The sequence below is a fragment of the Typopeltis vanoorti genome, chromosome 5 (genome assembly GCF_054136105.1).
Source record: "Typopeltis vanoorti isolate ZY-2024b chromosome 5, IOZ_Tvanoo_1.0, whole genome shotgun sequence".
Lineage (NCBI taxonomy): Eukaryota > Metazoa > Arthropoda > Arachnida > Uropygi > Thelyphonidae > Typopeltis > Typopeltis vanoorti.
The window spans coordinates 134,656,112-134,899,904 of record NC_143553.1 but is presented as its reverse complement, the minus strand read 5'-3'; the positions used below and the strand labels follow the sequence as shown (position 1 = coordinate 134,899,904).

The 243,793-nt window shown below is 35.1% G+C and overlaps 1 protein-coding gene across 4 annotated transcripts; it reads left to right on the top strand.

Moving 5' to 3' along the window:
- Positions 1-1,367: 1,367 nt before the first annotated feature.
- LOC150106836 (uncharacterized) lies at positions 1,368-204,524 on the top strand. 4 transcript variants are annotated; one of them, XM_090393344.1, is made up of 15 exons: positions 1,368-1,474; positions 9,949-10,266; positions 46,694-46,792; positions 64,829-64,983; positions 70,200-70,714; positions 85,874-85,948; positions 100,568-100,737; positions 108,809-108,863; positions 116,813-116,873; positions 117,717-117,815; positions 124,751-124,900; positions 137,171-137,289; positions 145,307-145,465; positions 173,379-173,494; positions 200,487-204,524. In XM_090393344.1, the coding sequence occupies exons 1-15, from the start codon at positions 1,457-1,459 to the stop codon at positions 200,538-200,540; spliced, it is 2,163 nt and encodes a 720-aa protein (XP_090249470.1). In that variant the 5' UTR covers positions 1,368-1,456; the 3' UTR covers positions 200,541-204,524. The 4 variants fall into 4 exon arrangements, with proteins under 4 accessions (XP_090249470.1, XP_090249472.1, XP_090249469.1 ...); XM_090393343.1 differs by having other exon boundaries at positions 1,370-1,474; positions 85,850-85,948; XM_090393345.1 differs by lacking the exon at positions 1,368-1,474 and adding an exon at positions 1,545-1,813 and having other exon boundaries at positions 85,850-85,948.
- The last annotated feature ends 39,269 nt before the right edge of the window (positions 204,525-243,793 follow it).

Here is a 243,793-nt window from a genome sequence, read left to right as displayed (position 1 = left end):
GTGCGGATTCTAATTGCACTTTGCGTTATTCTAGGTCTGTTTTCTGCAAGTATGAAATAATATGATTCAGGTTTCTTGAAAAATTCTTCCTTCAACATGACTGCAGTTCATGTTTCATCGTTGGATACACACGTTGTTGGTCTAGCCCTAGTACTTCCCTAAGGCAATCCATTGATTTAAGTGTGAGACTCTACAGGCTAGTCATGTTTTTCCACAAGTTTCTTTATTAAAACGGGTTTCATTACCACCTGCAATATGAAATAGGGTGTTGTTTTCTTGTTATAAGAGATATGGTCAGTTCTATAAATCTGACAATGTAGGAGACATCCCACCGTCCCACTAGATAATTGCATAATCATTTAGTATTCATCTTTACAGGCACTTCAAAATTTGGAGATTCAGCTCAAGGCTATCACATCTATACAGCAAACTTCACAGTTAGGATGATACAGTTAAGCATTAAGTACCCTCCTGATATCCACCATGATTCCAGTAAAATGCTTTATGCCCATCCATACTACACTTGTCTTTTCAATGAGAAGGGGGGGGGTCATTGGTACTTCCATATTAAGGACTTCCAATGATCTACAGCAGGGCTGTCCAACCTTAGGTAATCCGAGTACCGCATTTAAAGAAACAGATTTATCCGAGGGCCGCATTCGATGCGTATCTGGTAATTTAGTGAGCAGCAGCGATACAACCTCGATAGCTGAACAAACAAATTGTGCACTCACGTTCCCCTTGAGCGCCCGGAGCATGCGCGTTACGACAAAACTGTAAGAACGCTTCTTCGACACGTCTAATATTTTAAAAAACACGTGGGTATATAGTGATGTAAAAACACCAAATATTATTATTATTATTCCTGATACCTCCAAATAAAATAAAAAAAAACAACATCGAGATTATCGATTAATGATAGAATTAAAATATCTAATACGCATTTGGTTTAAATTGTTATTTTATTTTTTCGATCGTGAAAATAAAAACCCGCAGGTGGGCCGCACAAAATCGCACCAAGGGTCGCAGGTCGTGTTTTGGACTGCGATGATCTACAGAGTAGTATGATATCCTTTACATTCTTATTTCAGTATACGAGGATCATATAATTCAGCCAATATAATTATTATATTTTTATATTATAGTCACTAAGAGCAACACTGCAGTAAAATTTACAAATCTTGATAAAGTATTAATTTTTATTCATTTCTGAACATCGTTAAATTATTTATATTAGTTTCTTAGTTGAGATTGAACTGTCCATTCAGTCTCCAAAAGTTAGATAGAGTTAAAACGGCCTGGCCTATTTTGGATATTTTTATTTAGTTGATATATTAAAAATACTTATTTATTTGTTGCAAGGTATCAAAAAAAAAAAAAAGAAGAAGAAGAAGGTTTCTATTATACGACTTGAAATTATTGTTACGGGCATCTGCATGTAATCTAAGACTCTCACATGGAAGATCCAGATCAAGTTGGTATGCTACCACTAGTCGTCGCTATCATGCTCAAAGCATGATTTGTTTTAGCGTGTGTTTGTTATGGTTTTGAATGTCGTATAAGTATTATTTTTGTAATTGTTCAATAAACAGTAAATAAACTCTGCACATGCATGTTTGATTTCAGTTATAATATCTTGTTTCAAAGTTGAAGATAAATATAGGCTGTTGCAGAGATCGGATAAAATAGCTAATATGAAAACACTAGTTATTTTATTTAAAAATGTATTTTAAAAATCACTATCATGGTTTTCCCTGTTACTATTGAGGAATCAGTTTAAAATTTTAAATAAAGTTGGGGGTAAAGGAATGAGGTAAGAAAGTTTTCCCATCCCTTATAATATATAGATCTCTATTTTATACTTAATAGTCTAGCTAAAACAACCGAAAAAACTTTTTTTTTTTTGAAGTTTCCCAGTGTTGTTGTATTTGTTGGTAGTTTTATCTTTTTACACTTTCAATCAGTATCTGTTAGTGTTTGATATATGGAAAGTTGATAATTGTCATCATCATCAGATCTGCATAGAGTCAAAAGACTCATTATGAGAGGATCCACTGTCACACACACATACATAGATCATCAAACTGTGTTGTAAACCAATCACTATCTCCACACACACACACACATACCATGCTCTTAGATAATGTATTCTAGTCACCCATCCCTAACCATGCAAAAATCCTACTCCTCATTCCCTGCTCATTACCCTCCTTATAGTTTCGAGTGATTGCTTCGTGTTCTTCTCTTGCTATTATAAGAAACCCCCTTTCAAATTAATTAGGTGAAAATCCTATTATATGTCTCAAATATAATTTCTCTGCTACTTCCTATTTACCAAACCCTGCAAGTTGCATCTTTTCAGTCTTTCTTCATACTTAGCATTCCAGAGATCAGACCACCTGTCATTTGTCTTTGGGCCCTTTACAATATATCTTCATCCTTGTGAAAACCAGGTGGCCAAATCTGCTCACAGTAATCCCTATGTGGCTGATCAAACCTTTACATGTGTGCAACCATAATCTTCATACTTCTGCATGTCAATGAATGCCTTCTGCATCATGCCATAATCTGTTATGATAGACAAGAAATGAAATTCTTGTTTTAATCCTTAATCCAAGCATAGATGAACGGAGTTTGCATGCGAAGTATCTTCATGATTAAGCTATTGTGATATAGAGGGTTATTGACTTTTTATCAGTTGCCTCCTATCCTATCCTATTCCTTCAGCCATACGGCTGGTGTGGATAGCTATATGCTACCATACTAGGGAAATTATTATGAGCAAGGTTGCCTTCCTTGCTGTAGTATATTTTATGACTGTAGCCATGTGTGTTCACAGATTTCAAAACATTCTGTTTTGAGAGAAGAAAAACCCGAGTTACTTGGGGGGGGGGAACCCTCCACCTCTGTATGAGACAGTTAACTCACCTTTAGTCGAAAGAGACCAGATAAAGGTTCCTTCACTGATAGGAATAAAATCCAAGTCTTTCCGACCAAAGGGCTTTGTCTATACCGAATGAGCTATGGAGGCCCCCTCAGTTGCCTCATCAGTATCGCATAATTCACACTTCACTTCAGATGTGAATGTTGTTGTCTTGTCCTTTGAAGAGTCTTAGAAGTTTCCGTGTGCTCCTTGTACTGCTTTGGCTATGTCGATGATTTTGTTTGTATAGAGCTGTTGTTCAGGATTAGGATCTATTTCTTGCAAGGCTGCTGCAATTGCTGGACAGGTGAAGATGTGAGTGGGTGTCAGTTCAGTATTGGGGCACTTGTTGCAGTTTCTATATGTTCTCGTATCATCTGTATTGATCTTCATTCCTCTATAATGTCCTGTTCTTAGTCTTGCTATCATTGTGGAGGTCTTTCTGTCAGCACTGATTTCAGGAATTTGATGTTGTATCAGTGATTTCAGTGGAATTAGTTTAGCTTTTGCTAGTGCATTGGCATTAGCAAGAGTTATTATATGAGTTTCATGGTTGAGTTCTCTGGCCTCTTTTGCTAATTTATCAGCTGCTTCATTGTAATCAATGAATATAAGCAACTTTTTCCTAAACACTTTAGTTGATTTAAGAGTTTATGGATGTCTTGTGTGGTATTGCCATTTTTGATTGCCTCCATATCTAATCTTGAGTCACTGTAAATTATAATTCCTTCAGATTGTTGAGATGATGATAGTTTTAAGTAGGCTTCAAGAGCTTTATTTATTGCGTAGAGTTTGCTCGTAAAATTGGAAGCGATTCTCCCGGATCCAACTTTTATTGAAAGTTTTTAACCTTTTGGGAGTAGAAGGAGAACACCAGCACCTCCATTAATCATATTGGTGTCTGACGATCCATCGGTATAACAAATAACCTGTTTGGAGGATGAAAGAAGGTTGATAGTATTTAGGCCTTTTTCTTTGAGCATTTCTTTTGGGTTTTTTTTTGTACAGAGTTTGGTAAGGTTTAGATTTATGGAGGTATTTGAAGGTAAAGGACTGGAAAATAGAGGTTCTTTGTTTATGTGGGCATTTAGATAATCAAGACATTTCCTTCCTGATAGTGTCATCATATTGTAAAGTTGATGATCTGTGAAGTCTGCATTTTTGATTCCAATGTTCATAAGTTTTTAGGGAGATATGATCGCTTTGGTAGCTTCTGATATTATTTATGAATTTTATGGTAGCAAATTTTCGTCTGTCCTCCAGCAGGTCAAGCCCACATTCCTGTTAGGCTCTGATGTTGTTAGTGGATGAGACTGCACCAATGATAATCTTGGATGCTTTTGCTTGTATTTTGTCTAATTTTTTCTTTACCGATGAGGCCGAAGGTGACCAGATAGGTGCTGCATATTCCATTATTGGCCTTATTAGTGTAGTGTAAGTAGTTTTGAGGATTTTTGGCTTTGCACCCAGATGTGAATGTTGCTTTGCATTATGTGAAGGGCCATTGCCCAGGATCTGAATGAAGCATCATTGAGATTTCATCAGCGGGAGCTTAACCTAGAAAGATACCAAGGTTAAATCAATGCAGAATCATATACAAGTAGTAAAAAAAAAGTCAATCACTGTGTTATTAAAATACTCTGGATCAAAGATAGAAAATATTTTTGCTTGGCAACAAAGTAAATTAGAATAGATAAAAAATTATATTATAATTTTAATCCTCTAACAAAGTATGTATGCTTTGAATTAAGGACTAAATATAGCTAAAAAAAACTATAAAATCCTACATGTATTCATATTCTTCCCTCTACAGTGCAACTGGACACAAGACCAAAGCTGAACTATTCTTGCTCCTGTTTCAAAATAAGAACAGATATTTACATAGATATAGCTAAATTAAAACTGAACTTATGTGAAAATTAACCATTTATTGGTTAATTTTTTTTCAATATTTCATAGTCATCTTCAATATAAAAATGAAACAGAATAACATACAAACATAACAGAAAAATTCAACAGTATGGCTGTGAAGTTTCAATATGGTAACAGTAACAATTTAATTATTAAAGAGGAAACATGATCAAATTGGAGGAGTGCTATTTCTCGTCAGGGAGATGAATGTTGGCATTGGACCTGTTTAAATTATGGTGATTTATTAAATTGAACTCCTCCAATCTGCTCATCTTTCCTGGTTTATTTCTTGACTAGGACTTAATTAGTGATTGTTACCTTACTAAAACTTGAGTAGTTATTCACTATTGAGTTATATTCTTGTCCACTATATTATTATTATTGAGAGGGAGACCATACATACTATTTGCACCAGCTGGTGCCAGAATATTTACACCAGCTGTCATACCTGTTCTTGAATTCATTCACACTACTTACAACATCCATTGGCAGTCCATTCCAAGCATGCAACACTCTATGAGAGAAAAATCTAGCCCTCACCCCTTTCTTGGCAGCATTCATTCTCAACTTCCAAGGATGCCCTCACCTCCTTGGAAATTGAGAATGCATCCTACAGCCTACAAATTCTCAATCTATTGAAATAATCAGTATTCCATAATCCTGATATCATTTTGGATACTCTCCTTTGCACACTCTCTCTCTCTCCAGAATCACCACAGAAACCACAAGACCAAATCTGCATGCAGTAGTCAAAGTGAGGTCTTATCAAGTCCTTGTAAAGAAGCAAAATGACTTCCTTATCTTTATATTTGCTATATGACTCTTGAACTTCAATTTCCCTTATTTCCTAAAATTCCAAGATCCATAACCTGATCAGTTTCTTCTAGCAAAATCTCACCAATATAATATGACATTGGATATCTGATCATGCCAAAGAGATCAGATGACTACATTTACTGACACTGAACTGACATTCATTTTTCCATGCCCACAATTCCAGCCCATTCAAATCATTCTGCAAGTACTGTATATCAGCAGCACTCCTGATTACCCTACCTATTTTTGCATCATCAGCAAATAGCTGTATGTTGCATGTCAAATCCTTCCCAATGTCATTAATATACAGATTGAATAACGGTGGATCGAGAACTGATGCTTGAGGCACACCACTGGTTACCTTGATTGCAGATTCACCCCCCCTTCTCCCAATATACAACTTTTTAATATCTGTCAGTCAGCCATTCTCTTATCCATGCCAATAGTTCATACTCTAATCCCATATTCTCCAATTTATGCAACAGTATTCCATACTGTATTCTGTCAAAAGCCTTAGCAAAATTCAACATATCATGTTAACTCAGTGTTAACATTATTATAGAATGTGAGCAAGTTGCTAAAACATGGTATTCCCTTAATAAACCCATGCTGTTCATTGCAAATTAGAGATTCTCTGTCATATTCTGAATGCAAGACCTAACCAGTTTTTCCAAAATGTTCACCACCACTCCTGAAATAATGGGTTAATAGTTGGATGCATTGGTCTTTGCACCACCACCCTTGGGCAATGGGATTACCATACATTTTTTACACTGTTGTGGAATCTTTGCTGTTCTGAGACTCAACTTATATAGCCTGGTCAAAGGAATAGTCATTTCAGCTGAACACTCTTCTGGCATCCATGCTGATGTCTCATCAGTTCCTATTGCAAATTCTTATTCAGTTTGTGCAGCAGCTCTAGTACTTCCTCCTCATACACCTGAGTTTCTTCATACAGTGAAGAGGTAGCAGAGAGTGTACTGTTGCATATATCAGGTTGATAGTTTTTAAGAAAATGGGCACTCATTCGTTGAACAACCTCTTCTGCATCTGTTACCCTTACCGGCTGCATTCAGAAGAGTTATTCTTTCATATTCATTCTTACTTGCAGCATATCAATAGAATTCTTGTGAGTTGTCTAGCTTGCAGAGCCAGTTTCTTTTCATACTCAGACTTAGCTTTCTATACAACATTTGTGACTTTTCTGGTCTGCTGGTGCTTATAATTTTTATAATGGACATCATCCTTATGCATACAGTATTCCTTCCACATCATCCTTCTATCTCTTGCTTGATAAGATGACACACCATTTGACTCCTACCCTGTTTATTCTAGTTTAGCATTCTATTTTATTTCTAGTTCAGCATGTAACTTTTCTGAATGGAGCATTCATAAACTTAGCCTCTTCTCAAGTGAGTACTGCATGATCACTGTTACCAACTGGAGGCAGAATAGTTATGGTTTAACTGAAACCCCATCTGACACTATAATCAGATGTAATGCTCTTTGACTATGAGTTCCTTCTGTTACATACTGCTTGAGGAAGTTGTCTCACAACAGCTCAGTAAATTCAGTTTCATTGATGCCAGCCTGGTTGGCCGAGTGGTTAGCATATACGCTCTCCAGCCAAAAGGCTGTGGGTTCGAATCCCGCAGTGGGCACGGATGTTTGTGATTGTCTGTGAAAATGCTAGTGGTGGTGGTAATGGGTGGTTGGTGTAGATAATGATGGTAGTTGCAGTTCGTTGTAGTTGGTGGAGACAGAGTGGTAGAGTAGCCCTCCTTCGATGAGTCTTTGGACTTCCTGGTGGTGTCAAGTAATAATAATAATTCCTTGCATGCAATTTCACAGCTATCCAATCAGTGTTTGGATAATTCAAGTTCCCCATTATGATTACTCATTTTGCACCCATGTATTTATTTAATGATGCATTTCTTCATCACTTGCAACCGATCCACTAGGTCTGTAACTACACCTACATACTATGTATTTAATATTGATGGAGTCCAAAAAGATTAAATACTATGTATTTAATCTTTTTGGACTCCATCTTACACCAGATGGCTTCAAACTCACTAACACATAAAAAATTGTTACTAGTTTCAGTCATTGGTCTCAACTCTAACTAGATTAAAGTCATCTGATATCATTAGCAGCATGTACCCTCCTCTCCTATACAGTCTGTATTTCCTAAAAATACTGTACCCTTTGTACTCGATACCAGTTAGTATGTCTGTTTCCGATAGCCAGGTCTCACTAATGCTTACAATATGAGGTCCCAATATATTAACCAAGCCAACAAACTCTACTTCTTTGTTTCTGATACTCCTAGCATTCTTGTACAAACATAATATGCTACTTGCATGCTCTTTTGTATACTCTTATCTGTGGTCTGCATGACACAGTTCAACAACTTGCAGATCTCTGTTCTTATCTAGTTCCTTACTTATGCAGACATCTTTGCACATGCTCAATAGGTCCAAACCAGATGAACACAGAATCATTCTCTTTTCTTTCTCTCTTTCTTCATAATCATTTCCATAATAATAACCATTCCCATCATTTACACTGTTACCTAACATTTCCACTTTTACACACAGATTCTTACGATTCCTTCCATCAAACTTCAGTCTCCCTGACTCTTTGTGTTAGGTCTCATATCAATTAATAATATTTCAAAGACACCTGATGCCAAACACATTCAAGTGTAGGCCATCCATCTTATACAAATGCAATCGTGTGCCATTTGATTCGATTATAGCCCTTCTTCGTAATTAATTTCCATCATATCTAGGTAATATATTAATGTTTTTTACTTTCTTACTCTTGCTTCTTCCAACAACCTTTTCTTATCCTCTCTCATACTGAATTTATCGCTAGTTAAGTCATTGGTACCTTATCAGAATTATGACCTCTTTTGCTTTTCTTTTCTGTTTTTCGATTGCTTGCATTATATTTTTAACTTTTGTTCCAAGAAAACTTGACATTATAACCTGCTCATCAATGGCATGTTTTATGATAGTGTCACTGTCCCAAATAACATCCTTCTTTTTACAATGAACTTTATTTACTACATTTTCATTATTATGCACCAGCTTACTTGATTCTATGCTTTGTTGTTTTCCATTTTGCTGCTGAACTTTTTTATTCTTCCTGTGTTCCTCTAAACCAGGGGTTGCCAAACTTCTTTGACCGTCGACTCCTTCAAGAGTTTCTTGACTTTTTTATCGACCCTCACCATTTTACTATTATGTAATTATAATAGGACAAGCAAAAAAGACGCTTATGTGAGTTTTTAGATTTTTTATTTTATAGTTACAGTGTTTATTATATGTATAATATAGTATATATTATTATATTGGCTTAACGTCAAAGGGATACGTTTTTGTTTTTGACTTCCTTCTTAACATTACATATTTGATAGGAGGGATAAATAATATATAAAATATAAAATTTAATTTAGATAACAAAGTAACAATAATACAATCTTCCTTATATATATATATATATATATATATATATATGAAAATAAGACTTTTATTAACTTATTATACAATTTACTAACGTCAATGTGAAGGGTGTGCTTCATTGCTGGGCGGGAACCACCGACATCCGTTTATTGGTAAACACGGCATTTTGGCCTACTTGATTGGCCTCCGTAACTATTTTCATGACCTTGCTCCATCTTACAGGTCCTATTCATGTCACTGTTCCCACGATTCACTCTTAATTGCGTTGTCATTCAGGATGGAAGTGATCCAAGTTAACCGAATTAAATATTACCCGTACAATGATGTCTTATATTTTTCTATCGACCCCTGAGGCTGAATCGAACCCTAACAAAGTTATATCGACCACTTTGGCGACCACTGCACAGCTTTCTGTAATTCCCTTGTTATTGTCTAATAATCTGCTTTAACCTAGCAGTTTCGAAGATGGTAAAATTATTTTCAATATCATGTTTAGTGTAGAATCCTTCTTCTTCACTACTTCGCTGTTTTTGTTAGTGTTCCATTTCTTCTGAATTTTTGGTGCCATTTTACGGCTGTATTTAATATTACAATATCCCAATAAAAATTATCAATGAAGTTTAATAAGATGTATGATTGTAAATAATGGTTCCTGTGAGCCTCCAGTGATGAGTCTTGGGACTCCATGGTGATGTCTGGATCATAATACATGAATCTCATACATTGTGGCTTGGAGATATGTGGATGTTTTGTAAATTATGAAAATTATCTTATCTTTAGTATATTATGATTTTTTAAGCTAACATACAAAAATGTTGATTTTTGCAGGCTCTTCAGAAAAATATTTCTTCAACTGATGAGTGGGAAGAATTCTTCTTTATATTAGTGTATATAGAAATGAGCACGATGATTAGTGAGTATAGGTGTCCTAAATGTCATGGAATGTACTCATCATTTGCAAACTTATGTCATCATGTTCAAAATGACCACGGGCTCTGGTATTTAAAGAAAACTCACTCCTCTATAGAACATCCTTACCACTATCAGCATCCTGTTTATCAGCAGAGATTTGAACAAACACATATTACAGAATTACCAGCTGAATTGCCTTTTAGTATTCCCAAGGAGTATAACAGAAACATTAATGTAAGAATGTAACTATTTGTATAACTCAGTGTATGAATAACTTGAAAATTTCTAATATTTATGATGCAGTTTTGATATGTGTTTGTATTTATTATTATTATTTCGTGACACCTCCAAGGAGTCCAAAGACTCATTGCAGGAGGGCACCTACTCTATAATTCTCTGCCTTCACCAACTATTACACCGAACAGCTACTACCATCATCTACACCAATGGCATCTACTGCCCACCACCACCACTAGTATTTTTTTGTCTGTAAATTGCATGTGTTCTGAAGGCCGATTTGTCTGTATGCAGGATGAAAAATCCAAGTTTCCATAAGAAAAAAACCCTGCTACCTCCATATAAGATTGGCTAACTGGCCTTCAATTGAAAAAATCATATAAAGATTTCTCCTGTCACAATGAGAATTAAACTTAGGCCTTTTCCAATTGAAGGGCACAGCACACTGTTGTGCTTCCAATTGCGCTACGGAGGCGACATTTATTAGAGTGAACTTTCCCCTCATCAAGAAATAATGTATGCAAACGATTTTACAAATTAAAATGATAAGTAATTGCTTACCACTATTGATATTATATCTTTTTTTCAATTCTTTTTCTTAGTAAACTCCATGATATGTACATGGACATGTATATGTACACATTCATTCAACAAGCAATTGAGAATTTTATTATGTTCATACTTATTTGGAAGAAAAAAAAAATTCGCATGCTACTTTGCTTGTTGTGAAAGGGAACCTCAATTTTTCTCACTTGCTGCTCTAACTCAAATTGGCTAACTACCTGAAAAATGCCTATAGAATACTTCCATCACAGACAGAATTTTAACCTAGTTTTTTTTTTTCCCATTCAAGGAAAACACATATCATGATACTTGACCACAGGAACATCTGCTAATTATATTTACAGATGTTAATACAATCCACTGTTATGTAAAAGTTGTTTGATTATCATATTTATTTCCCATTGATGAAATGTCCATGGTATTACTTGTTCATTCATTTTTAATAAAGATCATCTGAGACGCACTCATTTACTTAGCATATTAATGAAGATGAATGAAAGGATAGAATACATCTTAGTTTTTTTTTTAACCTTGATTACATTGATGGACCTGTTGTTTCGTTTTGGGTGTCTCCACAAATGCAGGTCACAAATGGCGATCTTGGGCCATTCTTCTCTATTTGTTTCCTATCACTCTGGTTAGAGGGTCTTCCCATCTAGTTGGAGGGCTACTGGGTTTTCCCTTGGTTGAACTTGGATACCAGTTTGTGACATGGTAGGTTCACCTGTTGTCATTGAGTCTTGCAATATGACCTGCCCATTGTGCTTTGTTGTCATATATGGTTTTCACTGCTTCTTTTACTCTGGTTAATTTTCTGATAGTTGTATTTGTTATGTGATCTTTCTTACTCATCCCTAAGATTATTGTTTCCCTGGCATGCTGGGTGGTTTGTAGACTAAGTTCTTCTTTTTGTGTGTTTGCTCTCCAAGTTTCAGAGGTGTATGTTAAAGATGGGAGGACACAACTGTCGAACATGCTAGCTCTTATTTTAATATCTAGCTTAGGAAAGCTGTGATTATGGATTTGATACGGTGAAAGAGGTCCATGCAACTCTTTTTCTTTTTGGTATTTCTTCAAAAATATTGTTATCCATGTTTATTGTTTGACCAAGGTATGTGTGGAATTCTACACTTTCTATGGTGAAATTATTTAGTTGGATGGTGTATGTAGGTTTGGCAGTATTTGTTTCTCAGTCATTTGGTTTTGTTAGGGTGAATTTTTAGTCTTATTTTATTACAGGCATTATGCACTTGATGAAGCACAGTTTCAAGTTTTGGAGAGTTTTGAGCTATGAGTATGATATCACCTGCATACATTAATATTTGAAACAACTCTCCATCAATGTTTATGCCACCTTTTAAGTTGATTTTCCTTAAAGTAGTTTACCGAGTACACGTAAAAAAGGTGTGGTGATATGACATCTCCTTGTTGCATACCTTGGTTTATGGCAATAGTTATAGGGTTGTCAAATAATGTTATTTGTGTATAACTACCAGTGTTAATTTCTTTAATTAGATTGATGTAGACTGGATCGAGGCCTTGTTCTAGTAGTGCCTGTAAAACTGTGTTATGTTCAATGGTGTTGATAAATAGAAAGCAAGGAGGGGCATGCTTTGCATTGTTCACTAAGTTGGGTGACTACTTGTATGTGATTCAAAAACAGGATTCAAAAAAGGCTATTCTACAATAGCCTTTTTTGAATCCTGCTTGTACTTTATTATTATTTTCTTGAAGGGTGGTTTTGATTCTGTTTGATATAATTTTTGTCATTAACATATATATGTGTGTGTGTGTGTGTGTGAAATATATATGTTTCTCGGGGGGCACTGTAACCCCTAGAGAGCACGTCCCCTGGGTGGCGGATAGGGGAGCTCACCATATGTGCGTGCGCGTGTGTGTCTGCGTGCATGTGTGCGTGTATATATGGTGGGGTGGTCCGAATATACTGAATAAGGACTCATGGACCAACAGGGCCATAAGGGACAATAATCTTGATTGTAAGGGAAGCAGCACTCCCATGGACCCCTAGCTGGATCTATCCTCTCCTTCTGCTACTTTGAGGAAGATCCACTTACTTTAATCTTTCCTATAAGGCCTTATCAGCCAACTCTTCTTATTTTATGACCCTTATGCTATTAGAGTACTCGAGGGCCATGGGGGTCTTTTCCTTTCTGGCCTTACAACTATGCCCTCTCTATAAACCTTACTATATTTCTTCTATAATCTACTCTTCCCCCTTCAATATACCCTATTCCTCCTATGGGTTTTAATTCGGAAGAAGGCTAGTTCAGAAGCCTTAAGGTAGCAGCCCTACCACTGAACTATTCCATCGTCAGGATAGTCCCCTGGCATGGAGAACATAATTCCACTAGTAAGCTGACAGAAAAAGATAATCGGATTGAATTTATAGGGAACGACCCTGGAATGGAAAAGGTAAAACAAAAATGGAAACGACAAAATATAATGCACATAGCAAACTCGAATGTAAGAGGAATAGCATATAAAGAAATAGAATTAGACCAATTATTAAATGAAAGAAATTTTAAAATAGCAGTAATCACTGAAACAAAAAAGAATTTAAAAGGAACCGTGAGAACTGAAAATTTTAATGTGATATACAATGGAGTCGACAGAGACCAAAGAGCACAAGCAGGAGTCATGATTTGGGTCCATAACTCCCTTTCAAAACAGTTAAAACATTATAAATTATGGAATGAAAGAATAATAGAAGCTAGAATAAAAATAGATAGAGGCTATTTAACAATAATTGGTTTATATGCCCCAGAAGAAGGAAGAGAACAGGATAATATTGATTTTTATAATCAGCGACAAAACATATATAATAAAATAAATAAAAATGATTACGTAATTTTAGCAGGAGACTTAAATGTAAGAATTGGAAACACGAAAATTAATAATAATATAGGAATACATGGAGAACATACTCTAAACAGGAATGGTAAAAAATTGATTGACTTTGTAGTTTATAATAACCTAAAAATAATGAATTCCTTCTATAAACATAAAGATATACATAAATATACTTGGGCAGCAAGAGGATGAAAATCAATATTAGATTACTTTATATTAAATGAAAAGACATCAAAATTTTCACTAGATGTTAGAGTTCACAGAGGATATGAAATAAGCAGTGACCACTTCCTTGTTAAAATAAAATTAAGATTACCACTTAAATGGCTATAAGTAACAAGAGCAGAAAGAAAAATTGAAACATTTGTTTATAAAACTAGACTATTGAATTACACAAATGTACAATGGCTATATGAACAAAGAATTAACCAATATCTAGATAAAATAAAACAAAATGAAGAAATAGAAATAGAAATAGAATGGCTTAATATAAAATGATACTAAATGTAGCACCCAATGAAAGCTTAGGAAAGACCAAAAAATTCAATAAAAGGAAAAAACTGAAGATTCTGGATGATACAATGAAAGAAATAATCAAAAAGAAAAAAGAAGCCTATCACAAATGATTAAGTAGTAAAAAATTAGAAGGTGAAATAGAATATAAAAGAATAAGAGCCATAGCTAAAAGAGAAGTCAGTAAAAGACATAGAGAATCATGGAACAAATTTGTTTCTAATTTAGAACATGATATATATAAAACAAGACCCAATGTATATAAAATTTTGAAACATTTAAATGCAGATACCAAAGAAAACATAAAATTAAACACTGAATTGAAATTAGAAGAATTCCTAAATTACTACACAGAATTGTGGACAGACAAATATTTTAAAAAAGACAACTGGCAAACAATTAACGAAAATGAAGAGGAAATAACTAAAGAAGATTTAGAAATCAGCCTGAAAGAAACAAGAAATGGAAAATCACCTGGAGAAGATAAACTAGGTTCAGAACTATATAAATATGCAGGAACAAGATTCAAAGAAAGACTTATTATTTTTAAATAAAATTTATTCAACTGGTATTCTCTCTAATAGAATGGAAAAAAGCAATTGTGATTACTATCTTTAAAAAAGATAATAGAGATGACCCTAAAAACTATAGAGGTATCAGTATACTAAATTCCTGTTTCAAAATATATAGCAGAATCTTAAATAGCAAACTAATGAAATATTCCGAAAACTTTATTTTAGAAGTACAGAATGGATTGAGAAAAGGACGATCATGTATAGACCTGGCCTTTTGCCCAAAATTAATAATAGAGAAAAGAAGAGAATACAATTTAGAAACACATATTGTATTTATTGACTTTGAAAAAGCATTTGACAAAGTTAAAAGAAACATATTATTTAACATATTAAAAGAAAGACAAATACCAAATAATATCCTAAAAGCTCTCAGCAACTCTTTTTAATATTTACTTAAATGAAATAATAAAATGGAATACAAATTTACATCAAGGAATTAAACTTTCTCCTACAGTAAACTTAAACACTCTCCTCTTTGCCAATGACCAAATAATAATTACAAATTCTGAAGATAAACTACAGAAAGCTATTTTAGATCTAAATGAGATATCCAAAGATTATGGTATGATAATATCAACAGAAAAATCAAAAACTATGGCCTTTAAAGGACAAGATCCAGCAAGAACTAAAATAGTAATAGATAACAAGATCTTAGAACAGGTGAATTCATTTAACTACCTAGGATGTATGATCACATATGAAAAAGATATAGACGTAAAAATTGCAAAATATTTAAAAATAACAGGTGTAAATTAACTCTATATTTAAACCAAACCTAGTTCAAAAACAAACCAGACTAAAAGTATACAATACATTAGCCCTACCAGTCCTAATGTATGGAAGTGAAATCTGGTCAATAAAACAAAAAGACAAACAAAGATTAACAACAGCAGAAATGAAGTTTATGAGAAAAACTGCAAAGTATACCCTATTTGATCACAAAAGAAATGAAGAAATTATGAAAGAATTAAACCAAGAACCAGTAATAGAAAAAATTAAAAAATATAAACATAAATGGATGGAACATGTTTAAAGAATGAAAACAGAAAGATTACCAAAACGAGCCTTAAAGTACAAGCCATTAGGAAAAAGAAAGCCAGGACGTCCTCTTAAACGATTCAACGATGACTTCTAAGGCCGAACAGGCCATGCTAGGCCTAAAACCTTGATACACATGATGATGTGTGTGTGTGTGTGTGTGTGTGTGTGTGATAGCAGACGTATAGGATGGTAATTCTTGATGTCTTCTATGTTGCCTTTTTTGAAGAGAAGAATTGTTTCTGTCTTCCATTTTGGTAATATTTTTCCTTCTTTTAGGTACCAAGTAAATCTTTCGGCCAGAGCTTCATAAAGTTGTGGTCCTCTTTGTTGAATATCCTCAATTTTCACCTGATTGATGCCAGGAGCTGTATTTGGTTTCATGTTTTTGAGTGCATATTCTGTTTCATCTGGGAGCACTTCTGGTGCATCATATATATATTATCAAGTTTTCGTTCAGGTAAAGGGTATTTTGATGCAAAAAGGTCATTGTAGAAGTCTTGTACTATCTTTTCCATTTTTGTTCTGTTTGTGTGTCTTCTTCCATCTTGATCTAGTAGTGCTGTTGGGATTGGCCTTTCATAGTTAATTCTCTTTCAACTCTTTTTAGATTCAGCAGCATTTCTCAGTCTTTTTTCCCGGTAGATTTGATGGTCCTCTGCGATCTTCTTTCTTAATATGTTCTCAGAATAATTTTTTTATATAGCCTAGATGATTTCTTCATTTAGGTTATATTAACAAACAAAAAAAAAAAACATTAAAAAAAATTCTTTGTAGTGGTTGTATTCCAGGAGAATTTTATTTCTTGCATTGTACTGCAAAATACAATAGTAATAAAATAATAATTATAGTAGCAATTTCATACCAAGAAAGTATTTCACTCATATGTGATTGTTCACATGTTGCTGAACATTTGGTAGGAATTAGTTTTTTAACTATCTCTTCATTTTCAAACCATATCATAGGAATTATTTTATGTACAACTTTAAAGTTGTTCATTATTCTGATGTATTCATTAAATTAATGTATTAAATATCAGACATTATTATTATTACTCTAAATTTCAAATCCCAAAGATTTAGGTCTTGGTTTCAGTCGCTATCAACAATGTCCATTGGCTGGCAGTGCTGTGCTTAGACTCAGGCAATCTGCCCCAGGCCCTGTGCTTTAGAAGGGGCTCTGCATATCACAAATACAAAAATGAAACATTTTGAAATAAGAGGTGAAAAAGGAAATATTCAGAAACAAATCATATAAAATAATTATTAACAATGACACATGCAACCAAGTAAATATCATTTTATCTTGTTCTGAATGCAACTAATTCTGCCAGCCAGAATTAGTTGCATTCATGTCACTTCAATGTGGCCACTCCAGTTTTCCTCATGACTTTTAAATATATTTGAATTTGCTTTCAGTGGCAAGTACTTCAAATGGCGAGATAAATTATTATAATAACTTCCATGGAGTCGAGTAGCCTCATCATGGGAAGCCCACTTAACTAGCAACTTGCTTGTAATATTGAACCTTGAAATCATTCATGCTCCTCACATTCACAATGTACTCCAGCCATGTATTCCACTCTCCATGTAAAAAATATACCCTCTCACTCTTCTTCATTACATCTTTACACTACTTTACACTATCCTCCACTTTTTTTATATTTCTTCATTCTGGTAATTAACTTGAAGTCTATCATATCACTTCTTTTCCTCCTATCCACAAAATTCTGCAGCCTACATTCCCTCAATTGCTCTGCATTACTAACACTCCAGAATCCCAATATCACTTTGATTTCAACTCAGAATCTTCTCTCATGTTTCTACATCACAATAAAAACTAGGTGACCAAATTTGAGCACAGTAGTCCTTGTATGATCTGATCAGTATCCTATACAAAGGCACCACCACCATCTTATCCATGCATGTCACTATACTTTCTGCCATAGAAGCAATTCAGTGTGCAGTCTTTGCAACACTGCAGTTTTTTCTTGGAAATTTAATCCACTGTCTACCATCACCACACCATCCTGAATCTCCATCTCCTGAAGCACAGCTCCACCAGTACAGTACAGTACACAGTCTTATATCTCTGCATCCCAAAGTGTAGCACCTTTCATTTATTAATATTAAAACTACATCCCCCACTCATTTGTCCTAAACTAAAAGTCTATTCAAATCTAATTTATTTTATAAACAGGTTGAAAGAGCAGCTGTGGGCTCATCCTATCCTTGTTCTTTTGTATGGCTGCACCGTGTTGAGTTTTACCATTTGGAATTCTTCTTTATTCAAACTTTAGTTATTTATACATAAGACTCCTCCGTGATAGAATTCAGTTTCCAGTAATTACTGGAATTGGCATTTTGATGGCAGTTTTTAAAAGAAAACTAATACATGTAGATACATCAGTTCTTCATTCATCACCATCTTATCCAGAAGTCATATGCCATCAGATTCCATTTCTTGATGAAAGAACTTGATGAAAAAAAGCTGTGTAGCTCTGCTCTGCAATGGAAACCAAATTTAAGTAGGAACAATTTTCACAGTTTTATTATTAATTTATTTATTTATTTTAAACACTTTAATTTGGTGTAATGATGATAGACATTTACCTGTCATCACTGTTGGTCTATTTTTGGCTAACAACCATTCAACCTCTAATGACAGTTTGAATACATTTCACTGCTTTCAATGTAGCATGACTCACATCATGTACCAAATTGTTATAATTTGGCACATGTGAGTCATGCTACGTTCCATTCTTCCCTTTGTTTATTCTGTTTCATTGCATTCAGTACATTCATGGAAAAATGAAATGAGCTATACCTTTCTAAGAGAAAACTTTCTAGAAGAGGACTGAATATTGATGGAGAATACTTAAGCAATCTACGATTCTCTGATGATATCATTCTAATAGCAACATCACCAAAAAAGCTAGAATACATGATTATTGAATTAACCATGTATTCTAGCTTGAAGTAAGTCTGGAGATAGGCCTACAAATAAAAATATAGCTAAATCAAAAATAGTGGAAATACTCCTGAACGAAAACAAATTGAAATCAAAGACAGATTGAAATAGTGAGTTCATACAAATAAGATGTCTAGGACATCATTAAAATAATCATAAACTTGATAATGAAATTTCAGCTAGAATACAGCAGGATGGAAATTTTTTAACCATTAAAGAGAGATATTTAAAAGCAATTTACCAAACTGCCTAAAAAAAAAAAAAAAAAGAAAGAAAGACCTACAACCAATATATTCTTCTAACAAACCTTTGGTAGTGATACCTGAAGTCTGGCTAAAAAACACCTAGAGAAACTGAAAATGACACAGAGAAATATGGAAAGAGCCATTTTTAGAATAACCCGGTTAAATAAAAAGAATAATACTTGGATAAAAAAAGCAAACAAAGGTAATGGACATTGCATTAGTAATAAAAGGCATCAAATGTTGCTGGGCAGGACATGTGATGAGAATGTCTGACAACAGATGAACAAAGAGAAACAATCAAGAACTGGTTATCGGAAACCAGGTAGAAGACCAGTGATTGGTAAGATGGAATGAGATAAGATGTTATGGACATTTATGGTAGAAAGATGCACAAGGCTTGTTAAAACGAAAAAAGCATGGAGAGACATTGGTCCAGCAGTAGACTGAAGAAGGCTGTTGATGATGATGTTAAGATTGGAGTTCAAGATTCAGAAATGCCTTTAAAAATTATGTGTTTTAGATTTAGAAATAATTGGTTAATGGGTCTAAGAAATTCAATAGCATATTAGAAAAGTTCTGCATTATCTGAATTTTCTGCCTATCAGTGTACAGTATTGTCTGAAGAAAGGATACTACATTTAGTTGCCAGAAAGCATTGGTTAATTGGTCTAAGAAATTCAATTAGAAAACTTCTGTATTATATTAGTTTTCTGCTAATCAGTATTGCCCTGAAGAAGATATACCAAAATGAAGAACATGCATGTTTTTATTTAAATAAATAAATTTCAGGATGTTTTGTTTTTAATATGTGAAATATATCATCACTTATTACAAAGGCATATTTGTGGTTTACACCATTATATTAGGGATTTTTTTTTTTTTTTTTGTATTGGTAATAGCAACTGTCAGATGTCTATTCATTAGATGACAAATGCATATTTTTTCATTATTTTTATTTTTTAATGAGAAGCCTTCCCATGAAAAATCATGGGTGAACACTAGTATATTTAGTACTCTGCATGGGCCAAGGAATAATCTGGTTTCCTGCTTTTGGAGATCATACATGTAACTCTTTCAAACCACTTCTGTCCTCCAGAAAGCAAGGTGTGGTTTCATACTCGGCAATGAAAATTATCCATGTTTGTTGGCTGAGTAAACAGCATCTACACTGTCCAACTAAATATTATTAAAACACTCGGTCATAGTACACTATGCTCAATTTCTTCCTCTTTAGATAAGTCACCCCCCCACAACCTTGATCTTCTTTATGAGTAAAAGTTATGATCAAGAATGAAAATTTTTTTGCAGATGCTTAGTTATTATTCTTGATCTGGTAGCACAACTGAATTGCTGCAAATAACACAGTTTGTGTTTAATTGTAATTACAATCAAACCAACACTGCATGGTTCAGAAGGCCTGGACAGTGAAATGAATTCCAGATGATTGGAGTAGAGCTCTCATAGTACCCATATATAACAAGGGAAATAAAACTGAATATGAGAATTACAGAGATATTTCCCTACTGAGTGTTCCTGATAAAATTTATGCAAGTATACTTGAGAAACAGTTGAGAAGGATAGTTGAAGGGAAGCTTGGTGAAGAACAAGCTGGATTCAGACCAAATAGAGGCTGTTTGTGATCAGATTTTCACTTTATGAACAAATAGTTGAGAAATCATGGGAATATAACAAAGATCTATATTTAAGTTTTGTAGATGTGCAAAAGGCATATGACAAAGGTGCCAAGAGGAAAGCTATTCAAAACGCTACAGTTATATGGTGTCAATGGAACGTTATATCACGTAATACTTAGTCTTTGTTTGAATTATAAGTCAGCAGTTAGAATTGAAGGAAGTACCAAAAGATGGTTTAATGTTAAATCTACTGTCAGACAAGAATGTACATTTGCCCCTCTGTTATTATTATCTATATGGATCACATTATGAAGGAAAGTGGTATCAAAATTGGAGATGTTAATCTCAGCTCTGTTCGCACGGTTAGCCTAATGGTTGTACACTTTGCAACCATATGCCTGGGGAAGGAGTGTCCTAGGTTCGATTCCTGTTGGTGACGTGAGGAGCTGAAGGATCTTCCTCAGTCATAGCCAAGTTAGCTGGTCTTGGGCATGGACAGTAGGGTTTTTCCCCCAGTTTATCCTGGGGTATTTCATCCACAAAGCAGGCAAACCGGCCTTGAGAACTCAACACTACAGGACATAGGATACACCGAGGTGTAGAGCTGACTACCTTATCCTGTGAACGGTTTGAGGTCTGATGATTAATAAACTCTCGACACCACAAGGTAAAAGAGGGTATAAAGGAGATGAGATGAGAATCTCAGATCTTTACTTTATGCAGATGATGTTATACTTCTAAATAAATCTGCTACAAGTCTGCAAGATTCCGTGACTAAATTGAATAACTATTGTAATAGATTTGGTATGGTCAGCAATAACAAGACAGTGAAAATAGGCAGAAAAATTGAAAATATCACTAGCATTGTGAATGGAGAACCTGCAGAACAAGTAAAACATTTCAGCTACTTAGGCATGATTTTTAGTGAAGATGGTAAATTAAATATGGAAATAGACAAGAGAATCAACAAAGCTGGTATGATAGGAAGTCAACTGAATAAATTTATGTGGAATAAGAGAGAAATTAGTCCAAACACTAAATTAGCTGTATACAAAACCATCTTCAAACCAATTTTAACTTATTGATCTGAGAGCTGGGTTAGAAATAAAACTCTTGACCAAAGACTCGGGACCACAGATATGAAAGTCCTGAAAAAGATTATGGGCATGAACAGATGATATCAATGACAATATCATATTAAAAATGAGGATATCAGTAAAGAACTTGATATTGTTAGCATCCAGGAATGTGTTAACAGAGTTAATCTCAGGTGGTATGGTCAGTTAAGCAGAATAGGAGAGGAAAGATTGGCAAAACAAGTGTTCTCTTCCAGGTTGGCAGGAAAAAGACCAGGAGGAAGACCAAGACATAGGTGGATTGATACAGTAAAAAGTGCCTTAGAAGACAAAAATATAAGATCTGATAAAATTGGAGTCGTGACAGGTAAAAGATTGATTTGAAGGAAAATTATAGATAGGAAGTTAGTAATGAAGTAAGTTTTTAATGTAGTACTATCATATCCTGCTCCCCTTGAGGGTACATGTCAGGAATTTGATGATGATGCAGCTAAGGCAACGAGGCCCTCTATTATGTGTTTTGAGGTTTTTTTTTTTTTTTTTGGTTGATTTGCCCATTTTCTATAGGGTAAAATATCCAAATTTCCAAGAAGGAAATCCATCCACTCCTGTATCAGAAACCAAGGATTTTCCAAAATAGCAAACAAAAAATTTTGTAATATATGTTGTTAGTGTGCACAGCTTGCTTTTTTTTTTCATGAGTGGTAATGGTATCGCACTGCATGAGAGATATCTCATGTAGACTGTTTTTCTTTTTTACATTCATTGATGGTTTTTAAAATGCTTCACTGACCTTTTAACCATTGTTTCAAAATATGTAGAAGTCATAAACATCTAATGGTGTACCATTTTCCATAGAAACACCACAAAATAGGAAGCATTGCATTATCTAGAATGTTCAGATACCTCTTGGAGTTCAGCATTCGTTGCACCACAATAGTCTGAAGCCAAACAAGAAAAAACAACACACCACCTCCTAATTTCATAGCTGGGGTTATGCATTCTGATAAGAGATGTTCACCGGGTATCCGCAATACCCACACCTGTCCATCTGCTCAGAAGAGGATATAGTATGATGATTCTTTGCTCCATAATACAGCTTTCCAAGTTTCCACATCCCACTGTACATGTGTTTGCACCACTGAAGATGACGCTGCACATTGGTTCCGGTAATGTGGGGCATGCATATTGCGGAAACCCGTGTTGTGAGCTTTGGTTCTAAAACATTCAGAAATTTTTTGTGCAGATTTGTGTTCCAGTTGATGCCTGGAACTCCCCATTCATGTCAGCTGTAGTCATGTTTGGTGAGTGTGGTGGGTTGTTCACTGCAGGTAGCACTTGCAGTTTACCCCCTGCTTTTCCATCTCAGCATGGTATCACAGATTGTTGACCAGGGATGGCCTAATTTGTCAACAATTTGTTGAACAGATAGGCCTGTAACATGACATCCTGTCACGATACCTCTTTCAAACTCCATCAGTTGCCTTCTCACAGCCATTTCAGCTGGACATAATTGCACTGACTTGGGAGCATCATATTCCTCCAATTTATACCAGCTACAAACACGACTTGTTACATGACACGATGTACCTTGCCCATTGGGGGGGGGGGGTATCCGTTGATTTCTTTCCAAGCAGTGTAGGCTTACATAGGGAACCCACAGTCTGTTGGAAAGCAGGTGTGTTCACCACTTGACCAAAAAAGGCTGGCTGAGTGGTTAGTATATTTTAGAAAAAAAGGAAAAAAAGTCCATAATTTTTAGCTAAGTGAAATTCTGCTATCATAAACTAGAGTAGTCTGATAGCGTATCTACATTATGGAAAATTATAGAGACAATTACCATGCTAGAGCAAAACTTTAGTTTAATATAAACCGATCTCAATAATAATGGTGGCATAAAAATTCCAAGAATTTGGATGGCACATATTCATCCTACTTTAGGACTTTAAGCAATTTTCAGCTTTTATTGGAAACTATTCCATACCAATTGGTTGAAATTTATATGTATAATCACACAGTTTATATATATATATAAACATGTTGCTCTCCAGCCCAATTTAATTTTGTAATCTAATAGATAATAATAATAATAGGACTCTAGCTTTGATGTAGTAAAAGTTTTTTTTTTAATTTATTTTTTACCAGAGGTCAGGCCAATAATTGTTATAACGGTTGGTCCGTAACTTTAGCAAACCATGTAGATTGTAGTGTAGCTTGTTTCTCTATATATATGTGTATGCTCCAGATGATGACCTTGATATGAAGATTGAAACATCGAGTGTTCATTTTGGTTTATATTAAACTAAAGTTTTGCTCTAACATGGTAGTTGTCTCCATAATTTTCCATAATGTATTCTGATCACCGTGTAAGCACGATAGAAAATGATAGTATATCTGTTTGCTGTTATTTGTATTTTTACTATTTAATTGAAGTATTTTTATCCTTGTGTCAAAGATATCTTTGCTATAAATAGAGCAGCATCAGATAATTCTAAAAATCACTACAATAGCTTTAGTAAGGTAACAAAATGGTCAACCAATTCCCAACTCTAAATAAATAAATATACAAATTAGGAATGGTAAACAGATTAAAAAAATACTCTCTCTCTCTCATTTAGGAGATAAATGTATACTATCAGATCCCAAACATGGCATTTATTTGCTATAGACTTTACAGCCTGTCATGGCCGGAGTGATATTTAAAAAAAAAAAAAAAAAAGAAGAAGAATCAATGTTGTTAAAAAATAAGACAAGCCAGATTATTTTTATTATTTGTGGTTTGTCTTATTTTTAATAATCTGTTAAAAATATGACAAGCCACAAGAGCAAGGAATCTGGTAGATGCCTGGAAAATTAAGTGGAGGAAGCTTTTCCTTTGGTAAAGAGAGAAAGGTGAAGATTTTTCTGATAGGCCAAAATGCTACATAGATAATGAGAGGCTTTAAAATTTTAAAGAAGGAATGTGAGTAATTTCCTGTGGAGCAGAAGAGGTAGAAATTCTATGGCTCTTGAAAGTTTTGTTAATGATGACTTCACTGAAATCATTTGACAAGCAGGGTGATTTGATGTGCTGCAATTCTTTGATGTAGTAAGTCATCTGTAGAGCATAAAACATGGACCCAATATATTAATGTCTTAATTTTTTTTTTACTTAAGAATTGGTTGACCATTTTGTTATCTTACTAAAGCTATTGTGATGATTTTTAGAATATTTCTCTTAATTGTATGTTATGGCGTTCCATGTTTGTGGTTATACTAAAGATGCCTTTGAAACAGACAAAAATTCTACCATTAAAGTTATTTAACATGAGTCATCCATTTCTTTCATTTCTGTATTATGCTTGCTTATGTTTTTCCAATTTTAAAACAGATGTCTGAATTATATTTCCTCTCATTTAGTTCACAAGGCTCTACTGCTTGTATTCTTTCAGTCTCTGTTCATATCCCACATCCCTGAGATCCAATCCCATCTTGACGAATCTTCTCTAGACCCTCTCTAAGATATCCCCTTGAAAATCAGGTGACCAGATCTGCATACAGTAACCCATATGTGTGTCTGATCAAGGCCTTATATGAGAGAACACAAACCTCTTGTCTTCTACATGTTGAGGTCTTCCTCATCATTGCCATAATTCATTGTGGTATCCTCATAGTTTTAGCCGTTATCCCTAAACTTCAAGTCTTGGTTCACCAGTATTCATAGATTTCTCATCTGCTCCACCTCCATCAAAATTTCTCCACTCGTTGTGTACTCTACATTTTCATTTTTGTGTACCAATTTGAAAATCTTAAACTTTGCAGCATTAAGCTGGCCACACTACTTTTCCACCTCATATAGTATTTTCTCAACCTCATAGAGCCACAACATCTGATTCACTCCTCATCCATAAATTTGCATCATATAATCTGCAAACAGCTGCATATCAGTAGTTAAGCCTTTCCTAATATGATTAAAAAGAAGTTAATAATGGTCCCAAAACAGACCCCCCCCTGCATCATACCTTTACCACTTCACCATGCACAACCTGCTGATACCTATTCGACAGCCAGTCATTGATCAAACTCAACATGAACTGCCAATACATAAACCTTTTTACTTGTCTGTGAATTCTTCACCAATCTCTGTTCCAATTTGTCATGTGGCAGTCTCTCAAAGGCCTTTGAAAGTTCCAAGTATAACACACTATATGTATCTCCTTAAACAGATTCATGCTGACCATCACAGAGAATGCAAACTCAGTTTTGGATCTTAGTCATTACCATCCTCTTTAACACCCAACCACAACTGCAGAAACTGATTGCCTATTGAATGATTTGTAGCTTCAGTTATTATCGCCCCCATCCCTTTGTGGAGTGAAACAATTTTACCCTTTTTCTTGCTCCTTTGGGATTCACTCTGTTGCAAGTCTCTTGTTAAACAGGTATGACAATGGTGCTGTTTACTCTCTGACACATTAAGACACGTAGTGACATGTTGTCAAGTTCTCTCCAGCTTTGCATCATTTGCCTTATTAATATCAAGTTTACTTAATTCCTAATATATCTCCTGTGCTCATTTACCATCAGTCCCCTCCCCCATGTCTTCTACACTCAAGCTCCTCATGATGTCACATTCATGAGGATGAAATATCCTGAAATTACTCATTGAATACCTCAACTATATCCTCTGCAGCAGTTATCAATGTTGGGATCACCAACTTGTCACAGAGCCTGACGTTGGGGGAGGGAAAGGTATTCCGTAGAAGTGTGTGTGTGTTCACAGGGCCAGTTTGTCTGTTCTGAGAGACAAAAAAACCTGAATTTCCTTGAGAAAAAATCCTCTACCTCCGTATGAGACCAGCTAACTCACCTTTAGTCGAAAGAGACCAGATAAAGGTTATTTATTTATTTAGTGTATGGCTCACACGTGAAAAGTTACATCACCAGTATTTCCCAATGTTTTTTGGCTCATGCTTCATCTCAACACCTCAAAGATTTTGATGTCCCCCCCCCCTCGCCAACAATGGTGAGTGTTTTGAGTATATCAGTGATGAGGTGATGAATGCAACATCATTTTCTAATTGTCTCCCTGTGGGGCATATGTCCCACGTTGAGAAACACTGCATTAATTTTTAATATATATGAATATAATAATAATAGACATATGTACAATAATAAGACATAATACATCTCAACAATATGTCTAACCAGATAAAGGTACCTCATGTCATGGACAGACAGGAATCAAACCCAGATCTTTCTGACCAAAGGGCTTTGTCTATACCAACTGAGCTATGGAAGCTCTATATTTCATCCACTAATGTCATCCTCCTTTAATCAATCTTTCTTTGACTTGCCACATATCGAAAGAACTTCTAGGTTTTTTCTTGGCCTGATTGATTAATTTCTACTCATACTACACTTTTTCTCTCCTTACCATTTACCTGATTACCTGTCTTTATTTATTCATTTATCTCTCCCATATGTAGTCTTTTCACCTTTGGAATACACGCAAACATTGTTGCTGTTAAATATCTCTTAATCAATGCTCAAGTGGCATCTGTCTCCTTTTCATCCAATTTCTCTTTTCATTCTATAGCTCCCATTTGTTAATCACCGAACCCTTTAGTTCCACATATCTACTGGGTCTTCAGAAGGAAGGGGGTGTAACAGAAATATTACTCAGGATTATAAAAGCAATGTATGAAAAATTTCGGAGCAATAAATACAAAATGTTATATTCAGGCAATGACAATCAAGGAAAAGAAGGAGTAGTCATTAATAAATTTAGTTTAATCCTTTATCCAAGTGTAACCAAACAAAGTTTGTGCCTGAAAATATCTTCAGGACTAAGGTAAGGTGGTGCAACACCAGGCAACTCCAAGTAAAGGTGGACCAAGCTCTCATCACTCCTTGTCTCAATATCTCCCATAATGCAAAGCACATCTCCTTGCAGACATGTATACTGATATGCATTAAGGGAAGGGCCACTACCCAGACCGGTTTCAACCTTTATTGAGGTCTCGTCAGTGGGAGGCAGAGACCAAAACATGGAGATACTAAGGCAGAAGCAATAGAAGAGGTCATATTTACCTAAAAATCCAAGGAGCAGCCATAGTATTCAACACTAAATACGAGGCTAATCTTCTTGAATGGCAGGAAATTTCAAGTAGAGTGATGTGGTCAAATATCAGAATGGGGAACTGGACAATGAGACTTATTTGTGCCTATGGTCCCACAGAAGGTTCTCCTAAGGTAGAAGTGGAGGAATTTTTTGAGGCTTTAGAAAAAGCAACTGACACAATGAAAAATCAAAAGTTGGTCCTTCTAGGAGATTTAAATAGTAGAGTAGGAAATGATTGTCAGACATACAAAAATATTTTGGGAAAATTTGGAGAAAAGAGCAAAGCTAATAATAATGGCAAATACTTGTTGGATTTCTGATCATGACATGGACTGGTTATTACTAACACCATGTTCCAATATAAAAATGTGCACAAATTCACATGGAGAGAAGAGAGCAAGGAATAACAAAAGTCTCATTGACTATATTATTGTTGATAGTGATGTTTTCTCTCTGTTTCAGGACACTATAGTGTACAGAGGATTTGAAATTGGAAGTGATCATCATTTAGTCTTAAGCAGGATAAAATTGAATTTCATATTGAAAAGAAGAACATGTAAGGTTTTAAAACGAGTAAAAGTTGAGCAGCTCTCAGATGTGATTTATATGCTAAAATATACAAAGATTATTGAAGAAAAAATGAGAGAGTTTGAGAACAGGGATCAAACCTTGCCAATTCATTGGCAAGCTCTGAAGGAAACATTGATTGATTCTGCCAGACAGGCATGTAGTGAGGTTGTCTGCAAAGATAGAAAAATCAGAACTCCCTGGTGGACACAGGAAGTTAAAGAGGGGCAGTGAAGGAAAAGAAGAAAGCATATCAACAGTTCCTGGCAAATAAGTCAGCTTGTGCTCTTAGAGAATACAGAGACAAATGTAAGAAAGCTAAACATGTGTAAAACTAGTTAAACAAAAGTCATGGGTAGACTTTGGTAAGCACATAGAAAATAAGTATCAAGAAGGTGGCAAGATATTCTGGAGGTTGTTGAAGAAGTTCAGAAATGGAGGAAAGAATGCTTTAAAAGGAATTAGAGATGATAAAGGTGATATGAAAACAGGAGAAAAGATATCCTTGAAGTATGGAGTAATTACTTTGAAAAATTGTTAAATGAAACTAGCAGTGATGAGAGCACAGTGATAAAAAACACTGACCAGGCATGCAATCAGGAATACATATCCATGCTTGAAGTAGAAAAAGCCATCAAAATTCTAAAATGTGGAAAGGCAGTTGGAGTAAATGATATTCGACCAGAAATGCTCAAGTATGGAGGTATAAACGTTTTACAGCGGCTACACTGCATTGACAATGATCAGTGGGGCTAGACAGAAGGATGAATTCCCGATGATTGGAGTAGAGCTCTCATAGTACCCATATATAAAAAAAGGGAAAAAAACCGATTGTGAGAATTACAGAGGTATTTCTCTACTGAGTGTTCCTGGTAAGATTTATGCCAGTATACTTCATAAACGGTTGAGAAGGATTGTGAAAGAGAAGCTTGGTGAAGAACAAGCTGGGTTCAGGCCAAATAGAGGCCAGATATTCAGTTTACGACAAATAGTTGAAAAGTCATGGGAATATAACAAAGATCTGTATTTAAGTTTTGTAGATCTGGAAAAGGCATATGACAATGTGCCAAGAGAGAAGCTATTCAAAACGCTACAGTTGTATGGTGTAAGTGGATCATTATATCAAGCAATACTTAATCTTCATTTGAGTTGTAAGTCAGCAGTTAGAATTGAAGGAAGTACAGGGAGATGGTTTAATGTTAAATCTGGTGTCAGACAAGGATGTACATTATCACCTCTGTTATTCATTATCTATATGGATTACATTATGAAGGAAAGTGGTATTAAACCTGATATCAAAATTGGAGATGTTAATGTCAGCTCCTTGCTTTATGCAGATGATATTATACTTCTAAATCAATCCGCTACAAGTCTGCAAGATTCCCTGACTAAACTGAATAACTGTTCTGATAGATATGGTATGAAGATCAGCAATAACTAGACAAAGATAATGAAAACAGGCAGAAGCATTTGAAAATATCAGCTGCATTGTGAAAGGAGAACCAAAAAAAAATATAGGTTCTCCATTCCATACTGTCATCAACAGTATTTCTTTTCCCTTATTGTCTGAAAAACATCATGCCCTTCCATGTTGTTACCATCAGGATATCATTCTCCTCCAACCATTTTTATCTATTACACCTATTTTTGGACAAATAAAATAAACTAGTCCGAAAATATTAAATGGAAAATTTCAGAAATAAACAATTCATAAGTTTTAAAAGTTTTTAAATTTTTAAATTAAGTTTTAGAGTAGCATGATGAAATCTCAAGTCATCCCACCTGGGACATGAATCATCTCTTTTTCCAGCGTATCCATGCTGTACTGTATACGCAACCCACCTGTTGGTCACTTAGTAGCCATCTCGGTTATCAGATCAACTGTCACAGTACTTTTGTTCAAGTATATTTTACTTAATAATGGCTACCAAAGTGCAAGAGTAGTGATACTGGTAATTTGGATATACCAACCATAAAGTGCTTCCTTTAAGTGAAAAGGTGAAAACTCTCAGTCAGTGACTAAATTTAACACATGTGAACCACAGTAGTAGATTTTTTATTACGTAAATATTTCATCCTAGGTATCTTAGGACATCATGAGTACAGTAGTCCGTGTGGTTAGACCTAGTGGCTTTGCAACCATATGCCTGGGGAAGGAGTGTCCTAGGTTCGATTCCCATCAACGATGTGAGGAGCTCAAGGATCTTCCTCAGCAATAGCCAAGTTAGCCGGTCTTGGGTGTGGACAGGGGTTTTTTCAGCCAGTTTATCTGATGTTTTTCATCCCGCAAGCAGGCAAATCGGTCCAAGGACACACACACACACACACACAGATTACAGTCAGGAATACTGACCCAGCCATAGGTCTGATTCGTCAGCCTATGCCGGTTCCGGAGCCGGGATAAAATTTGGGGGGGACTAGATGGTACCGTGAACTCTCATATAAAGGGGGAACGCTGTATCATCATACGGAATTTATTTATTATTTATCAGTACAGTAGAACGATACTAGGAATGACACAAAGGATAGGGCGTGTACGTACAATGGAATCCAAATTGCATGCAGTGGTGCGTTGCAGCCTGAACTTAAATTAAAATTAAATTAGAAATTAAGTTATTTTTACACAATTTTATATGACAATTTCTCATACTTTATGGATGGCAAGAACATCATTGCGGTTTAGATTTGGTCTGTGAAGTAGGGCTTCAGCACTTTTTTTATATAGGCGTTCATATTTATATGAAGATTTGTGTAGGAGTTTTGTCTTTTCCCAGTGGATCTTGTGGTTTGGGTTTTCAACTCCGTGTTGAGTGAGGCCTGAATTTTGCGATTTGATGAGGCGGATATGGTCTTGATGTTCCGAAATGCGTTTAAAAACTGATCTGCCTGTCTGTCCATAATAAGAGAGTTTACAGGAGCATGGAACCTCATATACACCAGGTAGTAGCATAGGTGAAAGTTTGTCTTTAGGCGAAGGTAACAAGTTGTGGATCTGGTTGATGGGTTTGTAGGTGGCAGCAGATCAGTTTTTAAACACATTTCGGAACATCAAGATCACATCCACCTCATCAAACTGCAAAAACCAGGCCTCGCTGAACACGGAGTTGAAAACCCAAACCACAAGATCCACTGGGAAAAGACAAAACTCCTACACAGATCTTCATATAAATATGAACGCTTATATTAAAAAAATGCTGAAGCCCTACTTCACAGACCAAATCTAAACCACAATGATGTTCTTGCCATCCCTAAAGTATGGGAAATTGTCATACAAAATTGTGTAAAAATAACTTAATTGTAATTTAATTTTAAATTAATTTAAGTTCAGGCCGCAACGTGCCACTGCACGCAATTTGGATTCCATTGTACGTACGCGCCCTATCCTTTGTGTCATTCCTAGTATTCTTCTACTGTACTGATGATGTCCTAAGATACCTAGGACGAAATATTTACGTGATGTAAAACCTACTACTGTGGTTCACGTGTGTTAAATTTAGTCATGAATTCTCCACAGGTTTCTCTATATAATCAACTCTCAGTCAATGCAACAATTTCATCTTATCTTGTGCAGGCATAATTCCTCTGCTATCATCACTGGCATTCCTCCTTCCTTCTTGCCCTTGCTATCTTCATGAAAAACATTGTTACATTCTATTTCTATTCCTCTCAAGATATCATTTTCATCCCACCATGTTTCACTTATTCTGTTTTCAGATGAATAAGTTCAGTCTATGCAACAGTTTTATCTCCCTTATATTTGATACTCCTATTATTTGTAATCCATCCATCAGCTCATTGGACATCATCAGATGCAGTATGGTCACTTCTTTCCTTGGTAATGTACCTCACCAGTCCTAGCCAGGTGGTTCTGTCATATGCTTTTCTGGAGATGTTGACTCTGTGAAGATCAGTCACTCCAGACACACCATCCATCCATCCATCCATCTTATTGAAGGTCTTTTTCAATGAACTTTACTTTCTATTACTGTTTTGAGAAGTCTTCCTTTCATCCTTTCAACATGTCCAAAGTATTTCTGCTTTCTTCTGTCGGTATCTTTAAGGAGCCTTAAAGTTACCGACAGAATATATCTGCTAATCTTTTCTAGCAACCATCCATTCGACCACTTAGTTTTCATGAGGATATCAGTATATGATATCCTCAGAAGCTTCTGTAACACCACATCTCAAAAGAAACTATCATTTTCCTATCCGACTGCTTTAGGTTCCAGGTTTCATTTCCATAAGTTTCTGCTGGAAAAACAGCTGCATTCAGAATCCTCATTTGTAATAAACATAGCAACTAATTTCTTGGTCTGCACCCAGTCTCCCAGACTAAACTACTCTCCATGCATCCCAGTCCATTCCATTCCTGTACTATCCATCCCCATATATGTATTCATTATTGCTTCCAGAATCAACTGTCTCCTTACACTGTCTCCCCTGTTCATGTTAATTCAGAAATCTTTTAATCATTTAATCTGGTCTTCAAAAATATGGGCTAGTGCAATTATTTAATTTTTTGGGTAAATTAAATGTTTTGACACTCCTTGCTTATTTAAATAGAAAGTTTCTTCTTTTTCAGAATTACACTTTACATTCCATAGATTATAATTTAAAAATTTCTCAGAAATGCAACATAGCGGAAATTTTTGCTTTATGTTTTATAGAGCAAAGAAAGTGTACAAAAAGTTTTGATGGTAATGAAAGTCATTTGAAAACTAAGTGTAGATTCCTTATTTTAACTATGTTTTTAAAAAAAACAGTACTTCCTGCCAGCACGCTGTGGATTTTGAATCCCAGCATGTTGACAGACCCTTTGAAACAGATCACCCTTCACTCAAGATTTCAAGTCTGATTTAGTAAGATCCCTCACCCTACTTATTAGATATCTGAAGTGACTTGAAAAAAAAAGTACTTTTTTTTCAGACTCAATGAGCATGTTTCTGGATTATTTAGCTTATGGTGCATCTTCAGCTAAATATTTCATAGGTTTGCATCTTTTGTGGGTGGGATTCACATAATTAAAATAATATCGTCAACCAAATAGTTGTATGGCTTACAGTACTGTGGCTAAAAATATTAACATATAATATGATATCACTTTGACAAATTTTTTGTGTTTCATGCATGTTTTTCTTTCTATTTTTGTTTGCATTTTTTGTTTTATGAAGTTTATTGACTTCAGGTATTCCTTATTGTTGTTAATCTCTTACTATGCCTAATTTATAAATTAAACTTTATCATAGGTGTGTATGCATAGGAAAAAAAAAAATAGTATAGTGTTTGGTACTATTCGAGGTTTCAGGCATCCACGAGAGGTCTTAGAATGTATCCCCCTGCAGATAGCGGCAGGGAACTACTGTAGGTTGTTTCTGCCTCACTTGTTAAAAAAAAAAAAAAAAAAAGCACTAATTTCTGATAAAATATCTCTTTTGTTGTCTAGCTTAATAAAATAATGAGCTGGAGCAGTATTGTTTCAAAGGGTCTGTAAATCATTATAGAAGGAATTTTGTATATTATGATGTTGAATTTATTCTGGTTCTGTTTTTCTTTAATGTATTGACTATTTTTTTTCCCTCTCATTTTTTTCTCTCTCCTCATACATAATGCTTTTTTTTAGGCTACTTAAGGTATCCAGTAAGGATAATGGTCTCATTTAATCAGATGACTTTATCTGTCTGATTGAATCTGACTTTAGACCATGTTAATGAATCTGCTAATTATTTAAATTTACAACAATTATTATGAGTAATTATTTTTCATATCTACTACTTCATTTATTATTATTATACTGGCTCACCCAGGAAGCTTAGCACTCATTGAGGTAGGAGCTTTTCTATATCACACAACATAAAAATATATGTAATATCTCTCTCTCTTTGATAACATTCACTGAAGATACACTCACAGTATCCACTGGTGGCCCATTCTGCACACTTTCACTACATGCACAAGAAGAACCTTTCATGCCTTCTAACCACATCCTTACTTAGTTTTCAGGGATGACCAATGTTCTCTCTCCCACCTGCCATGAGCTGTTAATGTTACCTCTTACTCAAACTCTGAAGACCACATTCCCATTTTGTCCCCTGATATGCATAATTACATAGGTTCATATCATCTTGGTTATCCTCTGGTGAATTCGTTTCAATTATTTCCTCTGAACCTTTGTAATATCTGAGCACAGTAGTCAAGATGTGAAGTCTGATGAAAGCCTTGTACAGTGGAAGAAAACCTCTTACTTCTACAAGTTAGCATTGTTGTCAACACTGCAGTTATTATTCAGTTATGTGATTTAACCACCTTAGCAATAGGGTCTCCAATTAGGTGCTATTATTAATACGAGGGATGTCCAGAAAGTAAGTTCCATTTTTAAATATTTTCACTCCAGCCCTGTGATCGCAATGGTGCGCATGCATGCTGAGTTTGTTGATTCGTTAGCAAGGCATTGGTGCCATTTTCAGACAGTCTTGTAGTGCGTATGCTTCTTGGTGTGTGTTTATAATGTTTAAAAAAAAGAATCACCTGCCGATTCTATTTTCATGAAATTGTGTTGGAGAAACCGAATTATTGGAAATTGTATGCATGCTGGGTGCCGAAGTCGCTTACAGAACAACACAAAGTGAATTGGCTGGGCAGTGCGTTGGAATTCTTGGCACGATACCATGAGGATGGCGATGCTTTCCTGAGCAGACTTGTCACCGGGGATGAGACTTGGGTGTCTCACGCAATCCCTGAATCCAAATAACAGTCCACGGAGGGGAGGCACACCTCATCACCAGTCAAGATGAAATTGAAGACAACAGTTTCCACTTGGAAAATCATCTGCACTGTGTTTTGGAACAGACAAGGAATTTTGCTGGTAGACTTCTTGGGTCAAGGCTCCACAATCAATGCGAGTATGTACTCCCAAACCCTTAAGAAACTGCATAATGCGATCCAGAATAAATGACGTGGCATGCTTACCAGGGGCTTTGTTTTGATTCATGATAACGCCCACCCACACATGGCCGGCGTAACACAACAACTTCTCACCACCTTCGACTGGGAACAATTCCATCATCCCCCACGTAGTCCTGACTTTGCGCCAAGCGCTTTCACCTGTTCAAACATCTGAAATCTTTCCTTGGTGGCTGGCGGTTTCAAGATGACGATGAGGCCAAAGAAGCAGTCAATACGTGGTTTGCATCACAGGCGGACCTTCTGCGACTAAGGTATACAACTCTTGGTGCTCCGTTATGATAAGTGCCTGAACAATGGCAAAAATTATGTAGAAAAGTAGTGAAAGATTGGAATCTATTTTAATTTCCAATAAAGTTTTTTTTTTTTTGTAAGTATATTTTTGTTTCTCTGACAGCCCATCGGAACTTACTTTCTGGACGTCCCTCATACAATACTCTGCTTGCAATGTCTTGGATCCCAAATGCATAACTTTGTTATGAACATTGAACTCATATTCATTATCATTAACCTATAGAACCTACTTATTCAGATCATCCTACAAGGATTCTATATGAGAAATTAATATATTAATTTAAATTTAAAACAGGGTGATAAAATAATTATCACCCTGCTGAGAAGTTCTACTCCAAGCTCTAGAGCTGTAATCCTGTGCAAAAAGAAATTCACCATATCAAACTATCCACTATAACAAACCATTCCTGTAGTCCTTATGGTTTGCTATGGTGATTTGACTGTGCTATCCAGACTGACTCCATTGTCTATAATATTCAAGTTAAACAACAGTAGTTGAAATACCCCACTGATCATCTTTGTTTGCTTAGACTGGCACCTTCATACGTTACTCTCTGATGCTGTCAGTCAGCTACTCTCTCATTCATGTTACTAGCCTATTTATTCCTTTGAGTTTTTCTAACCCTCCATTGGAATCCTGCCTTGGCAAAATTCAAAATTATTGTGGTATATCAATTTCTCTTATCTAACTCTGCAGTCACTCTATTATAAAACATAAGCCGATCCCTAAAGCAAGTTATGACCTTTGCTGTCCTACCAATAAACCATAAACTTACCAACCTAAAGCAACACCTACCTTTAACAAAGCCATTTAGCTTCTCCAACACCTTAATATTAGATCACTCTAGAGATACACTAGTCACTAATTAGTTACTTCTGTCCTAGCTCCTCCATTGTGTAATGCCAGTTATTTTGATTTTCATACACTCATTAGGGACTGTGCTCAGATGACTCATGTTGGGACTCAAATTGAATAACCACATCAGAGGCACTGTTAATTTCCTTGCACATTCCTTTAGCACTCTTGCAGATATCCTATCTAATCACACTGCTGTATTCAAATTCATCTCTTGTAATAGTTTAATTACTTCCAACTCATCCACTTCTCTTCTTTCATGTAGTTATACCTCAGCATCCTGACAGCTAATAGGTTTGCTTGGGCTGTAATACCTTATTGAAATGATTGCTTAACAGCTTTGTTATTTTTAAAGCATCTGACACTTTCCTTTCATCTGAATTTATTAAAGTTATTCTTCCATGGTCATTCTTCCTTCTTACTTGCCACATAGTGAAAAAAATTATCATAGATTTCTCTTTGCCAGTCAGGCTAACTGCTTTTTCTAGTCTGATTTCATCTTTCTTCATGACTTTTTTCTAGCCTACTTTTATAATGTTCTTAGGCCTGCTCATCACTTTCTCCTGATATTGGATTCAAAATACTTTTTTATGTGCTCTTGCTTCAAAGTCCTATTCATCCATTTAGCTTCCGTATGATTATAGAAGCTAAATGGATGAATCTGCTCGTGTTTTATAATAGAGTGACTGCAGAGTTGGATCAGAGAAATGGATATACTACAATAATTTTGAATTTTGCCTAGCTTCTTTCAAACATCCTTGGATCACATCCTAAGTATTGCTGATGCCTCTGCTATGCAGATTTTTATGCAGAGGCACTATTTCAAACTGCCAACTTTTTTTTTTGCTTATAATCACCTGCCTTATAGTTCCATGTATGTCTCTTTTATTCAAAGCTCTCACATCTTCTCCCTTCTTCTTTCTCAGCATTTTCAATCCACTGCTGAATGAAGGCCTCCTCCATGATCTTCCAATTTTCCTGGTCTTCTGCTTCTGCCATCCATCTCTTTCCAGGAAGACAAGAATACCCAGTTTTTGGGTATTCTTGTCTTCTCTTTCCAGTTGATATCCATCCTGTTACTTTTCTAGTCCATCTATTGCCTGTTCCTTGAGCCAGATGTCCTGCCCATCTCCATTTGGATGCTTTTACAATTTCTATTGTCCAAGACTTTTTGTCTATGATCTGATCCACTCCTTGCTCATTTTTTTTTTTTTTTTTAGTATTATTCCTATGATGATTATCTCCATTCTTCTTTCTGTCAAGGGTATTACCTCATTTATAACAGATTTTCGGATGATATTGGATACAATATCTTTTTTGGTGTCGAGGCTAGTTGGTGAAAGGACGTACTGTCGGAGAGCTCTTGAAAGATTTGTGATTTTTGTTGATTTATTAATATTTTGTTAGATTTAATTGTGTAATTTTAGTATATTATTCTAGTTTTATTAGTATAGTTAGTGTACTAAAGTGTTTTATAACATAATCTATGTCGGGAAGTCGTCACTAGAGGGATTCATGGTGTGTAGTGTTCGTGAAAGCTCCTGATAAGATAAGCGTTATTTTTAGTTATCGTTGATAAATTTACTTTAATATTGCGTAGTTTCGTTTGCCTTGCGTATCTTAGTGCGTCTGTTTGTGTGTTTTTGGTATTTATAATTTGATAAAATATGTTACTAGTAAGTATGGCTCCAGTACGAAGGAAAATGGCAGCCAGTAATGATGGTTCGCCATCTTCTTTCAAGAACGGTAATGTAAAGGAGATGATTCAGTGTACTATCTGTGAAATTTACGCTTTGCGGAGTGCGGTCAGAGTGTGGTTAGATGATAATAAAGGAGTAAAGGTGTGTAGAAAATGTAGGGAGAATGAGAAATTGAAGTGTATTTCGGATCGTGAGTGTGATATTTTTGTCAAACTTCGGAATGAAGAAAATAGGGATATGACAAGAAACGGCGAGGTTGTACCAGAGAATTGTGAGAGTGGGAATGTAGAAAGTGTGAATGATAGTATTAATGGTTTTACAGAGAATAAAAAAGATGAGATAGATGCAATGAGTGAGATCGCGTTGTTGAATGGTGCGATACAAAGGTCAAAACAGCAGCTAGAGCGTATGAGCAAAAGTCGACTGAATGAACCAGCCAATAATAAAAAGTATGACAGGAAAAATAGGCGTATGAGTGTGAACATGAACAAAATGAAGGATAGAGTGCTGTATGTAGACTCGTTAGTACGAGGTGTGTTAGTAGAGGATTTGACAAAATCGTACCAACCTGGTGCGACCATAAAGGATGTAACTGAGTCTATTAGAAAGGAAAAGGTGAAAGAAATTATTGTTGTGGCAGGTACGAATGATTTGAAAGGAGATAAAATGGAAATGATAGAAGACCTGAATGAATTGTTTGAGGTAGCAAAAGAAAAGAGTGAGAGAGTTAGAATGATTAGTCTTTTGCCACGGTATGACAGTGAAATGTTTAAAAGGAGGGCCATAATTGCGAATGACTTTATGCGTGGGTTATGTATGACGAGTGGTGTGGAATTTGTGGATGTGTGGAGTGAGTTCGATGGGCGAAAGGATCTATATAAGATGGATGGCTTGCATTTGAATGGTTTCGGTGTAAGGAGACTTGAGAAAGTGTTGCTGAATGTAGTGGATGTGCAAATTCAGGGAAACTAGATTTATTAAGGGGGGGGGGTAGATATACAGTCCTTAGGGAGGCAGTTGAATGTATGAATGAATATAATATGCCCGAGCGAATAAGGACAACAAATCAGAGTGGGATAGTTAATATAAGGCATCAAGGTAGGGTTGGGGCTAATTGGGGTCTTAAATTCATGTACACTAATGCTAGGAGTATTAGGAACAAGAAGGAAGAGTTTTTGGCCATGGTTGGCACTTATATCATGGCTGACTGTAGATGATATAGCTAGTAAGATTGAATGTGATGGGTATAGTGTGTTCAGGAATGACAGGGAGAATAAAATGGGGGGAGGAGTATTGTTGATGATATCTGATGAGCTACAGCTAAGGAGAATAGAAGTTGAATTGCAGGATAGAGAAAAGAGTACATTTGAGGCCATTTGGTGTGAGATTGTGGCTAGCAGAACTAAATATACAATTGGGTGCTGCTATAGACCAGGTGATGGAAAAGATGGTGGTGACAGTATGCACAAGCAAATAGAAGAAATTAGTGGAAGGAGGGTAATTATTATGGGAGATTTCAACTATGGTCGCATTGATTGGAGTGAGGAGAGGACACACAGGAGGAAGGAATTGGATTTTATGCGGTTATTAAGAGATAACTAACTGCGACAGCATGTAATGGAAAATACTAGGGGTCAGAGAGTGCTTGACCTAGTAATTACATCTGAGGATTTGGCTGTAACAAATATGACCACATTGCCACCAATTGGTGAGAGTGATCATAGGGTCTTGACTTGAGTATATCACATTGGTGGAACCATACTGCAGTAGATTGATGATCTAGGGATTTGGGAGTGTTGATGGATAGGAATTGAAGTTTAGGGGGCACATTGCAAAAGTGACTAAATCCGCTCATCAAATCACTTGGCTTCTGAAAAATACTTTAACATGCAGAGACAAACAAGTTGTTGTTCCTCTGTATCGAGCCTTGATAAGACCCCCATCTGGACTACTGTGCCCAGTTATTGGCACCAGAGTTTCTTCGTGATGGGGAGGAAGGAGAGGATCCAGAGACGAGTGACAAAATGGTGGCGGGTCTGTGGAATGAACCTTATGAGAATAGGTTGAAGATTTGTGGGTTGCAGAGATTGGACGATAGGCGAAGGAGGGGTGATATGATTGAGACATTCAAATTACTGAAGGGTTTCTATAAGATTGATCCAGAAGATATTTTTGAAAATATGACTGGTGGTGGGAGGACTAGGGGTCATGCATGGAAGCTGGGCAAGAACATGGTTGACAAGGGTGTTAGAGCTAGGTTTTTTTACTTGGAGAGTGGTGAATGAGTGGAATAAGCTTCCAGAGTCTGTTGTGGGTGCTACGACCGTGAATGAGTTCAAGGCAAGGTATGATAGATACTGTGTGAATGTCGAATAGTTGTTCTTGACATGATGTTAGGGCCTCCCTCGATGAGTCTGTCGACTCCTTGGAGTTGCCCAGAACAACAACAACAATAATAATAATAATAATAATAATCTTGCACCATGGGTACCTTCTGTAATCTATGTGCTGCTTAAGGTAGTGATCTTATCCCTGAAGTGATCTCAAATGAAATATGTTGTTATTTATTCCAGCACAAGAATACAACTCTAACAGAACATAGTACATTTTGTGATTGATATCCATTTATTATGATTATAGTAGCTTATAATTTTTAGTATGCATTCCCACAAATGTAATGGGTTTCTGTGGAACCCATTATGAAATTTTGTGTATATTTCTGAAGAAATTAATTGAACTTGAAACATTTCTCAAATAGTGGGTTTTTAAAAATGCATGGACACTTCAGAAACTGTCTTTTAACTAATGTGATACCAGTTTAATCTATGCTGAAGGCTATAAATATTTTGTGATAGTGAGTCATACAGGAACCATTGTTATCTTAATTAATGCTTTTGTATTTTTAAAGTAAAAGTTAGATGTAATCATAGAAGGACATAGAATTACAATTGACATTTATTATGATGCTTTTAAACTGAACAGATTATTAAACTTTAAGGAAATGTTTGCATGATATATTAATAATAATAATAATAATAATAATCTGTGATTAAGGCCCATGACCTACCAAGTTTAGCTTTTGTAATAATAATTATTTTTAGGATAAGGGCATTAAGTCATACCTAAATATATATTCTTGTGTATAAATTGTGTTTTCAGGAAGTAGAACAATTACCACCATCTTGTTGCCCTAAACCCTTACACTTGTATTATTGTCTGTAATGGTGCGAGTTCTATGATAAACTTTCTAAGTTAAAAACCAAAGTTTCTGGGAGAAAAATTCCTACCTGCCTGTGCCAGAGATCAACTAATTCAAGAACCCATCAAAGAAAGGCTAGAAAAAATTTCTTCAGTTGACAACTAGAATCAAACTTATAATGTCTGATGTGATAACTGTGAAGACTATTTTTGTAACTCTAGTTACAAAATCTATGCAGATAAGACTTATAGATGTATTAAAAAAATTAGACAAACTTGATATGTTTTGCCAAAAGATCTTAACACTTTAACAATTGTAATTATTTTTAAAATGAAAGCAATTGATAACGTAATAGCTAGTCGTGTATCATTAGATGCATAATCTTTGTATTGTTTTGTAAAGTCTGTAGGTAGTTATTGAAAAGAGACCTTGTATGTTACATAAATGCAGAAGAGACTTCCAGAAACCGAATAAGGCTTGGTTTCTATTCAAAGTGCTGTGTGAATGAATCACTTCAGAAAACTCCTTTTAAACATCCTAGTCAAAAAAAAAAAAAAAGTTGTCTTCCAAGTATGGCATGGAAATGGACAGCCAAGCCATATCATGATGTTCTGAGAAGATGTTCTTTGTATATTCCATGTCACTTACTCTTCCTTATGGATTTTGAAACTTCTCCTTGTCCGATTAATGTAAAGCTTAGAACATGAATATGGGATATTATGCATTCCAGGGTATTTTTATAAACAAAATGCTGTTTTTAGGTGAATGTAGGTGATGTGGACCGGTTTGAAGGCTGTTTGAACATTAACTATTTTAAAAAGATGTACTATCAGTCCTACCATTCCACCTACAAAGGGTAAAAAAATGGTATCCTTGTAATTATTTCTTGAGATTTACAAGTTGTTTTATCCGAGAATAACAATTTGTTTAATAACCTTCTTGAATTGCTATTTTGAAGACTTAGATTCTTGTTCAACCAAACCCTTCAAAATGGCCATTCAAGAATTTTTATACCTACATATTTTATACTTTTATACCTTATATTTTTATAATTAATACCAACTCTACTATACGAAAGAGAAACATGGACCATAAAAAGGAAAGATGAAAAACGAATTCAAACAGCAGAAATGAAGTTTCTCAGAAAAACAGCCAGATATATCAAGTGGGACCATAAAACAAATGAAGAAATTTTACAATCCCTGAATATAAAACCAATTAATTACTACATTAGACAGTATAAACAAAAATGGATAGAACATTAAAATCGAATGGACAACAGCAGCTACCAAAAACATTATACAGATACAAAATAAATGGGAAAAAAAGAATCTTCTTCTTCTTCTTCCAGGTTAGGAAGAAGAAGAAGAAGAATTTTTATAATTTCAAAAACTGCTTTGTTTCACTAGCAAATATTTCTAAATAAGAAATATTGCTTTAAGCATTTGATCTATGTATATGTACTTGCATTATCCACTTATCTCTTACATTTGTAGCTTTTTAATAGATTTCATTCATTAAATCTATTAATAGATCAGATCCATTAATTTTTATGTATTAAAAGTCGAATAGATTTTATCTATTAAACTTTTGAGAATCACTTAAAGATTTACTTAGTTAATTAATTCTATGGATTCAGCTGAATAGATATTAAGCAATTTCATATTCAGAGCTTAAAACTTAAAGCATTAAAGCATAAAATTTGTTTTTAGATACCATATAGCAAATTAAATACATAATATGATTTTATATGAAAAGTAATCATATTGTGAAATATACTGTGATTTAAGTAGCACATGGGAATGAATGCTGTTCAAATGAATAAAAGTAATCATATATTGAATTAAATAAACAAAGACTGGCATTAGCAGGGACTGCTAACAGTGGAAAATATTTAATAACAAATAGACAGTATTACCTCATCATCATCATCATCATCAAATTCCTGCCATGTACCCTCAAGGGGTGTACAGGATATGATAGTACTACATGAAAAAATTACATCATTACTAACTTCCTATCTACAATTTTCCTCCAAATCAGTCTGTTACTTGTCAAGACTCCAACATTATCAGATCTTATATTTCTATCGTGTAAGGCACTTTGTACCGTATCAATCCACCTATATCTTGGTCTTCCTTTGGGTCGTTTTCCTGCCAACTTGGCAGAGAACACTTGTTTTGCTAATCTTTCCTCTCCCATTCTATTTAAGTGACCATACCACCTGAGATTAGCTCTGCTAATGCATTCCTGGATGCTGACAATGTCAAGTTCTTTCCTAATATCCTCATTTTTAATATGATATTGCCATTGATGCCATCTGTTCACCCCTCTAATCTTTCTCAGGACTCTCATATCTGCGGTCTCTAGTCTTTGGTCAAGTGTTTTACTTCTGACCCAGCTCTCAGATCCATAAGTTAAAACTGGTTTGAACACTGTCTTGTATACAGCTAATTTAGTGTTCCGACTAATTTCTCTCTTATTCCATATGAATTTATTCAATTGACTTCCCACCATACCAGCTTTTCTGATTCTGTTGTCTATTTCTATATTTAATTTACCATCTTCAGTAAAAATTGTGCCTAAGTAGCTGAAATGTTTTACTTGTTCCACAGGTTCTCCATTCACAACACAGTTGACATTTTCAATGATTCTGCCTATTTTCATTGTCTTTGTCTTTTTATTGCTGACCTTCATACCATATCTATTACAACAGCTATTCAATTTAGTCAGAGAATCTTGCAGACTTGTAGCGGATTTATTTAGAAGTATAACATCATCTGCATAAAGCAAAGAGCTGACATTAACATCTCCAATTTTGATATCAGGTTTAATACCACTTTCCGTCATAATGTGATCCATATAGATAATGAATAACAGAGGGGATAATGTACATCCTTGTCTCACACCAGATTTAACATTAAACTATCTTCCTGTACTTCCTACAATTCTAACTGCTGACTTACAACTCAAATAAAGACTAAGTATTGCTTGATATAATGCCCCATTGACACCATATAACTGCAGCGTATTGAATAGCTTCTCTCTTGGCACCTTGTCATATCTTTTGCAGATCTACAAAACTTAAATACAGATCTTTGTTATATTTCCATGCTTTCTCGACTATTTGTCGTAAAGTGAAGATCTGATCCTGACAGCCTCTATTTGGCCTGAATCCAGCTTGTTCTTCACCAAGCTTTTCTTCCACAATTCTTCTCAACCGTTTCTCAAGTATACTTGCATAGATCTTGCCAGGAACACTCAGTAGCGAAATACCTCTGTAATTCTCACATTCAGTTTTATTTCGCTTTTTATATATGGGTGCTATGAGAGCTCTACTCCAATCATCGGGAATTTGTCCCTCTGTCCAGGCTTTCTGAACTATGCAGTGCAGCCACTGTAAGACTTTTATACCACCATACTTCAGCATTTCTGGTCGAATATCATCTACTCCTGCTGCCTTTCCACATTTCAAGCCTTTGATGACTTTTTCTACTTCAAGTATGGATATGAATTCCTGACTGTATGCCTGGTCAGTGTTTTTTATCACTGTGCTGTCATCACTGCTTGTTTCATTTAGCAATTTTTCGAAGTAATTACTCCATACTTCAAGGATATCTTTTTCTCCTGTTTTCATGTAACCTTTATCATCTCTAACTCCTTTTACAGCACTCTTTCTTCCATTCCTAAGCTTCTTCAACAACCTCCAGAATATTTTGCCACCATCTTGATATTTATTTTCTATATTCTTGCCAAAGTCCTCCCATGACTTTTGTTTAGCTAGTTTTACACACTGTTTAGCTTTCTTACATTTGACTCTGTATTCTGTAAGAGTAAAAGCTGACTTATTTGCCAGGAACTTTTGATATGCTTTCTTCTTTTCCTTCACTGCCTCTTTAAATTCCTGTGTCCACCAGGGAGTTCTGATTTTTCTATCCTTGCACACAACCTCACCTCATGCCTCTCTGGCAGAATCAATGTTTTCTTCAGAGTTTGCCACTGAATCTCCAAGGTTTGATTCCTGTTCTCAAACTATTTTCATTTTCTTTCAATAATCTTTCTGTATTTTAGTCTACAGTTAACATCTGAGAGCTGCTCAACTTTTATTTGCTTTAAAACTTTCTTACATGTTATTCTTTTCAATATGAAATTCAATTTTATCCTGCTCAAGACTAAATAGTGATCACTTCCAATTTCAAATCCTCTGTACACTCTGGTGTCCTGCACCAGGGAGAAAACATCACTATCAACAATAACATAGTCAATGAGACTTTTCTTATTCCTAGCCTCTTCTCTCCATGTGAATTTGTGCACATTTTTATGTTGGAACATGGTTTTAGTAATAACCAATCCATGTCCTGAGCAGAAATCCAACAGATATTTGCCATTATTATTAGCTTTGCTCTTTTCTCCAAATTTTCCCAAAATATTTTTGTATGTCTCACAATCATTTCCTACTCTGCTATTTAGATCCCCAACAAGGACCAACTTTTCCTTTTTCATTGTGTGAGTTGCTTTTTCTAAAGCCTCAAAAAATTCCTCCACTTCTACCTTAGTAGAATCTTCTGTGGGACCATAGGCACAAATAAGTCTCATTGTCCAGTTCCCCATTCTCATATTTGCCCACATTACTCTGCTTGAGACTGACTGCCATTCAAGAAGATTAGCCTCGTATTTCGTGTTGAATACTATGGCTACCCCTTCTTTTCCTTGATTGTCATTGCCTGAATATAACATTTTGTATTTATTGCTCAGAAAGATCTCACCAGTTTTGGTCTTTTTTGTTTCAGTCACCCCTATTATGTCGATCTGGTACTTATCTAATTCCTCAGCTAGCTCCATTTCTTTGCCATTCGGTCTTCTTATGTTGATAATACCGATCTTTAACCCTGGTGATGTTGAGTTGGGGTTTGTTTTCAGATTTGTTCCAGTAGCTGACTTTTCGCTGTTCGCCCTGGTTCCTTGGCGAAAACAACGGGGGCCTTGTTTAACCGGGCGACGCCCCAGCCGGCATGAAATTTTGTCATGTTGTACCATCATTTTTTATTTTGGTTTAACCAATAAGAATACAATTTGGTCGGCTAAATCCCAAATTGCCACGGTATTACCTGTATATGAAAAACAAAAGCAAAATATCGATGATAGAATGTACTAGAATCTATCCTTTATATTCAAAAATTGAAATTGAGCAATTTTAATTTATAATGCAAATTATATATATATATATATAATATATATAATTTGATATATGTGTTTCAGGAATCACCACCACCATCACCACTTCTTTCATCAAATAAGTGGAATAAATATTCAGACTTACTACAGCAATTAAATGAAAGAGAAAAACAATTATATGAGGTAATTTTTTTCTGTTTTTTTTTTATTTGTTTTTGTTTTTGTTGGTGTTCACTTTGTTATCCTTTATATATATATATATATACTGGGGGGGGGGGGGGCCTCTGGCCCCTACGGCGCCCAACCCCTCGAGTTCCAGGCTGGTAGGCCCTGTCTTTATGAACCTCACTTTAATATTCAAAATCACAAAATGAAACCAAAATATTTACTATATAATCAGTCATGACAAGCGTATTATGCTAATTTCAGTAATGAATACTAACATGTACTGTTCTAATAGTCGACAATGAGTTTGATTATTGTAATACTGAAATGATAAAATTGTTGTCTCATGAAGGCAAATACATTGTTGGACATTTCAAAAGAATGAAAACGTGACAAATTTCGTTTCAAATTTTAGCTTATCGGCTTAACAAATTGTTGTCTCATGAAGGCAAACACGTTGCTGGATGTGTCAAAACGTTTCAAATTTCGGCTTATCTTTTTATATATATAGAATGGATATATATATATATATTACAGGATGATTTGAATAGGCTGTAAACTTAGACGAATGAAAATAGCTATCAGTTTAGTGTTAGCGAGTGTAAAATTATGCACTTTGTAATATTGAGATTTCCAACATATATTAGCTATAAGAAATTGATGAGGCTTGGGATCCTGATGTAATGGTGAATATGAATCTGAAGCTCAAAGATCACTTAGCAAAGATCAAATTGCAAATACAACTCAGAGGATAATTGCGATGTTGAAGCGACCTTGACATATAAGGATAAGTAAGTCATTCAAAATTAAGTGAATATTGAATGCCACATTATTTCTTAGCCGAATAAGAAACTCAAAGATAGGAAATCTAATCTAAGAGTTTCATGCCGAATATAGAAAACTATATAAATAACCGATCTTTATTTATATAGTTTTCTATATTCGGCATGAAACTCTTAGATTAGATTTCCTATCTTTGAGTTTCTTATTTGGCTAATTGGTATTCAATATCCACTGAATTTTGAAAATAATTTTACTTCGCCGAAGTGAACCTGTTCACTATATTTTCAGTAATTATAAGTAAGTCATTTTGCTTCTTTATATGGCCTTGATAAGACAATACCTGGACTACTGTGTGCAGATTTGATCTTCTGAGTTCCAAGGGGATAAAGAAGCTGTAGAAAGGATATAATGAAGAGTTACAAAGATTATATTGGGATTATGAAATTTAGATTGTGATGACAGATTGTGAGTATGTGGTTAACAGGAGAAAGGGAGATGATATGATAAAGGTCTATAAACTTCTGAATGATAGATATTATAGGATATCACCTGATGAAATGTTTTGTTATATGGAAGATTGGGAGAGAACACGTGGGCATCCATGGAAGTTAAGTTTGCTTGCCGTTAAGAAAGGAACAAAAGCTAGATTTTTCTCTCACAGAACAGTGAACAATTGGAATAGTTTGCCTTTTGAGAGATGGGGTGAGTTCATCTAATGGAACTGAGTTTAAGGGAAGGTATGACAGCTGGTTTGGGTGATGTATAGCTTCCCTGGATGAAATTAGTTGTGAGCTCAAATAATAAATAGTATTTTTTATGTGTTGGTATCTCTCAGCTTCTAGTCATTAAATTTTTTAATATATCATCATCATCAAATTCCTGCCATGTACCCTCAAGCGAGTGTACATGATATGATAGTACTACATGAAAAAATTACATCATTACTAACTTCCTATCTACAATTTTCCTCCAAATCAGTCTGTTACATATCAAGACTCCAACATTATCAGATCTTATATTTCTATCGTCTAAGGCACATTGTACTGTATCAATCAACCTATATCTTGGTCTTCCTCTGGGTCATTTTCCTGCCAACCTGGCAGAGAACAATTGTTTTCTAATCTTTCCTCGCCCATTCATTTTAAGTGACCATACCACCTGAGATTAGCTCTGCTAACGCATTCCTGGATGCTGACAATATCAAGTTCTTTCCTAATATCCTCGTTTTTGATATGATATTGCCATTGATGCATTCTGTTCACGCCCCTGATCTTTCTCAGGACTCTCATATCTGCAGTCTCTAGTCTTTGGTCAAGTGTTTTACTTCTGACCCAGCTCTCAGATCCATAAGTTAAAACTGGTTTGAACACTGTCTTGTATACAGCTAATTTAGTGTTCCGACTAATTTCTCTCTTATTCCATATGAATTTATTCAATTGAATTCCTACCATACCAGCTTTGTTGATTCTGTTGTCTATTTCCATATTTAATTTACCATCTTCACTAAAAATCATGACTAAGTAGCTGAAATGTGTTACTTGTTCCACAGGTTCTCTGTTCACAATGCAGTTGACATTTTCAATGATTCTGCCTATTTTCATTGTCTTTGTCTCATACCATATCTATTACAACAGTTATTCAATTTAGTCAGGGAATCTTGCTGACTTGTAGCTGATTTATTTAGAAGTATAACATCGTCCACATAAAGCAAAGAGCTGATCTTAACATCTCCAATTTTGATATCATGTTTAACCACTTTCCTTCATAATGTGATTCATATAGATAATGAATAACAGAGGTGATAATCTACATCCTTGTCTGACACCAGTTTTAACATTAAACCATCTCCCTGTACTTCCTTCAATTCTAACTGCTGACTTACAACTCAAATAAAGACTAAGTATTGCTTGATATAATGCCCCATTCACACCATATAACTGTAGCATTTTGAATAGCTTCTCTCTCTTGGCACCTTGTCATATGCCTGTTCTAGATTTACAAAACTTAAATACAGATCTTTGTTATATTCCCATGACTTTTCAACTATTTGTCGTAAAGTGAAGATCTGATCCTGACAGCCTCTATTTGGCCTGAATCCAGCTTGTTCTTCACAGCTTCTCTTCCACAATCCTTCTCAACCGTTTCTGAAGTATACTGGCATAAATCTTACCAGTATACTTCAGGAACACTCAATAGGGAAATACCCCTGTAATTCCCACATTCAGTTTTATTTCCCTTTTTATATATGGGTACTATGAGAGCTCTACTCCAATCATCGGAGATTTGCCCCTCTGTCCAGGCCTTCTGAACTATGCAGTGCAGCCACTGTAAGACTTTTATACCACCATAATTCAGTATTTCTGGTCGAATATCATCTAGTTCTGCTGCCTTTCCACATTTCAAACCTTTGATGGCTTTTTCTACTTCAAGTATGGATATGTATTCCTGACTGCATGCCTGGTCAGTGTTTTTTACCACTGTGCTGTCATCACTGCTTGTTTCATTTAGCAGTTTTTCAAAGTAATTACTCCATACTTCAATGATATCTTTTTCTCCTGTTTTCATGTCACCTTTATCATCTCTAACTCTTTTTACAGCACTCTTTCCTCCATTCCTAAGCTTCTTCAACAACCTCAAGAACATTTTGCCACCTTCTTGATATTTATTTTCTATATTCTTGCCAAACTCCTCCCATGACTTTTGTTTAGCTAGTTTTACAAAGTGTTTAGCTTTCTTACATTTGTCTCTGTATTCTCTAAGAGCACAAGCTGATTTATTTGCCAGAAACTTTTGATAATGCTTTCTTCTTTTCCTTCACTGCCTCTTTAGCTTCCTGTGTCCACCATGGAGTTCTGATTTTTCTATCCTTGCAGACAACCTCACCACATGCTGCCTCTCTGGCTGAATCAATCAGGGTTTTCTTCAAGTCTTGCCACTGAATCTCCAAGGTTTGGTTCCTGTTCTGAAACTCTTTCATTTTTACTTCAATAAGCTTTGTGTATTTTAGTCTACAGATCACATCTGAGAGCTGCTGAACTTTTATTCGCTTAAAAATTTTCTTACATGTCATTCTTTTCAATATGAAATTCAATTTTATCCTGCTCAAGACTAAATAATGATCACTTCCAATTTCAAATCCTCTGTACACTATGGTGTCCTGCACCAGGGAGAAAACATCACTATCAACAATAACATAGTCAATGAGACTTTTGAATTTGTGCACATTTTTATGTTGGAACATGGTGTTAGTAATAACCAGTCCATGTCCTGAGCAGAAATCCCACAGGTATTTGCCATTATTATTAGCTTTGCTCTTTTCTCCAAATTTTCCCAAAATATTTTTGTATGTCTGACAATCATTTCCTACTTTGCTATTTAGATCCCCAACCAAGGACCAACTTTTTCTTTTTTCATTATGTCAGTTGCTTTCTCTAAAGACTCAAAAAAATTCCTCCAATATTCAACCTTAGTTAAACCTTCTGTGGAAGCATAGCCCACATCACTCTTCTTGAAATTGCCTGGCATTCAAGAAGATTAGCCTCGTATTTAGTGTTGAATATTTATGGCTACTCCTTCTTTTCCTTGATTGTCATTGCCTGAATATAACATTTTGTATTTATTGCTCAAAAAGATCTCACCAGTTTTTGTCTTTTTTGTTTCAGTCATCCCTATTATGTCGATCTGGTACTTATCTAATTCTTCAGCTAGCTCCCTTTCTTTGCCATTCAGGCTTCTTATGTTTATAGTGATGTTGAGTTGGGGTGTGTTTTCAGATTTGTTCCAGTAGCTGACTTTTCACTGTTCGCCCTGGTTCCTTGGTGAAAACAACGGGGACCTTTGTTTAACCAGGCAACGCCCCAGCCAGAATGAAATTTTGTCATGTCGTACCATCATTTTGTATTTTGGTTTAAGCCAATGAGAATACAATTTGGTCGGCTAAATCCCAAATTGCCAGCCCATCCTCGTTCGTTCAGTATCCACGTAGATTCCCAACAGGGTGCACCACGAGAAGGTGAGGATTGGACATTAGGTCAGAAGCCCTGGTCGGTTCTCCGCATTCCTTTAAAGGCTATGTGGAAGTCTCCTCTCAGTTATACAGCTTTGACCCTTTAGCACCCTTTTTTTTAATATATATATCAGACTTTTTTTTAAATGTAAGGCCATCATTCACTGCTGTTACCAATCTGTTCATTTCTCTAGACACTATACCTCAAGCTATCTGTGACAATGCCTGTGGCCTATGTAAAGATTATATTTTTGTATATGATTCCATGTTGTTTTCAGTAAATGTTTCATTAATTGTTTGATGACTGTAGAAATTACTGCATGACAGCCTTTCACCAGAAGACTTAATTCTATCCATCCATCTTTTCATTTTATTTTATTTGTAGATATTATTATTATTATTATTACAGGTATCTCCATGGAGTCAGTAGACTCATCGCAGGAGACCCAAACTAGCAAAACAATATCTGTCATATCTCTTCTTGAATTTCATTTACGGACGAAGAGCTCACAACTGAGTCAGGCAATGAATTCCACTCATTCACCACCCTCCAGGCAAAAAACCTTGTTCTGACACCCTTGTTAACCACACTCTTCTTTAATTTCCAGGGATGACCTCTTGTTCTTCCATCACTATCACACAGCTGAAACATTTCCCCTGCATCAATCCTATAAAAACCTTTCAGTAATTTAAATGTTTCTATCATATCCCCCTCTTCTCCGCCTATCAACCAACCTCTGCAATCCACAAGCTCTCAATCTGTCAATTTAGTGAGCATTTTTTACACCACTTAACAACTTAGTCACTCTTCTCTGAACCCTCTCCACAGCCTCCTCATCTCCAAGGAATCCAGGTGACCAGACTTGAGCACAGTAATCCAAATGTGGAAGTATCAACGCTTTATAAAGGGGAATAATAACCTCTTTATCTCTGGATGTCAGTGTGTTCCTCAACAACCAAGTAATCCTATGTGCAATCTTGGACACCTTAGCAATCTGTCCTCTGAACTTCATCTCCCTATCTACCAACACCCCTAAGTCCCTAGCCTCATCAATCTCTTGGAGTACTGTTCCATCAATGTAGTACACAGCTGGTAATCTTTTAATCCCAAAATGCATGACTTTTCCACATTGAACTGACATCCATTACCTTTTGCCCATTCTACCAGCTTATTTAAATCATCCTGCAACTTTCAACATCAGCTTGATTTTTTATTGCGCTACCCAACTTGCATCATCAGCAAACAACTGAATATCTCCCTGTAAGCCATTTCCTATATCATTTATATATAAATTAAACAACAGTGGCCCAAGCACAGAGCCCTGAGGTACACCACTGGTCACCTGCCTCATCCCGGACTCGGCTCCTCCATACACCACCTTCTGGTATCTCTACCTGAGCCATTCTCCTGTCCATATCACCAATTTAGTATCCATTCCCATCTGCTCCAATTTGCGCAACAGTGTTCATGGGGTATCTTGTCAAAAGCCTTCGCAAAATCCAGAAGTATTACTGTGTAGCCAGTTCCTTTGTCCAACTCAGATGTCATTCTATTATGAAAAGTTAATAGATTGCTAAGGCAGGATCTACCTTTAACAAAACCATGTTGGCCTCTATAGAGTATCATATCCTGATCCACCCATTCTTGAATTTTGTCTTTAACCAACTTTTCCAATACTTTTACCACTACTCCTGAGATGGCGATTGGTCTGTAATTAACTACCGCAGTTTTAGAGCCACCCTTATGCAAAGGAACTACTTTGCTTAACTTCCACTCCCTAGGGACCATACCAGAGTTTAAACTTAAATTAAATATCCAAGTAAGAGGGGTTGTCAATTCATTTGCACATTCACGCAACACCCGAGCTGATATGCAATCTAAGCCTACAGCAGTGTTTGCATTTAAATTTTGCAATTTATTAAATACCTCTGATTTCTTAGCTTCAATTCTCACATTAGTTATTGCTACAGGTACAGAGATATCCTCACTTGGGTGATAGACGTTTGAAAAGTGATCACTCAGTAACTCGACTATTACATCTGATTTTGTCATCTCAATACCATCAGCACCCACTAAAGTTATCCTTCCGAAGTCATTCTTCCTTTTACTTGCCACATAGCAGAAGAACTCTTTAGGATTATCCTTGATCTCTTTGGCTAAGGTCTTCTCATAATCTGATTTAGCTTTTCTTACTATGCTGGTAACCTTCCTAGCTTGAGCCTTGTACTGCTCATGGGTGTACTGATCGCCTTTCTCCTTGTAAATTCTCCATAACATTTTCTTTTTTTGTTTTGCAGGTCAAGCTTGATACTACTGCTCATCCATCTAACTCCTGCCTTGTTTGACTTCCTAACCATGGGGACAAAATCTGATATTGCTTTCCTCAGATACCCGCTGATTTTATCCCATGCACTGCTAACATCTTTCCCCCGCAATATGTTCTGCCATGGGATGGCTGCAAGCTCACTCCGAAGCTTGTTATAATTGCCTAACCTGTAGTTCCGTATACCCCTTCTTAACAGAAAAATCCACAGATTTTGCAACCTCTCAAGTCAATACCACATGATCACTTTCACCAATTGGAGGTAACGAGGACACCTTACTTATGCATATATCCTCTGAACCAATAACCAGGTCCAACACTCTCACACCACATGTCCCTTCAGTTATGTGCTGTTTCAAGTAATTATCTCGTAGAAGATGTATGAACTCCATTTCCTTTTTGCTACGTGATATTTCCTCCTTCCAATTTGTATCACCATAATTAAAATCCCCCATAATAATCACTAAACCTGCACTCATTGCACTAATTTGCTGATGCATGAATTCAATATCTCCCCCTGTACTCCCTGGCTTATAGCAGCATCCAGTTGCATTGGTCACTATTTTGCACCAGACTGCCTGAAATGAACTCTCATTCACATGTCTATCATCTTGATATACTACTTTTTTTGGCTGCAACACATCAGCTATCATTAACAGTACTCCTCCCCCTGTTCTATCTTCTCTATCCTCCCTGAAAATACTGTACCCATCACATTCAATTCCAGTGACCATATCTTCTACCGACAGCCAAGTTTCACTAATGCCTACAACTTTTGGTGAGATTGCACTGACTAATGCCAAAAATTCTTCTCTCTTATTTGGAATGCTTCTTGCATTGGTATACAAAAATTGCAGATTCCCTCTAGATCTTGTACCGGCTTTAGAACTGATATATAAGTCATTAATTTCAGTAGTCCCATGCCGATGTTTATCCCCCTCTCTTCTGCAATTTATTCTGTGAATAAGAGTCAATAAATATACAATCAGTGCTAAAGTTTCTCTCTCTTACACTCAACCTTTTCAATATTAGTTTGCCTGCCCAATTACTTCAACTTGTTCAGAAAACAGTAACTTCTTCAATCGCTTATGTCCTTCCATGTTCAGATGTAGCTTATCTCTAGCATACAACTGTCTTTTTCCTTCAAATATGCTTCAAACATCAACAAATTTCAGACCTCTTTTTTTTGCACATTCTTGCAATCATATCATTTACTCAACACTCTATTACTTACTCCCCCCCCACTCTCACGACATCCCGTTTCTTCTTGGCCTCTTGTGGTTTTATTTTGTTGACTCCCAATCACTCCCATACTATTTATTACTGCATCATTCACCAAAGACTCACCCATACGTAATCCTGTTCTAGTTACTTCAGCTAAAGTAATCTCTATAGTCCTAATTTCTCTGTTTAACACATTAAAGTCAGTTTTAACTTCCAGTATCTCCTTACTGAGCACTTCCAATTCCTCATGCAGAAGATGAAGGTCATTTTTCATTTTCATGAACTCCTGCCAAAGTTCTTCCGCTACAGTCCCAATGTCAGCTTCCATTCCTAAACACTCCAGCCTATCCCGACACTTCTCACATACGTCGACCTTTTCTTTCTTCTCATTTAGCCAGATTGACCACAGATCCTTCACATTCTTCGGCGCATACATGTAGCAGCTTCTGCAATGCATCCATTGCGAAAAATCTAACACTGAGCCAGCCTTTCGTGTAAAAGTAGAGGTCCTGCGCACCACTGACGTACGTTTCTTGTTGGACGGCATCCTTGCACGTTGAAGTAGTGAAACAAACTGCAGCGAAAACACAATATATACAACACAGTTCCAAACAGTAACACCACTGAAAGACACTTGTATCTAACCAATGCACAACTGCAGCACAATTTGAGACAAAAGCCACACTATATTTAAATTTAAAAACACATTTTCTAGCCTAACTAAACACTACTGCCACATTCACCAAGGACACTATTGCCAGAAAGATTGTAAACCTATAGTACATCTAAACTGTGAATAGGCTGAGGAATTTTTTTTAATAATTTTTATTATTTCATTGATTTTTTTGTGTGTGTGCTTATATTTATTTTTTTTATTATCTGGTAACTGTTCTAGAGACCAAGTATAGAACTTTTCAAGTCACTTAAGGTCTCCATTAAATGGGGATGTGCTGACACCCACAATAAAATTTATCTCCCACCCTAAAAACAAACATCCACAGCGAGATTCATACCTGTGACTTAGTAGCCTAGAGTTGTTTTGAGGAGCAGGTACATTAACCACTCAGCCAACCAGTCTGGCAAATATCCAGGGTCAAAAGAGCATAAACTCCATTCATTACTCAAATTTTATCTTTATGTTATACATATCTAATACTTATATTGTACCTATATCATACTTTTATACATATAATACTGATTTTATATTTGTGAAGGGAAAAAACCAGATCACCCAGAATCCATTCCCACGGCCTGAGAATCACTCACTACTGGGAAAAAAAAATCAAAGAAAAGAAAATTGTACTGTAGGCAAGAACCATGTGCTGTGTAATCATCAGTCAAGTGATTCATGTCTGTAGTTTTTTTTTTTTTTTTTTTTTGGCCATTCCAATCCATTAGGTTGGTTCTTGTGTATTTACACTTGTAGCTTATTTTTTTTTCCCCTTTTGTCCATTTTTCCCACAACTGTATGTAAATAGTAGTTTCCAAGGTAATAATTTTACATTTTATTTCTCACGAGATATTTGGTTTTTAAGATTATTTTTGACTGAGATTATATCACAATATTTTATTGTGAAAATATTGATTTCTCTTAGCTTTAAAACCTTTCCAGGATGGCTATTCCTTTAAATTAGGATATAGAATAATCTCTACCATAAATGAAGATTAATCAGGCTTAATCCATTGAAGATCAAATGGTGGCTGAAGAACAAAGGCATTGACAAGTTAGCAATGTTGCTAACATGTCATGAAGTAACCAGTTGGAAGAGGTTACTGGTTTTTAGTATAAATTGGAAAACATGTAGTTAAATACCATGTCAATTATAACACAATTAATCTGAGTATGTGTGTGCGTGTGGAAGGAAATTATCATGAAATTCTTACACTTGTGCAGTGGATTTATTTTTTATACTTTTCCTACTTCTTTAGCATTTCAGTTTCTCTGATGAATTTCTTGAATTTGAAACAAAAATTGAGTTTGATTTTTCTTTGTGTAATATAAGTGACAGAACAAACTGTGCTTAGCTTTCTCTTTATTGGTGAACATAGACATAACGTGACATGCTGGTGTGTCACACTATGTCTATGTTGTCTATATGTGGATATGACAAGCCATAAATGTGGCCTATGTATTTCAACAAAGATTAGAAATATCTTATATGCATTTAAATATAAAGAGCTAATAAGCTTCATTTCGGCAATGAAAACATTACTTAAATTAAGGGGATATTAAATCCCACATAGTTTTAAAACCGAATAAGAAACTCAAAGATTGGAATCAGAGAGTTTCTTGCCGAATATAGTAAACTATAAAGTATCGGCGACACTAGTGTTAGCAAATGCAAGTGATCCTAGTACGTAGTACAATACCGGACGACTCGTTGCAAAGGTGGGGGAAGTTCAGATCGCTATTCTTAGGTATTTTCCATAATGTAAAAACACATTTCCTAGGAAATGTGTTATTACATTATGGAGGGAGGTCACTACCAAGACCGGTTTCAGCCTTTTTTGAGGCTTCATCAGTGAGTAGCTAGACCTAATACCAAAGTGTATAGCGAAAAGAACTTATATACTCTGCGAACGAGTTATCCAAACAGGTGCAACCATTAAGTTATTTAAATATAAAGAGCTAATAAGCTTCATTTCGGCAATGAAAACATTACTTAAATTAAGGGGATATTAAATCCAACATAGTTTTAAAACCGAATAAGAAACTCAAAGATTGGAATATACACTTTGGTATTAGGTCTAGCTACTCACTGATGAAGCCTCAAAAAAGGCTGAAACCGGTCTGGGTAGTGACCTCCCTCCATAATGTAATAACAGCATACATTTCCTAGGAAATGTGTTTTTACATTATGGAAAATACCTAAGAATAGCGATCTGAACTTCCCCCACCTTTGCAACGAGTCGTCCGGTATTGTACTACGTACTAGGATCACTTGCATTTGCTAACACTAGTGTTGCCGATACTTTATAGTTTACTATATTCGGCAAGAAACTCTCTGATTCCAATCTTTGAGTTTCTTATTCGGTTTTAAAACTATGTGGGATTTAATATCCCCTTAATTTAAGTAATGTTTTCATTGCCGAAATGAAGCTTATTAGCTCTTTATATTTAAATAACTTAATGGTTGCACCTGTTTGGATAACTCGTTTGCAGAGTATATAAGTTCTTTTCGCTATACACTTTAGTATTAGGTCTAGCTACTCACTGATGAAGCCTCAAAAAAGGCTGAAACCGGTCTGGGTAGTGACCTCCCTCCATAATGTAATAACAGCATACATTTCCTAGGAATTGTGTTTTTACATTATGGAAAATACCTAAGAATAGCGATCTGAACTTCCCCCACCTTTGCAACGAGTCGTCCGGTATTGTACTACGTACTAGGATCACTTGCATTTGCTAACGCTAGTGTCGCCGATACTTTATAGTTTACTATATTCGGCAAGAAACTCTCTGATTCCAATCTTTGAGTTTCTTATTCAGTTTTAAAACAATGTGGGATTTAATATCCCCTTAATTTAAGTAATCTTATATGCATGCTTATTAAATAATTTAAGGAATTTACAACATACACAGGATATAAATTAAATTAAACTTTAATCTATATTTCCAATATTTCGGCACACAGTAAATGAGGATTCCTTATTTACTGTGTGCAGTGCCTGTGTGTACGTGTCTTTATTTTATTTTAAGTTCCTGTGAAGGTGGCAACGTGACGTTGCCGAAATATTGGAAATGTAGATTAAAGTTTAATTTAATTTATATCCTGTATATTGTAAATTCCTTAAATTATTTAATAAGCATGTTTAACCAACGTCTAAGCCTTTCTACGAGAATCTTATACACATACTGGCCACTTAATTAGAAACCTTTATGCAGATATAAATGTCATTTACATAGCATATATGCAAAATACTTGGACATGTGTTCTAGTCAACTTTTAAGAATGCCGCTGGTCAGTAATCATCAATAGTGTTGATCACATTGGGAAAAACAAAGGATCTTTCAGAGTTCAATAAAGAGCTTATTGTGGATGCCCATCTGGCTGGAATCACAACTTTGAAAACAGCAGAGCTGACTGGTTTCTCAGAAGGTGAGAACATAGGTGTTTAATCAGTGAAAAAATAATCCCATTGCTTGTCTAAGAAGTATAACTGTGGTCCTAAGACATTGTCAGGAATGAGATCACCTTTGTGCAGGGAATTGAAGAGGATCGGTATTGGAAGTCACATGCCTATATAGAAACCACTGATTTCTGTGAAGAACCAGAAAGTTTCTCTACAGTAGTGTCAGGAACAACATTGGAAGAGTGAAAAAAAGTCGTTGTCCAACGAGTTTTGGTACACTTTGTTCAGTACCAACAGTATGGCAGAGAGTTTGGTGGGAGCTCCCATGAAGTAGTGAACCCAGCTTGCCTTATAAATGCAACTCAAGGTTATGGGGACAGTGTCATGGGGTGTGGGGCATGTTCTGTTAGTACAGAACGAGTCCCCCCCCCCCCCCCGATATTGCTGGAAGGTCGGGTGTTTATCAAGGACTATCTGAACATTGTTGCCAATCAAGTCTATCCTGCAATGTTGACTTTTTATCTAGCAGTTCAGTTGATGGTTTGTGAACAATTGTTCAGCAATGGTTCAGTGAACATAACAGCAACTTCCACCATCTACCCTTGCCACTACAAAGCCTGGATCTGAACCCCCATTGAAAATGTATGGGACATGTTAGAAAAACAGATCTGTGAGCAAAGTCTTCATCTATTGAGTCTGAGCCAATTAACCCCCCCAACCGGTTGAGGTGGATGAAATAGCCAGACCACCTGAGCTTTTTTCATGGATCAAAATTTCATCGGCATTCTACCTTTTATCATGCCATTACCTCCCTCTGCTATCAATCCCTTTATGGCTATTTTAGAGCCATTAGTGGATTAACTGTTGGTTAGCGACCTTTGTGTCACCTGTCTTTAAGAGTACTGCGTTACTTGGAATTTCTTTTACTGTCCTAAGATATTTGACCTTTTTTTTTTTGCCTCACAATTGATTTATTCTGTCTCTTCCCAAAAATTGAAACGAATTTCACATGTGCAAAAGTAATCATTCCTGAAATGACTACTGATCATACTTTGCAATGAATCTATTTAGTAATTGTAAATTTGCTGTATTTTATTCTTCAAATTAATGGAACAAGACAACTTTATGTTTCTTCACTTTACTGACATTACAGAAGCATTTTGTTTGCATTGAAAATATGTCAAATATTTATATTTTTAAATAACATTTATTGAAATAAATATGATGACCTTTTGCTTTCTTTTGTAGCAAAATACCATTATATGGATTATCGCATTTCAGTTTTAGAAACATTTTTATTTTTTATTTTATTTTGTTAAATTTTTTATGAATAACAAATGATGCTATATTGCATTACTCTGTTTCCAATTGTGAGTCTTTTTAGTATCAAAAATTTATATCCATGATATTATAGCAGGGACTCTCAACTTCGACTTTTTTTTTTTTTTTTTTGTAGGATGCACATTACAATAATATCCGGTACGTAACCACCACTGTAGATATGTTGAAAACATAATATGAAAGATATCATATTACCGAATGATTCAAAATTTATGCTCATATTGAAGATTTCCTAATGCTTCTCTTCCCCCCCCCCCCCATCCTCTCATGGAACACAATTACATAACTATTCTAAATTTCTACAGATTTGAAAGCTTTTCCAGACAGTATTCAAAATCTATTACTTCATTTTACCATTTTGACAAAAGAAATAAGGCAATAATATTGTTGTACCGTGAAGCTTCTCATTCTGTACTATTCCTTTGCAATCTAAAGTCAGCTGTTCTACTGTCTGCTGAAATTATTTGAAATTTTAGAAACACTATTCTATATTTTCACCATGTAAAACTGTTTGTATGCATACCACACAAAAGAAAGTTCAGTAATATTATTTTTGTTTCTATTTCTTAAAAAAATCTAAATATTACTACTTGTACTGCTGCTGGTGGTTGCTATTTCTGAAATAATCTATGTCTTAGAACTACTTGATAATAATCCTTTTAGCTGGAGGAAAATCTAAAAGCTTAGATTACTCTCACTGCTATTGAGAACAAAAAGAGGGAACACTTCTCCATTAGTCACACTAAAGTGCCTCACGCTGTAGTGCAGAATACATCAAGAATGTCTTGTTGATTAGCAGACATACTAACACAGAAATAGTAACATTTCTTTTACATGCTGATACATTATTTATTCCAAAATAATTTCTTAATTTATAATGATCAGTTTCACTTTTATTATCGAAAATTATAAATTATTTAATACAATTATTTTGAAAAAGAGGATTTGGATTATTTTAAAAGAAAATGAACATATTCATTACATAATCTTCCTTTTTTTTTGGGGGGGAAGGGTTATAGACATATTCATTCAGCAGATATTTCAGGGAATTTATTTTATAAATCATTCATAAGACAACTGTTACAAACATAAATCACTTGGGGAACATGCCGATTCATTTTAGTGTAAAATAGTAGCAAAGGTTTAGCTCCTTGAACAATGCCATGTATCTAAACTAGAAGAAAATGTCTTTATATCTGCTGATGTTAGAACTCTTACATAAATACTTTTTTCTGACATGATTTCTCTATTAGTTATAATGTAATCAATTTACAGATTTTTGCCTTCTTGCATTCTCCCATGTTATATGCACTGATTTTTTTTTTTTTTTCTTGTACTACAAGAAAAAATGGCATCTCCACTTGGACCTTGCTCCCACTGAAGAGACCTCAATAAAGGTCGAAACTAGTCTGGGTAGTGGCCCCTCCCTTAATGCATAACATTATACGTATCTGCAAGGAGATGTGTGTTGCATTATGGGAGATACTGAGATAGGAGTGATGTTAGCTTGCTCCACCTTTACAACGAGTTGCCCTGTGTTGTACCAACTTACCCCAGTCCTGAAGATACTTTCAGGAGCAAACTTTGTTTGCTCACACTTGGATAAAGGATTAAACTAAATTTATTATAGTCTAACCAAGTGAAAAATAAACTTTCAAAAGTAAAAGATATAAGACAATAATATTGTTGATTCTGTCGAACTTCCTTGTAGCAGAAATTTTTATTACGAAATTTTTATATATATATATATATATATATATATATATATATATATATATAAATCTCCCACACAAGAAATTTGAACATTTTCACTTTGTCAACACGCAGCACATCAATGCTGTGTGTTGGCAAGGTGAAAATGTTCACGTTATTATTTATATATTTTATTTATTAATTTTATTTTATTATTTATTTATTTTTTAGTGAAATAGTTTGTTTCAATTATAGCATGTTTTCCCGATTGATAAAAATTGATATTTCGTAGAAAACAGAATTTGAGTATTATGAGATAACATGAGCATATTCTGTTGATTATTACTTTGTAGGTATTTGGAAAACTGTATGTTCTAATAGTAACTTTTTCTTTCTTTCCTATTAGAAATAAAAATTTGGTAATAACAGTAATTAATCTCATGTTATTCATTCTTCCTGAGTTAATGAGAACAATATACTATTATGTTATTGTTGCATAATTATTCTTGTTATCATTATTATAGAATTGAGTTTATATTTTGATAACACAACATGTTTTCTGATATAAATTAATATGCACATTAAAGTGCCTTTATCCTACATTTTGTAAAATATTACTACTACTAATAATAATAATACTAATGCTATTTTCTTTGTTCTATATTCTGAAAGTAGCCATATTTCTTGTTTTTGAGACTTGCATAGCTCATCCAGAAAAACTTTGCTCTGTGAAAACTGTCATCGTTAGATTTCTGAAACAACAGAAAAATTATCCCAGTTTCATTCTGTTTTATAAATTAAGGTTCTTCCCCATGCAAAACAAACAAATAAGCCAGCGAACATGGGCTTCCCAGGTATTAGATATATCATCCATAGTATATGCATCTAAAGCAGATGTTTGGAGATTGCAACAATTTTCTTCAGTTAGAAAACCTGGATTTGAAATTGATGTAGTACTATGAGAACCTTCATCAGGTCTTTTCAGCTGAAAGTTATACATTTGCATACTGAGATGATGTTTTTTCCCTGCCAGGAAGTCATGTTTTTCAACAAACAGGCAAAGCACTGGAAAATAAACACACAATATACTTGCCTCATAGTTGCTTCTGCCATAATTCCAATAAAAAACAAAACACAGCCTTAGTCTTTTTAATCATTTTCCTGATTGAGACAACTAAGCTTTGGTAGCCAACTGCAAAAGGCCGCTGCTTTTTTTTACTAAGTGGTGGCAGATTAGAATGTTTGATATTGGCCTGGTTTATAATAATCAGGAAATTATTTTTTTTTCTGATTTATAATTTGCTAATTTATAATAATCACCACCTAGTTTCTGTGTCGAAAAATGAAAGTTATGTGAAACAATTGCTAGAGAAAAATAACGAATTAAATAAAAACTGCACCTATGTTTTATAACAGTTTTTGGGAGTGTGATAGTGATGCAGCAGGAGGTGGGGAGTTAAACTATCAAAGGTGAAATAAAGTTCAGTTCTATTGTAAAAATATGGAAATTAAATTTTACATGTGATGCATGTGCATTATACATATTTTGAAGGATAGAATATAAGCAAAAGTATCGCTTACTTTTAAAATTGGAGCATAATATCTAAATTAGCAGAAAATATATACATATCAATTTCAACCATAACTGTTAATTTCATTCTGTAATCACCAATTATATAGGGAAACCAAGAAGTTGAAAGTGCAAAGAACAGTAGTGATATGATTAAAGAATTTCATGTTATTCTCTATAAAGCAAAGTCACCCAAGCACGTTCTTCAGGAAATCTGTGAAGTATTCTTCGAAATATGATTTTGAACAAAAATAAAAATAACATAATCTGGAAATTCGGCTGTCGGTTTTTTTTTAATATTTCAAGTAATAATCATGAATTAATTCTTCAAGAACAAAGAGAATGCTTTGTCGAGTAAAATTAGCACAAAAAATTAAAAATGAAATTGGTCCTCCAAGGTAAGTCAATATTTAAGTGAAGAAACTATGCAAGGATCTTCATTTTCTCAAGGCATTAAAATTGTATTGTACAATAAAAAGAGAAAATAAAAATAATTTCTATATTTTTAGTCTATCCAATATAACTAAGATCCAGTTACCCAGTATAGAACAAGGAACTACGTTTCTTGTTAAAGGCAACTGAGACACAGCTATGAACACAAGATAATCTGATTAAGTGTTCTCTTCAGCATGAGGGATTATCACACCTTCTAAACGACATAATGGCCAAATTGCTCTTCTTATCCATGTTCTTTCAACAGGTGGTCTGAATCGTATCCAGATTTAGCTGGACGTCTATAGACATCCTATCCATTCATCAGAGGTTAAAGGACTGTCTGGTGAATGCCTGGTATGTTGTAGCTGTAGATGCAGTCCAACACCTTGTGGAATCTATGCCAAACTGCATATGTGCTGTAATTTGGGCTAAAGGAGGTCCAGCATGATATTAAATAAGAATTTCTAATTCAGTGGCTGGTATGTATATATATCATTGTTTGTAATCTTAGTACTAGAATTTTATTGTTAGTTTTCATTTGAATACTGTATGGCTGCTAGAGTATAAATTTTATTTTTTAATGAAATAGCTATCCTCTATTTCAGGTAAAAACTGAACTCCATAAAGAACTGAAAGAAAAATATAATCTTCAGATAGAGATTCAGCAACTCAGACAGCAGTTTGACCTTCTTCGGAATGATCTGAATAAGTTACATCTTGAACTGAAAGAAAAAGATCGAGTATTACTTCAGCAAAGCATGTAAGTGATTATTCCTCTTTCAGCTGTTTTATACTCGATAAACATGCATTCATGGATTATGGACTAGAAAACTGCCATGAATTTGAAATTCAAGAATATCAAAAATGATATCCTGATGTTAAAAAAAAAAAAAAAAGTTTTTTTTTTTTTTTTTTTAATGTTGCTCCTGGTCATGAAAAGTTTTTGTAAACCTATAGTACATTTGTACCATGGATTTTTTTTCTATTTTTGTTAATTTTATATATATTTTTACATTTTCTTTAATTTATTTTTTACAGAGTATAAATTTTATTTTTCTACATATTTTCTCTAGATATTTTATACCCTTCTCTAGAGACCATATATTGAACTTTTCAAACCACTTCAGGCCTCCAATAAGTAGGATAGTGGTCTCACACCAGGCAATAAAGTTTGTCTCTCACTTAAAAGTTTAAAAGTTTTTTTTTCATAATTTTAGTAATTGTGAAATAATAAAAAAAATACAAAAAGTTACAAAATTTTTTCATTTATTACACGGTATATGATTTCATGTATACATCCACAGGGCACTATTTCACTGAGCTTGCATGCATCATTTCTTCTCTTTCCACCAACTTTTTACAATCCAACTGCAAATTGGACATAAGTTTCTAGTTGACAAAACTCTGCTGCTTCCATGTGAGACCAACTAACTCACCTTCAGCTGAAGAGTCCTTATAAAAGTTTTTTTTTGTCTCTTATTGACAGAATTTGAATCCTGCTGTTTTCACCCAAATGGCATTACTGACTGAGCTAATTGAAATAATATACATAGAGAGGAAGCTACTAATTATAAATTAAAAACTAGAGATCTACTGGGTATTAACATTACTATTCTTTAAACATTACTATTATTTTGTAAATTTAGCTAATTTATTTTCTTTTGGGTTTTACTTATGTTACAATTTAGTTCTAATGTGCGTTCAGCGACTATAATTTTATGTTTTCAGATTTCTCATTTTTATTACTGGCATCTCTTTGACACAAGTAATAATTCCATTTTACTTTCATTTAATTTCGGTAGCCAGTTAATATCTAGTTTTTTTTTAGTTTATGATTAGTTAGGTTCCTTTGTAAATTTCATTATCAAAGTCAGCCAGTAGTGAATTTAAAAATGGAGTGTGTGTGAAATTGCAAAATTAATAATTTTCATATATAAGTGCAGGTTTTCTCTTATATATGAAAATGATTAGTTTTGCAATTTCACACACACTCCATTTTTAAATTCACTATATGATGGACCATTGTGTTGATACACTGTTACATCATGAATCATTATCATTAAGTAATGCTGTGAGAGGAGCCTCCAAGGAAAGACATTCGTGTGTAGAGGCTTAAGTGCTGTGAGGACATCATGTTGGAGGCTTAATGGATTTTTTACAACATTCAAAAAGGATTAAAATAGAATTTAATATTTTTTGAGTGTTGTAAAAAATCCATTAAGCCTCCAACATGAACAAGGAAAGACAGATCAAGCTGGATTATTCCCAATTAAGTTCATTTAATTTATGCCTATTAGACTCAGTTGAAGACTAGAGTATTCATGGATTAAAGCACTACTTTGACATATTTGACTGTCTTTGAAGATGGGAAAAACAGCTGATCAAATTAGATCTTCTTTTTCTTTCCCAGATTCCATCAGGAACATCGGGAGTTTGTAAATGCTTTCTATTGGTTCCTTATCTTTGCTATTGGTCTTAGTTCAGTAAAACTCTTCCTTCCACATTCTATTAAAGTCGATCTCCTCCATGTATTTTTAGGATAGCCAGGCTTTCTCTTTCCTTGTGAATTCCATCCCAGGGCTGCATAACAAATTTCTTCATGATCTTTCCTAAGTGTATGTCCAATCCATCTAAATTTTTGTTTTCTTATTTCAAGGTTGACTTGCTGATTTGTTTTTTTACAGAGGCCTTCATTGTAGGTGACTACAATTTATTGAAGTCACAATATAATTTGTGCCAACTAAATTCAAAGTATGCTCTGCAGACATCGGTTTATGAATGTTTGTAGTTTTCTTTGTATTTCCTTTGAAACTAGCCACATTTTGCATCCATATAAAAGAACTGATTTAATACGTGCATTAAATATTTTTAGTTTTCTATTTGTGTGAATATTTTAAATTTTCCATATTCTACTAAGTTTAGCATATGCACTTCTTGCCTTTTGAATCCTTATGTCAATATCTCTAGTTGCTCCTCCATCTGCAGATAAAACACTGCCAAGATATGTAAAATGTGAAACAGTTTAGATTTTTAGTTGTACTTGTTGTTCATGTTGATTCTCATTTCTTTTGTTTTGTTTGTATTTATTTTCAAACCAATCTTCAGAATTCTTTTTGTAATGTGGTTAGTTTGTTTTAGATATTTGCATAGTCTAGATCATCCAAAGTTTTATTTATTTTTCATGGTATTCCTTTGGCATGTTTCATTGCTGTCTGTTCTAGAACTTAATCTAGCACCAATAATAATAATAAGGGGGATAGCAGACATCCTTATTGCACTCCAGATACAGTTTGAAAGGGTCGTGACAAATATCCACATGCAGCATCTGGCATTGGAATTTGTTATATCCTTCCTGTATGAGGTTTATTATGTTCTATGGCATTCCTTTGTTTTGAAGTGCATTTCATACACAATCTTTAGCAATGGAATTGAAGGCTTTTTTTCATAATCCACAAACAGCAAATATAAAGAAGAGTTAAGTTCACCTGATGTTTTTGATTATTATTCTTAAGGTGTTAATGTGGTTAAATATCAATTTTTAATTCATCTGCTCTTTTTATTTCTGTTTATATTCTATCACTGCTATTGTTCAAGATTTGATTAAAATGTTATTTCCATCTTTCCAATTGTTCTTCTGTTGACACTAGAATTTTTCCATTGCGATTTACTACACTGAAGCATTCTTTTGTGCATGGCTTCTCTAGAAAGTCTTCTTATAATACTGTGGAACTGTTTACTGTTATACTTGTCTGCAGCTTGTTGTGTCTTCAATGCCAGTTCTTCAAACCATTGCTGTTTATCTCTTCCAGCAATTCTCTTAACTTTTTTATTTAAAATCTTATATTTGTCTTTAAATTCATTTTCCTTTTGGGGAATATTTCTTGTGCATAATTTCAGCTTTATTTTTTTTCCTTTCATTCACTAGTCTACAAGATTCTGTCAATAACCATTCTTGTTTCTTTCTTTTAGCTTATCCTAAAACATGTTCTTCTGTACCATTAAGGACTTCTTTTTTTTTTACCTTTTTCCATTTAGCATCAATATCATCATTCCTTGTATCCTTTCCTCCATCAAAAGTAATATTCATATTTTCCCATAACTTTATTTTAACTCATTGCAGACTTCAACATTTTATAATTTTGCAATATCAAATTTCTGTCTATTAAATGTTTCCCCCCTGATGATTTTTTTGAATATATAACTGCATAGATCCTATTATTAGGTGATGATCTGAACCAATATCAGCACTTCTTTTATTTTGGACATCTAATAACATTTTCCTGCACCTTTGGCTGATGGCAATTATGATCTATTTGATTCTGTGTTTTGCTATCTGGTGGCACTCAGGTTATTTTATGTATTCTCTTATGCTGGAAGATTGTGTCACCTATTACTAAGTTATATTTGCCATACAGTTCCACCAACAGTTCACCATTTATATTTCTCTCTCCCAAACCATTCTTTCCCATTACATTCTCCAGCCCCTCATTTGCACCCATTTTAGCATTGAAGTCACCCATGAGAAGTACACTCCCATTACCATGTGTCATCATCAAGGTCTTATGAAGTAGACTGTAAAACTTTTCTTTTTCTTCAAAGGACGCATTCTCAGTTAGGGCATAACTCTGAACAACCCTTAGCCTTTCAAATTTAGTTTTAGGATTTACTGTTATTATTCATTCTGAAATTGGTTCCCACCCAATCATTGCTTGATTAAATCTTTTGCTTATAAGGATTGAAGTATATCAGTTATATTAGGCTTCCTTGAATAAAGAAACACATTCCCACTAGGAAAATTTATTCGATCTTACTTCGCTAACCCCCAGTAATTCAGTTTTATATTTTTCCATTTTATTTCTTAGTTGTGCTAGTTTTCCTGTTTGATAGAACTTTAACATTCCGTTGGTCAATTCATGTCCTAAATTTCCAAGCTTTAGTTATACCAAGGAGTCTGTTTGATTTCTGCATTTATCCGACTTGAAAACAGTATTTAAATTTTCAGAGAATGAATGAAAAATTCAGACATGAATTTTATACACAAGCATTTACTCTCGTGTAGATGTTTCAGTTATACCGCTTATACCCAGTCACCAGAGCCTTGTTTGTGATAACAGGTTCTACCATGAGAAAATGAAGGTGGTATTTCAACGGGAGAGGCTGTGTTATGTATCATGAAGTCGAAGATTTCACAATATTATGCAATCACCACCCCTTAGAACCTAAATTAGATCTAACAAATAGAGAAATCTTGCATTTTATTTTATGTTTATTTCCCTTAAGCTATTCTTAAAACAAAATTTATTAGTATCATTATGTACATGTGCTCCTCCAGGGATTCCAAGGACTCATTGAAGGAAGGTAATTTTAGACATTTATTCTTAAATATCTATCATATCTCTCCTTGAACATGCATCATTGAAGATGCACTCTCCACAAATTCCTTAGCCAGAAAGTTTCCGGGCATGATCCCAAGTTCTGCTTGCAAAAGCCATAAGTTCAAAATTGGACTTGTATCTGTGCTGTACTGTACTGTAAGTTCACTCTTACTAACTTGTGTTCCTGTCATATCCATTCTCATTATTGTATTATCATATGTGAAATTTTATAGAACAGTTATCATCTTATTTGTCACTCTTCCTCAGAATGCAGGTGACCATATCTGTGCAGTAGTTTGGATATGCTCTTATCTTATCATATCAGCCTTTTATCATGTTTTGGATTGAACTGAAAATATTCTTCCAGTAGACTTATTTGCTGCTAAGTTAGATTAAATGATAAATGCATTTGAAATTTAATAAACTTTCTCAAAATTGATATGCTGACTAAATTAATTAAAATTAATTAATCATTCCATTCTATGGAAAAATGTATTCATTTGTATGAAATTTAATGTGTTTTTTTTTTATATAATGGACTCATTTTAAAATTTTTAGAAAATAATTAAACTAAATATTAATATTACTGTTTAATTTTCAGGTCTTTGTATCAAGAAGCATTAAAAAAGAAAACAGCAGAAAATACCTGTGTTAAAGAATTATACAGCAGCCCAGATTATAATATTGAAAAGTTGCCTTTATATTATACCAGTACTCCATTTGCAAAGAAATTTGAGATGACAAGGAGTCACTCAGATTCACATATTGATGTGATGAATTTTGCTGGTTCCCGTGGTACAGTTCAAAATCAAGTAACTCATAATCCATCTGTGCATTATGATGTTTCAGATTTTGTATTGGAGGAAAACCAAACTAATTTACAGAAAATACATCTTTCAGATTTGCCATCTTTTGTTCAAAATCATCAATCATTTGAAAATAAAAATGCTTATGAAGATATTTTGAAGTCTTTCTCTGGTGTTTCAGATAGCAATAACTTGCAAAACTTAGCTGTACCTAGGAAGTTATTTAAACCAAAAACTGTATCTCAAGCAAGTCAGACTGACTCTGGTAAAGGAGAAAGTGTTGAACTAAAAAGTAGTGCAATTCATAAAAGTAAGTTCTGTAGGAATATTTCTTATTTACAAGAATTCCAAGTAATGTTTATAAAAGCAACTTTACTTTTTTGTATAGCTGTTAATTTCATGCTTTATGAACATGTCTTGATTTTATTGTGGAGCATTAGCAGAATGAAGTTTGTCTCATTTTATTATTATAATTTTGGTTCATATTTCTTACAAAGCATTTAAGTGTTTCACTAGAAATATTAATTCAAAACATGAAATCATTATGAAATATCACTGCCACTAAACACTTCGTGGCATGTAGTACAAATCTGGCTGTAATAGTACCACGGAGGGGTGCTTAAGGGTCACAGCTGTATAACTGAGAGAGACCTCCACATAGCCTTTAAAGGAATTCAGAGAACTGACCAGGGCTTCTGATCTAATATCCAATCTGCATCTTCTCATGGTGCACCCTTTTAGGTATCTATCTGGATACTGAACGAATGAGAATGGGCTGGCAATTTGGAATTTATCTGACCAAATAGCAGAGTAGGAAATGATTGTCAGACATACAAAAAAATTTTGCAGAAAAGAGCAAAGCTAATAATAATCACAAATACCTATTGGATTTCCACTCAGGACATGGACTGGTTATTACTAAGACAATGTTCTAACATAAAAATGTGCATAAATTCACTTGGAGAGAAGAGGCAAGGAATAAGAAAAGTCTCATTGACCATGTTATTGTTGACAGTGTAATTTTTCCCACTGGTGATATTCAACATCTCTGTGGATCACATAAACATTAACCTGATGTCAGATTTAAAGATATTTCATTCATCACTTTATGCAGATTATGTTAGACTCCTAAGTAAATCCTCTGGATATCTTAGGACATTTTAGCTAAATATATGAAAATCAAAAGTAGAAAGATAAAAACTCTGAAAATAGGGAAGAGCATGGAAAAATTAAGTGCATTCTCAATGGCAAGCAAGTAAAACATTTCAACTGTGTTAGCACAGTTAGCAAAGAAGGCAAATTAAGTAAAGTAATAGATACTGCAATAAACATAGGTAATATGGTGGGGAACCAGATGAATAAATTTGGAACAAGAAAGAAATTTGCCAAAACACTAACTGTGATGAGCATTGTGAACAAAATTAGAGAACTTAATAGATGATTAATGGGAGAATCATATTAAAAATGAAGACCCTTAAGCATTAGTAGATTCAATAATGTGTTAATAGAGGTAATCGAAGATATTATAGTCATTTAAATAGAATGGTAGAGGAAAGGTTAGCAAAACAGGTGTTTGATGTTAGGATTTCAAAAAAAAGAGCCCAAGAAGAAGACCAAAATCTAAGTGGATTGATGTAGTTAGCAGTACTTTAGACAACTAAAACATAACACCTGACAAATAAGAGATTAATTAAAAGAAAATTGTTTATTATCATTATTATAAATATATTAATAAATATAAAAATATAATAATAAATAATAATGGGTGTCAGTTTAATGTCGAGAAATATAAAATTATGCATTTTGGGATAAATAGATTACAAGCCATGTATCACATTGATGGCACTACTCCAGGAAATAGATGAAGCTAGAGATTTAAGAGTGATGGTAGACAGAGAGAGTTAAAGTTTAGAGGACATATTACTAAGGTAGTCCATAAGATTACTTGGCTATTGAAGAACACATTAACAAGTGGAGATAAGAAGTTGTTATTCCTCTTTATAAGGCCTTGATATGCCCAAATCTTGATTACTGTGCTCAGGTCTGGTTCCCTGGATTTCTTGGGAATGAGGAAGCAGTGTAGAGGATTCAGAAGAGAGTGACCAAGATAGTGAGTGGCTTGTGGAATGTTCCCTATGAGGATAGATTGAGGGTGTGTGGATTTCAGAAGTTAGTTAATAGGAGAAAAAGAGGAGATATGTTAGAAACATTTAAGTGTCGCTTAAAGGGCTTTATAGGATAGCTGCAGGGAAAATGTTTCAGCACTTGGCGAGAGGGGACTGAAACAAGAGGTCATCCCTGGAAGTTGAATAAAAGTGTGGTTGCAGGAGTGTGAGGACTAGATTTTTTGCTTGGAGAGTTATGAATGAGTGGAATGGGTTGCTAGAGTCAGTTGTGAGTGCTTTGTTTGTTAATGGGTTCAAGGAGAGGTATGATAGATGGTGTCTCCTGCAACAAGTCCTCGAACTCCATGGAGATGCCTGTAAAATAATAATAATTATTATTATTATTACACTTCCAGGGAGTCCAAGGACTCATCGTGGGAGGGCAATCTACTCTAATTCGCTAAATACATCTCACCTTCTCCACTACTAGTTAATTCTTCTACTATGACACTATTACCATCAATCAGTGCCATCTACCTCCCATCATTATCACCAACAACAGTATTTTTTTATCTGTAAATTGTGTGTATTCTGAAGGCCGATTTATCTGTGCATGGAATGAAAAACCCAAGTTTCCAGAAGAAAAAACTACCTCTGTATGAGATCGGCTAACTCGCCTTCATTTGAAAAAGCCCATATAAGGATACCCTCATCATGACTAGAATTTAACCTACGTCTTTTTCATTCGAAGGGCTCAATGTTCCGCTGTTCTTCCAATTGCACTATGGAGGCATTAAGAAGTAACTAATAATGTTACCTTAATTATGTAGTACTATCCTAGTATCCTGCACATTCCCTTCAGGATACATATCTGGTATTGGTGATAATGCTTTTCATAACTTTATTATTAAAATATGTGAGAGCCTTAATTTAAAAAAAAAAAAAAATTATGAAACTATCGTTTTCTGTTCATTCACACATCCATATCTTAAAAAATTGAAATCCGTTATTCTTGCCGACATTGCTTATTATAATATAGAGGTTCAAGCATCTGAATCCCTGCAATTTGTTAAAAAATAACTGTTCAGAAATCCTATAAGTTATTACTTCTCTTTTAAGTACAGATCTTGCAAAATCCTTACAAAATAAACTTCAATAACAACAGCAGCAACAACAAAGAAACTCTTTCTGGTGTCTGCAAAACATGTTATGTAATTCAAGTAGTAGAATTCTTGTAAGAGAAAACAAGGCAGCAGCAACTTTGCTAGTGCACAGTCACATAAATTTAGGAAGAATAAAATTTTGTATGTGTAAGTCATAGAATATAATTCCAGGCTCAGTTTTAAAACATCTTACAGTAGTAAAAATATTTTCTACTCTTTTATTCAGGCTTTAAGCAGGAACAATCATCAATTTAAAATTCATATGCTCATCAATAAGCAACTAAAAATCTTCCATTTATCAGTTAGTCTTAATTTTTTCTTTTATAGCTGTCAGGTATAATGAAGTTTGCACTGCATGACTTTCCTTTCTTTTAGTTTTCTAACTTTTGTTTCCCCATTATCTACAAAAACTGACATCTTGTTTGCTGAGCATAACAAATGTTTGTCATTCTATATCCATAAACCATTAATTGTTTAAAGCAAGTGCATTTTAGCTTGTTTCCATAATACTTGATGTTTTGGTTTTAATCATATGCGCTGCCAGTCCTAATTTGTGTTTCTTTTTCATTCTCTACGTCCTTGATGTGTTCAGATTGACATACTTCTTCTGTCCTGCCTGTTTGTCTTGAAACCTCCAAAACCTGGGAGGTTTTGAAAGTTTCAAGAGATTAGGTCTAATGAAGACACGAATTTTAACAAAACTAGTAAATAAATTATTTCTATCCTTCATGCTTTTTCTTGGGGAAGAATACTGGCAACACATTTCTAGTATGCCCTCACTCCACAGAAGCTTATGCAACGATAACCAGAATGTTTTTTGCTAAACTTTATAATTGGATTTTCACTACAGTCAAGTCTATAAATATTTCAGTTCAAGTGATGTATGTTATAAGGCAAGCACACTCTGCTTAGTTTTGAAATATTGTTAACTACTTGAGGACAAGACAAGATAGATAGGTAGGAGAGTATTGCTAATGATTACATCAGAATGAAATCCAGTCATAGTAGAGATCCTGAATTGTGGTGGTAGCATGAGTAATGGATTCAAGGCTGTTTGGTGTGATAAAGATTAACAGGACAAAATACTGAACTACATAAATAGATAAATTCTTGTATTCAAGGAGGATTATCAATAAGAATGATTTTAATTATTATTATTCAGGCCTCCATGAAGTCAAGAGACTCATTGTGGGGGGTCCTTCTTAGGAAACACAAAGTCTATCATACCACTCCATGAACTCATTTGACCATTCTTGCTCTCACTACTCTCTCAGACAATGCAATCCACGGTTCAACCATCCTCCACGCAAAGAAATCACTCCTCACCCTCTTGCTCACATCTTCCTTTCGTAACTTCTAGTGATGGTCCTTGTCATCGCTCCTTCCCGCTGTTCCACCAAGCGAAGACCTCCACAGTGTCCATCCTGTAACTGCCTCTCAACAGTTTAAAAGTCTCAATCATATCACCTCTCCTTCTATCCACCAAACTCTGCAGTCCTCATTCCCTCAGCCGATCCTCATAACTGATATTGTACAGTCCTGAAGAATAATAATTAAATTACTGTTTAATTTAATTATGTAATTTAATTTATTATTTAATTATATAATAATTAAATTATTTAAATTAAATTAAATTAATAATTAAATTTCTATTAATAATTATTGATAGAAAACTGAAATGAAAGGAACAGTAGTCTAAATGGGGTCTGATCAGGGTCTTATACAATGGAATAATAACTATTTTATCTCTGCAGGTCAGCGTCCTTCTCAGTATTGCAGCAGTCTGCTGGGTTACCTTCACCACCTTTGCAATATGTTCCTTTCATTTCAGTTTTCTATCAATCACCCCCCCCCCCAATCTCTTGTCTTCCCTACTTCTTCCAATCGAGTATATGCAGCCTCCCATCGATGTATCCCAAACTCCAAGACTTTACATTTTGCTGCATTAAACCGACCCCCCCCCCCCCGATTCATTTGCCCATCTGTCTAGCTTATTCAAATCCTCTTACTACATCTGCACTATTAATAATAACATTTCCCAGCTTCACATCATCTGCAAACAACTGAATATCCCCCTGCAATTCGCTGACAATGTCATTAATATAAAGGTTAAACAATATAGGTCCCAGTACTGATCCCTGTGGGACCCCACTTGTAACCCTCTGCCTACTTGAAACTGTCCCACCATATACACAACTCTCTGATCCCTATCAGACAGCCAATCCTGAATCCAGTTGACCAACCTGACATCCAAACCCATGTGCTGCAACTTAAATATCAGCTTATCATGTGGCACCCTGTCAAATGCGTTCGTTAAATCCAAGAAAATGGCAATATATGCCTTTCCCTCATCTACTGCTCTGTAACTTTATTATAAAAGGCAATCATATTACTAAAGCAAGAGTGCCCCTTAACAAATCCACGTCGACTCTCACAGATGACATTACCCTCATCTGCTCAACGCTATATATTGTCCTTCACTAATTTCTCCAAGACGACCTTAACAACTACTGATTACACACAAACTGGCCTATAATTAGATACTTCCAGTCTTCTACTGCCCTTACAATGGCGATATCTCACCTTCCTTCCATTCCCTGGGCACCTTTTCTGCAGCCAGACTTTTATTGAAGAGCCAGGTTAACAGAGCTGTTAGTTCTTTAGCATATTCTCTCAAAACTCGTGGTGAAATACCATTCAGTCCCACAGCTTTACTGACATTCAGAATACTCAGTATTTGGAACACACTCTTCTCCTGCACCTCTAAACCTCGAACCTGCCCTATCCCTCTAGTATTAAAACCTTCTTCTCCAGGATGAAATACTCCAATAAAGTGCTCAATGAACAACTCCACTATGTCCTCTGCATCAGTCACTCTATTCCCATTTTCTTTGGATCTTAGTGCCAATCTCTTTGAGGAAGGCAAAACTATACCAGTTTTGCCTTCCTCATCATACTAGTCACTCTCCTGGCCTGTGTCTTATATTCTTCATGCATCTGCTCTCCACCCCTTTCCTTATATCGCTTCCATAACCTCTTTTTCACCTGCAGTTCTTATTTGATATTGTTTGTCATCCACTTTACACCAAATTGTGTCTGCTTCTTCACTCACGGAATACAGCTTACTATTGCTGCTAACAAACATTCCTTCATGATTTCCCAAGCACTTATGATATCCTGGCCTTCCAATTCTGCCTGCCATGGAACTGCCCCAAGTTGTTATCTAAGACTATTGTAATCACTTGCCTTATAATTCCATATATGTTCCCTTTTCTTTGATATTCCTGCATGTTCATCTTCCAAGTCAAAACCACATGGTCATTCTCTCCAACTGGTGGGAGAGATGTCATCTCAGTTATTATCAGCTCTTCTGATGCTATGACCAAATCCAAAACTCTTGTTTTGGATTTGGTCATAGCATCAGACCAAATCCAAAACAAGACCTTGTTCCCTCTATTACATGTTCCCTAAGACATTTGTCCCTCGAGAATTCTAGAAATTCTATCCCCTTATTACTACATGCATTTTTCTCTTCCTTATACTGCTATAGTTAAAATCTCCCATAACAATCATTCTTCTTGCGTTTGCAGCAACACCCTACTAAATATCCTGTCTTGGCCACTTCTACCCCACACCATATGCTTTCAAAACCATTAATGTCACTGCTTTCCAAAGCTGCCACTCTTAGAGGACATACGTCATCATTTATCATAAGCAGTACTCCACCACCATGTTTTCCTTTCCTATCCTGCCGAAAAAGGCTGTACCCTGCTACTTCAATTCCTGTTATTATATCATCTTCCGTCAACCATGTCTCCGAAATCCCAATAATCTTTGGCCAGACTGATGCTATCAGTGCCACCAGTTCATCTCCTTTATTTTGCACACTTCTGGCATTAGTATAAAGCATAAAAATGTCACTGCTTCTATACCTATCATTATCCCCTCTAGACCCCCACTGGACTCAGTGTTACCTGATGTCGTCCCCCTTTCCACAAGAGGCCACCCCTGCTACCATCCACACTGGGAATTCTAGTTTCCCTGCATTGACACATTGACTCATTCAAAAAATAGCAATCTCTCCAGATGCTTTCTTCCTTTGTCATTCAAATACAAGCAGTTTCTTGCATACAATTCTCTTCTGTCCTCAAATGCCCTCCAAGCATTCACATATTCCAATCCTCTCTTCTGACATTCTGGCTGTTATGCTATTCAATATTACTGCTCTTCTGCTCAGCTTGTCACTATCATACCTGGGCAACACACACACAATCTTTTCTCTCTGTTTTCTTTTGTACAACCTCAAGTAAGAATCTCAGATCTCTCACCGCTCGATTTACTTTGCCTCTCAAGTCATTCGTGCCCACCATCACAATCATTTCATCCATCCTTTCACCGCTCTTAATTGCTATAACCACACTTTCTATTGTCCCTCCAGGTAAACACTTCTCTGGCATCCTATCTTGCACACCACGGATCATTGAGTCTCCATACATCATACCTCTTACCACTTTGTTCCTTGATTGTTCACCTGCATCCCTCACTCTCCCCCCCCCCCCCTCTAACCCTTTCTCCTCTGTGTTCCCCAACTTATCTGCTGTCCTAGCATCACTCTATCCCTGGTTCCAGCACTCCCTCACATTTTTCTCATTTTCATTCTCTCCCTCTGACTGTTTCCATTCTTCCCCTCTTCTATCATTCCCATAACTCTCTCTCATTCCCTCTCTTCTCTATTCTCTCCTCTTGTATCACTCCCATACCTCTCTCATTCCCTCTCTTCTACGGCTCATATTCTTTCCTCTTCTATCATTCCCATACCTCTCTCTCATTCCCTCTCTCTACTGCTCCTCTTATTGTGGAGAATAGACTGAAAATAGGAGAAGGCAGGAATTAGGGAAAAGAAGTTATAGAATTCTAGAAGGATAATGAGAGATATTCTGCCCTAGGTAGCGTAATTGGATGTCATTGGTTTTGGTTTATTTGTTAAAGCTGAAAACAGTGGCTTTACAACCTTATAATAATTTCTGATAGAGCATGGGTTCAAATCTGTATAAGGCATGATGTCTGTAAAACCATCCATTTCAGAAGTTTGTTTTGTGAGTGCTAGACACTTTTTTTTTTTTAAACTGATTAAGCAGATTTAAGAGCATTATTGAATGAGAGTGGTAATTCAAATGAGCTAGAATGGATAATGGCCTGCAAAAAAGAATGCAGAATGATTGGAGGTGTATGAGTGCATGATAGTGATTTCAAAGCGAGGCATGGGTGTGAGAAAGGAGGTATGGCAGTAATAATAGAAAAAAAAATGAAGAGGTTTGGCACAATGTTAGAAATTTTGAGGCTGTGACAAGTTCTTCACAATACCAAATGGGAGTTAGAGAAATTCGAAAATTTTTGTGAGTTGCAGGACAAGTGAGAATGAATACAAGATAAGTTACAAAGGAAAAAAAAAGCAGATGGAAAAAGATATGCGAGGTACAGTGACTTCCTAATTAAGAATATAATAGAAGAATAAGCAATGAAAGTTTGCTTTCCATATATAAAGATTTGTGACATCACTAACACTATAAGCAAGTAGATGGATCAAGTGAGAAAACAAGATTGTACATTGATTGGAACAAATTATTTGAAAGGAGATAAGTATGCTATGAGAGAAGATATGAAAGCGTTACTGAATGAGGAAAAAAAAACAAAAAGAGCAAAAGAGTTGAGCTTGTGAGTTTGTTTGCTAAAGTATGATGTGACATGAGTGACTAAGATAAAAAGCTGTAATTGTAAATTGACACAATATGCACACTGCACGCATTATATTAATGTATCAAAGTGCTGCATTATATTAATATATGGGGTGATTTTGATTGTCATGTACTGCAGGATGGATTGCACTTAAACATATTTGGAGACAGTCTTGGAGATCAAGAGAGAGAGAAAGAGAGAAGGGGTGGGGATGTATTGTTTGGTTATAGTGGTTATGTAAATAGGGAAACTGATATATCAGAGTTACATGAGAGCCTAGATTAGATGAGAAATCTAAATTGTGACTGATGACAAAGAGAGTGGGGAATGACCCCAAGAATGGCAGAAATAATCTGTCAGAAAAGAAACTGATGACTGCAGGTGGAATAAGGAATTTGGTTGAGGAATTAGCTTGTGCTGTTTATTTGAACTGATGAGGTTTTAAGACTTACTTTAATACTCATCAGCATGGTGGATGGCTTGTCATGCATATTTACTAATGCCTAGGGCATCAGGAATAAAGGTGTTGAGTTGTTAACATTGGTAAGTGCAAAAGGATAAAAGTTATTAGCATTAGTGAGACCTGGTTGGAAAAAGAGAATATTATTAATGGAATGGAATGTGATAGGTATGGTGTATTCAGGGGTGAGGGGGGGGGGGGAAGATGAAGGGATAGAGAGAGAATTGTTAATTATTATTGATTGCATATGAATGGGTAATGAGATCCAACTGGAGTAGAAATTTCAAGTGCTGTTGATGGTATCAGCAATAATAATATTGACAGTGAGTGTCTGAAGCTGCTTGTCATGAAATAGGAGTTAATAGAACAAAATAACTAACTGGTTTGTACAGACCTGAATCATCTGAATATGGCTATTATTATGATTACATACAAACTTCATTGTTGAAAGGAGGGATATGGATTTGAGGGAGAAAAAGGCATGCAATTCAAGGGAGATAACTTACCATTTTTTAGGGGGTAACTTAACAATTCTTAGGTAACTCTAAAAAGAATTTTAGAGTTACCTAAGAATAACTATCTTAAGTGGCATGTGAAGGAAGAGACTCATTGCAGGAATGTTGGATCTAGTAAATGGCATTTCAGAATCTGTAAATGATGCAATAGTTGTTTTGTCTCCACTTGGAGAGAGAGAGAGAGAGAGGGAGAGAGTGATCATGCTTAACTTGGGAGGTGGTAGATTTTGTGAAAACTTTTCATTAAAAAGGGATATATATGTGGAACTATAAGGCAGGTAAATTATGATAAGCTGATAAAAAGCTTGAAGCAATGCATAAGAAGTAGTCCGAAGGAAGCTATAGCTAATAGCATCTCCATAGTTAAGAGAATAAATGACATGAGAATTAATTGAATGAATAACGCTTTAAAGCAAGAGCTTCATAAAAAGAGTAAAAAGAGGATGTTATGGATCCAATATTGTGAGAAGAGTGAGGAGATTCAGGTGAGTTATAAAGAGTAGGCCAGGAGACTGCCATTTCTTTGGCATTCTCTCATAACACATAGGCTGATATCACATCTAATTCTGTGGTTGTATTTGCATTGAGATTTCTTAATATCATAAACAATTCCATATCAGTCAGTACATTATCTCCACCGGGATGATATATCTACACCCTCACAAAGTAATTGCTGTAAATAACTGTTTCTTCTACTTCTGTTATCTTCCTGCCATCTGTATTCATTAAATTTATCTTTCCATAATCATTCTTCCTTTGACATGAAAGAACTCTGCGATTTCTTTTGGCCCTGCTTGGCTAATTTCTTCTCATAATCTGATTTTGTCTTCCTTATCATTCTAGTACACAATCATTAACATATAATCTTAAAATATATAAACAGAGAAATTGAAGAACATAGCAATATACATAAGTCAAAAGGAATGAATAATTATTATGAAAATTTATGGAAAGATATTGATTTTAATGCTCCTGGCATAATAAATAATAGTTAGAAATTAGAAAGTAAAAAATTAACTGAAATTCTCAAGGGTAAAAAGCAAACCTGGAAATTCTCAAGGGTAAAAAGCAAACCTGGAAATAATCGAGTAGAAAGGCTTATCTGTTGGCAAGTCATGGCAGTTTATATTTAATGATATAATTCACAACACAGTATAATAATAAAATATTTAATATTTATTTAAAATATTATTTATTTTCTTATTATACTGTGTTGTGAATTATACCATTAAATATAAATTGACCTGAAAATAATGGTATAAATAAGGAATTTTTTAACTACTATATTTGGCTTTGAAAGACATAAGTTGCTTAATCTGTTAAGTAAAATTTTTGAAATCAGGAATAACATCTGATAAATGGAGGAAATCCATTATGTTGCCTGTTGTGTTTAAATTATAGAGTAAGAATAAGTATTCGAATCTGGTACAAAGCAGAACTGAAAAGAAAAATAACTGTATTGAAAAATGTTTAGTAAAGAACAAAAGATTTAGAAAGGATCATTCATGTATTCATTTGCTCTTCCTTTGAAACAGTTAATTGAATAAACGAAGAGAATTAGAAAGAGAACATAAATACTCATATTCTATTCATAGCTTATTGAAAAGCCTTTGATCAAGTAAAAACAAAATAGTCTTTGAATTATCTTCACAGTTAATAAAATCAGTTGATAGTATATATATTTATGAGATATTAAAAGCATGGTAGTGTATAAATAACATAGGAATACAGAATCAAATTACTAACTAAATACATTATTATATGTAGATAATTAAGTCTTAATTGCTAATACAGAAGATGAACTAAGTTAGCTCTATACAACCTTAACAGGATCATTGCCAAATAATGGCATGAGAATATCTTCTGATAAAACAAAAGCTGTGGCATTTAAAGGAAGGGAATTAGTAAGAAGCAAAATAGTTCTAAATAACAAACCAATTGAAACATGTTGGAGAAGGCATATGACTGGGTTCTTCGGGATAAGCTTTGGCAAGTAGTACAGGAGTATGGAGTGGATGGCCAACTATTAGCTGCCATCAAGTCCCTGTATGAGTGCCCAGAGTTTTGTGTCAGGGTAAACAGCACAAAGTCTGAACCTTTCACAGTCTCTGTTGGCCTCCGCCAAGAGTGTGTTCTGTTACTCCTCCTTTTCATAATATTTATGGACTGGATTGATAGGCTCAGCCGAGGCAGTGAGTGTGTCAGAATTGGAAGATGTAGCATTGGATGTCTGCTTTTAGCAAATGACCTAGTTCTGCTTAGCTCTTCCACAGATGACCTCCAGCAGACCCTGGATAGGTTTGTAGCTGTTTATGCAGATGCCGTAATGAAGATCAGTGTGGCCAAAACTAAAACATTTGTGGTCTCAAAACAACCATCCCAGTGCACTCTACATGTAAGTGGAGTCCAAATGAGGCAGGTGGAGAAGTTTAAATACCTTGGGTCCATATTCACGAATGATGGAAAATGGGACGTAGAGCTAGATACTTGAATTGGCTTAGCAAGCTCAATATTGCAGGAGCTTGGTCGTTCGGTAGTATTGAAGCGGGAGTTAAGCCAGAAGGCAAAGCTGGCTGTCTTCAATACAGTCTATGTCCCTATCCTCACCTATGGTCATGAGAGTTGGGTAATGACCGAAAGAATGTGGACACGAATCCAAGCGGCTGAAATGAGGTTCCTTTGAGGGGTTGCGGGGCTGACAAGACTCGACAGAGTCAGAAGCTCTGCAATTCGGGAAACCCTCAATACTCAACTGCTGCTTCTCCGTGTTGAGAGATCACAGTTACGTTGGTACGGGCACCTGGTCAGAATGCCACAAGAGAGGCTCCCCTCAGCAGGCCCTCTTTGCCAAGCCACGTGAAAGGCCAAGGTGGGAGGCCATGTGAAAGGCCAAGGACTCGCTGGATAGATTATATCCAAAACCTTGGGTGGACACATTTGGGAATCCCACCAGAACACCTGAGCTTGGTGGCAGAGGATCGTGACCATTGGAAGTTCCTCTTGCAGCTGTTGCCCCCACAACCCAATTAGGAAAGGTGGGCCTTGAAGATGTATGTATGTATGTTGAAACATGTTAATACTTTTGTTTATCTTTGCCATGATAGTCAAGTTACATAAGTTAGATTGAAGAAACAAATCCAAAACATAAATGTAATAAATTCACCAAAATCATAGTCAGTCCCAAATGCTAATTTTAAATCATATTTAGTACAATATATCCTATCCTTCTCATCCATTCTAGGATAGGTTGAGTCCCCCTCCTAATGAGGGGATTACTGGCGTATTAATGTAGCCGGTTCACCACTCCTCTTCTGCATCCCCCCTAAGGGCGATATTCATGACTGTATCTTTGTGTGTTCATGGGTCCAGTTTGCCTGCTTGTGGGATGGAAAACCCCAAATAAACTGAGAGGAAAAACCCTGCTGTCCACTTCCAAGACCAGCTAACTTGGCTATGGCTGAGGAAGATCTTTAAGCTCCTCATGTCGTCGACAGGAATCGAACCTAGGACACTCCTTCCCAGGCATATGGTTGCGAAGCGCATAGCCATAGGCTTAGAATATTCAGCATTTTAGCTAAGCCTGTTATATTATATGGAAGTGAAACATGGACAGTGAAAAAAAATAGAACCAACAAAGAATAACATCAGCAGAAATGGCATTTTTGAGAATGGTAGGTGTAGGTTGCATTAAACTAGATAAGAAACATAAATTTTACAAGAACAACTACAACAGGAATCACAAACAATAGATAATTATAGAAACAAATGGATTCAACGTGTAAATAGAATGTTCAAATAGACTACCCTCTCCCCCCAAATAAAGGGAAAAGAAATAGAGAAAACACCTTAAAAATATTATTATTATCATCATTATACAGGCACCTCTATCAGGCACCACTTTCTCAGCCAATGGCTACCCCCCTAAAAAAAATCCAAAAAATATTAGAACCTACAAACCGCAGATCCCCCCCCCCCCCCCACACACACACAACAAAGATTACTCTAAATCCATCACCATTCTTTACATCCGAGGCACCTCGGAAAAGATTACTAAAATCTTAAAAAAGCATGACCTGATCTCCTGTTACAAACCTTACAGAAAATTGGCATCCCTTATCCGCTCCACTAAAGACCAACCACTTCCCCTAGACCTACCTGGTGTTTACCGGGTCCCTTGCAGTTGTAAACTGTCTTACTTTGGCCAAACAGGCAGGACAGCGAATATCAGAATTTCGGAACACAAGGACTACATCCGTTTTCACAAATACGGTCATTCTGGGCTTGCGGACCATGCTCTGGATACACGCCACAGAATACAGTGGAAGAAAGCTACAGTGATACACCGTAGCAAATACAAAATTGAAAGACTCTTTATGGAATCAGCCTCAGCCCTAAGAAATTCTCCAAACCTCAACAAATTTGGTTGTATGCGACTGCTCCAAATTTGGGAGGCCTACATCTGCAGACCTTCAGCCCAACGGCCAAGAACACCTACTTAGCCCACTAGAGAGCACCATCAGGACTGTTAGGAGAACAATAGCTTCATCTCTTCATTCCCAGTTTCTGTGTTGTAGTGCCTACGTGCACATAACTTTTTTGTAAGTTCCTTTAGAAAATGGCAATGTGACGTTGCCGAAATATCGGAAAGTATTTATTAAAGTTTAATTTAATTTATATCCTTAACTATGTTGTTCTATTCCTTAAGTGTTTTAATAATTCTTCAAATGTTCTTTGACCATTTCCCATGTAATATTAACATCCTTCCTTTGTAGTTCTGCATATGTCCCTTCTTAACTGAAAATTCCAAATGCTTAGCTCTCTTTTCATCTCTTCTAGCTGTTTTCCAATTTGTTCACTTTTAATATAGTTTTGTCATTGATACCATCTGTGGTCTCCAATTTGTGCTCAATTGTCAAAACTGAAAATTCCAAATACTTAGGTCTCTTTTCATATCTTCTAGCTGTTTTTCCAATTTGTTCACTATTAATATAGTTTTGTCACTGATACCATCTGTGGTCTCCAATTGGTGCTCAAATGTTTTATTTCTAAACAAGTTCTCAGATCCATTGGTTTGAACTGAAGATTGAACTGAACATAAAAACTGAAGATATTTTAGATGTCTGGAGTGATTACTTTGAAAAAGTATTAATTTTGTATACTACTAGTCTTGTTGAGTTTCACTGATTTTTTGCTTGTTCCATATATGGTTAATCAACTGGCTCTTGGCCCTACTTGCTCCTTACTTATTTTGTTATCTATTTCCATATTGAATTTGCCACTTCATTCAGTTTGTACCTAAATTAACTATTTAGGTACAAACTGACATTTGTACCTAAATAGTTAATGTTTCCATTTTCCATACTATTACATTGCATAATGTGCTTCACAACAACTGTTTGTAAATTATAAATATTTATAAAACATTTATTGCACGAATAAATTTTATTATTTTTTCCATTTTTCAAGGGAACTTTAACTTGTTAAATATAGATAAACCTAACCTTGCATCTTTGCCACCAAAGAGTCCAGGAAGGAAAGTTAGGCATGTGACAAATACTCAAGAAAGTAAGAGAAATTTTTTTCAAACTATTTGATTAAGTGTTAAAATAAATAAAAAAATATTTTTTTTTTTTCAGAAAGCTAACATAGCATATCTTAAAAATCATGAAATGTCTAGCATGCATAATCATTTTTATGAAGCCTAACAAGTAGCATTTATGATAGTTGCCATTCATAAAAAATTGTGTTTACCCTAAACTTCTGAAGTTTGATAAATCACTCCATTGTAAGGTCACTGTTATTATGGTGCCATGTCATTCAGAAAAGCTTTGCTTAATTTTACATTAGATAAAATACATAATTCATGCTCTCATACTTTGTAACACATTTTGATACATGACTCTTAGTATAGCAAACTCATGGCAGTGACAGGAATAGTTTGTTATAGTGAATTTCTCTTATCATTTGGCTCTGGATCTTTAGTCAGGACTTTTCAGTAATTTGTTAGATTAAGTGAGTTTGTTATTACAGTATCTGTGTGTGAAGGCTTAAGTGTGTGAGGAAATCATGTTGGTGATTTAATAGAGTATTAACAGCACTGGGCAAGGATTTAAAAACTATTTTTTAATTCTTCCAATATTTTTTCATCTCAGTCACGGAGACATCTTCAGGGAGAACAAATGAACACTTGTAACACAAAGGCAATACAAAACTAAATGAACCACGTGTACATAAGACTCGAGTCGTAACCAGGTGGGGGTGCCCTCTGTAGGAGGCCTACGTTGTAAACTGGGATCTCAGAGGATTAATGTTTCACAAATTTTGGGAAGTTTCTTGCATCCATATTTATTTATTTTAGGATGATTTCTGAGGGAAGCTGCAGATTCCAAAAACAGTCTTTCTTTTCTAAGTTTGCTGTGTGCTTCTCTATGCAGATGGTAGTTGATCTACTATATGGACAGATAGGTAGATTTTTTTTTTTTTTTTTTACCCCTGTACAGGGGTGAAAAACATCCAAGACAACTTAGCTTATGACAAAAAAAATAAAAAAAATAAAAATAAAAAAGTCATAAGAGGACTTCAGATATCACTTTTAACTTTAAATATCACATCTCTCCTAGGTAACGAAATGGTCTCTCTAGAAAGCTTCTTTTTCATTTGGTTACAAAGTAAATTATGATAGACAAGAAATTATATTCTTGTTTTAATCCTTTAAATAAATAAACAAAGTTTGCACATGAAGTATCTTCATGATAAGGCTGGCTTCTTGTATATAGGCTGTTGACTTCATATCAGTTGCTTTAGCATCCCATAATGCACAGCAAAATGTGCTGCAAAGGATATCATAAAAGTAAAGTATAATAAATGCGACATAAAAACTGATGATATTTTGGATGTCTGGAGTGATTACTTTGAAAAAGTATTAAATGAGATAAAGAGTGACAGAACAGTGGTTAAAAATATCCAGGAGGAATGCAGTCATGAATACATTTCAGCAGTAGAGGTAGAAAAAGCTGTTAGAAATCCCAGATGTAGAAAGCCAGATGGGATGGATGGATAATATTTGACCAACAATTCACAAACATGGAGATACAAAAGTTTAACAGTGGCTACAGTGCATAATTCACAAAGCCTGTTCAGAATGTTGAATTCTGGATGATTGGAGTATATCTCTCCTAGGTGTACATCTTCAAAAAAAAAAAAAAGAGGGGGATGAAACTGAGATTTATGGAGGAATTTCTAACTGATGTTCCAGGTAAGATTTATATAAGATATTTTTTCCTTTCTTTCATAGTTACATGATGATCAGCATTCATTATAATAAATTATGACGATGATTACCACTTTTGAGTAATAACTTCAGTTTAATATAAACCAAAATAATCACCCAATCATCTAGAGCAGTGCTTCCCAAACTTCTGGATGTCACGGCCACCTTTGCAAAAATTAAAATATTTCACAGCCCCCCCTCGAAAAAGAATCGTAATAGAGAGATATATTATTATAATATTTATTGTATTTATATTCAATACAAAACATACACAGCGAATATTGCAAAAATCAAATGCATGTATTACATTTTTTGCCTCTTACCGTTTGGTTCTGAAGATGATGCGGGCTGTTCTGGTAAAATATGAATTACTGTCCTTTTTTTTTGAGTCTGTTTCTGCTTCTTCTTATTGTTTGCGGGAATTTTTTTTTTTTTTTTATCAGCCACTTATCCATCTCAGGGTTTAATTTTTTAACATAGAATAGATCAAATAATATCACCGCTTACCGATACTGGCACACCACAGACTGATAACATAAAATTAGTGAATATTACCTGAATAAGGGAATCCCCAGACCAGGAACATTTTTCTCTTTTGTGACTTTTCTCCCTTTAAGGTAATTAAGCCTAATGCGAAACAGACAGCAAAGGCAGGTTATTAAAACGTGCATATGATTGGTGCGGTATTAACAAAAGATCGCACAACCGAAAGATAAAAGCATAGCTGACAATTGAGTTGAAATGCTAACTCTCTTCAACTGAATTCCATATGTGAAACTGCCATAACATTCATTTTATATATATATATATATATATATATATATATATATATATTACTTAGTTTTAACACTTTTATGAATTTTAACACGTTCGGTTGAATTTTATTGCTGCCTTGGGAAATCGAACTCACACACATCTAATTAATTACAATAGTTTTTAGTTAGATACTGTGTTTTCCCATGCAACATATGGTTTTGTTTCAGTCTATACAGCATAGTTTCTGTATGAGGGGACATGTGATTCATTAATTAGTGTGTTTTATCCCAGTTGTCTCTAATTGCACTATTTGTTGAGAAATATATTACACAGACTCCTCATACCTTATTCACTGGCATAATAAAAGTACTTGTTTTTATTGCCTCTGCAGTATAGCGGCTGTTAGGGAGGGCGTGTTGTTTACCACTGCAATCTCCCCACATGAACTTGTTTAAGCTTTTTTTCATGTGTGAAGTATATGCGAAACTTTTATTGGTAACAGAAAACTAGCTCGGATGACAGTGATAATATAAAACGAGTTTTGATATGTATATAAAGTCAATATCAACAGTCCCTGATTACGAACACATGATGAAAGGGACAGGAAGATTTGGAGCTTCCCTGGAGAGCAATCGAAGTAAATACGATTAACCACTGCTTTGAAATGAAGCATATGAATAAGCAACATTTACTAATATTCATTAAGTGCCGAAATACGAAGCAAAGTTTGTGAACCAACACCAATGTGTGAATTTTTCCATTAAAATATAAAAAATAACAAAAAAGAAATAATAAATAATAAAAGTTAAATACGTTTCTTTTAAAATAAAAAAAAATCTGCTTAGTCTTAAAACATTTTAAATTTGTTTTCATTATTTCACAGCCCCCTCAACAAAACCTATGGCCCTCCAGGGGGCCGCGGCCCACAGTTTGGGAAGCGCTGATCTAGAGTATGTATATATGTGTAAAAAAAAATACGCATAGTAAGCTAAAGACACAATAATTTGGTCAACTTAAAAATATTAGCCTGACCACTGGTGAAAAAAAAAAAAAAAAAATAAATAAATAAAAGGAGAGGGGGGGGTATCCTTGGAGGGGTTGAACCTGTTTTTTAATTTTGTAGGTGGTTTAAAAGTAGCAAGCCTATTTGTTTTATCTGATATCCCTTTAATGTATGGAAAAGCTATGGTTTTGCTGTAGGAGAGTGGTCTAAAACGTTCTTGGTCTAAATGAAAAAACGAATTTATAATTTCAAAATTATTTTTATTTTTCAACATAATCTCCCTTAAGACTAATACATTTATTCTAGCGATGCTCCAGTGCAATTATCCCGTCTCTGTGAAATACCCCTCTACAGCTGCAATCACCTCTTGAAGAAAAATGCTGACCAGCAAGGAAGATTTTTAGTTTTGGGAAGAGATAGAAGTCAAAGGGAGCCAAATCTGGGGAATTGGGTGGATGTTCCAACAATTCATAGTGCAGATCCCTTAATTTTCCTATTGCCAAAACACCTTTGAAGGCAGGTGCATTGTCCTGATGAAAGATGATTTTTTTTTTTTTTTTTTTTTTTTGTTTTGCAGACCAGGTCTTTTCTCAAGAATTTTTTCTCTTAGTTTGGTTAAAATATCAGAATAATATTCCCTGGTTATTGTTTTACCCTTTTCAAGATAATTAATAAACAAATTAATTTTGTTTATTAATTATCTTGTATATATTAATAAATATATATTAATTATATATTTAAACATTGATTCCATGACCTTTCCTGCTGATGGAACTGACTTTGTCTTCTTTGGCACTGAACAACCGGCTTCTGTCCACTGTTTTGACTGCTGTTTTTGGATTCTGGTGTGTAATAGTGAATCCAAGTCTCATCCATAGTGATAAATCGACACACAAAATCAGTTTTATTCTTGTTAAAACGCTCCAAGCACTGTTCAGAGATTTTTATGCGAGTGCGTTTTTGATCTGCTGTGAGCAAGCATGGCACCCATCTTACACAAAGCTTTTTCATTTGCAATTCTTCATGCAAAATATATCCTACATGTTCTTTTGAAATGCCTATAGTCTCAGCAATTTCATGCACTTTGACTCGCTGGTCATCCAATATCATATCATGCACTTGATCAATGATTTCTGGTATTGTTACACTTTTTGGATGTCCTTCACGTGGATCATCTTCAGGGCTTGTATGGCCAGGTTTAAACTTGGAAGCCCATTTCTTAATTTTCGAAAACGAAGGAGAAGAGTGCCCATAAACTTTTATGAACTTCAAATGAATGTCTTGGCGTTAAACCTTCTTTTACAAAGAATTTTATAACCGTACGATACTCAATTTTATCCATTTCAAGGGATACAGATAACACTTTTGCTTCAGATAGCTGTATAAAAAACTACTTGATAGAATGACTTGCAATTTCATATGGATGCCTATGACAGATGTACCAACTTAGAAAAAAAAAAAAATCTTGCCGATAGTGTTGCCATCTATGGTAGAGGCCAAGGACTTTTCAGATCACTCTCGTATGTTATTTCCATTTTTAGATGTAGTTTTCTGAAGAATTTTATCAATGGTATTTTTGCTATAGCCATTGTTTATAAACATATTGCTAATATTTTTATAAACAAGGCAAATTGCTATAGCTCTGTTTCTGAGGTTGCTAATGATCTTGAGTTTTTGTGTAGGGTGGTGGTAAGAGTTGGCATGTATGTATTGGCCAGTGTATCTCACAGTAGACAGTGAAGGATAGACTGACTGAGGGAAGATGAGTAACAAGTCTTTTTTTTCCCACAATAGTTCAGTCCAATATTGCAAATTAGTATGGCTCTAGCTTACTATGTGTATCGTAATGTAGCATGTTCATTTGTATATGTATGTATACTCCAGATGATGACATTGACAATGAGGGTTGAACATTGGATGATCATATTGGTTTATATTAAATTTAAGTTAGTTTCCATAATTTATTATAATGAATGCTAACAACTACTATGTTTGAGTAATAACTTCAATTTAATATAGACCGTAACTGTGAAAGAAAGGATTCTCATAAGCCATGGAGATCTAACTCACAAGTGGTGCAAACGTTATATTAAGCTAAAGATATATGTTTTGCTTTTGATCAGTCAGCTGACTTTTTTAAAAAAAGAGTGGAGACAGCAATCTTATTCCTAACTACATTAATCAGCTGATAAAAAGTAATTTATTGTGGCTAAAGCACTCCAGATCCATGCCTGCACAATTAACAATGAATTTAAAATCTGAACTCTGTAGTTATATAAATCCTGATAATTGGAATGTGGGTGAAAGGATCACTGACATCTAAGCTAAATATATTGTGGAAACTAATAAAAAAAGTTTATAGTTAAATTTCATAGACTGAAACAATGATGAGATTTGAACAGCCATCATACAAACCAATCAGGATATCTCTTCCCAGTGAATAACTCTTGGAGAGCCAACCACATGAATAGTACCCAACCCCCTGCAAGTAACTGTCATTTGATCAACATGTCGATTTACACCCTGAATTACAGAGAACTTTCTCTACTTAATATATGCATAAACATCACGGTAGCACTTAGAACTTTTAATAATAAACTGGATGTTATATACCATATTGAAATGGGCATTTAATTTCTTCCAACTAATACAGCTGGTAAAATTCATTTAGAAACTTATAACCAGTGCCGGCTCTAGGGGTCCTGGCACCCCAATGCAAATTTAAGTCGAGGCTCTTTACCTTTTTTTTAAAAAAAATGTAGTTAAAATTTAAAGGTTAAAAACTTAAAACACATATTTTTAGGTAAAGTCTTGTACTTTAAAAAGTACATTTATTAACAACACAGCGAAAATCACAAACATACAAAATGCAGACTAGAATTACAGATATGTAAGTTGCCGATTATTAGGCTATAAGCTATTATAACTAGAGATGTACAAACCAGAAAAATGGCATAATGATAAAATAATTTAATTTTTAATGGAAAAATAAATGTATGAAAAAATGCAAGTATTTAAAAGTTTATTTTTCTTGATTGGGAAAAGCAAATCATCGAAAATTTCACTTGTTTCTAGTTTCTCGCAAATATCACCTTCTGTTGCGATCATTGACAGTCCAACCAGTCTTTCCTGTGACTGTTTTAATTAGCTCTTAATTCAGTCTTGAAAATGATTGCTTGCTACTGAAACTGGAAGTGTTTCAATACATTAATAATGATGCTATCTATTAATTGCAATATTTTCTGTGGGTCTAAGTTGTCACTATCCTCTGTAATGTCGTTTAGAATTTGTATTTTGTAGATGATGAAAGTAGTTGCGGTTATTATTATTAATTTGAAATGTTATGAAATGTTATTATTATTATTACTTGACGCCTCCAAAGACTCATCGAGGGAGAGCACCTACTTCACAATAATAATAATAACATTTCAGTATATAATTTGGTTAATGAAAAGTATAAGGGTATCATTAAAGTAATAATAACATCCAACAAAATTCTTGGAAACAGCAACAAAAAAGACTTGAAAAAATGGATTACCCCTGAAACTGAAAAATATATAGATGAAAGAAATAAAGCAAGGAAACTCTACTGCTTAAACAGGAATGAAATAAATAAAGATAAACTAGACATTTTAAATAACAAGGTCAATGAACTAATGATCAGAGACAAAGAAAATCAAATAAATAAATACTGCGAGGAACTTGAAAATTATAATACAACTAGAAATAATAATACTAGAAACACTTTTCAAATGATAAATTATATCTGTCATCATAAAACAAAAAAGAATTGGAAATATTGTCACACATGACAAAAACAGTAGACAGCTACTTAACAGCTGGATTTCTAAAAAAACGATGTACAGTGGAACAAATACATTGTATCAGAAGAGTCATAGAAGGTTCACATGATAAAAACTTACTACTCATTTTAACCTTTATAGAGTTCAAAAAACTTTTGACTCCATTAATAGAGAAGCAATATTTAATATACTCAGCTTCTATGGTCTACCCTCAAAACTCATACAAGCAATCTCAGCGCCTTATAAAGATTATAATGCTACAGTAATCTTTAAAACAGAAACATCTGAATCCTTTCTGGTGACAACAGGAGTCCTTCAAGGTGATGTACTAGCACTTTATTTGTTTTTAGTATACTTGGACTACATCTTCCGGACCATCAACCCAGAAGATCTTGGTTTTAACATTAGAACATCCACCCACACCATGCAAATAACTGATCTTAGCTTTGCTGACTATGTTGTACTTAATGATACAGAACCAACAAATGCACAAAAAACATTTCAGTCTACTAGAGGCACAGGCTAAACTTATTGGTCTGCAGATCAACATCCAAAAGTCCAAAGTATTCTCAATAGGTTGTGAAAACTTTATACTGCATATCAACAATAAATCCTTAGAAAGAGTAAAGGACTTTTAATACCTTGGATCGTTCATAAGCAATACAGAAAATGATATTAGAAAACGTAAACAGCTAGCTTTAGTCTTCCATAACAAACTCCTCCCCATCTGGAAATCATCATCATCATCATCATCAAATTCCTGCCATGTACCCTCAAGGGGTGTACAGGATATGACAGTACTACATGAAAAAATTACAATATTACTAACTTCCTATCTACAATTTTCCTCCAAATCAGTCTGTTACTTGTCAAGACAACAACATTATCAGATCTTATATTTCTATCGTCTAAGGCACTTTGTACTGTATCAATCCACCTATATCTTGGTCTTCCTCTGGGTCGTTTTCCTGCCAACCTGGCAGAGAACACTTGTTTTGCTAATCTTTCCTCTCCCATTCTATTTAAGTGACCATACCATCTGAGATTAGCTCTGCTAACGCATTCCTGGATGCTGACAATGTCAAGTTCTTTCCTAATATCCTCATTTTTAATATGATATTGCCATTGATGCCATCTGTTCACGCCTCTAATCTTTCTTAGGACTCTCATATCTGCGGTCTCTAGTCTTTGGTCAAGTGTTTTACTTCTGACCCAGCTCTCAGATCCATAAGTTAAAATTGGTTTGAACACAGTCTTGTATACAGCTAATTTAGTGTTCCGACTAATTTCTTTCTTATTCCATATGAATTTATTCAACTGACTTCCCACCATACCAGCTTTGCTGATTCTGTTGTCTATTTCTATATTTAGTTTACCATCTTCAGTAAAAATTGTGCCTAAGTAGCTGAAATGTTTTACTTGTTCCACAGGTTCTCCATTCACAACACAGTTGACATTTTCAATGATTCTGCCTATTTTCATTGTCTTTGTCTTTTTATTGCTGACCTTCATACCATATCTATTACAACAGCTATTCAATTTAGTCAGAGAATCTTGCAGACTTGTAGCAGATTTATTTAGAAGTATAACATCATCCGCATAAAGCAAAGAGCTGACATTAACATCTCCAATTTTGATATCAGGTTTAATACCACATTCCTTCATAATGTGATCCATATAGATAATGAATAACAGAGGGGATAATGTACATCCTTGTCTCACACCAGATTTAACATTAAACCATCTTCCTGTACTTCCTTCAATTCTAACTGCTGACTTACAACTCAAATAAAGACTAAGTATTGCTTGATATAATGCTCCATTGACATCATATAACTGCAGCGTATTGAATAGCTTCTCTCTTGGCACCTTGTCATATGCCTTTTCCAAATCGACAAAACTTAAATACAGATCTTTGTTATATTCCCATGCTTTCTCGACTATTTGTCGTAAAGTGAAGATCTGATCCTGACAGCCTCTATTTGGCCTGAATCCAGCTTGTTCTTCACCAAGCTTTTCCTCCACAATTCTTCTCAACCGTTTCTCAAGTATACTTGCATAGATCTTGCCAGGAACACTCAGTAGGGAAATACCTCTGTAATTCTCACATTCGGTTTTATTTCCCTTTTTATATATGGGTACTATGAGAGCTCTACTCCAATCATCGGGAATTCGTCCCTCTGTCCAGGCTTTCTGAACCATGCAGTGCAGCCACTGTAAGACTCTTATACCACCATACTTCAGCATTTCTGGTCGAATATCATCTACTCCTGCTGCCTTTCCACATTTCAAGCCTTTGATGGCTTTTTCTACTTCAAGTATGGATATGTATTCCTGACTGCATGCCTGGTCAGTGTTTTTTATCACTGTGCTGTCATCACTGCTTGTTTCATTTAGCAGTTTTTCAAAGTAATTACTCCATACGTCAAGAATATCTTTTTCTCCTGTTTTCATTTCACCTTTATCATCTCTAATTCCTTTTACAGCACTCTTTCCTCCATTCCTAAGCTTCTTCAACAACCTCCAGAATATTTTGCCACCTTCTTGATATTTATTTTCTATATTCTTATTCTTGCCAAAGTCCTCCCATGACTTTTGTTTAGCTAGTTTTACACACTGTTTAGCTTTCTTACATTTGTCTCTGTATTCTGTAAGAGTAAAAGCTGACTTATTTGCCAGGAACTTTTGATATGCTTTCTTCTTTTCCTTCACTGCCTCTTTAACTTCCTGTGTCCACCAGGGAGTTCTGATTTTTTTATCTTTGCACACAACCTCACCACATGCCTCTCTGGCAGAATCAATCAATGTTTCCTTCAGAGTTTGCCACTGAATCTCCAAGGTTTGATTCCTGTTCTCAAACTCTTTCATTTTCTTTTCAATAATATTTCTGTATTTTAGTCTACAGTTCACATCTGAGAGCTGCTCAACTTTTATTCGCTTTAAAACTTTCTTACATGTTATTCTTTTCAATATGGAATTCAATTTTATCCTGCTCACGACTAAATAGTGATCACTTCCAATTTCAAATCCTCTGTACACTCTGGTGTCCTGCACCAGGGAGAAAACATCACTATCAACAATAACATAGTCAATGAGACTTTTCTTATTCCTAGCCTCTTCTCTCCATGTGAATTTGTGCACATTTTTATGTTGGAACATGGTGTTAGTAATAACCAGTCCATGTCCTGAGCAGAAATCCAACAGATATTTGCCATTATTATTAGCTTTGCTCTTTTCTCCAAATTTTCCCAAAATATTTTTGTATGTCTCACAATCATTTCCTACTCTACTATTTAGATCCCCAACAAGGACCAACTTTTCCTTTTTCATTGTGTCAGTTGCTTTTTCTAAAGCCTCAAAAAATTCCTCCACTTCTACCTTAGTAGAACCTTCTGTGGGACCATAGGCACAAATAAGTCTCATTGTCCAGTTCCCCATTCTCATATTTGCCCACATTACTCTACTTGAGACTGACTGCCATTCAAGAAGATTAGCCTCGTATTTTGTGTTGAATACTATGGCTACTCCTTCTTTTCCTTGATTGTCATTGCCTGAATATAACATTTTGTATTTATTGCTCAGAAAGATCTCACCAGTTTTGGTCTTTTTTGTTTCAGTCACCCCTATTATGTCGATCTGGTACTTATCTAATTCCTCAGCTAGCTCCATTTCTTTGCCATTCAGGCTTCTTACGTTGATAGTACCGATCTTTAACTCTGGTGATGTTGAGTTGGGGTTTGTTTTCAGATTTGTTCCAGTAGCTGACTTTTCGCTGTTCGCCCTGGTTCCCTGGCAAAAACAACGGGGGCCTTGTTTAACCGGGCGACGCCCCAGCCGGCATGAAATTTTGTCATGTTGTACCATCATTTTTATTTTGGTTTAACCAATAAGAATACAATTTGGTCGGCTAAATCCCAAATTGCCAGCCCATCCTCGTTCGTTCAGTATCAAAGCAGATACCCAACAGGGTGCACCACGAGAAGGTGAGGATTGGACATTAGGTCAGAAGCCCTGGTCGGTTCTCCGCATTCCTTTAAAGGCTATGTGGAGGTCTCCTCTCAGTTATACAGCTTTGACCCTTAAGCACCCCATCTGGAAATCATCATAATATCATTAAAGGCAAAATTAAAACTATACCATGCAACAAGTAGATCCATCGTCTTGCATGGTTCTCAAACCTGGACAATAAGCCCAAAAAAAAACTACAGATCTAATTAACTCCTTTGGAACTACATGTCTCAGACTGATCCTTGGATATGCTTGAATGAACCGTGTCACTAACTCTGCTATGCTAAATCTGGCTAAGCAAGAACCACTTGTTAATATAGTCAAAAAACTACAACTCGGATGGCTTGGGCATCAACTCAGACATCCTGAAGTCTCACCCTTTTTTGGAATCCGTCATTCTGTACAAACCAGAAGATGTACAGTTCAGCCTACCATTAGTAGGCTGAACTGTAAAACTCCATCTGACATCTACCAGTTAGCTCAAGATAGAGAGAGAGAGATTTGGAAGAATAATTTGCAATATTTAATTTTTAATATAAATCTCTTTTCCCTTTTCACATTGTATCATATTGTGAATAAACTATGATGATGATGATAATTCGGTGGCACAAATATCCTTTTCTTTAGCATCGGTCAGCTCAACTTGTAAATCATTACAGTGTTTTTCTAAACTGTTTTCCTCATCCATATTAGAAATTTCCTTGAAACTGGATAAAAGCTGAAATATGTTAAAGTGACTTGTCAAGGGATCAAATCTTTCAGCCAAAGAATTAATAATAGTGTCCACAATTGGAAGAAAAAAAATCTGACTTTAAAGTTAGATTGCAGATCCACTGATGCTTAGACTGAACATTTATAACAGAATAATCTCTTCTTACATCTGTGTAATGTACTGCTTTTGAAATTAGGAGAAATTTCTAAATCTAATGGCAACTCTTTTGCCGATTCAGGTATAGCATTAAAATTTTGATCCAATCTAAATACTTCAGTAAAGTCGATTACATTATTTAGGGCTTTTATAGATTCACTTAAATTTGTGTTTGGATTTTGAAGCATTTTACTCACTACATTGATTCTTACATAAAATTCATACCAGATTATAAGTGAACACAAAAATCCATAACCTTTAATTTTCAAAGCTAATGTTTTTGCTTCATATTTTGTGCTATTGTTGTCAATTTGAATATTATCATAAATTTCCACAAAATAATCTAAAACTTCTCCAGTATTATATTTAAGCGAAGGAAGAGCGTCAATCCTTGCTTCCCATCTAGTATCAGATAAAGTTTTAAGTGCAATTTTGGTGTACTTTTTCAGTACATCCCATCCTTTAGTCAAAGCACTAATGAAATTGTAAATTTCTTGTATAGTGCTAAAAAAACTCACTATTTTAGTATTAATATTTAGTATTAATATTTTTAGTGTGTGCTGCTCACGGGACAAACAGTGCTCGAGGGTTAATATTCGATGTCTCTGAACACCGCTTTTCTTTTTCTCTGTTTTTCTTGCATGTTTGCCCAGTTATCGTATCCTTGTCTCTGCAAATTTTTAATATCTAAATTTAAATCTTTTAATTTATCTAAGATGTATGTTGATAAACCTTCAGATTTTTTGAGAAATTTAGTTAGCTGACCTTTCCGTATCTCTTTTTCAAGTTCTTTTGCTGCTTTTATTTTTTTATTTGTAGCTCCAGATAACTCTTTTTTCATCTCCATTATGCCCAAATTTATTCTGAAGTAAAAAAATCTATTGAACAAAAAATTCGGTAAAACAAAAAATAAATGTAAAAAAATGAAAATAAATGCTTAAAGAAATGCATAAATTTTTCTCTGATTTGTAAAGTCTTAGGTTAAATTTTGAATCTACTTATGTCAGCATGAATTAACTACACATTCACTGTGTGTTTAGCAATCCACAGTTCAATTATTTATTTGCAAACAACATCTGTTCCACAAAAAATACCCAAATGTCACTTTGTAATAGAGGTTAAGCCAGATATACGTGCATGCCTCACGTCCTAACTGACGAATACGCACTGATCACGCCCTTAACACATTAAGTGCATTCATGATGGAGAACCTCTAGAATAAGTAAAACATAACCAATTTTCAGTTATTTATGCAATTTTTAGTGAAGATGGCACATTAAATTTGGAAACAGATAATAAAATAAATAGTTGGAAAGATGAGAACCACTTGAATATTTATATGGAATAATGAGAAATTAGCTAAAACACTAAACTAGAAGTATATAAGACAGTATTCAAACCAATTTTAATTTATCTCATACTCTAATTCATCAAGAGTAGAATTCAACATAGCTGCCATCAGTGGAAGAAGCCTCGGCCAGCCTGGCTGGCCAAGTGGTTAGCGTGTCCGCTCTCCAGTCAAGAGGCTGTGGGTTCGAATCCCGACGTGGGCATGGATGTTTTGTGATTGTCTATGGAAATACTAGTGGTGATGGTCAGCAGTAGATGGCATTGGTGTTGCTGTGGTCAGTTGGTGGATTGTGAGTGGTGGAAGCAGAGTTGTAGCGTAGATGCCCTCCCTCGATGAGTTTTTGGACTCCCTGGAGATGACAAACATTAATAATAATAATACATATATATATAACTGGATGAAGAATTAGAAAAGCACCACATTGACATAATTGGTGATACTGAAACAAGACAAAAACAAGTGAAATTCTTCTAATTAAATAGCAACTTCAAGATATTATATTCAGTTAGTTATGTTCAGGGAAAGGAAAGAATAGCTGCTGCTATTAAAGATTATCTTCAGCTAAATATTCAGTAGAATGATATGAGTAAATGACCTTGATATGGTGATGTCTTTGACGATAATGACTACAAATAGAGGATGTAAAAATTGAGAATTAAACAATGAGACTTATTTGTATCTACAGTCACACAGAAGGTTTTAGACAAGGAAAAGTTGAGGAAAAGCTGGTTTTTGTTGAAAATCTATACTGCAGAGTAGGAAATAAATACCAGATATGTGGAAATGTTTTAGGAAAATTTGGAGAAAAAAGCAAAGTTAAGGTTAACACCTGATGGTATACTCTTTCAACTTGAATGAAATCCAAATAAGCAATTTTTATAGAGATGCTAAGAAATCAAGTTACACAATGCAGATTTTTTTCATCGTTGAATAAGACAAAAGTATGATTTTTTTGTTTTATTTAATTAGTTTTTTAACTCTTTCTTAAAAATTTCTCTATGTGAAAGTAGAATATATGTATTATTTTTAAATCGAATTATTTAGCAGAGATTGTATCAAAAATATTTAGTGCATTTCTTACATTTGTTATTTATATGTAAATTTTGTTGTAAATGTTACTTTCAGGAACTTCTGCTACTGAATTTCAGCAGCAGGCCCTTAAATTAGTTTTTTACTATTTGGATACAAAATCTCTTCTCGCATGCCGAGCTGTCAGCAAGTCAGTGAAATTTCTCTCTGAACAGCCTCAGTATTGGGTTACTGTGCTACTTTCTCAGTGCACCATCACACCACAGGTAAAAGTAACTTGAAATAAGTAGAACTTTTGGCTTTGTTATACTTTTTATAGGAAAAATAAATGTCAGTTTTTCAAACTTTTCCAGATCATGGAACAAACTGGATAATATGAAGCCCTCCTAAGTGTATACTGTTTCAGACTTTTCCAATATAAGATAGAGCAAGCATAAATTCATGTTAGAATATTCATGTGATAATTGAAAATGGTATTCTTGATTAGTTTAATTGAAAGTCTTCAATGATATATTGCACAGAGAGTTCATAATTTTATGATAGAAATTAAAAGAATTGTTACTTTTAGAGATATTTTGTCTTTAACTACTAATAAGTAGTTTGGGATTTTGTTGTTGTTGTGGAATCTCACTGCTGGGAAAAGCCCCCCCACATGTTATTCCATTTGGCTTGATTTTGGGCTGTTCTCGATCAAGTTGGCCCTGCTGTTAGAGTAAGTTCATCTCTCTCCATTTGGTTTGTTTGGGATTTGCTAAGTAGCAAATTCCAAATTGCTAATTGCCATCCTTGTTCATTCAGTATCCAGATAAGAGTAGATGATATTAAAGATACCTGACAGGGTGCACCATGAGAATTGGATGTTAGATCAGAAGTCCTGGTTGGTTCTCTACATTCCTAGGCTACTTGTGGTCTCCTCCCAGTTATCCAGCTTTGACTCTTAACATTCCATAATTCATTTATTTATTTAAAATTATTTAATTTATTTGGATATATTTACAAGAAATATTGATTTCTTATTATCTCTAAAATATATTAAAACAGTTAAATGTTCTGAGAGATTTGTTTTAAAATTTTTCTGTGTATAGTTTACACAGCAAAAAAGAGTGCCCACAGTTCTTGTAACTGCAGGCACTCCACTCTGTCAGCTAGGCAGAGTGGAGTGCCAAGAAGAGTCAATTCATATTGAAGGGGAGAAAGGAATAAGGTGATGTATGTATTTGTCACCAACACACGAAATCACATGCTTTATACGTAAAATTTTTCAACTGTTAAACAAGTAAAATAGTTACAAGCTAATTTTCCGACGTATAATAATAATAAACAAGCCCATCCCACAAGAAGGATCGATTACCCTATGATCGGAATGGATTCTCCTTTTTCTGCCATCTGCAGAAGGGTTGAGGGGTCTCGCATCTGTGGTCAGACTATAATTTGCTTCTTTTTTTCCTTTTCAACCTTTGCATTGTAATTTTTCAAAATGAAATGTGAAGAAACTTATGTATTGGCACATGGTTCCTTGTGTGTGTGTGTGTGTGTGTGTGTGTGTGTGTGTGTGTGTGTGTGTGTGTGTGTGTGTGCGTGTGCACTCGCTTATGAGCCATTGGCCAGCAATTCAGGAATATGGCAGGGAACTGTAAAATTATATATATTTTGATATTAAATTGAATCACTTCTTTTCATTTGAAATTTGTGAAGTATATTTATTGTTTTCCAAGAACAATTCTCTGTGTTGTACATAACCACTACCATTCATTTAGTAAAATGATTAACATGACCAGCAGTCTGATTTGTTACTGTTATCTGTCACACTAAAAATTGTATTGCTATCTTACGTATAGAAAAGAAAAATTGCAAATAGGAAACCCAAGGAGGAAATATATTAAAATTTTGGGGATGAACTTTTATAAGGATTTGTTTGTATTATATTTGCAAAGATTAAGGCAAAAATCCTTTCTTCCATTACATTTTATCTGCAAATATTCAAATTATGAAATAGTTAATTCAGCATTGATTTTTAAATAATGAATAAAGAGAATATTGGGTAGATGCTGCCTGAAGTTGTCAAAAAAGATGTGAGTGTTTAGAGACAAACTCTTTAACTCATGAAACTCAGAAAAATTGGAATTATCTATGAGAAAGGTTGTTATTCCATGTTAAACACGTAAAGAAGTACTTCACAACTGGGCTACTTGTACTACTTGTATATAGAGACTAATGAGTTCACATCAATTGCCTTAGTATTCCATAATGCAAAGCATACCTCCTTATGGATGTATATAATGCTATGCATTATGAAAGAAGGGCCACTACCTGGACTAGTTTCAACCTTTATTGAGGTTTCATCAGTGGGAGCCCAGACCTAGAAGAGATATCAGGAGTGAAATAATGCAGAAGTCATACTGTATATTTCCCAAGTATTTTAATCCAGAGTAGTTTAGTAATAAGGTGATACACCTTTTCACTACTTGTATATGGGAAATATATGACTTCTACATTACTTTAACCTTGGTATCTCTTCTGGGGCTGGCTCCCACTGATGTGGTTTTCCACAGGTGGGGGGGGGGGGGTCTGCTGTCATGTTCTCAATCACTGCATTCCATTAGATGCTTGCCCATGGTAATGTTTCTATAGATATGACCTTTAGCAGTGCCCTTCTGTCAATATTTTTCCCTGGAGATGAGTGGTTCTGCTTGGTGGTAGGATGTGCCTGTCACTTTGTAGAACCACTGAGCATCTTTGAGTGATTGAGAGTTAATGAGTTAAAATGATCCTTTTGGCTACTCATTGAGGTTAGAGTGATCTGAGGTGTCACCTAGTTTTTGGAGAAGATCCTTTACTTATACAAAGGTTGAAACCGGTCTGGGTAGTGGCCCTTCTCATACTGCATATGAGTTAGTATCCCATATTGCAAAGCAAACCTTGTTTGAATCTTAGCTCATAGCATGTATAATGCTATGCAGTATGAGAAGGGCCACTACCCAGACCGGTTTCAACCTTTGTATAAGTAAAGGATCTTCTTGCAATTGATGGGAGGAAGTCATTAGTGCCTATATACAAGTAGCCCAATCATGAAGATTCTTCATGTGCAAACTGTGTTTGCTTATTCTTAGATAAAGGATTAAACCAAGAATATAATTTCTTGGAATCTTTAATTTGTAGTATACCAAGTAAAAAAACTTTCAGCATGTATCTGTTCCCTTTCCTACTCAGCAGTAACATTATTATAAAAGTTGCTCAGACATGACCTCCCTTTAGTAAACTCATGCTGTTTGTCCGCCTATTTCTGTATGCGAGTCCTTACCTATTTCTCTAAAATATTTGCAGTTATTCCAGAGATACCTATATGTTGATAGTTAGACACACCAGTCTTTGCACTACCCTTGTGCAATGAGATTATCATATATTCTTTCCATTCCTGTGGAATCTTTTCTGAGCTAAGATTCAAATCATACAAACATTTAAAGGACCTAGCCAGTTTGGCTGAACATTTCCTTTAGCACGTCCTGATACTGCTGCATCTGTCCCAATTGCTGAATTCTTATCCAGGTTATGCAACAGCTCTAGAACCGCATTCTCATGCACTTCTATCCCTATCATTATATCCAGTGTAATACTGGATATAATGATATCCAGTATTACACTAATGGATATAATACTTACAGTATTACATTAATGGATATAATGATTTGAACTACATCATCTGCTTCTAATACAATGGTTCTGTCTGCATTCAGTAAAGTTATTGTTCCACAGTCATTCTTTCTTTTACTTGCAGCATAATGATAAAATTCTTTTGGGTTACCTTTTGTTTATTTGTGTGTGTTACAAGTCTTATATTGTACTCCCCAATGATGTCTCGGTGACTTAGATAGAATATAATAAATTTAGTTTAATCCTTTATCCAAGTGTGTGCAAACAAAGTTTGTGGCTGAAAGTATCTTCAGGACTGGGGTAAAGTGGTACAACACCGGGCAACGCGTTGCAAAGGTGGAGCAAGCTACCAACACTCCTATTTCAGTATCTCCCATAATGCAAAACACATCTCCTTGCTGATATGTATAATGTTATGCATTAAGGGAAGGTCCACTACCCAGACTACTTTCGACCTTTATTGAGGTCTCTTCAGTGTGAGCCAGGCCCAAGTGGAGATACCAGGCAGAAGCATTAGCAAGGTCATCTCCTCCTATAGGAGCTGCCAAACGGTCTGCCACCTTTTTATTAACTTACTCTGGATTTAGAGAAAGATGTTGAAAGTTTATTTTTCACTTGGTCAGACTATAATAAGTTTAGTTTAATCCTTTATCCAAGTGTGTGCAAACAAAGTTTGCACCTGAAAGTATCTTCAGGACTGGGGTAAAGTGGTACAACACCGGGCAATTCCTTGCAAAGGTGGAGAAAGCTACCAACCTTAATACCCTTCCCTTAATGCATAACAGTATACATATCCGCAAGGAGATGTGTTTTGCATTATGGGAGATACTGAGATAGGAGTGTTGGTAGCTTGCTCCACCTTTGCAAGGAGTTGCCCGGTGTTGTACCACTTTACCCCAGTCCTGAAGATACTTTCAGGTGCAAACTTTGTTTGCACACACTTGGATAAAGGATTAAACTAAATTTATTATAGTCTGACCAAGTGAAAAATAACCTTTCAACAATGACTTAGATGGAATACTGGAAAAATTAAATAATATTTTAATCCTTTCTCAGTGCTGTTTCACTTCATTAAATTTCTAACATAAGTTTCTCCCAGTACTTAAGTCTTAACACACAGAGCTCTCGGATCTTCCATCCAATGGATATCTCTATCTCTTCATCCAGTGCAGTGGTCGCACTGTGCACTATGTTATGTACACTAAGTTGATAGATCTTGGTGAAGTAAGTACTCATTACTTGAACTACCTCATCTGCTTCTGATACTAGAATACTGTCTGCATTCAGTAAAGTTATTCTTCAGTGATTAGTTTTTTTTTTTAATTGCAGCATAATGATAAAATTCTTTTGGGTTGCCTTTAGCCTGAGTTTTATATATTTCATAACTTCTCTCACTCTTATTCTCTCAATTACGGGCAACTCCAGGGAATCATTAGACTCATCGAGGGAGTCCCCAAATCATATTCATCACAACTATTCAACATTCATACAGTATCTATCATACCTCGCCTTAAACTCATTCACTGTCACAGCATCCCCCACAGACTCAGGGAGCGCATTCCACTCATTCACTACTCTAAAAGTAAAACCCAGCTCTAACACCTTTACTAACCACACTTTTGCCCAGTTTCCATGGATGTCCCCTAGTCCTCCCACAACTAGTCCTGTTCTCAAAAATATCTTCTGAATTAATTTTATAGAAACCCTTCAGTAATTTGAATGTATCAATCATATCTCCCCTCCTCCACCTATCAACCAATTTTTGCAACCCACAAATCCTCAACCTGTTCTCATAAGGTTCATTCCACAGACCTGCTATCATCTTGGTCACTCGCCTCTGGATCCTCTCCACCTCTTCCCCATCAAGAAGAAACCTAGGTGACCAAATCTGGGCACAGTAGTCGAGATGGGGTCTTATCAAGGCTCGATAGAGAGGAACAATAACCTGCTTTTCAACGTATTCTTCAGCAACCAAGTGATTTGATGAGCTGATTTGGCCACTTTTGCAATGTGTCTCCTAAATTTCAATTCCTTATCCACCAACACTCCTAAATCTCGTGCCTCATCAATTTCCTGGAGCACAGTTCCACCAATGCAGTAAACTGCCGCCAATCTTTTCAACCCAAAATGCATAACCTTACATTTTGCCACATTAAATTGACATCCATTCTCCTTAGCCCAGACCTCCAATCTATCCAAATCATCCTGCAAAATTTTGACGTCATCTGCATTCACTATTGCCCTACCCAACTTGGCATCATCCGCAAACAAATGAACTGTTCCTCTCAGATCCTTTCCTATATCATTAATGAACAAATTAAACAGCAGTGGTCCAAGAACAGATCCTTGTGGCACACCACTAGTCACAGGCCGTCTTGTGGACTCTACTCCTGAGTAAACCACTCTCTGATATCACTCCGTCAACCACCCTCCTATCCATCTCACCAACCCTATGTCCATCCCCATACGCTGCAATTTACTGATTAGAATTTCATGTGGTATCCTGTCAAAGGCCTTAGCAAGGTCCAGTAGAATCACTGTAAACCCATTACCCTTATCCAGTTCAGCCGTCACTGTGTTATAATACGTGAGCAAGTTACAGAGGCATGACCTACCCTTCACAAAACTATGCTGTCCCCGATACAGTATCCCATTTTCTTCTATCCAATCTTGTATTTTCCTCTTGACTATTTTCTCTAAGACCTTGATAATGATTCCTGTTATGCTGATTGGCCGGTAATTTTCAACAGCAGCCTTGGAACCACCTTTGTGCAGCGGAACTATTTTCCCCTCTTTCCACCCCCTTGGGACTGACCCAAACCCAAGGCTCAAATTAAACAAAATGGTCAAGGACTGACAATTCTTTAGCCACTTCACGTACGACACGAGCTGGTATACCATCCAATCCCACAGATGTATTGACATTGAGGTTCTGTAATAGACTAGTTACCTCTACTTCATTCATCACAATTCCAGTATAAGCTGTTGGTTCTTCCATTCCTGCAAAGTCACCACCTGGATGATATACTCTTGCAAAGTGCTCACTCAGTAATTCCACAATATCGACTGATTCAGTTACCTCCCTACCCTCAGCATTTTTTAAGATCATTCTACCATGAGCATTTTTCCTTTTACTTGCAACATATTGAAAAAACTGTTTGGGATTCTCTTTAGCCTGCATGGCCAATTTTCTTTCGTAATCTGCTTTTGCTTTTCTTACCACCCTTGTTACCATCCTGGCCTGAGCTTTATACTGTTCCTGCTCCTGATGGTCACCTTTCTCCTTAAATTCCCTCCACAATTGTTTCTTTTTTTGCAGCTCAAGCTTAATGGTGTTATTCATCCATTTAACCCCTAGTTGATTTATTATTCGGACTCTAGGTATACAGTCAGCCATTGCTTCATGCAAGCACTTCTTAACTACCTCCCATGCACTATCGACTTCTAGTCCTTGCAGTTGTACATGCCATGGCACTTTACCAATCATGTTTGCTATTACTCTTTTCCTCATATATTCTATTTTCTTTTCCAGTTTTCTTGAGATAAGACATTTAATGTGTGCTTTTTTTAACTCTTCAATTATATTCTTGATTTCATCATTCCATTCAGTCTTTGTTTTCTTTTCCATTTCTCCCCCCCCCCCAGACTTTTCTGCTGCTTTATATATAATTAATGATTTTTCCATTCTCTTTCTTTTAAGTATTTATTTATGTTTTCTTGATACAGTGTACAGGATGAATTGTACTTGATTCCATTTGATGCTGGGAATCAGGTTTCACATATTCAGTTGTTTATTAATGATGCAAAGCTAGGAAGAGTGATAGTCAATAAAGGTCATGCAGAATGGTTTAAATTGATTGCCAGTATTGGCAAAGATACATAGCTGCTTTAATATGGCCAAGCGTATGGCATGCACTTTGGGATGAAGAGATCACAAGCTGTGAACTGCGAATTAAAGTTGAGAGGGCATATTGAAAAGGTGACTAAGGCACTCCATGTTATGTAGTTGTTGAAGAATGTACTGACAAACAGGGATAGGTAGATTGTTGGTCCCTTTCAAAGGCTTTAATAAGACCACTTCTGGACTATGCATGCAGATTCCATGGGGATGAGGAAGTGATGGAGAGGATCTAGAGGTGAGTGACCAAGGTTGTAGTAGGCTTATGGAATGCTCCTGTGAGGATAGATTGATTGTCTGTGGTATCAAGGACTAGTTGGTAGGTGAAAAAGATGGACATAAAAACATACATTTTTAAGGGAGCTTTATGTAAAAGTCCTAAAACCCTTGCTAACCATAAGGTTAGCAAGAGTGTTAGCACTAAATTTTTTGGCTTGAAAGATAATGAATGAGTTGCCAGAGATGATTAAATTCAAGGAAAGGTATAATAGGTATTCTGTTGAACAGTGGCTAGAGTGGAACTCCTGCAACGAGTCTTTGACTCCATGGAGATGTCTGTGTAAAAAATAATGTCATTAAACAGATGAGGAAAATAATGATTCCATTTATGCAGGCATAGAATATATTTATAACTTGCATGTAATGCAAGTATTTTAGAGTTAGGAGTAATCCCTTGAGAACATCATTATATAGAAACTTTTATTTTCATTTTAATGCAGTGAATTGTATTATAGTGAGCCTTATGATATTATATTATATCTCATTATACTTCTTTTTTTTTCTTTTAGCTTCTACACATGATTGCTCCATGGTGTACTCTTACTCAGTCATTAAATTTGCAAGGTACTGAAATAGTTTTATTTTGAAAGATTTTAGAATTTTTGATATTTCATTTATGGTATTGTTAGCTACAGAAGTTGCCTCATATGTGTTTTCACAAATGCTTGTAACTTTTGAGTTAAAAAAAAAAACCTCTGAAAAATATTTGTGATTTTATAGTTGCTCATGCGTTAATTACAAAAATAACTTAGTGAATACTCAATACGTAGTGAAGATCTCAATACTGGAAGCTTCCCACAGAATTATTTTCTTAGTTTATACAAGTAGCTTAGTGATGAAAATACTTCACGTGCAAGCTTTGTTTGCTTAAACCCCTTTTCAATATATACAAGTATATATATATATATACAAGTATATGGGAAATATATGGTGATTATAATTAAAACATTTCAAAAGGCTGTAACTGGGTAACTACTCTCACAGAATGATTTAATGTTTAACATGATGATGTGTACGGCAGTGGAATTTTATTTTCTGCATAAACTGTTAGCTCTAAAAGTTGCTACTGGAGCGATACATAGCACTGCAGTACCACAGTGGGTAATTCAAAATGTCAAAACGTAGGGTACACATTGCACATTTTGTGGTTACACAACAATATGTTTGATATGCTTTTTGGCATTGTCGGCAATGTGCTGAAATCACAAAATCACATGCTCAACCACAGAACGTAGAGTTAAATGTGGATATGACATGTAATACTGGTTTTTTGAGGTCCACTAAGTTGACTATGTGTCTACAATAGTTTTGCTCTTTGAGATGGGTGCTTAAGGGTCAAAGCTGTATAACTGAGAGGAGACCTCCACATAGCCTTTAAAGGAATGCGGAGAACCGACCAGGACTTATGACCCAATGTCCAATCCTCACCTTCTCGTTGTGCACCCTGTTGGGTATCTACCTGGATACTGAACGAACGAGAATGGGCTGGCAATTTGGGATTTAGCTGACCAAATCGTATCCTTATTGGCTTAAACCAATATAGAAAATGATGGTACAACATCACAAAATTTCATGCTGGCTGGGGCGTCGCCCAGTTAAACAAGGCACCCGTTGTTTTCGCCAGGGAACCAGGGCGAACAGCGAAAAGTCAGCTAGAAAAAATCTGAAAGCACACCCCAACTCAACATCACCAGAGTTAAAGATCGGTACTATCAACATAAGAAGCCTGAATGGCAAAGAAATGAAGCTAGCTGAAGAATTAGATAAGTACCAGATCGACATAATAGGAGTGACTGAAACAAAACAGAAAAACTGGTGAGATCTTTCTGAAAAATAAATAAAAAATGTTATATTCAGGAAATGACAACAATCAAGGAAAAGAAGGAGTAGCCATAGTATTCAACACAAAATGCGAGGCTAATCTTCTTGAATGGCAGTCAGTCACAAGTAGAGTGATGTGGGCAAATATCAGAATGGGGAATCGGACAATGAGACTTATTTGTGCCTATGCTCCCACAGAAGGTTCTACTAAGGTAGAAGTGGAGGAATTTTTTGATGCTTTAGAAAAAGCAACTGACACAATGAAAAAGGAAAAGTTGGTCCTTGTTGGGGATCTAAATAGCAGAGTAGGAAATGATTGTGAGACATACAAAAATATTTTGGGAAAATTTGGAGAAAAGAGCAAAGCTAATAATAATGGCAAATATCTGTTGGATTTCTGCTCAGGACTTGGACTAGTTATTACTAACACCATGTTCCAACACAAAAATGTGCACAAATTCACATGGAGAGAAAAGGCAAGAAATAAGAAAAGTCTCATTGACTATGTTATTGTTGATAATGATGTTTTCTCCCTGGTGCAGGACACCAGAGTGTACAAAGGATTTGAAATTGGAAGTGATCACTATTTAGTCTTGAGCAGGATGAAATTGAATCTCATATCGAAAAGAATGACATGTGAGAAACTTTTAAAGCAAATAAAAGTTTGGTTGCTGTTCTCAAACTCTTTCAAAATGAAAGAGTTTGAGAACAGCAACCAAACCTTGGAGATTCAGTGGCAAGCCTTGAAGAAAACCCTGATTGATTCAGCCAGAGAAGCATGTGGTGAGGTTGTTTGCAAGGATAAAAAAATCAGAACTCCATTGTGGACACAGGAAGTTAAAGAGGCAGTGAAGGAAAAGAAGAACGCATATTAAAAGTTCCTGGCAAATAAGTCAGCTTTTGCTCTTAGAGAATACAAAGACAAATGTAAGAAAGTGAAACACTGTGCAAAGCTAGCTAAACAAAAGTCATGGGAGGACTTTGGCAAGAATATAGAAAATAAATATCAAGAAGGTGGTAAGATATTCTGGAGGTTGTTGAAGAAGCTTAGAAATGGAGGAAAGAGTGCTGTAAAAGAAGTCAGAGATGATAAAGGTGACATGAAAACAGGAGAAAAAGATATCCTTGAGGTATGGAGTAATTACTTTGAAAAACTGCTAAAAGAAACAAGCAGTGATGATAGCACAGTGGTAAAAAACATTGACCATACATGCAGTCAGGAATACATATCCATACTTGAAGTAGAAAAAAAGCCATCAAAGGGTTGAAATGTGGAAAGGCAACAGGAGCAGATGATATTCGACCAGAAATGCTGAAGTATGGTGGTATAAAAGTCTTACAGTAGCTGCACTGCATAGTTCATAAAGCCTGGACAGAAGGACGAATTTCCGATGATTGGAGTAGAGCTCTAATAGTACCCATATATAAAAAGCGATATAAAACTGAATGTGAGAATTACAGAGGTATTTCCCTACTGAGTGTTCCTGGCAAGATCTATGCAAGTATACTTGAGAAACGGTTGAGAAGAATTGTGGAAGAAATGCTTGGTGAAGAACAAGCTGGATTCAGGCCAAATAGAGGCTGTCAGTAACAGATCTTCACTTTACGACAAATAGTTGAGAAAGCATGGGAATATAACAAAGATCTGTATTTAAGTTTTGTCGATCTGGAAAAGGCATATGACAAGGTGCCAAGAGAGAAGCTATTCAAAACGCTACAGTTGTATGGTGTAAGTGGATCTTTATATCAAGCAATACTTAATCTTTATTTGAGTTGTAAGTCAGCAGTTAGAATTGAAGAAAGTACGGGGAGATGGTTAATGTTAAATCTGGTGTCAGACAAGGATGTACATTATCACCTCTGTTATTCATTATCTATATGGATCACATTATGAAGTAAAGTGGTATTAAACATATTATCAGAATTGAAGATGTTAATATCAGCTCTTTGCTTTATGCGGACGATGTTATACTTCTAAATAAATCCGCTACAAGTCTGCAAGATTCCCTGACTAAATTGAATAACTGTTGTAATAGATATGGTATGAAGGTCAGCATTAAAAAGACAAAGACAATGAAAATAGGTAGAATTGTTGAAAATGTCAACTGTGTTGTGAACGGGGAACCTGTGGAACAAGTAAAACATTTCAGCTACTTAGGCACGATTTTTAGTTTAGATGGTAAATTAAATATGGAAATAGACAACAGAATCAACAAAGCTGGTATGGTAGGCAGTCAATTGAATAAATTCGTATGGAATAATAGAGAAATTAGTCAGAACACTAAATTAGCTGTATACAAGATAGTGTTCAAACTGGTTTTAATTTATGGATCTGAGAGCTGGGTCAGAAGTAAAACACTTGACCAAAGACTAGAGACTGCAGATATGAGAGTTCTGAGAAAGATTAGAGGTGTGAACAGATGGCATCAATGGCAATATGATATTAAAAACGAGGATATTAGGAAAGAACTTGACATTGTCAGCATCCAGGAATGCGTTAGCAGAGCTAATCTCAAGTGGTATGGTCACTTAAACAGAATGGCAAGGAAAGATTAGCAAAACAAGTGTTCTCTGCCAGGTTGGCAGGAAAACGACCCATAGGAAGACCAAGATATAGGTGGATTGATACGATACAAAGTGCATTAGACGATAGAAATATAAGATCTGATAATGTTGGAGTCTTGACAAGTGACAGACTGATTTGGAGGAAAATTGTGGATAGGAAGGTTAGTATGATATAAATTTTTCATGTAGTACTATCATATCCTGTACACCTCTTGAGGGTACATGTCAGGAATTTGATGATGATGAGATGTCTCCACAGCCAAAAGTTGGAGAGATTTGGATCTGGTGAGTGTACTGGCCACATTGTAAGAAAATGACAGCTGATGATTCTGTCCTCGGGTAAAATGTATCTGAAGCAATCGCTTGACAGGAGGGGTGATGTGAGGAGGGGCACCATTCTGCATAAATATCTGTTGAATCCAGGCACTGATGCTCTTATGAAGTTTGGAATTACCTAATTGGCTATGAATATCGCTAGCCATTACCAGCAGGACTGAGTCAGAAGAGAAAGGTCCGATAATAAATTCCAGTGTAAAACCACACCAAACTATGACCTTCAGGAAATGAGGTGAAATCTCTCACATGACATGTGGATTTGCAGTTGTGCATATTCACAGCACCTCCAGGTGGAAGTGAGCTTCCAGAAAATGTACTATGGCCAGTCATTGTTCAGTTCAGTCCGAGCTAAAAATTGCAGGTCAAATATTCTCAATCACAATTGGTCAGGATTAAGCAATAGCTGAATGTGGGAAATATTGTAAGGATAATAGCATAGAATTTGCCTTACAACTTTGTGATCTGTGCTTACAGGTTTGTCTAAAGACCTTGCAATACACCATGCACTGTTACTTCCTACAACATTTGCCTTTCTTCCTCTAATGCTGTGACTACTTCCTCCATTCTCTGCCAGGTTTGACTCTAAGGAACCTGTCTCTTCAAATTTCCAGATCATTTTGATTCTGGACCATTTGCAGTCATAGGACCCATTTTAAATTCCCTTAATGTTCTGAATTTGATGATGCTGTCACAATGCTGTCAAGGCACTGTTTTTTGATAAAACAACTTCATAGAAGTGTGCGATCCTTCAGTAATGTTGACATTGTACTTTAACATGTTGAATGCATTGAACAAATACATTCCACAGCTACCTGCTTTTGTAAAAGCTTCTTTCAAAGCATATGTCATTGAGGACATTTGTTATTTGCAGAAATGGTACAGTTGTAGTGCCATGCATTACCCTAATGGCAAATTTTATAACCAATGTTTTTGTGCAAAATAAGATTCCATTGCCACACACATCATCATGTTAAATATTAAATCATTCTGCTGAGCAGCTACCCAGTTACAGTTACTTTTCGAAATGTGAACTTTAATTATAATCACCCTGTATATGCTTCTGCATTACTTCAACCTTGATATCACTTCTGGGTCTGGCTCCCACTATGACACCTCGATAAAAGTCAATACTGGTGTGCATAATGTTAATGCTTAGCATTATGCACAGCTAAATGGATGTGTACTTTGCATTATGGAATACTAAGGCAATTAATGTTTAAAGTCACTATCCTCTATATTCAATTAGCTTAGTCGTGAAAATACTTGACATGTAAATTTTGTTTGCTTACACTTGGATAAAGGATAAACCAAGAAAATAATTTCTTGGTATCTTTCATTTAATTTTTAACCAAGTGGAAAAATGTTTTGACAACTTTTCAATATAATATTCAATTTTGTCCTACTCAAATGGTGATCACTTCCTATTTCCAATTCTTTGTATACTGTTGTCCAACCAGCATGACAATATCACTGTTAACAATAGCATAGTGAGACTTTTCTTATTTCTTCTGTTTTCTCTCCATGTAAATTTGTGCACGTTTTTATGTTGGATTAGTGTTAGTAATGACTAGCCCATGGACTGAACAGAAATACAGCAGATACTTTCCATTATTATTAGCTTTGCTCTTGTCTCCAAATTTTTCTAAAACATTTCCTAATAATCTGTTTAGTTCTCCAACGAGGACCACCTTTATCTTTGCATGAACTACCCCTCTCTGATGACAAAAAATTTCTCCGTTTCTTTCTTAATAGCGACATCCATGGGACCATAGGTCAAATACATCTCATTCCAGCTCCCCATGTTTCATGACATGAGGAATTGGGCAGTCAGACTTACCACATCACTCTACTTCATATTACCTGCCATTCAAGATTATCCTCTATAATAAATTTAGTTTAATCCTTTATCCAAGTGTAAGCAAACAAAGTTTGTGCCTGAAAATATCTTCAGCACTGAGGTAAAGTGGTGCAATCCCTAGACAACTCAGTGCAAAGCTGGACCAAGCTCTCATCACTCCTTGTTTCAGTATCTCCCATAATGCAAAGCACATCCCCTTGCGGACATGTATACTGCTATGCATTAAGGGAAGGGCCACTACCCAGACCGGTTTTGACCTTTATTGAGGTCTCGTCAGCGGGAGGCAGACCCAGAGTGGTGATACTAAGGCAGAAGCAATGGAGGGGTCATATTTACGTATACAAGTTGCCAACCGGTGTACCACCTTATTATTAAATTACTCTGGATTTAGAGAAAGATGTTGGAAGTTTATTTTCCACTTGGTTAGACTATAATAAATTATTATTATTATAAATTATTATTATTATAAATTATTATAGTCTAACCAAGTGGAAAATAAACTTCCAACATCTTTCTCTAAATCCAGAGTAATTTAATAATAAGGTGGTACACCGGTTGGCAACTTGTATACGTAAATATGACCTCTCCATTGCTTCTGCCTTAGTATCACCACTCTAGGTCTGCCTCCCACTGACTTGGATAAAGGATTAAACTAAATTTATTATAGTCTAACCAAGTGGAAAATAAACTTCCAACAAGATTATCCTCATGTTAGTGTTGAATACTATAGCTACTCCTTCCTTTCACTGATCACTGTTTGCTGGAATAGAATATATTGTATTTGTTATTTAGAAGAATCTCTCATGTCTTTTTTTTTTCCAAGTCTTTTGCCATCAGACTGTTTATAGGTATTAATAGAAAAAAAGTTTTGAGTTCATAATTTTTTCCCCTTAAAGTATGGAAGAGTGTTAATAAAGTCATTACTTTATGTAGTTCATTTTTTTATATTAAACTTTATATGTTTGTATATTTAAATAATAAAATGATGAAAGACATGGCTTGATTTTATTTTATTTAGATGTCTGAAAATTAAAACTTATTAAGTTTAAATGAGCACTTAGTGAAACACCAAATACAAAAGGCCTTGGGATAAGAACTTTTGAGAAAAAAAGGGGATGGGGTAAAAAGTTTTTAAAAGATTTCTTCTTCTTTATACAAACACTTCTAATATAGAGAAGCTGTTAAACAAGTTTTGTTGCAGTCAACAGAAGTATATCAATATAATATTAGGCCATAGAAAGCAGGAATAAAATTTCAAGTTCATCACATTTGGCACTGTTGTAGTGTCGAAGGACACAAAGACTTGACATTGGCTGGAGGGAAGGATATTTTCCATGGAAAATAAAAGGGGCATGAGATTATGACAGGAATTACTGAGAGGAGAGCATACACAATATATTTTGAATGGGGGAAATTGATTAATAAAAACTCATAGATGTTGGGAGAATGGTAAAGATTATCTGATATGCTCATAAGTAGATAAACAATGTGTGAGATCATTGCTAAAAGCAAATAATTTGGCATTTCTTCTAACTTGCTCATTAGGTTTGGTGAAATTGTAGATGAAATTAAGACTGTTAGTTGATGCCTCACTGTCTCAATGATTAGGCTGCAGTAAATCAAACCTCAAAGATAAATAATGAAAGGTAATTTATCTCACTAGTCTAGTTTTATTAATCAGAAATGAACTTTCATTTTTGGTTGTGTCTTGTCACAAGTTGAATGATTTATGAATATCTTGTGTATCATCATCTCAAATATATTGAAGTATATTTATCAGTTGTATAAAATGTTTATTCTGTTTTACTTGCTCCTCCCTTTGTTTATTTTTTGTAAGTTTTGTTTTAAAATTCAATTGGAGTTCCATCTGACACTTAATGATGTTTTTTTTTTGTTTGTGATTATTACTTTCACTGTATGAACATTATTACAGCCTTGAAAATAAAGAAGAGGCAAGCAAAAGAATCAGCTGAACAATATCTTAAGGCTGCAAGGTAATTTAAGCATTCAGTTTGGGTTTAACTTTTTTTTTTCCCTTCTTAATTTCTCTTTGTTTTTAATTGCTTGACATATTTTTAATTTACTTTTTTTCTAAATAATTTCTGTTCATGTTCCTAATAAATCTTGCCTAGAACTGATTTTATATAATTTTATTTAAAGTAAAGAGCCAATAGGCTTCGTTTTGGTGATGTAAAACATTATTTAAATTAAGGGGATATTAAATCCCACATTGTTTTAAAACCAAATAAGAAACTCAAAGATCGGAATCAAAGAGTTTCATGCCGAATATAGTAACTATAAACGTATCGGCGACTACTAGCGTAAGCTAAAGCACGTAATTCAAGTACGTGGTACAAACTAGGGCAACTCGTTGCAAAAGTGGAGAAAGTTCTGATTGCTATTCTTAGTATTTTCCATAATGTAAAACCCATCTCCTAGGAGATGTATGATGTTATACATTATGGTGGGAGGTCACTACTCAGACTGGTTTCGATCTTTATTGAGATCTCATCAGTGAGCAGCTAGACCAAAGTATAATACTAAGGGTATAGCGAAAAGAACTTATATACTCTGCTATACGAGTTGTCAAAAAGGTGCACCCATAAATTATTTAAAGTAAAGAGCCAATAGGCTTCATTTTGGCAATGTAAAACATTATTTAAATTAAGGGGATATTAAATCCCACATTGTTTCATTTTATTTATTATATTATTAATTTATTTACTTCGTGAAAGCTGTAATATGTACATTCAGTTGTGAATATTGCAATAGTAGTATGATTTTATTCTTATTTGTCTCTTGGTTATTTAATTTATCATAATTTTTTTCTTGGTCAGGGGAAAACTAGAGCCTGGATTGGAAGCTGTATTAATATCAGCTCAGCATACCCTGAATACATTGAGTATTGTTTCATGTGGTAATCTTTTTACAGAAAGGTTTGTAACCTAATCTTAATCTTATATATGTGCACCTTAATAAGAATTTTTTTTAAAAATTTTACATTCCCTTTCTCCATTTCACATCATTGTCTGTTTATTTCCGATGCAGTTTTCACTCTTTACTGCCATCCCTTTCTTTCTATCAACAGGTGGCTCAATTCTTCCTGCTGTCATCCATCCTTCAGATATGTCCAAAAAAAAGCTTGTTTTCTTCTAATTATTTTCTACATAAATTCTTTTCCGCTTTACTTTTCTGCAGAGTTCTTCATTGATTACTTTTGCATTTATCTTATTCATAGAACTTTTCTATAGCATGTTCTTTCAAATAGCAGTATTTATTTGACTGTTACCCATATCTCAGGAAACTCATCACTAGAATGTCGATTTTCCATTATCCATTTTCCTTTCATTAGCCATCCAGTCCAACTGCTGTATTCACATCAGTATTTTTCAATATGCTGAACACCTTCTGTTCATCTACCTCAATTTTGACATGCATGTCTCTCACCTTCCTATCATCAGCATTGATTAAAGTCATCCTTCCATTGTTATTTTCTTCTTACATGCTACATAATGAAAAAACTCTTTTGGATTTACTTTATGACTTGCTTAACTAATTTTCTCTCATAATCAGATTTTTCCTTTCTTACTATACTAGTTACCCTTCTTGCTTGCACTTTGTACTGCTCATGAGTATGTGATAACTTTTTTTTTTATATTCCCTCCATAGTTTTCTTTTTTCGCAACTCTTGCTTTATATCTCTACTCATTCACTTAATCCCCACTTGGTTTATCCTCCTGACCTTTGGTATGCAGTGTGATAATGATTCTCTTAAACAATTCCTGACCACTTCCCATGCACTACTGACATTCTTTCCTTGTAGCTTCTCAAACCATGACACTGTTCCAAGATGCCTCCTAAGTCTGTCCATTCTTCACAATGGATTTCACATGTTTAGCAGCTTTACAGAACAAGACTGCATGGTCACTCTCCCCCAAATGGAGGCAGAGTGTCTCCCTTGGTTATGGATATATCTTCTGATGCCTTTACTAGATCTAGCACTCTTGAATTCCTGGTCTTCTCTATGTAACATGTTGTTTCAGGTAATTATCCTTTAGCAACTATAAAAATTTCACTTCCATCTTGCCATGCCCCTTTCCTTCCTCCAATCTATGTCCCCCATAGTTTAAGTCTCCCATAATAATTGCTCAGCTTGCACTCATTGTGCTGATCTGCCGATGCATGGTATCTTCACCCTTCTGTGCCCCCCCCCCCCCCCCAGTCTATAGCAGCAATCAACCATATATTTTATTCTATTGGCCTCTTTCTCACACCAGACAGCCTCATCTCCCCACTACACTTAAAATCCTCTTTCACTTTTATCATCATCAAATTCCTGCCATGTACCTTCAAGCGGTGTACAGGATATGACAGTACTACATGAAAAAATTACATCATTACTAACTTGGTATCTACAATTTTCCTCCAAATCAGTCTGTTACTTGTCAAGACTCCAACATTATCAGATCTTATATTTCTATCGTCTAAGGCACTTTGTACCATATCAATCAATCCACCTATATCTTGGTCTTCCTTTGGGTCGTTTTCCTGCCAACTTGGCAGAGAACACTTGTTTTGCTAATCTTTCCTCTCCCATTCTATTTAAGTGACCATACCACCTGAGATTAGCTCTGCTAATGCATTCCTGGATGCTGACAATGTCAAGTTCTTTCCTAATATCCTCATTTTTAATATGATATTGCCATTGATGCCATCTGTTCACGCCTCTAATCTTTCTCAGGACTCTCAATATCTGCAGTCTCTAGTCTTTGGTCAAGTGTTTTAATTCTGACCCAGCTCTCAGATCCATAAGTTAAAACTGGTTTGAACACTGTCTTGTATAAAGCTAATTTAGTGTTCCGACTAATTTCTCTCTTATTCCCATATGAATTTATTCAGTTGACTTCCCACCATACCAGCTTTGCTGATTCTGTTGTCTATTTCTATATTTAATTTACCATCTTCAGTAAAAATTGTGCCTAAGTAGCTGAAATGTTTTACTTGTTCCAAAGGTTCTCCATTCATAACACAGTTGACATTTTCAATGATTCTGCCTATTTTCATTGTTTTTGTCTTTTTATTGCTGACCTTCATACCATATCTATTACAACAGTTATTCAATTTAGTCAGAGAATCTTGCAGACTTGTAGCGGATTTATTTAGAAGTATAACATCATCTGCATAAAGCAAAGAGCTGACATTAACATCTCCAATTTTGATATCATGTTTAATATCACTTTCCTTCATAATGTGATCCATATAGATAATGAATAACAGAGGGGATAATGTACATCCTTGTCTCACACCAGATTTAACATTAAACTATCTTTCTGTACTTCCTTCAATTCTAACTGCTGACTTACAACTCAAATAAAGACTAAGTATTGCTTGATATAATGCTCCATTGACATCATATAATTGCAGCGTATTGAATAGCTTCTCTCTTGGCACCTTGTCATATGCCTTTTCCAAATCGACAAAACTTAAATACAGATCTTTGTTATATTCCCATGCTTTCTTGACTATTTGTCGTAAAGTGAAGATCTGATCCTGACAGCCTCTATTTGGTCTGAATCCAGCTTGTTCTTCACCAAGCTTTTCTTCCACAATTCTTCTCAACCATTTCTCAAGTATACTTGCATAGATCTTGCCAGGAACACTCAGTAGGGAAATACCTCTGTAATTCTCACATTCAGTTTTATTTCCCTTTTTATATATGGGTACTATGAGAGCTCTACTCCAATCATCGGGAATTCGTCCCTCTGTTCAGGGTTTCTGATTTATGCAGTGCAGCCACTGTAAGACTTTTATACCACCATACTTCAGCATTTCTGGTCGAATATCATATACTCCTGCTGCCTTTCCACATTTCAAGCCTTTAATGGCTTTTTCTACTTCAAGTATGGATATGTATTCCTGACTGCTTGCCTGGTCAGTGATTTTTATCACTGTGCTGTCATCACTGCTTGTTTCATTTAGCAGTTTTTCAAAGTAATTACTCCATACTTCAAGGATATCTTTTTCTCCTGTTTTCATGTCACCTTTATCATCTCTAATTCCTTTTACAGCACTCTTTCCTCCATTTCTAAGCTTCTTCAACAACCTCCAGAATATTTTGCCACCTTCTTGATATTTATTTTCTATATTCTTGCCAATCTCCTCCCATGACTTTTGTCTAGCTAGTTTTACACAGTGTTTAGCTTTCTTACATTTGTCTCTGTATTCTGTAAGAGTAAAAGCTGAATTATTTGCTGGGAACTTTTGATATGCTTTCTTCTTTTCCTTCACTGCCTCTTTAACTTCCGGTGTCCACCATGGAGTTTTGATTTTTCTATCCTTGCAGACAACCTCACCACATGCCTCTCTGGATGAATCAATCAGGGTTTTCTTCAAGGCTTGCCACTGAATCTCCAAGGTTTGGTTCCTGTTCTCAAACTCTTTCATTTTTACTTCAATAAGCTTTGTGTATTTTAGTCTACAGTTCACATCTGAGAGCTGCTCAACTTTTATTCGCTTTAAAACTTTCTTACATGTTATTCTTTTCAATATGAAATTCAATTTTATCCTGCTCAAGACTAAATAGTGATCACTTCCAATTTCAAATCCTCTGTACACTCTGGTGTCCTGCACCAGGGAGAAAACATCACTATCAACAATAACATAGTCAATGAGACTTTTCTTATTCCTAGCCTCTTCTCTCCATGTGAATTTGTGCACATTTTTATGTTGGAACATGGTGTTAGTAATAACCATTCCATGTCCTGAGCCGAAATCCAACAGATATTTGCCATTATTATTAGCTTTGCTCTTTTCTCCAAATTTTCCCAAAAGATTTTTGTATGTCTCACAATCATTTCCTACTCTGCTATTTAGATCCCCAACAAGGACCAACTTTTCCTTTTTCATTGTGTCAGTTGCTTTTTCTAGAGCGTCAAAAAATTCCTCTACTTCTACGTTAGTAGAACCTTCTGTGGGACCATAGGCACAAATAAGTCTCATTGTCCAGTTCCCCATTCTCATATTTGCCCACATTACTCTACTTGAGACTGACTGCCATTCAAGAAGATTAGCCTCGTATTTTGTGTTGAATACTATGGCTACTCCTTCTTTTCCTTGATTGTCATTGCCTGAATATAACATTTTGTATTTATTGCTCAGAAAGATCTCACCAGTTTTGGTCTTTTTTGTTTCAGTCACCCCTATCATGTCGATCTGGTACTTATCCAATTCCTCAGTTAACTCCATTTCTTTGCCATTCAGGCTTCTTACGTTAATAGTACTGATCTTTAACTGGTGATGTTGAGTTGGGGTTTGTTTTCAGATTTGTTCCAGTAGCTGACTTTTCACTGTTCTCCCTGGTTCCCTGACGAAAACAACGGGGGCCTTGTTTAACTGGGCGACGCCCCAGCCTGCATGAAATTTTGTCATGTTGTACCATCATTTTTTATTTTGGTTTAACCAATAAGAATACAATTTGGTCGGCTAAATCCCAAATTGCCAGCCCATCCTCGTTCGTTCAGTATCAAAGTAGATACCCAACAGGTTGCACCACGAGAAGGTGAGGATTGGACATTAGGTCAGAAGCCCTGGTCGGTTCTCCTCATTCCTTTAAAGGCTATGTGAAGGTCTCCTCTCAGTTATACAGCTTTGCCCTTAAGCACCCCTTTCACTTTTATTGGTTGTTATTCTTCATTCATCTATTGTCAGCAATACCTCACCTCCTGTTCTCCTTGAAAATATAGTACTCTTTACATTCTATTCCTATAACTATATCACTTTCTGTCAACCAGGTCTCACTAATACCTGCAATATTTGCCAAATTGAGCTGACCAATCCCAAAGACTCCTCTCTGTAATTTCTGATAATTCTGGCATTTGTATACATTTATTTCAACATTCCCTTGAGCCCACAGTTACTCTTGTGTCATGTCCTTACTAACCCATTCAAATCTGAAACCTGTGAAATTGCATTCAGCATTGCATAATCATTTCTATACGCACACTCATTTATCGAAGGTTTGGCCAGACACATGCTTGATTGCATCCCTCCTAAATCTACTTTCCATGGCTTTGCATTTCCATACTCTCACTAGACAACACTTTCTGCAAACATATAATTTCAAAACCATTCAAATGTCCATCAGGCATATTTAAGTCCTTTTTTTCCTTTGGCTCATTTGCAATCATGACTGTTCTTCTCAGCTGTGTCCCATCATACTGAGGCAGCAGACTCACAATCCTTATTTCCTTACTCTTCATTTTCACTTCTTTCAACCACTCTTTCATATCTTCTCTCATTGCACATTTCTCTCCTTTCAAATCACTTGTTTCTGTCAAAATGATCAACTCTTTCACTTTTCTCTTCTACAAACTAACAGTTTCACTATCTTCCTTGATCTTCTCACCTGGAAAACACGCTTTTATCACTTTCTCATTAAGTATATCTCTTGTCATTGAATCTCCATACAATATCTTCAACTTATTTCCAGTTACTTGCACTTTCGTACCTTTCCCTGTTCACTTTTTCTTTCTTTCTTCTGTCTGCCTTCAGTACCACGTGACAACTCCAGTCGTTCTAGCTCCCTTTTTGTCACATTTACAGGGCAAAGGATGCCCTGTAAATGTACTGTTTCACTCCTTACTGTCATCTCATCCTCCATATTACTTTAGGCACTTCTTTCATACTCTCATTTACTTTTACTTTCAGGCTCTTCTTTCATAGTTCAAGCACTACCATTCAATACTTCCACATTCTCCAGATCACTTTTTCTGTCTTTCCTTATATTGTTATATTAGTCACTTCATTTTTCCACATGACTCTCATTTCTTGCATTTGCACATGAAACATTTATGACACCCTCTCTTTCTCCATTCTCACTTTTGTACTGTAACCCATTCACTCTTGGCAATGAATACATAGAACATACACTATATCATACAAAATGCCTCGTGCTGAACTCGGTGAACAAAAGGAAGCCTTGGCTGCAATTTTCCTTGTATGCATTGGTGCCCTGAAAAATGCTTTCTAAACAATGTTGCATAGTAAATTTCACAAACAAACACACCCGATCAACTTTACAATCTAAAGTAAGTAAGATATAACCAAAAGGAATTAATTAATTACTAATATTCACTAAAATAAAAGCTTTATCTGTAGGACACATGCATCACTGAAGTGCTAGGGTTTACATTTACATATTCTTGAAAAGTGCCCTCTTTTCAAGGATATGTAAATGAAAATTCTTTGAAGATATGTAAAAAGACAAAGTTTCTCTCTCAATTGTATCGTTACTTTTTGATCTGAAGAATTACATCAGATATACAATATCATTCATTAATGATAACATTATTACATATGTGAAAAACTGAAAAGCACTGTTGCATCAATGTATCAAGTGATTATGGTATTTTAGGGTTTCACTAACTAGATTACCATTTCAGTTTGTTTTAGGTCTCACCAGCAGGCAGGTAAAGATTCAGTGTCGATATCTGCTAGTTTGTCTCATTTTGCTACCATTTGAAGTTCAAAAAAGATCAAAAATGTCCAGTTAGCTAACAGAACCTTAAAGCATTCTATAATAAAACATATGTGTATCATGGCATTTAATTTGATACTGAGGCAATGCTTTGTACTGAAGGTCACTATTGTTTCTAAGCAACATATAGTTATTTATTTTACTGGAAACTTTAATTTTGATTATAATACAATCTTTTTATTATTTTAGTTTTGTAGAAGAATTTTTGATGTTGGATTAATTTTTATTAATGACAGAAATATTTTTCTTGATAAGTAAAAACATGTATTTTTACTTGATAATAAAATATTTATGTAATATTACACTCATTTATTATCTTTTCTTTGTTATTTTTAGATGTCTTTGGTTAGCAAGCTGTTATTGCCGACACATAACAAGATTAGCTTATTTTAGTCAGTATTTTCCTGCAACACCAGAATCTTTATGGTCTTTGGGATCTGGTTGTCGTAAACTACATACTTTGATTATTCCTCCACTCCATCCAAAGTAAGGTTATTCTTGAAATTTAATATCTGGAATGACATGTTTTATTTATTTATTTTTATTAAGATGCATTTTTTTAAAGTCATATTAATTATTTTTTAAATGAGCCCAACATGACAGGCATGTTATTTTTTTTTATTAAATTTTAACAGATACCTGTATTTAATATCTAGAAAGAAAGTTGCACGATGCAAAACTAAAAACATCCATACATTTGAAAAGTAACATTTAAAGTGTTTTGGATTCTGCTTAATACACTTTTGTATGGGAAGTATTCAAAATTTTTCTCCTCCAGTATAGGTGAACTAGACAAAAAAAAAAAACAAAAAAAAACTGCTATACCAAAAGACTAGAGGAGACTTGCACTGCAAGTCTCCTCTAGTCTTTTGCCACAAGAAGAATTCTGAATAACTTAAGATACCAAAAAAAAAGAGAAAAAAAGTCCACAGATTCTGATGTTATTCCCCCTGTTTGCACCCCAGAACCAACACTCTCTCCTCCTTCATCATCTATTCCACAGCATGGAAGCAAGACTATATTCGATTCATTTTAAAATAAGGAAGATAAAAGGTTGCCCAAAAACTATCAAGCTATTGCTTTCACTTCGTGTTTCTCTAAAATAACTGCAAAGGTCATTAACATTTAACTCCATCATCTGGAAGTTCACTGATTAGAACCACTGGGAATTTTAAATGATCACTTCCACAGTTCATCTCCTAAGCATCCTCCACTTCTAGGTGCACAGTTTGGAGAAACTTATGTTATGCTGTGGAATTTCCAAAGCATTTTATTGAGTCTGACATAATTATACTTCAGTCTAGATGTCTGTCTGCCTTCCATCCTTGGTAATTGAATGGCTAGTTTCCTCTCGCTATGTGACTGTTCACTATGTCATAAATGACCCTCTCTCTCTTTCACTTACTGGCTTCAGATTTTATTTTTATTTTACTGATGATAGTGCACTCTATTCTTCCTCATTTGACAGTTATGCACTACTCAACCACTAATAGCAACCATTGCTTTGAACTTTGATTTCCATGCCATTCACCAATGGAATAATGACAACTTAGTCAGATTTTTCTTTTCAGGCTGACATTCACTTAGCCTTTCCTTGCCCAAACATATCACATAGTTCTCAGCCTCCAAAAAACTTGGCATCCTTTTTAATTGACATTACTTCTCACTTGCACAGATACTAAATCCACCACCCAATTCTAAAATACTGTTCCTATGTTTGGGAACAGTTCATACTCTATAAGATCATAATCCATCATCCCATTTTCATCTAAGCCACCCTTAAAAACTCTTTTCAGTCCAACTACAGTCTTCATCTTTCATTCCATCCATCTCCATTCTTTGAAATAGCTTCCTCATTCTTCTTCAAGGTCTATAGTCTCCAAAAGAGCACTAACATATTTATTTTCTTTTTCCAACTGTGCTGTAAATTCTATAACCTTCAATTGGGATTTTTATATAAAACACACACACACACACACACACACACACACACACACACACACACACATATATATATATATATATATATATATTATATGGACATGGACATGCTGCTTTCTAAATGGCGTATTTTATAGGAACTGGGTTAATTATTTGGTGAGAGAGGAGCACAGATGATTACAAATTCAGTTTTGATGATTAGATATGGTAGGGAAAAGAAAGATTCATGCCTTCTAGTGATATTCTAGAAGTTTTTTTATTTTAATACCACCACTTGAGCTAAAGTTTTGAGGTGCTTGATCAGTTTTGTTTTTCTTTGATGACCATACTCGTTATGCGGATACGACGACATTTACCCTTCACTTGGAAAGACCTGAGTTTGAATCCTGTCTAGAATATGTGGAACTTTTATAAGTTCTTCTCACTCTTGAAGTGTAGTTAGTCAGTCTAGTGCAGAGATAGAATAATTTCCCTCCTAGAAACTCAATTTTTTCATTCTGCAAAAAAAAATAAAATAAATAAAAATAAAACTGACCAGAGAGAGCACACAATTAACAGACATAATACGCTGGCCTAATAGCCTTAGTTGCTTGGCCATATTTCCAACTACCCAAACTCTTCATGACCACCATTTTATACTATCGAAATGGGGGAAAATAGATAGTTCATTTAAAACAAAGATGATAGTCATTATCATCAAAATACTGACATGTACCCTCACTGGGTGTACAGGATATTATGATAATACTACATCAAAAAGTTCCATCATTGCTAACTTCTAATCAACAGTTTTTTCCCAAATTAATCTTTTCTCACTCAAAACTTCAATATTATCAGAACTTATATTTTAATCTTCTGAGGCACTTTTTGCTGTATCAATACATGTAGATTTTGATCTTCCTTTATGTCATCCTGGCAGAGAACACCTGTTTCCCCTTCCATTCTACATACTACTCTGCTAACACATTCTTGAATGCTAACAATGTCAAGTTCTTTCCTGATATCTCCATTTTTAATGATACTGCCAGTGATGCCATCTGTTCACTCCTCTAATCTTTCTCAAAACTCTCATATCCATGGTGTTCAGTCTTTTTTGGTCATGTGTTTTAATTTATAATCCAGTTTTCAGTTCCATAAGTTAAAATTGGTTTGAATGCTGCCTTGTATATAGCTAATTTAGTGCTTTTGCTAATTCTATTGTCTATTTCCATATTTAATTTGCCATTTTCACTAAAAATTGTGCCTAAATAGCCGAAATGTTTTACTTGTTCTATAGGTTCTCCATTCAGGATGCAATTGATGTTTTCAATGTTTCTGCCAATTTTCATTGTATTGCTGATTTTCATATCAAATTTATTACACCAGTTATTCAATTTAGCCAGCAAATTTTGCAGACTTGTACTTGATTTATTAAAATCAAGTACAAGTCTTTATGCAGACGATGTTAAACAAGTATGACATTGTCTGCATAAAGTAAAGAGTACAGATTACCATCTCATATTTTGATGTCATGTTTAATATCACTTTCCTTCATAATATAATCTATAGATGATGAATAACAGTGGAATTATGTGCATCCTTGTCTCACACCTGATTTAACATCAAACTATCTTCCTGTACCTCCTTCAATTTTAACTGTTGACTTACAACTTAGATATAGACTAAGTATTACTTGATATAATATCCCATATAACTGTAACATTTTGAACAGCTTTCTTCTTGGCACCTTATCATATGCCTTTTCCATATCTGTGAAACTTAAAAACAGATCCTTGTTATATATTCCCATGATTCCTTAACTGTTTGTCTTAAAGTGAAAATCTGCCTGACAACCTCTGGTTGACTGAATTCAGCTTGTTCTTTGCTAAGCTTCCCTTCTACAATTTGTTTTAGCCATTTCTCAAGTACACTTGCATAAATCTTATCAGAAACACTCAGTAGGGAAATGTTTCTGTAATTCTCACGTTGTTTTATTTTCAATTTTATAGATGGGTGCTATGAGAGCTCTACTCCAATCATCTAGAATTCAACTTCTGAGCATGCTTTCTGAATTATGTGGTGCAGCCACTGTAAAACTTTTATACATCCATATTTGAGCATTTTTGGTAGAATATTACTGTTCCAGCTGCCCTCTTACATTTCAGGTTTTTTTTTTGTTGGCTTTCTACCTTAAGTTTTGATATGCACTCTTGATGCATTCCTCTTGAACATTTTCTACCACTGTTCTATCAGTTCTTGTTTCTTTTAACAGTCTTTTAAAATAATTACACCAAATATCTAGGATATCTTCAATTTTCATATCATCTTTGTCATTTGATTCCTTTTACCATGCTCTTTCCTCCATTTGTAAACTTTTTCAATAGCCTCCAGAGCATTTTGCCACTTTTCTGATATTTATATTCTATATTCTTCCCAAGCCTTTTGTTTAGCTATTTTTATACTGCTTTGCTTGGCTTTTTGTCTTTCTCTGTATTCTCTTAAGACATGATGATTTACTTGCTAAAAACTTTCAGTATGATTTCTTTTACAGGACTGCCTCTTTCACTTTTTGCATCCACCACTGAGCTCTGATTTTTTTATCCTTGCAGACAACTTTATCATATACCTCTCCATCTGAATCAATGTTTCTTCAGTCTGCTACTGCTTCTCAAAGTTTGATTATTGTTTTGAAACCCTTTCATTTTTCTTCCAATGATGTTGTGCACTTAAGTTTACAATTCACCTCTGAAAGCTGCTGAACTTTGATTTTTCTTTAAACTTTCTTACATTTTTTTTCCTTCTCGGTATGATATTCAATTTTTAGGGAAAACTGCGCTTAAAGCTAAACAGTAATTACTATATTTATCAAATATAACTTTAAATTTAAAATTTAAAACACGTTCACGTCAGAGTGATAATAACTCGCTCGCCGCGGTAAACAACATGCCCTCGCCAACAGCCACTATACTGCAGTTCAAGAAAAACAAGTAGTTTTATTGTGTCACTGAATAAGGTACAGAAATATTTGCAGTCTGTGTAATATATTCGTCAACAAATAGTGCAATTAGAGACACCTGGGATAAAAACGGCACTAACTAATGAATCACATGTCCCTCCCACAGAAACTATGCTGTAGACTCAAGCAAAACTGTATGTTGCACTGCCAAACAAACAATAATTTGGACAACTAAAAACTGTTGTCCAAACATTTGTTCAAATTTTCAGTTACATGGAATAAATGTTTGTTTGATTTCATATGAAATTTTTGATGTCATTAAGACAGATCACAAAGGCTAACTTCAAATAAAATTCTACTGTGAATTGAAACTAACATGCCTTTATAATGTGTGTGTGTGAATCCACTTGCCAGCCCGAATGCAGAAGCAGCATGCAAGAAAAGTTGGTTGAATTTTACATGCAGCAGTAAAATTCACAAAGTTTCAACCAAATGGTTGAAATTTTGTGTCAGTTGATGCCCACACAATGCAGAAGTTGTTTTATACAAATGGCAATAAGAAGTCCCATCAGAATGATAAACAGGCAAAACATCCTGGGAGATGTGTTAAAACTAATGTTGTATTATGGCAGTTTCAGTTATTTTGGTATTCGGTTGAAGAGAATCAGTATTTCCACTCAACAATTGTTGGCTTGCCTTTGTCATTGAGTCACATGATCTTTTGTTAATACTGCACCAATCATATGCACGTCTTCTCATAGACACCATCATTAGAACTTTGGAGCAACTGGATTTTGAGAGCTTGGAAAATGATTTTTGCCAGAAATAATTGCCAAGAGTTTTTTTTTAAAAACCAGCATCTCTAATGCCCTGGATGGGAGAGAAGATTGTGCTATTTGGGTAGATGACTTTGATGATGCACACAAGGAAACCGTTCTCGAGGCCAGAAGCAGTGATAGTGAATAGGAGATTCTTAGTCAGTCATACCAATTTTAGTTTTTGTCTGAAAACCTGCTCTAGTAGTTGCAATTCTTTCTCTCAATATAACTAATTCCATTCTTTTGTATACTCTGTTAGCCTTATTGATTTGAACGTGTGTTTGATTTATATGAACTTAGAAACAATTTCATTGTCTCTGCAGCGTATTAAAAATATCAAACGGTTTATAAAGTTCTGCTTTTTAATGCGTAATTTCTCAAAATGTGAAACTTTAGACCAATTAAACTCATCGTAAGTTTCTATAATCATGCGGAGGTTTCTGTGGTTAAGAAGTTCAATCGAATTATTTTGGTTTTGTGACCAAATTTTTATTAAAAAAGACTGTTTTTTAAAACTAAACAAGTACTAAAAAACAAACCTAACAAGTTTCGTTAGTCATCAGACTAACATCTTCAGGGATAAAGATAATTAACAGTTTAAAGCACAAACTATAAGAAATTACGAAAAAAAACAAGTTCATTTGTTGGTATTATGAACATCAAAAAAGTTCGTTAAAAAACCGAATAACAGATCTATACAACCGTTAATACAAGTTAGCTGGAAACAATGCTATTTGATGTCGCATTCTGTGGTTCATTTTCACTCTGTCCGAGATCTGAACTGGGTAAATTTTTGATAAACGCTGACTAAACTTGATTTAAAATCAAACCTTGATTTTTGTTGCATTGCGTAGGAATTTTGGTCATATTTGCTGCCTCTTCGAATTTTCTTGTGAAACAGTTTTTATCAATGTAGGACATGTTTGTTCTGTCCCAGAGTACATCATGACCAGTAGAAGTTGTGTGAAATGCCAAACCAGACTTATGTTCTCTCTTTTTTTGTACGTCCTTTTGATGTTCGCTCATGCAGATTTCTCCTGATCTCTCAATGAAAAAACTAGGAGTTTACAATATTCACTGTTCCTGTGGCATGTGCTACGTAGGTCAGATGGGGAGATCGGGAGAAATCCGCATGAGCAAACATCAAAAGGACGTTCAAAAAAAGAGAGAATATAAGTTTGGCATTTCACACAACTTCTACTGGTCATGATGTACTCTGGGAGAGAACAAACATGTCCTACATTGATAAAACTGTTTCACAAGAAAATTCAATTTTTGTATTTAGAAAGAGGCATTCTAGGAGATATCAAATTTTTGACTAGATGGTGTAGACAACCCACATTATATGATATTCACCAGTGGGAGATAAAATTCTGTCTATTTTTAGTATGAGAGATTTTTTAAATAATTACATCCTCTTAATTCAGTGTTGTCTTGTAGTCAATTGCGGGGATGACTGGAGAGCAATCCCAGGCAGAGAAGGCCAACTCAAGGTGGTTAACCACCTGCGTATCAGTCATCTTTGCGCTTTAGTTGCAATTGGTCTTTTGGTTGTTCATCTATAGGAGATTAGTGAAAAAGGAAAACTGATAGCCTTTGGCTATATGATGATATAAAAAAGCTGAGGGCCTTTTTCTCTGTCTCTCATACTCTGTCTCTGTCTCTCTGTATTTTCTTTCTCCTAATACTATCAGGCTCTCTTGCATCTCTATATTAAATACTCTAGGACTCTGATGAGCACCCCTTATGGACATGCATAGCATTATGCATGTCCATAATATGTGCTTTGCATTATGGGATACTAAGGCAAGTGATGTGAAGTCATTAGCCTCTATATATGAGTTACCCAGTCATGAAGTTACTTCACGGGCAAACTTTGTTTGCTTACACTTAGATAAAGTATTAAACCGAGAATATAATTTCTTGACATCTTTAATTTAAAGGATTCTGTTCTTTGTCTTTAATTAGTACTCCATTTTCATCTTTGAGGGCTATTAATCTCTCTCTCTCTCTTCTTTTACTTATATTGTTGTAATTCTGATTTTCCTTGTTCTGAAGCTTCTAATTTCTTGTAATAAAGTGTGACATTTTTTTGGCTACTTGTTTATGAAAATATGACTTCTGCATTACTTCTGGGCTGGCTCCTACCAGTGTCGTCCTTTCCGCTTATTATTTTACGTAGCTCCTGAGAATTGCATTTTACTTTTCTGTCTAAATCTATTTTCATTTCTCTTCTCTTTCTGAGAAAGTTTAGAGTTTTTTCAAATAATTTTTTCCATCTTTCTTTTGGTTAATTCCACCAATCTTTTAAGTATTATTTAGTAGGATCTTGGTTATTATTTGATAGTTTTTATCCAAGTCTTCATTCATGTTAATATTATAAAATTCTTCTATCTCTTCCTGGAAGAGCACTTTTTTTTTTCAGATTTGGTAAATTAATAGAAGGTCTTTTGCTTTTAACCAGTTTCTGTCTTTCTCATCTTTTGTTGATAATAATTAATCTTTAAAATATAATCTACTTTATTAAATACCTCTCCATTTAGACTTTGCCATGTTCATTTCTGATATTTTTTTTGAAAAAAATATTCACTATATAAAGGCCTCTGCTTCCAACAAATTCTGTCAATCTTTCTCTATTTTCATTCCTTTGGCTCAGTCCATATTTTCCACTTGCTGCTAGATGTGCATTTCTTGCACCTAGAAGTTGCCCATCAAGATCGTAAAGAATGTATTCACTGCCACTTAGTATTTTGTCTGTGTTTAATAAAATGCATCTATTTCTTCATCTGTGTGGTCTGAAGTGGGTGCATAAATTTGTATAATTCTTAATTTATAGCATCTATTTATTGTAAAGTAGAGTTCTGCAATGCTGTTTGTGATGTATTTTATCTCTTGTATTCGATCTTTTTAGAGAGCATTTAATTAGGAAGACAATTCCTCCCTGGGATCTTGGATTGTCACCATAACTATATAGTAGATGTTCCTTCTTTAGATCAATACTATTTTCACCAAGTTTCATCTGAGGTCAGTGATGTCCCATTTTATCTTTTCGGTATCCAGTAGTAATTCTTCTAGTCTTGTTTGACCTAATAATGATGTACCATTTTAGTTACTCGCATATAATTTTCTATTATTAGTTCTATTAGATTTTAGTTAGTCTGCGTATAGTGTTTTTCAAGTTTTTCCATCAAGATCAGACCTCCACATAGGATTTAAATCTGGTCTGTCATATGGTTGAGAGAGAGAATCACATTTGTTTTTTTTTATATGTCCATTGTGGCTTTGGGCTCTGCAGCCTCCTAGTTTTTGTTATCTATCATTTATTTATTATGTAATAAATACTTTTTTTTATATGTTGTCCCATACAGGAGAGTTCAAGGAATCTATAGGCATAGCAGTGCCATGTGTGGGATGCAGATGAGAACTGAGAAGTTTATTAATTTTTTTTGAAGAGTTCAGGTTGTAGTTGTTTGGGAATACTTCTTAGGGAGAGTTGTTTCAGAGGACAGAGGTGGACAGAATAAATTTGCAGTCTGTTATAGTTTGCAGTGTAATAAAGCAGGTGCAGTGGGTTTGCAGTTTCACAGTAAAGAGATGCTGATCAGCTGTAGCTCTTGTATTAACAGGTACAACAGAAAGTGGAGGAATGATAGTTGCCAGTTCACTGGAACAGCAACCATGGAAGTACCTGTAGAATAGACAGGTACTTCCATGTACCTATCTCACAGGCACAGTGCTAAAACACTGTGCCTGTGAGATAGAGGTTGAAGTGAGTCTGCAAGAGAGGGATCATCTATAAGCCTAATTGCACACCTCTGGATGGCATCAAGGATTGTAAGAGAAGTTTTAGGTGCACCATCCCAAACATCTGACAGTATTCTACGCATAGATGGATTTGGGAATTGTATATAGTGGATGTAAAATATGCTCTTGAATGAAAGAGAATGCCGTTTCTTGGATGGAGGAGGCTGTCAATGCGATGTAATGTGTTTATGCCAGGAAAGACTGGTGTTAATCCAAAATCTAAATGTTAGTCCAAACAAAGAGATCTGATCTTGTCTGGTGATTTGTGTATTGCAAGGAAAGGATAGGTGAGTTGGGATTTCTTTTGCATGAGAAAAGGGGAAAACTGCGTTTTGGTGGCATTGAACATAAGGTTCAATGTATTGCCCCATTGGAGGTTAGCATGTAGATCAATGTTTATGGCAATAGTTGTAAATGACCGTGTAGTCTGGGATGTCAGAGTACTGCATGGTTTGTCAAATGAGTAGGATGAGTGGAGAATACTATCATCTGTAAAGCTGTGGGTTGGATTAGTGGTTATTGTACAGGATTTATGTACAGGAGAAAGAGAGTAGGTGATAGGACAGAGCCTTGAGACACTCTAGCATTGGTGGTGAAGCTCAAAGGGAGGGAACCGTCTACCATGACTTGCAGGAGAACAACCAGAGAGGAAGCTGGCTACCCATTTACAGAGAATGGCAGGGAGATCGAAGGATGGCAATTTGTTTAGTAGACCTCGATGCCACACACGTTAAAGCTTTGGAAATGTTAAGGGTGACAGCATAAGTTTCTCTGAACCTCTCCATGGTATGTATCCTATGGTGAGCAATATAAGCTATAAGGTTTAGCTGTGGACCTTGAATCTGTACTGGTCGCTGATTAATTAATGGGCTCTAATTAGTGGAGGAATTGGCTGTTGATGATTTTCTCCATTATTTTGGAGAAGACAGAGGTGATGGCAATTGGTTGGTAGTTTGATGGTAGACTTCTATCATTCTTTTTTGGAATAGGATGGATTGGATATGAGATTACGTCCATACATTGGGATAAGTACCAGATATGTATAATAAATTCTAGAGGCGATATAGGATGGGTGTTAGCTCTGAGGCTAATACCCATAACAAGCTATCTCCCCAATTGAGAACAGTTGGGAAGATACCATCAGGGCCAGAAGACATTTTAATATCCAAATTATTTACTACTTTTCTGATGACTTTTTGTTGATAAACTATAGGAGGCATACAGTGCTTGGATTCTGTTATGGATACTACTACTAATAATAATAACATAAATATATTAAGAAATTGAATAAGTTAATAAAACTTAAAAACACACACACAAACTCCTACAACAATTCTCTCTCTCACACACATAAATGCTCACACACATAAATACCATAAGTTGTAAATTGGCTTGAAAACGTTCTGTGGTTGGTCTCTAGGGAAGGTTTTCCAGAGCATTTAATCCTTATTTTTTTTTCTATCTAGGGCACTAAGGTACAATAAGTTTACAGCTTGTGGTGGTTGGGATAATGAATGGCATTATCAAGAATGCTATTCAAAAATGTACCAGAGCATTTAATCCTTATTTTTTTTATCTAGGGCACTAAGGTACAATAAGTTTACAGCTTGTGGTGGTTGGGATAATGAATGGCATTATCAAGAATGCTATTCAAAAATGTACCTTTTTTTCAAATGTACCTTTTTTTCAAAATGCTATTCAAAAATGAACCACGAAATTTGGCAACAAATTTCGTGGTTCATTTTATAACTTTGAAATTTATAAGATTATCTGCAGACTTAATTAAGATTTTCATATTACACTGTTAAAAAGTAAAAAAAAAAAAAGGATGATTCCAAGATTTAACTAATTCATCTATTCACCTTATTCATTATCCAGAATTTGAATATTTGATACTTGAATTCTGCCGATTTCACCATAAGAAATGGTTGAATACACAAAAGCAACATTTCTTGCATGCAGCATAGAGGAAAAAATCATTATGGTTATTATATCATTTAATATAATAAATTATACATCTTTAACAACTGATATTAGTGATTTGTCTTTATCCAGTCTTCTAATGGATTTTAATTTATTATAGGAACGTCTCTTTCTTTTCTCACTCATTTTTAGAAAATGTCATAGTGATTTGGACAACACTAAATAAGATATAAACAACATAGTCAGTAAACGGTGTACATACACACTAGTGGTTAGTTACATGTAACTACTGAATTGCCATTGTTTACACCAGCAAGTGGCTCTTTTCACTCTTCATTCTCAGAGTTGGTAATTCATGTCCAGTGAGCCAAGTTGAAGGAGACTACTGTAAAATAATTACAAAAACTATTTATGTATAATTTTTAATCTTTTGAAGATATTATTAAATACCAGCCTGGGTAGCTAAGTAGATAGTAGATATCTACTCTCCAAAGAACAGGTTGTAAATTTAACCTGTAATTAGTCACATGGGGTCTATTTGACCCCAACTGTCATTCAAGTTTGGTTTCTGACAAAACCAATGACAGATTTTTGTTGCGATTTCGCATACCCGAATTTCTTGCTGCCCCTGCACCGAATCAGTCACATGCCACCTGTTGGCGCAATTGGATGTGGAGTAAGGAGTGGTTTCTGATGTTCTGATCCCATGTGAGTAAATTATGCAACAAAAAAAAAGGTGTGACTAATTAAGGACTAAATCCCACCATGGGTATGGATGTTTGTGAATTGGAAAAATATCACTTAGCATGGGACCATCTTGCTTATTAGAGACCTGAATGACTTGAAGCAACTTCATGTTTGATCTCTAAAGTAGCATTTCTGTGCAAAACATTACCTGGCCATTATCTCATCCATAAGTTTATGGATGTACTATAAATTTTCAATATGGTACAATGGGTTCTAAAAGGTGCTATATGTTTACAACCTTTTGTGGGTGAAATTTGCATTAAAAATTAATAAAAATAATACTTATACAGAATGTCCATACATTCTGATAAAGTTATGTTTTGATTATTTAATACAAACAGAAAGTTTATATTTTTTGATTAGCCAGGAGCTTATTTTCCCATTATAATATTTTAGCTGTATTGTAAAACTATTCCTGATATTCAGCCATTCAAGATTTGGTCAACTTTTCCAGGAGAATATGTTTGTTGAATCTTGGGACCTTCTGTAATTCTTTTTTAATATGTTTTACATGTTGCTTTAAATTCTGTTTAGGCAAGAAATTTCATGATTATTATCATATCCGTATTTATTTTATTACTTATACAGCCAATATCCTGAACGTTTCTCCTCTCGTTGTTTGGTAATTATTTCTAAGTGCTGGCCTCATCTTCGAGTGATTTGCATCGGAGGAACAGCAGTAGAAGTCAGTGGATTAGTAACACTAGGTAAGAAATGTAGTTTAATATATATGAGATAATATAAATCAAATGCTCTTAGAATCACATTTGAAATATTATTTTCATTGCTGATTAAATTCTGTAAAAAAAAAAGCATTAACGGAATTATTATAGGAATGAGTTTATTAAATACCTAGACCACTTACCTTTTCTAGCATTCTTTTGCATATCGCATAAATATGATGCAAATCTTTTTATCTATAAGTCTCCAAAACATTATAACCATCATCTCTTTTCATTGAACAAGTGGTTATAAGAACATTTTTTATATATATATATGAATCATTGCTTTGTATCTTGTAATTACTAAAAATAGGAAAGATGGTGAAACTTGAAGAACAGAAGTGGAGAGAATTTGTTTTTGCCTGTTACATATGCAAAATATCTTGAGACTGGTGTGGATGTTCCCGAATAATAATACAGCATTTCTGAATTAAAAGAAACACACGTATTAACCATGAAAATTATTTAATTGTAAATATTTCATCCTAAGTATCTTAGGACATCATCAGTACACTAGTTTTAAACAATAATAGGAATAACATACAGTTAGGGCGCATGATTACAATTGAATCTCATTAAACATGCATAATGTGCTACAGTAGTACAAAAAAATAATAATAATAATAATAATAATAATTATTTAACACAATTTTGTATGACAATTTCCCATACTTTAGGAATAGTAAGAACGTCGTTGCGGTTTAAGTTTGGTCTGTGTAGTAGGGCTTCAGAACTTTCTTTGTATAAATGTTCATGTTTATATAAAGATCTATGTAAAAGTTTAGATTTTCCCAATGGATCATATGGTTTTCTGAAGCCCTACTACACAGACCAAACTTAAACCGCAACGACGTTCTTACTATTCCTAAAGTATGGGAAATTGTCATACAAAATTGTGTTAAATAATTAATTTATCTCATTAAACGTGCGTAACGTGCTACAGTAGTAGCACGTTATGCACGTTTAATGAGATTCTATTGTAATCATGCACCCTTACTGTATGTTATTACTATTATTGTTTAAAACTGCTGTATTGATGATGTCCTAAGATACTTAGGATGAAATATTTACAATTAAATAATTTTCACTGTGGTTAATACGTGTGTTTCTTTTAATTATGATTGCACCACAGGTTTCGTTATTTAAAAAAGCATTTCTGAATGCTTGTCTGATAAGGCTGTTAAGCTTCTAAATGGTAGGTGCCAGTATCACTGGATTAGGAATATGGGTTCATGTTAGAAATTATGGACTTTACAACCGTGTTATAAATAACTCTTTTAATTTCTCGACATTTCGATCTTCATATTAAGATCATCATCTGGAGCATATACAATATAGGACAAGCTGAGTTACATTACATACAGCAAGCTAGAGAAACAATGATTTGATCATAGGTTATTCTACTGGCATGACCTCTAGTGAAGAAAAAAAAAATATTTTTTTAAATTATTTAGAAACTACATCAAGCTGAATTCTATTTATGATAACATGAATAAACATTCTTTCTTATAGATAGTTTTCTTTCAGTAACAATGATGTCCTGTTTTTAGCATTACAATTGTTATTTTTGATTTAGGATCCTGGATTAACTACAGTCCTGTTTATAGTTACTCTTAGAGAGGAAGGTTCCGTGGGTTGAATATGTGCCTTCCATATGTTTGGGATTTTTAGACCACCATTATTGTTCAGATTGAGATGGTTGATAATAATCTCACAGGCTTCCTTAAATTTGCGTTCATACCATGTTCCGGTGTGATGTAGACAACTAATGCTTTTCCAGTCAATTCTATGTAAGGTGTTCAGGGCATGATCAGAAAGGCCAGAGATCTTCACCATAATTATTATATTTAATGTGTCATTTATGTTCTTTTTGTCTGATAGGAATTGTGCATCCTGTTTCCCCTATATAAGGTATGTTACATGCAATAAATACAGTATACTCCAGGGTGGGCCAGTGGAGGGAGTGGGTCTTTGGATGAGTTGAGTAAGCTTTTTAATTTTGCAGGAAGTTTAAAGGTGGCTTTGAGGTTTGTATTTTTTGTAGTATTCTGTTTATTTTATCCGATGTCCCTTTGATGTAAGGAATGGTTATAGTTTTATTATAGTTAGATCAAAATAAAGGATAGTAACTTATTTAATCACAACCTATCTGAGCAGTTAGTTTTCAGTAGCCAGTCTCTGTGTTAAGCATTAAGTGAAAATACCATCTCATCCAAGACAGGCTGATCTCCTTTCACATTTGTCACAATCTCTGTGATATGTCTGTTGTGCTAACCAGATCAAAGTTAAAAATAAATGTGTCTGCATTGACAAAATGAACATAATGATTAGTTAGGAATTAATTGTTAACTAATCATCATCTTTAACTTATGTGCACCTCTCCTCCTCCACATGCTTAATACAGGACACCATCTCTTGCCTCAAACTACAAAAAAAAAAAAAAAAAAAAAAAAAAAACCTGGATATATTTGAAAATAATTTGTTCAGATAAACTTGCGTAAACCAAACAAAATAATTTGCATTCATTAAGCAACTCTATAACAATATTTTTAATGTGTTTCAAGGGATGAATTTTTGAGAAGACAAACTAAAAAGTTTGTCTTATCAAAATACAAACTAAAAAATCTCATAAAATTCAAAACCTAAATCAAATAAAATCTAACCATAAAAAACAAACCTAATTATAAAAATCTCATAGAACCAAACCATCACTATTGACCAAGTATACCCATAACATCATCATTATCTATACGGTAAGATGCCAGGACAGTTTTGAAGCAGTATACAAAAAAATCTAGCTTAAAATTTCTTTTTTCTGAGCCATATAGCACCTAGCACCACAATCAACAAAATATTATAAGGAATTGGAGAGTTTCAGAAATCTTCTCCACTGAGTCACAACTATTTTCATTGTTGTGAATCAGTGAAAATTTCACTGAGAGAAAATTTCAGTTAAAAGGACTTGTATCATATCTCTGTACAGGACACTTCCAGAAATGAAAATTTCAGTTAAAAAAAGGACTTTGTATCTTATCTCCATACAGGACACTTCCAGAGTAAAATATAGAGAATTATACCAGACATTCTACCCATGACTACCATCGTCCAAGCAATCCTGATAGGTTATTTGCCTATCAGTGCATTGTATATATCTGTATGAATGTACACTCATGAGCAGTTGAATTAGAGATACCTGTGTTGGCGAAATGGTGCTGTGGTCGCCCCGGCGAATGGAATAATAGCGCATGACGGGGATGTTGTCAGACCTTGTACTGACCGTCTGAGTAATAGTCGAGCACAGAATGGGGAAGACTAGAGATCTCAGTGAATTCAATCACGGCCAGATAGTCGGAGCCAGACATATGGGGCACTCCATCTCTGAAGTCGTGCAGGCACTGGAATTTTCACAGTCCACTGTGTCAAGAGTGTACCGTGAGTACATGGAATTAGGTAAAACCACAGCCGCCAGGGAAAACTGCCATGGTGTACAACGTGTCGATGACAAGGGACGTCGTCAGCTAGCCTGGATGATAACAGCGGATAGACGGGCCACAGTGCTGCAGATTACTCGCCAATTCAATGCTGAACAACAACGACATGTGAGCAACCGCAACATCCAGAACCATCTCCTCGCTATGGGGTACAAAAGCCCCCCCCCCCCCCGACTAGGGTACCTCTGCTCACCGCACGTCACAAGGCACAACGATTAGCATGGGCACAGGAACATTGCCATTGGGCCCTCAACACACAGAAAAAGGTCGCCTGGACTGATGAGTTGAGGTACATGTTGGTACACGCCGATGGCAGGGTACGAGTACGTTGCCAAGCACATGAAGCGATGGATCCCTCATGCCAGCAGGGTACATTTCAGTCGGTGGTGGTGGTATCCTCGTATGGGGACTGTTTACGTGGGATGAAATTGGTCCTGTGGTACATCTACCATCGTCCCTCACTGGCGAACGATACAGGAACCTGCTGTCAGATCACGTGCACCCATTTCTGTGCCTACAGCACCCTGCAGGAGACCTGTACCTGCAGCAAGACAATGCACCAGCCCACTCCCAAATTGTGGCTGAGTGGGTGGATGAGCACTCCACGGACATGAGGATGGTTGGCTAGCCCCCTGAGGTCCCCTGACCTCAATCTTATTGAACACATCTGGAATGCTGTCGAGAGAGAGATATATGCTCCTTGGACCCTGCTCCGACCAATCTCTGGTGGGAGGCTGTGCAGCAGTCATGGATCAGTTTGGCTCCCCAATGCTTCCGGTGCCTTGTTGAGTCCATGCCATGCTGCATCGCTGCCATCATCAAGGCAAAAGGTGGTGCTACCTGCTACTAGGCAGGTATCTCTAATTCAACTGCTCATGAGTGTATATAAATGTATAATGTTGTTGCAGTCCCTCATTGTATATTTTGTATGAATGTTTTGTGTTGATGGATGTGTGTATACACACACACACACACACACACATAAAGCCCTCATTTTTCTCTTTTTCAGTCCCAGTTCACTCCTTATGTCAACCATTTTGAACTAAAAAAATATGACCATAACAAACATTTTTACTGACATCAATCTGAAGATGGTGTAATCAATGAAAAGCTTAGTCTAGTTTTAATGAGATTTATCTAATACTATTTCCCCCTCCCTGAACTTTCCACTCCACCTTCTTTTACATTTTCCTTTTTCTGAACCAAGAAAGACGTAATGTTATGTTCTGGCAGACTACACTGAGATAAAAAAGCCTTGCTACTAGTAAAATTAATGCAGTTGGAATATCTTGGCCCTAATACAATCTACTTTTGTGAATTGCAGCTAGTACTCTTTTGGTTTTGATATTAACTAAACTGTTATGATATCATGAGCTATCATTTTATTTAAAAAGATAGTTGCTTATATAAACATGCTGTGGCATCCTTGCATAACAGAAGATATTAATGATTATTAATTATAAGAAAGGGATGGAGGTGGTGAGGGGTTCCTAGGTTTATAACTAGGGGCACGCTAGACGGAGCACCTAGTATATATATATATATATATATCATCATCAAATTCCATATATACCTTCAAGTGGTGTACAGGATATGAAAAAGTACTACATGAAAAATGACATCTTTTGTTACAAACATGAAAAAATTATGTTTGCCGTGGTTCCCTGGCGAAAACAACTGGGGCCTTGTTTAATCTGGCGATGCCCTAGCTGGCATGAAATTCTGCCATGTTGTACCATCATTTTTTATTTTAGTTTAAGCTAATAAGAATACAATTTAGTTGTCTAAATCCAAATTGCCAGCCCATATATATATATATATCAGTATTTGTTGTTTCAAGGATACTTGCGACTAAGGCTGAACGATGTAATCACAAGAAAGATATTTATTTAAGCAAATATTTTGGTCTGGAAATAGCAGACCATCGTCAGTGGTATTACAAGATCAGTTTAAAAAATACAAGCTAGAATACTAACAATAGATCGTTAAAATTAGAACACGTCGCGTGATGTTATATCACTAAGTATGAAACGGAATATTTTGAAGTAGAAACATGATTGAATTTGCTATTAAAAAAAATAAAAATAAAAAATTAATTAATGAGTAATCTTGATTAGACTTTCCCAGATTTTTGATATAGATATACAGTCATTACGATTCAGGTTGGGGCGATTGAAGAGGCGAGTCCTGGACCAAAGGATGCTGTGGTCAGTTTCAATCCCGTGTTGAGCCAATCCAGACTTTTCAGGTTTGTTGTGAAGAATGGATGATTGATGTTCTTGGATTCTTTTTTCAAGAGAACGTCCAGTTTGTCCAAAATAAGAGAGATCACAGTTGCACGGAATTTGATAAACTCCAGGAAGAGATAAAGTTGAGCGTTTGTCTTTAGGAGAAGGAAAATGAGAAGACAATTTGTTAATAGGTGAATAAGTAGTTGTTAAATCATATTTCTTTAAAATTCTTGCGATAGGTTCTGAAATACCGGAGATATAAGGAATAGGCACTCGACGTATTGAAACTTTGTTGTTTTGTGGAGGATTATAAGAATTGAGAAGACGTTGAGTACTTTTTTCAGAAAAGCCATTGAGTTTCATGTGTTGTTGGATAGTAGAAAGTTCTTTCTGTAGATAATCAAAAGTAGAACAATTAGTTTTGGCTCTTCTGATGAGGCATTTTATAATTCCTGTTTTTTGACATGGATGATGGGCTGATTCTTTAAGAATATAATGACCTGTGAATGTTGGTTTCCTGTATACTGTAGTTGTAAGAATATTTGAAGGTGATCGGATGTGGAGAACATCTAAAAAAGATAACTGGTTGTTTTCTTCTAATTCTATGTGATGATGCAAGGAATTAATACTGTTTAAAAAGGAAGGTAAAGCATTTTTGCTGTGAGGCCAAATAGTAAATATGTCATCTATATATCTTACCCAAAAAGATGGTTGAGGGAAAATAGATGCGAAGAGGACTTTTTCTAAATGTTCTAAATAAAAGTTGGCTAAAGCCGGAGAAAGAGGACTTCCCATGGCCGTTCCTTCTACTTGGCTATAAAATTTGTTTTGACATACGAAATATCCAGAATGTATTACGAAATCGAATAGTTTTATAATATCTTGAGGAAAGATGTCAGCAAGTAATTTTAAAGTTTCCTTGAGAGGTACATTGGTATATAAAGATTCTATATCAAAACTAACCATAAGATCTGTAGGTTGTAATGAGACATTTTTTAATTTTTCTAAGAAATCTGAGGAGTTTTTTAAAAAAGAATTAGAGTTACCAATGTAAGATTTCAATAATTTAGCTAGATATTTGACTATACGGTAAGTAGGAGAATCAATACAATCTACTATTGGACGAAGAGGATAGTCAATCTTATGGATTTTTGGAAGGCCATAAAATCTAGGAGGTCTTGCAAAATGAGTTTTAAGTCTTTCAATTGTGTCTTTATCCAAACTGATGACTTCATCAAGGAGAGAATTTAATTACTTTAGTTGTCTGTTGGTTGGATTATAATCAATTTCTTGATATGTGGAGCGATCTCGAAGCAAAAGAGAAAGTTTTCTTCTGTAATTTGCTGAGTCCATAACTACCGTTGCTTTTCCCTTGTCAGCTTTAGTGATAACGAGGTGATTATTTTTTCTCAAGGACTGTAAAGATTTCATTTCAGAAGGAGATATGTTGGAAGGAGGAAGTTTAGCCTTAAGTAGAGACGAAGCGACTTCTAGGCGAAGAGCATTAGCTTTATCACTGGTTAGATGATTAAGATTCCTCTCAATATTAACTAGGAAATCTAGATATGGTATTTTATTTGGAACAATAGAAAAATCATGTCCTTTTGACAGGATGAGAGTTTCGCTTTTAGTCAAAGGACGTCGATATATTTACAATCCAATTATCTGGAGTTATGAATGGCTTGGATTGTCTAGACGAAAGAGCTTCATATTTACGGTTAAGATGTTGACTTAGTTTATTATAAGCACGTTGAGTAGGACGCTTAGCCACATTTAGAACTATGTGAGAAAGATGTGGATCCAAATTTGTGGATATATAGGTGCGCAAATCAGAAATCTGATGACTGTGAATAGCAAGGTCACGTTTAGCAGCTTTAAGTTGATTACGGATTAGAGATAAACTAGTGTTCCGGTAAATATTATGAGCTCCAGGAGATTTTATTGTTTTTCTTTAATCTTAGCGAAATTGGGAATAATCTTGTTGTCGCGGCACATCTATTGTTAGTATTCTAGCTTGTATTTTTTAAACTGTTCTTGTAATACCACTGACGATGGTCTGCTATTTCCAGACTGAAATATTTGGTTAAATAAATATCTTTCTTGTGATTACGTGATTATATCATTCTATATATCAGTATGTTTCATTTCAAAACAGGGGTGCCCTATTAGTTATGTCAACATATATATATATATATATAGTATTTTTTTAAAATATATATATATAGTATTTTTTAAAAAAAAAAAAAAAAAATATATATATATATTCTTTCTTTCTTGTAGCACAGTATTGCAAAAAGTTAGAGGTACTGGAACTGGATCACATGGGAGAAATCCAAGAGGCAGCAACTATATCTATTTGCAAAGTTGGTCTTAGGGGTTTACAAAAATTTTATTGCACCCACACTCCTATAACAATAGCTGCCATCCTTCATATCTTTTGTATGTATTAAAATAAGAAAAACCATTATAAAATATAGTTAAATGTTGTTTGTTCTGTTAGACTTAGCTGTTGTTCATTGTTGCTCTTTTTTGTGTTTTGTTGCTGACTGTTATTTATTAATTATTATTATTAGCCTAAATTATATCATTGTTATTATCACCACATCTTCATGGAGTCAAAAGACTAGTCATTGGAGATTCTCAATTAACAAACACAGAGTTAGTGAGATATGCGTGTTGGTTATATACAGTCTGGTCTCTTTTTATGCGGTAGATACGTTCCACAGAAATCCGCATATAAAAAATCGCACAAAAAAAGACCTAACGAACGTTGAAAAATTAGGGATACGTTCCATAATTTTCTAAAACTGCATAAAACCGAAGCAGTGAATTAAAATAAACCTAAAATCGCATAAAAAAGTTTATGAAAATTCAAGAAAATAAGAATGCCTAAGTTTGTTTTAAAACTTTATTCATTTAATTTTATTGAAAAGTAACAATTTTTTTTTTATTTTTTACATTTTGTCATCAGAATTATCGTCGCTATTAGACAATATTCGGCAACGTTTGCGAACTGGTGCAAAATCACTTTCATCACCGGAAGAGATAGTCAGCGCATCACATCTGTATGGTAAAGGCAATGGTTCTTCACAAACAGAATTAGCTTAACCCTCGTTCTGTGCTGATTTTTTTTTCTTCTGACAATGTAATCAGTCATTAAACTTTGCGATGATGATTTCACTAATTTTTTATACAGCTCGCGATATCCAGACATAAGTTCTTCAGCTCACGTTGGAATTTAAAGGCTCGTTCAGAATTTGTGTCATTAACAAGAAAATGATTTTCCAATTTATTGCACAGTTCAAGACCTCGAATTATATTTGCAGTGAGGGGGACAGGTTTTTCTTCCACTTCACTATCGATTTCTGGATCTTCAACGATATCTAAAGTTAATCAATATCCAATAATATCATTGTCACTTGAGTCATTATCCACAAGCAATTCATCTACATCATTCTGGCTAAATGTATCAAAACCTTCTCCACCAATTTCATGTGCCAAAATAATGATTTCAACTGATAATGAAGATGTTTGCAACGCATCCAGGCCAACTGCTTTCCAGCAGGCATTTAAAGTTTGTGGTCTTATTTCAGCAATAGCAGATACAACATGATTTAAGCAGTCGAAAATAGCAATTTTTTCCAAAACATCAGTTACTGTTAATGATTCATTTTCTAGTTTATCCAGTATAAATTGAAAAGTGTGCTTAACGTAATATTTTTTTAGAAGTAGCAATTATGCTTTGATCTAATGGCTGAATAATTGGATGGAAGGAACACTAACACCACATTTGGATGTTCTAAATGCGGATGACCTGGTGCATTGTCAACAATTAATAAAACTTTAAAATCGAGAGCTTTTTGCTTCATATATGTTTCCGTTTCTGGTACAAAGCAATTATTGAACCATTCAGTAAATACAGCAGTTGTTACACAGTACCAATGTACCAGCAGCTGTTGTAGATTTTTGCCTTTTAGAGCACGTGGTCTTAGAGATCGATTTACTAGGAGGGGTTTCAACATTCGATCTCCTGATGAATTGCTGCAAAGTAACAACGTTACTTGATCTTTGCTTGCTTTAAACCCGCTTGCTTTTTTCTCAGACTTTGTGATGTAAATTCGACTAGGCATTTTCTTCCAAAACAATCCTGTTTCATCAGGCTTGTTTTGTAAGAAATAGCATTAAAAACTTGATTGGGACAATATTCACCATCTTCAATAATTTTGGCTAACTTCTCTTGAAACATCTTGGCTGCTACTTCACCTGTAATCTTCACATTATGAAGTGCATTCCTTTTTAAAAACCTGGTTAACCATCCTTTGCTAGCCGAAAATTCTTTATCAGCCTGGGAAGCAGAAGTATGGCTCCAATTGCTTCATCTGTTCATAAAACTGAAGAGTTTAGTTTTTTGTTTAATTAAATAACCACTTATAGAATTCTTCTTAGAGTTAATTCTTCAATCCAAGTTACAAGCACTCGTTCCGTGTTTTCTAATAAAGCATCTCTTGAGTACGATGATAATTTGGCACTCAGTTTTGTGCCAGAAATGACAGATTTTCTTATTGCGACTTCATTCTTTTTAATTGCTTAATTTTAATTGCTTAGTAGAGTCACCTAAATTAAAATGTTTACCAATCGCCATAGATCCCTCTCCTTTTGCTAAGGATCTAAAATTGCAATTTTCATTTCCAAAGAAATTGCTTTTCTTTGATGCTTATTTTCCCCATTGGACCAAATTAAGTCTTTAAAATAATAATTAGCAAAATTTAGACTTTCGATAATAAAAAGACAAACACTTACTCACATGCAAAATAAAATTTCACGAACGCTCAGTGCGTATGCATTATCACGTTACGTCAGAATGTGCTGCAACAGGAGAGGGATCTATGGCGATTGGTAAACATTGGTATACATAATGAACATATACAACGTTGATGAACGAATTGGTCAACAACATGCGAAATCACGTGCTTTATAGGTAAAATTTTCCAACTGTTATACAAACAAAATAGTTACCACTTTTAAAACTACAATGATCATAAAAGAGAAGTTAATTTTCTGCTGTGTAATAATAAACAACTCATCCCACAATACGGATTGATTACCACAGGGTTTTTCCAAAGCTGAGTTCCTGAGGAGAATAATCGTGAATATGTCGAAAAGTTCAAACCCAGAACGTCTAAATAACATCTGTGTAGCAAATGTTAGTGACCAAGCTGTGTATTTTTAAACGTGGAAATATTCATGAATTATCGTTAATTTTTGCACATCAAAACCTTTCAACGTTCGGAAAAGGGAAGAGTTTATGACTGGTCATAAAAATTGCCTGCAAGCCGATTACAACATGGACGGCATACCCTCTGTTCACAAAACTGAACGAAATAACAGTGTTGCAAATATTAGTGAACCAACTAACAAGGAAGTATAAAGAAAATTTTTCCATTGAAATTGAATATCAAGGCAGTCTGTATCCGGTTCTCAAATCTAGTAATACTGAATAACTTTCTTCACAAGTTCATACTGTAGGGTGAAAGTGCTTGTTTCGAAACCGTAGTGCAATGATTTTTTAAAAGTAATAGGCCTACAGATTTAAATTTTAATACTAATCAAGAGAGACAAGGGACTTTGTTTAATTTTGGTGTTAAGAAATCTCTTATTGAAGGTGTTTGTGATGCAACAGATAGTGATTCATCCACCTCCAGCCTTCAAAGTGATCTCCAAGATGTACAAAAGGAAGGGAAAACTATCAGCACACAGGAGAAAAAGTCTGCATTCACTCGTAAGTCTTATAATAATATTATAAATTTTTTTTGGGGGTGCTTAAGGGTCAAAGCTGTATAACTGAGAGGAGACCTCCACACAGCCTTTAAAGGAATGCGGAGAACCGACCAGGGCTTCTGACCTAATGTCCAATCATCACCTTCTCATGGTGCACCCTGATGGGTATCTACTTGGGTACTGAACGAACAAGGATGGGCTGGCAATTTGGGATTTAGCCAACCAAATTGTATTCTTATTGTTAAACCAAAATAAAAAAATGATGGTACAACATGACAAAATTTCATGCTGGCTGGAGTGTCGCCCAGTTAAACAAGGCCCCCCATTGTTTTTGCCAAGGAACCAGGGCGAACAGCGAAAAGTCAGCTACTGGAACAAATCTGAAAACAAACCCCAACTCAACATCACCAGTTAAAGATCGGTACTATCAACTTAAGAAGCCTGAATGGCAAAGAAATGGAGCTAGCTGAGGAATTAGATAAGTACCAGATCGACATAATAGGGGTGACTGAAACAAAAAATGAGACCAAAACTGGTGAGCTCTCTCTGAGCAATAAATACAAAAGGTTATATTCAGGCAATGACAATCAAGGAAAAGAAGGAGTAGCCATAGTATTCAACACAAAATACGAGGCTAATCTTCTTGAATGGCAGGCAGTCTCAAATAGAGTGAATGTGGGCAAATATGAGAATGGGGAACTGGACAATGAGACTTATTTGTGCCTATGGTCCCACAGAAGATTCTACTAAGGTAGAAGTGGAGGAATTTTTTGAGGCTTTAGAAAAAGCAACTGACACAATGAAAAAGGAAAAGTTGGTCCTTGTTGGGGATCTAAATAGCACAGTAGGAAATGATTGTAAGTCATACAAAAATATTTTGGAAAATTTGGAGAAAAGAGCAAAGCTAATAGTAATGGCAAATATCTGTTGGATTTCTGCTCAGGATATGGACTGGTTATTACTAACACCATGTTCCAACATAAAAATGTGCACAAATTCACATGGAGAGAAGAGGCTAGGAATAAGAAAAGTCTCATTGACTATGTTATTGTTGATAGTGATGTTTTCTCCCTGGTGCAGGACACCAGAGTGTACAGAAGATTTAAAATTGGAAGTGATCACTATTTAGTCTTGAGCAGGATAAAATTGAATTTCATATTGAAAATAATGACATGTAAGAAAGTTTGAAAGCGAATAAAAGTTGAGCAGCTCTCAGATGTTAACTGTAGACTAAAATACACAATGATTATTGAAGAAAAATTGAAAGAGTTTGAGATCAAACTCTTTCAGTGGCAAACTCTGAAGAAAACATTGATTGATTCAGCCAGAGAGGCATGTGGTGAGGTTGTCTGTAAGGATAAAAAAATCAGAACTCCGTGGTGGACACAGGAAGTTAAAGAGGCAGTGAAGGAAAAGAAGAAAGTATATCAAAAGTTCCTGGCAAATAAGTCAGCTTGTGCTCTTAGAGAATATAAAGACAAATGCAAGAATGCTAAACACTGTGTAAAACTAGCTAAACAAAAGTCATGGGAGGACTTTGGCAAGAATATAGAAAATAAATATCAAGAAGGTGGCAAAATATTCCGGAGGTTGTTGAAGAAGCTTAGGAATGGAGGAAAGAGTGCTGTAAAAGGAGTTAGAGATGATAAAGGTGACATGAAAACAGGAGAAAAAGATATCCTTGAAGTATGGAGTAATTATTTTGAAAAACTGCTAAATGAAACAAGCAGTGATAATAGCACAGTGGTAAAAAACACTGACCAGGCATGCAGTCAGGAATACTTGAAGTAGAAAAAGCCATCAAAGGCTTGAAATGTGGAAAGGCAGCAGGAGCAGATGATATTCGACCAGAAATGCTGAAGTATGGTGGTATAAGAGTCTTACAGTGGCTGCACTGCATAGTTCAGAAAGCCTGGACAGAGGGACGAATTCTCGATGATTGGAGTAGAGCTCTCATAGTACCAATGTATAAAAAGGGAAATAAAACAATGTGAGAGTTACAGAGGTATTTCCCTACTGAGTGTTCCTGGCAAGATCTATGCAAGTATACTTGAGAAACGGTTAAGAAGAATTGTGGAAGAAAAGCTTGGTGAAGAACAAGCTGGATTCAGGCCAAATGGAGGCTGTCAGGATCAGATCTTCACTTTACGACAAATAGTTGAGAAAGCATGGGAATATAACAAAGATCTGTATTTAAGTTTTGTCGATTTGGAAAAGGCATATGACAAGGTGCCAAGCTATTCAATACGCTGCAGTTATATGGTGTCAATGGGGCATTATATCAAGCAATACTTAGTTTTGAGTTGTAAGTCAGCAGTTAGAATTGAAGGAAGTACAGGAAGATGGTTTAATGTTAAATCTGGTGTGAGACAAGGATGTACATTATCCCCTGTATTATTCATTATCTATATGGATCACATTATGAAGGAAAGTGATATTAAACATGATATCAAAATTGGAGATGTTAATATCAGCTCTTTGCTTTATGCGGATGATGTTATACTTAATAAATAAATAAATCCGCTACAAGTCTGCAAGATTCTCTGACTAAATTGAATAGCTGTTGTAATAGATATGGTATGAAGGTCAGCAATAAAAAGACAAAAACAATGAAAATAGGCAAAATCATTGAAAATGTCAACGGTGTTGTGAATAGAGAACCTGTGGAACAAGTAAAACATTTCAGCTACTTAGGCACGATTTTTAGTTTAGATGGTAAATTAAATATAGAAATAGACAACAGAATCAGCAAAGCTGGTGGTGGGAAGTCAATTGAATAAATTCATATGGAATAAGAGAGAAATTAGTCGGACCACTAAATTAGCTGTATACAAGACAGTGTTCAAACCAGTTTAAATTTATGGATTTGAGAGCTGGGTCAGAAGTAAAACACTTGACCAAAGACTAGAGACCGCAGATATGAGAGTCCTGAGAAAGATTATAGGCATGAACAGATGGCACCAATGGCAATATCATATTAAAAACGAGGATATTAGGAAAGAACTTGACATTGTGAACATCCAGAATGCATTAGCAGAGCTAATCTTAGGTGGCATGGTCACTTAATCAGAATGGGTGAGGAAAGATTAGCAAAACAAGTGTTCTCTGCCAGGTTGGCAGCAAAATGAACCCAGAGGAAGACCAAGATATAGGTGGATTGATGCGGTATAAAGTGCCTTAGACGATAGAAATATAAGATCTGATAATGTTGGAGTCTTGACAAGTAACAGACTGATTTGAAGGAAAATTGTAGAGAGGAAGGTAGTAATGATGTAATTTTTGTCATGTAGTACTGTCATATCCTGTACACCCCTTGAGGGTACTGGTAATTAGTTTACGGATTAACAACGCATATAAAGTATATTAATTTCTTTATGGAGACATTTGAAGAGAAAGCCTTAAACTCCGCCCCACAAAAACCCACTATTTGGCTTCGTTATGTGGATGATGTGTTTGCTATTTGGCCACATGGCTCAGACACACTCCACTCCTTCCTAACACACTTAAACAACCAACATCCCAGAGTCCAGTTCACCTTAGAAAAAGAGGAAAACAACACCCTCCCCTTCCTAGACACTTTAATCACCCGCCAGCTTGATGGATCTTTGGTTTTCTCTGTTTACAGAAAACCCACCCACACTGGCAGATACATTCACCAGCAAATCCCCCCCCCCCCCCTCACAACAATATTGGATGATAAAAACACTATATAACAGGGCAAAATTAATCTGCTCAGATGACAAGGCCCTGACTATTGAACTAAACCACATCCATCCACATCCTTAGCCAATGGCTATAACTCCAAAAAATACTAAAACCTGTAAACCACAACCCCCCTCCCCCCCCCTCCACAATAAAGATTACACCAAGTCTATCACCATCCCCCTACATCCAGGGCACCTCTGAAAAAATAACCAATATCCTCAAAAAATATGACCTTACTTCCTGTTACAGACCATATAAAAAGTTGGCATCCCTTATCCGCTCTACCAAAGACCAACCACTTCCCCTAGACCTACCTGGTGTATACCAGGTCCCTTGCAGCTGCAAATTGTCCTACTTTGGCCAAACAGGCAGAACAACTAATATCAGGATTTCAGAACACCAAGACTACATCCGGTTTCACCAGTACAGCCGCTCTGGGCTGGCAGACCATGCCTTAGATACCCACCATAAAATTCGTTGGAAGAAAACAAAAATAATCCATCGCAGCAAGTTTAAATACGAAAGATTATTCAAAGAATCTTCAGCAGCTCTAAAAAACGTTCCTAACCTCAACAAATTTGGGTGCATGAAACTGCCCCAAATTTGGGAGACTTTCATTATGAGAACTTCAGCCCAACTGCCAAGACTACCAAATTAACCCGCAAGAGGGCACCATTAGAACTTTAGGAACAATATTAGTTTCTTGCTTTCTTCCTCATTTGCTTTGTGTTAGTTCCTGAGTGCACATACCATATCTTTATGTTCCCGAAGATGGCAATGTGACATTGCCGAAATATAGAAGTTATTCATTAAAGTTACCTTTAATTAATATACTTTATATGCGTTGTTAATCCGTAAACTAATTACCAGTTATGTCTAACCAACGTATAAGTCTTACTACTAGAACCTAGAGGGTATGTGGTAGGAATTTGATGATAATAAATTTTTGGTGATCAGAATGGGATATGGCAATGAAAATCAGCACAAATTAATTTAATGATGTTTGTTTAATTGATGTTTAATTAATTTTTAATAATAATTAATGATCAGCTAAATTAACAATTAATTATTAATTAATACATTACAAAATAACCAAGGTGTTCCATGAAAATTTCAGGATTTGCTAAGTGGTCCGTCATAGGAAAAGTTTGGGAAATTCTGGATTACCCTATTATCAGAATGGATTCTCCTTCTGTTGACATGTGCAGAAGTGTCAAAAGGTCTTGTATCTGTGGGCGTACTATACATAAGTTTTGAAGTTATGCACTGCGTAACTTCAAACTGCATAAAAAGAGCCCCGAGTGTGTGTGTATGTGTGTATATATATATATATTAATCATATTAAAACATGAATAATAACTGCTCAACATTCCATTATAGTCCATCCAAAAAATGTCCTGCTTTTGCTGAGTAAATCTCCAACCAATAGGCTGTGGACTCAAATTTCTCTACAGGTTTTGATTTTTATGAATGTCTTTAGCTACAAGACTTTCATCATGTAGTGTGAGACTGCTGTATCACTTATTGGAGGGATGAAGTGGCTTAAAAGTTTTGGTCTTTGGAAGGATTTTCAAATTATCTAACTTTTAGCCAAGTGTATCATAGGTTTGCAACTTCTTGTGGTTGGGAATCACAAAATATATATATATATAATTTTTACCCATTATCAAAGGTTCTTTTTAATTTTTTTTAAAAATCGATACTGTACAGTCTGTTGCTTTCTGTCTAAAACCAAGTATATAAATTAATAAATATTAATGCAGAAATCATAGAAGTTTGGCATAAGGAGTACTGTACATAACAAGAAGTTTGTTTTTCCTGGTCTTTTTTGTGCTCACCATCAATGTCATATATAATGTTAAACATAAGAATATATATATGTATATATTATTTTTTTCTGATGAGAATGTTGTTAAAAGTTTTTTACCTTGGTTTTACTATACATTAAAGATACCAAGAAATTATATACTTGGTTTTAGTCCTTTACCCAAGGAAGCAAAACAATGTTTTATGCAAAGTTTTACGTGAAATATATTCATGTTTGAACTACTTGTACATAGAGACTAATGACTTTGCATCACTTACGTATCCCGTAATGCAAAGTACACCCTCCCCTCCTTTTCGGACGTGTAAAAATCCAATGCATAATGGGAAGGGCCACTGCCCAGACCGGTTTCAACCTTTATTGAGGTCTCATCAGTGGGAGCCAGACCTGGAAGAAATACCAAGGTTGAAGTAATACAGAAGTCGTATATATCTCATATACAAAAGCACTATACCTTATTAATAAAAATTTCTGGATAAGAGAAAGATGTTGAAAGTTTTTTACCTTGGTTTTACCATACGTTAAAGATACCAAGAATTTCATACTTGGTTTTAATCCTTTACCCAAGAAAGCAAAACAATGTTTTGTGCATGAAATATATTCACATCACTTGCCTTAGTATGTATCCCATGTATGCATAACAGCAAAACTGTCCCATGTCAAGACCTCAATAAAGGTCGAAACTGGTCTGGGCATGGCATTGGCCCTTCCCATTATGCATTGCATTTTTACACTTCTGAAAGTTCTTTGCATTGTGGGATGTGCAAAACATTGTTTTGCTTCCTTGTGTGAAGGATTAAAACCAAGTATATAATTTCTTGGTATCTTTAATGTGTCATGAGAATGTTGTTTTCATTATATTGAGCACTTGGGATTATTTTCTGCAATTACATAAATACCACATCTGCTATGATTATCATACAGCACCTCCGTGATGTTACAGGCCTCATTGCTGGAGGCTGTTCTATGCTGTCTATCTTATATATATGGCCAGTACAATCACTAATATTTTTCTGTCTGTTAATTGTATGTGTTTTTTGGCTAGTTTTGCTTGTTTTGCAGAGTAAAAATTCAAGTTTCCAGGAGAAAATCCTACTATCCATATATGAGATTGGCTAATTCACCTTCAGTTGTGAAAAGCTCTTATGATGGTTTTTACATTTAATGTTCGCATTGTTATTTGCTACCAGTTGCAGCGCAGATTATTCACTTGTACCATGAAATAAAACTAAAACACAAACCTCTTTCAAAACATTTCATAATTGATATGTAACCAGTCATATATAATAAATTACTGTGTATTTATTTTCAGATGTTCATTAGGATTTTACTTTTTTGTGTTTGTTTATATGTTATTACTGTGGGTTAAATAAGGGTTAAATAATTCAGAAATCCCATTCCAGATATTAAAGATGAACTTAGACCTCAATTGATTCAATTACCACCTAAAGACATTAAACAAACATCCATGCCTGCAAGGACAGATGGACCTAAAGAATAGTTTGATTATCTATTCTTTCCAAATGTGGTGTGCTTTGTGAAAACTTTTATTGCCTATTGTAAAAGTGTCAAAATAACAAAAAATAGTTGAATGTGACAGAATGGTGTTGAGATTTTGAAGCCTAAAAGGGTATGAAGACATTCTTCTCAGAATTGCCAAAAATGGATTGCAGAACTTATCATGAATCTTTATAAACCTCAGAAGTCTGAAATCTGAAGAATGCTATGTGCTGAAGAAACCATCCACAATTTTAGAGAATTCCTCAACAGCTTAAACCACAAAAAAAAATCCAATTCACATTAGAAGTGGTATAAGACAGATCACTTCCTTTGCAAGTTATTCTCATCTCGATAGAAAATCATGTCACTCTACATGTTGTCACATCACATCATCCTTCATCTAAACATTCATATACAGGGCTTTTACAATATCTATTTATGACAACAAAATATAAAAAGAAATAACTCCTAACATAACATAACATATCTTAACAGAGATGTGGAGAAGACACATAAATCAAAATTGGAATTTCATGCTACCACAGTAAAATATCAAGTACTTTTGCAACTCACAAAAATGAGATACATAGAATTCAAAAGCTGTGTTCTCAGATTTAAAGAGGCTACAAAAAATGATACATCATCATCATCAAATTCATGCCATGTACCCTCAAGGGGTGTACAGGATATGACAGTACTACATGAAAAAATTACATCATTACTACCTTCCTATCTACAATTTTCCTCCAAATCAGTCTGTTACTTGTCAAAACTCCAACATTATCAGATCTTATATTTCTATCGTCTAAGACACTTTCTACCGTATCAATCCACCTATATCTTGGTCTTCCTCTGGGTTGTTTTGCTGCCAACCTGGCAGAGAACACTTGTTTTGCTAATCTTTCCTCGCCCATTCTGTTTAAGTGACCATACCACCTGAGATTAGCTCTGCTAACGCATTCCTGGATGCTGACAATGTCAAGTTCTTTCCTAATATCCTCATTTTTAATATGATATTGCCATTGATGCCATCTGTTCACGCCTCTAATCTTTCTCAGGACTCTCATGTCTGCAGTCTCTAGTCTTTGGTCAAGTGTTTTACTTCTGCCCCAGCTCTCAGATCCATAAGTTAAAACTGGTTTGAACACTCTCTTGTATACAGCTAATTTAGTGTTCCGACTAATTTCTCTCTTATTCCATATGGATTTATTCAATTGACTTCCCACCATACCAGCTTTGCTGATTCTGTTGTCTATTTCTATATTTAATTTACCATCTTCAGTAAAAATTGTGCCTAAGTAGCTGAAATGTTTTACTTGTTCCACAGGTTCTCCATTCACAACACAGTTGACATTTTCAATGATTCTGCCTATTTTCATTGTCTTTGTCTTTTTATTGCTGACCTTCATACCATATCTATTAGAACAGCTATTCAATTTAGTCAGAGAATCTGGCAGGCTTGTAGCGGATTTATTTAGAAGTAGAACATCATCCGCATAAAGCAAAGAGCTGACATTAACATCTCCAATTTTATTATCAGGTTTAATACCACTTTCCTTCTCGTAGAAAGGTTTATACGTTGGTTATGCATTATTAAAACACTTAAGGAATAGAACAACGTAGTTAAGGATATAAATTAAATTAAACTTTAATAAATATTTTCCGATATTTCGGTAACGTCACGTTGCCATTTTCTAAAGGAACTTACAAAAAAAAGTTACGTGCACATAGGCACTACAACACAGAAACTGGGAATGAAGAGATGAAGCTATTGTTCTCCTAAAAGTCCTGATGGTGTCCTCTAGCAGGCTAAGTAGGTGTTCTTGGCCGTTGGGCTGAAGGTCTGCAGATGTAGGCCTCCCAAATTTGGGACAGTCGCATACAACCAAATTTGTTGAGGTTGGTAGAATTTCTTAGGGCTGAGGCTGATTCCATAAAGAGTCTTTCAAATTTGTATTTGCTACGGTGTATCACTGTAGCTTTCTTCCACCGTATTCTGTGGCGTGTATCCAGAGCATGGTCCGCAAGCCCAGAATGACTGTATTTGTGAAAATGGATGTAGTCCTTGTGTTCCGAAATTCTGATATTCGCTGTCCTGCCTGTTTGGCCAAAGTAAGACAGTTTACAACTGCAAGGGACCTGGTAAACACCAGGTAGGTCTAGGGGAAGTGGTTGGTCTTTAGTGGAGCAGATAAGGGATGCCAATTTTCTGTAAGGTTTGTAACAGGAGGTCAGGTCATGTTTTTTTAAGATTTTGGTAATCTTTTCCGAGGTGCCTCGGATGTAGGGAATGGTGATGGATTTAGAGTAATCCTTGTTGTGGGGGGGGGGGGGGAATCTGTGGTTTGTAGGTTCTAATATTTTTTGAACAGATTAGTTTAGCCCTGTTGTATAGTGTTTTCACTACTCCATATTGTTGTGAGGGGGGGGGGGAATTGTTGGTGAATGTATCTGCCTATATGGGTGGGTTTTCTGTAAACTGAGAAAACCAAGGATCCATTAGGCTGGCGGGTGACTAGTGTGTCTAGGAAAGGGAGGCTGTTGTTTTCCTCTTTTTCCAGAGTGAATTTGATTCTGGGGTGTTGGTTGTTTAAGTGTGTTAAGAAGGAGAGAAGTGTTTCAGAGCCATGTGGCCAAATAGCAAACACATCATCAGCATAGCGAAGCCATATGGTTGGTTTTTGTGGGGCAGAGCTAAGGCTTTTTCTTCAAAGGTCTCCATAAAGAAATTGGCCAAGGGTGGGGAGAGTGGTGAACCCATGGCTGTCCCCTCTATTTGTTTGTAGAATTTTTCCTGCCAAATGAAATAGCCTGAGTTCATTGTGAACTGAAATAAGGCTGAGATATCAGGAGAAAATTTTGCTTGGATTAGCTCTAAAGTTTCCTTGAGTGGGACATTTGTAAATAAAGAGGACACATCAAAGCTGACCATTATGTCAGTATGTTGGAGTGTAAGGTTTTCTATGCTGGCTTTGAAATGGGCTGAGTTTTTTATGTGTGATGGTGTGTTGCCAGTATAGTGTGTGAGCTCTTTGGCCAAATGTTTAGCTAATTTGTATGTGGGGGAATCAATGCCATCCACTATGGGACGTAATGGCACATTTTCTTTGTGTATTTTTGGGAGTCCGTAAATACGGGGGGGATATAGAGTTAAACGGCTTTAATCTGTTGGTAACTTCTATAGGCCAAGAAGTGACTCTCTTAAGGAGCCTGTGAAGTTTTCTAATTTGAGAGTTGGTGGGATTGTAATTGATAGGGAGGTAAGCCGCCCGATCTAATAGAAGAGCATTCAGCTTACCTGTGTAGTCCTTTTGGTTAAGTATTACAGTTGCATTTCCCTTATCTGCTTTGGTGATAACTAATTCTTTATTATTCTTCATTTCCTGTAGAGCTTTATATTCCTTGTTTGATATATTGGTTTTTGGTGGTCTTGCTTTGGAAAGGACACAGGCTACATCCAGTCTTACACTGTTGGCGACTCGATGTGGAAGGTGGCGGATTCCGCACTCGATCTGGATCATAATATCCTCACTAGGTATTTTATTGGGAGCAATGGCTAAGTTGTGTCCACGTGACAGCACGTTGAGTGCTTCAGGGTGACTGAAGAAAGGTTGATTACCATGTTGGTAGCAGGTTTTGGAAAGACGGTAGAGTTCTTTTTTAATTTTTCGAACTTTTTCATCTGTCGGCCTCATTTTTTTAAATTCAGCGGTACATGAGACGTCATGTAAAATCGACCAAAGTTCGTGGTTCAAAGTGCGCGAAAGCTCGTCTTCGACAGCACGAATAGCTTCGTTAATGTCCGCAAAGAGTGAGCGCGTAGCGGTGATTTGTTCGCGTAGCTAGCGCAGTTATATATTCGGAGAGCTTTTTGTGACACAAACCGGTGCTTAAATTTTACACAGTTCGGGATTACTTTATTATCCCGGCAGCGTTTCAGGAACGCTAGACGATTTAATTGTCTAGACAGCTTCAATTTCAATTTACCGTATAGGCGGGCCTTCCGTGCGATTGTATCTCCGTGGATGATGTTGATTCTCGTAGACAGGCTTATACGTTGGTTATGCATTATCAAAACACTTAAGGAATAGAACAACGTAGTTAAGGGTATAAATTAAATTAAACTTTAATAAATATTTTCTGATATTTCGGCAACGTCACGTTGCCATTTTCTAAAGGAACTTACAAAAAAGTTACGTGCACGTAGGCACTACAACACAGAAACTGGGAATGAAGAGATGAAGCTGTTGTTCTTCTAACAGTCCTGATGGTGCCCTCTAGCGGGCTAAGTAGGTGTTCTTGGCCGTTGGGCTGAAGGTCTGCAGATGTAGGCCTCCCAAATTTGGGGCAGTCGCATACAACCAAATTTGTTGAGGTTTGGAGAATTTCTTAGGGCTGAGGCTGATTCCATAAAGAGTCTTTCAAATTTGTATTTGCTACGGTGTATCACTGTAGCTTTCTTCTACCGTATTCTGTGGCATGTATCCAGAGCATGGTCCGCAAGCCCAGAATGACTGGATTTGTGAAAACGGATGTAGTCCTTGTGTTCCGAAATTCTGATATTCACTGTCCTGCCCGTTTGGCCAAAGTAAGACAGTTTACAACTGCAAGGGACCTGGTAAACACCAGGTAGGTCTAGGGGAAGTGGTTGGTCTTTAGTGGAGCAGATAAGGGATGCCAATTTTCTGTAAGGTTTGTAACAGGAGGTCAGGTCATGCTTTTTTAAGATTTTGGTAATCTTTTCCGAGGTGCCTCGGATGTAGGGAATGGTGATGGATTTAGAGTAATCCTTGTTGTGGGGGGGGATCTGTGGTTTGTAGGTTCTAATATTTTTTGGATTTTTTTTGGGGGGTTAGCCATTGGCTGAGAAAGTGTTGAGGATGTGATTTAGTTCAGTGTTTAGGGCCAAGTCGTTTGAACAGATTAGTTTAGCCCTGTTGTATAGTGTTTTCACTACTCCATATTGTTGTGAGGGGGGGGGGATTGTTGGTGAATGTATCTGCCTGTATGGGTGGGTTTTCTGTAAACTGAGAAAACCAAGGATCCATTAGGCTGGCGGGTGACTAGTGTGTTTAGCAAAGGGAGGCTGTTGTTTTCCTCTTTTTCCAGAGTGAATTTGATTCTGGGGTGTTGGTTGTTTAAGTGTGTTAAGAAGAAGAGAAGTGTTTCAGAGCCATGTGGCCAAATAGCGAACACATCATCAACGTAGCAACCACTTTTCTTCATAATGTGTTCCATATAGATAATGAATAACATATTGTTGTGAGAGGGGGGGGGGATTGTTGGTGAATGTATCTGCCTGTATGGGTGGGTTTTCTGTAAACTGAGAAAACCAAGGATCCATTAGGCTGGCGGGTGACTAGTGTGTTTAGCAAAGGGAGGCTGTTGTTTTCCTCTTTTTCCAGAGTGAATTTGATTCTGGGGTGTTGGTTGTTTTAGTGTGTTAAGAAGAAGAGAAGTGTTTCAGATCCATGTGGCCAAATAGCGAACACATCATCAACATTGCAACCACTTTTCTTCTAATGTGATCCATATAGATAATGAATAACAGAGGGGATAATGTACATCCTTGTCTCACACCAGATTTAACATTAAACCATCTTCCTGTACTTCCTTCAATTCTAACCGCTGACTTACAACTCAGATACAGACTAAGTATTGCTTGATATAATGCCCCATTGACACCATATAACTGCAACATATTGAATAGCTTCTCTCTTGGCACCTTGTCATATGCCTTTTCCAAATCGACAAAACTTAAATACAGATCTTTGTTATATTCCCATGCTTTCTCGACTATTTGTCATAAAGTGAAGATCTGATCCTGACAGCTTCTATTTGGCCTGAATCCAGCTTGTTCTTCACCAAGCTTTTCTTCTCAACCGTTTCTCAAGTATACTTGCATAGTTCTTGCCAGGAACACTCAGTAGGGAAATTCCTCTGTAATTCTCACATTCAGTTTTATTTCCCTTTTTATATATGGGCACTATTAGAGCTCTACTCCAATCATTGGGAATTCGTCCCTCTGTCCAAGCTTTCTGAACTATGCAGTGCAGCCACTGTAAGACTTTTATACCACCATACTTCAGCATTTCTGGTCGAATATCATCTACTCCTGCTGCCTTTTCACATTTCAAGCCTTTGATGGCTTTTTCTACTTCAAGTATGGATATGTATTCATGACTGCATGCCTATTCAGTGTTTTTTATCACTGTGCTGTCATCACTGCTTGTTTCATTTAGCAGTTTTTCAAAGTAATTACTCCATACTTCTAGGATATCTTTTTCTCCTGTTTTCATGTCACCTTTATCATCTCTAACTCCTTTTACAGCACTCTTTCCTCCATTCCTAAGCTTCTTCAACAACCTCCAGAATATTTTGCCACCTTCTTGATATTTATTTTCTATATTCTTGCCAAAGTCCTCCCATGACTTTTGTTTAGCTAGTTTTACACACCCTTTAACTTTCTTACATTTGTCTCTGTATTCTGTAAGAGTAAAAGCTGACTTATTTGCCAGGAACTTTTGATATGATTTCTTCTTTTCCTTCACTGCCTCTTTAACTTCCTGTGTCCACCAGGGAGTTCTGATTTTTTTATCCTTGCACACAACCTCACCACATGCTTCTCTGGCAGAATCAATCAATGTTTTCTTCAGAGTTTGCCACTGAATCTCCAAGGTTTGATTCCTGTTCTCAAACTCTTTCATTTTCTTTTCAATAATCTTTCTGTATTTTAGTCTACAGTTCACATCTGAGAGCTGCTCAACTTTTATTCGCTTTAAAACTTTCTTACATGTTATTCTTTTCAATATGAAATTCAATTTTATCCTGCTCAAGACTAAATAGTGATCACTTCCAATTTCAAATCCTCTGTACACTCTGGTGTCCTGCATCAGGGAGAAAACATCACTATCAACAATAACATAGTCAATGAGACTTTTCTTATTCCTAGCCTCTTCTCTCCATGTGAATTTGTGCACATTTTTATGTTGGAACATGGTGTTAGTAATAACCAGTCCATGTCCTGAGCAGAAATCCAACAGATATTTGCCATTATTATTAGCTTCGCTCTTTTCTCCAAATTTTCCCAAAATATTTTTGTATGTCTCACAATCATTTCCTACTCTGCTATTTAGATCCCCAAGAAGGACCAACTTTTCCTTTTTCATTGTGTCAGTTGCTTTTTCTAGAGTGTCAAAAAATTCCTCCACTTCTACCTTAGTAGAACCTTCTGTGGGACCATAGGCACAAATAAGTCTCATTGTCCAGTTCCCCATTCTCATATTTGCCCACATTACTCTACTTGAGACTGACTGCCATTCAAGAAGATTAGCCTCGTATTTTGTATTGAATACTATGGCTACTCCTTCTTTTCCTTGATTGTCATTGCCTGAATATAACATTTTGTATTTATTGCTCAGAATGATCTCACCAGTTTTGGTCTTTTTTGTTTCAGTCACCCCTATCATGTCGATCTGGTACTTATCCAATTCCTCAGCTAGCTCCATTTCTTTGCCATTCAGGCTTCTTACGTTAATAGTACCGATCTTTAACTGGTGATGTTGAGTTGGGGTTTGTTTTCAGATTTGTTCCAGTAGCTGACTTTTCACTGTTCTCCCTGGTTCCCTGACGAAAACAACGGGGGCCTTGTTTAACTGGGCGACGCCCCAGCTTGCATGAAATTTTGTCATGTTGTACCATCATTTTTTATTTTGGTTTAACCAATAAGAATACAATTTGGTCGGCTAAATCCCAAATTGCCAGCCCATTCTCGTTCGTTCAGTATCAAAGTAGATACCCAACAGGGTGCACCACAAGAAGGTGATGATTGGACATAAGGTCAGAAGCCCTGGTCGGTTATCCGCATTCCTTTAAAGGCTGTGTGGAGGTCTCCTCTCAGTTATAGTGCTTTGACCCTTAAGCACCTCAAAAAAAAAAAAAAAGTATACAGCAATAAAAAATGTCTAATCCAGTGTAATAATCATCATCAATTTCCTGATATGTACCCTCAAGGGGGTGTTATTAGGTTGTTACCAGGTTTTATGACAGCACTGCATGATTAAGTTTACATTATCATCATCAAATTCCTAACATGTACCCTCAAGGGGTGTACAGGATATGATAGTGCTACATGAAAAATTTACATCATTACTAACTTCCTATCTACAATTTTCCTCCAAGTAACAGACTGATGTCTGTTACTTGTCAAGACTCCAATATTATCAGATCTTATATTTCTATTGTCTAAGGCACTTTTTACCGTATCAACTCACCTATATTTTGGTTTTCCTGCCAACCTGGCAGGAAAACAACTGAGATTAGCTCTGCTAATGTATTCCTGGATGCTGATAATATCAAGTTCTTTCCTAATATCCTCATTTTTAATATGATATTGTCATTGATGCCATCTGTTCATGCCTCTAATCTCTCTCAGGAATATCATATCTGTGGTCTCTAGTCTTTGGTCAAGTGTTTTACTTCTGACCCAGCTCTCATATCTATAAGTTAAAACTGGTTTGAACACTGTCTTGTTTCAAACACTAAATTAGTCAGCTAATTTAGTGTTCCGACTAATTTCTCTCTTATTCCATATGAATTTATTCAATTGACTTCCCACCATACCAGCTTTGCTGATTCTGTTGTCTATTTCTATATTTAATTTACCATCTTCAGTAAAAATTGTCCCTAAGTAGCTGAAATGTTTTACTTGTTCCAAAGGTTCTCCATTCACAACGCAGTTGACATTTTCAACGATTCTGGCTATTTTCATTGACTTTGTCTTTTTATTGCTGACCTTCATACCATATCTATTACAACAGTTATTCAATTTAGTCAGGGAATCTTGCAGACTTGTTGCAGATTTGTTTAGAAGTATAACATCGTCTTCATAAAGCAAAAAGCTGACATTAACATCTCCAATTTTGATATCATGTTTAATATCGCTTTCCTTCATAATGTGATCCATACCGATCATGAATAACAGAGGGTATAAAAAATTTGTAGGTAATCTTTTCTATGTAACCTCTCTATCATATTACCTTTGTAAAGTTTCTAGGAAGAGTTCTAACTAATGAGCCACTTGCGTGTCTAATTTTGTCTGCTTCTTTATGAAACAGATTTTATACTTTTCTCAGTATTATAAATTTTATGTAATTAAATATAAAAACCTGAATTATATAAAATAATTTATATAATTGAGGTTTTGAGATGTATCTGCAAAATTTAAACCATTGGTGAATAGCAAAAATCCTTCTTTTACTATAAGTATAGTGTTTGACAGGCTGACAACAACAGTTCATTTTGTGTGGATGTCACTGATTGGCTGTGATTGTTGATCATTAGTTGTTTTAGATTGTCAAATTTAGAAATAAGATGTTCTGTTCTGTTCCCTTGTTGATGCACTATAAGGTCATGTTAGTAATTCTGGAATTTCCCAGATGTTTGGATGAAATGATTCAGATAACATCTGTTGTAGTTCCTTTATTTTATTCTAGAAAGTTGCTAATTTTTTTCTTGATTCTTGAATTTGTTCCGGCAAGAGCTTTCTCCATGAGAGAATAAATTTGGAGAGATTTGTTCAAGTAAAACTGTTATCTAAGCTTCATGCAACAGAAGAACATAGTAATGTCTTGACATCTTTTTTGAGAAAAGCTAAATGGTTAATGAGCTTAGATATACATAATTTTTGCTTACTGAAGTAGATATATTGATTTTGGGTACTCATTCCATGGATGAGCAATATCCTAACAACAATTTTCCTCCAAATTAGTCTTGTTACTCATCAGCACTCCAATGTTATCGTATCTAACATTTTGTGCTTCTAAGGCACTTCTGACTGAATCAATACACTTAGACATTGCTCTTCCTCTGGGTCTCTTTCATACCATTTGTGCATTGCACATCTGTTTTACTAACCTTTCCTCACCCATTCTATTTAAGTAGCCATACCACCTTAGATTAGGCTCTGCTGACACATTCTAGAATCCTAACAATGTCAAATTCCTTTTTAATATGATTCTGCCATTGCTGCCTTCGGTACACTCCCATAATTTTTCTCAGAGTCCTCATCTCTGTGGTCTCTAGTCTTTGATTAAGTACTTTATTTCTAACTCTCAGATCCATAACTTAAAACTGGTTTGAACACTGTCTTGTATATTGCTAGTTTGGTGTTTTGGCTAATTTCTCTCTTATTCCATATAAATTTATTCAGCTTGCTACACACCATACCAGCTTTGCTTTCTGTCTATTTCCAGATTTAACCTGCTATCCTCACTAAAAATTGTGTGCCTAAATAGCTGATGTAATCCCAATGTAATAAAAATCTCATTTTAAACCAGCTCTAGTCAGCATATATCAAAGACCAACTATTCATGGCTTAGGCCAGGGTTTCCCAAATTGTCTTCCATGGAAAGTGAATAAGTATTCCATGATGTCAGTCACCAACCCGTGTATTTTTAAACATGGAAGTATTCATGAATAATCATTTCTTTCAACATTCGGGAAAGGGAATACTGCTGTTTATAACTGGTCATAAAAATTGCCTGCAAACCGATTACAACAATGAGTGGTGTATCCTCTGTTCTCAAAATTGAATGAAATAACTCTGTGTGTAGCAAATGCCAATGACCAAGCCGTGTATTTTTAAACATGGAAGTATTTGTGAATTATCGTTAATTTTCACACATCGAAATCTTTCAACATTTGGGAAAGGGAATACCACTGTTTATGACCGGTCATAAAAATTGCCTACAAGCCGATTATGACAATGGGCAGCATATCCTCTGTTCTCAAAACTGAACGAAATAACATCTGTGTTGCAAATGTTAGCAACCAATCAGCAAGGAAGTATAAAGAAAATTTTTCCACTGAAATTGAAGATCAAGGTAGTCTGTATCTGGTTCTCAAATCTAGTAATGCTGAATACTTTCTTCACAAGTTCGGATTGTAGTGTGTATGTGCTTGTTTCAAAACCTTAGTGCCATGATTTTTTAAAAGTAATTGGCCCACAGATTTAAATCTTAATATGAATAAGAGACGAGGGACTTTGTTTAATTTTGGTGTTAAGAAATCTCTTATTGAAGGTGTGATGCAATAGATAGTGATTCATCCACCTCCAGCCCACAAAGCAATCTCCAGGATGTACAAAAGGAGGGGGAAAATTATCAGCACACAGGAGAAAAAGTCTGCATTCACTCAAAGTATTTATAATAATATTATAAATTTTTGGTGATAAGAATGGGATATGTCAATGAAAATCAGCACATATTTATTAATGATGTTGGCTTGAGGAAACTACAATATAATAATTTCATTAGTCCAGTGATTGATAACTGATTTAAATGTAAATTTTATATTTGTCAACATGTCACACCATATACATAAGTGTACTAATACTCTTTATGATTATGCCATAATTAATTATTAATACATTACAAAATAACCAAGGTGTTTCATGAAAATTTCAGTATTTGTGAAGTGTTCTGTCGTAGGAAATATCTGGGAAGCGTTGGCTTAGGCTATGAGAGAAGTTACACAGCACATCACAACAATGAGCCATGCATCTGACATCTCAATGCTATATTCAGCGTCTGGTTTATGGCATTCAATGTATAACAGTTATTAATTTAGAAATACCTTTTTTTTTCTGTTTGTTTAGTCTGAACTAAACAAACAGAAATGTACATGACAGGATGTATGAAACTAGTAATTAAATATTTTTCTTTCTAATAAGTTGTACATTGGTCTCGCCTGACAAATTAACTAATTTTGAATGTATTAATAATTATTAATACATTCAAAATTATTATTAATTCTGCTTAGTTTAGCAAAAGCTGAGAGATTAAGCACTATGAATAATATCATTGATGTTAATAGAAATTTTCCATTTATTGAAGATAAAAGTCATTATATGTTATATCAAGATAAGAAAAATTGTAGAAGAGAAGCTTGATGAAAAACAAGCTCGGTTCATGCCAAATAGAAATTGTCAGGATCAGATTTTCACTTTAAGACAAATAGTTGAGAAATCATGGAATTATATATTTGGTTTAATCCTTTATCCAAGTGTAAGCAAACAAAGTTTCCGCCTGAAGTATTTTCAGGACTGGGGCAACTCATAGTAAAGGTGGTATCGGTTCTAATCACTTGCCTTAGTATCCCATAATGCAAAGCACATCTCCTTGTGGACATGTATAATACTATGCATTAAGGGAAGGGTCACTACCCAGACCAGTTTCAACCTTTATTGAGGTCTTGTCGGTGGGAGCCAGAATCACCACCTCTGTGTCTTGCTCCCACTGACGAGACCTCAATAAAGGTTGAAACTGGTCTGGGTAGTGATCCTTCCCTTAATGCATAGTATTATACATGTCCACAAGGAGATGTGCTTTGCATTATGGGATACTAAGGCAAATGATCAGAACTTATACCACCTTTACCACGAGGTGCCCCAGTCATGAAAATACTTCAGATGCTTTGCTTACATTTGGGTAAAGGATTAAACCAAATATATATTTGGTAACATAGCCAAGTGAAAAAACTTCCATCAAATCATGGGAATATAACAAGGATCTGTATTTAAGTTTCATAGATCTGGAAAAGGCATATCACAAGGTGCCGAGACAAAAGCTCTTCAAAATAGTACAGTTACATTGCATAAGTAGGACATTATAGTGAGCAATATGTAGTCTCTGTTTGAGCTGTAAGTCAGCATTTAGAATTTGAAGGAGGTACAGGAAGATGGTTTGATGTTGTCAGATGCACATTATCTCTATTGCTATTCATTATCTATATGGATCACATTATGAAGGAAAGTGGTATTAAACTTGATATCAAAATTGGAGATGTTAATCTCAGCTCTTTATTTTATGCAGATGATGTTATACTTCTAAATAAATCCAGTACAAGTCTGCAAGATTCTCTAAATTGAATAACTGTTGTAATAAATTTGATATGAAAATCAGCAATAAAAAGACAAAGACAATGAAAAAAGGCAGAAACATTGAAAACCTCAGTTGCATCCTGAATAGAGAACCTATAGAACAAATAAAACATTTCAACTATTTAGGCACAATTTTTAGTGAAAACAACAAATTAAATATGGAAATAGACAACAGAATTAGAAAAAACACTACACTAGCTGTATACAAGAAGGCATTCAAACTAATTTTAGCTTATGAATCTGAGAGCTGGATTACAAATAAAACACTTGACCAAAGACTGAATACCATGAGTATGAGCTGCGAGAAAGATTAGGGGAGTGAATGGATGGCATCAATGGCAGTATCATTAAAAATGGAAATATTTGGAAAAAAGTGACATTGTTAGCATTCAGGAATGTGTTAGCAGAGCTAATCTCAAGTGGTATGGTCACTTAAACAGAATGGGAGAAGAAAGATTAGCAAAGCAAGTGTTCTTTGCCAGGCTGGCAGGAAAAATCCCAGAGGAAGACAAAGATTTAGGTGGATTGATACAGTGTGATGTGCCTTAGAAGACAGAAATATGATATGATAATATTGGAGTCTTGACAGATAACAGATTTGAAGGAAATTGTCAACTTGAAGTTGGTATGATGTAACTTTTTCATGTAGCACCGTCATAATATTATCCTGTACACCCACTGAGTGTACATATCAGGAATTTGATGATGAGGAGGATACAGATCAACTGATGATTATCATTTTAATGGAGAAATCATTGGAAGAGTTTGATGCTATTCCACATGTCAAATCATGGCTCAAACAGGAGTATCATTTAATAGATTTAGTTTAATCCTTTATCCCAGTGAGAGCAAACAAAGTTTGCGCCTGAAAATATCTTCAGGACTAAATATAGTGTTGTACTATCTTATCCAGTAAGTAGTGCAACACCAAGGCGACTCGTGGCAAAGGTGGAGCAAGCTACCAGGCACTTCTAACCCAGTATCTCCCATAATGCAAAACACATTTCCTATGTGGATATGTATACTGTTATGCATTAAAGGGATTGGCCATCTACCCAGACTAGTTTCGACCTTTATTGAGGTCTCTTCAGTGGGAGCCAGGCCCAGAGCTGGAGATACCAGGCAGAAGCAGTAGCAAGTCATCTGTGCCTATGGGAGTTGCCAAAAGGTTTATCACCTTTTTTGAGGTGATAAACCTTTTGAGTCGCCTTGGTGTTGCACTACTTACTGGATAAGATAGTACAACACTATATTTAGTCCTGAAGATATTTTCAGGCGCAAACTTTGTTTGCTCTCACTGGGATAAAGGATTAAACTAAATCTATTATAGTCTAACCTAGTGATAAATAAATTTTCAACAGGAGTATCATTTAGCTAGGGATAGTCACATCAAAGAAAAGATCACACCAGCAGTTTCTAAAAATCAGTGAATAATTTGGAAATTATACCAGGATACGCTATGTACCTACCAAGAATTCACTTATGGAGAATGTAACTCTCTAGCATGTTACTTCCATTGTATTGAATAGAAGGTTTTTGCTATCTTAGGTTTCTGCCTGGTTTCTGATGAGAACTAACAGTTTGAATCTAGCTAATAGCTTTCATACTATTAGTTAGATTCAAACTGTTAATTCTCATCGGAGACCAGGCAGAAACCTAAGGTGGCAAAAACCTAAATACATGAAATGTAATCACCGCACTAATAAAAGGTTGAGGTATATATTAATGAAATATTTATTTTATTAATATATATATATATATATATATATATGTATATGACAGAATGATCATTGACTCGGTTAACATACATAGTTTTATGTAAAATTAAATGACTAGAACCGAGATTTAAGTAAAAAGGTTTTAATATAAACACACTACTAATTTCGGCCTGTAAAATATACTGACATCTTCCGTTGCAGTGACGAAATAGAGAGAAAAATTGTGGAATCTAGAGAAATCATCCTCAATCCTGTTCATCTAAATAACTTAAGCTACAACCTCCCAGATAGTCATTCAGCTGTAATCATGTACTGGCGTTCACGTGATGCAGCAAACATGCACTCTCCCAACAATGCAACAAACGAAAGAACAGCTTCAAATACAACTACAACTTTTCATGCTAATTATGTATAAAGACTGTCTGTGTTGTTCATAGTCTTTTAACCCTCAATGTTTAGTGTTTTTTCTTTTATAATGTCATTTGTCAAATATATTATATTTGTGAGAGGATGTGACAGTTTATATTTGATTGTATATTTATATGTTCTTAATAAACATACTCATGTTTAATGGAGAAAGGAAACATCTCCTAAGAACAATAATTACTAATTAAATTTAGTTAGATAATAAATTACTATGCCACTATTTCACCTTGGCCACCACAGCATCTTCATGGACAAAAGAAATACGTGAAGCATGCATGCACACCAGAAGGAACACAAATACAAGACTGAGTCAGAGGGATCCTACAGTCCTAACTGTTGCCCTCTATGGGTGTGCTGATAGAATCTTGCTGAGGGCTCACAGTGATGGTCTTCCAGACTTTTGGTAAAGCAGGACAGCCAAATTTGTTATGATTTAGCGAATGTTATAATGCTGTGGTAGATTATAGAAATAGTCTCTCTGATTTATATCTGCTTCTTTTCAAAAGGGAAGTTTTGTTCCATTGAATCCAGTGATCTATATCTATGGCATGGTCTGCTACTACTACTCTAGAACAGCTGAAATACATGAAGCAAGAAATACATGAAATACAGATAATGGACAGTTTCTGTGTTCCTCCAGTCAAATAAGTGTTATTTTTCCAGTTTGTTCTAAGTAAAATAGTTTGTAGGAGAAGGAATGTGGTAGACCCCAATTTGGTCTAGATCAGTGTTTTGCAAACTTTCAGTACCTGTCTATCTCTTTTAAAATTTTAATAACATGAGACATATCCCCTCTCAGGCAAAGGCAATTTCGGAGAAGTCTAATAATATTTCAGTCAAATATGAATAATTATAAAGGTACTTGTTTTTTAACATTTGTGTTATAATAAATTAATGCCTCACATTCATTTATTTCATTAAAAATATTTGATTCTGATGCAACCACATATTCTTTTTCAGTTACAATTGTTTTCATTTACATCATTAACTTCTGTTGTACATTGCAGGCATCTCATTTTTAACCAGTGATCCATATTAAAGAGTTTAAGAAATACAAAAAATGAGATATTAATTTTATTATTAATTATTATTAGACTGCATTTTAAGATTTCTTAATAAACAACAACACAACTGCTAGAAAAATAAGAGTATTACTATTATCTGTGCTCATATAACCTGCACATTCATCACAAACACAATGAAAAATGTATAGTTACATGCACATGTGGTGAAACAGTCACTGAAAACCATTACAGTTTAAGATACGAATGATTCTGAAATTTATTGGAGAGTTCCAGTTGTGTGGCTCAAACTATTTGAATTTAAACTTTTAATGCAGAAAGTTGAAACACTACCATGCCATCAACCAGACAAGGCCCTAACAGTGGTCATTCAATACATGCCAATACATACATTTTGTTTTCCTTCCTTTAGGATTTTTGGTTATTGAAAAATTTAGAATAGACCTGCACTTATCTCTGACAATATGTTTAAAAAAAAAAGAAAGAAAAGTAATCAAAATAAAAAAAAGTGCTTCATATCCCTAAAGACTTTTTGCTTACCCCATGGGGTATGTGTACCAGACTTTGGGAAACACTGGTTTAGATGATGGATAAGATCTTTTAATGAGCAGATAACAGTACCTACATTTATGGTATGGCTTAAAGGAGGTCTGTATGTAGTACTTTTTTTAAAACCCCGTGAGATTTTTTTATGAAGTGCCCTGGATGTAGGAAATGACAACGGATTTCTTTTGTTTTGGATTTTGGTAGGAGGGTATAGACAGAGTATTCAGCTGATCTTTTCATGAAAGATTTTGAAAATGCAACTGTAAAGTCTGCCCCTCTCAAACCAATGATATGGCTATGCCATGTTGATGACATGTTCTCTGTTTGACTACATGGTTGGGATGCTTTAGAAATGTTTTAGCACACCTCAACAGTCAACACCGAGGATCCATTTCACCATTCAAAAGGAGAACAGTAATTGTCAGCCTTTCCTTGACATTCTGGTCACCCAACTACCATAATAGATCCTTTTCTGTCTGCAGAAACATACCCACACTAGAAGGTACTTATGTCTCGCATCACTACTCCTCCCGGTAATATGGTGTTATCGAAACCTTAGCAAATTAAGTCACTTGGACCACGCTAGCCTCTACACAGAAATCAATCACATCTGCGACACTTTCTTAGCAACTGATTTCTCTTCACAAAATCAACAGGACACTCTACCTATATAAGTTTTATTCCATAATGATCCAAAAATGATCTAGATTTCTTTTGAATATTAAGTAATTTTTTAATGGGAAATTGTATAAATCAAGATTATAATTTACAATCAGTTTTATTTTTTACAAAGAATTATTGAAAGCTTAACATTAAACAAAAAAAAAGCTAAGTTTTATATTAAAGTCATAAAAAATACCAGCTTGATATATTAATTAAATTTTTCTCATAGCTTCTTGTCCCAACTTAACTGTGATAGGATTGATACTTGCCCCATCAGATTATTTTGTACATACTGATTATTCTCCTAATTTACAAGAATATCAGCTGAAAATACGGAAATTGAAGGTAACAAATATTTAACTATTTTTTTAATTAGTGTTAAGTTTAACATTATAAATTAATACTTTAAAGCAGTGATATAAAAGTGAGTTTGTGATTTCTCCTAAGAAAAATAGTTTTGTTTTTTTTTAATGTGAAAATTAATATGAATAACCATTCCCTGATATGAATAACTATTCAGCTGATCTTTTCATGAAAGATTTTGAAAATGCAACTGTAAAGTCTGTAATGTATCATAATAAACAATATTATTATGATACATTGATAATTTATTATATGTAATCCAGCAATAAAAATCAAGAAGTAACTGTTCAGGGTGGTCTCAGAAAATAACCACAAGACAGTTTATTATTAAATAGATATTTCAATCTGAAATTTAGAGATTGTCTTCAGTGTAATTGACAATTCAAAAAGACAGAATAATAACAACGGATTTTATAAACAAGCTGCATGGTAGAGTGATCACAGTACAGTAGATATGAAATCAGTACTTATGAAATATGTATATACAGTGTGTGTGGGGGGAGTAGTACAACATATATAATACTTGGCAAGAAGATATATTATCTTAATCCTTTGCCTTAGCATAAGTAGACAAGGTTTGCATGTGATGTATCTTAGAACTAGTCTGTTTGCATATAGAGGCTGTTGACTTCACATCAATTGTCTCGGTATTCCATAATGCAAAAAAACATTGGAAGACCAACAAAGCTAGACCAGTTTCAACCTTTCTTGATGTCTCATTAATGGGAGCTAGATCCAGGAAGATTCCAAGGTTAAATCAGTGTAGAGTGATATCTTTTCTATTTCCCAGATATAAAACTTTCTATAACTATATCTGATCCAGAGTTTTTAATAATAATAATAATTATTATTATTATTAAAACTTCCAGGGAGTCAGGGACTCATTGAGGGAGGCCACATACTACATGCACCAGCTATCATACTTATTCTTGAATTCATTCACCCTGCTTGCACTCAAAACATCCAATGGCAATCCATTCTAATCACGCACCACCCAATGAGAGAAAAATCTAGCCCTCACCCCTTCTTAGCAGCTTTCATTTTCATCTCCTAAGGAAGATACCAAGGTTAAAAATCAGTGCAGAAGTGATATCTTCTGCACTGATTTAACCTTGGAAACCTGTATGACCCTTTCAGAAGTTTATAAGTCTCAGTCATATCACCCCTCTTTCTCCTGTTTGCTAGTGTTTCCAGTCGAAAAATTCTCAATCTGTCTTCATAATTAGTATACCACAAATCTGATATCATTTTATTGTCCTATGCTTTGCATTCTCTCCAGTATATCAGAATCACAATGGAAATCAGGAGACTAGACCTGTGCACAATAGTCCAAGTGAGGTCTTATCAGGGCCTTGTAAAGAGGCAAAATGACATCCTTATCGTTACATGTGAATGTTTGTTTCAGCATTGCAATTATCTTTTGAGTTATATTTGCAATCTTTGCTACATGGCCCATGAACTTCAATTTCTTATTTACTAACACTAACAACCCTAGCCTCATCAGCTTCTTCTAGCATAATCCAACCAGTATAATACGACATTGGATATCTAATCACTTCGAAGTGAATGACTTTACATTTGTTGACATTGAACTGACATCCATTTTCCCATACTCACAATTCCAGCCTATTCAAATCATTCTGCAAGTACTGTATATCAGCAGCATTCCTGATATGCAGTACTTGCCCTATATTACCCTACCTATCCTTGCATCATCAGCAAATAGCTGTATGTAGCTTGTCAAATCCTTTCCAGTATCATTAATGTACAAATTGAATAATGGTGGACCAAGCACTGATCCTTGTGGTACACCACTGGCTACCTTAAATCTTGCAGACTCGCATCCTCAGATCTACGCTAATATTCTATAACCCCAACCCATATTCTTCAATTTATGCAACAGTCTACCATGCTATATTCTGTCAAAAGCCTTAGCAACATCCAAATATCGTGGTTTATCCATTCCCCTTGTCTAGTTCAATGGTAACATTGTTATAGAATGCAAGCAAGTTGTTAAAACATGACCTTCCCTTAGTAAATGCATGTTGCTCATTGCAAAGTAGAGATTCACTATCAATTAATTTCTGAATGTGAGCCCTGATCAATTTTTCCAAAATCTTCACCACCACTCCTGAGATACTAATTGGTCGATAGTTGGATACATTGGTCTTTGCACCACCCTTGTGCAATGGAATTACCATACATTCTTTCCATTCCTGCAGAATCTTCCCTGTTCTGAGATTCATATTAAACAGCCTGGTGAAAGGAATAGCCAGTTCAGCTGAACACTCTTTTAACAAGTGCTGATATTCCATCTGTCCCTATTTCTGAATTCTTATTCAGTTTGTGCAACAGCTCTAATATCTCATCCTCATACACCTGAGTTTCTTCATCCAGTGAAGAGGTAGCAGTGAGCTCAATGTCATGTACACAAGGTTGATAGCATTTAACAAAATGGATACTCATTAGTTGAACAACCTCTTCTGCATCTGTAACCTTCATGCCATCTGCATTTAGAAGAGTTTTTCTTTCATATTCATTCTTTCTTTTACTTGCAGCATAATTGATAGAATTTTTGTGGGTTGTCTTTAGCACATAGAGCCAGTTTCTTTTCATACTCAGACTTTGCTGTCTGTACAACAGTTGTGACTCTTCTGGCCTGCTGCTTATAATTTTCATAACTGACATCATTCTTATGCACACGGTATTCCTTCCACATCATCCTTTTCTTATGAATCTCTTAATAAGATTCTACATTCATTTGACTCCCACCCTATTTATTCCATGAACTCTAGGGACACATCCTGATATTGCATCATTCAAGTATGGTTTAAATGCTTCCCATGCACTGTCAATATTCTTCCCATCCAGCAACCAATCCCATTCCACTGAACTAAGTATATTCCTCAGACGGTCATAATTTCCTGCTTTGTAGTTCAGCATGTAACCTTTTCTGAATTGAACATTCATAAACTTAATCACTTCCCAAGTGAGTATCGTATGATCACTGTCACCAACTGGAGGCAGAATAGTTACATTTTTAACAGAAACACCCTCTGACACTATAATCAAATCTAATACTCTTTGACCTCGAGTTCCTTCTGTCACATGCTGCTTGAGGAAGTTGTTCCGCAATAGCTCAATAAATGCATTTTCATTCTTCTCATGAGATTCTACTGCCACCCAATCAATATTTGGATAATTAAAGTCTCTCATTATGATTACTCTTTTTGTGCTCATCTTTTCTATTTGGTGATGCATTTCTTCATCACTAGCAACTGATTCATCAGGTCTATAACAACACCCCACTATGTAATTGATCTCTTTAGATTCTGCCTCACACCAGATGGCTTCAAACACACTGCCACATGAAATACTGTTAGCTGTAGTACTACAATCATAGGTCTCAACTAGATTCAAGTCATCCAATATCATTAGCAGCATGCCCCCCCCCTCCTCTCCCATCCTCTCAGTCCTTCCTAAAAATGCTGTACCCTTTACACTTGATACCAGTTTTTATGTCTGATTCTGATAGCCAGGTCTCATTAATGCCTACATTCTGAGGTCCCAACTAAGGCAACAAACTCTACCTCTTTGATTCTAATACACCTAGCATTCGTGTACAGACATAATAATCTATCTGCATGTTCTTTTGTATAATCTCTTGTGTGCAGTCTGCATGATACAGTTGGACAACTTGCAGATCTCTATTCTTCTCTAGTGCCTTATACATGTAGACATCTTTGCACACTTTTCATATTTTGGTTCATACTAAACTAAAGTTTTACTCAAACACGGTAGTTGTCTCCATAATTTTCAAAAATGTATCTTTGTACATGTTTGATGGGTCCAAACTGGATGAACACAAAGTCAAAATTGTTCCTCCTTGTCAACATTTCCATGACAAAGCCTATGCCCATCATTAACACAGTTATATAATGGTGTCACTCTTACACTCACATTCTCACCATTCTCCCTTTATAATTTAATTTCCCTGACTCTCTGTGTTAGGTCTCATACCAGTTATTAGTTTTTCTAAACTCTTGATACCAAACACATTCAGGCATAGGCTGTCTCTTTTTATAAAAATCCAATCTTCCCTCAAACGCACTCCAAACATCAAAAAACTTGCATCCATTCCTTCTCTTTCAATGCATAGGCTTCTACACAGCCTATGCATCAAATCATTTGCTATGATAGCCCTTCTTAATTCGTTTTTATCATATTGAAATAAAATACTGACAATTTTCACTTTCTCACTCTTCACTCTCACCTCTTCCATCAGCCCTCTCGTCTCTCATACTGAACTTATCGCTAGTTAAGTCGTTAGTACCTACTACTGTAATTACGATCTCATTTACTTTTCTTTTCTGTTTTTGAATTGCTTCCTTCATATTCTTAATTTTTGCTCTGGGATAACTGAAAGTTATAACTCGCTCATCAATAGCATGTTTTATTAGAGAGTCACCATACCAAATAACATCTTTCTTTTTACAAACAACTCATTTACCTGATTTCCATTACTTCCTGAGTTACCTGTTTCCGTGCTTTGTTGTTTCTTATGTGGTGATATGGTAATAATATGGTGATTCACTAGATCAGAGATAATTATAGAAAATTTTATACCTGAGAAATTATATTCTTGGGTTATTTCTTTACTCAAGTGCAAGCAAATAAAATTTACATGTGAAGTATCTTCATGACTATCCTACTATTGCATAATGCTTTTGCATTATGGGATGGGCCTTATCCAGGCAATTGATATAAAGTTAACCTCAATATACTAGTAGACTAGTCATGAAGATGCTTCATGCACAAACTTTGTTTGCTTACACTTGGGCTAAAACAAGAATGTAATTTCTTGTTACGCATAATATACAGGTAACCCTCGTATAACGTGGATGTTAGGTTCCATAGAAATGCCACATTATACGAGACTTAGATCACATAGAAAAAGTAGGGTTAGGTTCTGAAATCATTTTTTTTTATAATTTATAATATTTTTTTTATAATTATATAAACGACAATGACATATCCAAAAAAAACAATATTTTTATTTAATTCATGTAAGTTAAGAAAACATAAACTATGAGACAAATACGTAGTAAAAAATTATAAAAAATTACAAATTGTACATAAATTTCATTGCACATAATGCATAAATGTTTTAGACACAATAAAATAAAGCTCTTATTTTAATTGTCATCACTGTCTTCAGAAATAACATTTTGTTGATGTTCTTTAAGTGGCCGGAGGTTGTCACCACTTGAAATCTCTTGGACATCATTTGTATAATTCTTATTGCATACTTCGGCTGGTTTAGTCATCAAGAAGTCAGTAATAAAACTTTGCTTTTCACTATGCTACAATTTTTTATTAAGTTCATAATATGGCACTAAACAAATATCCAATTGTCTCGTGAATTTTCCCGAGCGCTCCGTTGAGGAATCATTATCCGTAAAATAACTTCCTAACTTTCTTGCCAAGTCCAATCCTTCTGCTAATTTCTTTAAACTGAATTCTTTAATGGATTCATCACAATCAGAATCTTCGGCAGAACTTTCCCTGCCATTTAGTTCGACGCCATCTATTAATTGTACCAGTTCCTCCTCATTTAAATCTGTTTCTCCATCAATTAATTCACTAATTTCATTTTCAACCATATCGCAAAAGCCCTCTCCACCAAAAATGTGTGCATTGTTTATTATACGACGTAGCTCGGCATCCACTGGAGGTGCGAAGTTTTGATCCAGAATGGCTTCAGGCCATATTTTTTTCCAGCAAGCATTCAGCGAAGAGGGTTGTAATTCCTTAATGGACAGAGAAATAATTTTTACGCAATTCAATATTGAAAACTCTTTCTACGCCTGAGGCAGTGTCATATTTGGATTGGATTCCATTTTTTCCAAAATTAATTGAAATGTTTGTCCCAATATAATATGACTTAAATGTTGATATTATTCCTTGGTTGAGTGGTTGAATAAGTGAAGTAGTATTAGGTGGCAAAAAAGTTATTTTAATATTCGGATGGCTTAAATTTGTTGAGTGGCCTGATGCGTTATCTAAAATTAGTAGAATTTTGAAGTCGATATTCTTTTTCTTTGTGTAACTTTCTACATCGGGTACAAAACACTTGAAAAACCAATTTTCAAACATGCTAGCTGTAACCGATGCCTTTTTTGTTGGCCTACCAATAAACAAGTAGTGTGGACTTTCGAGTCCTTTTATCGCACGAGGATTTGCAGATCGGTTAATAAACATTGGTTTTGTCATATAATCACCTGATGCATTACTACAAAACAGTAGAGTAATTCTATCTTTGGAAACTTTGAATCCAGGAGCTCATCTTTCATTTTTCGAAATATAGGTGTGTTTTGACATTTTTTTTCCAATATAACCCAGATTCATCTGCATTGAATACTTGGTCTGCACTGTAACCACCTTCTTTAATGATTTTTAAAAGTTCTGCTGGATATTTCCGGGCAGCTTCAACGCCTGCTGATGCTGATTCTCCCTGGATTTTAAGATTATACAAAGAAAACCGCTTTTTAAAGTTTTCGAACCAACCCTTACTGGCACAAAATCCATGCTGAGAGATTTCTTCTGAAGAATCTTGATTGAGTTCTTTTAAATGTTTATAAACTTTGAGAGCTTTTTGCTTAATAAGGTATCCATCCAAAGGAATTTTCTTTTGAGTGCAATCTTCTATCCAAATCATTAGAGATTTCTTTAGAGATTTCTCCATTTTTTCTATTAGAATATCGCAAACATGAGCAATGCGCTTTACACTTACCGTTGACCCAGCAATAACACTTTCTTGGATTTTATGTTCATTTTGTTTGATTGTTCGAATTGTTGATTCATTTAAAATTCAGAATCCTTGCAACAACTGGTTTTTCTCCAATTTTCAACCGATCCAAGATTTTAATTTTTTCTTCCAGAGAAATCAATTTCCTCTTCAATGTTGGTTTTTTCCCTTTCATTGCAGTTTTAGTGGCCATTACAATAAAAATAAACTTTTACATAAAAAAAAGCATTACATATTTATGTAACTTACCAGAAAATAAACTGCTCATCTTGAGAATAACACACTTATGATTTTAAATGCACTTTCCTGGCAGAAAACGAAGACAATTCTCAACAATAAACACTTCATACAGTAAACCCTAGATGCCGAACCTATGGCACGTCTGAGAATTTTGCTGGCATGTCAATGATTTACAGATGATATCCTTTTATACGCTTATAAATTATTCAAGTTTTTTTTTAATTGTTACAATACATACAAGCTGAATTTTGTTTTACACAAGACAGCAGCTATAAAGACATGCATATGATTGGTGCGGTATTAACAAAAGATCGCGCGACCCAAAGACAAAACAACCGACAAGTGTTGAGTTGAAATGCTAATTCTCTTCAGTCGAATTTCATAACATCTGAAACTGTCATAACAACATTCAGTATTAGTTTTAACACATTCACAACAGGGTGTCATTTATCATTCTGATGGAACTTCTCATTACTGACTGACTCAACTCACACAAACGTTTCAACCCTTGGTTGAATTTTTTGGCTTCTTGGCAGGCGAACTCACACATTCGTTATATGGCATGTTTCAATTCTTGGTAGTCTTTTATTTTAAGTTAGCCTTTGTGATCTGTCATAATGACATTGAGAATTTCAAATGCAATAAAACAAACACTTTATTTCATAATTGAAAAATTGGACAACAGTTTTTAGTTAGATACTGTGTTTCGGTGCAGCATATGGTTTTGCTTAAGTCTATACAACATAGGTTCTATGAGAGGGGACATGTGATTTATTAGTTAGCACTGTTTTTATTCCATCTGTCTCTAATTGCACTATTTGTTGAGAATAACACAGACTGCAAAAGCCTCTGTACAGTACCTTATTCAGTGATACAAAACTAAATTCAATACTTATAACTACTTGCACAATACGGGCAGACACAAATTTAACGAAGACAAAATTTGATTTTTAAGTCCCGCAGTGAAAAATATGAAAAAAATAAATAAAGGGTTACTAGAAATTGTAGACTGCATTATATCGAAACTGCGTTGAACAAGGGATACTACAATTTGTAGACCGCGTTATATCGAAACTGCATTGTATAAGTACTGCGTTATACGAGGGTTACCTGGACTTTGTAGCATAACAATAAAACTTTCTACAAAAAATAAATAAATAAATAATAATAATAATGAGAGTTTTGCAAATGTTTGGTAGGGAAACACAGTTATTCCAATTCAAGTTGGGGCAATGTTGAGGTGCTTCAGCATCTATGTAAAAGATGGGTTCTTGACTAGAAGATTTTATGATCATTGTCAACTCTATGCTTAACTAGGTTGTATTTGTGGGTTTTACTGCAATCTGTTCTCAGATTTCAATAGAACATTCTTTATGTCCAAAATATGATATAAGACAGTTATAAGGGATCTGGTGTTATATTTCCTTCTCTTTCTCTCATTTACTCTATTTATTTTATACGGTTAACTTATTTTCTTTATATGCTCTGTAAGCCGTTTATTCTCTACTAAATTCTTTTCCCCTTATTAATAAGCAGTCCTATTGGCCTCCCTATAGTTTAATCACACACCATTCTGATAGAGTTCACCCGATAAGCATTAACAAAATTTATATTATAACTGCGCCAGCTAATACCTAGGATAGATGGGACTCTTACCCAGGATGGCTCTCTCAGAATGATACATGATGATTAGACTAAAATAAACTTTATATCTCCGTTCACTAATCTCTTTCATACAGTCGTGGATCGCTCTATTTATTCATACACGTGGGTTCATTCCCGCTCAGTTCATCAATGTTTTACGAGCGGCTGTTTGAATTCATAAGATAAAAAAAGGTCAGGCAGGTACTTAAAAGAAACATTTTAATAAACTTGAGAAATTATACAAGTAAGCATTACTAACATAATATCTGAAATATTCTCAAGTAAAGCGATAGGTTCAATACTAATTTTACTAAACACACAAATGAACTTGCTTAGACCACTATTATGAGCAATTTAACATTATTTCTTAGGCAATTGTCATTCCTTCTATACACACACGTGGTCATTAGTTATATTACTTTACACATTACTATTAGCTCATACAGAGATAAACCTGGCCTTGTTGGGCAGACAATTCTTAATTAAATGGGCCTGAGTCAAATCTTAGATAATTCTTAAAGTTCCATAATATTAGTCCATTTTACAAATTCTCTTAGGGGATCACATTCTTTTATGACTGGAATTCACAAAACAAAGGTCTACTTTACCATCCCTGATTGGATGCTATGTCTTTCTTCTTGCCTTGTCTAGTTATCAAGGCTTCCTCGCTCTGCTTACTATTTGATTACCTTCGATCAGCCATACGAATGGAATCTCAACGGGAAAGAAAGGATATGGCACGGGAACATCGCCTGAAACGGACGGCATCTGCTTGGTTCCTCCGTCGCACGACAATCAGCTATCCTAGTCCAAGGAAATAGCTTGGCCCATTCCAAACGCTGCGACAGATGAACCAATGCCTTCCAAGGCCAGCCAGGAACTTCTCCGATGGAGCAGACTGGACCTATGTCCGAGAGAGGTCAGGAACCAGTAACAAAAAAAAGCCTTGAATGGGGTTTGCATGGCCTTTTTGTTTTTTCTCTCTTCTCGGTATTTCTCAGCCATCGCGATGCCTATCAACACGGTCACATGGATTTCGTCATTGTATTCAGCTTCCTCTATTTCATCGCACGTGCACTTGTTTTGCTCTTCTTGGAAAGCGCCTTAGTTTCTCTTTCCAGTAACTACCTCCCCCCCCTTTTTTTGTACGCGTAACACAGGAGGGTTAAAAGTGACCCTTGAACTCTGGCTCACAGGCTTTGCTAATTTAGTACATGAAATGGGGCGCTTGAGTAGATTTAACAGCTTACATTGATTTCTATATCTGGCCCACATGCATTACAGATTATATCTTACAAACAATTTTATACAATTCCTTGTTCTTAAATTGATTTGTATTCATAAAGTTATCTTTTTATTCTATTGCCAATATTCCACATTCTCTGCCTAAGTTAAATTAAAGTTGTGTCCTGAATAATACGTGTTAAAGCATTTCTTAGTTTATTCAAGACACAACACTGGCAAACACCTTAGAGGGGGAGAGGAGAAACTGTTTATCTCGGTGGATAGTAATATGGAGGAGTTTACTGACAAGAAAGAAAGAAAGTATGTACCAGGTTATTCTTTTTCAGGATCCTTGTAATTGGTTCAGAGATAAGTGATGTAATGAACTGGATCTTCTTTGGATTGAGGACTTTCTGCTGCATGATTCCTTGGATAGTGTCAAGTTCTAGTTTAAAGTGATTTCATATGACATGAGTTCTATTGGTAATTGTTTTAATGATGCCAGTTTTCTGAGTAAGATGATGTGCCAAGTCACATATGTATTGGCCAGTGAAGCTAGGTTCAGTAGTGAACCTAGCTTCACTTCAATATATTGAAGTTGTCAGCATGCCAGATGGAGAGGAGGATGTCCTGGAATGTTAATTTTCCATTATTTTCCTTTCCCATAGTGAACATGATTCAGTAGAGAAGCTGATCTTCCTTCATTAAGAATAAAGGAAGATCAGCTTCATGATGTGGACATACCATCAAAATTGTCATCCACATAGCCTACCTAGAAAGTAGCTTGTGGCTGGATGGCAAACCATCTTCAAGGTTTTAAAGCTAAAGTAGCCTGAATGCATGATGAAATTGAACAGTTTTATCAGGAGGAAAAGCTTGTGACAACAGGTGAAGAGTTTCAGACAGTGAAACATTAGTAAACAGAAACTGAATATATTGACGCTAACCATGGTAACAGTAAGTTGTAAGGACAATTTTTTTTTTTTTTTTATAAAGCAGAAATGGCTAGTGTGAGAGGTCTTAAGGGCCTTTGACAGGAACTTCGCTGTGCAATAGGTGGGAGAGTCCGTACAACCTTCAGTTGTTTAAGAGGAACATCTTTATGTATTTTTGGTAGTCTATAGAAATGAGGTGGTCTACAAAAAGTGTTTTCAGCTTCTTGTAAACTCCAATCCCTCTCACCTTAAACTATATTGAAGCTGACCTTAACCCTAGTGAGTTAAGTGAGTTCCTATCCCTTATATCACTGGAATCTCTGAATCAATTGCAAGGATCCTGAAAAAACTTACTCTCTTCCATTTTACTTTTTACCAAGGATAAGCAATTGCCTCTCTCCCTCCCAGATGTTCATCAGGTATCCCTTGTGATTGTCTTGTCTCATATTTTGGACATACAGGACATTCCATTGAGAACAGATTGCAGAAACATTGATCCTACACATCTATACTTCTAGAGTGAAGAAGCACTTTTTGGGGGCATCTGATAGATTTATGTTTGTGTACTAAGTGTGTATTTGTGTTATGATCTAAGTAAGGTGCCTTTGGCAAACTGTTCTAGATGTGCTTGTATGGCTTGGAGAACCAATTGGTATTTTGGACTTGATTTAGTGAGGAACTGGAGCTGCAGTTCAGTTCTTTTGATATTTTTGATGGCTTTAGATTTGTGTCAATGCTGTCAGTTGATATTTTCATTTGGGCCACCACGTTTTCATGGCTTCTGTTGTATCTCATGATTGAGTAATGTTGGATAACAATGCCTGGAGATTATGTACACGTTCTAGGTCTTGCAGTAGGGTATTATTAAATATCTAATAAGCACTTCCTGTTTGCATGCTTTGTAGGATAGTGAGAGTTCCAATTTGATGATGCTGTGGTCTGAGATACAGGAAGGGATGGAAGATTTCTGATCAGAACAGTCTGTTTGGAGATGTAGAATCTGTCCAGTCAAGCCTAGTAGAGAGGCCTATTGTTCTTGCATTTAAACTACTACATATGAAATTTCCTGTATAGTTTAGTTCTAAATATCATTGATACACTCATTATGGAAATTTAAAATGGGAATAATCATTTCGATGCTATCAAAAAGTTTTTTTTCCCTTTTTTTTTTTTTAATTTGAAACTTACCAAATGTTTTATATTGTGCCAGGAATGTTTTGCAAAGTGCACCTGTTTTTGTTATGGATCAGAAACCAAGGAATCTTGAGTACATTCCAATTCAGATGACTCCAGTCTACCAAAGATTCTTCAGTTCCAGGAGCATTAATTGCTTCTCACAGTAATGCATGTAATGGGGGATGTAAACTTTGCAGGTTCTTAAATTCTAGATGACTAAACGCATTCTTTGTTTCTGTATAGTTGACTAAAACATCTATTTAGTCTTGTGCCTGTTTCCAAATTTCTTCATTCTTTTATTTGCCATCTTCTCCTGCTGCTGTTGTTGTTGATGGATTGATAATCATCACTTCAATCAACTCCTCAGTCCCTGTGGTAGGAGAGTGTCATCTTACTGTATTGAATTGTCAGTTGAGTTGTCAGCAATGCCAAATCACAATGTTTCTACAATATTTTATCCCCTTAATTTGGTCTTGTCTTTGTTTTTGTCTTAGCCTGTTTTTTGACATTGCCAGTCTGAGCCAAATTTGGATCCTGGCTATGTTCGAAATTCCTGAAATTCATGAAACAGTTCTTACTATTCTACAGTGCATGCATAGTGGCAAAAAAAGGCCTGCATGTGTAAATTATCTTTCATTGGTTGCACCAATTAACAGAATGGTTCATTAAAGAAGAGTCAGCATAAATATGTCTTAGCCAAATAGTAAGTTATTTTTGACTGCCATGTTAAGCATATAATTGATGTTATTTGGATAAAATTGAGGAAATTGTAGGTTTTATTATTTCTTATCCACAAAATTGTGACTTTTCCCCCCTTGTTATTATTGTGATGTCTCCAGGGAGTCCAAGCACTTATCATAAGAGGCAGGGCACACCACACCACACTACACTACACTACACTACAGGCAGCCCTCGGTTTTTGATGGTTCAATTTACCCGATTACAATAATGCCAGATGCCTGCATGTGCTTTCTTACTGTAGTGTGGTCTGACTGAGAAACGACGCTAACAGGCACTCTGATGTTTGAGTATTTACCGAGCTACTACGACATATATGTATCAAACCTAGTTTTACTGTTGAATCTACCTACCGTATATTTTCGCGTATAATGCAATCCACGTATAATGCGAACTAGAAATTTTGTTTGAAAACTAGCCCTAAAATGTCATGTCCACGTATAATGCGATCTGTTAATCTTGTTCCCTAACATTATAAATAAAACAATATGAATTAATGTAAGAAATATTTATTTTAAAACAAAATGTCAAAATCCTTTAAATTCTTCATCTTTTGTCATCAAACATTTCATTTATAAATTCATCTGTAGGCATTGCGTTATCATGCTCTCCATTTTGTCATGCGTCATCTTCGCTTTCATATATGATGTCATCTTCAGATCCATCCATTGAATTACTTATTCCACATTTAAGAAATGAGCATTGAATCATTTCAGATGGTATGGAATCCCAAGCTTCTTTATTTAAAGAAGCTTGGGATTTTCTTCTTTATTTATTTTAAGACACCTAGTGGAAATTTCATATGCTTCGGAATTGTCTTCCTTTTAAATATCACTGTTGGCTTTAATTTGGTTCCGTCTGCCATGCATGCTAGAACAATGGTAAAATGCATTTTTTCATGTCCCGTTGTTTTTATGAGGACACTCTTTTCACCAACTGAGTTTACTGTTCGATTCCCAAGCATATCAAAGTGCATGGGCATCTCATCCATATATTGCCTATTTGGGAAAGTTCATATCCGTGACACTTTCGTAATTTTACGATAAATTTATGGAAGGACTCCACTTTTTCTTCAAGCTGCTTTGGTAACTTCTGTGCAATTTTTGTTCGGTGTCGTAATTTTAATGCTTTGCGTTCCATAAATCTGTTGCACCACCCAGGCGAAGCAAGAAAAGATGAAATACCTGGTGTATCCTTGAATTTACCATTCTTGAGTTGTAGAGCTCGAAAACGAAATGCATGTCTTGTTACTATAATGCCATCTTGTCAGTGCGTTAAAATCATTCATTTAGCTCTTCTTCGAATTCTGGAAAGGATGCTACATATCCATGACGGGCACGTTTCATTTTGGGGATTTTTTCAAGACTCTTTTTGCTTACCCCAAAGTCTAATATTACTCTCTGCTACACCAAATTACTCTCATAGCAACACTGTTATTATGTTCTTCTGCAAACTGCACGACACGCAATTTAAATCCTGCTTCAAAAGATGAACGTTTACGTTTCTGTTGGCTCATTTTCAGGCTAGGTTTGTTTAACGAATAATATTTAAAATGAACTGTGGTTAAACCAATATAACTGTGCTAATATCCTGCCAAGGGGGTGGGATATTAGCACTACTTACATTACTGGCTTTATGCACAGATATGATGCGCGCTCGGTCGCCGAATGTGAGTGGGTCAAGTAGATTTGGTTGCATAGGCGTTAGGTAGTATTGTGTGTGCAAGTCTAATAAGATGTTATATTTTTTAAGATCTGCATATAATGAGAACCCCTAATTTTAGACCATAAATTTTAACCATAAATTTTTCGCATTATACGCAATAATATATGGTAATTGTTCTATTTAATTTTTTTTACATGCATACGTATTTAAATTAATAAAGTACATAATTACATATCATATCTGATAAAATAAGTGCAGAAAAGTTAGGAGAACTTGGTGTTAAGAAGGTGCAGAAATCAATCACACTTGAAAAGAAGATGGAAGTGATTCGAAGAATGGAAGATGGCCAGAACATGTTAATGTCTGTAGAAATATGAACTTACCTTGATCGACTGTTACTACAATTATGAAAAATGCAGATAGAATAAAACAGTCTGCGCAACAATCTACAGCATTATTAAATGCAAAACATGTAAGTTATAGCAGGGGTAAACTTCATGAAAAGATGGAAAAATTATTATCATTATGGGTGGATGACTTGAATCAGAAAAACATTCCTTTGACGTAGGCTGTTATAACTGAGAAAGCAAAAACGATTTTTGAGGATTTTAAAAAGACAGATGGAGGCGAAGAAACATTTTTAAGAAGCAAAGGTTGGTTCATGAGATTTAAGTCTCGAAGTAAGTGCCGTAGTGTCAAATTATGTGGTGAGGTGGCAAGTGCAGATGTTGCGGCAGCGGCTGCTTTTCCTAAAGAATTTCAAGCCTGTATAGAACAAGGAAGTTATCCTCCTGATCTCATTTTTAATATTGATGAGACTGGGCTCTACTGGAAAAAATTGCATCATGCACCTTCATTTTATGTGAAGAATGTTCCGCTTCAGGTTTTAAAACTGAAGATAGACTTATGCTTTTGTTGGGTGCAAATGTCTCCAGAACTTTGAAGCTTAAACCAATGTTGGTGTACCATTCGCAGACACCATGCGCCTTCAAGGGTCTAAAAGCCATGCTGCCAGTCTATTGGAAATGGAACAAGAAGGCTTGGGTTACACAAGACATTTTTATAAATCGGTACACAAATTATTTTTGACCTACCATGCTTCACTTCTGTAAAGAAAATGATTTGCCAGCCAAGGCATTGCTTCTCTTGAATAATGCCCCTGGACATCCTCAAAACCTTGCTGAAGTAAGAACACCATTGGATGTCAAGATTGTTTACATGCCCCCAAACACAACATCGCTTTTGCAACTGATGGATCAGGGGATTATATCAACCTTCAAAGCCTATTACCTCCGTATAACATTTATGGAAATGGTAAGAGTTTTGGACACTTCAGGAAAAACTATTAAATTCTATTGGTGGTCATTCGATATTTTGAAGGGCATTAACAACATCACGGCAGCTTGGAACGAAGTGTCAGCAAAGTGTTTAAAAAAGGAGCATGGCAAAAACTTCTTCCAGCATTTATGCATGACTTCGAGGAATTAGAGCAAGAGGTGAATGTTATTGAAGATGTTACCAAGCTTGCGCAAGAGGTGGGATTGGACAATGTTACAGCTGAAGATGTGACAGAAGTCTTAGAGAGCCATGATAAACCGCTTTCCAATGAAGACTTAAAAGAATTAGCTGAACAATTAAGTCAACATCCAAAGGAGGAGAAAGAAAACAAAGAAGGTCCTCTGAGAGATATAAAACTGGCCGATTTACAGCGTATCCTTGCAAGCATAGAGACATTGACTGATGAACTCTGCGAAATGGACCACGATTGGGAACCGAGTGTGAACGTAAAAAGGAGTGTAATCACATCTATTCGACCTTACGCTGAACTCCTTAAAGAAAGAAAAAGAAAATCTAGGCAGTTAACATTGGATACTTTTTTCAAAAAAAAATGCAGGTGATCCAAAACCAGGAACTTCAACATAGAAATATGCTGAAGTTCCTGGTTTTTTTGAATATTCTTTTTGAAGTTTCATATTTTTTGTATATAATTTTGTTTTGTTTTCGTTATTAATAATTTTATTTTAACAAATATATATGTATGTATTATGAAAGCTTTAAATATAATAATGTTACACATACTTCATGTGCATATTTTTTGACTGCACAAAACATAACTTTGTACCTCCCATTATAATTGGGTTCGTTTTGCGCCAATTCAGTTTATGCCCGTTTTTTCAGGAACGGAAGTGATGCGTAAACCGAGGGCTGCCTGTACTTAGTCCTCAATCTACATACTATGTCATATTACACATGCCATGTTGTTTTACAGTTTAGCAATTCCTACTAGAAGTAGCAAGAGACAATATATATTAAATTTTAATAAATAAGGAGCTGTTTACTACAGGAGTTATTTATAAATAATAAAGAAATTCATATACCTAACATATTGCACAGAAGCACTGAATTGCAGTGCACTGTGTGTAGAAAACCAGTAGTTTTCAGCCAACCCTATGCAAAGTATTTCATACTTAATTGTTTTTAATTTTATTAACAAATTTATCTGAGTATATTTTTTTTCTTTCATAAGTCGAAACAATTAAGTAAAATAAGACATGAAGTTGTAACTTTTATTTAGCTCCCCCCCTTTCTCCCATAAAGTTTTGTGAAGACTTGAGGTTAATAGATTGCATTAGCAGGTTATTATGAATTTAGTGATGTTATGAAGAGAGAGAGAGAGAGAGAAAAACTAATCTATAAATTACTGCTAAAATAAATAGTAAAGGTTTTATTTTTGTTATTTTCAAATGTGTGTGCAGATTAAAAAAAAAAAAGAGAGAAGCCTTATAAACTCAAGGAACTATACAAGCTCTTCGAGAGCAGGTTTTTACAACCATCCATGCCCATGGTGGGATTCAGATCCACAATCTGATTGGAGAGTTGATATGCTATCCACTTGCTGAACAGCCAGCAGTATCTCATGTTTTATTCTTTGTCTCTTCTCAGTTAATTTCAAAATACTTTTATATAGAATCATTGTTTATTTTTACATCTTAATGGGCAGAATATCTCAAATCAGTGTTTTAATTAATGAAATGAAAGTATCTGTCATGGTACTGAAAAGAATGTTAAAACAGAAATAAAATGACTTGAAATTATTGTACAATCTGCGTGAAGCTACTGAAATCAGTGCTTGCTATGCTGTTTTATACATAGGGAGAGCCTCTCCCTATGTATAAAACTTAGTTGGTATCGCAGTGCCTTTTGGTTGGAAAACCTGGGTTCAAATCCCATTTAGGTGAAAAGAATCTTTATCAGGGATTTTCAATAAAAGCGAGTTAGCCAGTGTCAGAGAGCAAGAGAGGTGCAAGGGTTTTTCATCCCACAGGGCAAACTGGGTTTACATAATACACTAACCTCATAGCCTTATTTGCTTTGGCTATAAATCCAAAACAACCAACAGTCACATGAAGAGGAATGGGAAAATGGGGGAGTAAATACCAACAGAATTAGCACTGTCATCTTTTCATACTTGCTAAAACACCACTGTATTATGTGAAACATCAATTTCAGCACAGACATTGACAAAAGAGAGGTAGGGTTATTTACATGAGGGAGATCATTGACAGGAGTTATTGATGATGGAAAGGCATTGATTGGTCTAGTGAATCTCTAAGCATCCTGAGTATTGTACTTTAGCTACTGTAATTAGCAATTTTATTAAGCTATAAACTACCAGCACTAATTTCTGCCATTGTGAGAGGCAAAAAGTATATATTCAAAATCTGCAGTGAGTTAAGAAAAACAACTTTCAGATAATTATCTCATTATAAAAATGGATGGCTGTAAGTAAATTAGGTAATATTCTTAATATGATGAATCAAATAAATTACAAAACTGACAACATGCAGTGCTTATGTAGCTTATTTAAACAGCAGTTGCTTCCCTGATCGGATAATTAGTCTTTGATAGGATAACGATTGATAATGACTTTAGGTGAAATAATAATAAAATTTTTTCAGAAATGCGAATCTGGTATTTATACGAGTGAACTATAACCTGTATTTTAAATTTTTTTTTTTTTTTTTAGAATAGTCAGTTGGATGGATACTTTTTTAATTTATTTTGCGAGTTGATTTTGACAGGTAATTTGGGCCCAATAATTGTGCTTGCATTAACTACCCTACCATCCTTGATGTGTTTACATGTCGAGCAAAATGTGGATACAAATTGTGCATTGAAAGTAATATAGCATTGAAGTAGCATGGATATGAAACATAAAATAGTTGATATGTTTTATACATACAGATGTTTCATGTTAAGCCAATTACAATGTGAACTATTGCATATTGTGAAATTGCCTTTTGAAGTTGAGTTGAGTTGTAAATAATCTAGAAATTCAAATAAGATAATCACTTTAACGCAATAAAAAATGAGATAAGAAATTAAACAAAATTATTTATTATAACATCAAATTTGGCTAGCATTTTATATTTACATGAAGAAATTAAACCGAAAATTATTTATTATAATATCAAATTTCGCTAGCATTTTATATTTATATGTATGTCAGTTTTAATAGATATGATTCCATGATAGTGGTAGTAGGTTTTCTCAGCCGGGAAGGAAAGTAAATTATACTTGACAAGAAATTTTTGCTTTTATCCTTAATCAAGGCATGAGCAAATAAAAGTTTGCATGTGAAATATTTTTATGACTAGATTAGAGCATAAAAAAAAAGAAACTCACAAGTATCACAGTAAAGTCCAATTTCAGGAGCCAGAAAGGTTGGATAAATAGATTACTGTGTATATGTGTGTAAAATAGAAATTTTATTATTTGTAAAACTTTTTGTAAATAAATATTTTATTTAATTTTTTTTCTTCATTCCAAATAGAATCAGTATTTCTTAATTTTTCTTATTCTAGAATCTAGATTAAATCGCTAAGAAAAACATAGTCTGTTGATTTAAATGACCCATATTTTACTAAGTTGGGTATTTCTGCATGGGGAAATTATATTCTCTTTTTATTATACTGATATTGGAAAATTATAAATATATATATATATATATATATAAATAAATCAGTGAGCCTGTGTAGCTTAGTAGAAGTGGCATTTGCACTCTACGGCGCTCGTTCCTCTAGGAACAAGCACCATAGAGTTCTTCCTGTTCTAGAAAATGTTCTAGGAACATTTTCTAAGCCTTTTTTTTGACCGGTTCCTGAGTTAGTCAATCTTTGGTATGGGCAAGTGAGTTTTTTCTCCTGGAAACTCAAGAAAATCGGCCGTTGAACCCACACTATTTTCAGACATTGAAAATATTGTGTTAGGGTTAGAGACACTTGCTAGCCACCTTATTCACTGCATACTGATTAATTAGTGATAGCCTTGGGCCAGCTATCTCTGATTGGCTACCAGTGGAGATTGAACTTGCTACTCAGTCTCCAAAAAGTTAGATAGGGCTAAAATGGCCTCGTCTACTCCCTATATGGGAACAAAAAAGACAGTGGATTTTTTTTTTAATAAATCAAAGAATGAACAGAAAGAAGGCCATTATAGATGAATTTCAACTATGAATAGCATCTGTAAAAAATGCAGGCTGCAGAAACTGACATCTGTGTGCAAAAGGAATGGAACAAATTGAGACATGAGTCATTGATTAACCTAATTACTATCTTTATGTAACCAAATCAAGAATTTTTAAGAAACTCTTAGCAGAATCATCCCACATGTGAGAACAATATTTTTTGATTACAAAATTTTGTGGTTTGTATTGGATAGCATTGTCTGGAATAAAAGAGGAAAACTAGTTTAATGGATGCTGAAGGTATACATTGTATGTGATTTATTAGCAGACGTATACTGTATTTTTCCGTGTATAAGACGATACTTTTTTCTAAAATTTTTAGACCAAAAATTGGGGGTCGTCTTATACACGGGAGGGGGGGAGATAACCAGTTGAGAGACCCATGGTTGCCATGGCAAAACTGCCGGTACCTTGTCTTTGCGAACAGGCTTCTGCCAGTCACTAGCCTTTGTCAATTGACGTCATTAACTGCTGATTCTGAACATCTGCAACTTGTTGGCAGGGTAAGTTAATGCATTAACAATATTTTGAGCACTAGCCCATAAAAATGTCCAAAAATAAAAAACAATTGTCATATTCTTCAAAATTCAAGTTTAAAGTCATCAATTATGCAAAAGAACATGGAAATAAAGCTTCAGAGAGACGGTTTGGACCTCCTCCCACTGAGTGTATGATTAGACAGTGGAGAAAACAGGAAGAACAACTCAAAATGCCAAAAAAGAAGAGGGCCTCAAGAGGAAAACCAGCAAAATGCCCAAACTTGGAGCAGAAGCTTAAAACTTGGATTATGGAGATAATCCAAGTTTTAAGCTAATCTTTGTTAATCTAGTGCAAGAGTGGGATATGTGTCAACCAAGCTTATTCAAAATGAGGCAAAAAGGTTTGCTAGAGAAATAAACATTGTTGATTTCACAGGAAAGGCAAATAGTGCTTCAACTTCATGAGGAGAGAAGGGTTGGCCATAAGAATGCAAACCAAGTTTACCCAGAAAATGCCACCAGCTTATGAGGATAAAATCCAACAGTTATACTCCTATGTCATAAAACTTCAGAAAAAAATATGCTTTTGAACCAAGTCAGATTGCAAACATGAATGAGGTGCTTCTCAATTTTGATGGGCATTTCAACAGAACTGTTGATATGAAAGGGGCAAAACAGTGGCAATCAAAACAAGTGGTCATGAAAAGAAACACTATACTGCTGTCCTTTCATGCTGTGCAGAGTGCAAAAACTGGTTCTTAAGAGGAAAACGTATCCTAAAGAGAGGGCATGCCACCTGGCATTCTTGTAAAGTTCATGAGAATGGCTGGATGAATGAAGAGATCATGGCTATTTGGTTTGCAAAAATTTGGTTCAGAAGACCTGGAGGGCTCTCGAAGAGGCCAGCTCTGCTCGTGTTTGATCAGTTCCCAGCACATTTAACAGAAAAGACAAAAAAAGATTGCAGCAGATTTGTGAACACAGCTAGCAGTTATTCCTGGTGGACTTACAGGTCAATTACAGCCACTAGATATATGGTGATCAGCATTCATTTTAGAAATTATGAACTTTACAACCATGTTATAAATAACTATTTTAATTTCCCAACGTTTCGACCTTCATATTAAGGTCATCATCTGGAGTATACACAAATATACAAAGACAAGCTGAGTTACATTTCACACAGTTTGCTAAAGAGAATAATTTGATCAATGGCTATTCTACTGGCATGACCTTGAGTGAAAAAAAAAATACAACTAAAAATAAATTAATTAATTAGAAACTACATCAAAGCTATATTCTATTTAAGATAACATCAGAGAAACATTCTTTCATATAGATAGTTTTCTTACAGTAATAATATGTCCTAATTTTACATGACAATTGTTATATTAGATTTAAGATTCTGGATTATCTACAGTCCTGTTTATAGTTAACTCTTAGGGAGAAAGGTTTCCGTGGGTAGAATATGTGTCTTCCATATGCTTGGGATTTTTAGACCATCATTTATTGTTAAGATTAGGGTGGTTGGTAAGAATCTCACAGGCTTCCTTAAATTTACGTTCATACCATGTTTTGGTGTGATGTAAACAACTGGTGCTTTTCCAGTCAATTCTATCTAAAGTGTTCAGGGCATGATCAAAAAGGCCAGCTTCACCATAGTTATTATATTTAATGTGTCGTTTATGTTCATTTTGTCTGATAGGAATTGTGCATCCAGTTTCTCCTATATATGGTAGATTCAGGTGCAATAAATACGGTATACTCCAGGGTGGGCCAGCAGAGATAGTGGATCTTTGGATGAGTTTAGTAAGCTTTTTAATTTTGCAGGAGGTTTAAAGGTGGCTTTAAGGTTGTATTTCTGTAGTATTCTGTTTATTTTATCTGATGTCCCTTTAATTTATGGAATGGTTATAGTTTTATTGTAGTCTAGTTTATCTTTGTTGTTTAGTGAGGTCTTGTAGAGAATTTTGTTGATAGTGTTTTGGCTGTAAACATTTATTAGGAAAGTATTGCTGATAACTTTCAATTTGTCTTTAAGCACTTGTTCATTGGAGCAAATCCTCAAAGCCCTGTTTTTTTAGAGTATTAATGACACCTAGTTTATGTGTTGGGTGGTGGTAGGAGTTTATGTGTATGTATTGGCCAGTACGTGTTGTTTTCTGGTAAAGTGAATGAAAGACTGCCAGATAGAAGACATGTGACAAGTGTATCTAGAAACAGAAGTGTGTTCTGCTTTTCAATTTCAGTTGTGAACTGTATGCGTTTGTGTTGTTTGTTTAGGTGGCTGAGGAACGTGTGTAATGTCTAGCAGATATGGGCCAGATAGCGAAAACATCGTCAACGTATCTAAGCGAGACTTGGGTTTTAAAGGAGAGGAATCTAGAGCATGTTGCACAAACTATTCCATATAAAAGTTAGTAATGAAGGGGGATAATGGATAATAATAAAGAAGGCACAGCCATCGGCTCGCCATTATCCCCACCCCATTGCTAACTTTTATATGGAATATTTTGAGCAACATGCTCTAGATAGATTCCTCTCCTTTAAAACCCATAGTCTGGCTTAGATATGTTGAAGATGTTTTTGCTATCTGGTCCCATGGCTGCCAGACATTAGACATTTTGTTCCTCAGCCACCTAAACAAACAACACAAATGCATACAGTTCACAGTTGAGATTGAAAAGCAGAACACATTTCTGTTTCTAGGTACACTTGTCACACGTCTTCTTAATGTCAGTCTTTCCTTCACTGTTTACCGGAAACCGACACATACTGGCCAATACGTACACACAAACTCCTACACATCCAACACAAAAACTAGGTGTCATTAATACTCTAAAAAACGGGGCTTTGAAGATTTGCTCCAATGAACAAGTGCTGAAAGACGAATTTAAAGTTATCAGCAATACTCTCCTAAAAAATGGTTACAGCCAAAACACTATCAACAAAATTCTCTACAAGAGTGGGCCAGCGGAGGGAGTGGATCTTTGGATGAGTTTAGTAAGCTTTTTAATTTTGGAGGTTTGAAGGTGGTTTTAAGGTTGTATTTCTGTAGTATTCTGTTTATTTTATCTGATGTCCCTGTAATTTATGGAATGGTTATAGTTTTATTATAGTCTAGTTTAGCTTTGTTACTTCATTCATAATTAACATGCTCTACCATATCATAAGCAGGACTTATTTAAATTTTTTTTGTTGGTCTCTTGCTTATAAAATGTTATTCATGTAATTCCTTTTGAGTTTTGTTAGTTAATTTTATTTATGTAATTTTAGGCTATATCATAGACATGAAAAGTCTCTATATTAAAGTGTCATTTATTTTATTTGCTTTAATCCTTTAATAATAATATAAGAAACTCTGATATATGTAATTTTAATATATCCGGAAGATTCCTTATGATATCATTTGATTGGTTGTTGTGAGAAATCATGCAAATTTCTCCTAGCGCGTGTTGTTGGAGCGTGACCTACTATATACCAAAAGGAAAAGCAAGTTCGATGTGAGCTAACCGGTGAGAACCAGTTACTGGTGGGAAAAAGGAACAAGTGGACATGAAAATGAAAGCAAAAAAGGAGAAACGAATGGAGGAGTATAGAGAACGGTAGCTAGAGTTTGAAGGGGGATTTTGACGTGCCAAAAACAGAATAGAAAGGACCGGGAATCGCTTGGCATTTTAACTTACCTTTTTGGGAGTTGGATTTCTACCAAAACTTCCTAACGCCTAGCAGTGGAATAGTGCAGGACATAGGATAATATGAATAAGAAAAGGAAGAAATTGGTAGTTAATTTATACCAAGTGGAAGAAGGTTATATTCTCCCGAGTCTGTAAATCAATCGTTGAAATAGAAGATTCTTTTAAGTTTGTGTTACTACAAAGTAAAAGTCAGCAAAGACTTTAAAGATGTTGTTCGATCTCCTTATGATGTGATGAAGCTATATCCTGGTAAGATTACCTTACTATACTTAGTGTGAAGTAACGAACATTAATTCCGCCGAAAGTAATTTATTCCTAGTTGCTGTATTCAGCGAGTCAAGATTGAATGTGTGATGTGCTAAGACTTTTCCCTCTTCAAGGGACAAATGCTATATTATTGAATTAAGTGTACATTGACTGAATGAGAATATTGAGAAGCCTAATTGTTGTAATTTAGGAATCTCGAACTTACAAGAACTAATTTTTATTGACTGAGCTTAGAGAATTATAAATGAATGTCTGATGTTCATGAGTTGTATTCTTTCTGAATATCTTGAACTGATTTGATATTTAAAATGTTTTGAGATGTAACCTTGGTCAGAGTGAAGTTGTGATAGAAGTTCTTTATAACAAGAAGAATAAGATCTGTTAATATAGTTTTTAATTATAAATTTTAAGCTCAGCTGAGTAGTGTACTAGTATCTTAATGAGAGTTTTATATCCGTTTAATTGTAATGTCCCTGTTGGAACATTGTGTTATGATGTAATTATATGTGACACTGCGTTAAATGTTTTTTGTTTTTTTTTTATCTAAGATCAATCTAGAGTTTGCCTGATTTTTTTTCACTGAACCGCTCATTAAATATTTCAAACCAAAAGCGGGAGCTTTGCTTAATAGTGAGAACCTCGGCCTAAAATCAGCTTTATAATAACCTAGTACAGTTGATGGTTGATTTATCAAAGTTGCTCATGCAATTCAGAACATGGAGTGGCAGAGTATCATATAAATTTTCTTCATGTTTGGATGGTATATCAGCCTACAACTAATTAAATACTAACGAGAGAGAATTACAAGAGGGTAAAACTTGATTGAGCAGAAGCTATGATATAACAAAGACCTCACTAAACAACAAAGATAAACTAGACTATAATAAAACTATAACCACTCATAAATTAAAGGGACATCAGATAAAATAAACAGAATACTACAGAAATACAACCTTAAAGCCACCTTTAAACCTCCTGCAAAATTAAAAAACTTACTAAACTCATCCAAAGATCCACTCCCTCCGCTGGCCCACCCTGGAGTATACTGTATTTATTGCATCTGTAATCTACCATATATAGGGGAAAGAGGATGCACAATTCCTATCAGACAAAATGAACATAAACGACACATTAAATATAATAACTATGGTGAAGTTGGCCTTTCTGATCATGAGCTGAACACTACATAGAATTGACTGGAAAAGCACCAGTTGTTTACATCACACCAAAACATGGTATGAACATAAATTTAAGGAAGCCTGTGAGATTCTTACCAACCACCCTAATCTTAACAATAATGATGATCTAAAAATTCCAAGCATATGGAAGATACATATTCTACCCATGGACATTGGGTAGAATATGTGTCTTGAACCTTTCTCCCTAAAAGTTAACTATAAACAGGACTGTAGATAATCCAGAATCTTAAATCTAATATAACAATTGTCATGTAAAATTAGGACATATTATTACTGTAAGAAAAGTATCTATATGAAAGAATGTTTCTCTGATGTTATCTTAAATAGAATATAGCTTTGATGTAGTTTCTAATTAATTAATTTATTTTTATTTGTATTTTTTTTTTTCACTAGAGGTCATGCCAGTAGAATAACCATTGATCAAATTATTGTCTCTTTAGCAAACTGTGCGAAATGTAACTCAGCTTGTCTTTGTATATTTGTGTATACTCCAGATGATGACCTTAATATGAAGGTCGAAATATTGGAAAATTAAAATAGTTATTTATAAAACAGTTGTAAAGTCCATAATTATTTCTAAAATGAAAGCCACTAGATATATCTATCAATAAGCCCTTCAAAGCTCTGATGATGAAAGAAGAATGGAATGAATGGATGCAAAAAGCAAGTAATAACTTGACACTGACAAGGAAGAGTGAAAATACCAACCATTATTGAGGTATGCAAATAGGTCCTAAACTCATGGAATGGAGTCAAGCAAGAGGTGGTTTTGAAGTCCTTCGAGAAATGTGGAATCAGCAATGCCATGGATGGAACTGAGGATGATCTCATATAATATAGACAACAGTGACTCAGAAGACAGCAGTGATGCAGTAGAAGTTGAAGAAAATGATATGCTCAGAACTGAGAGTGATGCATAATTTCTTTAAAATATTACCTAATTACTAAATATACGTTGAATATTTAAAATAATATCAAATGTGTTTTGTTTTATGTTTAAAATATTGATTTCTTAATTTTGGGTTCGAAAAAGTAGTTCATCTTATACATGGAAAAATACGGTATATAAAATATTTATGCTAAGAAAGATAATAGATTAAAGATTATCCCTAGAAGGGAAATCTCATATTATCAAGAAGTATGGTTATTATCCAGGGTAAGATTGGAACAGGAAAAATAAGACCACACTGAATTTCTGGCACTGAGATGTCATTAAAGCTAGACTGTTCTGGTTTTGATAGGTCATGACAGAATAGAAAACATGAATTCATACGTAATTATAATTTTTCACTTATAGATTGTGAACTATACCCAGATAATTTTGCAATTATGGAAAAATTAATATTCATTTTTGTTTTTAATTTATTCTTCCAGTCTCTTCTACAGAAATCAGGTATTAAAGATGTTCTTCAAATCCAAGCACAGTAGAAATGTATTGCCATCATAATCATATGAAAGATATTCTCAGTTTACATTTGATCTTACAGTATTGTAATCTTTATATATATATATATTAATAACAATCCCAAAGGAATGTTTGAATTTCATTTATTTATTTATTTACTTTATCTATTTATTTTATAAATAAATGATTTCTACAATCCCCTTCTGATAAAAACATGTAAAAGTATAGCAATTCATGCTAGTTTATATATCATTGTATTTAATGATACTTATAATGTAATTTTTTCCTGTTCACTCATCACATACTTTTTTTTTAAATATAACTTTGTATAATGCCTTTTACCATACAGATGAACAAATTGCTTAATAAATTTGTCTTTGCAGTAATCCCTGTGAAACATAAACTGAATACTGATTTACACAAAATGCTGGTGATATTGTTAAAAATATGTAATAATGATATAATTTAACATTTGTGTTTAGACTATTGAGAGAACAGAAATTTTTGTGCATTTTATAGCATGAAAATGCAGTTTCCTCCTTTATGGGTTGATTTCAGATATGTTCCTTCAGCAACACGTGATCTATATTATATGCAAACAACATTAATTATTGTCTTTACTTCATAATACCTCTCAAATATTGCAGTATTTTATTATCAGCTGTTGTAATTTTAAATAGATTATACATATATTCACTACATTTGCTATTAATAAAATAACATATACAATTTCACATGCATATTGCAATCAGGTATAATTTTGGGATGTAAAATATCTCCAATAATACAATACCATATCCACATTAATTTTATTGTCAGGATTGTGAAAGATAAAAGCTGTGCATTTATATCATTTTGTTTTATTAATTTTTGTTTTGCAACTCTTGGCATTGTCATTTAGCCTGGAAATAGCTCAAAATTCAAATTTTGTCTCTAAACTTCATTGATTTTTTTGAGCAGTACTTCAAACTTTGAAAGCCCTAATAAAATATTATGACTTTAATTTTACCATGATCAACACATAACGTTTGGATTGCATTGTGTTCTATATAGACAAGCTGATGTTAATAAAAAAAAGGGGGAGGGGGCTTAATGGCTTGTTAATAGCACAGCAGGTAAAAAAAAAATGGAATATATAGTAATTCATCTACATTCATTTCATCTATTTTATCTACAGTAATTGAGGCAATTTTCAAGGATAAAAATATGATAAACAAAATAAACTGAATAAGAACACAGAATTTCAAGCAATTATTCAAATATTTTGACCCTGCCCTCTGCATTATAATCAAAGATAGCCAGTTTTTTGTTTTATATTAATGGAGAATGACAGTCTCCCAGATATTTGGAAATTTTTTGCATCTATATTTGTTTAGATTAGGAGTGTTGTGTAGAGCATTAGATTTCTAGAATAACTTGTCACTTTTGAAGCAGAGTCTTTTTAGGATGACAATTTTTCTCCATCTAACTGCATATATAGTGTTGAGCACATGGTTTGCTAATCCACTTTGTCCATAATCATTCACTTGTTCAAAGTAGATTAGCAGACCATGTACTCAACACCCTATATACAAGGAAGTTGAGAAACACTGCTACATACTATACTTCAAAAGCAACAGGTTATTCTGGGCATCTGTTTATGTTTTCCAGAACACGCCTAATCTAGACAAATGTAAAAATACTTCCAAAGTATGTGGAAGACAATTATTCTCCACTTAAATCAACCAAAAACTACCCACCTTGGACCATGCCCAAAGGGCTAAGTCAAAATATTTGAATATTGCTTGAAATTCTGTGTTCTTATTCAATTTACTTTGTATAACTTATGTTCTACTTGACAAGGAATTGTATTCTTATTTTAATTCTATATCCAAGTGTAAGCATAAGCGTGAAGTAACTTGACGACTAGTCTATTTGTTTGTAAATACTATTGACTTCACAGTTGCCTTAGTATCCCATCATCCAAAAACATTATGGAAAGTGTCACTATCTAGACTAGTTTCGACCTTTATTGAGGTCTCATCAGTAGGAGCTAGACAAAGAAGATACCAAGCTTAAATTCATGCAGAAGTCATATATTAAATACTCTAGATGAGAGGTAGTGTATGATAAATATATGATTTCTGCATGAATTGAACCTTTGTATCTTCTTTGTCTGGCTCCCACTGATGAGACCTCAATAAAGGTTAAAACCAGTCTTGTTAGTATTTCATAATTCTTTTATCGTTATGGGATGCTAAGGCAATCGTGAAGTCATTAGCTTCTGTATACAAGTAGACTAGTCAAGAAGTTACTTCACACTTATGCTTATGCTTGAGCATAGGATTAAAACAAGAATATCATTTTTTTTTCAAGTATAACATCCATTGTAACCAAGTGGAAAAACTTTTCACTTTTATCTTATCTTTATCCTTTAAAATGCCTCAATTCCTGTAGACAGAATATTAGATTAAAATATTCAATATTTTTACCTTCTGTGTTGTGTTAATAAAAGGCTTAATGACTTATGTTTTTACAAAAATATAAGATCCCTTCAAAACAGGAAGTTGCTCATCCTGTGTATGAGCAACAAATTAAAGCTGTTCACAAAATATTTTAAATTTACAAACAGATTTTGTTTAGTATGGAAACTACTTCATTAGTTTGTAAAGTAATAATCATTAGTTTTAACATATCAAAGCGGTTTCTAATTCATGATTTGTAGTTATGTAATTTTTATGTGCTTAGAAATTGTTATAAACTTCAATGACTTATATCTCGTAAAATAATGAAAATTTTACTGAGTTTGGGACTGATTCTGTACTGACACCACATTAGATTATAAATATTTTCTGTTATGCATTGTTGAGCCAAATAAATAATCAATAGACTGTACTGCAAATATGTGAGCTTTTTTTTTTCTTAGTAAAACTGATTTTTTTACAGTTTCGTAAACTTGTAAATCTCTGAAAATTGACCATGTATAACAGTCTTTTATCTTGAAACTATTTTCATTGTCACATTATTGAAATATTGTGTTGATGTGTATTTCAAATTTTGGTACTTGATTAACATGATATTTATCACTGAGCAATTAAATGTTTTATTATTATTGTTGGATTCAAATGTGTGAAATCTGCGAAACAATTACCTTTATGGTTAATGGTTACTATTCTTACTTCACAGGAATAGTACAATTGTAGATTGCTATTGTGGATTTATTTTAAAATAGCATTATACCTATGGGAGTTTTGTCAGGATGTTTCAGTAGTTGTAATGGTTTTGGCTATAGCAGAGTCAACTGTGTGTAAAAGAGGATGGCTGTGATAACAAATACTAAAGAATAATTAAATGTAATCCAAAAAAAATACTAAAATAAATTTAAAAAGAAAGATGAGCATGTTGGCACTTCTTCTCTGAACAAATCAACGTGCTGTCACTGTAAAAGTTTTAAAAAGAAGTGTTATATATATATATATATAAAATTACAGATGACGTAACTTGTTTTCTATTATGCCTGAAAAAAAGGGACAAAAATTCTTGAGTATGGATAACGATTTGTGTCTTCAGGTAAAGAAGCAGTTTGTTTAGAAAATTTTCATCATTAAATTTAATATAATTCATTTTAAGAAATTTATCTATTTGATTCACAATTGAATGTATAAATTAATTGCTACTTGTAAAGTAGCAAACTCATGTGCATAGTGCTAGAAGTGTCATTAGCATCTCTAACTGTATATACAGTATATATCATTTTACAGATGCTCCCATATATTTTATGTATATTCATAAAGTAGTTGTGTTTTATCTATTATGAAATTGAAATTATTTATATACTGTATGTGGATATATTATATTTTTTTATTACATCAGTTTTTCTATAAAGTTGGTATGTAGTACATGTAATATACAAAATCTGTGTATGAGTATTTATTCACATGATGAATGAGATTATCAAAGCATAAAATGTAAAATGATTTTTTTATTATGTTGACCCTTTCAATAAAAATATTGTTATTAGAAGTCTATGACTGATATCTAGTATTTAATTAATGGCTTTACATGCTCATCCTGATTCACTCACTCCACAATATTGACTAAGTCTTAGTTTGGGACTTAGTCAATATTGAACATGGAAGGCATCCTTTCAAACAAACATCACAATCTGTTTATCAAATACCAGAAACTTTTTAAAATATTGATGGTGTTAAAAATCAGATATTCTTTGTCTTAGTATGGATCTACACTGAGTGCCAGTTTATTAGGTGATAAACTCATCATTCATAGAATCTACTGCTTTGTCAAGCAGCTAGGCATATATTGGGGAATTGTGTGTGTGGCCTGTAAGAAATGTAGAGAACTGAGTAAGACTTGTGTCCTTGTCCAGTCCTCAATTTTTCAAGGCATGCATATTCTGTTTTGGTAGTTATGCATATAAACTGTCAAAATTTAATATTAGCCAAAGAAAGATTTTTTTTATGTTTATGGCATAGCCAACAATGATTCTGGTGTTTGGCCTCTAGATTAAGTTTCTGAATTATGTAAAATAAATAAAATAAAAATTACTTTCAAGGTGTGTTATATAGATTTACAACCTTTAAGGGTGGGAGTGACATAATATATATATATTGGGCTGGCAAATAAGTTTGTTCGATTTATGCATTAGTACAAGTTTACACCGTTTCGCCTGTCGCTATTGTTGTGCTACCACACAATGCTATTGCGCAGTTGAAAGGCGACATTTCACATAACCTTTCAGTGAATTTTCATTCAGCCTACTTTGGTTGCATGTATGTAACATATTTTTAGAAATGGAAGGAAATAACGTACATATACTGGCATATTTTGCTTTTTTATTTCAAAAAAGGCAGAGCTGTGGAGGCCCATAAAAAAATATGCAGCGTATATGGGGATGGTGCCGTAACAGAACGTGTGTGTGTGTGTGTGTGCCAAAAGTGGTTTGCCAAATTCCGTTCTGGAGATTTCAACGTCAGTGATGCACTGGTCACCCGACTGAGGTTGATTCGAGTGTTGTGAAGGATATTGTCAACAAAAATCCGTCACAAACAGTGTGGGAGATTGCTGCAGTACTGAACATGTCTCATATAAGTGTTGAAAACCATTTGCACAAGCTGGGATATGTTTCAAAACTCATTGTTTGGGTGCTGCATGAATTGACTGAGGCCAATATGACTGCTCGCATATCCATCTGTGATTTCCTGCGATGTTACCAAGAAAACGACCCATTTTTGAAGTGGATGATTACAGGAGATGAAAAATGGGCCATGTACAATAACATGGTACATAAAAGATCATGGGGGCAAAAGAGTGAACCGCCACAAACAACCACGAAAGCGGGAATCCACCCAAAGAAGATCATGCTCTCTCTCTGTGGTGGGATTATAAAGGTGTTGTCCACTACGAGGTGTTACCGTCAGGCAGAACGATTGATTCAACTGTCTGTTGCTCACAGTTAACACGACTGGCCCGTGCCATTTGCACAAAACGTCCTTAATTGGCAAATTGGAAAGGAGTTGTCTTTCACCACGATAACACCTGACCCCACACATCGTTAACAACCCAGAGTAAATTGTTACTTCTTGGCTGGGATGTTTTGCCCCATCCGATTATCACTTATTCCGATTGTTGCAGAATTCTCTGAACAGGGAAACCTTTGCTAATGAGGAGGCTGTCAAAAGACACCTAGATCAGTTTTTCGCCAATAAACCTCAGGAGTTTTATGAACGTGGCATAATTTGATGGACAGATGGCAAGAGGTCATTGATAAAGAGGGTCAATATATAACTGACTAGTATGTATTATATATATTAAATAAAATGTGTTTCATTCCACTCTAAAAAACCGGACAAACTTATTTGCCAACCTAATATATATATATAGAGAGAGAGAGAGAGAGCAGGTACACTCAACCAACCAAGCTGGCACAATGTTACTACCTGGCTCTCCAACTAAAAGGGTTTGAATCCCACCTTAGGCATGGATGTTTATGATTGTCTTTCACTTTCACGCATTCCTTCATACAAATATATATACACTCTTCCAAGGTGGACTGGGTCACCATGGGAGAAGTAGACCCAACCCTTCTACAATGGGAGATGCTTGCACCCAGTAACAGGGAAGATACAGACTGAATGTGTGTGTGTGTGCACTAACTAGAGCACAGCAAACTTAGTAAGCTAAATACATCACAAAAAAAAAAAAAAAAAGAGGGAGCAAAACATTGAAAAGCATGCGGTTAACTACACATTAGAAACTGCTATAATAACTAGTTGCATCCTTTCTTAATGTCTTTTCCTGTTCTTCCTTTTGTTTATCACAAGAAATACTAGTTTCTTTGCTTTGTTTTAGATTTAAAGGACAGTGTGTTGAAAAGCACCTGTCACTGACTCATCTCCGATTATGTTACAGATTATCATGGGTTTATAGCGTAATTTTCTTCGTCTAACCAACACTCAGAATTGAGCATTCATGGGTTCCTTTCAGTCAAGTTAAAATTTTACTTTTTAAAAACAACAATACTTCCTACACATATTTGTTTTTTGAAGCCAATAATACTATTACACATAGAGTATGAGTGATTTTGAAATGCTGCGGTCATTCATATATATCAGAATGAAAGTGTATAAATAACCAATTGGACTAAATTCATTTGGAGAGTGGTGTAGGTGTGGGAAACTTATGGTTTGCTGGAATGGTGACGTAGCACATAACATGAAGCATATATGGAAGAATTTGTCAAGAAAAATTTGCGATTTTTAGTAAGCACTGAATCGCCAACCATTATTCACTTGGTACACAACTACTATTGTAGTTATGTTGTTACGATTGATGTAGTTGCAGACAGAGCAGTAAATGTGACTTCATCAGTCTCTCTCTCTCTCCCTCACACCCTTCCTCCCTCACCAACTCAGAAGTTTAAATCAGAATGTTATGGTGGTTTCTGATGACGTTGAGGGATTCTGGCAGTGATCGAACAAGCATTGGTGCATATCGTTCATTTGATCAACACTGGATTCTCGTGGAGAGGCAGGGTTGGCCAAAGTTGAAAGAACTTGAAAGAGAAAGAGGTTACACTTTTGATGTGCATGAAGGGAGAGCAGTGGAGAGTAAATATTTATGCAATTTTAATATTTTAAGCTGGTATGTAGTTTTTCAGATACTAGTATACTGTAAACTGTAATGAACCATTAGTCTAAAGTGAACTATTAGATGATTAAATGACATAAATATATATATATATATATATATTATAATCTATTTGTATAAATGTGTGTGATATCATTTGGTTTTCCAATGTTTTCTTTATAATTTTAGAGCCCCTCAAGTAAAGCTTATTGTCTCATTACAATTATATGAGTATAGTATAATTGTTCTTTCTCTTTCATGTTGATAGTAGTTGACTAAATGACCATGCCTCAAAAACTTGCCATCTATTAGAAGGAAGCTTGTTACACACTTAATGAAAGCTTTCACAATAATACCACAAGATACTTGAAAGAAATCTGAAATCTGATTATTCTTGAGGTTTTGCATGAATCTGAAAGCTGGGTTAAAAATAAAGGCGCTTGATACTTGATTAAAGACTGGAGATCATATATATGGATATTCTAAGAAAGATTAGGAAAATGAACAGATGACATCAATGGCAGAATCATATTAAAAATGAGGATATGAGGAAGGAACCTGTCATTGTCAGCATTCAGAAATTTAAAGAATGTGTGAGGAAAGATAATCTAGGGTGGTGTGATAACTTTTTTTTTATTTTCTTTCTTTTCTCTCTGCAGGATTTTGGGAAACATACCCAGAGGAAGCCCAAGATCAGGGTGTATTATTACTGTAAGATGCGACTTAGAAGACCAAAATATAAGATCCAACAGTATTGGAGTATTGACAAATAACAGATTAATCTAGAGGAAAATTGTCAATAAGAAGTTAGTAATGATGTAAACTTTCATGTAATACTATCATAATATCCTCTACAATCACATCCCCCCCCCCCTTCACTGAGGATACATATCAGGAAGGATAATCGATATCAGGAATTTGATGATGATGATGGAATTAGGAGAAAAGAGATTAAAAACTACAATTTTTGATTTTGATATTTCATTACAGGGTCTTCTACAATTTACTTGCTGTTAAAGATTTTTAAGGCACTTAAAAGTACTACATGCTAAAACAGTTCCAGATTGTATTTTGTTGTCCACTTGTATAATATCCAAGTCATTCTGATACATGAACCATTGTGTTCAAGTCGTTGTTGAGAACATTTTCTTTTCTTTTATTTATTTATTTTTTCATTTGAGTAGCCTGTGAATTTATTTAAATTGTGATCATTCCTCCTACAAATCGTTTATCTTTCAGTGCCTACTTCAATTTTTGGAAGAAAAAAAAAATACCTCCCCACAGGATGCCAGTAAGGGGGGGGGGGGGATGTGCTTAGCAGTCATTTTTAGTCAGAAATTCTTGCACAGGGGGGGAAATGAATAGTTTCTTCTGATTAGAAGTTTCCAATTCACAGTTGTGTGCTATCACATATAAAGTAGAGAATTATATACCAGTAAGTCTTCTTTTAGTGTTATTGACAAAAAAATATAAAAATCAATTAGGAATCTCATCCAGCACTATATGAATCACTTTTTGAGCATGTCACAGCATTGTTTCATTAACAGGAGATTGATTATGACACATCTGCTTACTTTTTTATGAAGAGGTCACATGATTAACAGACAGGTAATTGCTATGGTGTGATTTATTTGGATTTTAGCAAAGCTTTTTATAGTTTTCCACATAAGAGCATATTGACTGAAATGTACTAAGTAGGTACCAATGTTCATCTCCTGAGATAGGTGGGAAACTGGTTATTTAATGGATGGCTGGAAGTGTACCTTGATAAGAGTATCATTTGATTGTTATAAATTTAATTGGCTGCCTTTAGGGGGAAAAAAAAAATGATGAATACAAAAATTTGGGTAGTATTGTTTGGTTTGAAATTTTAAGTTCAGGAATTGAACTGGTAAGTAAAACTCATTAGATTATGGAATTATTTAAAAGAAGCTAAGGAAAAATGTGTAATGATGCCATTATACAAGTCTTTAGTCAGCTGAATACTGGATTATGGTTTTCAACTTTATTCAACAAAGTTTTTATTGAATGCCAAGAAAATCAAGGATATTCAGAGAAGATTGACCAGGATGTGAAAGGACTCTATTATGATAAATCAATTTTATAAATCCCCTTTAATATCTCTCATGCTCTCTCTTTTTCTGCCTAGCAACTAAACTTTGTAACCCACAAAACTTCCTCATAGGGAGCTATTCCACAGACCTGTCACCAGCTTAATCACTGAATTTTCTCTACCATCACCTCCTGGTCCCTAAGAAACCCAGGTGACCAAATCTGTGCACAGTAGTCAAGATGCAGCCGATCATAGCCTTATAAAGAGGGATAATAACTTCCCTATTTTTACTTATTAGCATGTTTTTCAACATCCAAGTAATCATTTGAGCCATATAACAACTTTTGCAATATGGCTTCTGAACTTCAATTCTCTGTCCACCATTATCTTGCAATCCAGTACTATCAGTATGATACACCATATGCACGTTTTCAACCCGAAATGCATAACCTTACATTTTTCAACATTACATTGACATTCATTAACCTTTACCCACAATGTCAATTTATTTAAATCATCCAGCAGGATATCTACATCACCTTAGTAGCACTGTCGGTGCCAGGTTATTTTGCACCCTAGGCAAAGTTTACAAGTGTGCCCCTTATTTCATAAACTAAAATGTTTCTAATTGACATTAAACAAAATAAAATTGTCTTTCAGGTTAAATTAATAGGACTTTTTTTATTTTCTTTTTTAATTAATTTGAAAATTCTCTGTTATAATTCATTTACAAAAAAAAAAAAAAAGTTATAACATACCGAAATTTAATATTTTAAAATGTTAACATTTTAAAATATTTACTTAACTGAATTTTAAATAGCAATAAGTTCAAATCATTTAGGTAAGGAACAAAAAAGAACCAAGAGTTAAATAGTAAAATAGTGTGATGCGTGAGGGATAAGGAAAAAGAATCGATACCTAAATCATATATCACTATTTAATTCTGATATTTTAGTAAAGTATGAATAAAGCATAGCTTGAAGTTTTGCACCCTTTCATGGCTAGCGCCCTAGGCGGTTGCCTAGTTTGCCTAAATGGTAGCGCCGGCCCTGCTTAGTAGCTGATCTACCTAGTTTTGCATCATTGAATATCCCCTTCTTAAATCTTTCCCTATATCATTGATATACAAATTAAAGAGTAGTGGCCCTAGTAGATAACCCTGAGATACTCCATTAGTGATCCTCATTCTCTTAGATTCCACTCTGCTATATTCTAGCATCATATCCATTCCCATTTGCTTCAACTTTTGTAATAGTTTTCCATGTGGTATTCTGTCAAACAGCTTTGCAAAGTCTATCAGTATCATGGTATCATTTCCTTTATCCAATTCTTCTGTCATTTTATTATGAAATGTGAATAAATTACTAAGACAGGACTGTCCTGCCCACTATAAAGTATTGCATCCCTATCCACCCAATGTTGGATTTTACCTTTAACAGACATTTCCAATACTTTAACAACCATTCCTGATATATGTGTTGGTCTGTTGTTTACTACCTTTGTCTTGGTGTGACCTTTATGCAATGGAACTATCTTACCCTCTTTCCACTCTCCTGAAAAGCCCTGCCAGAGCTAAGACTTAGATTGAACAACCTCCTCAGAGGCAATGCCAGTTCTCTTGCACATTCACATAGTACACAAGCTGACATGCCATCCAGTCCCACTGCTGTGTTGACATTCATATTTTTCAATCTCGCAGAACCATACAGAACCTTGTGTTCATCTACCTCAATTTTGATATGCATCTCTGTCACATCAACAACTGCAAAATCTTTACCTGGATGATACACCTTTGCAAAATTATCACTCAGCAACTCAGATTATTTATTTATTTATTTATTTTTTTTATCTAGGAATGTGCTAGCAGACCTAATTTCAGGTAGTATGATCACTTAGACAGAATGGGAGAGGAAAGATTAGCAAAACAAGTATTCTCTGCCAAGTTGGCAAGAAAAATACCAAAATATAGCTGGATTGATACAGTAAAAAGTGCCTTAGAAGATAGAAATAATCTGATAATGTTGGAGTCGTAACAGGTAACTTTATCCAAGTGTGAGCAAACAAAGTTTGCATCTGAAAGTATCTTCAGGACTGGAGTAAGGTGGTACAACACCAGGGCACTCCTTGCAAAGGTGGAGCAAGATACCAACACTCCTAACTCAGTATCTCCCATAATGCAAAACACATCTCCTTGCGGATATGTTTAATGTTATGCATTAAGGAAAGGGCCACTACCCAGACTAGTTTCGACCTTTATTGAGGTCTCTTCAGTGGGAGCCAGGCCCAAGTGGAGATACCAGGCAGAAGCATTAGCAAGGTCATCTCCTCCTATAGGAGATAAAGTGGTACAACACCGGGCAACTCCTTGCAAAGGTGGAGCAAGCTATCAACACTCCTATCTCAGTATCTCCTATAATGCAAAACACATCTCCTTGTTGATATGTTTAATGTTATGCATTAAGGGAAGGGCCACTACCCAGACTAGTTTCGACCTTTATTGAGGTCTCTTCAGTGGGAGTCAGTTGCACACACCTGGATAAAGGATTAAACTAAATTTATTATAGTCTGACCAAGTGAAAAATAAACTTTCATCAATAAGACAGAATTAGATAGCGTTATAGCTGGAGGATAGGTTAATTAAAAGTTATGTAGAACAATTAAAGATTATGCAAATTTAATAGTGTAGAACATGTAGAACAAAATATAATGTGTAAAAATTTGGAACATAGTGTACATGGAAGTAGTGTAGTGTGCCATTAAAAATAACTTTATAAAATGTTTTAAATCGGTAACTAAATTATTTCATTCTGGTGAGTGATTTTTTTTTAAATAGTATAAAAATATACTATTTTTATCACTTAACATATATATGTTAAATAGTAAAAATGTATAGATAGAAAATTTTAAAAACCTGTAACATTTATTTTTAAGATGTATATAGGCGCACTAATCGAATTTGGGTATCGAAAAAAAATGACGCACTAATCGAGGGATTACTGTAATAACAACAACATGAGAGTTAAAAATATGAGTTTAATATTTTTGTCTTCTCCCACCTCCCCATATGTCACATTGAGTGACACAAACAAGATTTCTCTTTTTTAACTCCCCCCTCTCACTGTTCGATAACCTTCTCTTCATCCCCTGATCCCATACTCACGCAATCTAACTGGCCAATGAAAATATATTCTTCGCCATTCAAACATTTCTAGCGCGATCATTACAACAATGAAATCAAGTGGGAAAATTAAATATTTTAATATGCGAAATCACCTTTTATTGATGCACAGCGTAAATTGGACCCTATTGAAAAGATAAATCAAGCCGACAATGGTCAGTTTTTAGACACAGAAAATGCATATCTAGGGGCGTTATGAAGAACTTAATGGAGAATGGCAACTATTGAAGACTGTAGAAGCATTGAAAAAAGGTCAAGAATTCGTGTTTTTTTGGGGGGGGGATAAAATGAAAAATGCTTCTGTAAGACAACAAATGTTTCCTAATTTAACAACATTAGTTAAAGCTGTACTGTGCCTCCGTTATTCATCAGCAGCAACTGAAAGAATATTTTCAGCAGTGACAATAAATAAGAATAAAATAAGAAAAATTGAAACATTCATCAGCTACAGATTTTACTATTTCTGAAGAGTTAATTTAACTCATAAACATTATTATTATCAGGGCCGACGAAAGCGGTCTTGCGATGCATGCGGGCACCGCCGCCGGGGCACGGTTCATAAGTTCATTTTTAAGAAACAAAATTTTTATCATAAAAACAAAAAATTCTTAGAATAATCATTATTAATATAAAAAATTCCGGATACACAGAATAAAAATTTTTAAAAATTGTATATTGCCACCTCTTTGATCAGCCGGCTGTTTACAATTTGCAGCGAGAGCAGGCTAATGTTGTGTCTACTGCGGTCTATCTAAAGTGAAACGGTGAATGGTTTTTATGCGCAGAAACGAATATTCGTACAAAACATTTGTTGCTAGTTAACCAGTCATGGTACGCATCACAGTAGGCTACTGACAGTAGCGCAGTGCGGAGTATTATTTCGTCTCTATGTCGTGTTGTGTAATAATTTCTTGTGGGTATAAAATAGAAATGGAATCAAAAATTTAAAAAAAAGTTATCCGGTGCACAAAATCGTAAGCTTCATGCTGCGAAAGAAGCAGATGTTAAGAAACAAACTGGGGCTCTTAATAAATTTGTTAAAATATTAAAATATTCTGATGCATATTATAACCAACTCAATACATCAGAAATCAGAGTTGAAGAACCGTGCACATCATCCAGTTTGCATGAAAGTACTATTGCAACTATTGAACAAGATAACAAGACGCATGATTTAAGTGGAAAACAGTTAGGAGAAGATTTAGTTGTAGTTGACCACGAAACTAACACATTGTTAGTCTCTGTAAATTTATAAGATCCAGGTGAATGGGGAAATATTGATGAAAATTTACGAGTTGTTTTAATGGAAATGGGGATGGTTCAAAAGAAAAATATAATATATCCCAGAGATACATATGGTCGTAAATTTGGCGACACGTATTATAATAGAAAATGGAAAACGGGGAAGCTCGCGTCAAGAACATGGCTCATTTATTCCGAAACTTTAAATTCTGTTTTTTGCTTTTGTTGCAAACGTTTCGCACCTACTGAATCAAGTAGTCTTGTAGAAGGTTATAACGATTGGAGAAATGTAAGTGCAATTTTGCATAGACACGAGACCTAGTTTAACTCACATGAAAAATATCTTAAAATGGAAGGAACTTGATAAAATTTTAAAAAACAAAACTACTATTGATTGCCAGACTCAAAACATGTATGAAATGGAAAAGAAACATTGGACGAGTGTTTTAAAACACTTGATTAAAATTATAAAATTCCTTAGTAGCCAAAATTTAGCTTTTCGTAAATCATCTGATAAATTATATGAAAAGAATAACGGCAATTTTTAAAAATTTGTCGAACTGTTTGCGAAATTTGATCTCGTTATGGAAAATCATGTTGAAAGGGCTCTACATCGAAACAATAGAGTACACTATTTGAGTAAAGACAGTCAAAATGAAATATTGGAAACTTTAAGTAACGCAATCAGAGATACAATTTTATTATCAATTCGAAAATCTAAATATTATTCCATCATTTTAGACTGCACACCTGATGCGAACAAAACAGAACAAATTACCATTATTATTCGGTTTGTTTCCTGTGACAATGGAATTGTCAAGATCAGGGAAAACTTTTTAGGTTTTGCAGATATATCAGATTCCACAGGACGTGGTTTATGTGCAACGATAATGGAACAATAAAATTTTAAGACATGCGAAGTCAAGGATATGACAATAGGGCAAATATGAAGCTCCAAAATTTGCTTTTGAACAAAAATCCTCGAGCTTTTTACATGGCATGTGCTGCTCATACTCTAAATTTAAGCATTAACGATGCAGCCAAAGTGAATGCAGATACAATTAGTTTCTTTGCAATTATTCAAGAAATATACAATTTCTTTTCATTCTCTTACAAACGTTGGGCAATCCTTTCAAAGTTCGTAAAAAATTTAACATTGAAACAGCCATCAGAAACGCGATGGGAAAGTAAAATTAATGCAATCCGCCCTCTACGACATCAGTTAGGAGAAATTTACGATGCACTTTTTAAAATTTTAGATAATGAAAATTTTAATAAAGAAACTCAGCATGAAGCACAAACATTATGTGCTAAAATAAATGACTACAAATTTATTTGCTCTTTTATAACTTGGCATGATTTATTTAACAGAATAAACCCTGTGAGTAAAATGCTTCAAGACAAAAATATGAACATTACACTTGCTTTAGAATCTATCGAAAACTTAAAAATATTCTTACAAGAGTATCGATCAGATACGAATTTTAAAGAAGTTCTAAAAACGGCAAAAGAACTGAGTGAAGAGGTGGACGGAGAACAAGAATTTAAAACTTGTATGGAAGTTCGACGACAAAGGCAGACACGACAATTTGACTACGAGCATCATGACGAAACGCCACAATCGCCAGAAGATAAATTTAGAGTGAACGTGTTTTATACACTTTTAGACGCTGCAATGTGTTCGTTAATAGAACATTTTGAACAACTAAAAACATATTATGATAATTTCAATTTCTTGTATAGATTACAAAAAATTAATAACGAAGATTTACGAAAAAACTGTGACGATTTAGAGATTCTCTTGAAGGACGGCGACAATAAAGACGTAAATGCAATAGAACTATATGACGAGTTATGTGCTTTCCGGGATATTTTTCGGAAAGATAATTTAAATATTCAAAACCCTTTCGATATTCTTAATTTTATTGTGGCCAATAATTTATCTTTCCCTAACTTTTCAATTTCTTTAAGAATACTATTAACCTTGCCTGTTAGTGTAGCGAGCGGTGAACGTTCCTTTTCCAAGTTGAAATTGATTAAAACCTACTTCAGACATGTCACACAAAAAAGGCTTGTTAGTTTGGCGTTAATAGCTATTGAAAATGATATATGTGCGGAATTATACGTTAAGACCATTATTTCTAATTTTATGAATATGAAATCAAAAACCCTAAAATTTGTCATGTTGTACCATCATTTTTTATTTTGACAAATTTTAGGGTTTTTGATTTCACATTCACAAAATTAGTGCCTTACACGATAGAAATATACGATCTGATAATGATAATATTGGAGTCTTGACAAGTAACAGACTGATTTGGAGGAAAATTGTAGATAGAAAGTTAGTAATGATGTAATTTTTTCCATGTAGTACTATCATATCCTGTACACCCATTTAGGGTACATGGCAGGAATTTGATGATGATGATGATGATGATGATGAAACCCTAAAATTTTAATTTAAAAAATTTCAAGCATATTTATGTAATTTAATTTATTTTGTGTTATCTGTAAAGATGTTATTTTTTGAATACTTATATTAAATGTTCTAATTATTTCTGAATTCTTTTCTTATTTTCTCATCTATCTCGAGTTTCGTTTATTTTCCTAAAAGATAGTTCCACTTATAAAAATTATTAAAACATTTTTACAAGTTACTAAGAATTTAGTAACTTGTAAAATGCAAGAATTTTTTAAACTTTAGTTCAAATAAATTTTAACTTTAATTAAAATTCATTTTAATTTTGTTAGCGATTCGGGTGGGTGAGGAGGCTATAATCCCTGTATCATTATATTCAACGATTAAAGTGAAGTGGCTTTAACAAAATTTGCTTTAACTTTTGAGAATTTTTTGAATATTAGGGTTTTTAACGATTATCCTGCCTAGTCAACACCCCCGGTTGGTTACATTTAGCGAACCCACGTGTGGCGGTTCTGTCAAAATTTAAGAAATTTCAAATAATTTAAATTTTTATTATCGTAAAAGAACCACACACGCCCGGATCGTTACAGGGGCGCTTAGATAGAAATTGCATGCGGGCGACAAAGACCCTAGCGTCGGTTCTGATTATTATTATTTGGTCTTTAAACTGAAATGCTAAATGCACTTGAAATCTAGAAGTATATCAAAATATATGCATGAGAGAAAAAAATATATTAAAGACGGACGCAATTTCTGATATAAATCTTGTCCAAAAACAAGGTATTTAATGACGTTATAAATTAAGTTGCAGTCGACTTTTGTACCGCTTGCCTGTTTTCTAAATATCGGCTTGTGTGAATGTGTTTGCACACTTCACTGATCTGTCAACAAGAGAACATGTGGCACTGATCACACGGTAAGTTTACGCACTCGTGCTTTCTCTTAAAATGATTTATGGATTATTTATTAAAATATATATATATATATTAATTGCAGTTTTAATGGATAGAGTGTTGTAAATGTGACAGTGTGATGTCAAGCCCATAGAGTTATTACTGACGATAGTTTGGCGATGCAAGTAGTGCCTAAGTATGACACCTGCATTTATTGTATTCCTTAAAATTATGTTTACGCTGTGCACTGCAAGAAACAACATAGTAATGAATTCTGCTTATTATCGAATGATGACGGAAAGAGAACGTAACCAAAAATAAAAATAGAAAACGAATTGTTATTAAAAATGTTTCAATTGCACTCTTCAAAGTGCGAAGATGAATGCATCAACATCTCATTGCTTACTCCACTACAACCTCCTCATTCTATTCTTTTGTCAGAGAAAATGACAGTGACTATTGCAATAGAAGGAGTACTGATGATAGCAATCTTGATTGCTAATTTATTGGTAGCAACGGTTGTCTTTCGATCTCCATCTCTGCAGACGTTTCCGAATCTGTTTGTCATGAGTTTGACCGCTTCGGATGTATTGTCAGGATTGGGAATTCCTTTGGTAATAACAGTTGTTGTTCGTCCTCAATTACTTCTCAAAACGTCAGTGTGTGATTTTCAGCATGCTATTATATTTTCGTGGTGGATGTCTTCCATTTACAGTGTGCTTGCCATTTCTTGTGACCGCTATTTAGCCATAGTTAGACCATTGGCTTATCCTACAATTGTTACAAGGCGAAGAATATTTATAGTAGTGAGTGTATTATGGATATACAGCCTTCTCGTTGGTGGAGGAGCGTTTCTATTTCATGGTAACACGTCTGCTGTAGTTTGTGACCTAATGCTAAGTGTGTCTCATCAATATTTATTGTACTTTGTGATTAACTTTACAATTGTAGGAGTAATAGTTATTTTCTGTTATACTAGAATTTGTATTGTGGCCCATCGTCATAATCGAATACCACACTCAAACGTGTCCGTTGGAATATCGCCATTGAATGTCATACTACGAAAATGTAAATACATAAGAACCATGATCATGGTTATGGGTGTTATTCTAATATGTTGGCTTCCTATCGTTGTGATTATATTCCTAGGATCAGTCATTGGAATTAATAGTAAACTACAAACTCTGAGAGTGGCAGCTTTATTTCTGTCACAGTTTAGCTCGGTTATCAACCCTCTTGTCTTTACATGGAGAAATAAAGAATTCATGACAGCTCTCTCCAAGTGCCGTAAGCCAAAGGTAACTTCTGCTCCACAAGTTAGCCATGTATGTTAGAAAAACAACCGTGGTAAACTATTTTAGCAAAGTGTAATAGCGTTATTATGACATATATCTGTAGTATGTTTTAATGTTGAAACTATTGCTACGAAAACTCAGAATACGCCAATTTAGTGATACGATATTCAGGGGAAAAAACCGCAAGATTTTATTTAACCTTTTCTTTGAAGTTTGATGGTTGTCTCAGAAGAACAACTTTAACGTCAAAACCACTGGTAAGTAACTGAAGCCTTTCTGTTATTGTTTATACATAGCTATCGGGAAAGCGCATTGTGAAATAACATCACACCATTTTGCTACATTTAAAATTATTTTCGCGAGGAAGGGCTTTCTCAAAAATCTTCTTTTCCCCATCCTTCCCGTTCCTGTAGACCAGGGGAAGAGCAGAAAGATTTTGTGTATCAGTAGAGTGATTTAAAAGCTTTATCGATTTTATAAATTAGTTCTAAGACTTGTCAACCTGTTGCAGATCATGTTGAGCGCAACAACAGCGTGAGTGGAATTCAGGATGAAACTAATGAGGTTCTATATTACTAGTGTATTATGTCTGGTAAATAATATTAACGTCTCTTTTTCTGGTTGGTTTGTATGTTGGGCGGGATGAATAAAATCCATGTTTACGGGAATGGGGGGGGGGATTACTGCTATCTCGGCAGCCATTATTTAGTGTGATATGGTTTATTTTAGTTTCCGGACTCGCTATTTAGATGTCTGCTACTCATGCTGTTTGGTGTTAATGCATTCTTGGTATTTTCTGTTCATGGCATATTTAAAAATACTTTAAAGAATTTTGACATATTAAATCAGCAGCGAGTGTTAAGCAGTGATCGGTGAGAAACTGAAATACGAAACTTTGAAAAAGACCAGGAGGTTTATATTTGAAGAGCATTGTATTGCTGTATTTGTAATCGAATCTGGGATTAGATAGGACACAAATGATGTAAGCAGTCTCAAAAATTATTTCAGCAAAACTGACTAATAGACAAAATATCATCGTAACTTTTTAAACAAATAATCTTGACATGCTAACGAATTTATACTTTATTTTATTGACTCTTCTGGACAACGACTGATGCTGTCCACTCTTCCAAGATAGAGAATTTTAAAAATACAATCTTTTTTTTTTTCTGATTAAAAAAATTGTCTAAAAAGTGTCGCCTACTTCCCACGCAAGGAGAGTAGGCGACACTTTTTGAGTACTAACTTCTATTATTATTATCATATTTTTTTTGGAAATGGTGGGTAGCCGGTATCCACCGTTAACCATCGCCGAAGTTGAATGCATTTCTACGTCTTGCTGGATGAATCGATGCTCTTATTCTTAAAACAATATTTATTTAAATGTATACGCATATGTTCGACGGTTAGTTTTTCCGAACTGCATGTTTATACTTCAGGTTTCTTCCAGCAGCACAAAACATAAGTAATATAAAGGGAGCAAGCTTATAATTCTCTACTGCAGGATGCTAACCGCGCATCCTGCTGTAAAATACTGAATACTGTACTGGATGTAACTCAGCTAGTTACAGTAAATTTATGCTTCCATTTTTTCAACTAGTTAGAAAAATATGATCACATTTCTTATAATCGACTGAACTAATTTAAATGTATACGCATATGTTCGACGGTTAGTTTTTCCGAACTGCATGTTTATACTTCAGGTTTCTTCCAGCAGCACAAAACATAAGTAATATAAAGGGAGCAAGCTTATAATTCTCTACTGCAGGATGCTAACCGCGCATCCTGCTGTAGAATACTGAATACTGTACTGGATGTAACTCAGCTAGTTACAGTAAATTTATGCTTCCATTTTTTCAACTAGTTAGAAAAATATGATCACATTTCTTATAATCGACTGAACTAATTACCTATATACTACCGTCAAGGATGAAACGAAGATTTATAGTTGACGAGCATAGGATCTTTTTAACTTGTTTACTTCACAGTTGTTGCATTAGTATGACATCCTTCCATTTATACCAACCATTATTGATCTCACTCTTCCAAGTATTTCTCTGTTGCCTAACAAGAACTGGCCTTTCGTTCTTCAGATCTATCATTTCACATAATGGTCAGTATTTTATTTACAGTACTTTTGATGGAGAGTTAAAAGAGAATATCATTCAGTGGTTTGATAGGACACAAATGATGTAAGCGGTCTCAAAACTTTATTTCAGCAAAACTGACTAATAGACAAAATATCATCGTAACTTTTTAAACAAATAATCTTGACATGCTAACGAATTTATAGTTTATTTTATTGACTCTTCTGGACAACGACTGATGCTGTCCATTGGTTCCATAAGACCAAGTATGAGATCCTCATCTGTTTATTGGAGGTCTAGAGGACTTGAAACCAGTTTCATGTTTGCTTTCTCTAGAACAGGAGAGTTGGATTATCAAAATCTTAACATGTGCTATAGAAAAGTTTATACTGTCAGTATAAACTTTTCGCTAAATGACAAAGTTTTCTATATTTTGAATTTTACAGTGATATTGGATGCAAAGGAAACTTATCTGTCCAAAGACAAAGTTCGAATTCTGCAGTGGGCATGGATGTGTGTGTGCTTATCTTCAGGTGGCAGATAAATTTCATCTCCGGTGTGAGACTATCATCCTACTTATTGAAGATCTGAATACCTTGAAAAAGTTTCATGTTTGGCTCTAGAGAGCAGGGTTTCTGGACTTATGTAAAAAAATAAGAAAAAATATAAAATTAATAAAAATAGGCAAAAAAAAAAAAATCCCTAGCTAATCCACGGGATTAAATGTACTATAGGTATACAAAATATCGTAGGTCGTAATTACATTAAAAAAAAAAAAGAAAGAAAAAGAAAGAAAACTACATTCCCAGCCATCTTTCCTTTGAACGATTGACAAGTTTGGTTATTATTTTATTAATGTTTATTAATATTTTATATTACACGACACCTCCAGGAAGTCTAAGACTCATTTAGGGAGGGCACCTACTCTACATTTCTCCGTCATTATCTACACCAGCGCCATCTACTGGTTACCACCACCGCTAGTATTTTCACAGACAATCACAAACATCCATGCCCACGGTGGGATTCGAACGCACAGGCTTGAGCAGATACGCTAATCACTCTGCCAACCAGGCCGGCAATTATACAGAAAAGTCAATAAAAGAAAAATAAGCAATAAAATTTATTGAACCCCCCCGTCCCATTAAAATATCAAAACTTTTTGGAATTCTCATTCCGATTTTTGAAATTGCTCAGATGGTTTGTGTTTCTCCTGCGTTTTGACCTCAGGATTAAATAAGCCAATAAAAAATCCCAAACGCCAAAGTGATAAAATATGCCTTTTAAAGTCTATGTGTTCCATATGTGGAGTATGCTTTGCCTCCTTGTCTGATTTTAAATATGCATCATAGATATATGGCTTCGTAGCTTTTATAATTATGATTTTTATGGCATAAAATTCATAATCATAAAAATACTTGAAAAATTGGGAAAAATTCAACAACTTTTAGCAATCTTTTCCTTCTAGTATCTCCGTTTAACATTAAAGTTTTGGCGTCGCTAATGTCGGAGGGAAAGGAATCATAATAAAAGCCGGTTTCAGTCGTCAACTCCTTTTAACACTTGACCTTTGCAAGGTCTCTAGCAGCTATGTGTCCGAATAATCCGCTGAGTTTCGCGCCTCGGAGGTAATGTCGTATTTTAATCAGACTTCGCACTACATCTCCCAACTTGTTAGTGAAGTAATGACCAGACGGGGAAGAAAAAAAAAAAAGAAAAAAGTCCACGTGACCAGCATTCTGCACACTCATTTCAACGCCAGGTGTGTGTGGGGAAGGTTTGATTATCTCTTGGGATTACCGGTAGCTCGTTTATTGTGTAGTCTTCTCAGTGGTTCCTGTCGTAAGATAGGATTCAGAAAATACCCTTCACAATAAAACGACTTTTGACAAAGGCCGGACAGGCCAATAGTAGCATCCTACTATGGAGTCGAAGTTCTGATTTGTCATAGTAACGACTTCCGTAGCATCCGTGGAATGGGACCTAAGGATCACGTATAAAAATACCTCAGCTTGTTCGAATACTAGAACACGGGCTACAGTATAAGCTGCAAAACGATAAATTTAAACCTCTGCATATGGCTTTCGAACCAACAAATCGGAACTGTCCGAGATCGTAAAATATCTTCATTCATTCAGCTTGCTCAAATACCTGATGGAATAAAAAGGAAAATTGCAGTTTATCTGACTGATTTGCAGTTACAGGAGTATACCAGAGAGGGAAAAATTTATTTCAAGAAAATAACTATTCGAAGAGCTATGCTTTGAAACCCAGTGTAAACTTATTTGTGAAATCAAATTTGTAAATTTGTGATTTAGATCTAAATCTTGCTCATTTGCGAAATGTGTCTAACAAGATCTTACTAAAAGCTTTAAAAATAGTTGAAAGCTTTCTTAAATAGACTTTCTGCGTGTAATATGCAATGTGGTTCGACACATATTTTAAGAAACGTTTTAAAATCAATAATCAATAGTAGTCAGTAAAATGTAAAGAAATAATTTGTAGAAAAGAAAATAAACCAACAACACCAAAAAACTAATTATCCTACATCGACATATAAAAGCTAACTGAACGAAATATATGATTATTTTTTTAGATTTCTCAATTTATAAATTAAAAATTTACACCAGAAATTGATCTATAAATCCTTTCATTTAATTTTGTGAATCAATGTAAGTTTGTAAGAAATTATTGTACACACACACAGAGAAAATTTTAAAAAAATAAATAAAAATGCAGATAATTAAAAAAACAAACAAGAGGAGTTAGAATGCGGTGAGGAGGAAATTCTATAGGTAGGTCAGCGAGTTGTCAGAAGTCAGAAAATTAATTAAAATAAAAACAGTCGAATTCTAGACAGAATCAGGAAACTAAAATCTTACCTTCTTCACTAGTTATTTATTGGGATCGCAAGCGATGTTTCTTACACTATCTGTTTGTCATCCGTCTCTCCACTTGTATTTTCATCTCTTTATCGCCTGTCTGTTTACCTATATTTGTCTTGCTATGGCATTCAAATTATTCTTATTTTTTTACCAAAAGAACTGAAGAGGGCACGTTATCGTATTTTATTTTTTATTTTTATCATGACCTTCACAGTTCTGGCACGTGCTCAGACGACCATCCTATTCCTATTCATTATGGCCTGACTACAGTTGGCTTCTGTTCTTTTATCATCACAGCTCAAAATTCCGAAGAAAATATCATCTTACAAAGAAGCTCTTAAAATGCTTCTGCACGCGCTCTCTTTTATTTAGAGAGAGAGAGAGAGAGAGAGAGAGAGAGAGAGAGAGAGAGAGAGAGAATTAAATGCACGAGTCCGCCGTGGCATCCACGTGCCCAGGGTGTTCCAGGCCATAACCAGAGTTCACATCTGTTAAAGATGATTTGTCAGCTGGAGTTTCGTTTCCGACCCTCCTGTTGACTTTACCTGGAGTTTCAGGTCCCCTCAGCTTCCTTTCTATTTCTGTCTGTCTGTCTCTCTCCCGTTTCCCTCCTCCTTTCCTGTTCAGAATTTAAAAAAATCGGCAGCCATTTCAGCACACAACAAATAGCGGAAGGGGAAGAGGAAGGGGGTAGAAATATAAAGCTGTGGATCCCCTACCAAGGTGTTGGGGAGAAAAGATGCCGGGGGAAGAACTCACTTTATTTTCCTTACTCTCACCTGGATAGCACGCTTCCTTTTCTTCAAGTGTTTTTCCTGCCTTTCCACCTTCTATGCATCTTCTCCCCCCCCCCCTCCCTCCCCTTTTCCGTAGTCCCTGAGAAGCAGCTGCTACCAAGTCTTCATGGAACAATGAATGCGCACGCCGGCCACGCGCTCTACCAGGTGCCAAGTCGGAGAACAGACATTCAGTTCCGATCCTGTTCAACAGGCCTATTATTTCGCTCTCATAACGACAGCTGGAAAGGTCGCCAATCTATAAGAAACAGGTATGCCGAAAACCAGTAAAAAACATCCCAAACAACACACGCACAAGAAAGCAAAAATCGTATAACACGATGCAAAACAGCTATACTTATGATGGCCTTCACCAGCTTCTTTATGGAAATAAAATTCCTTTGGAAAACAAAAAGGAATTGACAACAAGAACAATAAAAACATTGAAAGCAACCATATGCAAGTATTAGTATGTCAGTTATATACTGTATATCAAAATAGGTTACTAGAACAATTTATCGAAGTAGTAAAAGTCGTGCTAATTTTAAAACGCAAATAAGAAAACCATTTCCTCCTCCACTTAATAAAGAAAATTATTTCTTCATCAGATACAATGGCAGATCCGGGGGGGGGGGGGGAACTGTCGTCCTTCCCTCCGAGAAATGCCGGAGGTACCCTTACTTCGATTGGCCTTCCTCTGGATGTGTCCAATACATAGACAGTTAAAGATTTATATGTTATTTTAGATACAAACAAACAAATAAATGTAACTTCTTCCCGGGAGAAGAAGTTACATAGTTACATGTTTTTATTTGTTTAATAAAGCCTAGCAGAGTTATATTCTGTACATACCGTCCACTGCATTAGAAAATTTTAAATTAATTAATTTTTAATTAAAATGTTTCGGTATAGGCATGCGAATGCCAATACCGATCCTCTTCAATTCCCTGCGCATAGTTCGGTGAGATACAGATCGGGAACAGCTCTCATTAAATGCTTCAGTCAGCCCCCCCCCCCCTCCCCCGACACACACAAGTTCTTTTGTCCGTACAACTCTTCTCAGACGACGACGACGGTCTCGTTCCTGACGGACTGTCGCAGGACCACAGTTACGCCTCTTAGACACAAGCAATGTGTATTGTTTTTCCACTGATTAAACATCCTGGATATTCCACTTTTTGAGAAACCAGTCAGCTTTGCTGTTTTCAAAATTGTGTCCCATTGATGATTAAGATTAAGCCATAATTAAGATCCTTTGTTTTTCCCATTGTGATCAACACGTGGTGACGCACGTGATCAAGTATTTTACATATACGCTGTTTATAGTATTTTGCATATACGCTGTTTATAGTATTTTGCATATACGTAAGTGATGTTTACGTACATCTGCATAAACGCTTGTAATTCATTGGCCAGTATGTGTACAAACAAGTACTGAAGTTATGAGAAACCAAATAACTTTGCAACCAAATATTTCAGTGTAATCATGAGTCCGAAATAAGTACTTTGGTCTTCCATACTTTTAGAATCTTCTGGACAATTTTGAATTCCTTTACTGAAAATTTAGTCGTAAATTAATTAGGGTGAAAATTAAGAAATTCTATGTAACACTCTTATATGAATAATGAATTCAAACAATAGCAAAGAAATGCTAAGGATCCAATAAGAGATAAAAACCTAAGTAAAAAACTTCCATTCACAGGTGAAAATCAATGAAAGAGAAATTCAGTTATGAAGAAATATTAGCGGAAGAAAAATAAGAAAAATTTAGAATTCTCTGAATGGAGAGAAAAGATTTGGTAAATGCTAAATCTGCAAAATTTATGAATGCCAGTTTGGTCTGCCAAGTAGGCTAGCTATCCGCTCTCCGACCAGCAAGCTGATGGTTCGAATCCCACCTTAGGCATAGATATTTAATGAGTGTCTCTAGGCAGGAGATAAAAAAAAAAAAAAAATTCAATTTGGTGTCTAGAGACCGAACATATAAAGTTTCGGAGGTGTCTAGGATTTTCGGATTGTTTTGACTCTCAGCCACGTATAGTACTAAATATATTATGTGTGGGCAAAGGTAAAGCTATAGTACGAGTATACTCGTAGTATACTATACTAGTACATATACTATAGTTTTACCGTTAACCCGTGCATTAGTACTATAGAAACAACGTACCTATAGTACTAACGGATTATGGTTTATAACCTATCGTAGATCGTGGGTACTAGAACCAACGTAAGTAGTTTTGCTCTGGTGAATGAAACAATTATAAAATAAAAATAAAAATAAAAAAACAGTGTGGAATCTTTGAACGAAAACTAATTTTACATCAATGTCATCGCCTTCTTTGACCTACTTGACACTTAAGATTTCCTTGACTTATTAGATATAATTCATCTGCCCTTTTCACTGGTCGCTAAATTCTGAAAATCATTTCACATCTTTAACTTCTTATCCTTGAAGACAATTCAGCTATCCTAACAGTGAAGTTATCTTACTTGGTGACGCTAATGTCCACTACTCCAACTACTCAACTACCTTTCTTTTCCCAATTCCAATGATCAAGCAGGAAGAGAAGCTGAAATATTTGCTGTAAGCAAATTGTTCAACTACCAACCAGAATAATTGGCAATCCTCTTCCCTCACCAGACACTGAATCTTTCCTTAACCAGTTCTCTTTCCAAGTAATTGAGGAGACCTCTTCTATTGGTAACTCAGATCAACATCAAATTCAGGTTTCATCTTTAGTGGAACGTTCTCCCCTCAGCCATTCACGACCTCGTATCCTTTGACATTCAAAAAACACTAAATAGGAAGGTCTCCGAAATTTCTTCTCCTCCTTTCGGTGTCGAATTACATATTTTATTCTCCAGATCTTGATACAGGTGGTGACTGTAACAGGCATTATCCATGTTGGAATGAGGATCTTCATGCCCCAATCTGTTCAAATTCCCACCCAATATCCAAGCCATGGTTTCCAAGAAGTGTGTAAGGGTGGCTCTCGTAGTTCCTTTTAATTTATTTTTTGTTTCAGTGATTACTGCTATTTTAAAATTTCTTTCATTTAATAGTTTGTCTAATTCTATTTCTTTATATGCTATTCCTCTTACATTCCAGTTTGCTATGTGTCTTATATTTTGTCGTTTCCATTTTTGTTTTACCTTTTCCATTCCAGGATCGTTTTCCATAGATTAAATCCGATTATCTTTTTCTGCCAGCTTACAAGTAGAATTATGTTCTCCATATCAGTGGACTAGCCTGACGATGGAATAGTTCAGTGGTAGGGCTGCTACCTTAAGGCTTCTGAACTAGCCTTCTTCCGAATTTAAACCCATAGGAGGAATAAGGTATATTGAAGGGGGAAAGAGTAGATTATAGGAGAATTATAGTAAGGTTTAAAAAGGGGGACATAGTTTTGAGGCCAGAAATGACCCCATGGCCCTCGAGTACTCTAATAGCATAAGGGTCATAAAATAAGAAGAGTTGGCTGATAAGGCCTTATAGGAAAGATTAAAGTAAATGGATCTTTCTCAAAGAAGAAGAGAATAGATCCAGCTATGGGTCCATGGGAGTGCCACTTCCCTTACAATCAAGATGATTGTCCCCTTATGGCCCTGTTGGTCCACGAATCCTTATTCAGTATATTCGGACCACCCCACCATACACATGCGCACGCGTGCACACACACACACACACACACACACACACACACACACACACACACACACACACACACACACACACACACACACACACAGACGGTGGGCTCCCCTTTCCGCCACCCAGGGGACGCGCTCTCTAGGGGTTACAGGCTCCCCCCCCTCGAAAGTTACCAAAACAAGCCTTCAAGTACAAGCCATTAGGAAAAAGAAAACCAGGACGTCCTATTAAACGATTCAACGATGACTTCTAAGGCCGGAGCAGGCCATGCTAGGCCTAAATCCTTAATACGCATGATGATGACGATGTGGGTGGCCTAATAATTTTTCTCTTTCATTTCCTGCATGGATCAAGAAAAATCACCTCCACCTTTACCCGTAAAATTGCATCGCATAGCCTCTTGCCAGAAAGAGATGATCAGATGAACCTTGACTACTTTGAATAATACCAAAAGGTATTAGTATTATCCAGAGGTGTTATGGCTAATAATATCCCACCAATTGTGCTCAAGATATGTGTTCCTGAAATGACACCTGTCCGTTATCATTTGTATACTATATGATACTCAGTTGGTATCCACTCCGCAGCATGAAAGTAAATTTATATACCCTCCTCCTCCTCATGCGTATATTAGGCCTAGTGGCCTGTTACGCTCGTATTAGGCATGGCCTATTTACGATTCGAAATCGCAATCGTTTCGAGGATAAGGTGGTTAGCTTTATGCCTCCCGGTGTGTCCTATGTCTGTAGATGTGAAACTTATATATACAGCCGATTCAAAAAAATAAATAAATAAATAAAATAATAATAATAGTGTCTTCCATCGAACTATGGACCTACTGCTCTCACCTAGATGTTGTCTAAGGGAATGGAGAAGGTCATCAAGAGTCAACTTCTTCAACACGTGGTGAACTGTCAACTAACCAGCGCCCATCAAGATGGATTTTGCCAGTCAAGATCCACAATAGATAGGGTTTGGCATCGAGTAATTCTCAGCAAATTAAAGTCTTATGGTCTACCTTTATAACTGGATCGCCGGTTTTCTATTGGACATTCACTCTGCCTAGTGGTAAGGGATGTTTTCTCGTCAGATTTTCCTATTAATGCAGGTGTTCCACACACACACACACACAGGATTCTATTATATCACTCGACCTGTTCCTCATGTACATAAACGAGTTTCTCTCACTGACCTCAAACCCAGTCCACAGTTTTATTGATAGTACTCTGTATTTCTCCTACTCATATGACATGCAATGCGATGTTCGATTATCTCAAGCTTCAAGATCATTTGCAATCAGTGCCCTGAACTCTGATATCCATATCATCCTTCAGTGGAGTGTTGACAACCCTAATCGCATTCCGTTTTTTTCAAGCCACTTCGACTGACACAAACACATCACTATAATATCCCCGGCTTTCAAAAATTTTGGCATAATTTTTCATTCAAGACTTTACTTTTCATTTCTTCAGATACTTACTCTGAACAAATCCCAAATTTCTCCATCTTTGGAACAGTGCTATCAAATTTGGTGTATTGCACCTTTCTAAAAATCCTTCATGCCGTTCAGAAGACAGCAGTTCAGTTGATTGCCAACCCCTTCTTCCACAGGCTCTCTTCAGCCACCGTCTCATAAACTGTTATTTTTCGCATTGTTCTCTTCTACAGATATTTCCATGGGTGCTGTTCAGTAGAGCCGACATCCACCATGACCCTTTCCCCATTTTTCTTTAAACGTACAGTACCAAGAACAACATCTCATCGCTATTCTTTTGCAGTTTGGAATTGCTGTCGTCACTGAACCTGCTACTCTCATTCATCTTCCATTCCATCTACCTCAGTTCTATGGAACAGCCTTCCCCATGAAGTATTCTCAAAGGATTAACCCCCCCACACACACTTCTTCAAATAGAATATTCACAGATTACTTTGCTTAGTTAATTCATTAACTGATGTTTTATGGGCATCTTCTTTATCTTGTAACACATCTTTCATCTGTATATATAATAAATTGGAGACAGACTACATCCCGGTCTCATTTCTTGATTAATTTCTATCTTGTACAACTATACTTGATGTAATGGATACTCTTGGTTTATTTTCATCTTGTTCTATAATTGTTCTCCGTTTATCTTATTAAAAGCATTTCTGTTTCATAATCTATAAAAGGCCAAGTTAAATTCCCCATTTCCTTCTTGTTTTTTTTTTTCAATAATTTATTTTAATTTATTTTTTAGAGAGTAAAATGCTTGTAAATATTGCGGTCTTTTATTCAGAATTTTATTATATATTTGATGAGTTGCATTTAATAAGCTTCTTTTTCCTTTATGTCTGGCGGCCAGTTTACATTGAGGTTTCTAATCAGAAAACTCTAGTTAGAATTTCTTTGGTTCTGCTTCTGGTTTCTTATTCTTTTTGGTCTTTTTATTCTTTTTCACAATCGTTTTATAATTTTCCCATCATCTTATAAATCTTTAAATATATAACTAAATTAGTACATAAGTTTCATCCAACGACTTTCCTTATAATTAAACTGAAAAGCCAAACGGCTAGTTTTCTGGCAACTTAATAGAAATTAAGCGGATAAAAATCCTATGTTGTTATAGCCAGTAAATGAAACTCAAGATCGAGAACTACGATCTATATGAGTTTCAATGCCGAAAAACTATCGGCTTTCCTTATATTTGGAAATGGAAGAAGAGCTTTTAGTCAACAGAAAGAGCACTCCAGGATATTTACTGTATGTACTCGTCTGGTATCACCAGGAAATAGCGATGATAATAATTAGACCCAATAAAGAATCTCTCTTTGTATATATAATAAAAAAAGTTTTATATGAAGCAACAGTGGATATGACGTCATCCTTTGATAACAATAATAGCGCTGTTTTTAGTAGTCTAGTAGCATGTAAGAGGTATATGCTTTTTTTAGGCCCTCTAATCCCTCCCATCTCTCTCTCTCTCTCTCTCTCTCTCTCTCACACACACACACACACACACACACACACACACACACACACACACACACACACACACACACACACACACACACACACACACACACACACACACACACACAGAGAGAGAGAGAGAGAGAGAGAGAGAGAGAGACATACAGCACATCATTCCTAAACAGTATAAAAAGCTTACTAAACTAGTATCCTTATTTCTGTTTCATTAATATACAAATGATTTTAAACTATTTTACGAATTATTTGGACGTAATTAAAAACAGTTTTATTTTTCTTATGCATTAAATTTTCTTAATTAGTGCATTTATCCACGTAAACACATCAGCTAATGATAATTATATGTTCAGGGAACGATTTTTTGTCATATTCCACTGCACACTGACACCTCTGAGGTGTATGAACTACAAGCATGCCACGTACGTCCTCGCTCTACTAAAGGTTGTTACTAGGTGTGATGAGGCCGCTATAAACAGGCGGATCTGTGACCTTATCTCAACCCTCACGACCACACCCACTATCCATTTGGAAATTCCTATAAAACTTTACGGAAGTTGGCTGGGAATTACACGAAGTTAATCCTAGAACCTTGGACTTTAAAGCCAATTTTTTTTTTTTTAAACTACTGAATGAGTGCTTTTATGATTCCATACGGAGACAAGGACACTGAGAACGCAAAAGAAACAAAAGGCGAGCGAAGATAAGATTAAGATAAATAGCATAGTTAACTGGAATTGCACTCTTACTATTACTTCGCTCTTTTCTTTCCTTGGTGTTCCAACTCCCTTCCTTCTAACTTATATATATATTTTTTCTGACTCTCAAGTACGAAAGGTTGTATACCTATAGTACATTAGTATACTGTGGGCGGGCTAAAAGTTTTTTTAATTATCTTTTTAATTTAAATTTTATATTCTTAACATAATCCCGTAACCTTACTCTAGAAACCAAACATCGACTTTTCAAGCCACTTCAGGTCTTCAATAAATGGGACGGTAGTCTCGTATCTTGCATGGAATTTATCTTCCACCTAAAGACAGTCTCAAACATCTATGTCCATAGCGGGATTCGAACTCGCTGTCTGTTAATTTCAAAAACAACAAGCCCTCCAAAAATACGGCGATAGTGACAATGCCCTTTGGTTGGAAAGGCTTCTAGCTCATAAGGGCTTCTCAGCCAAAGGGAAGTTAGCGATCTTATTTGATGGTGGCAGAGGATTTTGTCCAGGAGAAAAACAATCAATGGGAATCTCCCCACCATACACACACAGAGGATAAACTTGTCTCATAGGTTTAAGATTGCAACTACTAATAATAATAATAATACTCCACTAGAGAGACATTTTATATAGCTCTTACACCTGTTTATCAAACTTATAACTACAACAACAAAGAAAATGGACGTAACACGTGAAAAAGGGGAAATGGAAGAATTTAAAACTTAAAAAAAAAAAAAGACTGCGGGAAATTATCTTTTTTGTTTCTTTCTCTTGCTAACTAATTACCCGTTTTGATTGGTGATGTTATCTTGGAAAGTTTCAGTTGGTCAGGAAAATAGTTATGGTGCATATGCTAAGTACAACGGTGCCCTTTCACTGCAAAGACCTGAGTTCAATTCCGTCTAGGATGCAAAGAACCTTTATGACCTTTACAACTAAAGGCGAGTTAACTCATACGAAGGTTGAGGATTTTTCTCATGGATAGGTAGATTTTTCATCCAGCAAAACAGACAAACTAGCCAGAAGAATACACGCAATAAGAGACATTATGCAGATAGGATTAACCGCCTTATCAAGCATTAAGCAGGTTACGAATAAGCTGTTACTTAGTCGTCACAGAAGATAGTTGAGTCCAACACTTAATAGGAAAAATGGGATATATATATATATTATTTGGAGGGTATAGGGTGGTTTTGTTGATTTAACTATTTACTCACTTTTGTGAACAAAATATTTCTTTTGTTAATCTTATGGAATTTATCCTTGTGTTTACTCGGTACATCAGCGGCTGCAGAAACGACAGCATTCAGTTAGTGGAGTAAGTCGCATGGAGGAATTGAGAACAAACTATTGTCTGCTTTTCTGTAAACTCAATATATCACTTTAAAAAAAAAAAAAGAAGAAAAGAAAATCCTGTAACACCTTTTCATTTTCCCAAAGGGAATAGGTGGAACGCTCCTAACTTTTCGAAATTAGTAGGCGGCAAATTTCCATCTTAAGCCATTAACGATATATGAGTTCAAGCCTACCGACGATTTGTACTTAGCTAGATTGTGACTAGTTAATGTTCCCATTACAAATGTTCCCAAATGTAACGTGTACTACTGTTTCAAGCAGTCTGAATTCAACCGTCGATTTTTTGAGTGACAGGATTAAAAACCCGAGATTCCTGGAGGAAATAAAATCCTATTGCCTGCGCCAAAAATCGACTAACATGGAAGCTGGCCGTAAATAAACCGCAGGAAAGTTTTTCTAGTCAGTGACCAGAATCGAACCTATTATGGTCTTTTTTTCTGAGATCTACCGTCATGGTAGTTACCACGAGGTATGATTGTATGATAAAATAAAAACTGTCAAATTCTTGAAAAGTGATTATGTCTAGTAGCAACAGTTTCTGTATAGCACTGCAAAACATATACAGGTAACCCTCGTATAACGCGGTACTTATACAACGCGGTTTCAATATAACACGGTCTACAAACTGTAGTAACCCTTTATCATTTCATATATTTTTCACCGCGCGACTTAAAAATCAAATTTTATCTTTGTTAAATTTGCGTCTGCCCGTTTCGCGCGCATGTAGTTATAAGTATCGAATTTATATTAGGGGAAATACCCTTTAGCACATTTACATCAATTGTTTACCGTATAAAGTGTTTATTGTTGAAAATTGTCTTCGTTTGCTGCCAGGAAAGCGCATTAAAAATCATAAGTGTGTTAATCTCAAGCTGAGCACTTTATTTTCTGGTGAGTACATACAATATGTAATGCTTTTTTATGTAAAAAAATTATTTTTATAGTAATGACCGCTTAGGGGGTTTTTGCGATATGGTTGAAAATGAAATTAGTGAATTAATTGATGGAGAAATAGATTTAAATTAGGAGGAACTGGTACATTTAATAGATGACGTCGAACCAAATGGCGGGGAAAGTTCTGCCGAAGATTCTAATTGTGATGAATCCGTTAAAGAATTCAGTTTAAAGAAATTGGCAGAAGGATTGGACGTGGCAAGAAAGTTAGGAAGTTATTTTACAGATAATGATCCCTTAATGGAGCGCTCCGGAAAATTCACGAGACAATTGGATAGTTGTTTAGCTCCGTATTATGAACTTAATAAAAAATTGCAACAGGGTGGTAAGCAAGTCTTATTACTGACTTCTTGATAACTAAACCAGTCGAAGTATACAATGAGAATTATACAAATGATGTCCAAGAGATATCAAGTGATGACGACGTCCGACCACTCATAAATAAAGGACACCTACGAAATGTTAGTTTTCAGGGGAGAATGCTGGTCTTGAAATTCATGCTTGCTCTTGTTATCATTCAGAGAGTGAGAAGTGGGTTGAAGTCTGAATAATGAATTACTGACCATTTAAAACTATATATTTAGAAATTTATGTGCATTTAATCATACAATATCTTTATCAATTTAGCTGACCTACTCGAATACAAATTCTACCCTACGGTTCTTCTTTATGAACTGGTCAATAACATCGTCATAAAAAGTTGGTTCTAACTTAATTTTCCCAAGCAATACGCACACTTGTAAAGGCTGGCTGAAGCTCACTGGCTAGAGCTACTTTGACTGCGTATGGCCTGTGTTTAAGCAACAGAGTGAGACGACGTGAAATGGTTATGCGCGCGCATGAAATCACAGCGGTGCAGCGAGAACCTGGAAGCTTCCACAACCGAGCCAGCCAAGGTAGCTTTGACTAGACGAGCAAGCATCGGCCTTCGATACACAATGTAAAGCTCAATTATTGCCGCGCAAGCTTAAGACGTCTTCTGTCTACAAAAATAAAAGCCTAAATGGAATGAGTGCTTATAAATGCATGCATTTATTAACAAATAAATATTACTTCTTTCTCACGTAATGAGCTTGCGCAGCAAGCATGGAGAATTCACCCCTGTTAGTTTTGAAGAGAGTGATGACGATTAAATTATGCACTTTATTTTATTTTGCCTAAAACATTTATGCATTATGTGCAATGAAGTTTATGTACAATCCGTAATTTTATAAGTTTATACTATGTATTTGTTTCATAGTTTTTATGTTTTCTAAACTTACATGAATTACCTGAATTAAATAAAATATATTTTGTTGAGTATGTCATTATTGTTTATATAATTAAAAAAAAAAACGATTTTGGAACATAACCCTACTTTTTCTATGTGATCTAAGTCTCGCATAACGCGGCATTTCTATGGAACCTAACATCCGCGTTATACGAGGGTTACCTGTATTATACTTCATGATCAGTCATTTTCTGTCCACTGCTGAACGAAGGCCTTCCCCGAAGTCCTGCATTCATTCCTATCTTGAGCTTTTCTATGCCACTGAGTTCCTGCCATCTGTTTAATCTCATCCTCCCACCGTCTCTTTGGTAGCTCTCTTTCCATCTCTAGGATACCATTCTGATATCAACTTCGTCTATTTTTGAGTGTTACTTCTTGCAATACGATCTTCTTATTGCTATTTGGATCTTTTAATGGCTGCGATAATGTCCCTCACCCTAGTCTGAGCTCTGACCCAAGTATTGCGCTTTCTGTCTAGAATGGTAATACCGAGTAATGATATTTCTTTCCATTTTCCTCTGGGTAATTCTCAATTTGTTGGTCAATTTTTTAGTGAAAGTCCATTTTTCACTTCCATGTTACGACTGTAAGTAAACAGCTGTCGAATATTTTCCTTTTAAGGCATAAGCCTTCGAGCGCTTCACGGGGTTTTCCAAAGGATATTCAACCATAGGAAATTTCATATATGTTCCTACAGAATTTCCTTTCTGCAGGCACATATATGAAATTTCCTATAAAAAAAGGGACTTCGACAGGGAGATGTCATTTCACCAAAATTATTTTATTTACAGCAGCACTAGAAGAAATTTTTAAAAATCTGGATTGGAAAAATAGATTCTTTTCAATATTCTCCTCTTCAGTAACTGCAGGGAGATTCATATCATAATGTGCTGAACTGTGTAAAACAGGTAGTGTAAAGCAGCAGACGATTTAACCAAGTCCCACTTCTGTCGACTAAAAATAACCAACTCAAGGTGTGCAAGAAGAACACCGACATTGGATCCTTGAGGATCCAAGATCTTATCTGATTAATGGTGGTTCCAGTGGCTTCATGGTAAGGAGCAGTGCTAGGGTATAAGATAGCAGCATCATTCAATGAATCCGTTACCAAATGACAATACTGCAGGAGAGTGGTGGTGGTGGTGTGATGATGGAAGAAGTGTTTTCTTGGCACTTAGTATTCTATGATAGCAGTTTGCACGGAACATCTGAAATGGTTCTAGGGTACGCTCAGCACTAGATCTTAATTTAATTGAGTACCTACACTATGAAGTGAAATTAACTGTTTATTGGAGGGATCTGTTGCGTTACAATATGAGGTAACTGTGTGATTCCTGCCTTTATTCAATCCTATCGCCGCTAGTCATATGTGGCGAATTGGGACTTCTAGTGTTGCAAATCTCCGTTTGTAAATTATATATATATATATAATATATATATATATAATATATATATATATATATATATATATATATATATATATATATATATATATATATATATATATATATATATATATATATATATATATTATATATATATATATATATATTATATTATATTATATTATATTATATTATATTATATTATATTATATTATATATATATTATATATTATATTATATATATATATATATATATTAGTAAGCAAACAATTAAGTTTGCGCCTGAAACATAGTTCAAGTCTAAAGATGGTACAACACCAGGGCAACTCATTGTAAAGGTGGGTAAAGCTCTGATTACTATTCTTAGTATTTTCCCATAATGTAAAGCACATCTCACTAAAAGATGTATACTGCAATACATTATGGGTGTGGTCACTACCCAGACCGATTTCAACTTTTTTTGAGGTCTCCTCAGTGAGTAGCTAGACCCTAAATACCAAGGTTTTAGTAATACAGAGCTTTATCAACTTTACCTATAACAGTATCCCCAAGTTAATAAATTAATTACATCTATATCTCCTCCAGAGATTCTTATTAAAAATAAAAACACCTTGCAGCAACTTGTATAGGTAAAGTTGATAAGGCTCTGTATTAATAAAACCTTGGTATTTAGGATCTAGCTACTCACTGAGGAGACCTCAAAAAAGGTTGAAACCGGTCTGGGTAGTGACCCCACCCATAATGTATTGCAGTATACATCTTTTAGTGAGATGTGCTTTACATTATACATTATGGGAAAATACTAAGAATAGTGATCAGAGCTTTACCCACCTTTACAATGAGTTACCCTGGTGTTGTACCATCTTTAGACTTGAACTATGTTTCAGGCGCAAACTTAATTGTTTGCTTACTTGGGATTAGGAGTTAAATAGCCAAGCTTATAAAATTACTTGGTAACTCTAATATATATATATATATATATATATATTCTGTGTAAAAATTTTATTAAGGAACTTCATTTTATGGTAAAATTAAACCATGGATATAAATTAAGTTTTGCGCAATTACTTTTTGATACTCATTCATATAATTTTCATACGCGTATATACATATTTATATACTTTTATATATTTATGCATATTTTTAACGCACAACTTTCTTTAATTCCCACACGCATGTCGAGGATTTTATCTGTTTATAGATTTTTTTAACTTTGACCACAGTGACACCTTCCAAAAGTTTATACTGATCCTATTACAATAACTGCTTTTCTTATTTATCAGGACTGCTTGAACTACGTACTCTTTTTTCAATTCATACACACAGCTACGGGTGGGGTGGGGGATAGGACATTGCTCCCAATCTTAAGTGATGTGCCTTGATGAAAGTGCAGTAGAGCTTTTCTTACCCACTTCCGCAAAGAGATAATGTGGAAGGAAGCAACACTGTTCCCATTGTTCAAGCAACGAGTATAAAGTAAGGGTAGCTTTGGGATGATGATGACGAAGAGGGCGGATGCTGCAAAAAGACAAGATAAGGATGACTTGTTTGTAAGGTGTGTGCCCGAGAACAAGCCAAATGCGAGGCGTCTGGTCTGTTAATAACCACTGTACTTAGGTAAATTAATCTTGATTCTCTCTTTCTTTTTCTCATTAATACGAACACTCCTTACGGTGTCTATAACTTTTGCCCCACCCTTCTCAACACGAGAGATCTTTCAGCAAAGTCGCTACTCAGTTACTTGGAATTATCCCAATATACTGTGGAATTTTACTAGCAATCTTTCTGTGGGGAAACTATCCTATACTTCTTATAACTATTTTTTTAGAAACTGGAAAAAAAACCAGTCTTACTTTTAAAATATGGTGGAAGAATCTATTTCAATATCTTTTTAAGGGAGTATCATTTTTTTAAATATAATATTTAGCTTATTCCGAATGCATTTGTTATGAAATGTGATCTTGGTGATGTTTACATTTCAGACCACCATGGAGTCACAAGACACATTGTGGGAGGCCAGAATAAACGCAGATTTTTTTGTTAGTTCTTATAGCTTCAGAATAATATTTAAGCTTTCAAAAGAAAGCAATTCCGAAGGCTCGAGGATAAAACTAGAAAATAATTGCTGACTTTTTTTTAAAAAAAAAATTCTCAATGTATACAGTTAATTTATTAACAAACGCGAGTGGGTAAAACAAAGCTATCAAACGAATGGGGGAAAGAACGATATTTTGTTTTGGCATAAAGAAAACGTTCTTAGAGAAATGGTTCCAAAAATAATTTTACCAGACATATATATATATATGAGCAGTTCATCAGAAGATGATTCATAAAATGGACTCGCTAATTCAAATTCGATAAAACATTTCATGTTGGCCGCCTGTTCATAAAAACCAATATTCGATATAAAAATAATAAATGATAAAGAGTTTAAAAAAAGTTTCAGAAGAAATATAAATTAATTATGACACAGCATTTGATTAACACCAAACGCTCCATTAAATTAACATTCTAAGAATGCTCGTGAAGTCTCCGTCGGCTTCGACGATACCCTTTCGGTTGGAAAGACCTGGGTTCGAATCGCATTTAGGATGCGAAGAACTTTCATCAGCTTTTCGAGTGAAGGTAAGTTAGTCGGTCTCTATTACGGAGGTAGTAGGGCTTTTTCTCCTGGAAACTCTGGTTTTTCATCCCGCATACTAGCAAACCAACCAGTACACACGTAATTTACATACGAAAATATACTTATAGGCATAGGGCCAACCACTTTATCCTGGAATCACAGTTACAAAATCCAAGGTTACTTTAAACAGTTATGAGCGCTTAAGGGGCCCGTTAAGACCGTAGAAGAAGAAGAAGAATGTTCGTACTATCCAGAAGAGCACAATTCACTTTATAGATGACCTCCTATCTCACAAAGTCCCGCGATTGCTTGCTTGCTTACAGGCACAGTTTCTTCATTGTCATTTCTATAAGTATTTTTAAGAACGGTGCTCTTTCCAACTGTCCACTACCATTCCTCTATTTTCCTCTAATCATGGCGGAAGACGAGAAATCTAATCAGCATCCATATTGAGTTCATTTCCACACTTTATTGAACCAACTTTCCAGCTTCTTCCATTCCATTTACCTCTGTTTACTGAAACAGCGTTTCTCAATGCGGTTTTCCCCTATGAATACAACGTCCAGTTCTTCAAGAAACACACTAATATATTCCTTTTTTTTTTGTTGTTTTTAATCACTGACACATGGCACTGTTGTGCTGTAAGTTTTCTGATGGTATTGATATTTTAAAAAAATGAAAGTTCAAAATGGACGTGGTTAGTTTTTGTTAGTATAGTTTGCAGCTAAGAATCAATGCACTGATTGGTTGGTTGGTTTATATTATGTTTAATATACAGCTAAATATACAGAATGCTTTAATCCTAAATATACTCCTGTATATTTAGCTGAACAACAAAAGTTAGGCGAAACATTTTTATTTTTATTTTTTAGCATTTAATACCTCTTCCACGTGTTTACTACTACATCAGTGATGCACGTAAGTCAGTCAATTGTTCTGGTCAGTAAGTCTCATTTCCTTTTCGTTATCTGACTGAATGCTGACTTTCCTCGTTCTTCCTTTTCGTTTCTTACTGCCATGTTGGCGTGTTTTCACAACTAGCGAAACTAGCGTGGGAAAAGCTCATCGATGAAGCGAAGACAGGGTTAAAGAGACTTCCACATCGTGATTGTCCAGGTCACATCCTTGAAAACAGGCTTCCCAACCTTGCCCCGAGCAAGTGTGTTAATATTGACAAGATAATGACAGAGCTACAGCCTCAGATGTGTCTTCGTCGTCTACACTTGGGGCCCTCCGTGTGCTGAGGGAAGTGGAACACACCGAGAGTAAAATTTACGGAACCACATTTTCGGTCAATAATAAACAGACGAAAGGGTTTGGAACATAAACAAAGATGCAGTCGTATTACAAGACGTTTTTAGCTAAGTGAATGCCTAAGATTAATTTAAGGTGAAAAAATAGACTTGGAAAAACAAAATAGGGAATCCTAGCGTCCCATCCCCCGATTGAGCCAACAAAATACATAATGGGACATGTTAAAGTATTTTTAACAGGGTTTCGAATTATATTATAAATTTGTAATTATATAGCCCAGCTCCTTTATAACTGACTCTAATAAAAGGAAATAATCCTTTGGCTAAAATAAACAACGATATAAGAATGAAAATACTTTGGAGATACTATCCAAAGTTCCTGGTCTGGCTGAGAAACGGTGTAACTTTAACTTTGTTACATATTACTATTTTTCCTTCAAATTGGTCACCTTGACAAGTTTTTATTCACTTCAAAGTTCAATTGAAAATGTATACTCCGATCATAAAGATCCAGAGAAAAAAAAAAAACAACAACTCTATTCCCCTGTGCCAAAGATCGACTAACCTGAGGATCGGATGAAAAGAAGCCAAGACAAAAAGTTTCTCTATTCGACAATTAGAATGAAAACTACACCGGCCATTCTTCTGTGGATAAAACATTATGAAACCAGGAACGTTGCCACAAAGATACAACGCACTGTTAGTCTTCCTTTGAGAATACGTTTAGCATTACCTGCATTTCTGTCTGGATCTCTGAAACATGCACAAAACTTACGACTTTTGAGTTGTAGTTTCATCTCGAGAAACAAAAAGAAGTCACAGGGAGCCAAGTCTTGGGAACATAGAGAGTGTGGGACAACAGCCATGTTTTTGGCCAAAATTAGTTGCAAGTCAGCCGGAGAATTGTCTTGGTGAAGGAAGCAGTTCTGCACATGTCACAAAGACATTGAATAATGCTGTTGGTTAACACTTTGATCTAAAGAACGAATTCCTGATCCCTCAAATGATATTTTAGAAAATTAATTTCTGTGTTCCATGGCCTCACTTCCAAATGCTGTTTGGAGGTGATGCCATGTAATATATATATAGATTCGAATCCTTGTCTTTCCAACAAAGGCCATCGTTGATGCGGACTGAGCGAAGGAGGCTCTTATTACTCGAGAAAAGAAACTTTCCCTCTGTGAATGTATATAGCTGATCAAAAGTACGCTCAACAATTAAGTAACTGATATAATAGTATTATGAACGGTATGACAAATGTATTTAAATAATATAAATAATTCGAACTGGTTGGTCTAGTTGAGTTTAAATTCCAAGTGTTGTAGAATGTTTTTGAATACCATTAAATAATTTCACTGTACGGTTTGAGATCACAACCACTATTTTGCTTGCTGGAGACCTGAAGTGCCTTGAAAATAATACGTTACTTATGTTTTCCTAGCAAGAGAGATTATCTAAAGTTCCTTGATTAACTAACTCTTAGCCCACCTCACGGTACTAAATGTAGTAATGGTTTATAACCTTTCGTGAGTGGGATTCGCCTAAAAATGTATATTTTGCTCACTGTGAAATTCAGTATGAATACCTTATGATTCATATCCATCTTCGCGATTACATCCTAACACAATTACGCAGCTGATTATCTCGAGAATTGCAGATCTGGTTGTTCAAACCTTCCAATTCAGTTCTCTCGCTTCTCTCTCTCTCCTCTAATAATAATAATAATAATAATAATAATAATAATAATAATAATAATAATAATAATAATAATGGTGCATTTGTTACAATACACACACACATCTAGAAGCTCGCCAATCTCACCTTAACCGCGAGAGTACTTTGCTTTCCTTTTTTAATTTTAATTTTATTTTTATGCGCGAAAATGTATATGTGTGCACGCACGCACACACATCATTAAGTGTTTCTGATTAATTTATTCACTTATGGAGAATATTATGGCTAGTGCTCTTTGTATAAATGAAAGGTTAAACTCTAAACTGACTGATATATAATATTCAACGGTAAAAATCATTAAAGTAGCCATGACAACCACTCTATATGCTATACGTGCTGTTGTCTTTTTGGGATTTCAGTATGCTATTGGCATCGAACACTGTAACTATTTTATGAGGTATACGCAATTGTTGAGCGTGGCACACCGTGCATTAGTTCCTTGGATAGCTTCAGATAATCCGGAAAACCATACTCTAGAGATTAAATATAAAACTTTTTCCAGGGTAGTTCATTCCTCCGATAAACAGGATGATGGTCCCACACTAGGCAATGAAATTCATTTAACGGTTAAAAACATTTCGAATATCTTTGCACTCAAGGATTTGAATCCACTGCTTATTAGTTGGGAATACGGACGCAAATCACTCTGGGGGAAATAAGATGTCATACTCTATCACTCATTTTGTAACTTAGGTAATAAGGAAGACATATTGTATCCAATAAGTGAGGTGGGTGAGTGCCATTTGGTATGAGGGACCCTCCAACGGACTTAAATTTTCGTAAAGATCCAAAATATTGCATTAAATAAATTTCATGCAGGTAGAGCGTACGAAAGAAAACAAAAACAAACAAACAAACAAAAAAAAACTTACCAAAATATCACGCATCTGCTACTACTACAAAACGTGCCTAAAAACAACAACAAATAATGTTGTTAACAGCGATATTTTATGACAGCTGCTTTAGTTTTGATAATAAAATCTTATAACGAAATATCTGTTTTATAATAAAATAATAATAACTGCAATAACATTTTAAGTAAGCTTATTTTGTGTATGTGTGTATGTGTGTGTGTCTTTGTACTTTTTTTTTTTATCCACATTGAATTAGAAGCATTGGTAGCCTAGACACGAGGGCGTAATGAGATTTGTCCCTTCGAAGAGAAAGACCCAAATTCAAATACGTCTATGGTGCGAAGAAAGAGTTTTTCACATGAAGATGAGTTGCTGGTCTCTTGAGATGACAACTTTTTTTTAATCATGTAGAACAGACAAACTGGCCGGAGAACACACACACACACACACACACACACACACACACACACACACACACACACACACACACACACACACACACACACACACACACACACACACACACACACACACACACACAAATACCATGCAA

Excerpts from the sequence above, each read along its gene's own strand:
- LOC150106836 (XM_090393343.1), top strand. Across the intron at positions 116,874-117,716 it reads CAATATCTTAAGGCTGCAAG|GGGAAAACTAGAGCCTGGAT; the intron begins GTAATTTAAGCA and ends TTTCTTGGTCAG. Across the intron at positions 117,816-124,750 it reads GGTAATCTTTTTACAGAAAG|ATGTCTTTGGTTAGCAAGCT; the intron begins GTTTGTAACCTA and ends TGTTATTTTTAG.